At 45.5% G+C, this 259,698-nt stretch overlaps 2 protein-coding genes and 4 non-coding genes across 12 annotated transcripts; all 6 read right to left on the bottom strand.

Annotated features, from left to right (window-relative positions):
- Positions 1-2,630: 2,630 nt before the first annotated feature.
- Positions 2,631-11,930, bottom strand: LOC135392708 (2-hydroxyacyl-CoA lyase 2-like). The gene is made up of 16 exons (XM_064623433.1): positions 11,754-11,930; positions 11,395-11,448; positions 10,783-10,887; positions 10,265-10,343; positions 9,354-9,445; positions 8,947-9,085; positions 8,716-8,827; positions 7,806-7,906; positions 7,370-7,479; positions 6,856-6,979; positions 6,648-6,742; positions 5,753-5,907; positions 4,810-4,947; positions 3,953-4,127; positions 3,765-3,863; positions 2,631-3,024 (listed from the first exon to the last, which is right to left on the bottom strand). The coding sequence occupies exons 1-16, from the start codon at positions 11,886-11,888 to the stop codon at positions 2,839-2,841; spliced, it is 1,899 nt and encodes a 632-aa protein (XP_064479503.1). The 5' UTR covers positions 11,889-11,930; the 3' UTR covers positions 2,631-2,838.
- Positions 11,931-16,296: 4,366 nt separating this feature from the next.
- On the bottom strand, positions 16,297-185,483 carry LOC135391005 (QRFP-like peptide receptor). Of its 7 annotated transcripts, XR_010421848.1 has the most exons (12): positions 185,339-185,483; positions 112,330-112,387; positions 90,854-90,912; positions 49,252-49,318; positions 32,095-32,381; positions 22,693-22,814; positions 21,790-21,913; positions 21,103-21,308; positions 20,031-20,136; positions 19,431-19,721; positions 17,932-19,258; positions 16,297-17,846 (listed from the first exon to the last, which is right to left on the bottom strand). XR_010421848.1 is itself a non-coding variant. In XM_064621058.1 (8 exons), the coding sequence occupies exons 1-8, from the start codon at positions 49,256-49,258 to the stop codon at positions 19,160-19,162; spliced, it is 1,242 nt and encodes a 413-aa protein (XP_064477128.1). In that variant the 5' UTR covers positions 49,259-49,569; the 3' UTR covers positions 16,297-19,159. The 7 variants fall into 7 exon arrangements, 1 of the variants encoding a protein (XP_064477128.1); XR_010421850.1 differs by lacking the exon at positions 112,330-112,387; XR_010421849.1 differs by lacking the exons at positions 90,854-90,912; positions 112,330-112,387; positions 185,339-185,483 and having other exon boundaries at positions 17,932-18,173; positions 19,109-19,258; positions 49,252-49,569.
- Trnah-gug (transfer RNA histidin (anticodon GUG)) lies at positions 123,962-124,033 on the bottom strand. Its single transcript has one exon. It is a non-coding gene; the product is annotated as a tRNA-His (tRNA).
- Positions 128,509-128,580, bottom strand: Trnah-gug (transfer RNA histidin (anticodon GUG)). Its single transcript has one exon. It is a non-coding gene; the product is annotated as a tRNA-His (tRNA).
- Trnah-gug (transfer RNA histidin (anticodon GUG)) lies at positions 130,786-130,857 on the bottom strand. Its single transcript has one exon. It is a non-coding gene; the product is annotated as a tRNA-His (tRNA).
- Trnah-gug (transfer RNA histidin (anticodon GUG)) lies at positions 132,196-132,267 on the bottom strand. Its single transcript has one exon. It is a non-coding gene; the product is annotated as a tRNA-His (tRNA).
- Positions 185,484-259,698: the final 74,215 nt, after the last annotated feature.

The following is a 259,698-nucleotide window of genomic DNA, read 5'->3' as shown; positions in this document are numbered from 1 at the left end:
CTACATTAAAAGTAAACTTTTTCGGGTTAAGTGCTTTACCCGTATTCGGGTGATGTGCACACATTATTCATGCATTACTCGCGAGTGATACCTAGTTACAAGCACCACTTTTGTCGCCAAGGCCAGGGAAATAAATTACGGGCCGAGGGGATGACTCCTGCCTGGGAGCCCATCCTCACGCCACCTGGTGCTAGTAACGGTCGGGACTTAAATCTGGCGGGCCCGTGAAGAGGCCCAGGGCTCCATCCCCGGCTGATCCCCCCTCCCGCCGGCCTTGCATGTCGCACCATCAAATGTGCTTCGCATAGTTTGTTGCACTCAACCAATAGACCTCTACCCGAGAAACGTCGTCATGACGTTGCTAGACAGACTAAACCGAAACAAATCTGAAGGGGAGGGCTGGGTTCCACGAATGGGCACTTGTTCGTGGCCTCCTACTGAGAGAAAAATAGGACCGAAGGTCGCGTCCCTTTCAGGGACCATCGCAGTCCCCTCAAGACCCTGGCTTTCGGGCGCGACCTCGTTCGCCCGTCGCTTCGAGCGTAGTTCAACTCTACCAAATTGGTGGCGCTGTCGAACACTATGACATCATTTGTTCACAAACATGGAGAAGTCTATATCTACAGGGTGTCCAAGCTAACGTGCACCGGTGTTTAAAAAAAAAGCACGTACGGTACATCATAAGCGAATGAAAACTGCAGAATATTGTGAGGTGTGGCGTGTTCTAATAGTCTATATATTTTAATGATGGCCGATCAATTAGGCGCAATTAATTAGCTAACTTTTTCATTGTTCGTCTGACGGCCGAGATGTGAGTTGGAAAGTTGTAGAGCGTGTCGAGAAAAGCCAATCGCAACTGTTTCCTTACAGCGTACGCCTTGCCTGGAGTTTGTTTGTTTTTTTAACTTTTTTTTTTTGTCCTGGCAAGACAGAACGCGCGCGAAATCAGAATGTGTAACACGTGACACGAAGCCAGCGCAACTGCGCGCAAGCCTTGATTTCAGAGAGCTCTCTCAATCATACAGAAAAAGAACTACATCCGAGAACGCGAGGAACGCCACGCGAACCTAACGACCACACGTAACCTGTGTTAAGTGCTGTACTCCATTGAGGGGGGGGGGGGGGGGAGACAGCCTGACACGCGTATTCCATCATCAAGTAAGAGAACTTAGGCAAAAAAACTTCCTGGGAACAGCACCGCAAAGGATGCTGCACTGACGACCGTGCTACTGGCTGCGCGTTCAAGGACACGGCACACCCGAGGGCGGACCACGTCATCAAGGGGCCCTTCTCCACAGTATGAAGGATCGGCTCCCGTCTGCCTTCCGCCAACGCGTACGCGGATTTGAAGGGAGACTCATGGAGCATATACTGAAATGCAAGTTGTTGATGTGATGGCGGTGTGACGTTGGGTTGTAAGCGGGGTCTGCCTGCTCAGCGCAAGTTGTTGCAGTACGTTCATTAAGTGTACAGTGGGGGGGTACTACGATTATAACGGTGATGACGTCTTCGCAATTAACCCGTTCGTCTGTCAACAAGGCTGGAGCATAACCGCTGATACATCCGACGTCCCTTCCTCACAAATATTTTGTGTTTAATTCAAACTATCTTCTATAATGAGACTACTCTGCAAATATAGTTGTAAAATCAAAATGTTTCTCTCTTTGCTTACGTCATTCCAGTGAACATCTCGTGTCCCAGATATGTGCGCAAAATATCACGCCCTGAGTCAATCCTTTTTACATCCTGCAGATGTCCCTGGGATATACAATGTCAGACAATTTTCAACGTCGCGTTGTGGACGTACAGATAACGTCCGGTAGACGTCTTGGACATTGTGACGTGTGCGACTTTTCTGGGACGTCCCTGGTATACCCACGAACATGTGTTCGTGGGTGGTGTAGATATATAGCGGACCCGGAATGAGAAAATAGGGAACATGATGGAAGATCACTTGGCAACAGATGACCAGTCATGGACCAACTGGATGCATCTAGCACATCCGTCCTGCTGTCTAACGCTCATCCAGAATATTCACCATCACATCCACCATCTCACTCACCATCCGCCACAAGGAAACTTTAGTTCAAACCAACTCCATCAGCATCGGCAGTCGACTCACAAGTTCAGATCTCCAGTTGAATCTGTATGAGCAGAGCTGCTGTTTAAAAGGGGTCGACAAGAACAGCCCCTCCACCTGGCAAGATAATGTCTCCCTGGCGCCTCCTTGCTACTGCTGCTAGTAGAGGCTAGAAGTGTCGTTGATGTAGTTGAGTCTGAGAAATTATGGGGACTATTTCCCGAAGGGTCAGATAATAAGTGAGCATACAATACCAACCTATCGTCAGAGCTGCATGCAGTCACTAAAAATAACAGTTCAAGGGTCCAGTATCAACATTCCTTTTTTCGGACTACTCTGTTTCTTTGATGGTCTGTCAGCAAGTGGGTCCTATTGCTATAGCTGACCTCTTCAGCTTGTGCAGTAGTTTCACCCCATAGTAGCCAGTGCTGCATGCAAACTAAGTGTAGAGCTAGCTCTGTAGCCCAACTTCTAAGTCACCAATCCTTATGTTTCATGTCTGCTCCATAGCAAAGAGTGCTCCTTGAAATATTATAGTTGCATAGAAAAAGAAATTGAGAAAATATTTTACTTCAGTAAATAACAATGTGATCATGAGAAGGGCACTGTTTGGTATGGTATACGAGGGGGCATTTCTGAGTTGCGGTACTTGAAAAGTTGGTATCATCCTTACGTATTACTAGGAAGCATAAGGCACATTAGATACAAGCACATTGTGATATGCCACCATGGTGTAAAACAAGAAAAAAGCACTTGCATCATACTGAAATACTTCCCTCTCTGAAGGAAGTTTTTCCAATGAGGCAATTGATCAAAACACTATGTCCTTGTGCATACAATTGCCTAGCTTTGGTATAAATATCCTTCATGTTATCTTTGTCAGCTGCTGTGGCGATGATGCCCCTTGCACCAAGGCCCTCCACTGATTTGTGGTAGTCCAAGAACTGAAAGAAAAAGGTAGGGGAAGACAGAGGTGAAATTTGAGACTTAGCATTGGTTTTTGTCGTACCTGTATGGTAATTCTTACAATATATGCCACTGTCGATGGCCAGTGCATAGTGTCATGCTTCATCCATATAGTAATGTGTGTGAAGCATATAAAAATTCATGTCATTCGTATCAGTGTGTGCCATTCATGCAGCTTGGCTATCTGACTCGGTCATCGTTTCCGTAATGCATTCCATCATGTTCCCGCATGTTAAAGTCTGTCACTGTGAAGCTCTCTGGTTTCACGGTGTAAGCAATAACATGAATTTCACCATGGGAGCAATTCACCAATGGCTAACATTATCTTTTTGGCTTTTCACATTCTTCTTGTGCCTCTGGTTATATTCAGGCAATGGACAACGGCATGTCAGGAAAGAGTCACACTAGGTTCTGTCCAGAGTGCTAGGTTCACTGTGTAGCTGGACTTATGGGCAGTGGCGTCACTAGGGTACGTGTCACACGGTGCGGAAGCCCTTTGCGTCACCGCCTTCCCCCTATAATGAATCCGTCGTCACACTAGACGGTAAAAAAAATATCAAGTGTTCGCGGAGGGCTCCTCATGTCGCCGCAGAGAAAGAGAGGTACTGGTGCGGTGCGTCACACCCTTCTGTCGTGTCACGCGGTGCAGGCTGCACCCCGCCCCAGTGATGCCACTGCTCATAGGACAGAAAACTCACAGAATGGGGGTTCTACTTACAGCCAAGTCACAGGCCACATTGGACTTGAACATCTTCACTTGCTCCCGTGATATTTGCATCCAGCAGGCATCATTCCCAACAACAGCAATGACCGGAAGCTGCAGAAACACAACCGACGGTCACATGGAAGCTATATGAGGCCACCACAGATGTGGCGGTTGCAGGCTCGAAGGGCGAGTCTTCTTACCTTGTGCCTAGTATAGGTGTCGAATTCGAGCATGGAGTAGCCTAGAGATCCGTCGCCATAGATAATGACCACTTCAGCGTCTGGGCGGCATAGTTTGGCTCCCAGCGCAAAACCTCCGCCAACACCCAATGTACCAAAAGCACCCGGGTCAAGCCAATGCAATGGCCCACTAGGTCTGTTTGAAGGAGCAAAAAGAGAGAGAGAAAAAAAAGATGAGCTTCAATGTAGCCATCATACTTGAGTCACACTCTTAAAAATGAACTTCATCGTATTGCAGGCTCCTAGCCAACTATAATCTCGAGTGACATCGTTCTCACCCCTGATTTGTTGAAAACGGGAGGCGTACGCCTTTTTTGTGACACTTATGCTGTTCATAATTGGCTAGGAGCGTGCTATGCGGCGAAGTTCGTTTTTAAGAGTGCATGATCAATAAAAAATAATAAACTATTGCAGGAATTTGCAAAAGAGTGGTTAGTGTCAAAAATTTGAAGTGTTGCCACTGCACCTGCATTGTACACGCATTTTCGGTAAGCATTGTAGAGTGCCACGGGAAACAATAATAAACAAGCAAGCCAATGGGGCACGAGCCCAAGGGAACATACTGTGTGCTTCTGTGTTCTTACAAGCATTTCAAGATGAAACAAAATCAACATGCAGGGTGTTAGATACCTCTGTTATAGCAATTTTGCAGTGCAAACTGCACATAACCTAACTCTTTCCTGTGAATTTTTCGAAAGCCAGTTCATGATGCCATTCATCGTTCACACAAATGAGTACGCTATCACTGTGTACGTTTCTGTCACTTATTTTCACAATAATCTTACTCAATCAATAAGTTTAAGACTTCTTTGTCTTACCTGAGAATGTAAGAAGCTGTAGCCACAAAGTCACCACCATCAGCAACCAATATCGCATTGTCAGGAAGCACTTCTTCTAGGTCGCTGAGTACTTTCATCGGATTAAGGTGTTGATCAACATCAAGTTGTGCCATAGACCTAGAACGTTCCATGGGAACAAAGTGTTCTTATCAACTTGGCATGTGCAATATTTCTTGGTGTCATTTTCGTATGTGTGTGGGGGAGGACTTATATTTTCAAGCAGGAATCTGTGTGTTGCTGGAAAGTAACTGCACACACACACACAAACACAACAGAAGCTTCAAGATGCCAAAAAACATGAACAATTGAAAATATGGCAGTCATCGAAAAAGCTGACAGCTGCGGGAATTGAACTATGCATCTCTCGACTGCCAGTCCAGTGTGTTTCCAACATATTGCTGCTTTAAATACTAGCTCTGCTTGTGTGCTGAAACCTAAACCTGAGATAATGCATGAAAGGTGAGTGTGCGAGAAAGGATAAAGAATAACTTTATGTACAAGAAAGTGTGTTGATGCCATTTTCTGCTAGTTACACACATGCAGCAATAACAGAATGCAACACGTTGCTTGTTATGTTCGTCCATGCGCACATTGTTGATCTGTTTATAGCTCAACCAATTATAGCCAGTTTTATTGTTGCACTTTTGATTATGCACTCACACAAGACCAATGTTTTCGGAGGAAAAGCAGGTTCTACTCAAACGTAAGGGTTTAGGGTTAATACAGCGTGATATATTGGCTACAGTGGAGGTGGTTGATAATCAACTGAAAACCTGACAATACAGACCGAGATTAACAAAAAATATTAGAGGCGTGCTCAAACTGGGCATCACTTTTGTCAAGCACAAACCTTCTCTTATAGACTGAGCAAGATGCAGCGGTTTCAAAGGGAATTTGTATCTGAGCACCACAACATCCCCACCTGTTTGATGTTTCTTTCACATTGTCTTTGTTACGCAATGTCTCCAGCCAAGACTCATCGCAACTGTATGCTGGAAGTGCATCTACTAATGCTGAGATAAAGGATGCTACGTCTGCTTGAATTGCTACAGTTGGCTTCCAAAATGCATCAGAGTTCTGTAGGAGAGGAAAAAAACTGGCGTGGAACAAGTTGTGCAGATTTATTCATTTATTTATTTCTAACGCAATCATCAATGGCATTCTATTCACTGACACACCATGAAAAAAAAAGCTGTACTTAAAACAATCAACTCTACATGGATGCTGCACAATATTTTATCTGTGTGAGGAAATACCACAAAAGGAAAGATATTACTGAAACGGAACTGCGGGTAACAACGCGGCAGGCAGACAGTGCCTGATGTGATGCGGTGTGGTGAAGTTTGGAAAGGGCCGCATTTAGAGACAACAGGGGATCATATTTAGAGCCTGAAGTTTTTGGGAAATATTTTTTTCTAAATTCGGGGGGTAAAAATCGGGTTAATAAACGTGTGCACTAAATCCATGCGAATTCGGGTGAGAAAACTCCCGGTATGCTAAATTCGGGGAGAAATCTGGCTCAGTTACTCAAACTAGCTGTAATGGTTTGGTACAAACGGTGATGTAACTGCATTTGCTGCCAAACAAGTAAGTTAATGCATTCCTACAGACATCCCAGTGAGGGGAATTTGCCGGGTAAAACTCGGGTTGCTCCCTAAAGGGTGAACCTTCAATTCGGGGTGCAAATTCGGGGAAGAATCGGGTAAAACGCTAAAACTTCAGGCTGTAATCATATTTGAACAAGATAAAATGAACAGCGTATTACTTGTCTTGTATGGTCTCTAGATGAGACGTAAAAATAAGGAACTTGGTCGTACCTTATACAGCTGATCCTTGTTGCGGTTTACGGCGATTATGCGAGACTTGCGGCTCAATACACGGCCGTAAGATAAGCGGAAATCACAGACGGCACCTGATGATTAAAGCAGGAAAGCAAAAATCAGAACACAGCAGCATACAAGCATCATACGATTGCCCACGTATACCATCAAGTTTCGGCACAATTCAACAATAATGTTTACGTACCAGCCAAGATCACCACGTCTGCTTCCGCGAGGGCGTCTCGACGGCAGTGACGCATTTGTAGGCGACTGTTTCGTCCCAGAAGTCCCCGTGCCATACCTCCAAGGAAACATGGAATCCCCAAACGCTGCAGTATAATCAATATTTCAGACCTTCAAACAACTTATCAGCTTTCCTATGTACATAATGGAAACGTGCACTACCACGCGGATAAGGACAGCAGCAAGTCATGGAAGGCTAAACCACAGGTTCGAGACAAATATTTAATGAGTGCAGTCATATTTTTGTTTTAGTAGTCACTTGTCAGTTGGTGAGGCAGCATTAGAGTAAAGGCAGCAGCCCAAACTAGTTGAATATCTGTTTTGGCATTGTTAAACAGTTTTGTTCAGTGAATACAGTGAGGCCATCGTGTAAAATGGGACCTAGAAAAAGTATTCACACAACTACGTATAGCACTAACTGCATGGCGTACCCATGCAGCTACTTAATACGCAAAGGGAAGTTTGTTGATACATACCTCTACATCTTTCTGAAGCTTAGATACTGGTGTAGGGGGCAAAGTAGACTGGCTTCCTAAGATGATGACTGGCTTCTTTGCCTTCGATAGAATCTCTGCACACCTTTGAACTGCACAAAGCAAACAAAGTGCAACAGATTTGGACACACATAAATCTAGCACTTTGCTGAAAAAAACCAAGATTGTCTACAATCCACAAGCGAGGCATTAATCATTTTAGAATTGCGCTATGCCATCAGAAAAAAATATTAACGCAAACTCAAATTCCATATAGGCTCCGAAGACAGTGAACGATTTTGTTGTTTATGTTTACCATGAAGCTTACTGCAATGGGTGAAACTGTCAGCAAGCTATTATGACACCGATACTGGATCTATTCAGCGAGGTGGCACGACCGAATTTGAAACAACACTAGAGTTTTGAGAACAAGAAATACCTTGTGCGGGCTTTGGAAGAGGCACAGAAACTGGAAGAGAGGAAACATCCTTGGGCAAAAAGGCACCTGCAAATAAATTGTGGAGGTAGAAGTCCAGGTACCTGGGAACGGGAGGCATGGTAGAGTGTTCAAATTGCACGGGAACATGCAAACTATACAATGCTGAGCAATATACAACACGTTACCGGTAGGAATAGATACGCTTTGCTGTGCAATAAGAGTTATTAAAGCATGGCACACAAGTGGAAATGTAATCAAACAACTTAAACCTGTAGATATTGCTTCTCTTTTTGTACGTGTGTTGTTGTTGTGAGTCCTGTCCTTTACTTATTGAGGTCTTTTCCCAGTGGCATAGCCAGAAAAATATCTCGGGAGGGGTTCTATGGGGACTTTACATGGGGGAGGAGGATTTCACCCTCATTTCCCTTTGCTAAAAGCACAGCCAAACTTCTAAAACAGAACTCATAAATGTGCTCCTAGCCAACCATCATCGTGAAAGACATTGTTCTCTCGCCCGGTCTGTTGGAAAAGGGAAGTGTACACCTTTTTGTGACATGTATGCAGTTAATGGTCACAAAAGGGTGTACACACAGTGCTTTCCACAAATCAGGAGTGATAATGTTATCATCCTGTGCAATGATTGGCCCTCAGTGTGTTATGTGTTATAGCCTTGCTGCTCATCTAGTAAACAGAAGTACACAGAACATGAAAGTATGATGATGTATATTTACAACACAAAGCATTCGCGATAGCTACTTATGCAAGAGGGACAAGACTTTGAAGTATCTTGCTTCAACTTACATGAAGCTTATGTAGTCATAATGATAAAAGGAGCCAAAATCATGTGCACACATAAAACCACTGGCACAAACAATTGCAAAAAAACAGTACACGTGACGACGAACCTTACCATTTAACGAGCTTTTGCGCCAGGCCTTTCGGAGTCCCTTTGAACCCAACCTCTGTTTGCACAGTTGGGTAAGGGTACAGTACGTCAATAGGAAGCTCCACAAACACTGGACCTAAGAGCACAAATTACTTGCAATGTGAAAAGAGATGTTTGTCCTGCTTCGAGTGCACAGTGTACATATTGCTCGATGTTTTTCTTTTTTTCCCATAAAACTGAAAGAACGGAAGGTACCTGGAGTATCAGACTGAGCGACTTGAATGGCTTTGCGGAGCGTTGGAATAATGTCACGAACTGTCTTTACGGTGGCTGTGTATTTGCACAGTGAACTGAACAGTGACAGCTGATCAATATCTTGCAGAGCACCTCTACCCTACATGGGAAGAACACGTCAGAAAGATTCTACAAGAGCAAAGCTGCAAATGAATTGGTCGTAAAACATCTGGGACATCTGAAACAACTTCTGATTGCTAGTAGAAGTACGAGTAGTGCAGAATGGCAGCAAACGCGTTTCAGCTGATACAGACATGCAACGGCAAGCACAACGTTTTACCATATGGAAGTAGAACTGCAGCTTCTCATTACCCTGAGCTTTAGCACCTATGAGTGCTCAGGCATTTACAGTAATTTGAGAAACGTACCTGAACGGCAGTTGCTGCTGCCCCACCAAGGAGCAACACCGGCGATTCCGCCATTTGAGCATTCTTTACTGCAGTTACTGTGTTGGTAAGACCTGAAAAGTCACGTTCACACTGATGAACCATAGGGGCCTTACCATAAAGATATACAGTCAACCCTCGATTTATGAACACCCTTGGTTCCCCCAAAAATCGTTTATAAATCGAGGGATTCATAAATCGAAAATTGAGTTAATATAGTTCAGCCATATATAGTTCAGTTCAGCCATATATTGCGTAATTTTGCTTTTGACCATGCCTTCTGCTGTATCAATCTCACAAAGAACAGACGTTAGCGCATTCACACTCTGTTTATGATGCAATACTAAATTGTTTAATTTTGCTTTGGACAATGCATTCCGCTGTGTCAATCTTGGAATGAAGAGATGTCACTACATTCGCACTGGACTGGTCTCGGATTTCCTCCGGGATTTTTAACCACCGTTTATTAATCTCCGGGTAACAGCGACTACCTTATTCATCAACTGAGGTCAGGAACACTTGATCGCACCTTGTGCGACCACGGAAAACCTGTTTGTTATTGGGATTTCGAAGGGTTAAGAACAGAGGGTGCAATACCTGGAAAACGTTTTGTCCGTTCAGGTGTCATTTATAAGACCACGAAATTATCCCTTTGAAGGTTTCTGTTGACCTCGGAACAATCTGTTCATAAATTGAGGGCCGAAACGCTGGGCAACTCCTAGATGGTTCCCAGAAATTCCGTTCATTATTCGAATATCGAGGTTCATAAAACGAGGGAAAAATGAATGGAAAAAGTTTGGTTCCCCGTGCTCGTGTTCATAAAATGAGGAAATTCATAACTCGAGGGTTGACTGTATACATATATACACATAAGTGACATAAAATGAACATACCAGGGCCAGCCGTGACTGCTGCCACGCCAATGTTGCCACACAGCCGTGCAACAGCATCCGCGGCGAAGACTGCTGATGCCTACGTCAACGGAAATATACGCGTGAAATAAAAATCAGTCCGTGTGTGTATGGAGCAACAACAACAACAGCTTTACTTTGTGACAATGATTAGGGAGTCTCATCGCCAGGGGCGGTACTCTACCCCGTTACTGGTGGTAATGTGGTGAAATGGAATAATGAATGTGTGTGGAGGACTCTCATAGACTAACTGTATAGGCATTTCAACAACTACAGTCTTTTAGTTCATGGAGAGGGGAAACCCCACGGATAAACTGACGCTTGTGGGGAGGGGCGATCGCCCAACCGCTCCCCAATGGATCTGTCACCAGTAATGACCAGATGAAAAAAAAAAACTGTCCACTAAGTTAAAAGAGGGTACGTGACCAACTGCACATATTTAACAGTGAGACACATTGTCTCAGTTAAATGGACTGCACATCTTCCAACATGTCACGAACCTCATGTCGTGTGTCGACGACTCTTATTCCTTCTCTCTCTGCAGCCACCAAAATCGGTGATATATGGCCCCCGGTGAGTGTGAACAGGAACTTCACATCATGAGCCTGAAACATGCAAGTGCATAAACACACGCAGCAGTATGTTAACGAGCTTGAAAGTGTATATATCCGTAGTTTATGCTGTAGTAGTACCCGTTGTTAATGTTTGGGATGAACCTCATAGGGATGATTATAATGTAGAAGCGTATTTTACTAAAAATGTTGAGCCTCTCGGCAACTATTTCACCATTATTATGGTTTGTCGGCAGGCCTGTATACCCTGTATCAAAATTTGGGAAGCCGTCGAAAGTCATGTGACATGCTGTCCAGCGAAAAAAAGCTGCCCAGGTACTCCTGTAGCGAAGGTTGAGAAAACAAACGATTTGTGACAGTGGCAACGTGACTGTCATTTCAACTGACTTAACAGGATACATCGTTTGCAGTCCTCTTACAAGGCCTGACACTGCTTGCCCGGGACTAGAATGTGACACCTTTAAAAACTGATGTAGTTTCATTTTGCCTTCTGTATGTGTGACCATACTCACTACTGGTGAAGAACACATCAATACACACCTTGAGAACGTCAGCCACCAGGTCTCCACCGTTTCTCAGTGACGCTTTGTCAACCTGAAATACGATCGGCCTTTCAGACAAATGCGGCTGAATCGGAGAGACCTTGGACACACTTGCATGAGCAATCAAGGAAAGCATGAGATAGCGGTTTTGCAGGTAGGTTTTCAACCCAATCCTCTTGGAAATGAACACAGCTAGAGTTAGACATAATGGTACGTGCGTGTTGTCTATCAAATATATTCACGACTCAGTTTCGGTACTCAGTTTCGTTTACACAAATGCGGCAGAATGAACCGGTTTTCAATGAGGAAAAGGTACCGGCGTTACAAGAATGACAAGTGCGATTGATCGCTACTCACCTTGTAGAGAATGTTTTGTGCGATTTGAAGCTTTTTAGCAAACACTGATGCCACTGTGCCTATTGTCATTACGAACAATATCCACCAATACTGCAGAAGAAGATCGTAAACGGCGTTAAGAAACACGCAATACATTATAGAATGATACGAGAGGAAAACTTCCGCCAAGAAAACTAGAAAAGCGCAGACGACACCTACCTGTTCAGCCTGCTACCAATGTTTCCAGCAGAACGTCGAAAACGAAACTGCGGCGTAGGATAGATTTGGTATAGGCGCGGTATTCGGAACAAAGCACGCTACAAAGCTGGAATAGACCTGGAATACGTGGGAATAGACCTCTCCCTGTTTGTAAACAAACAACGTCATAGTGTTCGACAGCGCCACAAACTTGGTAGAGTACTAGAGTTGAACTACGCTCGAAGTTGTAGGAGAACAAGGTCGCGCCCGAAAGCCACGGTCTGAGGGGACTACGATGGTCCCTGAAAGGAACGCGATCTTTGGTCCTAATTTTCTTCAATGAGAGGTAACGAAGAAATGCCCGTTCGTGGAACCCAGCCCCAGCCCTCGCCCTCCGATTTGTTTCCGTTTCAGTCTGTCTACCAACGTCATGCATGATGACGTTTCTCTGGTAAAGGTCTATTGTCGGTGGTAACGGCAACCCGATTCGAAATCTCACCAGATGTTTAGAGAGTATACTGAGGATATTTGTTGTAATACAGATACTTATATCGGATGCCAGTGTTCCGCGAAGATGAGTGGAGTTTTTCATGACGACAGGCGAAGTACGAGGGTGGTTCCGTAAGTTGCAGGCCCGAGGTAGAAAATGCGCGCGAATTTGAAAATGCGAGTAAGGACGCGTGGCGCCATCTGCTGGAGGTCCGGAGCACAACCCTCAATCCTCTCCATGCTTTTGTCGGTTGAAGAGCGGCATTTCAAACAGCCAGGGTGCACTCTTCAGTTGAAATGGAAAAAATCGAGTACCGCGCTGTGATAAAATTCTTGACAAAAGAGGGACTTTCGCCCAGAGAAATTAAAGCGCCACTGGACAACGTGTACAGGGAAGCCTCTCCGCCGTACGCAACGGTAAAAGACTGGGCTAAGCAGTTTCGACTGGGGCGAGAGACCATTGAAGATGATCCACGCGATGGTCGTCCAGTGGAAGTGGTGACACAAGAAAATTTGTCTCTTGTCGAGAAGGAAGTGCTGTGCGACAGGCATCTGAAGGTGAAGGAAATATCAGAAAGGCTGGGGCTTTCCAAAACAACCGTTTCTCGCATCATCGGCAAGGGCGTTCACATGAAAAAGGTCAGTGCGAGATGGGTGCCACGACTTCTCTCGTCAGTTCAAAAGCAACAGCGCAACTCTACCAAACTGGTGGCGCTGGCAAACGCTATGACGTCATTTGTTTACAAACAGGGAGAGGTCTATTCCGGCATACTCTCAACATCCGGCATCTGCTCGTATTGCCATGCATTACATCAAATTGCACAAACTGTGATGATCGAGGAGTAAAACGGCACTATAGTTTCGGAATCGAGCGGGCATGTACCGCCTTAGATTCACAATGGGTAGCGCGACATTCCTTTCAACCCCACATACTCTCATCTACGTATGCGCATCGCTTGAAGACGTAAAAATAAAAGAACGAGCGCAGCTATGCAATGGTAGCAGGCAGAGATGATTGAGAAGGTCTTTTCGAAAGGAAGCTGTTTCCGCTTTCACTTTCTCTTGGCGAATTCGGATGGTCATTTCGTGGCAAGTCTTTCTGTGAGATCCTGCTAGTTTTCGCCACGTCGAGACCTCGAGGTAACCGTACCGGGTTCGAATCCCAGTGCCGTCTGGGTTTTTTCTGGGTTTTCCTCAGACGCTGTCGCAGGCATGTCGGCACAGTTCTCTTAGAAGTCGGACCAAGACGCACATCTCCCCAGAGCGCGTGACGTTGCCCACCTCTGCGAGGCCGACAACGGCGAAGCTCTTTCAGAAGCCAGTTTTGCCAGATCTCGCGTGTTCGCGTGGCACGTTGCGGGAGCCAGGAATTTGCCAGCTAGCACTTTTTTTCGACGGGCCTCGAAGCGACCGCGCAGCGGATTGCCCAACTATATCCGGTGTCGTCATATCCGGATCGCGACGGTAACGAGGACCCTAATTGTCCCGCACGTCGAAGTTCACGTGGGTTAGCAGGCGACAGAACCCGAAGACGAGCGACACAGCGGTGCCCCTAGCGTGATCCAAGCAACAAAAATCGCTGGACTCCTGGCACTCATGTTCGGGTGGCAACGGTCACGTGATCGAGCTCGGACGTCGACCTAGCAGTTTCCAAGCGCTTGGTGGCCTTGCCATGGAATGACCACCCGCGAATTCGCCATCCGCTACCTGCACTGACGTATGTGGACGATCCATTAGTTCATTCTAACGACGGTGAAAGGGAGATATGCGTTCGTAGCAAGTGGGATCTGGAAGTCGGAATCTTTACTCGGAACTATAACTTCTTGTATAACATACGGGTCACATGCAAACGGCAATAATTGGAGAGTCCAGTGATGCGATGAAAGTGGATTGAAGCAGGAGAGGTCGATATTTCTAGCAGAGACTGTTCCACTACACGGTGCCCAGCAGAAGAACAGTGCCTGTTCGAAATTTACGCCTTGTGAGTAGCTCAGCTGTCTGCGCAGCTACCCAGTTTCCCTCTTTTCCCTATTGCCTCTGGAGCGACCTCTTTGGTACCTCTCCCAAATTGGGGGGGGGGGGGCGATGTATCAAGGTGTAGCTCACGTGGTTTCTTCTTCGGACCCATGCCGGTCTACGAATACCCCTATTGCTGACTTGTGATTGGACAGACACTTCGTCACGTGATTTCACCAAACTTTACCCTCTCCCCTGTGCAGAGACAAACGGTCGTAGCCTATTGGCAAACACCTGAGGTTTCTGCTTCAAGATCAAATGCAAAGCAAGGCAGCAGTCAGAAAAAACGACTATCGTGCAGTCATTTAGTGAAAAACACACACAAAAGGAAGAGAGAGAGAAGAAATAAAATAAAATTGGTTTTCTTCGCATCGTGGTTTGTCGAGGCGGTTGTACCAGGCGCACGCGGTGGTCTCCACCACCTTTGGTACCGTTACAGTAAAGATGACAGCAGGTTGTACGAGCGTAAGCAGTACGCGGAAGAAAACCACAAATCCCAAATCAGCCGGGGAATATATCTAATTCGCTGACATGCATTCCAGCCATCCAAGTCTTGAAACTAACGAGAAAAAAAGAAAAAGAAACAAGGCTCCGAGTGTATACACCAGCGTGGAACACCATAGGGACAAAAATTCTGAACGCTGTGCAAAACGAACTGATGTCATATTTACTTTGGAACACAACGACGGATATTCCGGGCCATGTAACACTCATGGCGCATACAGAGTTCTTACGTCAACACAACAAGACACGAAATAATTTATCGTCCACGTACGACGCAACACGAAAGTCACCGAGGATCACTTTCGAGTCTGGCACTTGTAGTCCTGCTGCTTTTATTTCGTCCGTACGATCTTCAAGACAGTTGGCGTCGTAACCTCACTTGTTCAGCAGACATGATGTTATATTTCACTATACACAGCAAAGCATCAAGTGTTGCGATGTAGCTTCAGTGCGAAATGTCCCCATGGGAAATCAACACAGGTCACTGCAAACTCCAACTAGACCAATTCAAGGCTTGATCGCCAAAGGACTTGACGTAATCCGACGAACCACAACCGTACATTCACTGGTTGCAGCCATGGCGACGAGCCGCCGTCAGCCAATCACAGCTGCCACAGGGCATTCTGCTTTAAACCGTCTGCGATTGGCTCAAGCAGACGCCACCAGCACCCTGTGTGTTTAGTAGCGAAGGGAAGAAAGTAGGCAATTGTCATTGCAGTCGAAGGAAATAATGGAGGACACGTGCATTTCGAAACAGACGGCCAAGAGTGGCAGGTAGCATTGACTGTTCAATGCTTCACATTCAGCTAAAGCATAGTTCTGGAATCTCAGTTAAAAAAAAGGAAAAAAAGAAAAAAAGTCGGAACAATGGCGTAAAATAGCATCGTCCGCGTGGGTTTCGTGTTTTTTTCTTTTTTTGTGTGTGTGCTACTGTTGTTTCTAGAATGTACTTTGAAGGGAAGAAAGCAGTTAAAGGTTTAGCACAGAAAGTTGGGTTACCTGGTTGCAGTTCATTCACCGCACAAGCTCAACTTGAGATTGTTCGCTGTTGTTGTGTTCCCGCTCCTCGTTTAGAAAGAATATGGTTTAAGGTTGTGTGCGGTGTGTGATCATGTGACCTCGCAGCCGCGCTTTTGGAACGCTTCGCGCTTCTTGGGACCAGCGAACTGTTCCTGTTGACGAAAGCAACGATGTTGAGTGGATGTCTCCATTGGATTTGCTCGTTTGGTAGGGTTAGGACTCGAAAGGGTGTGAGAAAGAAAGAGAGGCTCCAACACACTCAAGCCTCAATGTTCGAATGGTTGCAATGTCACGACGGTATATGTTATGGACCACAAGAGTAACTTATAAACACACATGAGCTTACTCTCATTCATTCAAACAGAATGATGAATACAGCAGCGGCTTGTACATGGCTGACTTTGTCAATGACTACATTTCACACGGGGCTCGTAAACTTGACGAAATGTTATCACGACTCTCATCAGTTCGTACACTACAACAGCGCGACTTGTGCTATGGGCGCACTTGTTGGCAGTAGTGACACTTATCAATTTTTGTATTCAGTTGAGTGCTCTGTTTGCGTTCACATTTATTTTATAAATTCACGAGAAAATCTCAGAAAAACCTGTCACAAATCGTAAACCAACAGATGAATCTGAAAGAAAGAAAAAAGAAGAAGAAGGGGATAGCATCGAGGGACGGGTACAACCATTTCGCTACACACTTATACACTGCTGGTCCTCTTCAAATGTCACAAGTGTACAAGACTACAGTTAATCGTAAAATCGACATAAAAGGATGATCAAGTAGTAGGACATTCGTGACACCCGGACTGCAGCTATCATGTCCACGCGACAACATTCTCAGGTACATTGTCTCATAGGGACGTATGTTAGAAGCCACTGTCCAATGCAGTGACGGAGATGAAAGTGACATCATGGCGGAATAAAAGGATGCCACAATGTGTCATAAAATAGCGCTCAAAAGAGAGTTATATTAAAAGTTTATCTGCCTAATAAAAACAAATGCCCGGCTCAACACCGTTTCAAAGGACGATAACTCGATGGCATGAACACAAAGTATGTACAACACACCTACGCAGGTTCTCAATGTATCCAACGCGCACAGACACGTATTTTAACTTACAATGTTTAAAAACAACGTTTCCCTCAAAAAAGTCTTACAATGCTGTACAAAACAAACTATTTCGGACAGATACCTTTAATACAAAAGTTTGGCTGTCGTGCTTGGTGTGTCTGGTGTGTCTGCCTGTGTGCGGGTTTTATGGAACCGTTCCTGGCCAGGCGCTAGAGGGACTTGACTTTCGCAAAACAATGAAAACCAGAAAGACATTGGCTCGACCGTCCACAGAACACAGAGCACGGGACAGTGAGATGTACTTATATGTCAGAAATACAACCGGCCTTTTGTTGAATAGTAACTCTAAAGCCGAGTGAAGTCTGCCTGTATCGCTACGCGTTCATACATTGCGGTGGTGCAGAAGCAACCACTCATGAAATATCCAAGTCCTTGATGCGTTCTACGGCATACCGTTGGATCAAAGCACACGCAGTTGTCTTCTGAATGTTTCATGAACATCATTCTACACAGCACGTGCGCATGAAGGAATACCTCCTATCTGTAGTTGCGCTACATGCGCTACATTTCTGCAAATGTTCTAGCGTTGCACTGTACCGTACAGAAGCATCCGTGCACGGCCGAGTCCAATATCCTCTCCAAAGCGATGCTTCGTAGCGTTTTGTCTTGAAGTTGAAAAAAATAAATAAATAAAAGAAAGATAAAGATAAAAGAAAGCTTTTGCAGAAGACTCAGCCCTCTCGTCTGTGGCGATCCTAGCTGATATCTTTCGAACTTTCCGGAAGGTCACCATATCCTCGTAGAGAACTGAAACAGGCACATCGCCATCTGTTCAACTAGGTTCTTACGTCATATCGGCGAAGAGGGGAAATTTCAGTTCATGTACTCTCACCACTCATGACGCTTCAACTAGAAGACAATAGGGACGTTGCTGGTCGCCTTCGGCAGATTGGCTCGGCAGGTCGGTTTCCTGTATACAACAGTACACAAGTAAAGTTATACTTTGGAGATGTAACGACGCGATAAAACAGCACATTGAGTGTCTGAAGATCACTCTAGAGCTACACAGGTACGTGTTCCTATGCCACGGCGTCACTTGAACCGAAAAAGATATCCCGTTGCAGCAGATGAGGTCTGCGAAAAACTTGTATCAGTTACAGTGCGTTAACTTGTTTCTTGCAGATCTTAAATGGGTTGTGACAGATTATTGTGGTGGCGCCGTAGTCGCGAAGAGACCTCTCCACAGTTTAACACGGGTTACTGTGACGTCACAGAGGATAGCACCGTAGATTAGCGGAATTCTCGTCGGCAGAGCCTAGTTGAGCACTTAAACTCTACACCCGCCCCTAGGGTAGGTAGAATTGGTGTGATAGAAGTGCTGGTTCGTCCGCCCATGAGCGAAGTGCTGTGCTTCAAGGGCAGGAAATAGAAGACATTTCCTTTCATTGTCTGGCAGAGGCAATAGATACAGGACAGAACTGAGAAGACTCTTAGACCTGCTCTATGGTACATTCTTGCGAGTGAGAATAGAAAATGAAGTCACTGCGCTGTTCCTGTCTTCTGTGGGGCGTGGCGGCTTTGTCTTTGCACGGTGAGCAGTGCAGGCCACAGTTTGTCGCTTCAACCAAGGAGTTGTCGTCAAAGTCGCTACATGCAGTTAGAAGGTCGTCAAAGTCGCTACATGCAGTTAGAAGGTCGTCATCACCAAGATGGCACTGGGCAATTGACACGCCATCTTAGCACCATGAGTTTGGTGTGCGTCACACGAAATGCCTCATGCTTTGAAGAACTAATTGGTGCACATGAGGCCCTTCCCTCTGTGCCGTCACCGCAACAAGGATCCGCCATATACTCCAAGTGAAATAAGGGGTTCGTGAAGATCCGTGAAGACTATCGCAGAGTTGCGGTACTTGAGGCGAGGCTTCCCCTCCTTCGAGGTGCTTTGAGAACGTCCGGCACAACAAAGACGAAAACTTAAATGGGTCAGAACTCTGTTCTAAGACCACGCAAGGGCCCGTCCGCAAACAACAAACTGCCACAACCCTCCTAAAGAGTATGGTTGAAATCACCTGCAAAAGTGATTTCCAGAAGCGCAGTGGAGCGATATCGTGCGCACACGCCTAGAGGAAATCGTATCTTCCTGTCTTGGACAGCATTACGGCCAGCATTGGCGACAAATCCGGCTGAATTCCTCGTTTACCCGACATGGTCTTCTTCACCTGAACATGAAAGAAGAACTTGATCACCCGACATAGAAGCAATGCTAAGGTTTCGCTCGGATCACTTTTAAATGGGAGTGTCCTGCGAAGTCCAGCGTATGGAACGCACGTCTGGAAGCCCAGCTCTGGACTGGGAGCCCGTGCGTCACATGACGTAAGTAGAACGGCTTACACTGGCTGTACGGGTGTGGTTAAGAGTACACCGTCTGGACGGTTGCGGCCGAAAACAGCCCAGGAGAGCGTCACGGAAGCTGCTTCTGAAACTCTTGGACATGAAGCCGTAGACAAGAGGATTGACGCAGCTGTTCATGTAGGAGAGCAGGTGAAAGGTGGTGCGCATCGGTTTCAAGTAGTCGTAGTTGAGAGTGGCGACGGCTCCGAACGCTGTGAGCACGTTGAGGACCAGAATGGGAGCCCAGCAAATGACAAACAGCACCACAACGAAGATCAGCATCTTGATGACCTGGGTGGGAACAAAAGAGTCGCTGGTAAGTGAAAGTGAACGTTACGGTGATTGTCGCCATTTTTTATGTCGTTGGTGTAGAGTGGGTAGATTACTCATAGCTATGTCGAACGACGTAACACCGTACTGACATCGTACATTACGTACAACGCGTCTGTGTGAGTGTCAAGGCGACCGTCGATGAAGACGATGGTGGTGCCAGAAGTGAGAGACGAGACCACAACCACCAGGCGTTGTGTGTATGGCCACGTTATTGCTTCCTTGCACCTTTTCCAGCTAACCACGTGCAAGAACACGCAAAATGTTCACCTGTTTTACTGTGTCTTCGTCAGAACGAATAGGCCTCGGCATCCTCTGTTCTCCATTACTTGGCGTCGCAGTGGTCTTCTTCTTCTCGGTCATTTCCGTGGAGATTCTGAAAGAAATGACGGTGTACACGTCAATACGCCGTTGGATGTCGGAGGCAAAGGGCAACATGAAACAATAGCACACGACGTTGGGCGCATTCGTTTATTGGACTCTAGCAACTCGAGAATCTAAAGAGTCGCCTCTTGTAACGTCACATAAACAAAGATATAGGGTGCCAAATACGCCTTCTGGTGATGGTGAAGCTGCTAGCCTTCCTCCTTCGCCGCGTGAACACATGGTGATGGTGGGGATGGACACACATATTCGGGATGACGTCGGCTGCAGCCAATCTCCGCAGATGACTTCAAACCCAAGCTCTCTGTGGCCACAAGTGACCGCACATGCGGCTCGTCTGATTGGCAGACTCTTAATGACCAGCAGCGTTTAAGCAATGAGGCTTTGTTTCTAGGTGGTGTTGCCTCACGGCGGGCAAAACTGCCACGGCGCATCTCTCGCGACGTCATGTCCATGATCATGACCTCCGTTCTAGAATGGAGAGTTAAAGTCGAGCACTGCAAGGACCTGGCTTTACCGGCCCGACCCGTTCCCGAAGCCTTATCCGACCCTGGCCCGAACCGGCTCCCACAATCTCAATCCGGCCCGGCCTGTACCAGAGGCGACGGGAGGCTTACCCGATCCTAGCCGGGCCCGGCTGCCAAAAACTCAGCCCGGGCCGCAGTTGAATGGGCAGATTTATAATGTGATCCGTCGAACACATTCAATCTGGTCGGTAAGAGACTCACAATACAAGGAAAGTCACACACACCTCGAACAAGCAAGCGTGCAGCCCCCGATGCGATTCGTGCCCTGGAGACGAGACATGAAGCCGGCCGAACAAACCACTATCACACCGACTTGCGCATATATTATACCACGGACCGTCGATATTATCTCAGAATGAACCAGGCCACTGACACGTCCTTGTACTGACGCCCCAAGTACTTGTGTGGAACAGAAAGGTCTATTTACTCACATGGATCCGGTAGTCATGTTGGCCCTCTCGCGGACAACGAGCCACAGCTGAAAGCAGATCTTGGAGTAGGTGTAACCCATGACGAACGTGGGCACACACAACACCAGGATAAGCATATAGATCTCGAAGGACCGCCACGTTGTTGGATTGCTCTCGTCTCGAATGCACCAAAACGCTGCTCGCTTGATACCAACTTGCTCATGCGCCTGCACCGGTGCAAGTACATTGTTATGTGAGAGGAGCTGTAGCCTGTAACACACTCTTGCAGGAACGCCAAATAGTCTTCCCGAAAACAAACAGGAAGAAGAAAGAAATAGGACAACAGATACAAATAGGCAATGACGGCCAGGTGTTTGCGTGAACAAGGCACCCCTCCCACTGACCACAGGTAGAAGCGCTTACACCCCACATAGCACTTGAGTTTCACCTTCACCGGACTCACGGGGCAGACTAGAACCTGTAACAGGGGCGGGCGCGCATAGGGCATAAAAATTCGTAAAATATGCACGAAGGTAACCGTATTTTAACGAAGAGGACCGTCGTGAGTATTAAAAACTACAAGCTGTAACTCTTTAAATGGAAAACGCGGAGGGAACTCCGAAGAGCTTTCCGATGGTTGGGGAGCTTCAGCTTCCAAAGAGTGTCATTAAGCTCCCCTTGTTGAAAACTCTAGGAAAAAGGTCTTACCTGAACGAAAATGATGGGTAATGCTGTGAGAAAGGCTGCGAGCCATATGAAGACGATCACTCTTCGCGCTTGGCTGAAGGTACAGAGGTACCTGGACCGTACGGGGTGGATGACTGCGTAGTACCTACGGTGGAACGGTCCTGTGAGCGTTGCATTTCGTGTACCAAGGAGACTGCTTTTGTCGAGATTACTCAACTCTCACTGGGGGGGGGGGGGGGATATATTTATTAGACAAAAAAAAAAAAGACGGGGGAAAGGTCAGCCAAACGAGACGTCGGCTTGCTATTCCAGAAATAAATAAATAAAGAAAAGAAAAAGAATTAGGAAATAAAGGATAAACTAACAAATGATGAAAGAAGGGTGAGGTAGATTAAAGACAAAGATGACAAAAAAAAAGATGACTAACAATCGCTGAAAGAATGATGAGATAGATCACAGAAGATGACTTTAAAAGGAAAGCATGAGGTTAATGCGTGAGGTTAATGCGTTAACCAGGTGGAGATGCTCTACCCAGAATTGAGATATTTTCTTTTAAATGTGTAATGGCGCCGCGGAGCAACTGAAGCTATGAGCGGCGTTGAGGCGTGGGCATATGGTGAGAGGACAACAGAGAGGAGCGAGAGGCAGGGGTGTTAGTTTGCGTCCTCGGCCGACTTCGTGGGGACAGTGCCGACATCAGTCTCGAAAGTGTGCCAGAAAACCCAGGGAAAGCCTCAGACAGCACAGCCGGTGGTAGGTTTCGAACCCACCCACTCTCAGTATTTACCGTGGCCTTGGAGCTGACAACAGATTACATGGAGCCTGAGGTACTTTGTGATGTGTAAGACGTGTCAAATTTTGCGTCAGTGCCAGCTGTGATCTTTCGTGGGTGAGGTCAAGAAGCGACAGTAAACACGTGCTTACCTCTCTATGCTGAGGAATGTTAGATTAAGCACGGAGCAAATCATGGAAACGTGTTGGATGTAGAGGATGAACTTGCAGCCAAACTCTCCTAGCGTCCACGTGTACGAAAAAAGTTGGCCAAACTGCAAGAAACAAAAGTAGAGAAGTCATAAGACAAAGAAGACAAATTGCCGAAGCAGGGAACCGCATGAGGACAGCGCAAAGCCCTAGGGGCTTAAAAGACATCGCAGGAGGCAAAAATACCGGAGCGAATCGAATGCAGTAAATAATTACAGAGGTTTCACTGCCTTTTTCTTTTTGCGGAAAATGAGACAATGGTCTGTATGGAGAGAAACGCCGGAGCAGCTTGTTTACTTCTGTACGATGGATGGGTGCCGTCAACGTAGCAGACGATAGTCCTGTTGCCACTTACGGTGCAACGGCTGGACAAATCTGTGCATCGTTGCCAGCAACTCTTTTTGTTTAAATTTAGATTTGCCATCGCCACTTATGAGGACAAAAAAAAAAAAAAAAAGAGAGAAAGAAAGAGAAAGACGCAAGAAAAAACTTTCTTAAGGAAGTATATAAAACGCTTGTTTCTCTGAGGTTGACCACAGGACGTTACTTAAGCCTTATAGAACACCCCTGAGCACGGCGTGAAAGTTTTTATCAGCAAATCCTGGACAATATCCCCTTTCTTAGACAACATAGTATAACGTTCGAAAAGATGTAATCTAGTAACAAAATGTAGAAGCTGCGCGGGGACCACAAGCCTCACAAAAATTTATTAGTTGACGTCTCCAGCTCCAGTACAAGTGCCTTGTTGACAACGGAAGGTTGTCAACAGGGGAGGGACGCTATCGTGACGTACACAGACCCGAGGTAGAGCAGTAACATAGGCCGAGGACAGGACGAAACGTAAAGCGCTTGTGTACACGCTGAGCTCCACTCTATGGTTCTTGAGGTTCCGTTCAGCACGTTTAGCGCTCGAAATCTTGTGCTTCTTTTCTGTCTCGAACGAAGTTCCCACAACTGAATCCCAAACGTCAACAAACAAGCCTCTACTTCCAACGCTCCGGAGATTTCCAGTTTTACCCAAAACAAACAAACAAGCAACAACAACAACAAAAAAAAAAAAAAGACCATTGGATGACATTCAAACATCACCATGTTTTTTTTTCCCCATGAAGTGTTATCATTTACCATTTGCCTTTTGATGCAGAATTTACGCATTGTCGATCCTTTCCGACTGTACCTAGACGGTACCTAGAACAAGTACCGTTGCAGACTTTTGTGTTCTGTACAGATTAATATAGGCATCGAGGGAAACAAAATGGCTGAATCTTTTGGCACCGCGTGCCAAACGAGGTTAAGTGCTCTATCCTTATTGGGCCATCGTTGGCAGTAAACGTATTGGTCACGTGGTTCTATAAAGCTACGGACGGACCAACCCGGCGGCCATGTACAATTATCGCCTAAGAATCACGAGCTAATCAGAAACATGCGTCTATATACCAGACACATGTGATTGGTACGTAGGCATCAGAAAACTGGTGAGTGGCCCTGGGCCAGCCAAGGGTCATAACTCCAAACCCACTTCCTTGCGGAAGAGAAAAATGGGGCAAGCCGCGAGCGGAAGATGAAATGAGAATAGCGTGAGGTAAGTGATGTCTTGCAGGATTGATGACCTTATAAGGGAAGAAGAGACATGCCGTAATCGAGATGTCACGATGAAGATCCCCAGAAGAGTAACGCGCGGGATGGAGAACCCAGCCTCCCACGCTGATCCTCGACTTTGTATCAAGTTCTTTTTATTTTTTTTCCTGTTTAGTCTAACGGTGAAACCTGCAGGTACGGGTGCGCGCTATGCTTTGCTGAAGTATATTTTAACCGCAAAAAAAAAAAAAGAAAGAAAGAAAGAAAGAAAACAATGGACATAAGAGAAGGAAGAGGATTGGAAGAGTGGGCATAGCAGTCGTTGCAGTATGCAGTACATCTTGCCAAATAATACATATGGAATATGTGAAATAGTAATATGGGTCGAACCGGAATAAAAGTGAACCCCGCCCGCAACTTACGTATCGTAGAAGAGGGGAAAAAAAAGTCCTACACAAAAAGAAGCGACCATACCTCGATAACAAATACCATCCAGAATGCGACAGACTCACCGGAGAAGCGCAGTCAACAATATATGATACAAGACGAGTAGCTCTTTCTGCTAGTGACCGGGTGGGTGTTGGCATTTTCTGGTATACAATTTTCTAAACAAAGATATTCAGCCTGTATTCCGGTTTATGAGCTGTGTTGTGCTCTGGGATACGATGTCCTTGGATAGGACTGCAATGTAGCCGTTGACCAATGGAAAAACTTTTACTAACGATTCGGTTATTGCTTCCAGAACGCCCGAGTTTTGTTGATGGGCTCTGCTTTGCATGTGTCGCTGGCGAAGCCACTCGTAACGATCGGTGTTTACAGACAGCTCGAGAAAGCTACTTGAGCGGTTATAGCCTGCAGTAGTTCATGGATTCAATCTCAACTCGGACATTTCGCCGCTACATGTTATCAAGCGTGAGTTCGTGGCAATGAAAAGAAATGCGCGTAAAAATAAATAGGCGCGCAGGCACCTGTCACTCTTTGAAGAAGGCAAAGCGAAATTAGTTTTGCCACTGAAACGATCTGAGTCAAAGTCAAATTTATCCTTTTTCGTATTTTGCACTGCCCACGATTGATTCAATGTCAAAAAGTCCGACTTCTTTGTCGGCAGCAACGCTTACGTTTAAGCCAAACGGGAAATAGCTCCCAATTTCATCTGAGTCGGACGAAATTGGGAACCGGACGAAATTGGGAAATTGCATTCCCCCCGTTACTTTTAGCAGACACGGTGCTGCAGTTCAAGATGTTATCGGACCACCAAATGCAACAGTGAAGCATAATGTCATCTGTGAGAAGAGCGGTTAAATATTCGTGTAAATGGGATACAACGCGTACTTCAGCTATACCAATTCGTTCCAAATATGCAGCTAGTAAGCCAAAGCCTTAACGTGTGAAGCAAACAGAACGATGCAGATGACGCGCACTCTTAGACGAGATTGGGTCGTCATGGGTCGTTACTGATCAAGCTGCCTCGGTTTTTGTTTTCATTCGTCTGAATGCCAATCTCGCACAAATGAAACCGCGGTTTGAACAATGTCAACTCATTCCTTTTGATCCGACGCTTATGTGATCAATCATAATCATTTCATGAAGAACGGAAACAGTTCGAGTAAGCGTCTCTCAAATAGTTGTCTATCCAATTTCCCTCCGCTAGCATTGACAAATATCTTGCAGAGACATCGAATACAAATTTCGAAACAACACAAGTCGCATACTTCATTTCGACACAGACAATTCTCTTTTGCGTGCAGATATCATGCACACAATGAAGAAGAGAATCGACAAAGCCAAAGCAAATATCTGCTGTCGCGAAGCCGACGACATACGCTATAACATATTGCACGCTATAGCACAGCGTGTGCAATGTGTACACGACTGATTTCCCGCCTGAACGGAAAGTAAAGGGCGCGGGTGAGGAGGAAGATGCGATTCCTTGGAAAATGATTCGTTATGAATTCGTTTCTTGTGCGCTGTTCCTTTCAATACGCTATGAACGGAATTCGAAGAAGGAGATGATACACACTGATGCCGAGGAGCAACATAAAAAGCCTCTTTCTTTAAAAGGGGGCGGAAGAGAGAAAGGGGCAGTGAAAGCAGCGCAAAATAAAAAGAAGGATTGAAAACGCTGTAACTGTTCAAAATTCCGGCAGTTATCGGAGAACAGGAAGTATTGGCAATGATATTTTGATGTCTCTTTCGCAAGAAAGTAGGAGGAACGCGGCCTTTGCAGTTTCGAAAACGTAATTGAAATTCCGCATGAGGCTGTGAGAAAGGACGACAGCATCGCAGAGTCTCTCTCTCTCTCTCTCTTTTGTTCTTTCACGCATGGAATTAAGTTTTTCATTGTGATATTCGATAGCTGAATACACAACGGCTTATTCATTTTCATTCGAACATCTTTAGCGTTAGAAACATCAAGAAAAATCTAACTGCACAATTCATTAGTATAACCGCAGTTTCTCATCCTCGGTTTTTCAAACACGTACGAAATAAAATCGCGGGATATTCGATCAGAAAAAATCTAACGAAAAATAAAATGTTGCTACACTTTCGAAACGTAATTTTCCCAACTTTCTACTCGATATTGTACGAAATCCCATCATGACCTCTCCTTCATTTATTGTTGTTGTTGTACGAAATATTGTGGTATCGTGATAATATTATGGTATTGCTGTTTTCCCTTTACTTTTTTTTGTGCTCAGTGCTTTTTTTCTTTGTGTTGTATCTTTTGTGCAGCGCCGTACTTAAGCCTAGTGCCGGCCATATCAATAAATAACTATTCTTACGGTCATGACAATGCTATCAACATTCCCAACGTTCATATTGCGCGCAAGCACAGAAGTCCTGCGTGGATGACGACCGACAGTGTCATCGTCCTCTAAGGTCTGTTCGCTTCCTAAGAGCAATCAGTCAAGCTACAGAAGCTCAAAATCTGACAGGTGAAGGAAAGCAAGCTTCTCAAGATAATGTTACGTTTATGAGAACAGCTTATTCAAAAGGGAATGCGCGCCACGATGATATTCGACGAAAGGGGGCCTCTGTAAACACCAATAAACCCCGGAATCATTGTAAATTTTAACGATACATAATCATGTCTTGTAAAAAGCTGGAACCCGCATTCTTTCGATGGTTGAGTGAACTTTTAGAGAAGATAGAGCGCGTGGTGCAGAGATGTGCCTTAGTCCAGTTCGCACTACTGAGTTCCAATGCGTTCCAATAAGTTCCAATGTGTGATTTTTCAGTTTTAGTTTTGTCTTCTTCCTTTCCTTTTCCTTTCTTCTTAGTCTTTCCTTTCCCTTTTCTTTTCTTCTTTGCTTTTTCTTTTCCTTCTCTTTGCCTTTCTTCTGTGCCTTTTCCTTTCTCCTTTTCTTTTCTTCTTTATTCTCCATTTCTTTTCTTCCCCATTTTCCTTTTTTTTTGAATAGCAAGCCGACCTCTGCCTGGCTGACCTTTACTTGTGTTTTTTATTAATAAACATATCCCCCCCCCCAATGCACCATATGACCGACAACTCTACGGTCATATGAGGAAGACGACGACGTGGATATTCCTTTCGAGTGTGTTGAGGAACACGACAACGAAGAAGAAGAAGAAGCATAACCTAGTACATCATATTTTGACGTAAGACGATGTACCGCTGAAATGCCTGAAATATGCATATGGTTGGCATCCTTCGTGAAATGTTGACCATAGGATATAATAAGGACGTTTCTTTACGTATGCCAAGAAGTCTGCGGTAATGAATCACGAGCGGTGGTGTTAGCCTAGCGACTCCGCCTTCTTGCAAACGGAAGTGCCTGATGTAATTTCAATGTCGATCCTCGTCGCCGAGCGTGCGTCTTAGCAAACTGACCGGTATGTTTAAATTCGAGGAGCTATACAATGCTCGACGTTCCAAAAATAGCCAGATGTTTTCGATAACATTCCGGGATTATTGAGCAGCAGCAGCCCGCCATAGCAGCAGTGCTGCAAAGGTTTTCAACACCGCGGCGAGCACACGTCAGAGTCAGTGTTTTCTTGCAGGATCTATTCTTAGACGGCGCTTACCTGCGTAACCGTTTGGAAAACAGCTCAAACGGCTCGGGGGATCCTATTTTACAATATGTCCCAGCGTTGGCGTCAACACACACAGGCCTTGAAATGCTCGATGCCCCACAATGCGTTAGACGGGCACGCGATTAAGCCCGCTGACATGAACAATAAAAGTTTCTCAGCTGGTTATCTTTCTACATGCCCAATGTTCTATGAATCAATTGGGGGGGGCTACGTTTGCTGTGTCTGACCTACTCGATGAGCATCTTGAACAGCCGTGGGACATTTTGTGGAGACAGCCGTGTAGCTGAAACGTAGAAGCCAACGTCGGTTACGCGGTCGATTGGGAAAAGTTCCCCCAAGTCCATACCGTGCCTCATTTTCTTATCCTCTTTTACGTTGGCAGGCGTTTGTCTTGCAGCTCAGAAGCTTCTTGACTTTGACTCAATATCGGGATCCGGGGCACGTCCCGGATATATGTTACTCCTGAGCGCGAAAGTTCTGTCAGTTCTGGTGTTTCCCGTACAATCGGTAGGTTGTTTGTACTACGGATCATTCCAACGCAGCTTCCAGATATTCTTGCTCTTTTTACTTGGAGACTGACAGCACCGCAGAAGCAGCTCTCTCATCGAGGTGACGAACGAGTATTGCATTGCTGAGAGGAGACCGTCGTTCCATTCTTCGAAGTCTAGTGCCACCACTGGCAACCGATGTTCTCAGTCAGAACCGATGTTCTGGACTTCAGTCCTCACTGTGAGTTGACTCAATATTCCGTTTCACCACATTACCGCCAGCAATGGGGTACGGTATCGCCCCTGGCGACGAAACTTCCCACTCATCAGCATTTAAATAAAGTTGTTGTTGCACCTGGAGACTGTTTTACGTCTCCCTGACGTGCTCGCCGGACGCACCAGAACAACAACAACAACAACAACAACAACTTTATTGTGTGTGTGTTTTCCCAGAATATATGCCCATAGCTCTGTAGAAATATAGTTGGTGCCAGCATGGCAGCAACATTTTCTCTCGCGCTTTCCTGTGCCGTAATCTTAGTGATATTTATAGAAATCGCGCTCTTATACAAGTACTTCGTGGCACAATTTTTTACTTAATGAACTTCAGAGTTGCCATATAGACCCAGATGTCATGACAATTGGTGCATTCAGGGCGTTCATCTTTTCGTAAACCTCCTTGTAGGAGGCGATTTAATTACGTAACACTAATACTTTCAATGTAATACCTATAGTGCCCTTTTAATATGTGTGTTGCCAACTTGTTTGAAATGTTCTAGTTGTTGTTGCTGTTGTTATTTGAAATGTAGAAGTGGCTGTGATATTCAGTTTTTTTCTGTTCTATACCTTGGACTTTCATTAATGTAATTGCATGTAACTTTTTTGCACATTGTTCGTATTGTATTTGCCTTGTATTGTATTCTATGTATTTGCTCGCACCGCAGCTGTTGGACAGATGTAACGCAGGGAGGCTCGGCCTTGTCAAACACATTTCAGTTGCTTTTTGCCCATTCCCCCCAGCATCATCTTTTGGTGCAAAAATAAACTGAACCGAACTGAACTGAGCAACAGATGTTTCGACACTCCTGACGCGTTCTAAAAGAGGCAGAAAAAAAAAGGAAAAAGAACAACAAGAAGAAAAGGTGAAATGGCGAAGAGGTTCGGTGGATTATGGAGTCTATGGAGTGCACATTCTTAAGTGCAGCACTCACGAACATAGAACGGTCTGTATTCAACATTTCGGCTTTAGTCGCCAGGTATAGCTCAGGAGTCATTTTCCGGCTGTTGTCTGAATTCTGGACTAGAAGCAGTAAAGACGGATATTATCCCGCTAGTGCAACTGCCTACTGTCAGCAATTTTCTGGTTGGCGAAGGCGCAAGAACAGTTACTTTGTGTGTGTGTGTGTGTGTGGAAATCTTATAAAAATCTTTTTTTGTTTTTTTTTGTCGGTATATGTGTTATACGTATGGTTTCTCGTTTTCTGCTTTTATTCCTGCGAAGATCCGTTGGGCTATTTTCGACATTTATATGTTTTTTCAAATTCGGAAATTTTCGGCATTTTGCAGCGTTTGTTCCAAAAATAGGCACCGAAAAATCGACAGCTATAATGAACGGCCAGAGGTACACAGGGAGGAGCTATTTCCCTAAAAACCGCATGAAATACAGCTAAATGATGAAATTCTGAAGTGAAACATACACGCATATCCAACCCTCAATCCCTGCTTGAGGCGATGCTTCAAAATCAGAACTTTATTTCACGTAGTCACAAGGAAGTTTTCTCTTGCGTCCCATCTCGCAGCCGCTGGAGAGACTGCCTTAGGGTTCCGCGCGAACCAACTCCTGGCCCTGGCCCACGCGTGCAGGGTGCACTCCCTGACCAATGACAGGTACAGACATGATTCATAGAAGTATGGCAGCTTAGTATAGGAAGACATTGCGGACGCAAAGAATTTTCCTTTCCCCTGTTCAGGAACTCCAGGTGTACATGAACCCCGTTAAACCACTGACAACTGTTACGGGGGAGGGTTTTCTAATAAACTAAAGGAGTCTCGCAGGGTGGAGAAAAAAGAACCCATTGGGGTTCACTCTAAGAAAAAAAAAAAAAAAGAGTAAAATGGGGAGTAACTGCAGCGTCTGTCCCCTAGATTGCAATTACTCCCTATTTTAGTCTTCTAACCCTTCTAACATTTACTCCCCAGAACGGCAAATTGTCACTGAACTTCACAAATGGTCTTCCGAATGCAACAGTCTACGTAAATATGTGCTCTTGGTCAATTTGATGGCATAAGGCTGTATAACTCAGCACACTTCACAGTTTTCCACCCACACAGACTAAGAAATAGTTAGCGCTTCTTTCTTCTCAACTTGTGCCCTATGTATGTCGCAAGATTTTATATCACTCGATATATCACGGTTGACGGGTTGATTCAAAGTATTTTCATGCATGCACACGAATTACGTACCTGGTACTCTTAGAACATGAGCGTGAAATGCAATCTCCACTCTGACATTCACTTACTCCCGTGCATTTACTCCCGAAAGGGACTATTTTTTGTGGCAAAGCATTTAGTCCCCAAAAGGAGTAAAATTACTCCCTTTTTCTTTGAGTGTACTGGAATTTTCGGCATGTAGCACCATATACAAGAGGATAATTCGGAATTTTTCGGAACAGGCCGCATTTCGAAAAAAAAAAAAAAACATATTCTTCGGGTATTTATCGGCATTTTTCGGTACACGCCGAAAACGCGGAACCCTATAGTATACACCACGACAACGTAGGGGAGAAGGTGAAGAAACGTCGTGACGAATAGGGGAAGAGGGAAACTGGGGAGCTGCGCGTACGGCTGACCTACTCGCATAGCGTATTGCCATATAGGCTTCCGAACTTCATGAAAAATGCTGCCGCGCGAAGGGGAACTTGTGTAAAGGGTATGCGCGACTTTCCTTTCACAATGTCAAAGATTGGACTTGTTGACACGATAGCAGGCTACGAAACGTAACGCAGAACTTATGACGAAGACAGAAGACGAGAAGGGCGCGCGCACACACACACAAAGGTGCCTTCATCCAGTTCCATTCTTATAGTTCCGAGGTCGTATGGGGACGAACGTTTTTTTTTTTTCCTTGTCATCCTCATCATCATAGTGCTCGTCATCTTTGCAATAGGTCCTGGACATATCCATTCATTCGTGATACAAGTACCATTCATAGCACAGCGGAACTTACCTTGACAGGTATGCAGAGGAGAACTATGAGCAGGTCAGCGGTTGCGAGGCTGGCCAGGAACACATTGGAGATGGAGCGCATGCGCTGGAAGCGAGCCACGGTGTACACGATGAGGAGGTTGCCGATGAGACCCAAAACCAAGGTGGACCCGTACACGACCGCTGTGGGGACCAGGTCCGCCAGGTCGTACGTGGCGACCATTTCCTCGTAGTCGTAATCGAAGACGGGGTCTCCTCCATCGTGGCTGGGTTTGGACAAGTTTAGAGGAGGATTCATCGCCAGTTCGGCTGTTGGGAAAGACGAGAGAGAGAGAGAGAGAGAGAGAGAGAGGGAGGGGGATGAGTAATGGGAAATGTATAGCGCTTTAGCTTAACCGTTTATGTAATTTTAATTTTATACGCGCCATTTTTGTTTTGTATTTTTTGTTGGCTTCATGTTTCCATATATAGAAAATTTATAAGGCTCTCCCCTACAGAAAGGAGAGGACCGAGATGTCATGGTCATATAGAATCTATTTTGGTGATTTTAATTTTAGTCGAATCATCTAATTTGATCTGTACATCGCAATAATTACCAATTAAGAATTGAATCGACTATATTATTCTACCCTACACGAAACGGTCACGACAATGTTCCAGTCGGCCGATTATGCGCGAAACGCATTAGAATATGATGACATAATTACGCAGCTTTAATCCGCACCACACTATGAGCGTGAAACGCAACACGTGCGTGCCATAAAGTTTTGCTCCGCCCTGCGCACTTGAATGAAGTGAGTCTGAGCGGACACCACCCTATACGTCTGAATAAGCCAGCTGCAGACGATATATATATATATAAAAGAGACAGCATGTTGTAATGTCTTCCATGCAACGCAATGCCCCTCTGGAAAGCTGTTTTATGTCGGTGACGCCCACCTTTTGCGGCAACTAGAAGCCGTACATGAAAGATTCTCTATGGACGCCTATATATAATTCACGAGTCACAAACACACGCAGGCAAGCACTCCAACATTAACGCGAGCTGCCGACACCCACAACACCAGGCGCACCGTGTCCCTTAGTCTTTCCTAAACTTTCCGCTTTCATTCCCACGCGTTTAACAACTCGATAGGATTAACCCCAGCAAATACCCTCTACCTGCCCTCTTCGACGAGGTACGTAACTTTTGCACAGCCCTTCTGAAGGAGGAAAAGCGACAGTAAGCAATCCATTAGTGAACTTCAGTTGACTTCCGCAACTCCATATATGCTTTTAAGTGCAGTGATGTGTATACAACTGAGGCATTACGCACGTTTGCACGCCATGGAAACGGCCTCGGGTCGTCGGGCGATAAAGTATTTTATACGATAGTAGGATGTTTTGGAGTGGAGGACGCAATATTTAATGTACCCAATGAACGGGGCCTTACACGGCGGACGTAAGCGAAAGCGACGCGAAATGTTAGAGAGTTTTAGTGTACGCTATCGCCTTTGCATGCGTAATCGACAGCGTTGATGGTTCAGCGTTTGTCTACGCACGCTTATAACAGAAAGAGAGCTTCGCGCAGTGCGCAGAACCACCAACCCTATCCCTTAGGCATGGGCGTACCGAGAGAAGGGATGGGGGGGGGGGCGCATGGCCGCCCCTTGAACTCTCCTTGAACTCTAAGGTTGTTGTAAAAATAGTGCACTCTTTAGTCATAGGTCGTAATGATTACTCTCACATGTCATGATAGGAACCTCTGAACACCCACACAGTGCGCAACGTAACGTTTTTTTTTTCATGTACAGTTTTTTTTTATTGCACAGATCGTGTCTTGTGGTTAGTGCATGTTGTCTGTATTCGCATATTGTATTATTGTATTTATATGTATATAATTGTGTCTGTTTGTAGTGCAGAGTATTGTATTTGAGTGCGCCAACACTAGCGTCGTCATGAGCGTTCTTCGGCACCAATAAACCATTATTATTATTATTATTATTTCGCCATGGTCACGCACTCTGCGTCACGTCGCTACACGCTTCGCGATGGCACTCCTCGGGCTTGCCTGCTTCGGTTATGGTTTACCCCGGCTGACGCTGCTGCTGCGCACACTGGGAATGTTGTTCTTCCCCTACCTCCGCCTCTGTCCGTCTCGTAATGCTCTAAGAGGGCCAGTTCTCACTTGGCGACGCCCGACGCGGCGTCGTGAGCGAGCGGCGGAAGTAGAGGCGCATTTCCACCGCCCCGTCCCGCGCGCACGATTTTTATGTTCCCACCACAGTGGCATTCCGTCGTCCAAAGCAGACGAAAAATCAGGAGGCGTGGCCTATCTGTGTCACCTAATTGGTCGCCAGCTGTCGTTCTCGGCAGCTCTCGCCGACGTCGTGAAAGAAAGTCGGAATGGCAGTTTTTTTTTTGGCTTGACTCTCTCCTCTCCCGACTCCGGAAATGCGCGTCTATTTCCGCCGCCCGCTCGCGACGCCGCGTCGGGCGTTGCCAAGTGAGCGCTGGCCCTAAGGCGCTATAAGTTCCCATGAACCCTTGCGTGCCACAGGTGGCGCTTACTTTTGTAAAAAGGCCTATTCGGCCATCTACCATCCCAAATTTCACAACGACCACCGTCGTCAGGCATCAAGATTCGCGCAGCTGCTCAGGGAGCACGCGATGGCGCTAGGGCCCGCCTCGAGTCGTGAACCTACCGAGCACGTCTTTCCACCGGGGGCTCGTAAGGGGAGGCCACGCTCGCTTCTTCCGACCCGGAACGCCCCGTACCGGTCGCGATACGCTGTGGTCTCACACTCTTCTTCGGGCCTCCACTTGGTGATGGCACGCTCCCCGGTATCACCAGCGACAGTTCAATGAGCAGCGCGCCTCACGCATGCAGAGGAATACCATGCACCTCCTCTACAGCCCAAAGCACGAGTTGGGTTCTTAGCGTGCTCAGTGACGACCCCAACTTTCATGTGAGGCCCGAAACTCTTGGGTACCCTAGTCTCTAGTGAAAAGGGTACGAGTGATGCATCCGCTCCTGGTTCCCGCACTTTCAATACGTGTGGCATTCCTGTTTTTTTAATTTGCCTGGTTTGCCTTTTTTAAGTGCCTGGTTACTGCATATATGGCGGTGTTGTTGGGCGATGATGAGACGTGGGTGTTGCTTAGTGCATTGCGAGAACAAGAAAGAAAACACAACGTGCGTGTCGTTTTTCGGGTTTGCCAACACCGAGCCCCTAAAACAGTAGTGGATAGCCATCACCGTTCTGGATGGAAGCGCGTTGCAGTTGCAATGTCTTTTGAAGAGACAAGTAGGTGTCATTAAGAGTCGATGTCGCTCTCGTCCCAGAATCGGCCTACGCAGCATAAATATTTATCAGGCACGCCTTTCCGAGTTGCAGCACTAACACCTGCATAACAAATGTCACACGCTACATAGTTTGGAGTAACATAAGTTATTAAACCAAATGGCCACTCCCGCTGGGTCAAGTCTCACCTGGAAATCTCAGTCTGCGCCTCAACAAAGGGCCGCTGCGACAGGGAATGCCGTGTGCCTCCTGATCGGCAACGGGTCGGTTACAAAAGGTCGTTCGTCCCGCAAGTAAAGAGGTGTAATATGAGCCGTCGTCACGGTCAGATGAAATATTTTAATCTTCCGCACCGCCCATGGCGTTCGCCGTTCACATTGGATGCGCCGATTGTTGTTGTGTCGTTTTGCAGAATGGTGACTCGGGAACAACGGCTCCCGGAGAGTTCACCGGGCAAACGCTCATTGGACAAAAGCTCATTGGACAAAAGTTCATTGGACAAAAGCTCATCGGACAAAAGCTCGTCGGACAAAAGCTCGTCGGACAAAAGCTCGTCGGACAAAAGCTCGTCGGACAAAAGCTCGTCGGACAAAAGCTCGTCGGACAAAACTCATCGGACAAAAGCTCATCGGACAAAAGCTCATCGGACAAAAGCTCATCGGACAAAAGCTCATCGGACAAAAGCTCATCGGACAAAAGCTCATCGGACAAAAGCTCATCGGACAAAACTCATCGGACAAAAGCTCGTCGGGCAAAGGTTCACCGGACAAAAGCTAATCGGGGGCGGACAAGAGCTCACCGCACCACCAAACTCCTTTTAAAATGGAACATTTATTTTCATGGGCATCAAAGTCCTCAAAATCGTGTGCAATACGTAGAAGATTCTCCTGACCTAACCTTGGTCAGCCTCGACGGGTGCATATTCTACATGAATTGACAAACTCCGCAACGTGTGAAATACGTAAAAGGCTCTCCTGACCTAAGACCTAACCTTGCGGTGAGCTTTTGTCCGCGACTCGGGAACAACGATCACGTCGGGAACAGTGGTGACATCACGGAGAAACCGAAACCGGATATGGATTACCCCTACGACTTAATTCACTTTCTTTAATACGGGGAAGCTTTGACCATTTATATTTTACGTGGATGATATACGTGTGGAGCACAATCCAATGCAGTCGCAATCCGAATACCCTCCAGAAGTCGGGACTGGCGCTTTAAATCTTTAAAACTCGAGCGATGTGACGTCGCAGATAGATCGCTGTAAATTTTACATTGCGTTGTAGGTTAAGATTTTAAAACGTGAATATCTGGCGCTGAGCGTTATTATGCTGGTGGAACTTTGGATTCCTTGGTATTTCATTAAAATCTTTAAAAGCGAGAAACTATGCGAGCGGCACTTCCGGGACTTTATTGTTTGTTTGTTTGTAACAACAAAAAAAAAGAAAAACGAGGAGAAATTGAACTCGTCTCCCGACTTGTTCTGCTGCTCAGGAATTCTCAGGAATACTTCCGGACCTTCTCAGGAATTCCAGCAATTTTTACCCTGTCGTCGTTCACGACTATTATACGAGCATGTATATGAACAGTGGTGACCTGGAAGTACCGAAGTGAGCGGTGTTTACACAAGGTATGTGTACTGACCATGTGTGTGGGCCTCACACGCGTCTATACAACTAGGAGCAACCGCAGCAAAAATAACCGCGGCAAGTAGAAGGCCGCAAAGATACAATTGGTCTGGATAGCAAAGCCAGTTGATTGACGTGAAACCTGATCACGAGACAGGGTTCCCAGCCTTAATAATAATTGGGTGTTTACGTCGCGAGACAACTGAGGGTTCCCAGCCTTGCATTGTTGCGGCGTGCGTTACGACAGAAAAACCAATATTTGCAACGATAATTCGGAGCACCGCACCTTACGCGGCGAATTTCCCCATTCATTATCATTAACTTATTTGTTGTTGTTGTTCGGAGCAACCCAATATGGCCCGTATTTGATTTTTCCGTTCCATTGTGACGTCTCCAGAAACAGCCTATTAGATTTCAGCGCGTTCTGTGAACTTCGATGCAACGAACTTCCACAAAAAAAAAAAAAAAAAAAAAAAAAAAAAAGATGAGCGCACAAAAGTAAGACGTTACATACGATTAGGAGGATCACTGATCTGAACATGAACGAACGACAAAGCAGCATGCCTCGAGCATGTGTGCGTGTACCAGGGAACAGAGCTACGATCGTACCAGTACACACCGTACCAGTACCACCACCATACCGAACCAGGCGTACCACCGTAGCTACACAGCTACGGTGGTACCCCGACTGGTGGTTTCTCTCGATTTTTCGCTTGATCTTTTTTTTTAACATGATTTTCATTAGTAACTAATTGTCTAAAGCCAACGAGGATCCATGCTGCACTTATTTGGAAGGCAAGTGAACAGATTGAAAGAGAGAGCGCGAAAAAAAGGTGAGTGATTGGGTGAGCTGACTATGGAACACAAAGATTACGGACAAGAAATAAAGTAGATGAAGATGACGGAGCAATGCCAAGAGGACAAGGAAGTACACAGACAGCGTTGCCCTCTTCGCATTGCTCAGTCTCTTTTTTTTTTCCTGTTAGCGCCGCGTAGCGACTGTGGCTACGAGCGGCGTACAGATGTGGACAGATGGATAGAGGACAGCAGGAAGGAGTGGCATACAGGGGGGGGGGGTAGTATGCGTCCTGCGCTGACTTCAGGGGGAACTGTGCCGACATTCGTCTGGGAAGTCTTCGGAAAACCCAGGGAAAACCTCGGACAGCACAGCCGGTGGTAGGATTCGAACCCACCACCTCCCAAGTCTTATAGCACAAACTTGGCTACCACCAACGAGCAGAACGCCTTAACCCGCTCAGCCATGCCGCTGGTACGTTGCTCAGTCATTCACTGATTTATTGATTGATTTCAAGAAAAAATAAAATGGAGATTTTGGCTTGATTATATTGTGACGCCAGCCATTCCACACCACTTGCCCCAGTTACTTTGGTGGAAAACTGCGGCGATGATGATGCCAATAAATGCCAGTCAATGCCCGTCACGTTTCAGCCTAACCAACACGCTCCGAATCTTCCTGCGCGGATAGGAAAGAAACTCGAATAAAACGGAACTAAAGCTCATAGTAAACATGCGTTCCAGAATATAGGAAGGGACGAAGCTCTAGCTACGCTTTACTAAGTCTCACTATGTCCTACAAGCTTGGAATCTTGCTGTCTGCTTGAACGCGCCACATTTATTTGTTTCAGAATTTATTGCACGACTCGGCCGCTGCTGCCGCCGAACATAAATAACAGACTCGAACAACGCCCGAGCGTGAAATTCGTTTCCAAAATTCGTGCGCTGGGAACACAAACTTCGCTCGTGCAGACATCTGGCGAACATGCGTTAGGAGAAACAGAAAACTCTTTGTGTGGTACAGACGCTACAGGCTCGGCGAAATTTTATTCACAAGGAAAACTTTGTTTTCCAAGCATAAGAAGTCAACGCAGTCTAACCACATCAGCGGGCTGCACGCGTGCGGCGGTTTCTCGACCCGAGTAAAAGACGCGCATTCCTTGAGCTCTGAACATTGCTAATTGGACGGTACACCATGACAATGTCTCAACCCACACGTAGATCGAACAGCTCCAGTGCAAAGATGGTAACATGTTGTCACTTTCCCGATTCTCCTACATTCTACTACTATTCCTATTCTACTTTTGTGTCTCTGTTTCTGTTGTTTCTTTCTCTCTCTTTTTCAGATTTTTCTCCCTTTTTTTTTGTGACTGCTGTGACCCTGTGTGACTCTTCGTAACTGAGTGTCTGCACTCCAATGTCTATGTAGGTTCATATGTAAAGATGAGTGGCGTGCGGGTATATCCGCAGATACCCGCGGGTACCAACGCAAGTTTGTTATTTGCGGGTACATATTTCCGTGTCTACGCGGGTTGCGGGTAGTGTATGGGTAGACCTGCACTACCTCCGCGGATCACGCGGGTATACCCTCAATACCCGCAGGCTCAAAACCAACCAGTCAGATTTTGCTGTATGACCCGATTCATGACGAATATTTGGCCAAAAATACTTTCCAAGACGTTCCATATATATGGTTCATCAACTCAAAATAAAGTTGTTGTTTGCCACATAGGGTTAAGTTTGGCTATCTTTCGACACCAAGAGTGGTACACTTCGCATCAGTGATCTGCCAACCATGTCAGCAGCGGCCACAGCGTACGCGTTGAAAAAGTGGTTCGCTAACCGGCAGTGTCCTTTGCGTCAATAAATCATTTCGTGCTGTCACGATCATGTGGCAAAACTAAAACACGCGAACGCATTGGGCTGCGGGTACATCGGCGGGTATGATGATAGGCGTCGGGATGTGCGGGTGTGGATGCGGATTGAGCCAATGGCATTGCTGCGGGTGCGGATGCGGGATGTGCTACCGCGGTTGCGGTGCGGTTGCGGGTACGAATTTTCATACTCGCACTCATCTCTATTCATGTGCTAAGAGTTGTTCACGTGGTATGAACTAGCCGGCTTCCACGTTGCTTGTGCCCATTTCTCTGTGTTTACTTTCTTTTTCTTTTCTTTTTCCTCACTCACTCACTTCATTCGCTTACACTCACTCACTTATACGACGGGGGTGCGAGAGGTGCAGCCGCCCCGGGCGCCCGCGCCGCAGAGGGCGGCGAGCAGGCCCTGGCAGATTAGTTGGACAATATAAAGCGGGAATGAGGATAATTTGAATTTACGGTCTCGGCCGTGCAAATAGGCGTTCGCTTTTCTTTGTTTACAGACCATCTGGCGGCAACGGGAGAAGCGGTTGCGCTTCAGATTTGCCCTGCCCCGGGCGCAAAGTCGCCTCGAGACGGCTCTGACGCTCACTCACTCACGCTCGCTCATTCACGCTCGCTCATTCACACTCACTCATTCACACTCACTCATTCGCACTCACTCATTCGCACTCACTCATTCGCGCTCGCTCATTCGCGCTCGCTCATTCGCGCTCACTCATTCGCGCTCACTCATTCACGCTCACTCATTCACGCTCACTCATTCACGCTCACTCATTCACGCTCACTCATTCACGCTCACTCATTCACGCTCACTCATTCACGCTCACTCATTCACGCTCACTCATTCACGCTCACTCATTCACGCTCACTCATTCACGCTCACTCATTCACGCTCACTCATTCACGCTCACTCATTCCCACTCACTCATTCCCACTCACTCATTCCCACTCACTCATTCCCACTCACTCATTCCCACTCACTCATTCCCACTCACTCATTCCCACTCATTCACTCACGCGAGCGTGGTTTCGTCTAAGGGGGATGAAGATTTTGGGTTTTGACGCAGCTGAAGCCACTCAGGAGCTCAGGGGTAGAATTTCAGGTTGAAGAGGCTTTAGTGCCGAAGGAGAGAGAGAGAGTTAAGGGTCGCTGCTCCAGTCACAGAATCCTTTGGGCTTTTGCATGAACTCCCAAAAGACTGCTTCCGGGATTGTTATACGCAAGGTATTAGGCTATTCTACTACAACTTCGTATGGAATCATGAATTTTTAAACACAGCGTCGTACTTAAACGGCGCATGAAAAATACTGAGCAAGCTGGGCCGATAAAGTGAGACAAGATGGGAGGCGATGCCGCTCAACCCACAGGTTTGCGAACGCCAGCTGTTTGAGTCTACAAAGAGGAAATTGTTCCGAAAGAGCTGCTCACATAAACCTGAAATGCACAATGCAGGTGACTAAGTTGGGACCATATCTGCGTGTAAGTGGCGGTTGGGTACGGTCGGCCGATCTCCTCACAGTAATCAGCCCATCAAAGAAGCTCGTTTTGCATCCTTAGAAGCCATGACATCTCACACATTACACTTGCCATGGTTTCCAAGATTGCGCCTTCTCAAGGGCTTAGAATATGAGTTTTTAAAAGTGTTTCACTAGAATACACGGAAAAATTTAGGGAAAATTCGCTCCACAACATAATGGAAATAAATATGTCCAGCTGCAGCATTTGACTTCAAACTGCTTTCCTTCGAGCCCTTTCGCACGACACGTGATGATGATGATCATTGAGTTTTTATAGAGCACCAGTGATTAGGGCTCAAAATCTGCGGACTTCCAGGGTTACGCAGAGAGGTAGCAAATTCAGAAGAACCGCCCTTGCTTCTTTCTGCGAGTGCCGGCAAAGGGCACGCACCGACAGAGAAGAACAGAGCCGTATATAGAAGGACATGCAGAAGAACCTCTTCATCAGCTCGCATGACGTTTTCGTGAACATCCGCCAGGATGGTCACGTGACAGCGTCTCATTACTTGTTTTTTGCAGCAGGAGCGACCGATGCCTGGCGCCGAGGGAACGCCCTCGTGTCGTCACAATGTCGTCACGCTGACGTCGCGCGTAGGTTATTCTCCGCGGGAATTTCAAACCTGTGGTTTCCAATGGTTTATGATGCCAATAATAAATTATAACGCTGACGACGGCGGTAAATCGGTAAATGATGATTCGGTAAATCGGAGAATGCATTGCCCGCACAGGAACAAAAATTTGCAAGCTTACGCTTAGGAAGAAAACCACATAAGAATGTCTCTAATATAATGCTACGAATTATAGCAGAACGACAACCATGTTATTATTTACCGCGAATTATACTCCGAATGATACATTACTGCAATTACACTGAATGTGAGCTGTCGAATATCCACGGATGAAAGAAGCGTGAAGCTGCCCTCATTGGGCAATACCTTCTAAGATTGTTACGTCACCACCGCACGCGAAGGGAAAAAGGGCGGCTGCATGGCGTGCGCAGCAAGAGCATGCTAATCGTGTCGGTTCAGCATTATCGCACCAGCTGTTCGTCCCGCAATTTTTTGGGTAGCCCTTTCCCGACGAGCCCCCTCACAACTTGTCTGCCCAGAACACTCGCTAAACTCACGCCCCTTTCTTGCTCTACACGGAGAAAGTTTTCGTCCTTCCGGCGGCCTCTGTTCCTAACACGATGACGTGACACTCGGATATCGAGGATATATTGGACAAAATGCAAAAGTATCCCGGTGTTTCGTAAAAAAAAAGAAAAATAAAGGAAAGACAAAGGAGAGGGAGAGAGAAAGGGAAAAGGGACAGGGCGCCATCCGCCACGCCTAGGAAGGTTATCGCCGCTGCCAAACTAGGTGGAAAATCTTGAGGTACATACTCAGGCCTATCTTATTATATATATACCAGGTTTCTAAGTTACTTGAGTAGCAATGCATTTGGTTGCACTTGGTTTAGACTGACGTTTACTGAATACGCGCCTCTATCATGACTCAGGCTTCCTTGTGAGGCACGTTATTTTACAATAAAATAGCACAGAAGTTATGACTACCTTTCAGACGCGCAACAAATGGGCACCGATATTGAAAACGTAACAATGAACTTGATGAGATTTGGATGATCTTTCGAAATTTTTATGTTGCATCGACTACTAAGGTCATAATGCAACACAACAATGATGATGAAGCGACTAGTTGAAAAAACAGAAGAAAAACACGATTTTAGTTAAAATAAGACATGGATGTATAAAACAATCACTCGAAAACTACAAGAGGTTAAGCATTCCGATGTCCCTTAAGAAATTAAATACCGCACTAAATCGAATGATTACCACGCAGAAGGGCTGAAGTGAGGAGGCACAAAGAATTTGTAAACCTCCATGAAATGACTTTTGTGGTGTGCGTTATATGATCGACATGAGAGGTGACGGTCCCTCCGAGTTCTGTCTTTCACAACGTCTCCATTTAAAGTAAATTAAATTATTGTTGCTGGAAACCCTCTAACTACATACATACATGTATACATTGCAGCTTTTCTGCATAGTAACAGTCCCAAAGAAACACACACAAAGAAAGTACGCGCAAAATTAATTAAACAGCACGGGGTTGTTTAATTAAAAACCGCAACAGCGAGGTCCAACAACTTCAAGGGAAGTTCTTTTGTTTTAGTTTTTCACGCGGCATCGCTGTTTATTATGAAACGAGCGCCATTTAACGGGTGGAACAATATTACGCAATTCGCGTTTCGCGGTCGCCGCAGTAAATAGAGATTAACGTCAAAGAGCTCGACGGTAAGTTAACCCCTCTTGTAATATGCCGAGATAGGGGCCCACACTTTATATTGGGCACTAAATTTCTTGGACTGAAGGCCACTTAAGTTATGTGCAGTGTTCTTGTGAACCAGTTTAGAATTAAACCCGTTAGTCAACCACGTCGAATAAACTGTAAGAGCTGACCTTGACACGGCGAGCACGCCAGTGTGATTGTAAATGGTGATCTCATTTCGCCGTCAACGACGTTAGCGTTGCGCATACCCGCATACGGCATGTTGTGAGCTGTTATTCGAGGCATGAGCCACATTGTTCCTTGTTTTCTTTTTGTTTTTGTTTTTTTGCACAGAAGATAAAAATTTGTCAGTTACATTTAGATAACAGAGATTCATACGACTTATAGAATTAGGAAGGTTCCAGTATTGCCAACAACAACAACAACAACAACAACAACAACAACAACAAGACATATAAATTGATGCCGGCTCGCTCCCGTGGCATAGTGGTTAAGATGATCGCTTTCCACGCCGACACTGGGAGGTCCTATCACCGGCTGTGCTGTCTGAGGTTTTCCCTGGGTATTCCGGCAGACTTTCCAGAAGAATGTCGACACAGTTCCAGGGCGATGCCCTAGAACCCACCGAAAGGCAACGGAGTGGGAGAGATCTTGTAGGGACTTCAGGGCGCACATGATATCGATCACCACTGAGGAAAGGGAACCGCGGATGCCCATGTTTTTAATGCACAGGAGAACTTCTTTGGAGTCGGTGTAAATTACCCAGTGCCGCGGTTCACAGTCTTCCGCATACGACAAGGACAACAAGATATCATAAAGTTCAGTGGATGTCGATGAGGTACGGTGAGACAGACGACACCCACGTGTAACGGACTCTGATGGAATGGCAAAGGCTGAAGATGAAGTGTCCCTGGTCGACGATCCATCCGTGTATACAGCGGTACTGTTGCGGTATTGAGCCTCGATGAAGTCTAAATTGCCTAAGGATAACAGCAGGATAGCTCTTTTTGTTGTTCTTGAGGTCGGGTATGGAGACAGTGACAGGCGGCGATGGCAAAGGTCCAGGGAGGCACTTTGGGTGCCGTCGGGTCGACTATGAATTTGGGGATATGAGGTCTGAGTGATGTCAGAGCAGTATGAACCGTCGTGTCCCGTCTAGCGTGAAGCTTGCGAATCAGAGAGTGACAGTTATGATGGGCACGTAGACGCAGATAGTGGCGAGCAGTTTCCCGAGTACGGAGAACCTCAATGGAGATGTCCCTGGCCTCAGCCACCACTAGACGGGATTCAGCGCCTAGCGGGACCCCGAGACATCACCCGAAGGCTTCGCGCGAGCCGGGCTCGTATCCTTTGGAACAGTGTCTGAGGGAGATCGTGCAGGACGGGAAGACTGTACGTCACTGAGCCACGAACCAGGGCATTGTGCAGCATGAGGAGATCCTTTTCGTCGAGTAAGGGAAAGATAGAACTTTGCATTAAAGAAGTACTGTCCGGGATTTGAAATCCCAGATTTGATATAAATCCAGATTTAAATCCCCAAAAGGGACTGGTACATTTGATTTGGATTTGATTGGCAGCTTCATTATGAACACGATTTGGATTGAACCACACTTTTGCTCAGGAATTTGGATTGAATCACATTTTTGCTTAGATATTTGGATTGAATCACGTTTTTTTTTCTTAAAGATTTTGATAATTTGCCATGAAATTCAGCCTATATGCATGAGCGACGTGCATTTGCGCGACTGTTGCGCAACGCTTGCTCTGGCTGCCTCTGTTATACTAGAGAGTTTTAGTAAGGGATAGCGTTGGTGGTTCTGCACACTGCGTGAAGCTCTCTGTCTGTTACGGGCGTGCGCAGAACTGCCAACGCTGTCCTCTGCGTACGCAAGGGCGACAGCGTATGGTGTACTAAAACTCTCTATTGTGTAATGTAATGCTGACACGGATACACTCCAATATTCGGCGAATAGGCCAACTCGACGACTCTTCATGGATAAAAGGTTGTACGTTCATCGGTGGTAGCGCCCGAACACTGCAACGACGGTTTTGCACTCTGTTTACGTCAATTTACGGCCTATATATTTCAGCGCGGAAAAAAAGAAAAAGAAGTGCCAGGACTTATCCTTCCAACTCCCCACTAAATGCTGTACCATTATGCTCATCTCCCACCTCTTTATTTCACATATTTCTTTGCATTCGTTCGTACGTACTGCACATCAAGAAATGTATCATATGGCAAACGTACGCGTACCATACAAAGACCAGTGACAAGGAAATAATAAGCAAAGCGTTTCCCGCAGCACAATATACGTCCAATAATCTAGTTCCCGTTTCTCTTTGCAGCAGTATATGCTGATTGAGTTCAGCTGAAGTATATGTTTTCCACGTTTCGTCTCCTTTTCTTAGTTACGCCACTGTTAGGAATTCGTGTTAGTAGTTAGGTATTCTGTCTAAAAATCCGAGCTTCGAAAACTGCGGTTGATTCTGAAACAATTCCACAGCTGTTCAGCAGTGTTAGTTCATCTTCCGTATTTGTAATGGATTTTAAAAATTCAGATTTAAAAAGGAATTTGATTTGACGTGCTGAAAATAAATCCGGATTTAAAGTGATTTGATTTACTCGAATAAATTTAAATCCGGACTTGATTTCGATTTGATTTAGCGCCTTCTACAAACTGCGGATATGATTTGAATCCGATTTGTTCCCCCAAATCCTCAACACTGTAAAGGAGTAATCAAATGTCATTTAGTATCTCTCGAAACCATGCTTCACTTATCAACTACTTTCAACTACTATCAACTACTACTAGAAGCAGGAGCGCCAATCACGACCGTGCTTTCGGCGGCCGTAGTTATGGAGACGAGTTGCCATTAGCCACATGGAGGCCCACTCGTAGCCACTGAAAGCCAAAAGTGTTTGAAATTATCCAAGCAGACGACATCGCTATTCGATATGTCCGCATGGCGAAGAAATGGGAGGAGGTATTACGCAGACTTCGTGCATTACGGGAGGCGACGCCAAACTCACTCATTCTCTTACAGGTTCTTCGTAAGAGTTGAGGGTTTCGAGAGCGGCGCGGACTTCTCTCGCGCGCTACGGAACATCTACGATGTGCTCGGGCAAGGTCACATGCTCTTTACAGCCCAACCCGCTGGAGACACAAGCGGAAAATTTCCGAAGTGTCCTTTTTCACTGCATCATTAAGCCGGGCAGGGTCAAAGCGCGTAGCGACCCTTATAAGACCTACGTGAAAGCGGCCTATATGAAACGACTGTACGACAAAGGCTCTACTTGTTTTCACAGAGTGGTCATTAAAATGGCTTCCTACTGTCGGGGTTCAAAATAAAGCGTTCATTACTTACGCGACTTATCACGAGTCGCCTAAATCGACGTAAGCCTCATGACAAGCAATGACATCTGCATGATTCGGTTCTTAAGGGCCTTCAGTGCTGAGAAATTCGGTTGTTTCTCACTTGCACGGCAATATTCTGAAGAAGAACAAGAACATACTGTGTTCGAAATAGCGGCCTCTCTGGACCTGAGGCTTATGTTTCATTATTGTTACTCAGGTAGCCAGTCAACCTGCTACTCACTAGTCTCATGCAAACATCTGTAGTTAAGGATCTCATATGAATAACTGTTTCCGGATAACTGGAACTTACGTGCAAGTCGCTTCAAGAGAAACAGAAAAACGATACCAAGTAGCACATCTTGGCCCAACATCGGCTGAACATTGGCAATACATTTGAATGCATTCAATGCATTCGAACAGAGGTCTCGCGGTTGCTGGTTCGTAGGCATTAACTTTTGAACAAGTTGAATTTTCCAACAACGTCACAATCAGATAGATAATTATGTTCCCCACTAGTTCTATCATCACTAGTTACCTAACTATGAGACCACTTCGTGTAATATGTAATATCATATACGAATAATAGAATCTGAATCTGAAAATAAAAAAATGGTTGATTCTTTGATTGACTAACTCATGAGGGCTTCACGTTCGTGATGCCCCAGGCGGAAGTTGTCCTCAGCATTCAGGTATTTCAAATGAAAATGCATGAACGTGTGTGGGGAGGTATCAGAGACACTATGCTAGAAAACGAGGCTATTATACTTATTTTAGATAATAATGCCTTGTTGCGTTAATATTTTTGAAATACCGAGCAAATAATTGTGTATTTGATTCGAATTTCGGTCTGTTTCGAATTTCGAATCAAACTGATGTCTCTCACGAATCGAATATATCGGAATACTTCCGAATCACCCGAAAACACCACAAGAAGAGGTATACAGGAATGCGAGTGCTGTACCGTGAGATGATTGAGATACGCAAGTGTATATTACGTACTTATACTTTATGTCAGTGTGTGTGTGTGTGTGTCGCATATGTACGCATTCGGCTACATATTTATTCGCTTCGTCCTTGCTCCGGTTTTAAAATGACTATTCGCACAGACTTAATAATTCCTGTGTATACAGTAACCGCGGTAACCTGCCTTAATATACGCAGAGGACCGTGACATATTCTTAATGCCTCAACTCTGTGTAACTTCACTAGCACAGGTAAATCAACGCTGGTGAGGACTCTATTAACCCGTTGTTGCTTATTTTCCAAGTGCACCTATGTCTCCTGAGCTGTCGAAGGCATAGTATCTCTGCCTGTGAGTAGCTCAAATAGAAAATAGCCCGAAATATGCGCAAGTGTCGTCTATGTGTGTTCTTGTCCGTGTTTTGTGCTCCGGTTTTATTCAGTCATGTACCAACAGGCCCATTCTGTCATTTTGCCGAAATATGCGACTGCGCCTCCTCTATATGAGTTTTAAAAAATCACATCTTGTATCCTTGGGATTCCATTCCCAGTGATCATAAAGGGACCACGCGCATTATAATGGGACAGCACAAATATGACATCAAAGGCACGCTCGCTTGATATAAGTAGAACCAAGCCCCATAACAAAGTCATATAGACTACGGCGAAAGAGCAAATACCTTCCTATTTCTATCTTCTATAAGGTCTTTCTCGCCAGAGAACATTGCTGCCCCATAATACCTTTCTTTCCCTATCTTTTGACCTTGATCTCTGAGAAATTTATTGCAGTATTACGAGACATACAGCAGCTCGAAGAACGAGAACAGGAGTCAGGTCAAATGCAAAGTGAAATAAGCATAACGCACTTCGAAGCAAGATAACACACACAAGCAGAAGCCTCAGGTCGACCAGCTACCTTAGCAAGCTTGACGTCAGAAATAGAAGTTCCCCTGTGCTAGATCAAGTTTGATATCAGTGTACCGCCATAGCGGCGTTATATCGTATCCATGTATACTATGTGTGTGCGTTGATACCAAACAAAATAACAAAATCTTGCGTGTGGCATTGAAACACGTTTCAATGAATGACATATATACGTACTAAATCTAGAAAATGTTAATTGATAATTTTTCGAGACATATTCGAAATGGTTGATAAGACATAACTGGAGAATTATGTGACGTCGAACAGACCCTTAGCCCCGTACATTATTTTTGCAAATAAAATAATTGAATGCTGGAGTTTGTTGCTTCATGTTCGTCGTATGAATGCCCAACCTACGTATTACTGAAAGTCTGGTTTATTTCTTTTTGCAGGTCTACCAAAGACAGCAGAGGGACCAAAGTAGCATTTGCCTTATGCCTCCCCTACGTTTGACTATTTCTACCATCATGATTAACATGCACAAACATTGTTTCATTACATTAATACACCACTTGAGACGGACGCGCAATTGTAGTTATTACTTACGTTTCATGGAAGCGAAGAAGTCGTGCGACAGCTACGGCATCAAGACAAGAAGCGGCCACCAAGCGCTCTGCAACGAAGGAAGCAGAAGACAGGTCTCAAGATCACGAGTGACGCACATGGTCGGAACACTTTGACATTGCCAAAGCCGTTAAAGTTTGGCACGAAGGGCTAGGGGATTTCACGAAGGTTTGAAACACACGTCATGTTGCTTATATTTTGTGCAGTTTGTGCCCCGGATTGGAAGAGACACTTTCACAGAACCGACAGTCTTGGCAGGAATACTTTACTGGAAAGCGCATGTCAGAGAAACTTGGTGACGTGCAGTTCAGGAGGTTGAACCCCGATAAGATTACATCTTCGTGTGTGTTGCTATACGCCCTGGATGGTTGACGCGACAGACGTTATCTTTTCGACGCGTCTGGTTCTGGTCGTTTATTTTTTTATTTTTATTTTTTGGTGAGCAGATCAACGCTGTTATACATTCGATCCTGGACGTGCCTTCGTGCACCGCAAATATTCTTTTTATTTGCGCTAGTGTTACCATTTGCAAGATCTCGGTAAGCAGACTTTTCAGTGATTTTTGTTTCGTTTACCCGAGCTCGTTTGTCCTTTTTTATTTTTATTTCGTGTTAGCTCCGCGAAGCAACTGTGGCGATGAGCGGCGTACAGATGTGGACAGATGGAGAGAGGACAGCAGGAAGGAGTGGGTGACAGGGGATAGGGGGTTAGTATGCGTCCTGGGCTGACTTTAGGGGGAACTGTGTCCACATTCGTCTGGAAAGTCTTGGGGAAAACCCAGGGAAAACTTCAGACAGCACAGCCGGTAGTACGATTCGAACCCACTACCTCCCAGTCGCTCCTACCGCCCTCGTTTGTCGATCTATCACAAAGGGAACCCAGCACGTGATTGATGCTATCAATACACCATTACTATTTCAACATTCGAGTAACAGAGAACACCACCCGTAATATTTAAAAGAGCAAGTCGCGAAAGTCGCGGACTGTGACGTGTAAGTTGAAAAAGAACCAAGTAGAGATAGTCCACGCGCTCCCTCGTTATGCACCGCTGCTCTTAATTAAGTTCACCGAGTTTCTCGGGAAATTCTTGAGGCCGCCTTTACCACCTGTCAGGACATGAACCGTAGCGTTAGGTCACCGCACTTCGATCATATAAGACCAAACATATAATACTTGCAGTGACACATGCTGTACAGCGACACTGTGGCTAGTTCCTGCTCTGCTGGTTGTCAAATATTCGTGTTTTCCCTCCTTTTCTTTATTTTTTTTTAGCTTGTATGCACTTCAGCAAGTTTCTGGTGATTAAGCCCTCTAGTTGAGACTTGGCAGTCGTCTTGTATGTCGTCTCATTTTGTCTGTCCCCCCCCCCCCCCTCGATGCTGTTTTGCTCATCATGACAACGATGGAAGGCAGGACAGGATTTCACCACACACACACAGGATTTGTCAACCCAAAGGCAAGTATAAACCGCTTCGGTGGAAATGCGGGGAACAGTTTACTATGTGTGCTACCGCCACTACCACGTCGCCCACATGAGTGATACACTTGTCAGTTCATCACACTCACGACCTCAAACGAGACAACACTGAGATGAGGAAGAAACACGTTCGCGCAGCCTCACATCGCGCCTGTCGTATACGTAATGTTGTCCCAAAGTTATCTTTATGATTCCATGAGTGACAACCCCCGTACAGGCCAACAGACTTCATTCATGCATCGGACGCTCCGAAATATCGTCCGCACAACGACGTAACGTACAGCTTTATATCTTTATTACAATCCCTGTACTTTATCTTGGGTAACCTTGTATACTTGCAGTCTCCTGATATAGGAGTCAAAGCAGAAGAGGTGAGCACTACGTGCTGGGAGATATACAATGATATTATGATATACAGAGGGAGGTATAGACAACAACAAAACATAGAGCAGTCCTTTTCGATATCACTTTACGTAAAATTCATTGACACTGTGTCGTTACTCGTTTAGCGCATTAGCTAGCTTAATCGATATCACGTGACTTTTGATGAACTCATAGGTTGGAGTGTATAAGGAATGACTGAGAACCTTTGACGTATGCTTATCTGTTCAACGCGTGGGATAAATTCCTGTGAAGTAAATAGGGAACATTTCCTCTTTTCTTATTTTCACATAGGGCATTTTCTATTGAAGGCTAGCATTGATAAAGCCAGCATCTATAAAAGGGGGGGGGGGTTTATTGGCAAAAGGAAAGATAAAAGGGGAAAGGTCAGTCATGCAGCACGCCGGCTTGCTATTCCCTAAACAAAAAAAAAAAAAGGATTTGACCTTGTGGTTCCGAACAGCATCGTCCCTAACCTTTAATTTTGCGCATGTAAATCTAGGCAAGAAACAAACCTGGTATCTTTTGAATGTGACGCAGAACGAGTATTACATAATCAGGAATATGATCAACATTGTTGGTATCAAGTATAGTTTGCTTCAACAGCACCGCAAAGGGTCGCCCTTTATTGTGCAAAGTTAAATGAAGTGCTCAAAAAGAAAAACTATTCTGCACAAAACGTGACTAAGTACGTTTTATTTGAGAAGGCGAACGATTGGAAACAAAAAAGAACTCCTGTGACATTGAAGATGTCCGGAACCAAAGGGAGGAACTTCAACAGGATTATCAGAATGGGTATTCTGACTGCGTCGCACTTCTCAATTGTAGCTCTTCAGGGTCTCCTCATTAATAATCCGCTCGAAGTGGGTGCTGTAATTATTTTAGACGGCTCTAGGGGAAACACGTACTGTTCAGTGGTAGATCGCTCTTTGTATAATTCTGTTGAACTGAATCCCTAGAATAAAGAGAGGAAGTTGCAAAGGGAGACGTGGGTTTATTTCGTCGCTGTCACGCATTGTGCCTTCAACAGCCGAATAACATTTTCCGCTTAACTTTTCTCGTCCGTGTGCCCAGTACCGCATTACGCGTGACACACGTAGCCATAATGTAAAATTGAATGCTAGTGTCAATAAAGAAACTTAGAAATCTGTATAATTGTTTTAACTGTCTCCGTCTTGCTTTATCAATATGATCATTTATCTGTTTCTTAAACATATATTTTTCGCCGAGTTCCAAATACAACTATAATGACGATGATTATAGTAAAAAGGAAGAACAAACAAACAATGAGGACATATATAGGTCACGACACGGCCGGACTGGCTACACCCCTACACTATACTATATTAGCTAATGAGAGGGCAGTAAGGGTAAAAGTGAGAAGGAAGACAAGAAATAAAAAGGAAAGGAAGTAGAGATAGACTGGGAGAGAGGAGAGAGCATGTGCACTTTAGTCTCAAATAACAAATCTAGATTAGATTAGATTATAATTTAAAAAAAATAAACGTACGTAGGTCGGACTGGTGCGACCAGCTGTTCCATGACGCCTGATATGCGAAAGCCATGCGCTGAGTTCCCCGCCTAACTACCTCAAGGACATACGTGCTAAAGTAAAGTATCTCTTAGCGCCATTAACTTAGTTCTTCATCTTCAACAAAACAGCATCCAATCCGAGTAATACTCATGCGCAATAAAGCGGACATGCAGAGCCACCTATGAGTAAAGTTTCAAGCGCATGGAGCAACGCGGCTGTGCGGCGGGCGGCGTGGAACCCAAAATGTCGCGTCTTTCCCCGTGTCTCATCTTGCCCCACCTTACCCTATTTACCAGAAAACTCGCTGAGAAACCAATATATCACTACCCCCACTGTATGAGTTACCAAAACACTAGCTATCAAAACAGTTCCAATTGTTCTTGGTTCTAACAAGACGGAAGCGTATACGAAGAGGGGAGTCAAGTCCTGTAGATCACATAAACAAAATACAGAAACCGACACTGAAGATTTTTGTTTAAGTTCAACTTAAACTTGTATAAATGTATAATTTAAACTTAAGCAAAAATCTTCAATGTCGGTTTCTGTATTTTGTTTATGTTTTCTAACAAGACGCAGTAACGGATTCCTGTCACCAGACACAGTTTACATTCAACAGTGCTTCCAACCTTCGGTTGCTAATATAGTGACCTGCGTCATTTACAACCGACGTGTCACCAGAGTTCACAGGACACAGGGAGAGGTCTATTAACTTAGCCTCATTAAGACTTGGCCCTCATTGATGAATTATGACCATTGAATGGAAGGCAGAGTACAAACGGCAGTTCGACACGTTTCAAGCCAACCTGCGCCCGCGCCGGGGAAACTGCATACGCCGCGTCCAGTACCGCGGAGCAACAGATATTCTGTGTCTCGCAGAGGCGCCAGCTAATGAATCTGGGCATAGGAAGCCTTCTAACGGGGGATACGGGTTTACTAGCGGATAAGTTTCCTCGGTAATTCTCGTGTGTTTGCTAGAAGCTTACGAACCCTCTCAACCTTAAACAATACGAATCCGCTCACACGACGAGAGAAGTCAAAGCAAGATGCAGGTCGAAGGGAAGGGGATATGAGGCGCGACGAGGAACGACATCGAAGCAAGGGGGGGAGGGGGGGGGGCTGGTGACTAAAAGCCAGTTCATGCCAACGTGTAACAGAAGGAGAGGCGGCAAAGAGACAGATCGGCCTTTAGGAAAGAGAAACGAAGGAAGGCCCAATGGGGGGGGGGGGGGGGGAGACTTGAGAGGGCCCGCTTGCACGAACGCTGAGGCTATTCCTCAGTGCTGTACTCCGTAGCTTTGTCAGTGCTAAAAGACAGAGGTGCAACGAGGACAGCACCGAGTGCACAAAGCACTACTGAAGTTACGGAGTACAGTACTGAGGAACAGCCTCAACATTCGTGCAAGCGGGTCCACGTGCAAGGATACGACCTTTGAGATGATGTGCATGAGGAAAGTTGGTCACATTGCAATGTGACCGAACTTTCCTCATGCACGTCAGCTCAAAGGTTTTTATTTAATGTGACTGTCACCTATCCTGGAGGTAGGCAGGTAGGTATAAAATCTGACCCAACTCTACGTTGGGCTGGCTACTTCAGTACGCTTAGTGGTAGCGAGGTCTGGCTACCAAGGTGTCTAAAAGGATGTTCGTTCCACAAACGTCATAAGGAAGGAGGTCACAGAGTGTGAAACATGTCGATGTGCTGCTGGCCAGTCACCGAGTACGTATCTCTCTGGGGTCAGGAGGGCCGTTTGTCGTGTCTGACTGAGGCATCCCGGGGAACTTTACGACTTGCGGCGAATCGCTCGCAGCTGAGTAGTATGTGTTCAGTGTCCTCTGGCACTCCGCATTGGATGCAGGCTGGTGAAGGAGCTGTCCCAATACGGCGTAGGAACGCGCGGCCGTTGTTGCAACCGAAGGTCCAAATGGTAGCGTGCAGGCAGGGAACCAGGCAGAAGAACGTCTCGGGTAACAAAACAACGTTTAATCACATGTTGAGGCAATGATGACAGCAGAATGTTTCGGGTCCTCTGGATCCCGCGCTTAAATATCTTACAGTCCGGAAACTGATGTCACAGTAGCTGATTGTATACAAGTTTAGACGTCAGCTCCGGTCCAAATAGTGTCTGGGAATGGGGCCAAACTTTCGTTGTTTCGTGGCGTCGTGTCCTGAGTCTGTAGGTCATGATGCTACCCCGTTATTGTTGGAGCCTCCAAGGTCCGGCTGGCCGACGGGATGAATAGGTTGGTTATCCGCTCGTGACCCGCTTTCCCTAAATGTTGCGCTGCAGAATGTGGGAACGGGTTCACGTGGCATGGCGAAATCAAGCGAGTCGTAACAGCATCTCCGCCGCCGGGCTGGTCATCGCTAGAGGTGCAGTTCCTGTCGCTGCTCCGCTGAGTCGATGAGTAAGTTCTCTGGAGTATTCTGTTTCCTGCAGTGGCCTTGTCCAGCAGCTCGCACAAGCTGGCCATCTCCGATGAGTTATCTTTGCTGCGGCTGCCCTTCACTGTCTTTCAAACAAACACGAAGCAAACAAAAGGAAGTACAACGACAGGACAAACATTCATCAAAACATAACCCCAGCACAGACGAGTGCCGGTTCTTCCTGTCGTATACCAGACTTCATTGATATGTGGCAGTACTGGCCCTATAAGACCCCACAAATCCCAGAATCGTTAATGAGTCCCTTCAGTGGGATGTGCAGCCAAACTACAAAATGAAGCATGTTTCTCACACAGTTATTCATGCCATTCTGTCATATGCGAAAATTCATACGATTATATACATTTTCATATTTACAAATTTTGGAAGCATACAAGGACTCATCTGTGAAACTAAAAACAGCGACTGAGCCCGTCTGCGTTTCCGTTTTCTCTTAGCTTTCCTATTTACTGGCAAGTGCTACATGACCTGACGAATAGGTCAACGTCTTCCAAACATCCTGGCCAGTAATATCCTTGTGTCAGACGTAGCTTTGTCCTACGTACCCCAAAATGCCCTGCGTTAGGGCCACAGTGAGCTAAATGTAGCTGCTCAGCTCGATACTTTTGCGGGACAACCAGCTGGTCAATTGTCTTCCCCTTTCTGCCTTGAAAACGCCTGTAGAGCAGGCCGGATTTCACGTAAAACGGAATGTTTTCCGCGGCTAACCCGTTGCTAGCGCCATTGCGCCAATTTTTGAGGGAGGGGTCACTCATCTGCTCTGATATCAACGATTCTCTATCTACACCGTGGAGACTAGAGACAACACCTTGATAAGTTGAGGACGGTACAGTGTTCGCGCTCCGCCTTGCGTGTGTTGCGTTATTTCTTCTTTCACGAAGTAACGTCTGTTCAGTTTTTACCATATCCGTCGTGCCGCCGCTCGCGTCGTTCACGACACCCAACCCTTCTATATTTTGCGATGTCGCCAAGTCGCATGAAGCACGTTGATCCTTGCGATATTTCGATATCGTCCTCTGTCGCCTCGGTTTCGAATGTTGTAGCGCCTCGCTCATCGCATTCGAAAAACACTGCCCTCGTTTCCTTAATATTTGGTCTGACTTGTTAGAAAAGAGGTATCTGTAATGTTGCGGAAGGTTGACTGACACGACCGCTTCAGTGACTAGCTCGCCAAACGGGCCTTCTATCTTAACCTTTGCAAGAGGGAGTCGTACGCTGCGCTTTTCTGCTACTTGCTTTATGTTAGCGCTTCGGCCTGTGTAGTCCGCTGCCTTCACATAATCCGGATGGACCATGTCTACAGTCGCTGCAGAATCACGGAGGATCTCGCATGGCCGGCCGTTCACAATCATTCTTCGCACGTACGGTTCTAATAATTTCCCATCTTGGGCGCTACCACTGACATACGCAAACGCGACTTCGTTTGGACAATTGGCTGCATAATGACCCGGTTCGTTGCAGTTGTAGCACACCCTGGGTTTCCTAGCTTCAAATATCCTGTCACTTTCCGGCTTTGGTTTGTCTACCTTTTCCCCTTTTTGGGTCACTACGTCGAGGATGCTTTCCTCTTTGTTTAGCGTCCCCCGTGTCTCTTCTTTAAGCCGTTCCACTTTCTTGAAGTGTTCCCCTTTGTACTCCCTACCGTTTTTGGGTCGACTGCTTTGGTCCTCTCTTAAACCCCTTCTCGTCGTGTACTCTTCTGCCAGCTCCGCGGCTTTTTGAATATCAAGTTCCTCTAACCTATCCTGAATCCAGAACTTCGCTGGTTCAGAAAGACAACGAAAAAACTGCTCTAGCGCGACGCATTCTATGACCTTTCCGTGGTCCCCATAAGCCTCGGCGCTTTTCAGCCATTCCACTAGATTAGCTTTCATATTGTAAGCAAACTCAGGGAAGGATTCGTTTACCTTTTTAGACGCGTTACGGAAACGTTGTCTGAAGGCTTCCGTTGACAAACGGTACTTTTTAAGGAGCGCGGCTTTCACCTTCTCATAATCTTCTGCGTCCCGTTTGCTTAGTCGAGCAATAACATCGGCTGCCTCACACGGGAGGAGCGTTAACAACTTTTGCGACCAAGACTCGCGTGAAAATCCGACTTTTTCACATGTCCGCTCGAAATTTACGAGGAATAGACCAATATCCTCTCCTAACTTGAAAGGCTGCATGAGGTCTTTCATTTTGAATTTTTCTGCCCCTGTCTCGCTAGACGGGGTGCGAACACGACTGGCACTCTCAGCTTCGAGTCTCTTCATTTCTAGCTCAAGCCTTTTTACTTCTAGTTCATGTGCCCTTTGTTTGTCTTCTTCCCTTTGTCTCTCTTCCCGTTCGTTTTTTTCTGCCCTTAGTCTCTCTTCCCGTTCGTTCTGTTCTGCCTCCTGCTCCCGCCTTTCCACAATCAACGCCCAACATTCTAGAAGCTCACTGTCCTCTGCATCTGTCTCACGGATGAGTTCTATAATATGGGGTTTCCTTTTTGCCTTTCCCACGCTTATGCCAATTTCCTCGCACACAGCTAACAGATCTGGCACTCGCAACTTGTTTAGATCCATAACGTTCACTGAGTCGGCTACACTCCGCACTGTATTGTTTTCCTCAAGTAACACTAAGCTTCAAAGGAATCAACAATCTCCAACCGCAGCTAAAATTTCACACAGTCCTATATAGCTAACAGTCTGGCAGACGAATGGAAAGAACCAAACACTCACCCAAACCAGAAGTCATGATCCGACGAAGTCGATCCGACCGCTGCCAACCAGTTGTTGCAACCGAAGGTCCAAATGGTAGCGTGCAGGCAGGGAACCAGGCAGAAGAACGTCTCGGGTAACAAAACAACGTTTAATCACATGTTGAGGCAATGATGACAGCAGAATGTTTCGGGTCCTCTGGATCCCGCGCTTAAATATCTTACAGTCCGGAAACTGATGTCACAGTAGCTGATTGTATACAAGTTTAGACGTCAGCTCCGGTCCAAATAGTGTCTGGGAATGGGGCCAAACTTTCGTTGTTTCGTGGCGTCGTGTCCTGAGTCTGTAGGTCATGATGCTACCCCGTTATTGTTGGAGCCTCCAAGGTCCGGCTGGCCGACGGGATGAATAGGTTGGTTATCCGCTCGTGACCCGCTTTCCCTAAATGTTGCGCTGCAGAATGTGGGAACGGGTTCACGTGGCATGGCGAAATCAAGCGAGTCGTAACACCGTGGGGAACGTTCAGCCGGAATCGATGGAGTAAGGATTGGTCTGGGCATCCTTAACGGTATTCGATATGTGAGGTGAGGATCAATCCTGTGGAGCAGTGACGTCGGTATCCTAGCCACAGATATCTATCACGTTTTACCAGTAGGGTAATTAGATTTTTAAAATTTCCGCTCTAGCTCCGCCTGCTTGATTGTCACAAAGAACAGCGCATGGAAGGTGCGGGGAGAGGAGGAAGAGTTCCTGCCTCTTGTTTTACCTTTCTTTCTCCCGCTTTGACCTTGATGCTGTTGACAACCGTCTTATCACAAAGAAACAACCCAAGCAGCACAATGTACTGAAAGTCGAGTCCAATAGGGGTGGACGGGTAGGTGGAAGACCTTGAACAGACTCTTGAAGCTAAGGGACATTGATAACACACATACCGTCCACCCCTATTGCACTCGACTTTCAGTACATTGTGTTGCTTGGGAAAGAAGGCAAAACAAATTAAGGGGGGGGGGGACACTTCCTTCTCTAGACGCACATTTCGCGTGCTTCTTAGCCAAAGTCAAGCAGGCGGGGCTAAAGCTTTGAGTCGTCGTCGGTTCTTGTCCCGTGTCTGTCCTGTCTAGTCCTCCCCTTCGTTGCTCCTCAGACTCAAGGAGATGTTTTCGTTCAATCGTATACAGTCAACCCTCGATTTATGAACACCCTCGGTTTCCCGAAAAATCGTTCATAAATCGAGGGATTCATAAACCGAAAATTCCGTTAAGTGAGTATTATCGAGCAAATCGAACAGTATTTCCGAGTTGGGATTGTGTTTATAATGCAATATATTGTGTAATTTTGTTTTCGACCATGCCTTCTGCTGTATCAACCTCACAAAGAACAGACGTTAGTGCATTCACACTCTGTTTATTATGCAATACTAAATTGTTTAATGTTGCTTTGGATTTTAATGCTTTTGGATTTTTGGACTTTAATATTTGCTTTAATTTCTTTGGATCATGCATTCCTCTGTGTCAATCTTGGAAAGAAGAGATGTCACCACATTCGCACTCGACTGGTCTCGGATTTCCTGCGGGATTTTTAACATCCGTTTATTAATCTCCGGGTGACAGCGACCACCTTATTCATCAATTGAGGTTAGGAACAATTGGTCGCCCCTTGTGCGACTCCGGAAAACCCGTTTGTTGTTCGGAATTCGAGGGGTTAAGAACCGAGGGTGCAATAACTGGAAAACGTTTTGTCCGTTCAGGCGTCATTCATAAGACCACGAAATAATCCCTTTAAGAGGGGATACGACCTCCTGCGGCCCCATGTATTCTCTATGGGCGAAACAATGCGATCTTTTGCAGCTAATACTGAACCGATTTGGACCAAAATGGCCTTGTTCGATAGATTTTAGAATTTCAAAAAATTCGCATTGGAGACATTTTCAATTTTTTTTTGCAGAAGTTTTTAAAAACCTTACGAAAGCAGCAAAAAAATTATAAGTTCGGTCTCTCGCTTTTGGAAGTTCGTAGCTCGTTTACTGTAGCACATATGTGAAATGTAATCAGTAGCATTTACGCGGAATTCTTTCTTGAATATTTACGTGTCCATGTCATGTCTGTCCATGCCTCCAGTTGTTCACAATATTGAAAAAGCTTAAGGTATGTACGGCTCCGTGAACTGCCCCGTCTTGCCATCGTACAGTAGCGCCACATTGCTGGTCAGAAGAGAACTTCATATCGTTCCGCGGAATGCAGTCACTGTTCTGGCACCCTATCCCAGAAGGGGTTTCCCCGGCAGCGGAAGCGCGAAATTGAGGTCGTGAAACCTGTCTGAAGAGATCCACGTTGAGTAAGTCGTCGCAAAATAATGGGGAGGCCTTGAGTGAGAATAGGGAGAATAGGCGGCATAGACCAGGAAAGCTTTGCTACACTACACAGCCACACAATATTCGTCTCGCATCGCATGCACGTAAAAAGAACGGTAGGGTTAGGGGAGGTGAGGCACAGTGAGACCGAGTGGTGTTGGTTCCGGGACATTTGATCGAACGTCGTTTGGTCGAAAGCCGTTTGATCGAACGCGGGACATTTGGTCGAAAACCATTTGATCGAACGCCGTTTGATCGAAACGGCAGCGGTCGTTTGATCGATTTTTTTAATTGGTTCACTTGGAGTGTCGAAAATGACAAAAAAAGACAAGGGGAAAAAAAGCTGCAGTTCTAAATGCAGTTATCCTAAGGAACATTTAACTTTGTGTAATCTGCTTCCCCATAAACACATTCTTCATGCTAACCCACTTTTTCGTGTCCAAAAAGCAGTACAAGGGCCATGGTTGTTCACCCTTAACCCGTTGGACAACCGAATAGGTTTTTCCGCTATGACACATAGTGACTAAACATGCTATACTTGTTAATCCCCCAACCCTTTGTCAAATAATAATTCATGTCAAGTATTAAACATTTTGGCAAATGAATTAAAAAATAAATAAATGACATTTTGATGATGATTTATTCCCGTCGAATGTGAACAAATTTTAACAGTGTATCATTGTTTGTAATCAACTGACCACTGTATAGGAGAAAGAGCAGTTCCAGTTTATTTACTTTTCGCCTATGTGCAAGTGAACCTAAATTTAGTTCTTGCAACAGACATGTAACCGAAGAAGACATTCGAAACCTAAACAAGATAAGCAGGGCAGCAGATCTTTGTACTTTCTCTATTTCTTCGGATAGCGTGCATGTGTTGTGATTCCAGACTGCAGATGCATATTCTAAGGTCGAACTATGGTTTTACATGCTGTTAATTTAATATATCTCGTTGTACCATGGCGAAATTTCGTTCTTAGCACCCACAGACTTCGAGTGGCTTTGCACATATGCCTATCCCGTTTCAGACTGTTCCCTTTAAGTATGTCGCCAGCAATAAGAAGGGTGCCCAGAACAAGGACAGACTATCGGCTGCTCTCAACCTGGGGCAGCTTTTTTCAATATGTGTCCTACTGATTCGTAAATGACAAACGTCTGCAACTAACCAGTGGTCTCCCCTCTTCAACCGCAAAAAGCAAAAAAGAAAAAAAAGAAGAAATAAAAAAAGCAGAGGACACTGATTGCCTGCTCCGTATGCTCGAGTCAAAAGTTACAGGAAAAGTGGTGGGGATAACACAGTGCATGCCCTTCGAATTCCTTTCGAACCCTTTAAATTCCCTTTGAATTCCCTTCGAACAAACGTCTTTCGAACAAACGGCGTCGATCAACCGGCTTTCGATAAAACGGCTTTCGACCAAGCGGCGTTCGATCAAACGCCTTCGATCAAACGGCGTTCGACCAAATGGCGTTCGACCAAATGGGCGGACACCAGTGGTGTTATCATTCGCTCTCCCGATGTGTTGAAATTGGAAGACAGTTTTTTTTCTTTTTTTAATGAGGTAATATCAAACAGACAAAGACTGGATTATGGAAAGGCCGAAAAATAAGGAATTCCAAGAGGATGTCTGCGAAATAAATAATTTATGAATAAAATGTTGAAAAAGACTCCACGTAGAAATTCACTTTTCAACTGAACTTTTTCAAAAGAACCTCTTTCTCTATCCACAGCTGTAAGATCAACCCCAGTACACGAGGGATGCTGCCAAAAAGTGGCATGCGCTGGACAAGGTCATACAAAGTTATTTTAAATGCATAAAAAGCATTTAGCACATTAATTCCGAATACCTGTCCTGAGCACAGCGTTGTGGATCTACCTGATGTAGCAGATGTAACTTTTCGAATATATATTTTTCCTTTCTTGGTGGCCTCTGGCTTTCGATAGTTCAGTCTTCCGATTTCTCGGGCTCGGGGTCCAATGATGGGTGTAACAGCGGTCCCGGAAAAAACGGTCCCGGAAAAAAGGGTCCCGGAAAGAAGGGTTCCGCTGGCACAAGGTGGAAAAAATGGTCCCGCAGGCATGCGATATAGCTTTGCAATCGCTTAAACACACATCTATGGTGTGACAGTGATATATGTATTATATTTTGTGAACACGGTGTTTTTTTTCCTCTTTCTCTTTTTTTTTTTATTTGTAGCAGGGGTGTCACATATTACACCCAAAAGAAGGGTGCTTATTGGGTATATTGACTAAAAAAATGGCAAGTTCTGAAAAAAAAAAAAAGGCTTGCTCCCAAAACTCACGGAACACTATTTGCACTGATGTACTGCAACATGCATTTGCAAGTCTGAGCGTCTTAGCTGCCTAGACTCTTGGGGACATGTTTACAAAAAGAAAGTGCCTGGTGGATGATTGCCAGTGAAGGGTGTAGGAAAGAATGTCCCCGGAAAAAATGTCCCCGGAAAAAACGTCCCCGGAAAAAATGTTCGCGAAAAAAATGTCAACGTTCCCAGCCCCTCAGGTAAGATTATAGCGCAAAACAATGCACCGACTTTTTGATCATACCAAAGAAGGTATTTAAAATTCGACTACATACCTACAACTGCGGGTGCAATAGAGTAAGTTACGAGAGTGAATGAAGGACATTATTCTCAATAGGCACGAAACAACGGTGAGGCGAGTAGAAGGAAATGCCGCATATTATATTTCTTTATTTTTTTCTGCAATTCTATATTTATTCATGTACTTCCTGATCCACATGTGTTCGGCTGACGTTAAAACCGTATCGTCCGTCCAATGCCGCGCAGTAATTGCTAAAGGGCTCTTCTCTCCCGGTGTCTACTGCATACAAAGATTCCGAAGCCATTTTTTTATTGAGCCAGATTTTGATTAACCATTTTCGATACCTTTACACGCTTTTTTGGCGCTATTCCTATTGCTTCTATAGATAAATTATAGCAGACTTGTGTGAGCATCACCATATAAATGCGACAGCAAATCAATCCTTAGACGGTAATTGTGAACATGCTTACCTTCAACTTACTCCTTGAAACACGTTGGTCCTTACTTGTCAGAACAGAATAAGCATCAGCAATGACAGGACGATCAATAAATGTACGGCAACAAAATGCGGCCTAAATACCATGCGATTGTATCCTCAACAACCCGTTCTGTTCAGTCGCCCGTTCTGTTCTGACGCCTGTTCTGTCTGTACCTTATGTCCTCAAATATTGCAGTATGCTATCCCATCAACGAGCCCAACTTTTTGCACTTGTTCAACACCCCGATTTTGTTTTTTGGGGAAACTCCGGGTAACCTCTTCACAGGGGACACTTCTTCCGGGGACCTTCAGCTTATTGCTTGGAAATACGTTGACCCTCATTTCACAGCACAGAATAAGCATTAACAATGACAGGATGTTCAGTAAACGTGCTGCAACAAACTGCATTCTAATACCATGCGATCCTAACATCAACACCCTTATTTTGTTTCTTTCGGGAGCTCCCGGTAGCCTATCCACAGGGGACATTTTTTCCGGGGACATTCTTTCCGGGGACTTTTTTTCCGGGGACATTTTTTCCGGATCCCGCCAGTGAATGACTTGTACTACCCACTCAATGAATTTTAGAGGATATGGTGTCGCTCTATATATTTGGCATCCCGAACGTGATTGTCGTCGTGTACAATAAACACTTGCAATAACACAGTCATCTCTACTTTTACTTTTTGTTTTCTGCCTAAGTGATCGAAAGTACGTTATCTAAAGGGAAGTTTGATGAAACGATTTATTCCCTGTATTAATTCTCAACAATTCTATCATATCTACTTTGTAGAGCTCATTTTTTATCGCAGCCGCTCGTCTGTGGAAACTATAAGAAGGAAATTTCGCCATGGTACAACAAAACATATTAAATTAACAGCATATAAAGCATTAGTTCCGAGTGGCTCGGGACTAACATCTCCATTTCTTTCTTTTACAAATCAATCAATCAAAACATTAGGAAGGGAGTTGCCTCAGGACAGAAGCCGCCGATATTTCGAACAGAGACTGTTCTTCTTCTATTCTTCTGAGACTGTTCTTCAGAGACTGTTCTTCTTCAACAGTCTCTGTTCGAAATATCGGCGGCTTCTGTCCTGAGGCAACTCCCTTCCTACATCTCTACCGGTTCGCTGGATTTCTACCCATCTACAATCAAAACATTAGTTCCCCTCATTTGCACGTCGATCTGCGCACTTCTAAAACAGAACTTGACATGCTCCTGGCCATTCCGAATGACATCTTCTCTCCTGATTTGTTGAAACTGGACGGCGTACTACTTTGTGTGACACTTCACTTTTGTGCTAATTAGCAGAGAAAATGTTTTTCCGTGTTAGCGCCGCGAAGCAACTGTTGCTGCACGCGGTGTACAGGCGTGGACAGAGGACAGCAGGAGGGAGGGTGATAGGGGGTTAGTATGCGTCTTGCGCCGACTTTAGGGATAAGCGTGCCAATATTCGTCAGGAAAGTCCGATGGAAAACCCAGGGAAAACCTCAGAGAGCACACCTGGTGACAGGATTCGAACCCGTGTCACCTCCCAGTCTCGACGTGAAAGGCGATCATCCAAACCGCTACTCCACGCGAGCTGGTACAGATAAAAGTACGTCCCGCTTATATGTTGATGTTGGTGTTGATGAAGAAAAATACTAGGGAGACGTTAATTCCCTCAAACCTGAAAAGATAGCTGTGTCATCAGGCCTAAAATCTAGTCTCAAAATCCCGGCCTTCTGATTGCACCTCAGTCAGTACGACGTCACGCAGGATATACGTCTTAGTATAAGAAAGAAACAAAATAAGAATATCCCAGCGAAGTGTGCACGTTGTATCAACGAACGTGACAATTGATTGTAGTGTATTCGCTACGAGAAATCGTAAGTGAAGGTAGGTCGAGCTTTCCAAGTAAAAACACTTAGTAAGTGGTTAGGAATTTTAGTATTTATTTTTAGCCCGAAGACTTCAAGACCTGCAATATCGCAACCGGGGATTTTGCAAAAATTCCAGGCGTACTAAAAGTGGATGTTTCTCGAGGGGACATTTTTTCCTGGGGACATTTTTTCCAGGGGACATTTCTTCCAGGAACATTTTTTCCGGGGACATTTCTTCCGGGGACATTTTTTCCGGGAACATTTTTTCCGGTTCCCAAGGTAAATACACTAAATCAGAATAGTCAGTTAAATACAAAATGCGTCCGCAAAATGTTCTAGTGTGAGAACTAGGCGCCAAAGAAAAATCAGCAGGTGAATATAAATAAGCGAGGGCCAACGAAATATAACATTTGGACTCCGCGCTGCGTCCAGAAAGTCAGACAAGCTAAGATAGCAAGTCACCAGATGCAGTCCACAAAGGGACAAAAGGGAAGAATTGGCTTTCGTCGGGACCTCCTTCTTTCTTTGTAGCTGAGTTGACCTTGGCAACCCAAACATGACGTGAGATCCCTGCATCTCAATAGTCAAGGAGGTCACACGTGTTTTTGGGACTACACAATCCTTCGGAGGAGTGAGTTATTTGTACTAAGGGTAATGGTTACAGCTTCCTCCAGGCTGAGACCCGTATGTTCGTGTGGCGCCATCTACGAGCGAAAAAATCGTGAATCGGAGATGCCGCCTCACTCGTATCCCCTCTTAAAGGTTTCTGTTGACTTCGGAACGATCCGTTCATAGATTGAGGAAAAAAAAAAACGCTGGTCAACTCCTAGTTGGTTCCCAGAAATTCCGTTCATTATTCGGATATCGAGGTTCATAAAACGAGGGAAAAGTGAATGTAAAAAGTTTGGTTCCCCGTGCTCGTGTTCATAAAACGAGGGAATTCATAAATCGAAGGTTCATAAATCGAGGGTTGACTGTAAACCGGCTCGCTTGCCTCCCCTACTTATGTTCAACTAAAGCGTATTTTTTACTAGTTTTTTCGACTATTTCTGATGCGATACTGTGCATAGTTTTTGTTGGGTCTGCGGTTATTCGTGGAAGACTCCATATTTGTGTAAAAAAAAAAGTCAGGTTCGCTTGGCAATTTTCAAAGTTCAATTGAAAAAATAAATTTCCCGCAATTAAAAATGGTCCAAAGCCTTCCTCAATGGTGGCAAAAGTTACTAGAATGTAACTGCCGAAAGTCACACGGTCCTCCGGCGAGTACGTAGCCAGTTAGAATTTTTATCACTTTAGGTGAGACGCTCTGTATAGTGCTCAGTATACCCGCAGAGAAGAAGGAAAAAAAAAATCCAATCCTTTTGTGCCGTTATGCTGAAGAAAAAATGGTTAAAAGAACTCCGCGTCCGCATGTTTACGATCATATTCCGTTGATGCGGGCGAACAAATTATTTACCACTCTACTGTTTACAAACAAGACGCGCCATCTGCGCATGCGCGCGGTTGGTGTGGGCAAAACACACTGAGCGCAGTCGTGCGAATGCTTTCCGCAAGTGCGACATCGGCTGTGTTGCACTGCTTTAACCGCTTTCGACTGTCTCTTTCCACAATACACGAAATAATTTAGAGCTCTGAAGGAATGAGACAAGCGTTGCTACAAGACGAAGTCGTTTATGTACAATATACAGCATGACGATCCCTTTGCGTTGCACATCGACAACTGGACAGCCCAGACACAAAACATGCCGCCGATCACAATCACATTGTAGTTTATCTAATATTTTCGCCGAGCCAGTTCACTGCTGATACAGTGCAAGCGAACAAGTCACTGGAAGTACACAATTACTTCACCTTATAGGCGAGCTGCGCGATCGGGGCGTTTCTGAAAACAGCGCTGATTTGCTACTGTGCACCGATTCAAGTTAGCGTCGTTAAATTTGTACACAGGTATCGTGAGGGAAGCTCTTAAATGTGATGCCAGGGAATCTTTCCGTTTAGCTGTTCAAAACGATTCCAACACACAAAAACGATTCACGATCAAACGATTTCTTCCGGTTCTGCGTTGCGCGGAAACTTAAGAAAATTTGATTTCACCACCCTTTCCCCACCGAGTTGTGTAGCCGAAGGATACACGGCTTTGCGGCATGATGGCCAGTTTGCAAGAAAGCGATGATTTTGAAACTAAGGGTGGTAGCCATACATCTACTCCCCAATACAGCTAAAGTGACTTTTTACATTAATTTTTATAGCATATTTATAGAGGGGCGTGTTGAAATTTTTCACGTCCTCATGGTTTGCGTGATTATCGTTCCACCATGCAGACGATCTGCTGACTGCAGCGCCCCCGCAAACCGTGACGTAACGCGTCCAAGTTGGTCTATATTTGAGATGGGACGAATCCAGATTTTTCTGAATCCGAGTCCGAATCCAAGGAAGGTTCCGCGAATCCACGAATCTTACGGTGACTGATTGATTGATTGAAAGAAAGAAAAAAATGGGGAATCTTACGGATCACGAATCTTTCGAATCCTTTCTTGAAAAAGAGTTTTAAAAGCCAGAAAAAAACAACAACAACAACAGTGCCATTGAAAAGTGTTTTGAAACGGATTTATCTTTGTTTGATCAAAAACAAATTAAATAATAGTTCACTTTCAGGAGAAAACTTACCCATATACTTCTTAAATGTTATTTATTTAACATGCTGTACATCGACTACAAGAAATACATAAACTCTCGAGTCTGAATTCTTTCCATAAAACTAAGAAACAATGAAAAGCAAAACCATGTTACTTCTAAACTTGTAATGTATTTGATTGTGATAATTTTGATAATTTTCTGTATCCCAGCTGTTTTCTTTTGTTTGCTTGAAAGCATTAGGGAATAGCAAGCCCACACCGTGGCTAACCTTCCCCTTCCCTTTTTTCTTACTTTGCATTAAACATATCCCCCCCCCCCCTGCCTGAACTCTCACAGTCCAGAGCAATCAAGGAAACACCCCTGAAAGTTTTAAATAGATGCAGATTTCTGTTCAAGAACACCAGCTTGTACTGCGTTTTTTTATCAGCTACGACACCCGATATGCCGAAGAGTCCTTCTGACATTACTGTTGTCGGGGGTGTGATAAGGAACTTTTTAGGTCAATTAGGCTTTCGGCGGACTCCGAAGGCGCCAATTTCAAAAAGAAACAAACAAACGTGTTTGGGGGATTCGAAAGATTCGATTCGATTCGATGGGATTCGGATTTCCGAATCTCGAATCCCTGCGTAGGATTCGCGGATTCGGTTGACCCATCCCTAGTCTATATGATGAAGGACCCTGAACTTGCGGATGCGCAAGAGGACGGCTAAGATAAAGAAGATTAAAAAAAGGCGCTCCTTGAAACATCTGGAGCGGAACCAGAAACAGCGCCCGGAGCACAACCTTACAGGGGAGAGCAACTCGAATAATCTCGCTGGATTAGTACAATTTCCCTGCCCTGCCGAGCGATAAGTAATCTCCACTGAAACCAGATACGCGCGTTCAATAGAATGGAAGGGAACGTGATAGCTGCGCTTTTACTTTGTTGTATATCGGTAAATGGAGACGTTAAGGCTTTAGGTCCGTCCGTTATTTTTTGCTTTGCTTATTTTTTGCGCAGATGTACAGGTCTCCCTTAGAAAAGAATTTAAATGGCTGGGCTTGGAGGGGAGAAGTAATTGGGAAAAAAAATAATTTTGAAGCGAGAATTTCTGGAACTCCGTCTCTGGTTAAACCTGGAACGGGTGTGAGGTACCAGGGGTTGCCTCGACTTACTCTGGCCAGTGAGCTATAGCAAGACTGTAACTGCAACATTGCTTTCCGTTGTCATAACAGTTCGAATTTAGCTTTAATAATGTTACTGAATGCCTACTTCGCTTTGAAAGTATGCTGGGACGTTATTTCAGCACACCGCTATTGCTGGCACAGTGGTGAAAGACTCGCTTAGTGCCCTAGGACTCGAACCTACCGAGGGTGACAGCGGTTTTGTGCACCAATATGGCGAGCTTTCGCAGTACAACGCACCAGTTGCGACAGTGGCTCATCGAAGGCGTCATACGGGATAACTGTGGACAGCAGCCATTCGATGAGGCAACGGAAATATTGAAATCGAACTCCTGAATGGCAATTTCTAGTTCACTGTCGTTATGTATACCGTTCTAGTCAGCTCCATAATGAAGCTCTAGGTACTTCCATCGCATACCCTTTATTAGCGTCTCTCTGGCTACTGCACTGCTTGCATGCTGTCGTGCTCAACCGCAGTACACGATCATGTCTTTCTTCCTTGATCATTTTACGTGACATTGAAATAAATTATGTAGTCTAGATTCGAGGAGAAAAGAAAGAATTATTGAGTTGTTAGACCCGACTAGGTCGGGAATGGCTAGTCCAGTATTTGTAGTATCACAAAAATATACAATGCTAACAGCAAAACTACAAAAGAGAAAAGCGAAATGAAATGAATGAAAAAGAAATGACGTGCACGTGGAAATTGTCGTGATCATCACTTGGCATGTTCTGTAACACGCAGGAAAACAGGCACACTGCTGTTATACTGTTCACATTACTATAATGTTCAAGTTCAATTTCAATTTGTTTTCCTTTCGGATGGGCGAGAGAGTAAAAAGGCTTGACGAAGACTCTGCTCTCAAGAATACATCGTACAACAGCATGATGTGAAACCGTCATTTCTTTTCTTTTTTTCTTAGTAAACATATCCCCCCCCCCCCCCCCCCCCCCCCAACGTTCCACGCATTCGGTGCCGCGTTAGAAATTGCAAAAGAGGCAGGAGGAAAACAAGACGTACGTGTTTGAATATTCCGCGTCCGGTATACATAACAGAAACAAATGAGAAAGCGACATATGCCGATCCCCGGGCATGAGAAGCAAGATGATGCGATTAACACGTCTGCCAACAAACTTGTTACGCGGATCGATTCGCAAATCGCTTCCAATCGAGCGGAGAGCGACACGACGTAAACAAGGAAGCGATTGAATGAAAGCAAATCCAATTGAACGAGATAGAAAAGGGTGTACGTGTCTGGGAGAAACTTGTTTCGCAATAATTATCGCCGGGGTTGCCAACATATATAATTTCGCGCATTTGCTCTGCCCGTTTTACTTATCGCGTCGAGTTCAAAGACCAGAGTTTCGCACTGATGCAGCGGCGCCGGAAATGAACGAAAAGAAAAAAAAAATCGACGAAATAAAATAATAGAGGGAGCATCTCTAACGATATAATGGCGGATGTGAGCAGGAAGCGCACAGAAAACAGAAAAGGAGCAGCAAATACAGAAAACGAACAGAAAAGAAGCTAATGTCACGAAGTAAAGTCAGAGAAAGGTCAAAGTACGTTTTTGAGAGTCACAGAGAAGGGTAAAAGTAAAAGCATAACCGGAAACTTGCAGAAAAGATAAGGGAAATTGTTCGGGTGACAATGCTGTACAGAGGCTGCGGAATGTAGCGATACATTCGTAGGATGTCTTTCTCCGTTCCTTGTTTGGACGTCCAACTGCATGGTCGATGAACTTTGGATTGACAACGGCGAAACTTTCTTGGAGAGTGCATCGGAAGCGGAACCGCTCTGCGTGTCCTCGATTATCATGCGTGATGGTGTGTGTTACACGCGCCCACATAAATCTAGTATATCTACTGCTGCTGTGAATTGCGAAAATGTCCCACATACAACTGCTGCTTCTAAGGTTGATGTGGCGCAGACAGCTGGGATTAATGAAGCGAGCTCCATTACCTGTATCCAACGTTGTCTCTCATCATCGTCTCTTTATGTATGTATGTACGTGTGTGTGTGTGTGGTGTAGTGAGTGAGTGGGTGAGGGAGGGATATTTTCTGGTCTTGCCACACCTGAGGCTTCTGTTTCGGTGTAATTTGGGATGCATTTGAACTGCGAATGGTTGCGGAATAAATCCATGGCTTCCCATGACTGACGAGGCCCGAGTGATTGTCATCGAGTGTGCAACGGGTGGCCATTAAGCCACCAGGAGCAATGTGCTCCGCTTCCCCAATCGGTGTCAATCTCAGTTAGTGTCAAAACGTGTTTCTGTTTTTTTTTATTGCGTGTTAGCGCCGCGAAGCAACTGTGGCTATGAGCGGCGTACAGATGCGGACAGATGGAGAGAGGACAGGAGGGTTAGTATGCGTCCTGGGCCTACTTCAGGGGAAACTGTGCCGACATTCGCCTGGAAAGTCCTCGTAAAACCCGGGGAAAACTACAGACGGCACAGCCGGTGGTGGGATTCGAACCCACCACCTCCCAGTCTTCAGCACGACCTTGCCGCTGGTAGAATGTTTTTCTCTTCAAGTAATCAGTTCAATTATCAAACTATTTGAAATGGAAGCAGTATGTGCGCTGTCATTTATCTTCTGCGCTGAAGACAGCACTTAGCGATGGTAGGTTATCAACTGACACTATACTTGCAGCCGGCAGTCCTGAAATCTCAACTGCGGGTGAGGGTGTAAAGGTTCTTTAGCTGATCGTCGCTTTCATCGCAGAAAATAACTGAAGGCACTCTTAATAACGCTCTTACTACAATCTAATATAATGTCCCACCCGTACTTTCGCCACATTGTGCACTCTACGAAAAAAAAAAAAAAAAAGAGTAATTTTAATCCTCCAGGGGACTAAATGCGCCGCCACAAAAAGTAGTCCCTTTAGGGAGTAAATGAATGTCACAGAGTGAGGACAGCGTTCTACGCTCTCTTCTAACAGTCCCGCATGTCTATAATTGACGTGCGTGAATGAAGAATAAACTGAATTAATCCGTCAACTGTGATATGTCGAGTGATATAAAATCTTGGGACGTGCACAATTTGTTAAGGAAGACTTCTAACTATTTACTTACTCTGTGCGGGTGGAAAGTTGCTTAGTCAGCTAAGTTATATAGCCATTATTCTATCAAATTAATGAAGAGCATACGTATATTTAGGTAGACTGTTGTATTCAGCAGACCGTTTGCGAACTTCAGTGTCTATTTGCAGTTCCGGGGGAAGGGAGGGAGGGGGTAAATTTCGGGGCCCAGGGACTAAAATGGGTAGTATTTGCTTTCTAGGGAACTAGAAGCTGCAATTACTCCCCATTTTGTTCATCCCCCCCTTTCCTTAGATTGTGCTAATTGACCTGTTCTTCACAGAGTTTTCATCTGCCAAATTTAGTGGCATACAGTAGATACCCGATACCACGATTACGTATAGCGATAAAACGTCAATTAATGATAATGATGGCTTTGCTATTAGCAAATCCATACCATGGGGGGATATGTTAATAGAGTGAAAGAAAAATAAAGAAAAAAGAAAAAAAAAACAGGAAATGTCAGCCATGCTATTGCCAGCTTGCTATTTCGAAAAAGAAACTGAGAAAACCCACACCATGAGTTTCTTAGGCGTACGGCGCTTAGCAATTATTACTCTTCGCACCGACGACAAGAGCTACAAAGTGAATAGCACCACCAGTCGACACGGTTGATGCAGAGGATGACTATGCCAGCGCCAGGTGGCTTCATTTCTCGTTTGAATGGTTAATTATTGGCTGTCTTCCGTTGGGACCTCGGTGAATCCACGCAGCGGTTTCTACAGTACGAACGCATAATTGGTTCCTCGCGCAGCCTCTAACTGAATTAATGCCGAACGCTGGGACCAGCTATAGTCGTCAACGCTCAGTGACTTGCATACATTATATAGTAACACGCTTCGGTTGATGTCACTTCGAGACCTCGCGTTGATTTATGTTAATGATCACACTATTTGTAAGTCTTATCTAATATATAATAGTTAATTTATTTCGTATCATAAGCAACCCCGCTCAAAAGAGATGCGAGCGTAAATACCGTTCGGTAATGATTAACATATAATTACATATAATTAACATTCATTACGAAACGCCGTCTGCGAACGTTTGAACGTTTCCGCTAGCACGAATGTTCCCGAAAAAACTGCGTAACTTCATTGTCGCGGATTCTCCCACGGTAGGTAACACCACCGGGAGCTCTTGCGTCTGCCTTCTAGCAATAGCGCGTGTCTCCGCTCCTCACCTCACGTTGGAAGACTGCGAGCAGCCCTGGCGAGAAGGAGGGAATCGACCTTCGAGGAACAATGTTGCCTCAGGTGTGGAAAGATTGGGTCACACGATGACGTCATACTTCTCAAGTTCTTGAGTCAGTTCAAAACCGCGCCCACTCGTTTCATCCTTTCAGACTATTCCTATCCTTCTACTATCTCATCACCTAAGTCTTCTCTGGACCTTCCGCCTCTCGTAACTCGCAGAAGTTTCTTCCGTCTTTCCCTTTTTCACAAATTTTATTCCTGCCCATCTATACGGCCATCCTTCATCACAGCCGCACCTTACATCTCAGGCCGATTAGACCACCCATGTAAGGTAGAACCAATCACTTGTCACACTTCCCACTTTTTGTATTTTTTATTTATTTTTTTCACTTACGATTGCCGATTGGAATGACCTTCCTCAGTCCTTAGTCACCTCGACTAACCATCAAACTTTCCGTAGAAACTTGGCATCATATCTACACATTTAGTGGGGAAGCATTATCTCATGTCTTGTATGTGTGTGAATTTTGTTATTACCTTAACTATTTGATGCAGTGTTTGTGCTGTTTCATGTACTAATGTTGCATATATTGTATGTATCCCCCTCATGTATCGCCCCAATGGGTTCTTTCAGGTATTTACATAAATAAATAAATAAATAAAAACTAGAAACCATATGATACTTCCCCCTCACATAGAGAAATAATATTTCGGGACACTACAGTGTGAAACACGTGGATTGCAACGACATAAATCGGCAAGATTGGCGGGACTCACATCTACATATTTTTATTATTTTTGAATCAATCAATCAACCAACCAATCAAGAAGACACGAGACTTAGTCCGAAGAGGAACTTCAAGACCCTTCGAAACGAACTACGCCACGCTGTGTTTTTTCGTCTGTAATTCTGAAACTGCTGCGCTATGAATGTTTTGTATCGCCAACTGTAGGATGGGACAAGCGTAAGCTTGCCCACATCACGGTTCAAAAATAGTACTGCCCTCGCCCTAAACTCAGGACTCAGCTTGCCCACATCACGGTTCAAAAATATAGTACTGCCCTCGCCCTAAACCCAGGACTCAGCTCGGTGTTCCATTCTGTGCGAAACGTACTCAGTATACGTATAGTACAGTATACGTTTTCGTGGTACGCAAGGACTCATGGGAACTTACAGCGCCTTGAAGCATTACGATACGGCCAGAGGCGGAGGTAGAAGAAGAACAACAGCATTCCCGGTGTGCGCAGCATCAGCGTCAGCCGGGATAAGCCATATCCGAAGCAGACGACGGAGCAGTGTCCCTCAAAGTTCCCATGCTGCTTTGCGCCAAGCGCTCGGTGGCGCGCACATCTTTTTAAAATCGTCTATTCTCTTATACCGTGCGTGCAGACCCAAGCGTGACTTGAAACCTACTCGTGATATTTTGCGGTTCAAACAAAAGAAAAATTTATTCGTGATCCAGTTTCACCAATCACGACAATCCTCCTGGAACAATCACCTCTGGGATGAACGTCAGACATACTGGATCGCGCGCGCTGCTCATGTAAGGGTGGTTTGAAAAGTGTGGTAAATTTCTATTAAATGCAGCAACATAAAGTTTCATGACTGCCAGTGGGCATAATCCCTCGTTCGACATCTGTCGTATAATTTCAGCAAAACGCGACGGATTGTTAGCGCCTGGCAACCAACTGAAGCGTCCGCATGTGCAGTTTTCGCAGTGATGGAGAAAAGTGAGTTTCGCGCCGTCATCAAACATTTTTATTTGAAGAAATTAACGGCCGCGCAGAAAAAAGCCGGGTTGAGCGATATGTCCACGGGGAGTCTGCGCTAGCCTTGAAGACTGTTTACTTCGGGATAAATAAGTTTAAACGCGGTCGCACAAGCACCGAGGACGAACCGCGATCCGGACGCCCAATTGAAGCATTCAGGGAAAAAAACAATTGAAAACACACACACACACACACATAAAGAGACGATGATCAGATGGGGCTGATGCCGGCCAGCAGGCTGGGCGCTGCCCCAGTACCATTTGTAGATAGTAAGAGAGATGGTGATGGAAATGAGGATTCAGGTGATCATTGCAAGGCGGAGAGCCCTGTTGATGGCAGGAAATCCCAAAAATGACGGAGACCTTGGTGAACAAGGTCTCCAATTGAAAAAGTCAACGGTGTGGTAATGGAAGACCGCAGAGTTAGCGTGCGTGAAATTGCTGACACCGTAGGGGGTCTCATCTGAGCTAGTGCATCGTGCGCTTCATATGTATCAAAAGAGCTGTCTGCGCGATAGGTGCCGCGATTGTTGACCATCGAAAACAAGCGCACTCAGATGGACATTTCAAAGCAGTGTTTGTTGATGGTTAATCGCAAGGAAAATGAGTTCTTGCGCCGATTCGTCACTCTGGATGAAACGTGGATCCACCACCACACGCCAAAATTCAAGCAGCAGTCAAAACAATGGATGGTGACTGGAGAAATTGCGCCGGAGAAGGCGGAGACTGTTTCGTCGGCTGGGAAGGTTATGGCCACAGTTTGTTGGGATTCCCAAGGAATCATCATGATCGACTACTTGGCGAAGGGCATGACAACAACTGGAGCCTACTATGCATCATTTGTGGAACGCTTGAAGAACGAACTCGCGGAAAACCGGCCAGGATTGGCGCACAGAAAGGTGCTCATTCACCAAGACAACGCACCGTCGCAATGACAAAACTGCACATCTTAGACTTCTTGTTGGTTCCTCACCCACCATATTCTTCAGACCTTGCCTCATGTGACTTCTTCCTTTGGCTTGGTGGGAAGAAATTTTCGTCAAATCCGGAGGTTATTGCCGCGTCAATAACTATTTTGCACAGTTTGACAGACTTTTTTTTTTTTTTTACGAGATGATGCAGGTGGACTAAGTGTGTAGCCCTCAAAGGATGCTTGAAAAATAAAATTGAATTTTACTAATGCATTTTATTTGCTTTTTTACCAAACTTTTCAAACCACCCAAAGCTAGCTAAGCTAAGGCTGCCCACTATACTAAAGTAATGTAATGTAAAATTTGCCGGGAAGATTCGAAATGTTTACAATATATTCAACTCTCAAAGCAGCATCCTTTTCCGGTCACGGCTCATATCAGAATTACAGAGCCGTGTGAACTAATTGCGCGCGCAATCTACGTGGCAACTTAGCAGCGAACCGCAAAGCAGATAGACCGAAAATTTCCCAGAAGGCTCCCACGCAAAAGTCGTAGGCGTACGTCCCGCATGCAAATTAATGGAAAGTAAATCGGACATGCAAAAGTACATATTCCAGTTTAATATTCAAAATTAACGCAAACTTTAATTGCAACATCGGCAGTCCAAGCTGCATCATCCAATGTAATATCTGCAGAGCACAAATAGTTCGGCCTGACAGAAACGTATTTCAGGATTAGGTTTAATGACCAAAGAAGTCCGATCTGTCTAAAGGCCAAAAAATTTTCTACTTTCCCGCCATTCAACACAGACAACCCAACCATTCAGTTCAATTACCGATGTCTCTGTTTCTATTCTTCAGTCAGATTTAGTTGAGATTGAAGCCGAGAATAATGGGAGTCGTACCTAATCTACAACGTTCCATTCGGTTGTTAACGAACTGAACGTGTTTCCGACGAAAAGAAATTTGGGAACTTAGATGGGATGATACTTTTTCTTCTTTGCTCACACATATTTTCCGTTTGTTTTCGTTTTTTGTTTTAATTCCGTGTGGATGCTGCAAAGCGACTGTGGATATTACTTGTGAGTTGTGACACAGTGTTATCTCAACCTCGTGGTGCAACAGTCCCTGTTGGCGATGTTGCGCGCGAACGAACTATACGAGAACAGCTTCCGAGGGCAGGCCGCGAGCGACACAATGCCACCAATCGGTGGCGGCACCTGGACGTTGTCTGCCTGGAATGTCCACACTACCACAGATCGGTCGCCTCGGAGTTGATCTTGGCACGACTCCTTCGTGTGCGACGCTGCCGATAGGGGATCGTTACGCCCACGACTTGGAGAATACGGAGAAGTGTGTCGCAAGTAGTACCTCGGGCTACTTCTGAGAATAGACCAGACCCTGCACCAGCGTCACGTCGGTCCTGAGTATCGCTAGAGTCACTAAATAAGCTACGCTTCAGAGTATCGACACTGAGTTCCAAGAGCGAGCGTGCGCAATCTTGTTTCCGCGCTACCACGCTACCCACGCGCAAGCGCACTGCGCACAGCGCACGTTAGCGCACGATGCCATCTATCTGGTGCGGGTGAAATGTTCCTTTCGTTTGCAAGCAGCAGTTGACGGCCTTGAGACATCCTCGTGACATCACCGTGACATCCTCGGGACGCTCTGGTTGAATCGCACAACAATCATACACGCTTCTCTATCCCCACGGGGAGGATTATGTTAGCCGTCTTTGATCCTCAAATGGGGATGATACCGGTGTGGTGCGGAAACAAGATGGCGCTCCTGCTCTCCCTTGGACCTCAGTGTCGATACTCTGAAGCGAAGCTTATTTAGTGACTCTAAGTATCGCTAACAATTCGCGTTGTCCCATTTTCGCAATGAGCCAGTATTCACCTGTATGCTGCCCCCCCCCCCCCCCCAGTGTTTTTGTGCCACACTCCTCATTGGGTCTCGATCTTGAACTCTCGCCATAGCAAAGCCTAATCGGTATTTTAAAAGTTGGTGCGCTCTCAGTGTCTCACGCTGCGACACGTGAAAACCATTTTGGTAACTCGCGACTTCAAATGAACGTTTGCTCTCGCGTCCCCGGCCCGGTGAAGTCGGCCCAGGACGTACGATTCCCCCCCCCCCGTGCAATAGCCGTGATGTTGCCCGTCTGAGCGTAGCCGACTACGTCAAGCAGGTGATGGACATCATCACCACCAAGGAAGTGACCCGCGTTCGAATGCGGGCACTATAGCTGTGTATGTTTTCCCTGGGGTTTCCTCAGACACTTGCGAGTGCCACTCCGGACTCAGAAAACAGCGTTTATTTTATTTAGTCCACGAAAAGAAGGTGCCTCAAGGATTCTATACGCGAACTTTCAATCTTGTTTACGAACGCTGTGTATTTCTGTCAATTTTTGAAGATCTGCTGAGCCTCCACAAGTTTCGATGACGCAACGAGCGAGTAACGTAATCCTAACCCCACGTAACGTGACGTTGACGTATGTGATGACGTTATGATTACGTAACGTGAGTGACGTAATCATAAGCCGTTGTTGCCTAAGGCCAACAACGTTGCCAGATATGCGAGCCGGGCGCTCCGTCGGAGCATAACATGACGTCACAGTTCTCAAAAATAAAAATTAAATTTCTCTATAGCTTTCGTGTCACGTAGAGCCAAAACATTTGGCAGGAATGTAAAGTGAGACACGAAGATTTCGGTAACATAACTTTAGTATGATTCTGAAGAGACGAGATTTAGTCCGTAGTGGTACTTTAAGACAAATGTGGCGCTGTACAGTTCCCTGTGAAGTCGGCCCGAAGCCCGATCCTTCTGGCTCCTCCGTGCTCCGACCACCACCAATTAGCACGCGTTATAGGATAACGACAAGTTGAAGGTCTCGGGTCCGGCCTCGTAGTGAATCGGAGGCCAAACTATATACAGAGAACCCTCGTTATTATGACCATGGTCGTTCCCCGAAAATTTTGGTCATAATGCGGAATTGTCATATTAACGGGGGGCATTTGCAGAGGTTTCACCGCATTGTTCCCCAGGAGTATGGTCGTAAAGCGCGTATGTCAGATTATCGGGGGTCATATTAACGAGGGTTCACTGTAGTTTCGCTACCGTGAGGAAAGCCCATTGCGTTTGGTAAACGTCACGCACAGCCACGAGTTTTGAATCACCACGGTATGTTTCTACACTTGACGCATGACTGTCAAAATCCACCGCTGTGTGTCCGACAACCCTTCGACCAGCCTTGAAGCTGAAGCTATACCACGTGATGCATGCTGGGACAGCAACGCATGGCGCACCGGGGCGTGCGCCACGTGCAGGGGCGAATGAGCACTCACCGGAGCGTTCACGTGAACCACTCTGGCGTGTCTCGTCCCTCGAGCGTTTTTACCCTTTCGTCGTTGGCTGGCAGGCTATATATATATATATATATATATATATATATATTTCTTTGGAAAGAATTTTACACTCCGAGTGAGAACATCTTTAGCGAGACAAGTTTAGCAAAGTTGAGCAAACGTGAACGATTTTGTTGAGCTATGGTTTTGACACTTCAGCACAACGCGTTTATCGTTCTTCAGAAACAGACCGAAATGTTTCACTTTGGAGTTGATTCATGTGTCGCCTATTAGATGTGTTGTTCACGTGAAATTTTTCCCACGCCTTGGGCGCTGTACTCATCCGTGAATTTTACGTGCTTTGGCGGAATTTTACTTTCTGACTGACTCTTTTACTCTTTTACTTTCTCTTTTACTTTTTCTTTTAATTTCTCTTTTATTCTCCGACTCTTTTACTCTTACTTTCTGACTGACTCTTTCTGACTTTACTTTCTACTTTCTGGCTGAATTTTACTTTCTTTGGCCGACTATGGCAAGCAATTCTATCACTGCCTGATATGCTGTCACTGTCTGTCACTGTGCTGATATGCACTGTCTGCTGATAGGCTATCGCATTTCATATGCCTTTTGCAGTGCGCCAAAGAGTACAGCGATTTTTTTTAGTTAGCATTAATTGCGCATTAAAGCGACAGCTCTACAGAGCCCACGAGCGTCGACAACCTGTAGGTCTGTCCGTAACAGTTGTTAAGAGAGAAGAGAGGAAGGAAGAAGTTCAGGATCGGAAAGACGTCCCCATAAACCTACCATATTTAACCGCGTTTTGTACAACGCCCGAAGGTGGAACCAGTTTATTGTTGCCTATTGCAGTTCAATTCAATTCAATTAACCTTTTATTTCTGAGATGTCCGTAAACAACCTAAATGGTAATGGAACCAATGAAACAGTGTGTCACAGCAACATAACAGTACGGTGAACTGTGGCATGATTTACAAAAAAGTCTAAATAATAATAATCATTAACAATATAATTGAGAGTAGATTGGCTGGTAGATAGAGCTGGCTGGAATTGAAAAAAAAAAAGAGAGAAAAATCTGAACCAGCATCATATTGTGAAGCATGATTCATGGTAACGACTATTACGTGGTGCATTGCATGGAACTCCAATCCAAGTAACGAAACATCTATTCTTCACAACAGATCTTTCGCGTAATTTCGTATCCACGTTATGTTGAATCACCCCATGCCATAGTCATGATTTAGTAGTAGTAGTAGTAGTAGTAGTCCTGTTGCGGTTGCTTTGTATTTTTGGTTAAGGCATTGGAATATACCTCTACCCAAGAAACTTCACCGTGACGTTATAGACCTCTCCCTGTTTGTAAACAAATGACGTCATAGTGTTCGTCACAGCGCCACCAATTTGGTAGAGTTGAACTACACTCGAAGCTAGGGGCGAACAAGGTCACGCCCGAAAGCCAATGTCTTAAGAGGATTACGATGGCTCCTGAAAGGGACGCGACCTTCGGTCCTACTTTTCTTTCAATAGGAGGCAGCGAACAAGAGCCCATTCTTGAAACCCAGCTCTCCCCTTCCGATTTGTTTCGGTTTCAGCCTGTCTACCAACGTCATGATGACGTTTCTCGTGTAGAGGCCTATTATGACTAGAGCGAGAAATGAGGCGACCAGGCTCTACTGAGGTTGATGGGTTTAATGACGGTTAATGGCGATGAACCGAAAACGAAAGCTCGGGTCACGCGCAGTGCTGCGTGTCCTGCAGTGCGTGCGCCTGCGACGTGTCGCACATCGGTCGTGAACTCCAAGAGGTAGCACATGTGGCGGGTTTCACGAGGCGAGTGGTTGAGGGAGGCCGATCGCAGGGCGAACATGAGAGGCTTGTGGTCGGTGTACAGCACAAACGGGCGGCCCTCGAGAAAATGGCGGTAGTGTCTGCATGCCAGGTAGGCGGCGAGGAGCTCACGCCCGAAGGTGCTGTAGCGTGTTTCTGCTGGCGAGAGGCGCTGGGAAAAGAAACCGAGAGGTTTCCAGTGGCCATCCTGACGCTGCTGCAACACTGCGCCGACAGCAGCAGTGGAGGCGTCGACGAACAACGCTGTCTCGGCGTCAGGACGAGGATGGTGGAGCAGCACAGCATCTGCCAGGGCCTGCTTGACCTCTTCGAACGCGCGTTCTGCTGCCGGTGTCCACTCCAGAGGGGCAGCACGGGCCTCTTTCGGATGGTCAGCGCCGAGAGCTGCGTAGAGAGGCTGGAGCAAGGCAGCACAGCGAGGCACAAAACGTCGGTAGAAAGTCACGAGGCCAAGGAATGAACGAAGTCCTTTGCGAGAAGTGGGGGCAGGAAAGTCTCGGATGGCCTGGACCTTGGATGCGAGTGGCCGGATGCCTTGCGGGGTGATGGTGTGTCCCAGGAAGGTAAGGGTGGTAACGCCAAACTCGCACTTCGCGGCATTGATGGAGACTCCGTAGTCCTCCAGGCGTGAGAACAGGGCGCGCAGATGGGCGCGATGAGCCTCCGGAGATGGACTTGCGACGAGGATGTCATCCATGTATGCGAATGCGAAGTCCAGGCCGCGGAGCACTTCGTTGATGAATCGTTGGAATGTCTGCGCAGCATTACGCAGGCCAAAGGGCATCCGCACGTATTCAAAGAGGCCAAAAGGGGTGGTTATAGCAGTCTTCGGGATGTCAGGGGGATGGACGGGAATTTGGTGATAGGCTTTGATGAGGTCTATCTTGGAGAAGATGGTCGCTCCGTCAAGATTCGCGGTGAAGTCCTGAATATGGGGAAGCGGGTATCTGTCCGGTACCGTGACGATGTTGAGTGCACGGTAGTCCCCACATGGGCGCCAATCACCAGGTGTTGCTTTGGGCACCATGTGGAGAGCGGAAGACCACGGGCTGGAGGAAGGCCGAATGATCCCCAGTTCGAGCATGTGCTCAAATTCCCTCTTGGCAATGACGAGGCGCTCCGGAGCCAGCCGTCTGGGGCGAGCGAAGACAGGGGGGCCCCGTGTCACGATGTGGTGAGTGACGCTGTGGCGAGGTGGGCAAGAGGCGTGCGATTGGCGCAGGACAGCGGGGAACTCCGTGACAATGTCGGCGAAAGCAGTGGGCAACGGTAGCCGAATGGTGGGACTAATTGCGGCTATATGCGCTGGAGCTCCATAGACGTGCAAAGAAGTAGTGTTGTCGACGAGGCGCTGGCGTCTAATATCCACAAGAAGGTCGAAATGGTGGAGGAAGTCGGCGCCAAGGATTGCGAAGGGGAGGTCGGCGATGGTAAAAACCCAACGAAATACTCTGCGCAGGCCGAGGTCAAGGGTGACGGAGCGTTGACCGTAAGTTGAGATGGTGGACTTGTTGACGGCCTGCAAAGCCAAGTCTGGTTGTCGGTGTCGTTTTTCTGCGGGGGTTGGTGGAACGACGCTCACGTCAGCCCCGGTATCCACCAGGAAGCGACAGCCGGACACGCGGTCCGTGATCCGGAAGAGTCGGCTGTTGTCGCCCCCAGCCATGCCAGCCGTTAATGGTTGGGGGGAGCGTTTCCCGGCCACGAGCAAGGGGCCTGGCAGTTCCTTGCGGCATCGCCGAATTTTCGATGATACCAGCAGAAGTGGTGCTGAGAGGGCGAAGGAGACCGTTGACGGGATGGCGAGCAGCGACGGCAAAACGGGCGCCGAGGGGAACGTGGTCGCTGCGGGGGAATGGCGTTCACCCGGTTCACCAGGGCCGCCACCGTAGTCTGGAGTTGCTGGAGCGACGTGCTGATGGCATTGATTGCAACGTCCACCGGTGGAGGGGAGGTGCGGGGGGCCAGGGCGGCAACGGCTCCTCGAGATGGAAGGCCAGCAAAATCCATAATACGGTCCGCCATCTTCGCCAAGTCATCCAGGCGGGAATTTTCGCCGGCGGCCAGGATCATGCGTACGTTGTGGGGCAAACGTTGTAGGAAGAGTTCGCGTAGTAGTGAGTCGTCCGTGGTAGGGTTGCCGGCGAGGTCGCGCATGCGGCGTAGTAGCTGTGTGGGCCGTCGATCGCCGAGCTCTTCCCTGTTCAGAAGCTGCTGCAATCGCCGCTCCTCCGAAGCAGACGTGCGGCGGATTAACTCGTCCCTTAAGGTGTCGTAGGGTAATTCGGGGTGGGGGTGGATGATTATGTCGCGGACTTCCGCCGCAGCTTCGGGAGGAAGGTTTGCGATGGCGTGGCCAAACCTTGAGGCTTGAGAAGTGACGCGGCGTCCGTCGAAGAGAACCTCCGCCTGCGCAAACCACAGCTGAGGGTCGGAGATGGAGAAAGGCGGCAGGCGGAGCGGTGCCACAGAAGCCTCAAGCGGTGGAAGTGGCGGTGGCCGGCTGGGAGGCGAAGAGCTGCTGGAGTGCTGGTCGCCGTTCATGATGGTGGAACGCTAAAACATCACGTTCGGGTCACCAGTTGTAGAGCGAGAAATGAGGCGACCAGGCTCTACTGAGGTTGATGGGTTTAATGACGGTTAATGGCGATGAACCGAAAACGAAAGCTCGGGTCACGCGCAGTGCTGCGCGTAACCGATGGCGGTGCTGGTGATGATTATGACGCTGCTGCTACATGACGTTGATAGACATAGTGAAACCGAAACAACGCGGACGGAGAAGGCCGCCGTTTCAGTAAGCCGTATTCATTCACGAAGTTCACGACTCCCGAGTCGATTCTTTGTATTCATGATACACAGAAAAGAGGCCACGTTTTCAGTCCCTTCGGTGTCTTCACAAACATGCTCTTCGCGCTCCCTGTCCACGGCGGAAAGAAAAGAAGGCTCCACCAAAGGGTTGCATCGTCTCGAAAGTCAATGTCATAATCCCGCGCTGAATGTGGTTTATTAGTCGGCTTGGCTCGCGCTTGATTTGTTGATTTGTAGAGAAACACCACGTGTACTCCGAGGGAAACGCGTACCCCTGCGGCTCTGGAACATGGAAGAGCCCGGCAGCCATCTTGAGAATGGGCTGCCCAAAAAGTATAGGGCTACCGGTAGACTGGAGCAGAACAAGGCCATACAACTAATAATATGTAAGAAATTACACAAAATTCCTAGATTATCAAAAGCTATGTTCGTTGTGGATGGTCACTTTTTTATTTTGTACTATAGTAGTTCCACTCTACCAAGTTGGCGGCGCTGTTATACCATCTGACGTCATTTGTTTGTAAACAGGGATAGGTCTATTGACTCCCTACGTGTTAGCATCACCGAACACTCTCCTAGTAACCGCATTCAATCACCGGAGAGATCACTACAGGCTCGCAATGAGAGCGGCAATGAACATCAAAAGCAAAGTCGTCCGCAAATTAGCGCCGACAGAGGGAGGTGCTAGCCGCCACGCGGTAGGAAAGAACTGGGGAAACGATGCTTCCTACATCCTCGTGTTCCTCTTTTTACTCCTAATCCAGAAGTGTCAGTCCTGATTAGGTTCCCTGAAGCTCAAGCAGAAAACTTTTAGGGCACTGCGCCCACTTAAGTGCATAAACAGATGTCAAGCTGATACTACGCCGCCTCGCGTTTTCCTATTAGAAGTTACCATTATCCAACCATCAGTATGGTATTCATGAAGGGAGACTGCGCAGGCAATAATGTACGTAAAAAAAAAAAAAGGGAAAAGAACAGAAGTTAAGCCCCAAAGACGTTACTGAAGTGTTCGTTCTGCTCTTTTATTCTTCGTATCTTTCCACGCAGAAATCGTTGATTAGTTCTCTTCTAAGTCATCAGCAAAAGTCAACAACATCCGCAATCGATCAAGGCAGCAGTAAAATGAACCGCAATAAGGATTAATCAATTTTTCAAATGAAATACTTAAAAGCATACAAACAGATTGAACACAGAAACAAACCTCACGTGAAACTAAATTAGGTAGACAAACCTCAAAGGGTGCAATTAAGAACGCATTTAAACTTTTTTTCTTTTCTCTTATTCGGAGACAAACTGGGATTGGAATAGCCAAGTTTCGCTTCGGTAATAGGGTGTGTAAGTCAATCGCCCGTGTATAAGTTTAGCACCACACCATTAAGGGGGGGGGGGATATATTTAATTAAAAAAAGTGGAAAGGATAGCTGTCCAAGAAGCTTGCTTCCCTAAAAAAAAAGAAGGCTGCTCTCGCACTAGTTCAGGCAGACACTGCAGGGAAACATCACAACAAATAGTCCATTGACTAGGAATTAAAATGAAAGTAAACGAAGATAAAGTGTATTTCTGCCGTGATGCACATACCAGCATCGGTGACTATAGTCTATACGATAGTGTCCGAACACTTGTTTATGTGCAGGATGGCAGAATGACGTCCTTATCATCATCAAAAGGATCAAAGGATAAAAAAAAAGCTTTATTTGATACATTTGCGCAGAAAGCGTTGCAGTGCAGAGAACGTTACACTTGAACGTTGAACGTTACTTGAGCGCAGACTTGTACGTATCTTGAGTACGTACTCAAAATACAGTATTTTAAATACTTTTTCCGGTATTTTGGTACTCTACTCAATACTTTTTTGCGACAAGTATTTTTAATGTATTTGAAATACTTTTTTCGGTATTTGCTACTCAGTACTCAAAATACTTTCCTTCCTCGTCAAGCCATATCCAGCACGCTTCCCGCCGTGCCGAGATTTTCAGCTCACTGGAATTTAACCCCCTTTTTCTTCGTTTTCTTTTTTTCGGGAATTCGCGAATCTGTCATTTATCCTCTTGTACAGTAGGCTGGTCCCAAGCATGGCCTTGCTTCTCAATAGCCAGCTTCGTCAGAAAACCGTTCCTATTCATATTGCCAGGTGAATCACCAGGGGATTAGGTACAAGATAATCCCGGCATTTATTTCCTTGGCCATCAAAGCAATAAACACGTACCAGAGAAAGACCCGAACCGACATACAGGAGGGATTACGAAGTTTTGGGTCAGAACATATCAACAAAGTTTACTTGGGTTCACCAAAGTTCACCAAACATTACTTGACACCAAGACGTTACAAATGAAAGATATGCATGGCTGATGAAGTTTATTCCTTTCATTTGTAGGGCCACGTTCAGAATACGCGTTTCACTTACTGCTAATACTAAAGTACTTTAAATAGTATCTTAAATACTTCTTAGAGTATTTAGTACTCTACTCAAATTACTTTCAGTTTTGAGTATTTTGTACTCTATTTTAAATATTTTTTCCGTAGAGTATTTAGTATTTTATTTTAAATACTTTTGCGCAGTGTTTTGTACAAGTCTGCTTGAGCGTGCATGTAACACTGATCGTTCCAGTACACACACTTAGTTCGCTTCTACAATCAACCTGCACCGGCTGGCGAACCCTTTCACCACCACCACCACCACCACCACCAACCTGCACCGGCACGCAATACACTGCGCTGTACAAAAACAAACAGCGAAGTTCGCCATTTATTATGCGTTCAAAGGCGGTGTGCACTTTCTTTTCTCTGGGAATGCGGCCAGTCTGCTGCCTTCTCAAACTTCCTTCACCGCGACGGCGACTGTTATAGCGACATTTTGGGGACGTAATTACGTAACTGAAAATACGGTAAATTGCGTGTGTTCCTAAACGAAGCGGAACAATTATGTGCCGGGAGAGAAGCGGACGACAGCAGACAGATTCCGCAACTTGCAGCGCGTAACACCTGAACCGACTGAGAAGCACCAGTGAACACAAGAGGAGTAAAACAAATAATGACGCCGTACAAGGTTTCCAACCTGCACATCTCACTTGGCCAGAATGCTTATTTCGACTTGGGAAAGGAAGGGGGAGAGGAGGGTGAAAACTGCGCGCTGCAGTGCACACCTGTAATTCGGGTAGCAGCCCCACAGCGCAGCCGGCAGACGTTCGCCTATGCGACGCTTGCAATGAAATAAATGATGTCAGGTCTTATGGGTTAGGGGGCGAAGTAGTCGTTTATCGTAAAATTATTTTTATTTTTATTTTTCAATTTACGGCTTGAGTACAACGCACATGCCGGAGTGTGGGGTCGGACGCCCCGCGTGTGATTTTACTATTAGGAAGTAGACTATCATGCTCCGGCCAGGACAAAATCTGTGACGCGAACCTTGTTTGTTTCGTGGTTGATAGATGGAGCTCGAAGCGGGTGCGTTTTCGGCATATTTTCCCATGGCTCTATTTGTGGGGCTTCATTAAGAAAACAAACGTTCGCACGAAGAAGTAAGCAATATCCTCGATTAGCTACCAGGCTACCGGTGAGTCATACGAGCCCTCGGTTGCTGGACTAGCGATGATGAACGACGACGACGACAATAATGATGATGATGATTTTTCTTGATTGATTGATAGATTTAAAGAAAAATAAATGCAATGGGACATTTTGTTTTCACTAGTGAGGCCAGCAACTCCACGTCACTTGCACCAAGGATACATTGGTGGAAAACTCCTGGAATATAAGTTGCTGCTGATGATGATTACTTTGTTAAGTTGCGCTACGCTATGGAAGTCCTCCATTTGTATGTATACTGATCAACAAAGCAACTGTTAAGTTTCACGCAAGACAAAGCTAGACCGATGTAGGACGATACGCAGTGCTTTAGCAGACTTCGGCAAAGACAATAATTAAATGACGTCTATACAAATGGAATATTTTAAAGTGCCTATTATCATAGTTATCGATCGCGACGTAAAGCCACAAATTATCATTTACGTGCTTATCGTAAATATTTGAAGGATAGGGGTTTTGTGGGGAAGTGCTTCTAGGCATCATTGCGAGGAAGTCCCCTTTCCAGGATGCGCGTGCGATAATGCTGGGGGAGGTAACTAACATCATCCATTTGACTATAGACTTGAAAGGCCAACAGTCATATTCACTCATTCGTTCATCCATTTGGCGAAATGTGAATCAGAGTAGCACAACTTAGTATCTGCGCTTGAGTTAGCTTTAAAGGGACTATCGCATCCGTCCCGGTCGATTCTGAAACTGCAGTGCTGTTTTACTCCGCGTTCATCACTGATAATAATGCCGAAAACCCGACGCGAATTGGCAGCGTTGTTCCTGTGTAGTTTGATATAAAACTTCGCAAGAGCAGACGACGCATTCCGGGATTCCCTTTCTGGAAACGTCACACGGACGAGGCCAATCACTGTGCGCCCTTTGACATGGAGAATACCAATCACGGAGCGGCCGGAGGGACCTTGGTAGCCTTGGCAACCGACCGACAGGCGGGCGGGCGAGCGAGGCGGAATGCTAGGGCACGGCGTCTTCTCTGTTACCGGCTCGCGGAATGTTGTTTCTGGTTAGTGTCGAACGTGTTCGTACAGTCAGGAGCGTAGCGTCGTGTTTCAAGTAACATGGTTACGTCTGCACTCACACTGGTAAGCGAAAGTCTGCGTATTTACCGAGGACTTTTCACTCAGTATAGTATAGTGCGATGCGAACGCCAAGCAGACGATCTCGGAGACAATTGCCTGCGCTGCGCTCCCATTCGTGTGCCTGGCTTACGTCATCATCGTGTTGGCTGCAGACCTTTAAAACTCGTTTACTTAATATGTAAGCTGTTTTCGGAAGAGAAATTTGGCAAAGTTGACTTTCAAACGATGACGAACATTATCCTATCGGTATCATACATACGTTCCCGGATGCGATAGTCCCTTTAAGCAAAACCAATCACACTACAGGCGTTAAGGCTGCGATACGTTCGGGCGAATGCCTCGAAGCCCCACTTTGTGTTCCAATCAACGAATCAATATCAATCTTTGCACTTTGTCCCAACGAATCAATAAATCACTCGGTATATCGCGCTTGTAGCATAGAAAACCTAAATGCAAATGAAGGCGGTACAATTTTCGCACTTCTTATCTCATGAACGTGACCCTTCGGAGTTGATGCCTTCCCTAATTTCTCTTTCCACATGCAGTCCTTTCTAATTTTCCTTCCGCGAAGTCAGCAGGTTAAGGGACTAACGAAGCAATTAGCCATGTGAGTGGCGGTGACCACGTCAGAATAGGGGCCTGTCAGGCAACTCGCATGGTACCCTAGCGGCTCTCCAGCGAAACACGCTCGGCGCGCGTCAAAACAAACCCGCGCGGGCAGCACCACAGAGCAGAGCCGTTGCACAAAAAGACCGAAACCGGTCCGACCGGAGTGAGACCGACGAGCTCGCGCCGTTCGTGCGGTCTCCCCACCGCTACCCACTTCTGTCGTCCCCATACTACGCCATCTAGTGAACACGGACATAACCCTCTCCCTCGTCTCAAGATCACGCGCATAGGCCATGGTGAAAAAGGTCCATTAGCCAGTTCAAGCGAACCTATTATCAAGCAACCGTGGGGTGTTGTGGCGGTGGTGATGGTGAAAGGGCTTGCCGTTGTCGGCCTCACGTATGTGGGCAACGTCACGACTGTCGCCCTGGGGATATGTGCGTCCTGGGCCGACTTCTAGGGGAACTGTGCCAACATATGTCTGAGGAAAACCCAGGAAAAACCCCAGACAGCACAGCCGGCACCGGAATTCGAACCCGGGTACCTCCCAGTCTCGACGTGACATGGCCACCACGCTAACCACTGAGCCACGGGAGCTGGTCGTGGGGTGTTGTATCTTGGTCCGTACATAGAAGGTTCCCGATTCCGCAAAATGGCTACCTGACTTTTTATATGATGCTTTTCGTATGACTCCAAAATCTTGCCCCCGTATTTTCTGGGAAAGCGTACTATTTATGCATAACCGCGAAAAAACAACCAGTAGGACGGAAGCGGTGCTTATCCACACAAGTGCGGGCGGGTATTTCTCGATGCCCATTTTATCCCGGTTAGATGTCGCCGCATAGGATATTAATGGCACCGGCAGCGGCATAAAAGGGAAGCAACATCCGCTCTTCTAGGGAAGTCTAACGCTGCATATCAGTTGCGTGCTTCTGCATATTGGGATCGAACTCAGCAGTTGGGAGATCGCTATCACTCCTAAAATTTCAATCGGTTTGTTTTATTTATGGTTTATGTAAAGATGGCGCTTCGTGTGGTAAAAGTGACACCCCTTGCGCGACACCATAGTGACACCACTATTAATGTGCACCGCACATTGTGCACATTAATACGTTAATGTAACCGCTGGTAGCCTTTACCTTTTCTTAAGAGTGTACAGAAGGATGTGCTTCGTAAATGTGACACACAATCTATAGACCTAACAATAGTCACGATTTATTTAATGTTGTTCGACCTAACGAGTGGGATGACGTCGAAAAAGAAGAGCTGCGACAGGGGAGCTGATGTTGATGTTGACGAAAAAATAACTGGGAGAGATTAGGGAGCAGGGGAGTCGTACGTGCTGGGGCGGTGAGTTGGTCGAATGCGACGTACGCCGCGAGTGCAACGCGTGGAATAACGTCGTGCTCGCGGTGTTTACGATGGGGCACACGTAGGCAACATCTGCATCCATATCTGCGAGGGAGGCAAGTTAGAACGGCGCATTTTATCACGCTGAATCTTGTTTGTTTGTTTATTTGTAGGAACGCTGACTCTTCTTGCGTGACTTCCACATAAAACACATGTCTACTAACATGAACATGGACATTTGTACAGTAGAAGGCACTGGTAGAATTGAGTATGGGTTCGCACAAATGGTAGTTTCAAACGCTGTTTTCTATAGTTACCCCATGACGGGCGAACGCGAATGTTAGCGTACTGCTAGGTTGGCTTATCGTATTCTGAATAAATATATCTATAACGTATACATTATATATGCACACTTACATAGAGGGAGACGATAAAGAAGAGAGCAACCTAGTTCATCCTTCCGTCTTCATTATCACCTACAAAAAGGAGGGAAAATATCGGATTAATTAACAGAGAGCAATGTTCACACGATTATTCGTCGCTTTATACATAGTTCTCGGCTTAACGTTGTAAGCGAACAGAGCATCGAAGTGTAATTTGGACATCTTCTATTCGTTTGTGCTCCTGGTCTCATAGCGTCTTAGCACTCTGAGGAAAAAAGAAAGAACAAGAGTAAATTGGGCAGCAGTTTCAGTTTTTAGTTCCCTGGATTGTAATTACTCATGTTAGTCCCCTGCCCTAAAATTTGTTCCTCACCACTGCAAATAGTCCCCCCCCCCCCTATAAAACTTCTCGGCACATCGTATTTAACGTCTCTCATCGCGGAAGACGATGGCCGTCTGGCAACTCTGGCGGCGACGTCTGGGCAACTTCTAGGTGGCACATTCTGCTGTCTGCGTATAAAGCTCATCATTCAGTCATGGTAAATTTCGAAGTGATTGAGCCCAGCAACGGAAAGTTATAAGTAACGCAAAAGGTGCGATTCCGGTAGTGATCCGGAGGTGACCACCAGATGGCACAGCCACCGAACGGATCATCGCTATGTGCCGTGTGTTTTGTTGGTGTGTCCCGTTTTTCGCTTTTCCCTCTTTTCTTGTCTTTTTCTCTCTCTTTCTCTGGCAACTTGCCGCCCGTCTCGGCAGGCAGACCGTCCTCTCTATCTTATTATTTTTTCTTTCTTTCGATAAAGGATACCCCCCCCCCCCCTCCTTGTAGTGAAAACTACCAGGACGGTGGTGCGTAGCGCAGTAGAGACACTGGTCAACAGAGAACGACTTGTCGTTTTGTCAGAGACGTCTCTGTGTCATGTTATTCACTGCCTTTCAGTATAAGCAGACGACATCCCATTTCGTTGTCGTCTGTTAGCTCAGCAGCGTTGCTCACTTTTGGAGCGAAAATAGTTACACGAAGGCAAAATGAAAACCGAAGTTCCATCCGGCTGGCATGATATGCGACACGTCGCCGTCTAGGGAGCAGCCTCTCAACTGCCCTTTGCCACACCGCCATCTTGGCTGTTTTGACTTCGGGAATCGTACGTTTATCGTTATAACTTTGCGTTGCGGTGCTCAATCACTTCGAAATTTACCATGATTGAATTGAACATCCTTAAGAGCTTTATATATTTTGAAATATGTGGACAACACAATGCGCCACCCGCGTTGAGCAATTGGTGAGCGCGGCATGCTGGCGCAGATAGACTTTTATAGGGTAGGACACTGTATATACGTAGCTCGCTGCATCGTAACTTTGTGTAATATTTAGATACTGTTAGCAACGGCAAAGTGAAGGCCATGACGTCCAGAGAGCTCGTCAGAGAAAAGTAGGATAAATAACAGGGCATCTACACACAGAAAGCCATCTTAATGCCTCCTTTCACTCTTCCGTCACGTGGACATCGCGGAAGTCGCGATGTCGTCTGCTTCATCCAGTCGCCGCAGGTGCAGACGCCGCAGAAGCGGGAGAGGCTTTCTGTGGCTACTAGTGGCTGCTCATGCAGCCGATGGCGACTCGTCTCCATAACTACGGCCGGCGAAAGCATGCTGTCATTGGCTGACGACTACGTCATGTCGCTTAAGTGATCAGGCTAGGTGGCGTTGACAGATGACAGAAAGTTTTGTTCATTTTAATTATCGCCACGTGGTACGTGGTTTCGATCCGACCTCACAGCAAAAAGATGAATCTTTCTCCAAAAATCTAAAGATAAAACTTCTCCATCTTCATAGCAGCAAAGTTACAAAAGCAGACGACAACAATTTGAAAAAACGTAGCGATGTGGGTAGTGGTTCGACGTGTCTTCATTATCATTGTAAATGTGGAAAGACGGCCAACTCGGCTGGAGTCTGTAGTCGAACAAAAAGAGTGCATGGACGTTAACTTTGTTTTCTTCCTGTGTCAGTGGACATGGCTTGATGAGCCTCTTTGTAGGCAGTTCGATGAGACCAAATGACTACAGTACAAGATAAAGAGTCTGGCATTAGCACAGGCCACAGACAGGATAGGACAGCTGACAAAAGTCCAGCACAGAATTAAGATTTACCACCGCTCGGGGCTCACACTGGGGTCTAAATAAGCTCGCCTATGCGGCTTCGCTAATCCTGTGCAGTGCATCAGCGGGGTACACACATGCCGTGGCCCATACGATAGCGAGGGCAAAGTGTGAAGAACATTGCCCGTGAGTGCGTGTATGTGGGGGATGTGAAAAAAAGAAAAGAAAAGAAAGGTTAGAGACAAAGATTGCTTACAAAAAGAAAGAGAGGGCTTGCATGGTTACACTGTAGGTTGCGGTGTTGGAGTATTGCTGAGTTTTACCGTATAATGTAGAATGCTGCATCCTCCCGTGGAATTCCTGTTATTGTTCATATGTGTATGAAGAAATAACTGGAGGAAGATGGCCGTCTTTCGTATCCTGAGCGCTAGTCAGTGTACTTTCTCTTAAGCTCTCGTCATTGCCGTTAGACGAAGTAAAGTAATCGACGCCATTTCTGTTGTCATGTTTGGCATTTACGCTGACGGCTTCATCTATCGTGAGAGCTTCGTACTGCAACAGCAGCGCAGGATGGTTCTCTTTACATCGTCAACACGAGGGGCGTCCCATGTGTTTTGGGCCTGGCACAGAAGGGGTGCGCATTCCTAGTGTTCCTACTGAAGTGACCACATGCACGATATAAGGTCATGGCAGGTCTCCGAGTCGAGATTCGGACCACCGCTCAGGTCCATAAGCCCAGTTCGGTGTATCTTGACGCGATATCCTGACACGCACAGGGTACAAGAGGTAGTCATACACCAGCTTGCCAGCGCCCTACTGCACGGCTCCTTTCAGTGCACAGGGTATCTGCCAGATGTGCCCCACCTCCTCCTGGGTCCAGGCCTAGACGTTCACCACTCGCAAGTGGCACACAGTGATAGATTGCAATTTGTTGCAGCCATGCTTGTGACCACTGACCTGTGCTGACATGTGACCGTGTGTTCACACGAGCGACATTCTCACGGAATATTCTAGTGGAAGAAAAGTGAAGAGACTGCTCACAGAGCGAAAGTTCCGTCCCGTGTTATGTCGAGCATTCACACGACGCGCGCGTAATATCGGGAATGGCGTATACTGCGCATTTAGCAGACGACACTTAGCAGACGACACCGTCGGGGTTTTTACCTGTCGTCTGATACGGAATTCCTTGTGGTTGTGTAGCAGGATATTTCCCACGTACGTTTAGCAGTGTACGTGAAGACACAACGTTGAGTGCTCGCACTCACGTGACAACAGAAATATATGACGCTTTTCGCATCTTCTGCTTCTGGGGCAATGTGTGAATACACGGTGACAGGTGCTACACAACAGCACTTGTGACCACTGACCAAGATACGACATCGCATACAGCGCCTTCCTCGAGCGACAACTTGGACTGCCACATATGACTATATAGCGCGATGCCTTTAAGCTCTCCGCCAGCCCTTGTTTTCTGTGGATAAGGACAATTCCGGAAAGATTCCCCCTACGCCAGCATACTTGCATTGCATCCGTACAGGTGCGCTAATTAATTATGCAATTCCGTCGACTACTCTCGTCCTCAGATGATTCCAGGAAAATCGGCCGAGTCTAGACAGCTGGTTTGCCGCGCAACCCCCATGAGAATGTTTCGGTCGGAGACAGCGCGCTTCTGCCTTGCAGGAGGCGTGCAGGGTCGTTTCCCGACGAGGCTCACCGTCGAAGCGCCTGTTTTTTTAATGGCATCGTAAAGAATTACCTACGAGTGTGTTCGTGCGTGTCAGAGAGGAGGTACCGGGAAAATTCCTGAGAATATGTTATTGATTCATTCGTTCGTCATTCATTTATGTCAAATTGTGGATGACTCAATATCTCTAGAACGAACTATGTAAGGTAGTTGTAACATTTCCCCGAGACTGGGGAAATATGCTCAAAGGATAGACACGAACGGAAGAGACTCCCCAGACTTGGGAAATTTGACGAACAATTAGCCTACAACGACAATTACAGCGATGATGATGAATGAAGAAATTCTCCACCTGATTTCTGGCCCTCCACCCCAATGCCGACGGGACTGTATATGAGATGTAAAATGATCGTGAGGTGACGTTGGGTGAGAGACGGTAGCATCACCATCTGCGGGGTAAATAAGGCTCCCGTAAATGGGTATAGCCTACGCCAGCTTTCTTGCATATTGTTTCTTTGTTCTGCTATGGAAGGTAGTCTCGAACAAATAACGAGTGGGTGCGTGATGCAAAGTTTATCCTTGTGGAGCAGGAGACCCGAGAGATGAACTATTAGGATAGAGAGGGGAAATGCCGTCGGTTAGCCGAGAGATCTGCCTGCTCAGATTGGCCGCAACGTTGATCGAGCGAATTGGGTTCGAATGCCGTCACTGCCCCTTTTTCTTCTTCGTTTTTCCGATTACGATTTTGGATTGGTCCTATAAGAAGACATCTCGGCGCTAACTGTCTTCGCTGTTGCTTTAGCTTTTACTTGGGAAGAAACTAGCCTTAATGAAAACAAAAAAGAAAGAAAAGAAGAGAAACGTCGCAAAACATTTGCCGAATGGTCTGCACCACCACTATCCCTTTCATTTACAAATTCGCACATCGGAGGGCGATTCTGATCTATACGTTCACATTCTCGTTTCCTATATGTCTGATCTCAAAGCCGGCGCTCCGGGCCTGCATTCCACTTACATCGTCTTGCACGTGGAGCAGGATGTAAAGCCTTCCGCAAATTATCTTTGTCATGCATGCAAAAAGGGGAAAAAAAAAGCAACGCATACTTAAGTGAGTAAGGAGTAAGGCATCAACCGAAGCAGGGGCAACACAAGACCTCTCCATTTATGTATAGCACTCCGCGCACTAACATCCCTGCACAGCATCACAAGGGTCTTCGCCTCATATTTTTCACTTTGCTGGCCCTTCTCAGTGGAGTTTCTGAGGCGTCGTCGAAGATGGGCTTTCATGGGAAATTTCATTCGTGCAGCACTAAAAATTCCGAGCCCTGATTAGAACCACGGTTGAAAAGATGAGGAGCCGAGCCATATTCGACGCCCTGGAGCGTTTCCTGATAAGTGCATGGCTCTCTCCACATAGAAAGTGTAGCTGTTTATTATTTATTCGCGAAACGAAGCTACCCTGATTAAAAAGTGCGACGAAATTGCCGGAGCGTTTTAGCCTGATTTGAATGTGAACGCGCCGAGGTCAATACACCGAAACGTGGGTATGAATTGCACCAGTAGCAAATATATCAAGTGAGAATTGCACACATAAAGGGCATTGGAATATTGAATGAAGTGTACGTTATTATTTGTTTGAACTTTCTATACAAATCTATGTCGGGGATCACGTAGTAGTGATGAGTTTAGGATCGCCATAAAAGAGTGCCATCTACGTAAATTTATAGAAGATACGAAGGCAGAAAAATAGGCGATGTCAAGTTGCCAGTGGTGAGTAAATCAAAGAGTAATATTAAACCGTAGGATCGACTTATTTATTTACACATGGTAACAAGACTTTCGTGTACGAGACTGCACTTCTTCAGGTTACAGAAATATGAACATGGTGCAAGAACATATATACAGTTGATGGGCCATGCCAGAACTCCCCCGTCAACTGTATATATGTTCCTGTACGATGTTCATATTGTTGTAACCTGAAGAAGTGCAGTCTCGTGCACGAAAGTCTCGTTGCCATGTGTAAATAAATAAGCTGCTCGTACCGTTTAATATCACTCTTTAAATTTGTAGAGAAAGGTATCCATGTCTTGAATAACGTAAAAAAAATAATTTAGTAGGTAACCGTGTAAACTTAAACGCGCACACTTTTTGTCAAAAGCTGAGCTATATAATATACGCAAGCTAGTGTGCTGCCTTCGAGCTGGTATTTAGCTAGATTTCGATCAACCACACATTCCAGTCTGAAAGTGGAAGCGTGTTATATCAACGCCGCAAAGACAAATACAGATGCCAACAAACAGATACGCCAGTTCTGACTGGGTCGGGACTAACCTCTCCATATTTTTCTTTCTTTTCCAATCCAATCCAATCCAGATACGCCCCTTATACACTTGACTGGCTTTGCACTAGGCTTTCAGAGGTGTCTTAGGACACCCTGACAGGAGGCATCACGTGCCACGTGACCTTCTGACGCCATCCGCTCAAACGTTGCCTGCCTGCGTGCTGCTGATAAGGCCCAAGAAGGTCGAAACAGCTGTCCAGTACTGGCATGGCGACGTTTGACTTACAAAAATATTATCTCTTACCACTTTCACACGTTTACAGACACACACACAAACAAAGGAAAAGAGAACATTTTACTGCCGGAAAGGAGGTAGACGAGGCCGTGCTGGACTCTGGAAGATCGTGGGTTCGAATCCTACCATCTGAGGTTTTCCCTGGATTTTCCGGAAAACCTTCAAGACTATACTGTAGTAACAGTTCCGCTTGAGGTCGGCCTAGGACGCACACTGACCCTTCCTGATGTCCTCTCTCCGTCTGTTCACGTGTGTACGCCATTCATAGCTAGAGTTGTTTCGTGGCGCGCTAACACGCATCGTGACGGACACGCCAGAAACTGCAGCCCAAATGACAGCTAAAGGGAAACACCGGCAAAGGCACATATATTCTTGACACTGCGTCCGTCATAAGCGGCGGTGGTCAATATTTGCAGGCTTCTGCGGAACAAAGCCTGTGTAGCTCTGAGTGTGCGCTTCGAAGTGGATTCCTTATTTGTTCGATTCCGTCTTATTGCGTGGACATCTTAAGTGACGGTAAAAAAGCCGACAAATCACATATGGATGCGTTGTTATCGACAGGCACACGCGGACAAAGGGCATTGACGGGAGAGGATATTGGTGGGCTGTCATTCCAGGTCGATTGAAGCGTTTTCTCCTTCACACTTGAATTGGGAATCCGGTCGGATACTGTGACAGCAGCGTGTGCTCCAAATGCGGCGTCGTAGCGAACATTGAGCACGTCCTCACAGAATGTGAGCTCTACGAAACGGAGAGGCGGCAGCTCTGTACTCAGTTGAGTACTGCAAGCCGACAGACGTTCAACCTGTCAGAGCCACGTGTCAGACCACACCCATGTCAGAGCCACGTGCAGCACCGTCGATGCCTTCTGATGTTCTTGGAGTACCTCTAGTCTACCGGTTTTCTCCAGACGCTGTAGAGTCATCTCTGTAATCCAGAGTCATCCAAAGTCAGTGTCATCCAGAGTCATCCAAAGTTAGTGTCATCCAGAGTCATCCGGACGCTGTACAGCCGTGTATGTCAATGACCATTGGTGCTTCGAAGCGCCTCGCATCCACAAAAAGGCGCACTGCAGCCATAATCGACAGAGCAGTGTCGCTCAAAGGTCCCATGCTGCTTTTTGGCCGCGCGCTTGGTGTCGCGCGCATCTTTTAAAAATCGTCTATTCATTCCCTTCGTTGTCTATCACCGTTGTGGTCGTCCTCTCAAACTGCTGCGGCAGTGCTGTACTGTCCAGCGACAACCACGAGGGAAGAACGTTTGTTCCTCTTCAGGCCTTTTGAGATATCGGCGTACTGTGTCGGTATGGGACAAAAGTTTACGGGCCACTGCACAGGCATATTTCTTCATCGGAGTGGCCCCGTGCTGGCTACCCAGGAAGATATCGAATCAGAAACAGGTGACCGACAATTCTATCCACCTTTCAGTATGTGTGTTCGCTCCTGTTTGCTGCTAGGGTGTCGCTATAATGGAGAAATGCGACACTCCAGTGTTCCGTAAACTTTTGTCTCAAGCTGTACGTGTCTCACTGAGGCACTTTTGTGTCCCTGTTCTTGGTGGGACCTATCCTGGAATTTACATCCAGCAGCAGTTTTCCCGCGCTACCACTCTAAACCTTTTCACACCTTTAAATGTGTAAACTGGATATATACGTGCATCTAACAGTACAGCACCCTTTTTCGTTTCGAAGTATTTGTAGGTTGTAAATATGGTGTATTACACCATTTTTTCAGATCATCGTGATGAGGGTACGATAAAGGAAAGGGTGAATTTGGATGTTCAACACCAAAAATAATTTATTCACTCTGCATTGAAGACAAATCAAACGCATGATGTGGATTGCAGTATATCAACCACATGTGTTCTTCCTGAACAGGGTTTCTTGCGCCAACTGCACACAGTTTTACTTGCTGCTGTTAATTATAGAATGTTTGATGCTCAACACACGAGGTATGGACGTCACGCATGCTAACAGGAAGTACACAGCCGCTCGAGGATGGCGCACCGGCCGTCACAGTCTATAGAATTAGACATTACTAGCAGCATGATCACTTCCCCAAAAGAACCTCAGGTAGTCGAAATTATCCGCGGACCTACCCAGCGGCACGTGCAGCATGTCGTGCACACTAAGCAGGCAAAGCTTACGCGTAGCATCGCATCACCATTCTAATTATTATTTATCACTTTCCCAGTGTTGTCTTTCTGTGAGCGCTTTTTCTCCTATCTCTACCGTGCGTGAGAGTGTGATTTAGGCGCTGTGATCCTATACGCAGCACCAGAGCGTGAGAGCGTGCACACTAGACGTTCTTCATTATGCATTCTGTTATCAGGTTCAGGTTCGCCTAATCCCTTTTAAAGCAGGGCGAATACCAAGGGCATGCTATCACAGGCGGAAACAAGACGGCGAATCGTCTCAACGAAGTCGCTTTCCCGAATGAAATGCATATTCTAGCACCGGTTAGGCTTAACATGGCGTACGCGATCGAGCGACAGAAATACAAACGAAGCAACATTGGTTAGTTTATGGTTAATTGAAACTTATGGTGCATGTAGTGAGACCAAGGTTAGTTCAAATTCCTTGAATACAGTTTCCAGCGTCCCGTATGCGGTGCCAGCAGAAACAGAGAAGCAAATGTTTCGACAGTATATTTGCCCTACATTACGCGGCGTTATAGCTTCCTGCCGGTGCGCGATCAGGCTACGTGACGTCACGAAAACGTCATCAATTACGTCATGGTTACTGGAGCATGCGCTACTTGCATCGATCATGCTGCGAGTAAAGCTTGGTTACATCGCCGCCATGATAGACGCTTTAGCCTTATGTTTACCTTCTCTTTTTATCTTTGTCTTATCTTAGCTCTATCCTTATGAAAAAAATAAAAAAAATAAAGAGACCCATAAGGGTGTTTTCACATGACGTCAAACGAACGCGTTTCACCGCCATGGTGGTGGTCACTTTTTCGGCGCAGCTGCCGAGGTTATCTAGCATTTGCTCGAAAACGAAGTCTTGAATGGTGTTTTTAACTCCGGTCGCGTCCGTACCCTTCTTTTATTCCAAAGACGCTTCTTCATTGTCTCACATTTTCTTTTGTGAAAACTACGGTTGTCACACTGAAAAACAGCGCAGTTTGTCATCTTTAAATGCCGCTAGCACGAAAAGTGACCACCAGTGGGAGGAGCTTACGGGCACGCCACGTCACTGCCACGCCACCATATGACGTAGGCGAAAACTCCCTACACTTGTTAACGAACGGTACCTCGTGCTAGCTCCATACTCTGTTCCCCCATGTGCCGACATAGAAGGTTTACACAGCACAACACCCTTTCCTAACAGGAAGCAACCCAACCGCACCTGATGATAGCACATAAGACGAACGCACTTCAAACAGAGACGGCTTGGATTGAATTGGATACCAGGAAAGCAGAGGCAGCGGAGAAGGCACGTGACCTATCTGTCATGGCGGCTCCGGGACTTGGACGTTGGGAGAGGGCATCACCCATGCTTGCAAATCAATCCTTTTCCTTCTTCCCTTTCTCGTTCTCCCAACTTATCTTGTAACCTTTGCTCTTATGATTTCTATGACTGGAGCAGACAGCAATAAGGCTCCACGTGGCACCATCCAAGGCGAAGGTGGGTTATATCCCCGAGGAGGTTATATACTAAATCTGAAACTCTTGAAAAACCTCCTTGGATATCCCCCCCCCCCCCCTATATAAGAAAAAGAGTGGTCACGATGACGATGCTGATTGGTTTGCGGGACAATAATGTTTATGCGTATGACGACTGCATTTCGCGAATAACGACCGGTCGAATGGTTCCTGTTATGTTCAACCGTTATGTTTCGTGCAGAATGCAGTTCACTTCGAACATTTCCATCAATTACGATGAGACACATACGGAACAGCGCATAAAATGCAGAATAACGACGGAGAAATATTCCTATGCGGCCCTTGAACCATAACGTAATGCGTCGCTTCCCCTCTGCTTAGCTATAAGTGCGACTTATGAGTTCTTCCGGAAGGAGGAGCATTCATGTGGGAACAACAGCTGTGCACGTCCACATTTCCGTTGCCTGATCGATGATACAGCGAAAGAGAAGAAATGTGCTTTCATGTCGCATCTTCGGCAAAACTTATGCGACATAAACGCGTGAGTGGCGAGGCACAATGCCGAAAAACTCTTTTGAAAGCTTTCGGGTGGGAACAGACGCAAAGCAACATGTATATACGCGCATCGACCGAGCCGAGATATGTGGTCAGCTTCAATACAAAACGGGGGGGGGGGGGGTCTGTTTATTATACATATGTATATATAAATAGGACGGCTCAATAGAAAAAGAATGAATATAACTGGTAGGCGTAGTAGAGTTGTTCAAGGCACGGTTTAATCATAAAATACGCCGCTGGATTGCAAAGCCATTGTGTCGTAATTTAATATTACTATATATATATAGTCAATTACTAACTTTGCATAGCGTAATAATAATACTACTACTACTAATAATAATAGTAATAATAATAATAATAAAAAGTAATTACGAGGGCTCTCTGCGTCGGAGAGGTCCACGAGGTTTTAAGGCAGGTAGTTAATAAATAATTCAGGATCACGTTAATTACGTGAATTTAATTTATTTAACCCTACACTAGACGCGTACCACGCCGAAACGTTACCTGGGCTTTGTTAAGTGTCAGCAACATGAACTATTGGAGACACGTAAATTCTATGTAAAAACTATAAAAAGACCGATCAAGTATTATTCTATAAGAGTCAACAAAAACTGAGCTCTGCTCTTCCTCGGAACGACTCTCTAATAACTGAAAATTCGTCTAGAATGCTAGAATACTAATTGTACTACAGGAACGCCGTGTTCCGCTCGCGAAGTGGTACTTGCGAGTTGACTTGGAGTGTACAAAGTCCGGTGGCTTCGACAGACAATGAAGGACACTCTTGAAAGAGTGCACATATATCATTGAGCAGTGAAGGAATTGAGAGGGACTCCGTTCTCAAACTGTTTCAATCCTACGCCGTGAGATCAATACTGTCCAGGTACATCACTTCCAACGTTTCAGAATGACCTTTGTGTTACCTAGAGGTACTGTCACAGTGCAGTGCGTCCCTGAAAACGTGTCACTAAATTATAATAAAAACCTACGCCACCTGGAATCATGCCGTCAACGGCATTTGCTCTTACTAGGTTTTTCCAGAGTTGTACGTAACGCGTTACTAGTAATCAATTACTTTTTCCAGTAATTTTTTAACGTAATCAATTAATTTTGTGAGCAAGTAATTTTCCAAGTAATCTGATTACAATTTTCGGTAATCAATTACTGAGTAATCGATTACCTTTTTAACCTTATGTCAACAATGGCAACCCCTTTTCGGCAAGCCAATCTGTTCTTCTGTTCCACCACGAGTTCGACTTTAGCAATTCGCAATTATCATATCATTTATCATCGCTTCATCATATCATTATCATCGCAATTATCATATCACTGTGGCGTGCATGGAACACGTGTGGACTAGAGACGGGCGTCACAGTGACCTCTGCAGAGGTCAGATGTCAGATGTCGCCAACGCCAGATGTCGCGACCTGTCGTTGGCAAAATAAAGCCACGTGCGTCGGCAGCAGCCGATCACGTGAATTGTTTTAATGGTTGTTTCCAATGCTGGATACAATTGCGCGAAAGAGATACGAAGGAAAACTTCATGTGCGAGGCAGATGCTATACTGTGACCTCTCCTCGCCAGAACGCGAAAACCACGAAGTTCCACGACGGCAGCAACGACGTGCGCTTGTTTTGCCAACGATCCACTCTTTCCCCAATCTCATGATATCTTGATATGACGTGGGGCACCGCTACGGTATAGGGACAGTGGCTACAGTCAGCTGTACAGTAGCACCACCTTGCGTGAGTTTCGTTCTGCGTAGTATCACCATCTGGAACTGCAATAAGGAACAAAACTTCCCCGAACCACAAGAGCAGAGATGAAAGAGAAGACGCATGGTCCCCAGAAGGCAAACGGTGAAATGAAATATAGTACAAAGTATGAAGCATCTCGAGGAAAACTTTAATATACGAGCTTTAGCGTGGAGAGCACACGCTTCTTCAGGCATCCACGAAACAACAACAACAACAACAATAGATGATGACGATGAGATGGGCTGTGTTTCTCCAAGCCCGAAGTTTCTCCAAGCCCGTGCTTCTTCATGCTCTGTACTATATTTCACGACAACCACAAGACAAGAATATCTCTTGCGCACAATTACCTCCCTTCTTGGCTTCTCTATCTTATGTGGCCTCAGAGCTAATACACAGCCCAGACTATTTATGCGGCACCAGATGGTGCGCTGACGTATTAATAAAAAGTGGTAGATCAATTGCCGCAAATCTCAGGGGACACCGCACCGGCAACTACGTGACCTGTACCCCCCCACCCGCAGGCAACGCTGTAAGTCGGAAGGAACAAGGGGAAAAATCCCAATATCTGGCGTAGATGCCACGAAAAGCTCGGGCAGCCTCCTCGGATATGACGACGGGAAGAAGAAGAAGGAGGAGAAAAGAATGCGACGGATTCTTTCTTTGCCCGGAGCGATTTGGCGGAGAAGACTTGTACGTGTGCCTACTTCTACAGCATTGTGCTTCAGTCACTTCGTAATTGCGTACAGATAGAGAGTTATTAACGAGAACCGAGTACCATTACTAACGCTTCTATATACTGTTTCGCGTAAAGAAAAGCGCGGATGGTACATATTTGGAAGAGAAGGTTATTTCCAATAGGTTGGCTTTACGGTTTGGTGGAAGAAAAAAAGGCCCAGTGCGGCGGCTCGCGAAGAGGGAAGTCTATGCCCCACTTCCCCTAATTGGAAGAGGAAAGAAAGCGAATAAAAGAACAATGGCCGAAACATGGATATATTTGCAAACGTTGTAATGAACGGCGAGAGTTAGACGAAGGAAGAGTTACGTCTAGCAAATAGGAAGGATCATCTTCATCATCATCAACATCTGCATCATCCGTGATCAAGAGGTGTCGGCCAGCACAAGAAAACTCTGGATCGCCAAGGGTGTCCGGGCTGTGTGCCAGTAACGACGAGCGCGCAACTAAGCATGCCGGACTAATTATGTGCAAAGAAGTTTGTACACTCTTTGACAAACAGAAAAGGGAGAGATAGAGAGAAAGGAGTAAAGTTGGGAGTAACTGCGGCTTCTAGTCCTCTAGATTGCGATTACTCCGCATTTTAGTCCCCCGGTCTTGAAATTTACTCCCCACCGCTACAGACAGTTACTAAACTTCGTATACACAGCAGAGGCTTGACCTAGCAATCCTGTTACTTACACTGTACGTAATTCTACTGTTGCAAATAAAGACTTCTGCTTCTTCTTCTTCTTCTATAAAATTTCCTTGCATTTAGTCATTTAGCAATAGTAGATAGGCGAATGAAGTTGCTGCAATGCATGTAGTCCCCGAATTGACTGAAATTACTCATGTTTTTCTTAGAGTGTATTTTTATGCCAAAAACGGGTAAAAAAGCGTAAGAGAGCATGCGACGTGTGAAATATCATTGATGTGACCAGCGAAGGCTTCCTTACTCTAGAAAAAGAAAAGATATAAATGAGATATATTGGAAAAGATATTGAATTAAGATAGATAGAAAAAAATACTTTCTTGTTTTGTTTCAGTTAGTCAAATCAGTTTGACATCAAATGCAGGCACAAACCTACGCTTGACCGTTCCCCGCACAATCTGGAATTAACATTCAATACGAATATAGTTTAGACTGCCACATTTATTGTTCCAGCGTCAACGATCAAGTAGCTACAACGCTAAGCACTACACTATGTGTGCACAGTAACACCCACCCATGGTTCAATAACCTCTTCTCAAGAATCATGACGACGCCAATGTTTAGGGATAATTTTGTCGTGCGTCTATCGCTTATTATGGGTATAGGAAGGAAATGCATCCCACGCTAAACAAGTTTTATATCGGCGACGGGCTTTATTTACAAGTTGTAAATCCCTCTCATACATATTCAAGAGTCGTCCATCACAGTGGGATCCTTTTCCTTGTCGTCTGCTTCGATTTTAAAAAAAGCCCATTCTTCGTAGGTGGCGCGATGATAGAATAAGGCTGAAACGAAACTGGTTCCAGATCGCAACCCCTCTACTAGAAACTCCAAACTTTCGGCAGAGTGCTGTTGTTGATTTAGATGCACATTCTGTTGACATCAGCTTCCAGGTATACAATACGACCCAAAATGGAACTCTATATGAGAAAGAGAATGTTTCTTTCATGTCACGTCTGACTGACGCTGGAACATTACGCACAGCGCATTCTGGGAAAAAGAAGAGAGTATAAGAAAAGAAAGAAGAATAAGCCTGCACGTTGTTTATAAACAGGTTCGATCATGGGCTTCCGACAAGCTCGTAAGCGAGATTCCCGGTCTTGGGCGTGATCTGGCGTCGACAAGTCATCATGTTGTGAATGCATCTCTCTTATACGGGCTCTTATACGGGACAAAGGAGAACACAGCGGTGATATGAATAAATAACAGCACGCACTTCTGTTCACGTGAGGAGCTTTGGGTACAATGTACGGGTACAATTTGGGTACGATTTCTGTGTAGAGAATCATTATCTCGGTGTGTTACACTCGCTTTTTTTTGCTTCTGGTGGGGCAGCGGTTGTGTAATTGGTTGGATCTGGATGGAGTTGGACATTGGAATGTCTGAAACATAGAAGTTACACGATCAATAGCATCTGTCATCAATAGGCTCCGGTTGAATGTTCCCTATACACAGTTCATCGCCTCCGGAAGCTTCCCAATTGTTGTGAGTGGATCGTTCGCAGAAGAAGATCCTTGATGTGTGTACAGTGATTGTCGTCGAGCCTCGTAGTCATTGTTGGCCCGCTTATACTGTATAAGAGAATCTACAAGAGAAAAACGAAGTATCCTTCTCCGCGCAGTTTTTGAAGTCAGCTAATCTTATTGATGTCCTGTGTAATCACCGTGTCTTGATAGCGATGCTGTAGCGTCGTCAGGCTTACTCTCTGACAATTTGTATATACATCGTTTTTTTTTTAGAACTGACCTATTCATTCATTTCCTCCTTCTGGTTTTATCTGTCTGATTTTGTCTACACGAGGTTTACCGTTCATGCTGTTTTACCGCATGTTTCACCGCTGTTTTACACCAAAACCTCCTGCTCCCCTCCCCCGTCCTGTCTGCGTTCGTGCATGTGGTGTGGTTCTCTCTGCGTGTGGTGTGATCCGCTGTGGTGTGGTGCGCGAGGAGTATGGTATAGTTTGTTTTTTATTTTTAATTCCGCGTTAGCGCCGCGAAGCAACTGTGGCTATGAGCGGCGTACAGACGTGGACAGATGGAGAGAGGACAGCAGGAAGGAGTGGGGGACAGGGGGGTTAGTATGCGTCCTGTGCCGACTTCAGGGAGAACTGTGCGACATTCGCCTGGAATGTATTCGGAAAACCCAGGGAAAACCTCAGACAGCACAGCTGGTGACAGGATTCGAACCCGTGTCACCTCCTAGTCTCGGCGTGGAGCCACTATGCCACGGGAGCTGGTATATGGTGTAGTCGTGCATGTGGTGTGGTACGTGTGCTGTGGTGCGGAGTGGTGTTGTGTGTGCGGTGGGGCCTATGTAGCGACGAAAGTGTCTGCACCACCCCTCAGCAGCTGCCGCTGCTAATTCGTGTTGAATGCAAGCGTTAACTGTACCTCAATTTTTCTTTCCTCTTTTGTTGTTCACGCGTATTTTTCGAAAGTACGACTACAAACCAGCCCTGAACCCGTCAGCACTACTATCTTCATCTTTTTTTTTTTTTTTTTCTGTATCATGTGATATAATCTAACCTCACACACAGAAGTAAGGCGAGTTGAGTTTGGTTTCCTCGTTGTTACCGTTTTGTGCATCTGTCTCGTGTGAGAACATGAGAAAGCGCGGTGCCTGAAAACACGATACCCGAATACATCGCACGCGTTCGGAACTGGTGGAGAGTTACACGTGATGCGGAGGAAAAGTTTTACGCCGGGCAACGGCTACAGGCATGAATGACGTCACTGTGATCAGGAAATGGATCAGTTTCGACCTCCCCATGGTTCTTTAACGTGCGGTAAAAAGTCAGTGCACGACATTAAGGAGCAGTTTCGTTTTTCGTCGTAAACGGCGTATACGCGTTGCGACAATTTTGTCTCTGCACAAGGGAGAGAGGTTAAGGGGGTGAGAACCCACGTGACGAACTGTCCGTCCACTCACAAGGCCGCAATAAGGGGGTATTCGTGGACCCGCATGGGTCCACGGAAGACGCCACGTGCGCCTCTCCTTGAAATGTTGCCCCTTATTCGGGAGAGGGACCAATGAGGTAGCTCCACGTGCAATAGGGGAAAGGAGGAAACTGAGGAGCTGCGCAAATAGCTGACCTACTTGTTTAGCGTATTGTGCAGAAAGTAACCTTCACTCTTGCTCAAGAACGATTATCATGGGTGGCCTATAGCGCGCGAGAGCAATCTTTGATCTGCATACCCTCAGGGTCCCCTCAGTTTCTTCAAAGATCCCGTAAGGGAATGAGTGGTGCTGACGTCACTCCGTGACGTAGAGAGTCCGCCTCCAATAGCACCTCGCTGTGTCCGTAAATAACAATTCTTCAGTCTGAAATGAGACCTTGCGCGTGCTCGCTACGCTGATGCTGCGTCACACGGGCCTGACTACGTCACGCCAAGGGATAGGCTGGGCCTCCGCCTCGTCCCGGTCGCCCCGCCCCGCTCATGACTGCTTCTTCAGGGCGTTCTTGCAAATTTCATTGCGCACTGACGAGACACCGCACAACGAAAATATAATGCAATGCGGAGGAGTGTTTCGAGCAATGGGTTCGATTCCACTCCCTTGTTCCTTTTAAAAGCATGGGAGGCACCTCGAACATGTAGTATTGGTCTTTTTCTTTTTTACCGCGTGACATGAACATTCTATATCCAGGAACTGTCACCCAATATGTGAACCTTTGTGAACCGCACATTTCCCGATAATATTAGTTTCCAAGAGTAAGCGCAGCGGCGGAGATCTCTCTCAGCTCCTTCGGGCGCGTCGTAACGTCAGATCTCCGAGCACTTTTATTGGCTGCCGAGAATCGTCTGCTACGGCGAGGGAGCAAGGCGACAGCTGGACTGCCCTGCGTCAGTACCCAAATACAATCGCAAAAAGGAAAATAAATAAAAAAGGAAAAGAAGAAGAAGAAGATAAGGCGCGTGCCTCACTATTGGGCGGACGACGTTACATTGCGGGCTTGCAAGAGAGAAGAGGATCTTTTTCTAATTGTACTTTTTTTTTTATTTCGCGTTAACGCAGCGAAGCAACTGTGGCTATGAGCGACGTACAGATGTGGACAGCAGGAAGGAATGGAGGACAGGGCGATTAGCATGCGTCCTGGGCCGACTTCGCAGGGAACTGTGCCGACATTCGTCTCGAAAGTCTTTCGGAAAACCAAAGGAAAACCTCAGACAGCACAGCCGGTGGTAGGACTCGAACCCACGACCTCCCAGGCTTCAGCACGGCCTTGGTTTCCACCAACGAACAGGACGCTTAAACCCGCTCGTCCATGCCTCTGGTGACCGCGAAATTGAAAGCTCTCTTGTGCACCAGGACTGCACGGGGCACTTCAACTTTTTTGTGCGTATGTGTCTACCACGGCTATAGTAATCCTGACTTCTACTCTCGCTTACGTATTTTTTTAACGAGCCCTTCCATGCTCCTGTAATGCGGCTCTTTTTGCAAAGTGTTAGCAGAATATGTATCGGACAACTACCGCCCTGGCCAGTGTCAGTACAATACAACGTTGGAGATGAAAACAGCGAGTAGTAGTGTTCGACGACAGTTCTTATACGACAGAAGAAGATGACAGCTTACGTTTTATAAAAAAAGAAAGAAAGGAAATTCTTCTGTTCTCTTACATCAGGGAATAAAAGCAAGAACAACATTTTCCGGTGAGACGCTCTCAAACCGCGACGCCAACCGTAAATAAAACGAGCCTTCACTCCATTTCCCGTCGCGATGCAATCTTATAACGGCGCTTAAAATAGAAGGCGAATCTTATTGATCATAAAGATACACACTCCTCTAGAAATCTTTCAGTACACGCGGTGCAACTCGTATGGGGAACAGTCCCTGGTCCCTCATACATATCCGGTGGGGTTTAGGTCTTTTCCATCGGATTGAAGGCTTCAAAGTGACTCCCATAAAAATAGCAAGAAGCCAATATTTCGCGAGGACAATAGGATTCGGGGATAGGAGTTTGTAGTGGGCGGTTTCTCGCGACAGAGGGAAGTGTTGAGGCAAACAAAAAAGTAGGTCACCGGTGTCGTGTTTCAGAATCCTGATGTTAGGGAGATAAAATAGGGTTTTGAGCCGCGATGAAGTATGCACTTCCGTTAGGAAGTATATGAGCCCAAGTACATGTTTTGACTGTTATCGCTCGGGTCAGATGACAATTCCAACGAGATAAGGATGCCGAATGCATTTTGAGGATGATCGCTGTTTGTTGAACGGCAAATTTTGACGTAAAGAAACCGTAAAAGCGTAATATATAGACCTTGTCGCGTTACTCTCAAACCACCAGTCTCCGTGCGCTCCTAAGCCTCGCTCCCAGCAACGACACAATTGGGGTGGTCTGCCAAAATCGCCTCTTCTCGTTGGGATGAATACTGGTGGCAGCCGTCTTTAAAACATTACGTATAACTGGTCATCCGGTAAATGTCTGTGTGGCGTATCAACGTTCGAAAGATCAAGGAAAAAGAAGATCGCCTGCTTCCGCGTGCGATATGCACGGTTGCTTACGTTAGGAGTTGCTGGCCGATGCGATACCTTTTCTACACCGGTTCCCGACCGGGAGAAAGTGAACGAACACGAAATGAAGACGAACATGAATGAACACACACACAGGGAAATGAAGGAACTCGGCAAACGGCACACCACACGTGCACAGTTCCTGTGACCACCACGGAGTGGCAGCACTAATGGCGGCGCTCATTCCTTGAATCGCGTTTTTGCGTATACGCTGTGCAAGTGCGTCTCTGCGCATGAGAGGAGGCAGTGAGAGGGAAGAGGGAGGGCGCCGCCGTAGCCAATGGGGCTTCCCGAGTGGAGTAACCGGGAGAGGAGATATGCGCAGAACGCTCGGTTACTTGCAGAGTGTATAGGTTAAAAGATTTTATGCCAGAAAAAAGAAAGAAGGCAACCTTAATCTCGAGAATAATCTCGATCGGTAATGCGGCAAAATGGATACTAAAGCGCGTGCGTGCTACAAATACGTGCGCTACAAATACGCTAAATACGTGCGCGCTACAAATGCACTGGTTTAGCACAATCACGAAAAATTTAGGAAGATGGCGGTATCCGTCACCGATTGTTGAGAGATCCTAGTTCTTTCTGCCAATGAGCAGTATAGAAGAAAAGGGTGGACTTTCTTCGGTGGAATTAAAAAAAAGTTTGACTTATATTTTTGTGTTACACGGTATATTACAGAAGAAAAAGAAAATAACTCTTTTAGATTCGCATCGGTAAGAAAAGGATCTCCGTACACTGTCACGTGACGGTATTTCACGTTTCTGCAATCCTAAAGCAGCACCATGACTGGTTACTGTCAAGTCATACCAACAAGAGAGGAAATACGGATATTATTGTTACGATCAACTGGGACGTCCTATACGCCCACCATTCTTGTTTCTGTTTGAATGTGACAAGATGACTTCGTTACTTGACGAATTCTGCTGAATAATGAATATGGATAATAATGAACCCCACAAAAAGAAAAAGAAAGAGAAGCACTGTCATGATAACTATTCTCAAGTCATGACTTGAAAACCCGAAAACCCTTGAAAACCCAGCTCGCTTGCTACCTAACTTTCCTTTCGTTATTCTCAACTGGTTGCTTGCGACAAAATCACCATCTTGTACTGGTCCCAACAACAACAACAACAACATATAAATTGATGATGATGAATGGTCACACATCACAGGCATCATGTCATTTTGAGTGGACATGCACGAATAATTATGTTAAAACCGAACCGAATACAAAGCGAACAGATATATAGCCGAAGGAAAGACGAAGCGAATAGGCGTATAGCCGGACATACACGGATATAAATATGTGTAAAGCATGTATACGCGATACATTCATAAGGATGAGAATATGAAGTAGTGCGCATTATGTTAGCCCTCCCTTGTGGAGTTTTCGTCCTACGTGTGTAGCTTCGGAACATTCGAAGTATATTCGGTGTAGAAGAAAAGTGGATTCGATTCGAAATTCGAACACACAATTGGATTCAAAAATCGAATCGAATATTAAATGATTCGCCTTTGTGTACGATCGAAAATTCGAATATTCGCCCTGGCCTAATTTTGAGGTCGTGTGGCTTTGCTTATATTCCGTTCTAGTGCTCGCCGGCATATTCCCATCAGCATAGAACCGACAGATTGAACGTATTTTGCCAGCGCATATTAAACGGTGCTTCTCACGTAACATGGCAGCTTATTCCTCCAAAGTATGAGTGCATCGCATCGGCTACGCGAGTCTTGGCACGCGTGTCGTTATCACATCTTTGGGAGTGGTCAGCAGAACGAGGCCTCACATGCAAATGCACGCGTTCCACTACCAGGGTAAATAAAACTAATTACCGAGGTCGAAAGAAGTTACAATACGACGCATAGAATCATCCACCGCATTGTTTCGGAAACAGTTTGCCCGCTGACCACAAGGGCGCCACCAGTATTGTCGCCACGTAGCCTATCTTGGCGTTCGTAAAGACACGTGACCTGTTCGGAATGCGTTGTGGTCACCTGGCACGCTATCGTCTTTGGACCCATACCCATACATGGTAGGGCACCGCTGCGTTACAGTCACTATTATTGTTTCTCTTTGTCAATTTTGTCACGAAGCAGCTGTCTGAAGTCAGTTCTGTTCCTGGCACGTCGCCAACATCCGTTACGAGCACGTTGCATTCCTGTCGCTGTTCCTTATGGAACGCGTGTCATCTTGTTGCTCCTCTCGGCTGCTCCTTGTATCTAAATAATCTGCAGTCGTAGGGAAAACGGGACTGTCTTCTTTTAAAAATAAAGCCAGTTTCAAATATAACTCACTTGTGCAGAGTTGGGGGCGGAAGTATCAAAGCAGTCACAGGCACGATGTCAACGGTTCCTGAAAGAGTTGACGGAACGTCAGAGGACTGATTAACGACTCCGTGGGCGGGCGGTGCTCGGAGCCACTAAGTGCTATGACACGCAAGACAAGGAAGTTGTCTTCAAGTATTTACTTCACAGAAGCGCAGGTCAAGCGTGATACGTAAGTTGTAATGTTGTAAATGTTGATAATAAGTAAGTTGTGATAAGTAAGTAACTATAACTGTCGTTAATGTACTTCAGAACGTTCGTTATTCTAACGGGTGGATCACGTCGTCTTATGGCCTGACGCTTTGTGACTCCGAGGCCTTCATTCCACAGATTCTTACGAAGCACAAAGAGACCAGAGTTCGGCACCCCCCCCCTTTTTTTTTCTTTGTCACATCACCATCACCAAGAGCCCGGCCACTATACATCCTGCTCAGGCCATTTTCACAGGGATTTTTTCCCCACGTGTACATTCAGGAATGAAAAGAACGTCTCACTGGAGAACCTCTCTCTCTCTCTTTTTCTGATTACCGTTATCGTTCTCAATTAATGCCCAAGAAATGTTTCTTTCGCTTTACTATGCTGTATCATCGGGATGTCGCCAGAGAAATAACGAATTTTTTTTTTACAATCTCTTCAAATAAATAAATAAATATTTATTTAGTTATGCTTCTTCATTAAGTTATCAGAGTTCTATTCATCGTGTGAGGAAGACACCATCACTCACGACTGTCGATCGTGACACATATTCCTTCGGATTCAGCTATTCTCCTCTGACTTCGGGTTTATTAAGCTCTTACTCTTCTGTATATTCCGAATGACTGTATATGAGGAAAAAATATATGTATATATATATATATATATATATATATATATATATATATGTATATATATATGTATATGAGGGAAAAAGGAGGAAGACGACGAGGTGGTAAGACGTGCACTGTTGCTGCTCTGTTGTTGTTAGGCCTAACCGAATTCTTTCCTTTATAATTTTTTTTCACTTTTCGTTGCTTGTAACTGGCACTTTGTGGTTGGTGTTGCGAAGCCGTGTCTCCCGGTTGAGACACCGGCTAAGCTAAAATGTACGACAACCAAGATGACCGCATCTTGGTGTTCAAAGTGCGAGCCCCGCAGGGTTATTTCGGAAAAGATGTGTTGGATGCTTGTAAACGTGTCGCGCCTGGTAAAGTTCGTGGTGCGCAGAATCAAGGGTATGGTTATTATGAGGTGGTAATGAATGATTTGGAAGGAGTGAGGTTGCTTAAGGAGGAAGGATCGGTTGTGATTGGGGGGAAAAAAGTTGATGCGTTTTATTTGGGAGCAAAGATGAGGAGGGTCACGGTGTTCAGGTACCCGATTGATTATCCTGACACAGACTTAGAGAAGGAACTTGGGAACTACGGTGTTGTAATTAAGACACAGAGGGAGAAGTACGGTGGTGACCACGACGACTGCGAGACGGGTACGCGTTTCGTTCTCATGGAGCTTAGAGGGGAACTTCCCAACTTTTTGACGGTGAGAGGGACCCGTGTTGAATGTCTGTACCACGGGGTTACTCGAAGGTGTGCTAAGTGTGACGCGACAGACCATTTAGCTCGTGACTGTAAGGCCCTTAGATGCCGGTGGTGTAGCTCCTTCTATGAAGGAGAATGTGGGAAGTGTAAGGCAGCAAAGGAGAGGAAACGGAACGTCCCAGCCGACGTTAGAGATTCGGTGTGGGGAGGAGTTCCTGATCCTGTTCACACTCCGTGGATTTCCGACGAGAATTTTCCTTGTTTGGGAAACACGGACAAGGACAAGGAGGGGAACAATGGTGTCGCTCAGGATGTGGAAAATTCGGTAGATGTGGATGATGGCGGTGAAAATTCGGTAGAAATGCAGGAAAATATCGCGGGAAAAGAAGATAAAGAAAATCAGCGCGCACTTCAGGAGGAAAGTGCAGTGGTTCATCAGCTTCAGCATCAGAACAAGCAAGATGCTGAGGATGACGAAAGCCAGGGTACGGAGGAGCCGGAGGATGTAGAAGGGTGTAGTAGGGTGGACATAAAGGAAGTTGAGGTGCTCGAAAATCGCTCTAGTGGGGACCCAGGGAATGTGTCGGACGCATCAACCACCCCAACGCTTTGTGCGTCTCCTGGGTCAAATAACGAGGCGTCGGATAGTGGAGAGAGCGTAGCTACTCTGGTATCTGAAAGTGAAGGGCGTGTGAGTGACAGTAGTGAGAGGAATGATAGGGGTATGACTTTGAAAAGGAGGAGGATATCGAAGAGAAGGAAGAGGGCGGGTAAATGCGCCTAAGGTGCGTGTCTAGATGAGATTGCTGTTCTCCGACGTGTTTTTCTTGAACCCTTCCCCGACTTCGTCAATGACTTTCAAATTATTAACGTTTAATGTAAGGGGATTTAGAAGTAGAGTGAAACAAAACGAAGTCATTGACCTAGCAAGGTTTTTAGGCGTGAATTGTATATTCATTCAAGAATCGCATTGGCACAAACAGCTGGAGGCAAAAGACTTTGACAGATATTTCAACACATTGTCTTATTGGAGCTACGGAACTCATAACTCACGAGGGGTCGGCATTATCTTCTTAAAACCAAGAGAGGTCAAAGTTATCAAGTTTGAGAAAGACCTGCACGGGAGAATAGTAACCGTAGACATAGATAATGATGGCACGTTGCTTAGGCTGATCAATATATATGGGCCAAATAAAGCAAATGAGTCGGGGGAGTTTTATAGAGATGAGCTTCCTTACTATTTCATTGGAGCTTACAGTTTCATTGTGGGAGGTGATTTCAACTGTGTAATTGATGCAAAAGATACATCATCGGGTGTACATAAAAACGTTTCTGGAGCTGCAGAGTTGCGGCAGGCTATAGATGCTTTTAAGTTGGCAGACGCTTGGACACTTGCTAGAGGAGGAGGAAATGGGTTCACACGACTAAATAAATTGGGGGGAAGTAGACTAGACAGAATTTATGTGTCAAGTCACTTGTTGGGTAATGTAGAAAATATTCAGACGATGGAGACCATTGACATCTCTGATCATAAGGGAGTTTTAGTTGAATTGACAAAAGTGGGTTTTCCAGGCTCCCGACACCCCTGGCGCATGAACACCAAATTACTGCAGTGTCCAGAAATTCATGCGGACATACAGACCTTAATTGAGAGAGCGGTCCGGGAGAGTGACAGTACATTTGCTTGGTGGGTAAAACTCAAAGATGACATCAGGAACTGTCTGAGAGCCTGGGGCCGGAAAAAGGCCCATGAGAAGCGTGCTTTGACATGCAGACTTCAGGCACATCTGCGCCAACTTCAACAAACTGGCACTGGGTTTCTTTCCGGTGTGACATTTTCTTCTGCCAACGATCACCTGGCACTCCTGAGGGAGGAGCGGTGGGAGGCAGTAAGGTATTTGGCGGCGAAAAATAAAATTGAGAAGGAAGCCTGGTGCTCCCGAAGGCTCCTCTCCAAACATCTTTCTTCAGCTCAGCCACCAATGGAGGCTCTAATGAAAAACGGCAGCAGAATCACTGGTCAGAGACAAATAGCTGAAATGGCCAGAGAGTTCTTCTCAGACTTGTACGGGGGAGACCTCACAGAGTCGGACCGTTTCCGTTCCGATTACACCCGCAGGGGTGTTGAACTGAACTGCGAGGAGGTTGTTCAGGTTGTCCGTAGCCTGAAAAACAGAAAAGCACCTGGACCCGATGGGTTGCCTGCTGAGTTCTACAAGCAGTATTGGAACCTCCTGGGTCCCTCTCTGGTTAAGGTGCTTAACAACTCTCTAAAACAGGGATCACTACCAGACGAGTTTATGGAGGGAACCGTTACTTTGTTATGCAAGGATCCCCAGCGAAAGGAGCAGTTGGGAGCCTGGAGGCCGATAACACTTTTAAACGTAGACTACAAAATTCTAGCAAAGGTTCTAGTAAAGAGGCTACAAAAAAACATGGAAAACTGGATATCTCCATTTCAGGGGGCTGCAGTCGGTGGTCGAAAAATACAGGACAAACTTTGGGAAATCAGGGATGTAATACAGTGGTTAGCGGAGAGGGACGTACGAAGTATTTTAATGGCCTTTGACCAAGAAAAGGCCTTTGATAGGTTGAAACATGCGTTTTTGAGGGAAACGCTAGAACAAGTCGAAGCAGAAAATGAAATAGTAATCACTATAGGAGCGATGTATAGAGGATGCAAGAGCAGGTTGCTCATCAACGGTTGTCTAGGGAAGGAATTTACTATTCGAAGAGGTGTAAGGCAGGGTTGCCCTCTTTCTCCTCTTTTGTACGTCCTGGCATTTGATCGCCTCTTGCGAGAGCTCTATCAGTGTTCATCAATCAAGGGAGTGGGAATACCTGGCTCAGCACAGACAAAGACAATAGTCGCCTATGCAGACGACTTGTCAATGATTGTTCAGAGTGAAAAGGACGTGGAGAACGCATTGCAGGTTTTAGAAGAATATGGGACAAGAAGTGGAGCGAAAATTAACAAAGAGAAATCGAAAATGCTGTACATGGGGGGCGAGTACCCAAGGAGAGATCTAGGGCTCAGAGTTGTTGATGAAGTAAAAATTTTAGGTATCCTATTTGATAAGCATGGAGCGTCTTGCAAGAATTGGTCCTACTTGAAGGCAGCAGTCGAAAAGATTATGAACGATCACGACGAGCCTGCAATGTCACTGATGGCTAGAGCACAGGTCATTAAAGCGATCGTGGTGCCAAAGTACACATACTTGTTCTCGGTCATTCACCCATCTCGGGATGTATGCCGAGGAATAGAGAGATGTTGTTTTAGCTTCATTTGGAGTGGAAAGACCCAGTGGGTGGCGCAAGAAAGATTAAAGCTTCCAATAGAGGATGGTGGCCTGCAAATTCCGGACTTTCGACATTTGGCACAGGCATACGCGGTACATGGAGCTTACAGGATGCTAACTCAGGAAGGTTCCGGGAAACTTTTATCGAGATTTTGGCTGGGCACTAACATAAAACTTTTCAGGCAAGAAAGCATTGATCATAGAGTCCCAATGTCTGAAAACCAGCCAAGACTATACAAAGTAGCGAAACAGGCTCTTGTACAGCTTAAAACGTTGAACAATAATAAGGACTATGGCGACTGCAAGGTCGTGGAAATATACAATGACTTGAGGAAAGAATTTGTTGAGAACTCCTCTTCCCAGATACCACGAGAGGGATGGAGAAGACTGAATAGTTTCTGGTTGGATAGTAAAAGGAAATCGCTGTTGTGGAGAATAGGGCATGGAGTACTACCTGTGAAAGACAGATTCTATTTATGGGGTAAGACCAGTAGACGGAACTGCGCGCTTTGTAGTCGCACAGAAACAGTAAAACATGCAATTTTTGAGTGTAAAGTGCCTGCATACCTGTGGTTATGCTTCAAAAAATATTTTGGATTAAGTAGTCTTACGTTTGAACAAGCTGTGGGGATCCACATTGGGCAAGTAGTTAAGAAGCAGCAGAGCTTCTATCTATTGGTCGCCGCAGAAATTGTCTATCAAGTGTGGCTTAATAGGTGTAGGGTTGTTCATGGAGGTGATTGTTGGAGCAAGGCGAAATTTAGAAATATTGTGAGCTATTATGTCCGCATGTGGCTTGGGAGGGAAAGGTTACGTTTGGGGCAGCGAAATTTCTTCAAACAGTGGCAGTGCAAAGGCTTCAGAGTGGTGGACGGGATCATCAAGTTCCACTTGAGCGAGTAAGTATGAATGAAATTATGTTTCCCGAGCATTTGAAGGCTTTCCAGGGGAGGGAATTGGGAAGATATGCGGGGCGGTTTAAATGTGAAGCACAGTGGTGTTGGCACTCCTCGAGAGTATACGATGGGATGCTGCACTTCAGTGCGATAGCAATGTGGCAATGTTTTAGAACTTGTCTCAGTTGTTGACTCAAGGATAGAAATAGGCGAGATACGAATAACAAGTGGGGTAACAAGCGGGATAAATGGTTAGGGAAAGCTTAGGAAGATGAGTACACAATCTTCTGTGGCTCATCTCATAGAGTCAACAATACAATGACTGTATATGGCTGGTCTTCCACGATGATGCCAATACATATATTCCGAATGATCATAAGTCGCGAATACCTTGAAGCCAGTCTTTCCACTAAATATGTATATCAGGTGTATTATATGAATGGATGGTAACGAAACAGTTTCAACAGGTTCCTGTTCCAAGGACTTCACCTGGAAGGTGAGGAAGGAAAGGTGCTTACGGGGAGGTCTAACCCTCACACTTAAAGCTCCGATTTCGTAAACCAACAGAAAATGCACAATCAAGACCGCGCCACAACACAGTTGTAATATATTGGCGCCGAGAAGTTTGGGAGTCGCCCCCTGGTGTCACAGGGATATGTTCCCGGGCAGTATTCGCACATTGCATTGCGTATCAAGGCATTGCACTTGTAACAGGCTGTCCAGCGTTGATATTTCCGGGTGATTCACGACGACAACGACATATGTGTTCCAAGTAAATCATTTCAATATGACCGTTTTTACTGTAAGTAACAGAAACGAAACCGAAACGAGGATCCCCACCAGGAGGCGGCACAGTGGCGTCCGCTAATGACAATGCATTGTATACAGTGTTGTCATCCCATAGTTCCCAAATCAAAACAGTATACGTGAGATGAGGGCGCCTGTTTCTCAGTAAGGACACCTTATACTCATAATGATAGATAATGATATAGTATACGGCCGGAGGTAAGAAGTATTAACGAGCCTGCCAGAAAATCATTTCTCGCAGTCAGAACAATTCATTACGCTGACTGTGTAATCAGGCATGTACATAATGGAATTATAAAAGGGCATAACCACTGTACAAGGCAACAATCAAGTTATGGGCGCCTTAACGCAACACATTATTATGCGAAACAATTATTATTATTGATGCCAATCCATGCTTGAAGCCCCCATACGTATAGTTTTTCTCATTTCTGTCTCCATGCAACTGCGGGAAATACTGTAGCGGTACGAAAAGCGTGAACGCATTACTTATTCTCATATTAAATGCGTGGTCGACTACCTCGCTTGTTGGCTATACACATTTACATTGTTCCATCTGAAGCCAGCAGGGCAGCGCCATGGAAGGAACAGAAAAAAGAACACCGAGATCATTATCTCTACTAACATGCGCCGGCTCGATTGGTATAATTAAAAACGTGATCGGAGAACAGGCGTGCAAGCGAGCCATGCTTGGCTCAAACGGATATACGATCTTTCACTTATTTCACTGTAGAGTGTAGATGCCGTGAGAACAGTACAGAGTTCCACGACAAGGGACAAATAGAGGATTATGAGCGGTGAGCAACACTGCTGTCGGAAAAAAGGCAGTGTTGTACGTAACCCCGTTACAGTAATCGATACTTTTTTTCGGTATCCGAGTGCGGATCGCGAAACTTTTTTTAAATCGGTATCGGAAAAGTATTTCCGTTACAAATTTACGGTAACGCGATCTCCGTATCGTTACCGATACCGACGCTTTTTTAGTGCCCCACCCTTTCTTCACAGACCATATTTCTTACTCACGTTCATTCTCACTGGTCTGCCTAGCGCTCGACAAGAAGCCTGTGGACACGCCTATGCGTGCTCCGTAACGGGAATTATACCAAACACATGTTCACTTTTTTTCATCGGACCTGGAGGAAACAACCATGCTGCGCACAACAAAAGAGTTGAGGTCAACGAACAGAGGTCAAGTCCGTGACAGTGCGCTCTAGATTTCACTGTTAAGCACTGAATCACGCTCACATATGCAGTGGTGTCGTCACTTCGGATATGTTTCCTTGGTCATTGGACTCCACGGCGTCCAATCTACATTGCCGGAGAGACCACATCCTGCTAGGATGGCAGAAGACGACTTTGAGAACCAGCTATTCATAAAAGCCCAGCATAGTGTCCGAGCTACATAATAAATATGCTGTCGTTTTCCTGCGAAACTGTCTTCTCCCAATAGACTTCTCCCTGTTTGTAAACAAACGACGTCGTAGTAGTCGACAGCGCCACCAATTTGGTAGAGTTGAACTATAGGCTGGACGCTAGGGGGCAAACAAGGTCACGCCAGAAAGCCACGGTCTTGAGGGGATTACGATGGTCCCTGAAACGGACGCGACCTTCGGTCCTGCTTTTCTGTCTTCCTGCTGTGTCCTGCCTTCGGTCTGTCAATAGGAGACAGCGAAGAAGTTCCCATTCATGGAACCCAGCCCTCCCCTTCCGATTTATTTCGGTTTCATTCCGCCTACCAACGTCATGATGACGTTTCTGGGTTAGAGGTCTATTTGCTACTATACAAGTGGGGTGTTCACGCAAGCGAGATTTCTATGTTGCAGCGTCTTCGTATTTCCAACAAAAGTATCCGGAAGAGTATCGCATTACCTTTTTTTTTTGATAACGGTAGCGGTGCTCCGTTACTTTAAAAAAGAAGTATCGATATCGGCATTTCGATACTTTTTACGAGTATGGGTATTGCGTACAAGTAACGAGTATGGGTATTGCGATACCATATTTCGGTAACGGGTACAACACTGGAAAAAGGACGGTTTAGCTGACGGATTACGCACATTCTCTTTGCTGTATAAAGAATGTCTCGACCAGGACACTCATCAAGATGCATGTACACGGGCACAGCAAAACAAGAAGTACTTGATCGTTAATTTGGCCGTTTCTAGGAAGATATTATTTCCTCGTAAATCTTGCATGTAAAAAAAAAAAAGAAGAAAAAGGTGGTGGTGGTGGTGGTGGTGATGTTGAAAGGGCTTGAAAGAAAAAGGAAACTGTTGAAAGGCAGGAAGACGCTGCCCAAATGGAACGATCACCTACTATTAAGCAAGGCATTTCCAGAAACGTTCTTCATCAAGTGTCCCCGTTTTCGAATTCCGTCTCCTTTATGTTCTACCTAATTTCTTTCTCTCTCGTCTCTCCTATACGTAGAGCACACTTCGCCGGCCCTATGGGAATACGACACTCTAAGAATTAATTTAGAGGGGCTCTCTCCGTTTGAGAAGCACCGCGAGGTTTTGGGTAACTTCTAATTGTTTAGTTTTATTATGTTTTATTATATTTATTACTAATGACAAAATTATAAATAAGAATTACTATCTAAATATTATACAAATTATGTTGATTTATGTAATTAACCTGACACCAAACCGTTACACGAAATTTCTTAAGTGTCGGTTACAAACACGACCAGAAAGACGTAAACTCTACGTAAAAAAAAAGTAAAAAAAAAAAAGTAAAAAGAAGGAGTAATTTTAGTCCCTTTCGGGACTAAATGCGTTTAAAAGTTTATGCGATGTTTGGGGACCATCACTGGGGAGCAAATTTCGGAGCCAGGATGATAAAATGGGGAGTAATTGCAATCTCGGGGACTAGAAGCTGTAATTGTTTCCCCAACTTCATCCTCTTTTCCTTTGAGTGTAGGATCTCGCGAAGGTCACATCGTTCAAGCAATGCACATCTATACTCGATTCGGTTGGATGGCTCACATGATGATGATGGTGATGACGATGATTCGAGTGTTTATGGCGCAACAGTCGACGGCTGACATACGACGCTCCTTTGTCATCTGCAGTAGTAGTTTTATTACTTCAAAGTTGCGAAGGAGGTTTCAAGTATATACAAGGTTGGCGGTCCATAAAGAGTACTTCTGCATCGAAACATTACAGCAGTTAAAAAGAAAAAAAAAGAAAAGGAGAAAGCTGCTCAGAAGGGACCAGCTAGAGAATTAAACATGTCAAATCACTCGTGAATGGATTCAAAGAAAACAAACGTGGTCCGGGACTGTTTCAGCAGTCTGCATCAGCATTATATAGGCCAGTCGTTTCTCAAATTCGCATCATTTAGTAGCCCTGCACTTTATTGAACTGCGAGACTGTGCATGACAAGGATGTATGTCAGCACAAGCAATACAAGAAAGAAAAAAGAAAGAAAAAAAAAAAACCTTGTCCGTTCTTACAAGTGCCGTCGTTGTTGAGCATATGAGTAAACGCTCAGATTCCTTCCTGTCTATGCTGGTATCTATAATCAGCACATAGAAATTGTGCTTCTTAGACTACATTATCTGCTGCTGACCAGGAGGGACGTCTTCAAAGTGAACACAGTTGTATACGAGGGGTGTTCAAGTCAAACCGGGATTTTCTGTCTCCTGAGTGTACAAATGGCTCGCGCTACTTCTTTTTCGTCATTTTCACACGCGACAGGCCTCCGCGTTCACCACGTGGTGGTACAAAGTTTGTGCAAAACAGAGGACACGTGCTGGACAAGATGGCCGACAATGAGGTGAGCGCGCGCATCGAACAGCGAATTGTCATCAAGTTTCTCGTGAATGAAGGCGTAAAGTCATCTGAAACTCACAGAATACTTCAGGCCCAATATGGCCACAATACACTCAGCCGCAGCAAAGCGTTTGAGTGGTGCAAACGGTTCCGAGACGGCCGTACATCAGTGCAGGACGATCCCGGCTGGGGCGGCTCAGAGCCCAGTGTCAAAGTTCCTGAGAACATCCAACTTGTGGAGCGTCTGATCCTCAAGGACCGACGGATAACATGTCTCGAACGGGCTCACGGGCTCGAAAGACGGACATTTCTGTGGGAACGTTGAACACTATCATTCATGAACACCTGAGTTCCGGAAAGTTAGTGCCCGTTGGGTCCCGAGGCAGCTCTCTGTGTTTGACCGGCAGAGAAGACTGTAAATCTCCCAAGAGCTAAGGTACCGTTTCGACACTGAAGGACAGCCGTTCCTTGATCAGATCATCACGTGCGATGAAACGTGGGTGCACCATTTCACTCCTGAGTCTAAACGCGCATCAAAACAGTGGAAGCATCTGGGCTCGCCAGCTCCGAAGAAGTTCCGAAGCACCCCGTCTGCGGGTAAGGTTATGGCCACGGTTTTCTGGGACAAGGCCGGCGTTGTTCATGTTGATTTTCTGCCGAGTGGTACCACCATCAACACCTTTTTACCTTTGCGAAAAATGAAAAGTCGCGGTTTGACTTGAATACCCATTGCATTCGAAGCAGTCGGGTACTCCTACGTGTAAATGGCATGGTCCGGAATGCACCAAGGAGCTGCACAACAAGGCTACAGGTCACAATCACAATACAATTAGAATGTTAGAAAAAAAAAAAAACTGAGAGTAGAGGAAAATTGCTAGCTGTTTGAAAGAACGAATCTACAGTTCAGGTTCGAAACGTCGCTATGATGAGAATCTGAACCTGGGTCACTGAAGCAATTAACCGTCGAAGTCTTTCTGTCTGTACAAATGCTGCATTCAACTTTTACACAGGATAATCACAGTTTTTGTTCTCGTTACGGTATGCGTTAAGACAAGTGCGCTATTCTTATGATGAGCTCTAAAAGAGAGAGAATAAAAGGAACTGGCGTGATCAGGGCTTTGGGCTGGACCATCTGAACAAAACGCTCATCGCGATATCCGTACTACACACAGTGCACTGCCAATCTTATTGGAGAAAGCGTTTCCCGTCTTTGTGTCACAGGTCATAGGTGTGCTGCAAATCAATCACAATGGCACCTCACGAATTATATTGAAATATTACAAGATTGGTGCATTGCTTAACAAAAAAAAAAAAAATGCCGTGACCAGGATTCGAACCTGGGTTATTGCGGCCACAACGCAAGGTACTAACCACTATACGATCACGGCTGCCCAGACGGACAAGCAGCAGTGCGAGTCCTCGCGCGCCCTCTCCACAAACTGCCCTACTTTCATGATCTCGTTTTACCTTGCTTCTTCTCTGCGTAATACAGTGTTCGGTACGAACACCACGAAATACTCCCTGCAGTACTGCGCTCAGTATTACAACATAATTAAACGTGATGGAGACTTGCGGAACGTAATCTGTCCGGTACAGGGTCTCAACAAACCTTTTCATTTTCTGCTGATTTATTGGTTCGTACAGAACCCGACAAAAGTTCACGGAACACCAGAGCGACGTATTTCTTGATCTCAGCGAGACCATAGCGGCGAACGGGAGTGGACATACTTACTGAGAGGTGCGTCGAGTACCCGGTCACCTGTTTGTATGTCTATCTGCTCCTGTTTGCAGCAACCGTGTCGCCCAGATGACTATATATACACCACTCCAGTGTTCCGTAAACTTTTGTCGGGACCTGTACTACTAAAATCTGCTAAAATCATCCTCCCTAACCAGTCTTGGGAAGTAACTTAGTTACAAGTAACTAGTTACAAAAAATGTAACTATTGACTGTAACTAGTTACTGGTACGGGAAATGTAACTTTTAACTGTAACTATGTACTTTTCTGGGTAACTAGTTTACTGCTTTTCGAAATCGCAGATTTTCTATTTCGGAGCCACCTCGCATCACACTTCATTTGTCTTCTCTTTTCCTTTTTCTCTTTTTAACGACCTTTTGACCGCCTCTGCGGTTATGCTGTAGTTCCTTACTCTAAAAACAATAAGGACTGCCATCTTTGAAGAATATAAACGTGGCACAGCCTGGGCAGCCACTGAAAAGAAGCACGTGTCACATGACAGCCTTGACTTTCTACACGCGAAAGAAACAACGAAAATCAAGACGGGACAAAGAAGAACTGTACAGGAGGCCGAGGTATTCGAGAGGTGGAATGATGGCAGCCGCATAACCCTAGCTGCCCCGAATGATTTCCCAATTATAAGAAGAATATTCGTTAAATATAATACCGGCATTCCCTCCAGCGCCCCAGTCGAGCGGCATTTCAGCGTGGGCCGGGATATTTTCGCAATTAAGAGAGGCAAACTCAGTGATGCGAACTTCGAGCAGCAGCCGCTCTTTGAGTGAAATATGTACAGATAATATGTGTAATAAAAGTAATTCTGCGATAAAAGTTGATACGTCATCTTCATTACTAAATTTTCTGAAAGTAACTGTAATTTGTAACTGTAACTAGTAACTGTAACTTAACTAGTTACTATTTTCGCGATGTAACTGTAGCTATAACTTAACTACTTTTTGGCTCGTGTAACTGTAACTATAACTAGTTACTTTTCAAAGTAACTTTTCCCAAGACTCTCCATAACCAACCAACCAACCAACCAACTAACTAATGAATAAATCAATCACGCACATGGGTTACTGCTGTGACCAGGATCAAAGCGAGGCATTCCTCTTTTCCTGGGACAGTTCCCAGAAGCACGTGCATAGGGTAACTAATTACCCTCTCGTTATTTATTTAGCCTCTGTGCGGATGATATGTTGAAGTAAGCTGGACAGCAGGGTGATTAGCCTGGCCTTGAACTTTGAAAGAAACGTCAATAAACTGCGTCATGCGGAAGTCACAACCGACCTAATAGTCCAAGATGCAAATACAGCTGATTTTACGTGTCTGTATGACCACTTGTATATTCTTGTATGCCTCTAGCAATATGTCTTGAGCATTTATCCTTCGTCTTTTTCTTCTTTCTTTTCGGTTAATAATCTAAATATTAAGTAAATTACATTGATTTACGCAATTAACCCTACACGAAACCGTTACATGAAATGGAAGACGTAAATTCTGCGTAAAAAAAAAAAGAAAATAAAAGAAGAGAGTAGCTTTAGTCCATTTGGGGACTAGATACAAACGAACAAAGAACAAAACAAGAGAAAAAAAAAAAGAACAAACAAAAAGAAAAACACAAACCTTTTCTTTAATGTGTTAATGTGTTGTGTCGTTAATGTGTTAATGCGTTGTGTTAATGGGTTGTTAATGTGTTTAAAAAACAAAAGAAAAAGGAAATAGTAGTTTTAGTCCATTTGGGGACAGATGTATTGCCACCACCATCATTCCCATTCGGGACTAAATTCACAGAAGTCTATGCAAAGTGTGGGGATCATTTTCAGTCACTGGGGAGTAAATGTCGGAGTCAGGAGACTAAAATGGGGAGTAATTGCAATATTGGGGAGTAGAAGTCGTAAATTGCTCCACAATTTGTACTCCCCTATTTCTTAGGATGCACCAGCGGCATGGCCGAGCGGTTTAATGCGTCCCGCTCTTCGGTGGTGGCCATAAGGTCGTGCTGAAGAATGGGAGGTACGGGGTTCGAATCTTACCACAGGCTGTGCTATCAGAGGTTTTCTCTGGGTCTTCCGAAGACTTTCCAGACGAATGTCGGCACAGTTCCCCCTGAAGTCGGCCCAGGACGCATACTATCCCCCCTCTCCATCTGTACGCCGCTCATAGTCACAGTTGCTTCGCGGCGCTAACACAGAATAAAAAAATATTTAGATGTAATAATTAGGAGTAGATTTACAAAAATCTTAGGATGTAGGATTCAGCGATGGGTCGTATCGTTCAATGTTTCAATCAAACAACTGCTTCAACCAAACGATGCTCATCAATGCTGGATTCGGTTGGATGACTGATGTGATGGTGATGGTACTGATGATGATGATAATTCGAGTTTTTATGGCGCCTCGACAAGTAAGGTCATAATGCGCCACTGGTACATACAGCAGTAGATGGCTCACATACGGCCCTCCTTTGTCGTCTGGAATTGTCTCATAGTTCAAAGTTGCGAGGGAGGACTCAAGTATCAGGGTCGGGCGGATCACACAGTCAACTTCTGCGTCGAAACCCTATAGCAGCTAAAAGAAAAAGGAAAAAACTAGCGAATCACAATACGTCAAGCCACTTGTGAACGGATTCGAAGAAATCAAACGCGGTCCGGGACTGTTTCAGCAACTGCATAAGCACTGACGGCGACTCATTTTTCAGCGAATGTCTCAATTCGCATCATTTAGTAGCCATGCACTTTGTTCCACTCCGAGACTGTGCATGACAAGGACGTGTGTCAGTACAAGCAATACGAGAACTAAAAAAAAAATGCCTTGTCAATTCTTACAAGTGTCGTCGTTGTTGAGCATACATGAGTAAACGCTTAGATTCCTCCCTGTATATACTGGTATCTCTCATCAGCACATAGGAATTGTACTGCGTACCACATTATTTGCTACTGACCAACAGGGGCTTCGTTGAATTGAACACAGTGTTGTATATACCTCGCATTCGCTCATCGCCACAGTTGCTTCGCGGCGTTAACACAGAATTAAGTTACATTGCATCCGAAGCAGTCGGGTACTATTGCATGTAATGGACATGGCCCGGAATGCTCCAAGAGCTGCACAACAACGCTACAAGTCACAATTATAGTACGATTGGACTATATATCAGACATTACATTAGTACAGCACGATCCCCATACCCTGGGTTGTTTATGGCAAAAAAAAAAAAAAAAAAACATATATATCAAGTCAAAAATAAAATTCCTAACTTCCTACACCTAAAAAAACTTCCTACACTTCACAACCTGTTTACTGAAACAGTAGTTTTTTAACATTATTGGAGAAGCACATTTAAAATTCCAAGCCCTTTCCGTATACAATCTCGCTTTCCGGAGATGTATAAAGTTTCTAGAATTTTTACGTCATAGGGCCAAGGTGCAGCTATTATTATGTACCTGCCGTATTTAACTCTCTTCCATTATAGGCCTTGTCATTAACATCTGTGTCATCTGCTAAAGCTATGTTTCGGGAAATATTTTATGATTAATTATTCTGTTCTTGCCATTACTTCTGCGTATTAGTTATGTATTAGTGTTCTATTTATTAGCTTTGCGTAGTCTCTTCTCTTACGTTAGGGCACCCTGTATCTATTGTCTGTCGGGTACTGCCCACAAGTATCTACGGGTTAGGCGGGGCCTTTCTATAGTGTACGCTTTACTGTGTTCAATAAAAATTTATTATTATTATTATTATTATTATTAGAATGCTATTAAAAATAGAGGAAACTCGCTAGCTGGTTTAAAGAACGAATCTACAGTTCAAGTTTGAAACGTCGCTGTGATCAGAATTTGAATCTGGGTACTGAAGCAATTAACCGTCGAAGACTTTCTGTCTGTACAAATGCTGCATTTAACCCTTGCCACGGAACAAGCCGAGTTTTTGTTCTCGTTCTTTACCGTTAAGCGACATGCGCTATTTTTATCAATATGAAAATTAAAAAACCTGCCGTGATCAGCGCCATGAGCTGGACGACCGACCATCACCGCACTACGGTCATCGCCGATCACCACGGTGGCACACTACGAATTATATGGATAATTTACAAGATTAATGCATTCGTTTACAAAAAATAAAATATGCCGTGACCAGGATTCGAACCTGGGTTATTGCGGCCACAACGCAAGGTACTAACCACTATACGATCACGGCTGCCCGGCTGGACAATGGACTGCAGAAGTACTACCGCGCCGTCTCCACAAACTGCCCTACTTTCACGATCTATTTTTATCTTGCTCCTTCTCTCGGTGATCCAGTGTTCGGTACGAACGCCACGAAAGATGCAACCGCAACACTGCGCTCAGTATTATAACATATATTCGATCCGGTAACGTAATCGGCCCGGTTCGTAGCGTCAACTATACAATACTATATACAACTCTACCTTAACTATATACAATATTACCAAAATCTGCTAAAATCGTCCTCTCTCGTCAATCAATCAATCAATCAATCCTGTGACCAGTATCAAAGCGAGTCCTATTCCTGAGCACCGAAACCCCCGAAACCCTCACCCCCGAAATGGTACCTTTGGTAGTGCATTTGGGAGAGGGAGAGGAGAGATGAGGTCGAGGCTGAATTCCCCTTCCCCATCTAATGTCCCCATAGGACCCCTCGCGAAATATTTTTTCTGGCTCCGCCAGTGTCTGCGACCACAAAAATTAGGATTGAGACAGGTTAACACTCTATGCATGATAAAGTAGCCTCCGAAGGAGCAGAATACAAAGGGTAACGTAGAAGGCCAAACACAACGCAAGCGTTGCAACACCAACTGACCGAAAAAAAAAGAAAAAAAAAAAAGAAAGCCAACTGACCGGCAGTCCCTGACCGGTAGCATCTCTGGCCGGCAATCAGAGGGTGTGGGTTCGAATCCCACAGCTAGTGTCTTTTCTTCAATTCAATTCAATTGAAGAAAGGGTAATATTGGCTCTTTTGAACTGTAATGCTGGAAAATGAGTATATACAATGAATAACGATGAAAAACAAACTGATCGTAGAGCGAATCAAATCAACCCCAAGCTCTCCCGCGAAGCACAAGTTGAAGACTTGAACTTGAAGACATTATGCACGGAGCCGGCTTCTCTCAAGTCCATAATGTCTGGAATGTCTGGTTGCATTGTCTTCATGTCGTGTTGTCTCGCGTCATCTCCTGTAGTGGCCCCTGGACAAAAGGCCGACTGTACTGTTAAATAAAAAAAATGGAAATAAGAAAAAGTCTAGCCCAGAAAGAAGCCTTCCAGCAGCAAAATGGATAAAGTTTGTCGATGTGCCTGCGTGCATGAGTACCGGTTGAAAGATCTGAAGGGTCTTGCTGAAGAAGGATCATTATGGGGAAAGTCTGTCAATGTGTTCGTTAAGAATGGACATCGATCCCGTGGCTCCTGATCGATCATTGAATCAACTAAACATGTCACTGCTGTCTTCTAAAACAGACTGCATGCCCGACGTTGACATGCACAACGAGTAAGTGTTGGATTAGAGCCTCCAAAGCACAAGGAAAGGGAGAAGGACAACACAGAAGCCGTGGAAATATTTGCGTACATAAATACAGGGTATTTTTTATCCTTTACAGAATTTTTTTATAAGAAAAACCTCTGAGAGCAGCATAAATGTCGTTTTTGCTGTTGAGTTCTACGGCCAGGTGGACATCCTCTCGAAAAGAATACAGGATGACTAATTACCTAAAATCCATTAATTAACTCGTTAATTAGGGGATTTCGAGCAAATTTGAAATTGCAAAATCAAACACTATCACCGTTGAAAGCCACGTTTAAAAAATCCTGATCCTGAAAGATATCCATTCCCGAATTTCGATATGCAAATGAGCCAAAACCGAAACCGCGGCTACCGGGAACGCATTTCACGTCAGAGGGCCACGTGATTTGGAGCGATGGAGATGATTGGAGTAGGTGCCGATACTGATGCGCTCCTGCGGAGCGCTTCACTGAGATAGTCTTTTAGTCTGCAATCTCGCTTTCGCACGAAATCCGCTTATTAAAGAGTTAGTTAATTAATTTTAGGTAATTAGTCACCTTGTAGTTGCGTACTTTTTTTTTCGAGAGGATGTGCACGTGGCTGTAGAGCTCAACTGCAAAAACGACATCAATGCTGCTCTCATAACTTTTCATAAAAATTCTGTAAATGATAAAAAAAAAACGCCCTGTATTAACACGAAAATTTTTATCGAGCCATATATTGAAAACGAAGTATGTTCACCAGAATTACAACCGGGGTGATAGGGGCAAAAAATGCAAAGATCCGCTCGTAGAAGTGCTGCCGACGTGCGCTTCGGCGAAAAGGAACAAAGATTAACTTATTGCATGAAGCACTAAGCTTAATCCCTTAAAAGTAAAATTATGCCGTGACCAGGATTCGAACCTGGGTTATTGCGGCCACAACGCAAGGTACTAACCACTATACGATCACGGCTGCCCAGTGGGACAACGATTCTAACCAACTCCTCTTCTACAAACGCACTCTTTCCAGTGCTCCACTTTGCGTTTTCCTTCTTTTTAGTGTTCTTTTTCACGATAATCTACCTTTCGGCACTGTCGTCAGACCGTGGCAGGTCGTCGACCACTCTGGAACAGCCTCCGGCAGAACGAGTTGCTTGTGCAACTTCTCTGCAGTACGCTTTCGAACTTCCGGGTGTACTTCTACTTTTTTTTTTATGTTTTGTAATTACAGTGTAAATACAATCTGTCCGACATCTATCGTCAAGGCTTCTATTTCTTGCAGACGGAGAAAGAGGAGGCTTTCCGATGACCAGTGATCTTGACAGCAGACGAAATTTTCTTCGATATTCGGATAAGATGCATTCTTAATGTGACCATATTCTTCCTACCCCAAGGCGGGACATGGAGGGGGGAGGGATTGCTGTCAGTCAGCAAATCTTACAGATTTCACCGCTCCAATACCCAATGTTGTTATTTTTGATTGGTTTTCTTTTTGAACGAAAAATATCTCCCCGACCTCGTTGAACTTGCACTTCCATTTCGTCATTACAGATTCTAATTCCTTTATTTTCAAATGCACATAATTATGTACAGTAGAAACGGGACTCTGAGGGCGAACCCTGTAGTACAGTCCCCGTTGCGAAACACTTACATTGACAATTTGAAACGCACACAGTCCTGTGTCCACTACTGAACTTTCATCTCAACAACTTAACAGAAAAAAAAAGTACCATAAATCATAGATACGAAATGTATGCATTATCGTCAGTGTCGCGATGATTGATCATTACATCAAGGTGCACGTTCCCACCGAGGCAGCTTGATGAGAAAAGCGTGCGCATATCTTCGTTTTCCACGAAATATTGTCAAAAGGTTGGCATTTTAGTCAACCCCTATCCAACTTTCATATCCATATCCAATCCAATTAGCCAACACACCATAATGTTCCATTGGCAGATCATGGATAGATGTGTGCCGGAACAGGGCCACGTGGGACAGTTCCCTTAGAAGTCGGCCCAAGACCCACGTTCCCCCAGAGCGTTAGTCGCGACGTTGCCCACCTCTGTGAGGAGGACAACAGCGAGATTTTTCATTAGCACCACCACCACCACGTAGAAGACCCTTGTTTAGCGGCATCTATTTCTTTTTTATTCGGGGATCGTACCAGCCAAAACTGGAACAAAACAGCGTCCTCAAACATGCTCGTGGGACAGCGGGATCACTACGCGCAAAAGCAGGACTTGTCCCGCCTAAATCGAGACGTTTGGTCACATGATCAGCATACCTCAAGATTAAATAAAAGTAAAATATATGCCGTGACCAGGATTCGAACCTGGGTTATTGCGGCCACAACGCAAGGTACTAACCACTATACGATCACGGCTGCCCGGCTGGACAAAGAGCAAGATAGCTTCGAGCCCTCTCCATCACGCATTCCAGTTTTCATTTGTTCTCCCTCTTTCTCTCTCTCTTAAGTGCTCCAGTTTTAGGCACTACTGCCAGACGATGGTAGCTCGTCAACCGGTCTGGAACAAAAACAACCCTTCTCCGTAGAGCGGGCAGCATTTTAGATAGCTTTTTCTTCTTCTTGATTTTCAGTTCAGGGCAATTACGATCACCAGAAATTAAACGACCACTCATTTTGAAAGTAGCAGTTGCATATTAATGTACATCATGCTGCAGACGTCATCATGCTGTGTAACGTCCAAAGCAACAAATTGTAACGGCTAATTGGCCGAGAAGATCCAGAGGACAGAAAGATGCTTATACTGCTACTTACTGCTGCCACTACAGAAAGATGCATATGGGTTAATCTAGTTGAAACGTGACAGAACAACGTAAAGAGGACATGGACAGGGCCTTGTCTAAATCTGAGAAGATTGTGCCGGCCTGTCCCCTTATTGTTGATTATAGGTACTCGCAGAATATGTGCTCCTTATCACTGTCCAGAATGTCCCGTGTTTCCGCTCACGGTATACCTTCAAGTGGGCTTTACTGTTTAGATTGAGAACTGAGACGGTTAGCTCACAAGAAGAAATTAAATTATAGTTCCAGTTTGCTTGCTTTCAAACCTAATTCGGACCATTCTGAATTGCTCAAAGGTGAAAGTAACCAGATTACCGTGTAAAAAAAGTGCGACAAGGCGTTCAGTGTGGATTTCTAATTATTTCTGCTGCAGCATTTTATCTTGCAACGGCACAGCATTGGGTGTAGGGCTCCTTAACACAAAACTTGTGACAAAGAAAATCGCGAAAGGAAACTGCCCGCGAAGAGTCCTGGAATTCTAGGAACGACCACGACCATCTCTGGGACATGCAAGGCCGCGTAAACTTCGTGATCACTAAACTACACCCTATTCTAGTACGCTGTAACTAAACGTAGGTAAAGTAGCCACGGCGCCACGTCTGAGAATTTTGCGCTTTGCGCCGATGCTAAAGTCTTCGGCCTTGAAATGCTGAGAACACGCTGTCGAGTAGTCTGTCGTATAGGCAGGGATGGGCAGTATTTGAATACATTGTAATTAAAGTACTATATAAAATATAAACACCACAATTATTTATATTTTGTATTTAAATATAGAGTAGAAAAACGTATATTTATAGTTATATTTAAATATCAGTTTTGAGGTACTTATTCTTGTAACTACTTTATAAATACTCCTAAATATATATACTCTTAAAATAAACAAATAAAAATAAGCAAAAATAAAAATATATACTGCTAAAATATACTGACTCATGCCGTAGATATGCCCTGCGTTTGACATTTTGGGAAGAATGGCGAATTTAGGGCGCAGTGTTTGAGCTAGCATGCAGGCGAAAAACGATTTTAGATGGCGAGTTTTTCGCTGTTGTTGGAGACAATGGTCGCGGCTGACTACCTTGTTGTACGAAGCATCTTCATCAAATTTAATGCAAGCCTTTGTTCATCGGCACCTGTGGAGATGGTTCCCCTTTGCGAATCTGATTGTACGGCCGAGCACAAGACGCCTGAGTGATGCGGTCTTCTTCTAATATTAAAATTACCACGATAATCTAACAAATAAGTGCTAATTTTCCTTGCTCATTTGTTATGATCATTGTCATTTCTGTAATTCCAGATGACATCTCCCTCACAGTATTTATGGTAGTAGTTACGGCATTTAAATACTGTATTTATATTTTGTATTTAAATACTCATATCGAAAAGTATTTATGAAGAGTATTTAAACACCCCTTTCAACGAAGTATTTTGTATTTATATTTAAATACTCAAAAAAATGTATTTATGCCCATCCCTGGTCAGAGGCCACGGTTCATTATTCCTTCTTTCAGACAGAGATGCGTAAAAGCCTAAAAGGTACTCAGCTGTTACGAATAGATAAAACTATTTATGAACCACACTGCCATCCGTAAATTGCACCGTATATGAAATGAAACAATCGCGATGAAGTTGCCTGTGTCAGGACCTCGCCATATATTTCGAGCCACTCCTCCCGTAAGGCAGCATTTGAGCGGAACTCGTGGAAGGAAATTCTTGGGTCCGACACTGCTTTCTTCGGCTTGCAAAGCGGGACGGTGCAATACACCATCACGTCTCACGTCTGACAAACCATGCACTGGAGACAAACACTGCCCACCGCGTGAAAACCAGCCAAAACCAAACGCGCATGACGGCAGCTACGGTATCCGCATAGCACGCGTCGTCTGCCGAGGGTCCCGTATTCAGCGCCACAAACGTGCGGCGGCCGCTTGGCGAAACTAAATCAGCGGCGCTGGGGCTATAGGTGCGAGTGTGGTGGTCGTGTATTATAGAGATGGTCGTGGGAAGGACTCGGATAAAAGACACGTACATTGTATAACTTTGGTTGAAGCTACTTGTTATATTTTTCTATCTTCTCATTTTGATAAGGACGAAAAAAAAGCAGCCCTCTGGAGCGAATACGCTCGTGAAACTTCAGCAGAGCAGCTCCTTAGGCATGGCCAGAGCACACTTATATCATTAAGAAAGCAAGTGCGACATGGTAGAAAGCGCACAAAAACACGGACCAGAAGAAGACGACAACACCAGCGCTTGACGGACTAGTCGGACGGACTAGACGGACTAGTCTTCTTCTCGTGCATGTTTTTGTGCGCTGTCTACCATGTCGTATGCTTACCAACTAGCCCAACGTTGTTTGTTATTGCAAAGCAAGTGCGTAGGACACATAAACGGAAGTAACACAAAGGCGCTACTCCGGAATCTAAGAACGGATCGAGTTGAATTTTTTAATGGGAATTAAATTAAATTAATATTGAATTAAATTATAAAAAAATTAATTAAAGAAGTTAATGGTGCAGATGACCACGATGGTGAAATACGTTGATGTGACAATAAGGAGCAGACAAAGCGTTTACAGAGGAAAGACCACTTGGAGGGGGGGGGGGTAGTCAGAACACGTTATCATCATCATCATTAAATTATTGTTTCTTTATTCCGCAGACCTATAGTACTATTACTGATTTACTGACCTAAAAGCAAGGTGAAGTAACGCTTGAAAAATGACGGTTCCATCAAACTGATCCGGGAACCATCCATTCACGCGTCACATTGATTACGCACTATACCATTAAATCCCCCAACAACACAGGCTTCGTGCTCAGAAAAGTCTGCCCACTTTCTCGCTACAGAACTGCAACAAAACTGGTTAAACTTCTGCACCTTTTCGCAACTCTTTCAACGTCAGCCGAACCCATTTATGTCACGTCATAACCGAACTGGCAGAAATCGCTCCCCATTGCCATTCACGACACGTCAGGCATCCCCTGCAGCGGACATCTCATATGGAATTCGAAAGACTCGGCGCTAAAGACAACAAGCGCCCTTTCAGAGCAACCTCCACACGGAGACAGGTCTTTTCACCTCACCGTCAGCCGCCGCTACTATACATATGGTCTACTTCAAACGAACCCCGAAGCGTGCACTTGGCAGAAATATCCGTCGATGGACTGCCATTGCGCTCTTTCAGAACTTTGCCGTTGTTTGTGCGCCTTTCCGATGAAACAGCGACTCAAATGGTGCTGACACTCACGCAGGTGCTGTTGAATATTACATTTCCTCCTGGTCGGGAAAATACACTATATAAAAAAGGGTCGTGGGATAGATAACGTGGAATACGTTATATTTCTTCTTGGCAGGGGGCATCAGTGAGTTTAGTGGACGTGCATTTGATAGGCGGGTTTGTTGACAGAATGGCAGTATATTGAGTCAGTATATCGCGTCCAGGGTATTGTGACAAGTGGGGACACTCGTCCCGTGCGCTACTTGAGGGGATCGCGGCGAGATACGCTCATATAAGTACTTGTGCTTTATCGCGCGCACCACGATCCCTCCTGAGACATAACCCTGCTTATGGAGATGAGAGTGTCCTCCCCAGCCTTCGCTTTTCCATTTAGTTAATGCTGACCATCACAATTTCCATCGGCATATAATGTTCCACGTGCAATGGGGGTAAGAAAGTGAAAGAAAAAATAAATAAATGAAATAAAATAAATAGAGATAAAAGGAAAGACTTCAGTGACATTACGTACGAATTTTCGGCAGCAAAAGTCGGGAAGGTTAAGCTATAACAGAAGAATTTAGCACGAAGAGACGAGACGATAGAAGGAGACACAGACACAACGTGCGCTAAATTCGCACTAAATTCTCCAGTAATCATGTACCAACTAGCCCAACAGTCCACGCTTTTTAGTCCAGCTATTTTAGTCAATGAAATGTTTACACATTCCATTCCATTTCCGACGATGTTCATGTTTTAATGTACTGAAATTGTTAATACGCGTAGATAAAAAGTAAACGACAAGTCCGCGAGATAAGGTAAAATTTTGTGTCCAGTTTGAGCTGTCTGGCCATCTGAGATTTTTGTATAACCTTTGCCCACTTTCTCCCTCACTCTTTCTTCTCCCCCCCCCTCCCCGCGCTTTCTCATGAGTTGACCATGTATAAAGTCTCGCTGTACCATGTACTGCGCGAAAGCGTTTTAATTAAATTATTCATGCTTCTAACCTGTCAATCGTCATTCTTAAAATCGTGAAGTAACGGATAGCATGCTTGAATTGTGTTTTGAGTGATAGATATTGTAACGTTGTCATAGATGGGGGTGTCAGTCGCTATGACGGGGCCACGATCGCACCTCTTGCCATGAACTCTCTATTGAATGACTATTGAATCACTCTATTGAATGACTCAATTTGCAATGTCTTTCTTACATTACTGTCGATGGTGGTTGCGCTGAGGAATTTTTTTTTCCGCCAGTTTCTTCAAATCGGGATATTTTTGGTGCCAATCAATATGGAAGCCAATGAGGCATTCGGTGGACTCCGGAGGCGCCAATTTTTTAAAAAAGAAACAAACAAACGTGGTTGGTGGATTCGAAAGATTCGATTCGCCGTTTTGGGCACTTGGGATTCGGATTCCCGAATCTCGAATCCCTGCCTACGATTCGATGATTCGCAGAATCGGTTGGCCCATCCCTACTCATTTTTTAAAGACTATTTCAGTTGCGATACTGAGCACAGTTTTTGTTGGGTCTCTGGTTATCCGTGGAGGACTTCATATTTCTGAAAAAAAAAAAAAAAAAATAAATAAAAGAGTGAGGTTCGCTTTGCAATTTTCAAAGCTCAATTGAAAAAAATAAATTTCCCTCAAATAAAAATTGTCCATAGCGCTCCTAAATGGCGGAAAAAGTTCCCAGAAAGTAATTGCCGAAGGTCCCACAGTCCTCCGGCGAATACGACGCCAGTTAGAATTTTTTTATCACTTTACGTGAAACACCCTGTATAAATGCCCGTGTAGAGCTGCTAATTCAGTTCTGAGTAAAGCTGTATTAAGTCAACACTTTGCACTCTGTTACTTTCGTCCTGCGGAAACGATTTCCGGAGACATATATTCTGAAGGTGCTGGCATACTATACATTGGGAATATAGTGGATGATGATGATGATTGACATTTCTATGGCGCAAGAGCAACCGCGGCTATAACGAGACTTATACTATAGAGAGTTACTCATCTTCGCTACTCCATATCCAACTTGTTACGTGTCGTGCTAATCAACATTTCTGCGGGAAGTTGAACTCCCAATTTTTAAGGGACACACGCAAGAAAAAAAAAAGGAAAAAGCGAGAATATTGTTCCACGCGAGAGAACGTACACTCTTAGAAATGAACTTCACCACATAGCACGCTCCTAGCCAACCATCACCCCGAATGACAACGTTCTCGCCCCTGATTTGTTGAAAACGGGAGGAGGAGCCTATTTTGTGCCGTGCATAATGGCCACAAAATAGGCTCCTCCTCCCGTTTTCAGCAAATCAGGGGCGAGAACGTTGTCATTCGGGGTGATGGTTGGCTAGGAGCGTGCTATGTGGTGAAGTTCATTTCTAAGAGTGTACTTCTACATATGGCCGTATCGCTTGGAAAAAAAAAAAAAAAAAGGCTGCGCTTATCGTTCATTGCTGCAAGCTGCACACAACGGTACGAGAGCTCTCGGACAAATACTCGCTAAATTGCAGGGACCGTTGCGGGATCTCTAAGAAGATTTCACCCTATTTGATTTCTGTCTCCTACGATCCACAACAACCTGACGCATAAGTCACTGGGAGACTTAGAGGACTCTAGGGAGACCGACATTGCTCTCCCGGCCAACCTCTTCGTTATACAACCTATCTTTTGGAAAAAGAAAAAAAGAAAAGGAAAAGAGTGAACGACGTGCGACTTTGTCGGAAGCAATACACGGTCGTATAGGCTATGCGAAACGACATGCGATTACAGAGAAACACGTAGGTGCCCCGACTCTCCATTAAAGGCTTAACGGAGAGCGTCACGTGTAAGAGCAGACGACACATAGGGACAGCCGGGTCAGCTCTGCCTTGTACAAACAGCGCCCGATATCTACAAGAGCAGCTGAATACACAGGAGTTGATAAGGCTTATTGTGTTCGCGTATACTTCAACTGGAAAGCTTATTTCTTCCGCGAGCAAATTAAGCCAGACGTGTAGCATGGGCTGGAGTGTTCTTTTGCTTTCAGGACGAGATTATAGTTGACGCTGCCGGCGGAATGATCTTAATAAACAGACCTGCATTTTGTGCCACGTGGCATCCTCCAGCTGAGTGCAGTCGACGCCACCTAGGTACAGAAAGTCCGCTTACTCGTCGACGTGACGTAACAGCTAAGAGTCAGCCAATTAGGATCGTGTTTTCAACGGCCGTAGCCAATCACGAACGTGCTTCCAGCGGTCGTAACCACGAGGACGAGCCACCGTCGGCTTCATGGGCAGCAACTGTCGTCTGCGAGTAAACGTCCCCTGTACTATAAATGGGAAAATAAAATAAAGCGCAGCATGCATGGTCCCCATATATTTCTCAAGACTGATTAAAGCGTGTGGCACTTTTAGTCTACAGATTGAAATTTGTGAAGTTAGCCGCAATCGTTTGCGAGTTTCGCAGAACGGCTAATCGCAGTAGCCTACGAATTCTGACTATAATATGTCCACGTAGCGAAGGAGTGAGAGGGGCAATAACCGGGCCTTCTGTGGCTAGGTGGCGGTGGTGCAGCACGTTGCTGCAGTGTTGCCAGGTCTACTGAAATTTCAGTAGATCTACTGGACTCCGAGTCTGTCTACTGAAATACAGAAAAAAGGTCAAAACGCTCTTAAATCTAACGAATTTTTTGCCTGAAGCGTGGTTTTGCATAGCAAAGTCCAATTCCGCTTTGCTGGCACTGTCCGGTTGCATCGTAATCCGCGTACGAGCGAGAAAATCATGTACTTTTGACATAATGAGGGGTCTACGCGTTATGTGGCATCTGCAAGCAGTCACCTGTAAAAAAGCGAGCAGCTGCCCAAGTAAAACAATTTATAGCAAATACATTGCAGAATCATGCATATTCCACAGGACACCCGGTAACATAGCAAACATGCAAGTTCCGTCGTTAGGAAGTTTCGTTGTAAACCTCATCTGCTTGTCGCATTCGAGCGCGTGTGTGGAACGGATATTTTCTTAGGTGAACCTCGTGAACAGCTTTCGACAGAAACTATCACTGGACCTAACTGCGAATATGTATGAGCGAGAGTACGTGATCGAATGACGGTGTGCAAGCACTTCTTTACTGTGTACACCAAATTACAAGTATATTTCACTTATTCTGTCGCCCATATATCGTGAAAGTTCGTATTTATTTATCATATGGCCCACTAGTTAGGTCGCCGTGGAGCATTTGCCCCTGTTTTTAGTACATCTACTGAATTCTACTGAATTTTCTGACGCCGACCTCCTGAATTTTCGCCTAAGCAACCTGGCAACACTGCGTTGCTGTGTTTTGGGTGAATCCTCCCAGTTGGAAGAGCAACACGACTGTGGGATCGCGGATGTGTCAGGACACTCCGGTTTTAATTGTTATCGTAAGAGGAACAACAAACGGCTATAGGACTAGAGAAGTCACTTAGTGAAGAGAGCCTCATGAAGAAACACCAACCATTCGGTGCTGTTCTGTACATTCGAGTCAACGTGTGTGACGACGTGTCGTTACCGGTTAATGGCATATGTACACGCTAACGTTATAGAGAGCGTTAGTGTACCGTTTATAACGCCGCCCTTGAAGTATATAGTGTATCCACCGCATCCAATCAACGAATAACGTTCTGAGTCACGCACGCTGACATTGGGTCCCGTAATAACTTCACGCTGACGTCTTCAACGGTATACTAACACTATCCATTGTCATTGTCGCTTGCACAAAATGTAGTGTGTTCACGGAACCGTGTTCGAGACTGAAATAATGTTCCGTTCTTAAGCCGCCCTTATGAGGCAAAGAGCAAGAAAGGGTTGGATTCAACAAATAGCGAATTCGAGACCCCGTTCTGCTCCTTGTTAACACACGAATGCTCCCTTTACAAAGGAAGCCAGGAAGGGAATAATTAATGAATAGCGTGCGACAAAGGGATCAAATGGAAATAGCAGAGAACAAAGGAGACTGTCCTCGCGTAACGTAATGAGCTCCAATGACGGTTATAAATATTCTTTTGATTAGATTATTTTGCACGATGTACGAGCGTCCCGCTTTATGTGGTGTCATTCGGAAATTAATTTACCCGACCGAATGAGAACTTATTTTTTCAAACGAAGATTAGAAACGCAGGAAGATGAAATCTACCTCTTTAATCAAATCCAGCACGACAATAATGGCAGAGATATCCATACATATGTCTGCCAGCTAGATGGCTGTGCAGACAGATGACATATTCATCCGATATGAACTAATACGCAGTCCTAGCTAATAACTACAAAAGGGATTAGAGCAGTGTGCTGTCCCTGGACAGTCCTGCTGATGCATAATGCTGCTCCTGCTAATAAATAATCCTATATTTAATATAATAATAATAACAAATAATTCCACTCTCGCGTCTGACTGGCACTTGGACCTTTTGCAGCCGGGACAAAGGAGGGAGTGTTCCAGCTCTTTGCTGCTCCCGCTGTTGCGTCATTCCAGTGGGACGTGGTATGTAGACGCAGCATTTAATTCTTTAAATACCCATCGATCCATCCATGCATCATTTAATAGATTTAGTTCCCCGTGCAGACACCAGTTACGTAGCTGCGCAGTCAAACAACTAATTTATTGCTAATCATCAGACTCAGTTCGTTTGATATTTATGGTTAAAGTATGTTAGTGGTACGCGAAGCTCAAGTTGCTTCTTGAGGCGTGAGGAATACAGTGCTTCTTCGAATTGTGTTGTTGTGTAGCGTTTCATAGATGAGTGTAACTACAGAAGAAGCACTACGTGTGCGGTGCGGAACATGGTAATCTTCTGTGATGAATGCAGCGAAATTCGAGGGTTGAGATGACTGCGATTGTGATCGACCTCACGACGGACTGGAGTTTCGCATTTGTTTCACTTTAGTTAGTTTCGCATTAGTTTCACATTTCCAAATAGTTTGGCTCACCCGAAGGTTAACACTTACAACCTCATCACGAGACACTAAAATGTTACTGAAATTGCGCGCATATAACCATGTTCACGCATATATCTGTTGAAAACAGAAAAAAAATAAAAATAAACGATGCTACGCTGCGGCTTGTCTGACGAAAATGTATTTCTCTCAAATGTTTATATACACACACACACACACACACACACACACACACACACACACACATATATATATATATATATATATGATGCAGGAAAAAAAGCCATTAAAGAAACAAATGAATGATACTAGACGTGTTTGAAATTCAAACTTACAGATTAACATGGCTTCTATGGCATTGTAATTCACTGGCTTGCACTGTGGCATTGAGGAGTGCTCAGTCACCCTCCCAGGTGTATATCGCTCGCTGAGTGACCCCTGGTTTGCCAATTCGGAACGATGCGCAGCTACCCAGGGCTGACGAGCCGCAAACACGGCGAAACACGTGTCCTCTGGTGCTGCCGCATCATATATATATATATATATATATATATATATATGTTTATAAGTCCCAAACGTCGCCACACCAGCATTGGACAGCTGTTTCGGCCTTACTGGGCCTTCATCAGCAATGCGTAGGTATATATATATATATATATATAGAACAAATAGGTTAATATATCAGACGGCTACGAAGTTGAATAAAAGTGAAATAATAAGACTTGGACTACATATTACAGGAACGTTAACAAAAACTAATTTATTTAATGCGCAATTTAACACATAGATTTAAAAAAAAAAGAATGGTCGAAGTTTCGACAGTGGCACTGTCTTCGTCAGGACAAACAAAGTCCTGACTTTTTGTCCTGACGAAGACAGTGCCACTGTCGAAACGTCGACCATTCTTTTTTTTTAAATCTATGTGTTAAATTGCCCATTAAATACATTAGTTTTTGTTAACGTTCCTGTAATCTGTAGTCCAAGTCTTATTATTTCACTTTTATATATATATATATATATATATACACCTGCAAAAAACAAGCCTGTTACTATTGTAACCCACCCATGACTGAAGGAAACTTTTTCTGAAACTGAAACTGAAGGAAAAGTTTCCCGTTAGCTTCTTCTTTGTTTAGTACGGTCCCTTGGAATGATTGATTGATTGATTTGTAAAAGTCCCTTGGAATAGAGAATACATTCCACGTTCCTCAATTCTACGACGAAGAACTTCCCTTCTTCTTTTTTTCCCGGAGTAGGATGATGCCGACTCTGATGTGCCATAGCCGTTTATAGGTCTGTGAACGGCTACTTATAAACGGCTCTGCGATGTACGTACTTCATAACAATAATGAGGGAATATTTACTGAGAATAAGTTTGCACAACAACAACAACAACAAAATGATGCATCTCTGTCAGTTAATTTTTGATGAAACTCTTTCTGAAATGCTATTAAGTTTTTATTGAGAACCTTTCAACGAGAACTTGTTAATTTTTTTTTTCGTGTTGCTGTGGTAGCTACACAATTTTAGTGTTCCACAAACACAAGTGACAGTAGTGGTCGCACATGACATGTCATCCAGCCCTACGCACTTATTGGACGCATAAAGGTATCAGTTTAAAAGTATCAATGACTCGTAACTTTCACACACCAACCTGCCCTTGGTCTCCTCCATTCATCAACTCAAAATAAAGTTGTTGTTTGTCTCCAGCACGACTTACCTCCGGCATACTAGCCTTGATTTATCTGTAGATGCCGGTTATGTGGTCGAAAACGTTGCTACAAGTCCAAGAACGACTACCCTGCGGCTTATTCGCAGGATAATACGGTGGTACTCAACGCCGACTTCTTAACGACTTTCGCAGAAGACCACATTCCGAAGCTACTCGTACAATGTCCCCCGTAGATGATTCGTAGGACGCATAATCTACAGTGCCCTAACGAGGACCTCCGGGAATAATGGAAATTACGTGTGATGGCCTGAGTTCGTGCTACTGGCGTTATTATACCGTCTGGGCTCATAATTAATGTTTTACGTACATGTTTCTCTCGTCCAGTGGCGGATCCAAGAGGGGGGGGGGGCGATCGCCCCACCCCGAAAAACGACAGTTATACATTCGGTTTCCCTCTCTCGCCTCCCCCACCACGCTCTTCAGGAGAGAATCCGCACCCCCCCCTCAAACCGACGGTCTGGACTCGCCTCTGCTATCATCAGTCAATACGATTCTTGCATTTCGCACAACATCGTCGGCGTCCTTTTACCTACGCTTTTTGCAACTGCAGTTTTTCAACTGCACCTGGTAAGAGTACGCTTTCTACGACTACAGCTTTGAACTGCACTTTTTGTAACTACACTTTTTCAAGCTATAAACTTTTTCAAGTACACACTTTTTACAAATGCCTTCTGCAAGTATTCGCAGCTACATTTTCTCGAAGTACACTTTCTACAAGTACATTTTTCTCAACCACACTCGTCTCTATTGTTGTGCAGTGTTTTCGTGCTCGTTTTATTCTTTCATCAAAACTTGGTTCTAAGTAACCTTTAGTTTTTCTTTTAGATATCGTATAGCGCGGCGAAGCAGCTGTGGTTATGAGCTGCGTGCCACGGCGTACAGACGTGGACAGGGGGGTACAGGACAACCGGAAGGGAGACAGAGGGGGTTAGTATGCATCGTGGGCTGACTTCAGCGGTAACTGTGGCAACATATTCGTCAGGAAAGTATGTCGGAAAATCCAGGAAAAATCCTAGAGAGTACGTACAATCGGCAAGAGGATTGGAACACACGAACACACCACCAATTGTCTTCAGCATGATTTTTGAACCACCACCACCACCGAGAGGACGCTGGCCCCGCTCGGTGACGCCGCTGGTGAAGCTTTAGTGTATACATTGCCTGCAGTGAAGGAGAGTACTTGTACTTTAAAGGAGTACAGAGGGTCCTCCAAAAAGTTTCAGACTAAGACGTCTGATGAAAGTGTACCGAATAGCACGAAAAATTTTGATGTGTGCAATTTGTTTCCCAGAAAAACACTCACATACACATAGCTCCGCGCGGCCACCCTCAACTCGCCACTCCGGGTATAACGAGGAGGAGAAGCATGATGCCACGTCACCGATGACGTTACAGGGCCCACACGTTCTGGTTCGCTGGTCAGTGAGAGTCAGCGCCCTGTCCCTTTGCCGCCGTAAACCAATTTTGCCAGTTTCCCCGGAGAATGGGGGATAGAAAAAGTGGCCGAATCATGACCGAGCTAGGAGCGATGCTTTTTCAGAGCTCCGAACAGCCGAGTAGCAGACGACAGCAGACATTTCTCTGAACCAATCAGCGAGCGCGGACACTGTAGCGTCAGCGCGAGGTCGCAGGCAGATCACAGGTTGGTACTGCTCTCCACCACCGTTGCGCGGCGTACTTTAAATTCAATTTCTGCGATAATTATGACTCTGTGGTGTGAATTACTTCTTATGGTGCATCTTACTGGCCTACTTAACAGTTCTATAGGAAGAAAACAGGGTGTTAAAAATGACTTCTGTGTTACTTTATGTACATTTCTGAGCACTTGTACTTTACTTTTAGTACATTTCTGAGTGATGAGTACTTCTATTTTACTTTAGGTACATTTCTGGGTACTTATACTTTACTTTAAGTACTTTTCTGAGTACTTGTATTTTACTTTAGGTACATTTCTGAGTACTTAGAGTTTACTTTAAGAAAAATGCACGCTGGAGAGGGAACTTGTGTTCCCTCTTGAGAGCAAGTTTAGGGATAGTCTTATCTCGGTTCAAGTGCTAAGTCGCGTTGGTGAAACCGGAACATCGGAGGTCAAGCCCGCAAACGACCTGCAAGTCGACAGGAAGGACATCTTGGCTTCAAACAGAACATCGGTTGAGTTTTTAAAATTTTGAAAACCCGGGGCATGTTCTATACGAGACGGCAAAAGGTTCTTTGTCCAATCCAGTGCAGCTGTCATCAAACATAGTTAGATTTCTTCTATTCAGACAGATGCCATTGAATGAGTAAATGTAATCGAGAAAGCATATAGCCACGCGGCTGTGCCGTGTGTCCCAGTAACCGAAGGAGAACAAGTAGAAGATGAAAGGCGGGAAGGGGGATACATTTATTGCGAAGAATAACGAGGGAAAACTGGGGAGGAAAAGGGAAAGATGAAAGCGTTTCGGAATAGGGTTCTATACGCTAAAGCAGTGCATAGTGCAAAACGGCAGAAACCAGCGTGCGCGCTGAAAGAAAAGGAGGTGATGCAAGAAGCGTACATGGCATTCCATTCGAAACTTTTCATGAATAAGTAATACGAGAGGCACACACAATGTTTCAGCGATATTTGCGAGAGGATTTTCGTAACATGAAAACGGATATGCACGCGCGATTCGACCGAAATGTCGTGGAAGAAGCATGTCTTGTGTTCCACTTTCTCCGGGGACCGAAAGCCATTTCTGAATGGAACAAACTATTCGGTCCAAAACTCCAGACATCGCAGCATTGTACCTTACGGAAAAGATATATGTTTTGTATCCTATGCCCCGCTTACAATATTCCAGTTTCGAAGGAGGGTTACTGTCCTGCACGAAAGCAGGGGCCGCACGTCTTAATATCACAAATGGTACGCCGGATTTATGCCAATAGACCCACTTCTATTTGTAAACTTGACGGCGCATCTGCGCATGCGCATAGGTCAGACGTCGCTGGTGGGCGACAGGCAGTATAGGGAGCCACATGGTGTGTAAGGCGTATTTGGGCTTCCTGTATCACGTAGCACATACAATAGCTACATCCCTTCGCGGCATGCCTTTAATAACTGCCGAAAACACCGGCCAGTGATCCGAATGATCGCGCGATTTTTGCCCACCAAAGAAGATAGCAGCGCCGCCGCATCGCAATGACGTCACGCAGTGAAGTGAGTCTATATCTAGTTACATCATTGTAGAATCACAATATAGTGATTTAAAAAAATTGAGTAACGGGCTGCACGTAACCTGGCTATTATGGATGAGGCCGATCGCTGGCTTTGTGCATACTCCTCAAAATGTTTTCTTAAAAGAACCCTGAAGCACAAAAGATTCACCTCGCGGAGTAAGAGGTGCCATTGCCTTGATTGCCTTGACATCAATACAAAAGCAAAGGGAGTTATCCGTTACGTCGTCCATGACTTATGAGCGAAAGAAACCCCAATGCCCTCTTTCCCTCTCCTTCTCATTGTCAAGAAGCCCGACAATGCGGAGAGGCCTCTGATTGGTCCTCAGATTGGTCTCCTGAAACGATCTCCAGCGATGATTGGACAAATCGTTTGCGCGGACCAATGACAGCACGCCCCGCATTGTCGCGCTTCTTGAGAAGGAGAGGGAGAGCGTATATTGCAGGATTCTTTCTCTCATAAATTACGAACGACGAAACGGGTGGGTCTCGTTCCTCTTGCGTTGGCGACGTGGCGACGATACCTTTCATTTCGCGACGGGAAATTCTCGCACAGTTAGTGTCCCTTTATTATTTAGCTTTCAGAGCGTTCGGGGAAATTAATGAAGTTTTAATGAGGGTGAATGGGTGAAGTACTAAAAGCCCGCGCTTCTAAGTCAAACACTGCAAAAGTCGATAAAACCTCGACGCTCGGGAGAAAGAAGTCTGGTTGGAGCTGTATTGTTTGTCCCTTTATGGCAGCAAGCGTTTTCTTCTTTGTCCGCAAACACTGCGCTTTAAAAAAAGTTTAGCAATCCGAAAACTTCACATAAACTTCACGAGAAATCACAATTCATAGAATATTCATGGAGAATATTTTCCTTCATCGCCCACGTGTTGGTGGAAGCGAAACGCTGGTAAATATTGATAGCGATTTTGATCCGAGGCGAACTCCGCATTCAACATGAATTATGCGTCACCCATCTTGGCGTTTCATTTGCAGATCGCATCCTTTACGAAATGAACTCTGTGCAGGCATTGGAGAATATTGTATATGGGGTCAGATAGGACCGGAGTACTCACTTGCCCTGATATAACATGGGGACAGACGGGTCGAGTGGCTGCATACTGTGACACAGCAGAGATAAGATAAGACACGTGGCGCTCGGCCTACAAAGTCGACCTGCGGGCACTATACCATGGTATGTCTCCGCGCCTTGAGAAGAGGTAAAAAGAAGAACAGTCACGTGATCGTGCAAATGAGGGTGGCAACACGACAGACACGTTATCGTTGCTTGAGTATATCGCTTCGTTAGCTCATTCTTGTACCCCACGAGCACGAAAACGTTACAATAAGTGCTTAAAGCGGTAAGTCTTAATGTCATTTGTGATGTGCCATACGGACCGTGCCTTAAACTAACAGTTGGAATTTCCCGAATGTCCTATAAAAATCTGAAACAACGCGGTTCTTCCTGACGAGAGACTCGAAAACGATTTTTTTTTCTTCAGATTAAAGTGTGTATAGCTTTTTAAGCACATGTGATTGAGATCGCCCCATGGACCTCCTTCACGTTCCTTCTCAGGCTTTTTTGGCTGCCACAGTCGTCGGCCGCCGCGTTTCCTACGCGGCGTTTGCACACGTGTCGCAGACAGGGGCGTCGGCTAATTATGCGCGTAAAACGCGGTGACCGGTGACGTCGTCGGTGACATAATGGGGCACAGCGGCACACGGGCGAAATTACATACGCCATTTTTGTAACTACCCTCGAGCAGTCGCTTGAGGAACATCTTGCTCCTGGTCATACGCCACAGGTAACGTCATTTATCGGTCACGTGACTTTGTTTTCAAGTCGTTATAGAGGTTGCAGACATGGCGTCGTCGTCATCATCATCACCTCTATATCTGTTCGTGTGTTCCTAGAATGTAGTTGAGTTCTCCTGACGCTCACAAATTGCACGCATTTTGCAGACACAAATAGAATCTAGTGTTTCGACAACGTCAAAAGCAGTAGAAGAGGATCACCGTAACTTTTCATTTAGCATCCCTTCTTTTGCACAGCTTCCAGACGCGATAAAAGTGGCTGCGCCCATTTGCAACAACTTCCTCTTGAAATTTGCTCTCCACTCCAGCGCCGCATGGCGTGCGGGATAAATAGTTGTGCATACATCAAGCGTTAAAGGGAGAATTATGACCGAGCGACGTCGGGAAATAGGAGATGAGCCCGCGCTAATAGCCCCGTGGTTTTGGACAGTTTGGGAAAGAGGCACAAGAGTCAAGGGAAACGTTACAGTGTTCGTGGTGAAGACTTTGCATCCCGGTGATTTACGGGAACATAACTATGACTCAACACGAAGAAACGCATCAGTCTTGTTAATATACCGCCCTGAAGTCAACACCGTGCGCTGCCTGCGCGATGCATTAAGATCTTTTTTGAGAAAGGTTTACGCAGGTTTGTAGAAGCCTGTTGCGATAGGATTTCCGCGGCGTTCGTAGCAGGATATTTTGCTTCTTCTTAGGTGTCGAGAATGGCCATCTTTTTCAGCCATGATTTTTGTTTTTGTTTTTGTTTTTGCTGTGGCGTGTTCTGCAAGTGAGAAACAACGAATAAAATTGGCTCATGCGAAAGAACGACGCGGTATGACACAGCGAGTGCCCGAGTTCTCTGCTTCACCTTTCGACAGTCCCTCCACTCCTTGAAAGAGCGTGTAAGAGAATGGGGGAACGAGGAGGGGGTCTAAGCACGTAAGCTGAGAAGAAAGAAAGAAGGAAGGGATGGGGAGCTCTCGTCGTCACGAGACGAGATGAAACCGTCTGTCTGAGGCTGCTTTCTCAGACAGTCTTTTTTTGTGTGTGCAAATTTTGTTGCGCAGTGACAATACAACGCACACATAAAATATTTTGCGTGTCTCCTGACGGAATGTTGACGAATGAAACCGGGCTTCCATCCATGTTAAAATGTCACGTCTCTGCTCCTTTAAAATATGGAAGCAAAATAGCAGATAACTGAAAAAGAACCTGTTGACTACTAACTAAGAACAACTACCCTGCACCTGCTATAGGTGCAGGGTAGTTCGACCTTACCAGGTACTGCTTCCGACACGGTTGTCTGAAATCAGCACCCCGTGGTTTATCCCATCTCAAATCTTGAGGTGTTGCAAGATCATTTATTTCTAGTAAGACGTGCGCCATAGGGTCCACCTTTAAACGCAATATTGGCACGACATTTTCGATGGCTATCAAGGAAAAATGGGCTGTATAACTATACTGACAGACGATTTGAGACAACCGTGTCGCAAGCAGTACATCCGCGGATTTTGGATCCTCTGTCGGACTAGTGGATGTGTGTTCCTTTCGTTTTCCTCTTTTTTCTGGCTGTATCTTTCCAACCACAAACGCGTTTTGGAGTAGCCAGTCCTGACTCGGTCGGGACTAACATCTCTGTATTTTTCTTTGATATCCAAGCCAATCCAATCCAAAAATCTTTGTCGTTGTGCTTAAGTACTTAATAAGACAACAGGAACCGTAGAACTTGCCATGAACACCACCGGCCTTAAAAAAATATTTTAAAAGTTAGCTAATTGCCTAATTAATGAATCAAGCACAGCGAAAAAAAAAAAGAACAATGGTGACTAGATCGGGAGACCGGGGAGCGTTGTCACACACACACACACACACACACACACACACACACACACACACACACACACACACACACACACACACACACACACACACACACACACACACACACACACACACACACACACACACACACACACACACACACACAAAAGAACGCAGTTCAGCTGAAGGGGCAATCGAAATAGTGGGTGCCGGAAATGCATGTAACCGAAATGTTTCGTTTAGAAATAGTCGGAAACATTAGCAAATGAATTTAACCGGATTCTGCAACCGGCTGCGCGCTCCCGGCTGAACTCAGGCAACAGTGTGCGGACCGACGTCACTGGAGTCGGTTATGAAGGAAGTCACAAAATGCGGTCTTCCGACTCGCCATCTGCTGCCGAAAAGTCGCTATAGAAACATCTCTGTTCATGCTTTCGGTGGTATCGGATCGCAACCAGCATGGCGACATCGTCGGCTGAGCGATTGGGAATCTTGCCGGCAATGCCAACTACGTCACCGGAAGAGGCGAAGCGGGGAAGGGCCGTTGCAACCGGAAGCTGGCAATTGGTTTTGAATTCGATGTTTTTGATGTTTTATAAGAAAATACGAACGAATTTTGCGAAACTGTTTTGGTGTGTTGTTTATAAGGCATCTCTAAGTGGACACCACACGAACTTCAGAATTCCGGATTCCTCGCGGACACCTTCAAAGAAAACGAAGCAGAGCAGCTGAGACAATTTGCCGCTGTTTGTTAGCCCCCCCCCCCCCTCCCCGAGCAACCACTAACTGAGGAAACATTCATTGTCATGGAAAGTACGGCAAGCTGCACACGGCAGAAGACTTGCTTCAGTGACGAATAAGTAAAATTTTACCGTTCTGGCAATTTTGAAAATGTGCACGACGCACACTCAAAGCTAGGGGCAGACGCCCCGTGCGCTCTCACCAGAGAGGGCGCCGCACGGCAGGCCCTGGCACGTTGGTTGGGCAGTATAACGCAGGAATGAAGAGAATTTGAATTTACGATCTCGGCAGTGCAAATAAGCGTTTTCTTTTCTGTGTTTACAGAGCTTCTTACGGCAGTGAGGGAGGGGGCCGCTACACGTTTAGCCTGCCCCGGGTGCAAACTCGCCTCGGGACGGCTCGGATCTATTATAAAAAACAAAAACACATGAAAAAAAAACAACAACAAGAACACAGAAAACTGCGAGTGAACTTATTTACGCATTAATTTGGAATGACACGCAAACAATGTCGGCACAGTTCCCCATAAGTCCCAGGGCGCATACTAACCCCCCCTGTCCCCATTCCTCCCTGCTGTCGTCTCTCCATCTGTCCACATCTGTATGCCACTCATAGCCACAGTTGCTTCGCGGAGCTAACACAAAAAAAAACAAGAAAAAAGAAAGAAAAAGGTGCACTGCCAAAACTGCCACAGGGTTTTCCATATTTTGGGATTTCGGCATGCCAAGTCTAGGTACTGCGAACTAGAAGAGGGCAGTGGAACGACCCGAGCTCTTCGCACGACTATCGCGGCGTCGACAGCCAACGGTGGCGCTGCAATCGTCGACTATGGAGACGCCATAGAGTTAATAAGGAGGCAACGCACAATAAAAATGCAATTATTATTGCAATGACAATTAATTACAATTACAATTAATTGTTCCGAACAGAACACAAGAGCACCAAAATCTGAATTCGTAAAATATTGTTCAGACGCAGACGAAGCGCTTTGCAAAGCATGCCCGCACCACAGGGGTGGCATTCAACGTATCGCTCCGTAGACGAAAGCGTGCTGGGCGAACGCAATGCATCCTGGACAGGTCCTGGTCGCACGTCACGGCAAACGTCAAGGCACACGTGACCTTAAAGATGGCGGCGCCCGTGATCGGCGGCCAATCCGTTTGTAAACAATGCGGTTGTTGTTTCTGCGCAACGTTTTGGATGTCTTTCGATCACGGTAATTATTTTTATCCGATAATCTCGCAGTAAAACGCGCAGTTTTGCACATAAGCCCTCGAGCTGTTGACGACCTCCAAAGATGTGATGACGACCGCGCGTTAAGACTCACTGAGCCGATGCGATGTACTTAAACTAAGGAGAAATCGGCTACCATGTTGCGGAACAAGCACCGCATAGTTTACGCTGGCAAAATACGTTCATCTCTTGGCGTTACGACGACGGAAATATGTCGGTAAACGGCAAAACGACATGTAAACAAAATCACATGACCTCAAAATGACGTTTTATATGACGTGCGACCAGGAGAAGATGGCAGTTTTGCCAAAAGCACCCGCTTGAGGGTAGTTACAACAATGGCGGGTTTGTGTCACCCCTGTGGCCCGCACACTCTAGTTGCCCATAGCAGCCATATTTTCGCCACTTGCTCCGACAGCAATCCCAATGCGCACCGCTCCTTTCGTTCCACTGCCCTCTACTGGTTCACTGTAGTCTAGGCAAGCAGACCAATCGTCTACAAAACGTTACCTCTTAGCACGATTTCTTTGCAAAGAGAGGCCCATATCTCTGAGCGCAACAATCTGCGACAGATTCCTGAAGCAAGGAGGGGTTATACGAGGGCGGTTGAAATATTGAGGTGGATTTTATTCCCCTCCCTGTCGTTATGGCGCCTCGCGTGTTATGACGCGTTCAGACGTCTTTAAACTTTCAAAGCGTATCGAACCACGCCTTTACCATCCCCTCATCACTCATCCGCCGTTACGATGTCTCAGCAAGAAGTGCCAAGCTGTGTTGCGCAACGATTCGTCATGAAATTTCTCTAGAAGGACTGGGTTAGGCTCCCTGAAAAATGTATTACACTTTATTTATTTATTTACGCATAGGAGCATGGAAGGGCTCGGTAAAAATAAGAAAGGTGGAATATAGGATTTAGGATTATAACCCGTGGGATACATGTTGGTAGGAAATGCACGAGTGCATCGCGAAATCCTGGTGAGCGTACCGAGCAAGATATCGTACACCCGTGATGCTCCGCGACCGTTCTTCGACTAAGAAAACCAAAAAGGAATTAAGACAGCAGATCGGAGAAGCGGAGACAGAATAGTGGAAACAAAAGATGGAAAGGAAACCTGCATTGCAGATATACAGGGAGGAAAAAAAAACATAGAAAGCGCGTTTCATGTGTATGACAACTCCACAGAGAGCGGCTTGCTATTCGAAGCCAGGAGCGGAATGCTTAAGACGAGGGAACTCAGAAACAAATACGAAGAGGTCGATCAATGTTGTCAGCTGTGCGAAAGTGGACAAATTGAATCTATACGTATCGTGAAATCCTGGAATGCACTGCCCTGGGGGTACAAAGGGCATGCTCTTTACAAGAAGTCCTCGGTTTCCAACAGGGAGAGAGTCAGGACGCAGAGGTCACAATAACTAAACGCCGCTTACGCCAATGGGAGAAAAAAAAAAGAAATTAGAAAGATCAAAACGAGAGAGAATGACAGCCCAAAACGCATTGCTTCGATCGGACCACGATTCGGAGTCGGAGGGAGTCACGCAGGGGAGCGGAGAGGAGCGAGCGACGACCGCGCCACCACCACTACGGCCAAATATGAGTAAAGGGAAAATACTACTGGGGAAAAAACTGCACGAGAAACTCCATGAAACATATAAAATAATTTATAAGCTGTGGACAACACAGTAGTAACAAGAGAAGCAAATGACTTATGGCATGTCGGCACACATTGATTGTCGGATGTGCTGGACGCTGGTTTCAAAGAGGCCCACCAGGGGCGCCCCTACAACACTCCATTCATCCAGCTCTGGGACCAGTCGACTGAATCCTGTAGGGCCTGCTGCACCAAAGTTTCGCCCGGTGACCGCAGCCCCCACCTCCCTTCTCACGTGCAGAACGCAGGCGTGTTCCCTGCCTTACCGCTGTGCCGGGAACGTCATCTCATTTGTGGAAATCATTGCGGCACGGTTTTTCGGAACCGCAGCGCCGCCGAGCTTTACGCCATTCTATTTGCTATGCAAAAAATATCAGCCAGTCCAGCTCAGTCCTGGGTCGTCTTTACAGACTCAAGACCCGCGCTCCAGTGTGTGGCCAACTTGGGGATACGTGGACTCCTCGGTCCTGTTGTCTTTGACATCCTGCAAGCTTATAAGAAGGCGACCATTGCAGGTCACACTGTAGTATTGCAGTGGATCCCCGGACATGTCGGTATCAACGGCAACGAAGAAGCAGACAGAGCCGCATTGAACGCCCATCAGCACGCAGCTTTTTTCCCGATAATGATGTCGTCGGGCGACCGAAGACACCTCCTCTCGTCACTCGCCGGTCCCAAGATGCAGGCTCAGTGGGAACACGACATAGCTCACTCCCTTCACTCCCCACGCTTTCTCTCGTCCTTCCTCCGCGACTACTGCGCCCCTTAACTGCTCTCTTCCACCGCATGAGGCTCAACGTTGCCTTTACACCTGCCTTTCAACACCGTCTCGGCTCCACCTCGTCTTCCCTCTGCCCCACTTGTGGAGTGCATGGCGACCTCAGCCACGTCATCCTGGCTTGTGGGCAATACCACCACGAGCGTGCCCTAATGGAACTCTCTATGCAACGCATTGACAAGCGGCCGTTCAACCTATAGCGAAGATCCTCGGTCCGTGGTCGAACGCTGCCCACCAGACGCAGGGCCTTCGTCTTCTGGCGGAGTACTTGTGCTCCACCGGTCTGGCGACGGCTCTTTGAAAGCCCCATCATCATCTCTTCATCCTCCCCCAACGCGAAATAGGGCAGTGTTCCGCCTCAGCGGTGGTGAATCGCCCAACCCTTCACCATCCCATGTATCTGTGTGTGTGTGTGTGTGTGTGTGTGTGTGTGTGTGTGTGTGGAACCGCAGTGTGGGCGACACATGCCTGCGTGTGGCTACACGATCGCGATTGGCGCTGAAGAATACGGTCCGGAGCGGCCCCAAACGTCGTGCAACAGGCCCCAGTCGACATACCCGTCCATGCAAGCGCAGAACATAGTGAGAAGTACGTGGATTCCAATGGCATAAATTCTGTAGCATTCTAAAGACGGCAAGATTTACTTCGCGTAGTGGCACTTTAAACTAAAGAAGTCACATCCACAGCACATCTGCGTACAAATGAAAAAAAGAAAAAGAGAAAAGAAAAACAAACAAGATAAACCCTGGAAGAGTGCAAGGGCAGGGAACGAAAAAAGAAAGCGAGGCGAAAGATGGCGAGCGTGACAAAAGCAGAATCGCATTTATCCGCGAGAATTCGCGCGGGATATCCTTAGCTATTTATCGCTTCAAACGTTCACATTTCCAGTACGCACTTGAGTACCCCTCTTGTCCTCCGGTTCTCGTCCCACGCTACACTCTCATGTTCCTTCATGCGAAGAGAAGCGCAGAAAACAATAGGAAGAGTAGAGCAACGTAAACATGGTTATTGTGTGGATCTTTCCCCAGATTTCTGCATTGTTTTTTTTTTCTTCTCTTTCTCTCTTTTCCTTTTGTTCCTCTCCCGCTAGTGATGCGTCGAGCTCGGCCGTTGATGACGCTGAAGAAAATAAAAATAAAAGTGGAGGCTATTGTTGGAGATCCCTGATTGTCGGAAGCAGCGCTCCCCCGTGGAGACTCTTGATTTCACAAACGCTATACTGGGAGGCAGATAGTTTCGATTTCGCCGATATACGCTCGAGGGTTGGTACGGTTAGTTATCGTCGTTTGTGCCAGATGTCCTTTCCACTGAACAAAGTTTCATAAGAAAAGTATCGCTTTCCACAGCGCCGCATTGAGCCCTTTTAAAATCTGAGTCTCCGTGTGCTTGCTTTTGTCGTACTACTGTCTGTGAAATAGTGCACGTTTGTCACGTTGAAAAATAGAGGTTACAATAAAATCTTATCGCTTCAGATTTCACGGTTTCGCGTATTTTGTAGCTCAAAAATCGAGGGCTAATATTCGTCCGCAATGGGGAAGGGCAAAGTTCTTCTTGAGTTTATAGACGTCTTTGCCTACACTACAGTGCTCAGCCTTGTTTTATTTTTGAGTTTCTCTTCCAGCTGTCCTGCATATGTGCAATTTTAGGGGTTCTCTTATGAAGCGTGTCTTCTATTTTTAGTTGCATCTTCCCACATAAACTGTTCAGAAATTGCACAAACCATGTTAAGTTGTGAAAAAGCGGAACCCGAGAAAGGGACAGAGGAGGGACGACACGACACGTTCAATTATGCGGTGTCCAACTACTTTTCAAAGTATCACAACTATGATTGAACTACGTCTAATCTGAAGGAACAAAACGAAGTGCGGACACTGTTACGACAACCACCACAAGGAAATGGGGGCAATTGTAAAACCGAAGCAGTTCCATCGTATGCGCTATTTATTATCGCGACACTATGTAAGACCCCATTATACTACGATAGCATATATAGAAGACGAAAACATGTTTCAGTTGGGCTTAGCGCTGCTTCGCATACTGCGTTCAGCTTTGTTTGGACAGGTATAGTCTTTCTCATGACAATGACATCCAACGGCAACTCTGCCGAACGTGCAAATGCTCCAGGACAACAGCTTCCCGGAGATATAGGGAACAGACTTTGCATTTTTACGGGATTCGTCGAGGAAAAATCTCATCCAGGCGTCGGCCGTTTTCATGCTGTTGCACGCTCAACGTGCGAACAAAAAAGTGATCTGAATAGGCAGGAAGGTCTACCGCTCGACGTGGGGGTGGTGCTGAAGTGCCGGTCAAATACCCATAGAGAACAGAGACAAAGTTTGCAATCACTCAGGAATTCGGGAAAACTTCTCAGCCTTGTGATTCTATACATGTATAGGTAAAATCTCACCCCATCGTCATCCATGTAGTTGTTGTTGTTTCGGACTAATTGGACCATACGCTGACCGTTCAGCATAACTATATGAGGCAGTTGCCTTCAAACCGCAGTCTAGTTGTATAGCAATGAAATCGCTAAGCTTACGTGTTAGTGTTTGTCCATAAATGTAGACTGCCTCGGCTATTTCCCGTTGCTTAGTTAAAGTATTACACGCATGCTCTGCAGAATCACAGTAGAAAGTTCACGTGCCAAACAAGAAAGTAGAAAAGAAAAAAAATCACGGAAAACAGAGAGGAAGAAAACAAGGAAAAAAGCGCACCCAATCAACACCAAGAAATACGGTTATGCAACTAGCACCTCTTCAAACAAACTTCCTATAAACTTTCTTTCGGTAATCCAGAAGATGTGGGTTCGATCCCTACAGCTGGCTACCTTTTCAGTGACTTTCATCTTTCATCGTTGATTTCTTAGGCAATTTGAGGCTTTGTTTGTATCTGTCCCTTCTATGTTGTTCCAGCCTCAGAACATTAGTTTCTCTCTTGTTAAACTTTCTAAACTGTTTTTTTTTTCTTCTTTTTTTCCGCGTGTATTTCTTTTCTTACCGTCTTCACGTCATGCCTCCCCGACACATTCCACCGAACTTATTGATTTGCCTGTCACTGTCGCAGCCTTCCAACTTTAATCGTACAGGGCCTTTCGAAAACGTTCTCATAGAAGTCAACCACCTGTTCCTGATTCCGTTCGGCGCATATGTGTGTGTATCAGTTTGGCGAAGTTCGTGCGTGGGAGACACAGCCATCAGTAACCAACTCACACACCGGAGCAGTCAAAGCCTCAGTCCGTGTTTAATTCTCTAAGTTCCTTTCCGGTTTCATCATCGAGCGCTGTTTAAGTCCGGTCACGAATGAGGTATGTGAAACAATGCGCGCCGTAGGAAGTGTTGCTTGGCGCGTTGGGGGAGGCGCCGCGACATGTGGTGGTATCATAAACAGTCAAATTCCTTTTCTATTTATTGGTGCGAATGCTCGTCGAGCTCTGGGTTGTAGTCAACTTTGAGTTCCTGAAGAACGTTGGTGTAAACATATGGGAACAACGGACTACCGTAACTATGGTATGAATTCTTCAGTATTGTGATGGTGATGGTGATGTGATAAAGAAAAAAATGGGGGCTACCCCAGTACGCTTGCATACAGCAAGTAAAAACGGGCGAGAGATGATGAACAGAGATGATTACGAATATTGAACGAATAACGCGACTAACAGGTTCATTAGTCGAAGAAGACGCCTCAGAATTGGCGATTGCGAGTGAGCGGGAAAACCAGCCGCCACACGTTACCATCTTATAAATTTACATTTACAGTTAAATTTACACTTTTTAATAACCATCCCCCTCACATTTCTGTCGCGAATGCAAGGGCGCAGCGCCATAACGGTAACGAATGGGGGGGGGGGGTATGTTAATAAAAAAAAAAAAAGAAGGAAGGACAGGTTAGCAGGCAAAGAGCCGGCTTGCTATTTCAAAGAAAAAGGCAAATTAAAGAATAAAAGAAAATGAATGGCTCATCACGTCCTCATCCCATGCATATGTGTGTATACATTATATGTATGCCGAAAGCTAGGCTACGCTACCCTTCAACCGACTCTACACCTACTTGGCTCTAAAGTTTGTTTTTATGCACGACCGATTTACAATAGGGATGTAATTAATGAATGAATTACACACCGTCAACGGAGGCACAAAATAACAGGAACGACGAAAATTGGATCAGTTGTTGCGGAAATGCTACTAAAAGTCAATTTCAAAACCTGGACACCAGGCAAGTGCAAAAGAAGAAAAAAAAAAGAAAAAGTATAAGGGGGGGAAGGAAGTACAGGAAAGCCAAAAATCTCAATTTCGAAATCCAAAAGTTCGGAAGCAGCAGTGAGGTCCATACAACCAAGCAAAGAGTGCAAAAAATACTGTTCCTTGATACCAATTACGAGATGACAAAGTAAATCATGTTATTTGTGACATTTTTTTTTTTTTTTCACTGTCAAAGTATACGGACTTAGTAAGGACGCTTAGGCAGAATTCGATCGCAAAATTCGGCACACTTAATGCTCTCTTCCTGTTTTCTCCAAGAAGCCCAATCTTCTGTGGGCAGGCGTATAGAGTAAGGGAGAGGGAGAAAAAATAAATTATATGGTGCAAAAAAGCGGAACGACCAAATTACGCAGCAGGAATTCCATCAGGGGGCTTTCCACTCAAGTGGTGGCTTCCAAAGTTAAAACTCAATTTCGAAGAAGGTAATAGGCCCCCTCGACTATATCGGAGTGTGTAGTGACATAAACATCTGGACACGTAAATTTAAGCACCGCTATCACTCGAGTCATCGAAGTAGTAGGTGCTTCGAGAACTATTCCTGCAGTAGTAGAAATAAATCGTGCCGGGTTCTTGTAAATGTGGCGTGGCGACGTTATTACTCCGCAGTTAAAAATGTAGCGGCCTTCAGATTGATACGAAGCAGAACTCAGGTGCGGGAATATATAAAGTTAAAATACGCGGAGAATTCAGAAGGCGGATATTACCCATACGTCCTCATTATTTCCGCGCTGAGCGAAGAGCTCGTAAAATTTGAGAAAGCTCTGAAGAAGCACTGCGTCAAAACATGGAGCGGTGCTGGTTGGTAAGACAACGAAGAGCGAGGAAGACAACACGGAATATGACAGGTACAGCAAACATAAGTGTTCGGTCGACTCCTTGCAACAGAACTCCGACCTGTCTTCCCCGTCGTGCTCATCATTAATTTATCCTCTCACATTAACCTGTGTGAAGTGGGGTAGGGTCCTGTGGCTACCACGGGGAAACAACCCATGTCATCTTCACTTGTTCATGTATTGCTGTTTTTGTTGCAACAACATATTTGTTCTCCTTGCTTTCCACTGCCTACTTCGTTCTTATAAAGAAAAGTTGTTGAAGTACACTTTGCGGCAACTAGGCATAACATATGTACAATGCAAGGCATTCTTACGACGAACTATGCCAACAGGTTGCTCCCATAAGAGCTCAAAGAATTGTTAACGTCTTATAGGAACAACAATTCGTATACAAATCGTATGCTTAAACGAATCAAACATAAATAGTAAATTGAACAGGACATCAGATGCGTACGCGTACCCTTTAAAATCGCCTTCAGTTTCTCAAAGTTCACCGTCAGTATGAGAGGAAGTTTTAATTGGTTGCAGTAACCGAAGGCATAATCGGCGACGAAACACTACCTTCAAGAGCCGCAATCATGGTACAGTACAGCAGCAGCGCTACCGCTACGGTGTTACGTCATGTGTCACATGATCAGCCTGCGGGAGTGGGAACGTCACGAAATGACGTCGACTTCCCTCGTTCATCCGCACGCTCTTTGTAGGAGTGGAAGGTTTCCAGAAAGTGTGCAGATCAGAGACTTTTCTCTCTCTCTCTCTCTCTCTCTCAGGCGCGCACTGTACAGGTCAGCAGCGTCCGTTGTTCCGTCGAAAAAGCTTGTATATTATTCGTCGCACAACACGCTGCAGCCAAACACAACAAAAATAAAAAAAATATGGAGCTGTATTTCACTAATGTTTTAATTTATTTACAATGAACGGACATATAAGCACACGTGCGTGGAAATAAACCGTGACAGGAAGCCGAATTCTGCAAAATAAACTTGTCCAGCAGAACAAAATTGTTCAAGTCTAGACACGATTTGAAAGCCACAGCTTGTGAACCATCCAGTCTCTAAACTCAGCGCTAGAATATATTCGTTTTATCGATATATTCACTTCATAGATGGCGCTAAATGACACACGGGAGGTAGTCATGTTCAGAATGCCAGCAGACTTCCTAATGCAGCACAAGGAAATTATGGATGAGGCGAAGATGACGGCACCTGATCCACTTTGCTGCTTGTGATACATCGAAATGATCAGTGGAGAAAAGCGTATACATTTCGCGGAAGTGTTCCTCTAAATTCATGAAAGGTGATATTTCCCGCTACAAAAAAGCCTAGGGAACGAAACTGGTCTCGAATATTGGTCTGGTTTGGGTTGGTGAAAAATATATAAACAAGTAAATAAAACGGGAAGTGTGGCGCTTATGAAGCTATAGAACAGTTCATTACACGGGAGGCCTTTTGTTGTTTTTTCTTTAGAAGAACCTTAAAGACCACGTTACCTTTCGTATAATGAGTTATTTCGTAATTTTCGTCCGCGAAAACTAACATAAACTGCGCTGGAAGATACACAAGGATTTTTTTTTTTAATATGCGATTTCAAATGGCGGTTCCGGGTGCTTCGAGGATTGTTCAGGGAGTCTCCTTTGAATGCTTTGAATTTTTCCTGAGACAAATGCGTCCCTTGCGCTTTCTTAGCAAGGAGTAGGCGTTATTCTGGGATCTCTTACATTTTTGTATTTCTAATTTTTGAATTTAAGTATCCTACCGACACACAACCCACCGGGGATGTCTCTGACTAATGATTCATTAGGAAGAGCTGTGCTATGGAGACAGTGTATTAGGTTCGTATATGCAAGGTGCGCTATCCTATACTCTTCCTACGTCTTCTCTCTGTGACTTTTCGTCGTTGCGTCTCGTCGCCCTTGTGTATTGCGGGAAGAAGAATGCGCGAGAAGAGGGAAGTCTAGGAACAGCGTAATGCATCGGGTGACACATTCAATTTATTTCATTTTTCTTTTTTAACAATTCAAATGAAAGAATTACGCCCTCCGAAATGATCAGTATAATATCCACTGTCAGAGCGTTTGTTTCGGTGCAATGACTGCAATGCACTTCCACACAATGCAACATGCGGCGGGTTTTTCTTTTTTTCTTCGGTGGGGGGAGGGGCAGTCTGTTTATGGGAGTAGCCGAATTTGTCGTGTGACGAGTTCAACCTCTCCCTATATATTGAGTCATTCGAAGGAAACTCAGGCGACTGAAATTTTTGCATAGTATCATATACGGCGGAACAGGGTTAAAGTTTGATGACTATTTGACATTCAATTCCAGTCGGCCAACAAGGCAAAAACACAGTAAATTGATACGGGAGCTTCGTTCCAGGAAAAACGTTCTCAATTTTTCATTCTTTCCACGCACAGTGCGGGATTGGAATTGCTTGCCTACCAGTGTGACGGAATTAAATAATGTATCTTCTTTTTTAAAGGCAACTCAATCTTATATTGGAATTCCTGTTGAGTGATTTTATTGTGTTTGAGTTTGTGTGTAGTCCCTGCCTTGGCGGTCAACAGGCTGCCGGCAGTATTAGCAAATAAATAAATAAATAAATTCCAGCTCAATCGTCCCAGTCGCGTAGCTCGACCATCGCGGATTTCCGAGAAAAAAATTTATAATGTTGTCATTGATGGGAACATGAACCACACAAAGTATTTTTTCCCGGAAGCGCGTTGAATGGCCGCTAGGGGGCTTTGAACTCCCGCACGAAGCACCAACGCGCTTCCGGGAAAAAATACCTTTTGTGGTTCATGTTCCCATCAATGGCAACATTATAATTTTTTTTTCTTGGAAATTCGGGATGGTCGAGCCACGCGACTGGGACGATTGAGCTGGAATGACTCTATTTTTTTTTCTCGCCAACATCAACATCAACATTGCAACATTTAACAGGAACTCCGCACTGGGATCGGCCCTCGAGTAAGCTCAAGAGACATTCTTACGTAACGGAATGTTTCCAGGTTTATGGCAGTCCATGCAATAAATCAACTTTTCATTACGATGCATAACCATGCACCCATGCATTCTCTCTACTTGGAAGACTGCGTCTCCGCAACCAGTTTCCCTAATCCGTTGATTAATCGTTGCGGTTCACTAGGCAAACGCAATGGCGAACAACATTGGACTCAGCTCTGAAGCAGAGTTACGCAACGCGTAGAGGTAGACACATAGGCGGGAGTGGAAATCCATAGAGTGCAGATGTTCCCAATGTTCTCAAGCGCATCACCTCCGTTTAATACCTTACGTCCCCAATAAAAGCTGATGATTATTTGGGTTTTTATGGCGCACAAATAACTAGGGCTATCATGCGTCAAAAGAATGATATGTGTGACGTACGGTCGTTACGAGCTAACGAGTGGCGGGAAATTCAAAAAGGCGGACGGGGCATTCAGAAAGATGGGCACGTGACACATTGCGCATGACGTATACCACGCCCTTCACGTATCGCGCTAAGAGCGCCGTGCACGTGTTTGATCACGTGCCCTTCTCGACGAGTGCCCCGCCCCTCGTTAGCTCGTAACGCGTGCAAGCGATTAAGCCCCATATCGGTTAAGTTAACACCAAAAGTATTAAACAAATCGAGGCATAAAGCACAGTAAAAAGAAACTCATACACTTATTATCAGACATTTAAATAGCCGATAGCTTTAAAATTTCGCATGAAGGGTAAAAGAGGTTCATTCCCAAGCAATATGGCTGGCTGGAAAAGTAAGCGGTATCGATAAAACCCCTGAAAATGACGACAGCGGTGGATTTCGTGTGATTGAGGTGTGATTAAGATCTGCACCACCGAGAGTTAATTGCTTCCCGCAGCGTCTGGTTAATGCGCACTATGATGTCACCGTAAGACATGTTACGAAGCATGTTTCTTTCTTTCGTTTTCTTTTTATGAAAGGAATAGCAAGTCGGTCTATGCCTGACTAGCCTTTCCTCACTGTTTTTTTCAATAAACATATTCCCCCCACCCCCAATGTGTGTTTCATAAATACTTATGCTTACAAGCAGTAACAAGGCGTATAGATTTATGCAGCGCCCCCACAAGGGGACAAAACACAAACGACGTGAAATCCACTTGAAGCCACCTATCGCGCACTAACAAGGATGAAGTTATCCTCGTTTGGTGAAGCACAGTGGGACCTAACGTTAACCTACGTGTCTCACCTGAACACGTGACACGCTTCAACATATCTCGCATACAGTGCACCGAACTGAAGCATTTACGCGTGAGCTGTGCCGCACGCTTACCTTGCCACCCCTGGGACATTATGAGTGCGAGGCTCGGGCGAATAATTGCCCCGCCGCAAGATATGACGTTTATGTAAATTTCTCATGAGGGACAGCAGAACGTTCCCAGGAGAAGATACTACTGCGATACCGACGCGCGTTATACCAGCTCCTTGCAAATTCTATCCCAGGGAGGGTTTTCCTAGAATAAATTAATTTGAAATCCACGAGCCGCGCGAGGGCTACACGCAGTATGCGTCTATGCAATATGCGTTTGCAGCTGCGTTGGTGTCAAAGTTACCGTGTACTCGTACGAGCAACATTGCCCAGCTTACCCTAGCGGACGTTGCGAAAAACGTCACATAGGTTTCTACTGCCACGTGACGGCGAGCGCGCAACGTCGTGTCTTCTTGCTCGTCATCCTGCGCTTCAGCCAACGCCACCTATAGATAGATATGACCTGCTCAGTGCCTCCTCTCCCACTTACGCTACGTGTTCACATAAAATCGGAATTCGCCTGATACCGCGACTCGTTGTTCTGTCAACTCAAGGACTCGTAAATGATTGCAGCGAACTAATTTAATTTGAGGGGAAAATATGGGACCGTATTACGCCTTAGGTTGTTTACCCATTTAGTACTCGCAGACGACGTTGGCTGCCCATGCGGCTTAGAGTGGCTTGTCTTGACGGCTACGACCGCTGAAAGCACGTTCGCGGTTGGCTACGGCTGTTGAAAGCCGAGTCCTGAGGCCACTGCCTGAGACTGTTTCCACAAAATTTCCACAAAGTTATGTTATACGTCGACAAGTGAGCGGGCTTTCTACTATGTCTAGGTGGTGCTGCCTCAGCCGCAACATTTTGCGTAGCAGATGACAGGGCCGATTGTGTCGTCTGCAATAATGCGCGGCGCGGTATACGTCAGTCTCGATTGATTGATTGATTTTTAAAAGAAAAAATGGAGATGTTAGTCTCGAGTCACTCGGGACTTGCTAGTCCAGGACGCGTTATTAAGAAAGGGAAAGAAAGGGGGAAGAAAGGGAAATTACACAAAACTCGACGCTTTGCAACGGAATGAAAACAGAATCAATTAGAACATCAGCACCTAGCTTGGCACCAAAAGCGAAAAGTCTCCGATTTGGGTTCTGGGCATGGGCAGTGTCGACGATGCTATTTCTTTTGCGCCCTAAAGCGTTTCGGTCCTTTATTGGGCCCTCCACTTGGGTTTAACTCCCTATTGTCACTCCTTCGTGCAGCGGGGTGGAAGCATATAAAGGTGTAAACCAACAAGAGCACATTTCACGTCATGGCGCTACGTAAACGTAATGAGACAGTTATCTTGGTACAGCACATTCAGTCACTGCTGGAAAACAAAGCAACCTCGACAGTGATGTTACGACTTTCGTTATTACTTACGAATGACATGCACTCTGGTGACACGTCTGACCTGCCCATTGTAACACAGTTACCTTCCATTTTCATTCCTGCATCCAATTTATGTTTTTGCGAAGTAAGCAACAGACAAACGAAGAGGAAATTGAAAAGAGGAAAAAACAAAAACAAACGGTCTTCAATTTCCAAGAAAAACGATTCCTTTTTCCAATTTTACGGTCCTGGAATCATCACCTTATCTTCAGCCACATCAGGGTTGCTTCGAAACTCGAACCGTCACTCAAATCCACGTTGTGTGTCTTCATTCCTTCCCAACTTGGTGTTTTCCTTTTGGCATTTCTATTGTGTACGACGCCCGTTTCGGCGTTCCGTCCAAGGAACTCTTCCTGGGCGGTCGTGAAAGATGGCATGACGTCCATTCATCTGACAAGCGCTGAAAGGACATATTATTTATCTTACGGTCGATGAGAATATCGTGAGAGATAAAGGAATGGAAGGTTCTTGAACTTTTGATGACCACATAATGGAGTGGAAGATTGTGGCGGAGGAAATGGGTAAACAGGGAAGACCGGAAAGGAATTTCAAAATGCTAAGCCTAAGAAAGGACTCCTTGGAACGTACCGCACGTTTAGACCTTTATTGTATATTGACGAAACAATCACGATTATACATATTTTGCTTTTCTTATCTTACGTTTCCTAATATTTTCGTAATATTAGAGGAATACCTCGCTCTCCGAGCACTATATAAATTTGTAGTTTTCACAAGTGGGGGGGGCGCATCACCCTGATTGTATCCCTGCTTCACTTTTCGCCGACTTGAGCAGCATAACTCATAAACGCCATTATAAATCATTGGAATCCACACGGTTTGAAATTCGCAGAACGTATGCGCGACGTCAGTGTGGCGACACGAGGACGTTCCCTCGGTGCCAGGCTTCAGTCGCTCCTGCTGCAGGATGGGTCGCTTTCCGCTAATTGCATATATGCGCATGCGCGTGATGCCTGTAACTTTGATAGCGCTATGGAGCTTTCTTTACGCACTCGACACTTCTTCTGCTTGCGCCCCCCCGGGGACAAGGGGTTTCCGCTGCAGGCTTTCAGAATAAGGGCCAGTTCTCACTTTGCGACGCGCCCGAGGCGGCATCGTGAGCGGGCGGCGGAAGTAGAGGCGCATTTCCGCCGCCCCGTGAGGAGGAGGAGGAGGAGTGTCGTTGGGAGGAACCCGAGAGGTCTGCCTGCCTGATTAGGCGGCATGTTTCTCGGGAAGGGAAAGGTGGTGGAGAGGAGGAGAGGAAAGGGTGAAGTGGAAGACCGAGCGGAATCCGCTCGGGGGGAGGATAGCTGCGTCCATGGGCCGACTTCAGGGGAACTGTGCCGGCATACGCCTATTACACATCTGAGGGAAACCCAGGAAAAACCCCAGACGGCACAGCCGGCCCGCGGATTCGAACCGCGGACCTCCCAGTCTCCAAGCGCACGCGTTACCGCTGCGCCACCGGAGCTGGTCGCCGCCCCGTCAGCGCGCACGATTTTCATGTTCTCACCACAGTGGCATTCCGTCGTCCAAAGCAGACGAAAAATCAGGAGGCGTGTCTTTTCTGTGTCACCTAATTGGTCGCCAGCTGTCGTTCTCGGCACCTCTCGCCCAGAGCCGTCTCTGCTCTCGCCGACGTCGTGAAAGAAGGTCGGTATGGCAGTTTTTTTTTTTTTTTTTTGGCTCGTCGTCTCTCCTCTCCAGACTCCGGAAATGCGCGTCGATTTCCGCCGCCCGCTCACGATGCCGCGTCGGGCGTCGCCAAGTGAGAACTGGCCCTGAGAACGACTCTGGAAATACGTCGATTTCGAACGAAAGCGCTCGAGGGACAATTGTTTGTACACAAATCCCACACCAGACGTATTTGTTACGATTACGTTAGGACGCGTACATTGCCCATTAAGTGATACTCAAAATCAAACAACAACAATAACAACAACCACAACTTTATTGATGATGAATGGGGAGTTTCATCGCCAGGGGCGATACTCTATACGCCATTGCTGATGGTGGAGTGTGAAATGAAATAATGAGCCCCTTCGCAATAAGGTTCGATATCCTATGGTGTCCAAAAATGTTGATGTGCTGGATCTGGCCAGGGGCCAAGCAATTTTGAGAGAGAGAGAGAGAGGGGGGGGGGCGAGAGTCTGGAGAGTGTGGTTCGGGAAGGTTGGTAGAGTGGGCTATGAAGAAGATACTCAAATTCAGTTCTCTCATGGTAGCGTCGAAAAGAAAAGGCCGAGGAACCTCCCATCTGGTTGGCCGCATAGCTGATGACGTCACCCAGTAGCCTATACTGATGAGCATCGAAACCTGTGAAGTGCAGGCCGCGTACCGGCGCTCTGGTGTACCTCTGCGCTACAGGGACTCATGAAATATGAAAAAAAAAAAAAAAAAAAGAATACGGTAAATTGTGCACGCTGCAGCAGGTGCTTTTCATCGCTCTTCTCCTTAACATGACGTTGGTCGGAACTTCGTGGTTGCTCGAAGGTTGCACCAGTGATTATATTATAACACATGATGTCAATATCTATTATTAAAATGCCATTCCGGACTCAGAAAACAGCGTTTATTTTATTCAGTCCATGAAAAGAAGGTGCCTCAAGGATTCTAGACGCGAAATTTCAATCCTGTTTACGAACGCTGTGCATTTCTATCAATTTTTGAAGATCTGCTGAGCCTCCACAGGTTTCGATGACGCCTCGAGCAAGTGACGTAATTATAAGTCCACAAACTGCAATGATGGCATGTCTCCTAGCAACGACGCCGGCGTCCGTGGAGGGTCACGCGGCGGAGAAGTCATGTGAGGCTGATCGAAAGAAGGGAAAATGGGAGAGATGTTTTCTTCCTCCTTTGTGTTTTCTCGAAGGGCGGAGCGGTCCGATGATATGTCACGTGGGGCGCCGCTAACGGAGTGCACAAAGTGAGACCTCCCCCCCGCGAAGACGCGAAGTGCAACAACGTTGCCAGATGAGAGCCGGGCGCTCCGTCGGAGCTTAACATGACGTCACAGTTCTCAAAAATAAAAATTAATTTTCTTTAGCTTTCGCTTCACGTAGAGCCAAAACATTTTGCAGGAACGTAAACTGAGAGAAGAATATTTTAGTAACATAACTTTGGTAGGATTCTGAAGACACGAGATTTAGTCCGTAGTGGCACTTTAAGGGTACCTTACCTAAGAGCTGTCCGAGTACTAAAACGGTAATTCCGTATTGCAGCAACTCATTCAGGAAGAAAGTACTACGACAAGGACGTCGCTTACGATGTCTCTTCTAGATCTGAGACACCCATTCCTGTCCACTCCCAGGCAATGTCCGCTGAGTAGCTCCATTTGGCAGGCGAAATCGTTCTGCAACCTTTCCTCACAGAGCGGATATTAGATTAGTGCCATTCTTGCGAGGACTGCATCTTCGGGGACGAGTAGTATCGGGGTGATGCGATTGCGTTGACTCTCGCTATGTTGCGTTGTTGCTCGACGGAGCAGATAAGGAAGGCTATGGAATGCTTTAACGCCGCGTTATGTAATAAAATCGGTCTGTCTACTCGCCTATCACGTAATGCGGAGTGCACTGTTATCAGCGATGTCTGGTAGAATGGTATATACGACGTTGTTTTCAGCAGCATAGTACAGGGTAAGTAGGGGAGTATTTTCTTCTTTATTCGGTGTTGGCACCAGGCTGCAACTGTGGCCACGAGCAACGTACATGGACATGCATAGGAGACAGGGAATGAGGAATGGAAATGAGGCTTATTTCGGAACTAGGGCAACATGAAAGATGAAAGTTGAACGACTGTTGAAAGATGAAAGATTAACGATGAAAGATGAAAGTCACTGAAAAGGTTAGCCAGCTGTAGGACTCGAACCCACATCTTCTGTACCGGTTGCCCACATCTTCTGGATTACATGTTGAAAGATGTTCGGGCATTGTCCTGGATGTTTGAAAAGGCTGATTGTGTGTATATCACATAAAAGACAGTGGAACTCGGGTCATTCTTGAGGCACCAATGACCGCTAGTGTTCCTGGATGCCGCTGCATCAATAAAACACGAATCATCATCATCTTCATGTTCCTGGATGCATTACTAAGCCTTCTATTAAACTAGACCTCGCACGTATTCTCAACTTATGCGTAATTTATGGCGGACTTTACGTATCTTGAGTACCATACTCAAAACAGTGTATTTTAAATACTTCCTCAATACTGTTTTCGAAATGTGTTCGTACTCTATTTCAAATACTGTTTTTTTTTTTCATCAGCATTCTCTACTCGATACCCCAAAATAATTTTCGTTTGTCTGCCTTCATATCATGTTCAGTTTCATAACACTATAGCTCACGATAATGGTGCACTGGATGCCATGTTCTTTTTCTTCTTATCTTTTCAATACTTGCGAAAAACGAAAAAACTTATTGACCAAGTAAATTATTTTTCGAATAAAGACAGAAAGGTTGACTGACGAACACTGTGAAATGCAACTCGCCCATAATGTCTGGGCTTAAATAAACAAAAACAGAAAAAATAGTAATGACAGTAATCACTTTCGTGACCAATACTGAAGTATCTTAACTAGTTTTTGCAGTATTTCTACTCTCTGTTCCAAGTATACTTGTACTGTATCTAAAGAATGTTCCCCCTTAAGTTTTTAGTGTCTCACTTTAAATGCATCTTTATAGCATATCGTATATCGTACCGTGCATCGTACCGTGCATCTTACCGTGCATCCTACCGTGCATCGTTATAGTATCGTAGTATATCGTACACGCCTGGTTTGTAGTAAATAACTCTTCGCTACTTTTGAGTCGGGTGTGTGTGTGTGTTTGTGGTAGTCCGTATGATTCCTCAGACTCAATGTGTGAAGCCTCAGTCTTCGTCAAACCAGCTGCCTTGCCCTATTTCGCTTGTGGAGAGGTGTAGTAAGTCTATTTTAACGGGGGCTCTGTCAGCATTCGTCTCGAAACTTTGCCGAAAAAGCCAGGAAAAAATCTCAGACAACAAAGTCTGATGCGAAACCCACTGCCTTCCCGTCTCCTCATGGAAAAAGAAAAGAAGAAGAGAGAAAATAGAGGAAGAGAGAATAGAGGCATATAGAAAGGAGGCTTGTGCAGTGACGTCACGTTCGCACACCTGACCCGGGGAAACATAGTCACAGTAGGAGGGCATGCTGTTATAGTTGTTGTGGTATGCGTTCACAAACCAGGGAATATTGTAAAAATAAAAAAAAAACACGCACGCGCTGTTAACTCATTCGGCCCGCAGCATTTATTTGTTTATTGCTTTTACGTGCCCTCCAACAGCGTGAGCCTACTGCATGACTATATGAGTATACTATGACTATGTATATAGTATACTATACTGTGACTATAGTATACTATACTATGACTATAGTATGACGCCTTTGACGCGTCCCCATGTTTTCCCGAGGCACGTGGCTCAAAGGCGCTCAAAGGCTGCGCGTGACGTCATGTGCACCAGGTACACGAGACTCATTGTGTTCAACTACGAAACCGCGGTGCGACTAAACGATTGCCGTGCGCAAATACGGCGCAGAGCTGCTCACTTCCGTGTGACAATCACGGGCACAGCTTCGGTATAATTGAAGCCAACATTTTCGGCACGCTGTCCCATATAACGTGGTCTCTGTTGCCATTAGGCTTAATCGAATCCGATCGTATTAAGCCCTACGGCATGTTGATGCTGAAGGGGGGAACCTCGATCACGTGGCACAGCAGACTGATGTAAAAATCGCGCTCCGGCACAGATTGATTTGCCGCTACGCTAAAGGTATAGGCTGAAGTAAGTAAGTAAGCAGCAGGTAAGTTACTCGTGTAATTAGATAACTATGTTAATAAAATATTCTGAGCACCAGCAGAGTTTCACCAACAGTTTGCGCACTTCAAAGATGTCGTATTTAATTCAGGTACCCACCTTAAATCGGTAATGAAATTGTGTTATACAGAATGTACGTGGGACAGTGAACGACGAAAGCAAATGTGCGGCTTCATCGTCGGATGTACCAACAGTATCAAAGCAGAATGGTCCCAATTGGAATTAGGATTAGCAGCACGAGCCTCGGGAATGGGAATAACATCTTCATTTTTTTTTTCTTTTACAAATCAATCAATCATTAGCAGCACGTGTTGATGCCGAACACGGAGATTAGACGCGGAAGGCCTGCTACTGGACCCGCATTTACAGGAAAAATTAAAATGTCGTGCAGCATGCTTTTTATATGCCCCCCTTACTAAACTGATTATTAATCATTACAGGTGAGAGATAACCAGAGAGGGAAAGGGATTGGTGTTTTTATGGCGCGTTATCAGCTTAGGCCAGATTTTTTTTAAATTTCGCATTAGCGCCGCGAATCAACTGGGGCTTTGAGCGGCGTGCAGATGGGACAGCAAGAAGGAGTGGAAAACAAGGAGGTGGGGGGGGGGCGGTTGTGTGTGTCCCGGAAGGTTAAAGAGATATATATACGACAGTTTCCTCCTCTCACTCCTTCGTCACGTCACGTGGGTACATAGAGCCACGATGTCGTCTGCTTCATCCAGTTGCCGGAGATTATGTCGGAAGATGCCGGAAACATGTCGTGATTGGCAGGCTCTTGACTGATTGATTGGTATAAGAAACAAAAAATGGAGATGCTAGTCCCAAACTACTCGGGCAGACTCCTAATGACTATATAAGTTCCGTCGTTTATGCGATCAGACTTTTCTTTGTCTCTGTGGCATTCAAACTACGCATTCTTCTATGTTCAGGAGAGGGGGATGTGTAAGAGCGATTATGCGGAGAAGCAAAGTACACGCATCTGCTTGTTCCTGATGAGAAGTTAAAAGATGTCGAGAGGAACCAGCGTGCAGCCCTTCATAACCTGGTTACACCGTCGAGACTAAGAGGAGCCGGATTTATCAGAACAGGCGATAGTGTAGGCCGCTCTCTCCGTTTTAATTTGTCTTGCATCAAACCAACCAGATACAGTGTTACTATCATTAGAACACCTATGCTACTTCGCATGTTGCCAGATTATTTTCAGATTAATAAGAAAGTTGGCTGCCGCATGCTTTCTACCTCTTCAACCTTGCAACCAACATTGTTTATGGTATGTAGACGGGTAGAAATCCAGCGATCCGGTAAGGAAGTATGAAGGGAATTGCCTCAGGACGAGTGCCGCCGATATTTCGAACAGAGACTGTTCTTCTTCTGTTCCTCTCCCAGAAGATGAACAGTCTCTGTTCGAAATATCGGCGGCTCTCGTCCTGAGGCAATTCCCTTCATATTGTTTATGGTATGTTTCTTTTTTCTCGAGACGTGTGCATAGCACTCACACATACACCGCAGCACACACGCACACGCAGGTACGATACATTCGTTCCATATGCGATCTAATAAGCAGACGGATTCGCTCGAAGGCACCGAAGAAGTTTACGTCATGTGATCTTGCAAAAGACCACATTCCCTCCTAGGCAGGGACACGTTACAGGTTCATGGGAAATGTAAAAAAAAAAAGAAAAAAGAAAGAGAAGAAGCAGAAATCAATGCTTGTCAAGTGAAGGACAGGTAGACGGGAAAAATTAGGATTTTTATCCAGAATGTTCGTGCGTGTTGTCGTCCAGAGGAACATTGCGTTATATGTTTCGTTTCGCAATCTAATAACTTGTGGTCCATTCCCTAATAACCTGGCACGGTTCCGTGTTTGATAACGACAGAGCATGTAGAAAACAAAGAAAAAGATGAAGACGAAGGGCAGAAAATAAAGAAAAACGATCTTATATTCATCTTCAGATGCAGAGTGATTTCATCCATATCATGTCTTTGAGTCAAGTACACATTTCGATTATTTTAGCTATATTTACTACCCGGGCCTTCATTTGAGTTAGAACACTCGGATTCACGCGCTTGTGATGATGATGGTGATGTGATACAAAAAAAAGAAAGGGTATGTGAGTCACGACGAAGTCGAACTGGCTACCCCTGAACGCTTACACACACAAAAAATGAACCAGTTAAAGTGATTCGGTTTAACATGTATACTCGCGCTTTTGTATAGGCAACCAACATGCTTTGCTTGCATTCAAAATGCTCTTCTTTTTTGAGTTGCGTTTTCTTCGGTGCGCTTATAGTGTTTCTTTTTTCTTTTTTTTGTTATCACGCTGCATGAGTAGGCCACTGCCAGACATAAAGAAAAAAAGAATGTAAACGTCAATAAGCGAATTCGTGGACTCCATCCTGAGACGTGATGTCGATAGAAGGGGGGCAGATGAATTGCCGCTAGGATAAAATGACCGTCGAAAGCATTGCTCGCAGGAGCTTCGCATCCCAGCCTTGACAGTCACACAAGCCAATGTTCCTGGGTGCTCTCACTTAGCGTTCCCTGCTTCTCGGTCTTGGACGGCGATCGGGCACCGCGTGAATGCCGTTCTTGCCGCTCTTTCTGCGAGCAATTACGGCTGAGGGTCCTTTTTGTCGGTTACGACTTTGTCAGTCTTCCTCAGCCTTCGGAATTCCTGGAACGCCAAAAGCAGAGACGTCCAAAAAGAAAAGGTGACGTCGCTGTGTCGTTTTCGCGAATGAGAGTTGAGAATGGTAGAAGTGCAAGGGTGCAGGCGAGCTGGTACATTGTAAAACGACGATAAAACCGAAGACACGGAAGAGAAAAATAAATAAATAAATAAAGGCAACAGCAGCGAATCACCAGCGAAAGAAACTGACATGGATATAATAATGCTATAAATTTTGAGTAAACTGTTGTAAGTAAAAGAGAATGCCGATATCTGTGCATTTAATTTCGAGCGTGTGGACTACAGAGATGATTGTCGGCGTCCTCGGACGGACGGCCTACTCCAATTCAAGAAGTCTGTGGCAAAATAATTATGAACAGCAAGTACCCAATCTCCTGTAAAAACCAGACATATGCACGAAACAAGAACAAAACGCCTAAAAAAAGCAAAAGCAAAAAAGAAATAAACGATAATTTGTGGTTTTATCCTGTACGAAAACTATGATCATGAACAAAGATGAAGTGGGTGGTCTGTGGATTGATTTTGCCAACCTGAGGGGTACGTTAACGTGCACTGAAGCCCCAGCACACGGGACAACGCACTTAACGCTCATCGCGGAAGACGGCGTGACATGTCTGAGCCAGGGTTGAGGAATGGGGTCACCCATTTCATTCCAATTCCATTCCGAGGAATGGAGATTTGTGATAATTCCATTCCTCTCAATTCCTCGGAATGAAAAGGTATGGTCAGTTCCCACTCCTGGAATGGCTTGGCAACCCCATTCCATTACTTCAATTCCACCAGTAAAAGAAAAGGGATCGGTAACGGTACTGGCTATCACACAGGACTGCTAGAGGAGATTCACACTGCACAGCCCGAAAAAAAAAGCACAAATACTTATTATTTAATTGATTAATTATTAATTATTTCGTTCCGGGTGCGGGTACAGTGCGTGTGCAAAGGGCGCTAGGGCAGAAACCAGCGGGTTGAAACCAAAACTAGCAGCGGAACAACCAGATCATTCAGGGTTGTTTGGATTTAATCCACATGGATTTAATCCAGCGGATTTTTTAAAATTTGATCCACACAATTTTATCCGGATTTTTTAGAGATTTTCTCCAGATGTGATGCGGAAGCCAATCTGAATTGAACGTCACACGGAAAACTCCCGGTTTATTTTCTTGTAGTGTTGGCTGTTTGCAAAAGCCCAGGCACGCGAAACATTGTCTTTTAAGGCTTTTAACTTTTTAACTTAGAACTTTTCAGATTTAACTTTTTCCCGCTTTCTTCTACTTCATTCAGGGAGAGACTTTCTTCCAGTTCCTGGAGGCACTGTAGCTGAAGTGCGCGGAAACATGACCGCTAATCCAGGCGTGTAGGATCCACACCATTCAACCACGCGTGCATGGAACTCCACTTTTCGGAAAACAACAGAAACTGATACAATGTTGCTGGGACAGGCAGTTCCGTAAACAGAAACTATCAGAGGTCACCCGAAATCAAGAACAGCAAAGCACATTTGTTTTTACTCCGTGTCAAATTTCTAGCCTCGTATATATTCTCAAAAAAATATCCGGGTTTTATCCAAAAAAGCCCACTGGATGGGATCTTTTTAAAAATATCCGGATTTTTTTTCAATCCTCATTCGAGTTCCATTCGAATTCCATTCCACTGCAGTCCGAAAAAAAAAAAAAAGAAGAAGAAGCAAGCCTAATTCCATTCCCATTTCATTCCTATGACAGTTTCCACCATTCCATTCCAATCGCATTCCGGGCTTTGGTAAATCTGGAATGATTCCGGAAGCATTCCAACTCCGGAGTGGCAACCCCGCGACTCTCGTCTGAACAACTTGTACCCTATACCACCAAGTTTCTAACGTCCAGCCAACCTATCCAACGACACAGGTAGAAGCAAAAGACAAGACAAGAGGCAAGTCACACGAATGAAACCGAGGGATGGGAACGACAAGGCGGTGGAATAAGTATACGGGACCACCGTATATATATATATATATATATATATATATATAGACTACAAGTAATGAAGAGACTTGGGAGGCCGTATAAGGGTTAAAAACACTTGCTACTTTTATTACATTAATAATTAAGGGGGCGCTAGGAATAGATTTACAGTTAGGGGTCGACGTTTCGGCAGTCAGCGCTGCCAGGCAGCGCTGTCAGCGCTGTTGAAGGCAGCGCTGACTGCCGAAACGTCGACCCCTAACTGTAAATCTATTCCTAGCGCCCCCTTAATTATTAATGTAATAAAAGTAGCAAGTGTTTTTAACCCTTATACAGCCTCCCAAGTCTCTTCATTACTTGTAGTCTATTTGTTTTCGCGTCCATCTGTACTCAGTTATACATTCATATATATATATATATATATATATATATATATACACCACTATCTGCAATGTTTGTTATCTAACATCTCGATAACGTACATCTACATCTCGAGTAACGTAATCTTGCGAGTATGGCACCTACCAGAACCAATCGTCACATCGTGTCACTCGGAACCTTGTCCGTTGATTGGGTGATGTGCCACTCTAAGAAAAAAATGAGTAAAACGGGGAGTAATCGTAGCTTCTACTCCCCTAGTCTGCAATTACTCCCCATTTTAGTCCCCTAACCCGAAATTTAGTCTCGACATTTACTCCCCAGGATTGCAAATTGTCACTGAACTTCGCAAATGGTCTCCTGAATGCAACAGTCTACGTAAATATGGGTCCTTGGTCAATTTGAACGGCATAAGGCTGTATAACTCAGACAACGTAGCAATTTTTCCAGCCACACAGAGTAAGAAACAGTTAGCGCTTCTTTCTTCGCAAATTGTGCGCTATGTATGGCGCAAGATTTTATATCACGCGATACATCACGGTTGACGGTTCCCTTCAAAGTATTGTCATGCATGCACACGAATTATGTACTTGGGACTCTTACAACAGCGCGTGAAATGCCGTCTCCACTCTATAACATTCATTTACTCCCGTGCATTTACTACTGAAAGGGACTATTTTTTGTTGCAATGCATTTAGTCCCCAAAAGGAGTAAAAGTACTCCTTTTTTTCTTAGAGTGTGGATACCGCGTCCAATCAACGGATAAGATTCTGAGTCACGCGCGCTGCCACTGTTTCCGGTAGCTACGATATAGCCTCACGTTGACGTTACTAGCGGTCTACCAACAGAGACTGTTCCTCTCAAGTCAGCATACGGTATATTTCTGCGCGAAGCAATGATAAAAAAAATATGAACTCAACTGCGTATCGCAAGGAGATTGCGTATCACATGAAATTAATGTATATTAGAGAGTTTTAGCAGACCGTTGATAACGTGGCTAGCGTCGAACCGTATCGACCGGAACCAATCAGTGGACAAGATTCCGAGTCACGCACCACTGCGATTGGTTCCTATAAGCACGATAACCTTATCAACGGTATACTAAAACTCACTATTATATATCGCTCTCTGCGTATCCCATTCAAACGACGAAACGGGGCATGCATTGCTGCCGAACCCCTATAGGTAGCCCTATGTACGAATGCACAAATGAATGAGAGTACATCACATGCGTGACAGGTCGCGGAGTTCATGACAGAAGAGACGCCTCAGAATGTATTATGTATCGCGCTTTCTGCGGACGATGATCATGAAGGTCTTCATGGCGGAGCAGCGACGAAGTCGGTAATGTGCCGAAACATTGCGAAAATTGTTGTCAATTAAAATAGAGAGAGATAATCTTTTTATTAACACGCCCAAAATTTATACAGTTCAAAATGTGGTCCGCGAGGTGAAGGTAAGGCAGGAATACAGTGATTAGGTTAAATCGAAACTCGCGCCAGTATCTCGTGTAAATAAAGAAGTTCGTTCAAAATTACAGCGCATTTAAAAACCGGTATCTCTAAAGAAATTGTCGGCGCTGCTGATGTGTACAACAGATTCACGCCCCAGAAATATAAGGCTGGGTGGAGCGGTAGGTGATTGTATAAAATTCACGGAAGTGACGGTGACGAAGCGGTTAATACAACGGGCTGGAAATAGGGATGTGCGGTACAGAGAGGAGTACGTTCCTCACAGTGCGTACACTCGGGCATAGCCTCCTATATATATATATGCCTGTCCAGTGGCGGATCCAAGGGGGGGGGGGGCGATCGCCCCCCAAAACGTCAGTGTATACGTTGGATTTCCCTCTCCCCCTCCCCACTACGGGCTCCGACAAAGAAACCGCCCCTGTGCCTGTCCAATGAGGCAAAATCGGCCTTTAACGCTACCGTACGGGAGCGCCAGTTTCCTAGGGTAGGAAACAGAGACAGTCAGAGCAGTGACAACCTTTGCTTACCCCGTAAACGTACCCCGCCGGACACGCGGTGCATACGCTGCTCTGCAGCGCTTTGCGGAGTTAAGCGCCTTGGATGGGTGCACGATGTGCAAGCTTCAGTCATCGCTCGATAAGCCAGTGGTTATCGAGAGACGCTGCGCCAGTTAGGGTTGGTACGGTCTCTTTTGGGGTGTCATGTCATGTATCCGACTGTCAGACGCCACCGGTTGTAATTTACACTTTGTGTGTGAGAGTACGGCGTCATATTAACCGATACCGCTGATATCGCATCTAGGTAACTATCACCAACCTGGGGAACTAGCGCCACTATTGTGAACGACAGGCGCCTGTGTGTTTCGAAATCATTGGACAGGCATGTAGTATATAGGAGGCTATGACTCCGGTGGCGTTTTAAGGGGTGCGATCTTGTCCAGCTTCGGAGAAAGGTTCACGAAACTGGCGTATTTCTTCATCGGAGCAGCCACATGCTAGCTATCAGGAAGAGATCGAACAAGCAACGGGTGAGCGACTATTCTATTCATATCTCAGGGTGTGTTCCCGCTCGTCTTTGCCGCTAGGATGTCGCTCCAGTGCAGAAATGCGACACCTCAGTGTTCCATAAACCTTTGTCCCAAGCTGCACGTGTGCCGGATACCATGACGCAGGAAGCACCACTGATGAAGATGATGACTGGACAACAACATGGGTTCATGGTGCATTAGCAACTTGGGCCATAGGGAAACACTAGTGCTCGTTTTAGTTCCATCTGTATATATTTCATGTGCTTCCCAAAGCTAGTCTTCGGGTGCTCAAACTGCTGTTTGTTATACTTTGTGGTAGCAGTAAATGAGAGTAGATCACGTGCGTGACAGGTCACGGAGTTTATGACAGCGGCAAAGCCTCAGAATCTATTATGTATCACGCTTCCCGCGGATGAAAGAGAGGAGGAAGACCAAACCACGTGAGGCTGCGTAGGAGTGCACATTCCTAACGAGTAATGGTGACGTCACAAAGTGCTCAAAGGCGTCGTGAACAACGCCCTACCTGCAATTAATCTCTCCAAAGGGCACGTAAAGCTTCAACCCCTGCAACGGAAAATAATTTTTTTTGACGTCTGCATTCCGTTGGTGCTCGCCGTGCACGCTAGTCAGCAATCCGTTATCAAACCATAATTAACGCCATGTACGAAACAATGTGCGTTCCTGCCAGAGATGGAATAACCAGGAAAACATGGCTTGGTCGCGCAGGCGCTAGAAAATATGTGACGCCCACGTCATGCGTGTGCGAAGCGGCCCAATAGGTAATTATTAATAGAAAAATTATTTTATTAATGTCGGGCCCTTCTTTATTTCAGACTTGACTGCCATTATTAATTTCAGCACTTCCATTATCTGAGTATAGGAATTATGGTGCCACGTCTTTTCGAAGTATTCGCTGCGAAATCGACCCATAGGAGGCGAAACTGTCACCTTTCTAGTGTGGATAACACGTAGGCCGATGTTCGGAGTTGATGAATTCCGTAATTTTACCGTGATTTTTCGTAATTCTAGGGTATATTCACCGGAAGATCACTGGTACGATACGGCTCGGTTCCCCCAATGCTCCACCTACAGCAGTAAACGCTGAATAAACGTGTAAAAGCAGACGACGCGTCCACACAATAGTTGTTCATCGTTTCTCCGCAGCGCGCCGACACTGTTCGATCTCGGAGCGCATACTTCCGCGCTCTGAGGCGAATACCAGATTTTTATTCACACGGGTGCAAATCCGGGGGCAGAGACCATGCGGCTGGGGTAAAATATGCGTCCTCTAGCGAAAAGTGCGGGTAAATCCCACGCTGGGTGGCGTTGCTTTCGGCGGGCACTACTGGGCGCGCTACATGTCGACTGTTTCTATACTTGTTCGCTTTTCGACACACGGCGCTTCCGCATTGCGACATCGTTCCAGAAGAATGTCGACACAGTTCCCACTGAAGTCGGCCCAGCACGCATACAACCCCGTCCTCCACTCCTTCCTGCTTTCCTCTCTCCATCTATCCACATCTGTACGCCGCTCGTAGCCACAGTTAACACGGCTAACACGGAATGAAAAAAAAAAGAAAAACATCGTCACATACGTACACTCACTGCTTCCTAGTGCGTACAATATATCAGCGATATGAGCTCAGTTCCGCACAACTTTTGCGCGCGAGAAAGCGATAGCAGCGCGAGATTGTATTTCTTTTTTTTTACTTTCGATTTCCTCTTGTCAACTGAAACCCCAAGGGTCTTTTACGTCAACTTGTCACAGGCGGTTTTTTTGGGCACGGAACCGCAGCCTCTGTTATGCAAAGCGCCCGAAGGCATCGGAAACACATGAAAGCAGGGGAAGACGATTTCCGTGACGTGTCTGTGAGTCAAATATTTCGGTCCTGGCGAGAAACGTATCAGAGTGAGTTCTGCTTCAATGTTTGCGCGGAAGGGTGGTGCTTTTACTCCAACAGAGACAATGGAATGCCAGTTTGAAATATGCTATACTACGGAGGACTTCACTGTCATAGGTTACCAAGGACAATGGGTGTTTTTCAAGTTGAGAAGTGGCGCTACGGATGCTGGGCCTTCGAACTTCCGGTCCGAAATTTCGCTCAATTTGAGCAAAGCAACACTTTATACGATCTGGCTTAAACGACAACCATGACGAGTTCGCGTGGGAACGCCTGCACCCCAAAGAAGTAAAGTACTGTAACAAATACCTCTCACGTACTTTTCTTATGACGAAGATAAGGTTTCGTGAAACATAGTGCATGTTTCGGTTTTGTTTGGCGTGCGCTTTAAAATCGCAATCTTTTGCTGTGGGAAAGGTTCTGTTACAATGCGGTCAATTTGACCCTTCAAATAAGAAAAGATGACAAGCAACATTTCAGATATGGGAGAACAAAATGTACAGGCAGTGTTTTACGCAGCAATCTTCGGCACTCTGACGGTATATAGTACGCATGTAATCGTTTTCTTTAGCTTTGGGACGAAGCTTTGACCTTAGCGATGCTCTATTCACATTATAAGCTGATAATCTTATCACAGTCACGCGCAATTCAACGCGATAAGTACACAGCACGGCATTTGGTGACAAGTGCCTATACCCCTTAGTCCAATTTTTGTTTACGCTGACATTTTTTCCAAATGCGCAGGGTCCGAGGGTATGCGTTGCATTTTATGTCCCGTTCATGCAGAATTAGTGCATTTAAGCCCGGAACACCCGCCTATGTTTACGTTGAAAGCACACTTAGTCTATATGACTCCGGTCCGAACTTCGGACCGGAAGCGTAGATCCACGTGACGTTGCAACTTCCCTTACGTCATTTTGACAGGAAGTTGCAAAACCACCCATTGCGGATTGGACGAAAAAATACAAATACTATCATGGAGACTGTGGCTCTACCAGTGCGGCTACTCCAGCTCACTCCTACTGCTATCTTGTGGTTCATAGCACCCATCCCATCAGACACCACCGAATCCCTGTAGACCCCTGTTTTCTGGAGAGATTGGAAGAAAACTGGACGATCTCCGATTGGGCAGGAATCGCCCTTCACAAAGGGCCACCCGAATTACGTCGACCAATCATCATTATAGTTCAGTGAAGATTATAGTTACAGAGCATGACGCAAGTTCGGGAGCAGTACTGTGGGGGAAAATCCAATCAATGAAATCACTGTCTGCAATTCTCTCATACCCTCATCTTTACCGAAGACGAAGCCCTCGAGATCAACATGACAATGGTGAGAGAAGAACCGTTGCTGTTCAGGGAGACAGGATGCTCTGACACTTAAATTAATTCCGTCAGCGAATCGCAACACACGAAACACGCCAGCGCATTGGTATCCATGAATCGGCTGCGTAAATATAGCAGAGCCGTCGAAGCACGTAGTGGACTTCACGTCATCCCGAATGTTGTTCTAACGCCTGACGAACACATAACTTTGTCTGCGAGTCTGAATATGCGTCTGGAACATCTCAGTTAAGACCGCTGCGTAGACAACACAAATGAATCAATGAACTCTAATTTTGTAAAGCAAACATCCACACTATCGGGTGTCTGCCTCCACTTGCCTTCCGAAAAAAAAAAAAAAAAGAGGGAAAGAAAGAAAGAAAGGAAGGAAATGAAAACGGTCCGCCGAATGCAATGAAACGAGAATTCCAGTGGAAGAAAATGACAGTGTTTTCCGTGATAATTTGACTTACTTTGATAAATTGACTTAATTTATGCAAGTCATCGTTCTTAGCGAGCTGCGCCCGTATTGAATCATATAGCCGTGAAGCTACACCCGCACGTGTTGGTATGCAAGGACAAACCGTGTAAAATATGCTGCAAGTGTTCGTGTGCAACGCTTACTTCTTCGGCTATACTTGTTCAATATGCAAAATGTACTTTTCAAGGGCGGGTTAATAGCAGTGTAGCTTCAGTATTTGAGTCGTGTCTGCGGCAGAGGCATGTCACGCTCTTGTAAAAAAGCCCGACCCACTTAAGTATGTGTCAAGCATGTTGTCAATAGCACAAGTGTACGAAGTTGGGGTAGTTGGTATCTTGACATATTGTTGAATGCAGCAAGATACAACACAAGGAAGAACGAAGTTGACACCACGGCTGCTTACTCACAACTGACAGAATATTTACCTCCAGTTTTTGGACCTGAATTTGAGTCGGAACAGCACACACGTGTGTTGGACTTACAGTCCGAGGTCTAAAAAAGGAGTCGTACCTTTTGATTCATGTCACACCAAATTGGTTAAAAGGGGAATTGCGTCAACGGCACTTTGGTCTTCTTTGAGTAAATCATGTGAACACCAAATACAAAGCAGCCTTCGCCTCTCAGGTCCAGAGGTTGATGGAGGGAGGCTACCCACTTTCACTTTTGCAGAACGTTGCTGAGATCGTATTGCAGAAGGTAAAGGGCAAGGCGAGAAGGCTGCATAGCGAGTTGAGGGGCAGGCCTATAATAATGCCATACATTCATACCTTGTCTCACGATTTCAAAAATGTGGCTAAAAGGCATGGGGTTCCAGTAGTTTTGACTGCTCCTATGAAGCTCCTGGTTTTGTGTTCTAGAGTCAACAACCCTACGCCCACATGTGAATGTAAAGCGCAGCACAAAAAAGAAGCTTTTGTGAGTTGCCGACAGCAAGTATAGTTTACAGCATACCGCTCTCATGTGAACGACGATATATTGGGCAAACGGGGCGATGCCTCAACACACGGCTGCTTGAGCATAGGGCAGCGGTATCCAATTCAACTCCCTGAGGACACCTTGCCATTCACTGTCGAACATGCGGGTGTAAGCCACTTTTTGGACACACAGAGGTAAAAGCTATGCTCAAACAAAAGATAGCAACGGAGGTAGCTCAAGCATCTTTAATAATAAAGAACGGGGGTATGTGTGTAAGCCAGCCGTCCATTGACCTGTCTTTGGAAGAGATAGCATATCTGCATACGACGTAATCTTTGATGTGGAATAATGTGCTCGGTACTTTGTCAGCCATGCGTGGCATGTGTGAAACTGTTAGATAGTGACGGGTTATCTTTAAGCTTGTGTGTTAACAATGGTGGTGGTGGGGGGGCAGTGGATCTTATTCATGTTTCAAACCTGTTCATCGTAAATGCTTTATTTTCCTTGTCCGTCCCGAAACAAACCCAAGCAGCACAATGTACTGAAAGTTGAGTGCAATAGGGGTGGACGGTATGTGTCTTGTCAATGTTCTTTAGTTACACGAGCCTGTTCAAGGCCTTCCACATACCCGTCCACCCCTATTGCACTCAACTTTCAGTACATTGTGCTGCTTGGGAATATTCTGTCAGTTGTGAGTAAGCAGCCGTGGTGTCAACTTCGTTCTTCCTTGTGTTGTTTCTTGCTGCATTCAACAATATGTTGCCAATAGAACTTTTCTGAAGTTAGAAATGTTACGCGAGAGAACTGTCAGTAATAATAAAAAGAATCTTCACTGGGATGCTACTAACGTCTACGTTCCATAAATGAGCTATGATGCTTTTTCTTCTTCCTTTTTTTTCTTTAAGCAAAAACCATAACCGCAAGTTTTACATAGTAGCTGACTTATACGATTACAAAGTTATTTTGAAAATCATCGTGATGGGTGAGCCATTCAAGCTCGTAAAAGGCGCTGCGTCAACTAACGTTCGTTTTGAGATCCGTTGATTGTGTGTTGATAAAACGAGGTTTCGAGATTTTAGCAAAAACTGAGACGTACGCAATAAAAAAATCGCACGTCACAAATCATTCGTCATCTTACGCTGATCTGCTGACGCGCACAACTTTTATAAATTACGAGTACTTTGTAATATCTGAAGTCACGAACATGAGCTCCAAAGTTTTGAATTGTCTAAAGTGGCATGTGATAAGCTGACATTAAGACAAAGGGATAAATGTATTCAACGAGGAACTAAGAAAAAGCACGGCATGCATTCATGAGGACTGCGAAGAGACCGAGTTGATTACAGTCATAATGTGGCATGTAGCATAAACTATAAGGACAACAAGGACAACATGGAAGAAACTGCTTGATAGACCCTGTCCTTGTGTCCCCCGGGTCTAGCAATGCCACTTTGTGAGCATTCATATAGAACAATTGACAAAAAAGTACACGAGTGTTACTAGTAGGATAAAAGCGCCAATAGCCATGTAATGCACCCGTAGCATATCTCATAAAGGTGTCACATATACCGGCCAAACGCACAGGTCCCATTAGAAACATTAACTCATAACTTCTCGAACGTTAAACGGTGGTTGCAAAGTTTAAGTTCAACCAAAACTTCCTGTGAAAGCAAAGCAATTCACGGTGGAAACATGCTCACTTGCACATGTTGCACACTATAAGGGTCTCGCAAAATTATTTCCGCAATCATCTCTAAGCTGTCGCGCATGTTACATCCCGTGCGCGCAGAGAACAAACTTTTAAACAGGATCGTAACTTCCTCCCAACTTTAAATTAAACTGCACAGAAATGCACCGTACCTCGCAGTTTTGTCTTGCTCGCTCGGCTGGTCCCAGAGGCGTCCCACGGAGATGGCAGACGACAATTCAACGCGGACGAACTGCACAACTCGGTGCGTACAGAACTGCGATGTATCCTGGCGCAAGTCCGGTTTCGGTTTGAAGCTCAAGCCAGACCTTCGCTCTCGGGGTTCGAGCGCGTGCCGCTAGGGGACGCGGTGGGCATTAGTGAGGTCTTTTCTCGGTCGTGCGCTTCCATCAATGTCGTCAAGGCAACAGGACGCGATGGAACTTCAGACATCGTCCGCTTCTTATTACGAGCGAAAGCAGCTCGGAGAAGGGACACGCGGACAGCGAGAGAGTGCAAAGTAATGCTTCTTGCTGTCTTGATTATTGCTGGTAGTTTCAGCCTTCCTATGACTCTGTGGCGGTGATATCGGAACATCTAAGGAATGCAATTTTCGCTGCATGTCTGTGTCTTTTTTTTGTATCATACCTGTAGACAGAAACTTTGTCGTGTTTCCATCCGTATGCGTCAAACGAAGGCGCTACATCTTCTCTTCTGACGTTGCACGAGCAATTTGTATATGTGTGTGTGTATGCCTTGAAATGAAATGCCTTGAAAAGTGTGTGTATCATGATTTGACACCATTATTATTATTATTATTATTATTATTATTATTTGTTCTGATTTGAGTTTTTAGGACGCACGGGCAGTAGGGCCAACATACAAGATACAACTGTGTGTTACGTTTGTGAAATTTTGTCTTTTTAATTGTCTTTTGTGACAAAGTCATGAACCCACTAGATTTAGTGTAGCGAAGAAGTTTTTTTTTCTTTCTGCTTCGCTAGTGCCCTGTTCTAGTTAGTTCTTCTTTCTATCTTTTTCTGACATCTGTTTATCATGATGGTTGAATTTTACGGGGCCAGCATCCTATCGAGATTTCAGTTGCCCAGTATACTCATAGAACTGGTGGAGGAGGAAAAGGCACACGTTTGACCGAGATTTCCACTACTCTTCTATTGGTTTTTTCCCCGCTCAATGAGCGGAATTCATTCCCCATATCATCGTCATCATGTATTTCTCTCTCTCTCTCTCTCTTTTTCCCCGCAGTTTCCTTTATTCTACCGTTGTTATACTCTACGACAGTTCTGTGTAATTTACGCGTTCTTATAGCTGTGAAGGAGGTAAGCAGACACAATACGCAAGAACCCGGCGCGCGTAGCAATAAACACAATGTTCTCATTAGAATACCTTATTATCATTAATAGTTATAATGAATGAATAGTTACCATTAGAATACCTCGGCTCGAGAGCCGCCGATATTTCGAGCAGAAAAGTATTCTTTTAGAAATATCGACTGATCCTGGGCCTTTTCTGCGTGCCGTTTTCTGTAACAGGACGGCACCCAGCGTGTCTTCCCTAGGTGACTCCCCTGAGCACGTCAGTGCGTGCAAGCAAAAGTGTCCGCATGATCGACCCCATCGGGTGAGATGTCGCTGGCGACGCATGTGCAAAAAGAGCAGGGTTATCTCGAGGGCACGTGACCCTCTGAGACTTAAATCCCGTCTTATCGCGTATGCCATCTGCGCCTCTGGAAGATGCTGCCAACCCGCCATAGAATATTCAGTGTTACGCTGCTCGTCTGCTCGGGGGGTGTCGTCTGCTAGCAGTATCGCTTTGCGCGACCTCCTTCGCGTTTTCTATCAAATCCTCAATTGTTTCTTACAGCGTCGTTTGCAGTGATGACCACTAACTATTTCTACAGTAGTTTAACTATAACTACTAACTACTTCGCGATGAAGTAGTTTAACTAGTAGTTAAACTACTTTTCAGGGGAGGTAGTTAAAACTACTTCTTTAACTACTGCAGTGTATTTTAACTACATCTATAACTACTTAACGTTGTCCATCAACACCAACCCCATTCTATAGTGTTCTTGGACACCTAAATATTAATCATAAGCAGTGATAAAAGTGAAGACTTAGTACACTTGCACGACACAATTGCTCTGCACCTCCGTTCTCATTAAACAAGTAGCTCAAGGTAAATGTCGGAAGCACAACCGTGCCGTAAAGCTTGCGGCAAAATCGGAAGTAGTTGGCGCCTGCAGTAACCTAACTACTTGAAATAGTAGTTTAACTAGTAGTTGCCACTACATTTCTGCAAGTAGTTGATAACTACTTTTTAACTACAATTAGGTAGTTTAACTAGTAGTCTAACTACACGTAGTTAACCACTGGCCATCACTGGTCGTTTGTATCCTCTCGGCATTTCGTCACCCGATATCTTCTTGGCGGGTTCTTCATCTTCTCATCCCCTCTCCCGCTGATAAAGTCCTTCGCGCGGATACCCGGCAAAAGAGAAAATAAAAGGGAGTTGTAACAGATGGGTAGCGAGTTACAAAAATGAAAGGATAAAGGAAGATTTCATAAGAAACGTGAGATAACGATAAGATTCGATAAGAAGATTCGAAGAAAGCATAAAGAAAGGAAGAAAGTGATGTAAGGTACTCGAAAGGAATCGGGAGATATCCTCTTATGAGGACGCTTAATGCCGTTATCAATAGAGAGATTTAGTGCATGGTACACTATCACCTTTGCGTACACAAGGGATAGCGTTGGTGGTTCTCACACTGTGCGAAGGCCTTTTTATGTTTTGCGCGTGCGCAGGACCACCAACGCTATTCGTTACGTATACAAAGGCGATAGAGTACGATGTACTAAAACCGACTATTGTCTATTACTGACACCAATCAAAATTACAGACAGAACGTGCTGAAATAAAGCAGAAAAAAAAAATGATATCCGGACTTTTTACGGGAACCGCACTGCTGAAAAATAAAATAAAACATACAATAAAATAAAATTAAGAATAAAATAAATAAAACACAGCGCAACACTTCGAATTTCTTCTACAACGCTCTAACGTACCAAATATTCCGTGAAAGAGTTTGAGTTGGCAGTTACTGTACGCTCATCAAGTATTCGTTCTTGTTACACCCCCGTTATCACTGTTACACGGGCAGCCCTCGATGACTGTTGAAACTAACTGCCTTGAAAAACGCGCGTAGCGCCAGCAAGGTGTAATGTGGTAACTTCTAAATGGGCATTGAATCCAATGCTGCTTGACAGATTGACACGATATGCGCTTGCTGTCCCGACGCGCGTTTTTCAAAAGCAGTTTGTTCCAACGGTCGTCGAAGGCTGCCCGCGTAACACGGTTATTAGACAATTCGGATTTTCCCGTTCTGTCCTTTTCACTTGCCCAGTCGACATAATGACTTCGCGCGAGAGCTCAAGGCTCTTCCTATAGACCTCTCTCTTTCCACGTCGCAGGGTGACATAACATCCGCACGCGCGAACGCACCAGCTCAACTATAAACACGGGAGCCAGTGAAAAAAAAAAGAAAAAAAGAAAGCAAAATGAAATGGAGCGTTTGGAAACCGTGCAGTTAACACGGGTCATATTTGTAACAAACCAGTTTATGTTTTTCTTCCTCTCAGTTTATGCATTGACCAAGCAGGAACGGAAACGAAGCCCAAACTATGAGGAACCCCCATCGAAATGTGTTCGGCAAGGACCGTGATATATGGATGCTCGTGAAAAACGAGCAGCCTATTGTTCGTAGGATGGGACGGGAACCAAATAGGGTAGAACTGCTTTATCTACAAAGAGAGAACAAATGCTGCCGTACTTCGCCAGGCTCGGCAATTTATTAGCAGGAACCTTCGTGTGACTGTCTCGACAGGTTCAAGGTTAGTAATTTGTTTTGCAGTTTTCACGAGTGGCGACACAGTCTGTTACTGCCTGTCGTTGCATTGTAATATGCAAACTGAGACACACGTACAAGTGTCCTGCGGAGCCTGGTACTGTGTTTTTAAGTTTCGTGAACGTGACGAATGGTAGAGTCCCGAGGAGACAAAGCGCTTGTGACATGTTGGAGAGGATTGGTAGATGTGGTTCATTACAACATACATGCATTGGACTGCAGGCGGAGTACACAGGATGATGATTGGAGATTTAATGGCGCAGAAACATCTAAGGTCATAGCAGGGTGCAGGTTGGGACAAAAGTTTACAGAACACGCGAGCGGCGTACTTTTTCTTCGGTGCGACACCCTAGCGGCCGCCGGAAGCAGGTGAGTTCACTGTCTCTGAGGGGTAAAAGGGTAGGCTGTGAGCGACACACAGCGGTGGCTTCCCTCCGAGGCACACCCAAGCGACACCGAAACTACCACTGTGTGTCGCTAACAGCGAATCCTTCCACCCCTCCGAAACAGTGAACTCATCCGGTTCCGGCAGCCGCTAGGGTGTCGCACCGAAGAAAAAGTACGTCGCTCCCGTGTTCCGTAAACTTTTGTCCCAACCTTTACACACCCACCCAACCAGCTCGCGTTGCGCAGTGGTTAGCGTGCTGGCCATGTCATGTCGAGACTGGGAGGTACCTGGGTTTGAATCCCGGTGCCGGCTGTGCTGTCTGGGGTTTTTCCTGAGTTTTCTTCAGACGCTTTAAGACATATGTCGGCACAGTTCCCTTAGAAGTCGGCCCAGGACGCACATTCCCACAGGGCGTCAGTCGTGACGTTGCCCACCTATGTGAGGCCGACAACTGCGAACCCTTTCACCACCACACACACACACACACACACAAAGTTCCGTAATTTCTTCTGCGATACAAACTCTTGAAAACACTTCCGCGTCGAGCTTTGACGTCAGAGGAATCTCCGCCATACCGTTGGCGCCGAGAAGTTTGGGAGCCGCACCCTGGTGTTCACTGAACGAACCGTGTCACGGGGATATGTTTCCGAGCAGTATTCGTACCTTGCATTGCGTGTCGAGGCATTGCACGTATAAGAGGCTGTCCAGCACTGCTCTTTCCTGATAATGCGTGACGAAAACGACATGTGTGTTCCAAGGAAGGCGCATTTTCATTCCAATATGATCGCTTTTGCTGTAAGTAACCAAAACGAAACAGAAACGAAGATCCCCACCGAGAGGCGGCACTGTGGCGCCCCTAGTGAGAGTCTCGCCGCCAATTGGCCCTCGTATAAGCACGTGATCTCTCCCGTGGCCGAGTGGCTACGATGATGGCATTCCAGGCTGAGACTGGGAGGTGGCTCGGGTTCGGATCTCTGGGATGTGTAGAATCTTCTTTTCTTTTCTTTTTGTCATGGTGTGCACGTGGACACAATTGAATAAATGGGTGATGGAAATACAGTCAATACAGAAATTGCTACCGTTTCTAGCAGCTCGCTTTTGTCTTCGCTTACGCCGCAAAGCTTTCCGAAGGATCATTTCAGAGTCTGCAGAATGACGAATGCATTCTCCAAAGGGCCTTTCGGGGCTTTCAGGGCTTTATGAATACGGGAGTGCGCAACATTTGATGTTTCACTCAAAGATTCAGTTACTCGATTGTTCGGTTACATACGTCTTTTTTTCTATACTCCCTTGTCTGCCTGCACCTGTCCCACTTGATTTTCCTAAGCTAATATCAGTCTTTCAGAGTTCCTGGGGCCGGAGGCATGGCACGTTTGCATAGGTTAACACACGTGCGAACATTTGCTTGACACGGCACATGTTGCCGTAGTGCATACGCTTGCTCCTGACTAGAGCTATGTGTAAATATGGGTAAATATGTAAATATGGGTATTTGTTATCGCTTCATTTTTGTTGCTTCACACTGACGGCAATGCTGCATTAGCATAGAAATACAGACTGATATAATTGTATCCACCACTGTGGCTGCTCGGCATTGTATGTTATACGGTGGCCTGCAACGGTGGCATCAAGCACGACAGGTAAGCACCATTGATTGGCACTCTTCAGAAGTACCAAAAGCAAAAAAAGTAATAAAAACAACGGATTGTAACAGGAGCGTTATACGAAAAGAAACATAACTTTCTTCCCTTCGAAAGCGTTATAGTTCGTTAATGACGTTGCTACTCGTAAAGACCCAGTACGTTATTCAGTACGACTGGGACGTAATACACAAGGAACAATACAGGACCTTACGAAGATAAAGTGGCCGAAAACAACAGGAATTTCGTACCACACACTAAGCTTTGTCCGAACTAAAAAAATAACAAATAAAACAATTGGGTATGAATTTACAATCGCACGAAGAATGTCAGTTCTCTTATGACACGAACTATAATATATGAGATATAGAACTAATAACAACTGCTTGGTTGTCACAGAAAAACACGATCGCGCGATGCACAGTAAATGTATCTTCCACTTGAACTTCCATCAGCGCTCATACATCAGTGCAACCTAATATTTACAGTTACGAGGGCTGCAGAGCAGAGTAAATATACTGATATGTGCGAAGGATGAAATGTGATGACATATGTAATAAGCTTAGTAAGCTCCATGTTATATCTTTCCTTGAAATGTCTCTTGCAAGAGCAGAAGTCATCACTAGAGTTGTGAGCTTTCGGACTGATCCGAAAAAAATCAGGAGAGAAAAAACCTGCGCCAGCAAAATAACAATACTCCTGCATTGCTGCTGTTTTCAGCTTCGTTGTTGCTTTTTCTATAACTGTATGCAAAAAACAAAACAAAAAACACTCCAAGTGCCGGGAACAAGCATTTTATTTGAAGAGTTCCACACCGGCAGCACAACAGGTTAAGAACAATATTAAAATTGGCGTTTCGAGGCATCTACGGGCTTCATCATCAGAATGAGGTCCCCCGCGGCGTCCGCTTTCTACTTAAATAGTGTGGCGTATAGTTATATATATATTCTCCGGAAAAAAACCATTAAAGAGACAAGTAAATGACCCTAGACGTGTTTGAAATTCAAAATTACAGGTTAAGATGGCTTCCGTGGCTGCACGCAGAGAAACAGATACTCATGGAACGATGCGACAACACCAGAGGACACGTGTTTCGACGTGTTTGCGCCGTGCGCAGCTACCCAGAGCTGACGAGCCGCAAACACGGCGAAACACGTGTCCTCTGGTGCTGTCGCATCGTTCCATGAGTATCTAGTTATAGATATATATATATATAGTTCATAATATCTATACTATATCCTATATTGTTGTGAAGATGATGAGGAGCTACGGAAGATGATGAGCAGCGCGCCCCGCGCGCCTGCCCCTTGCCGCAGAATAAACTAGTCACTGACCCGTGAACACGTATCTGCTTCCTTCGCGCTAACAATATATATATATATATATATCTTGAAAAGTTGGAGTTGGATCGGACGGCTACGTAATTATAGTTGAAATAAATGGGAGACAGAAGACGAAAGTAGGGGAAGTAACAAAAAAGGGGTTTATTAAAACTTAAAAATCATAAAACTTAGGGAGGATGTCTACGTTACGGCGGAAGCTCCGCCTTCTTCGGGACAAAAGAGCTAAATGTGGCCACGAGGCTGATAAGGGGCTTGAGAATGACGTGGTCGGTTGGGGGAAATTCCCGCCACCTGGCGGTTGTCAATTGGCAATTGACAACCGCCAGGTGGCGGGAATTTCCCCCAACCGACCACGTCATTCTCAAGCCCCTTATCAGCCTCGTGGCCACATTTAGCTCTTTTGTCCCGAAGAAGGCGGAGCTTCCGCCGTAACGTAGACATCCTCCCTAAGTTTTATGATTTTTAAGTTTTAATAAACCCCTTTTTTGTTACTTCCCCTACTTTCGTCTTCTGTCTCCCATTTATTTCAACTATATATATATATATAGTTATATAGTCATATAGTTATGTATATATATAGGGTTCTCTCAGTGGTTTCAGCGGCGGTGAATCGCCCACCTCATCATCATCATCCAGTGGATGTGTGCGTGTGTGTGTTTCAGTGGTCCATGTTTTTCACAAATATTATCATATGCATTGATGGTGCGAATGAAGCAATAATAAAAGCAACACGAAATATGTAGATATCACCGAGAGAAAATTATCTGTTTTAAATTACTGGGAGAACAAACAACAACAAATAGATCATGACTATGGCCTGGGGTGATTCACCTCTGGAGAACAGTACACTACCCCATTACACGTGAAACATGAGAAGAGTCTGCATAGATATAATGCAAAATGGACGAGATGAAGATTTTCCGAACGTCAGCAACGTTTATCGAGACCGCCCACTGTCGTCCTAGCATTCGCGGGTGCATTATAAGAATGTCGCGCACGCTGAATGAGAGACTGACCAACTTTGACTCACGCTCGATGTTGTACAGTATTACACAGTGCAAGGGAGCAAGCTGGCGCGGGACAGTTGTTGGCGACACCGTCTTCCCTGACTCCCGGTAGACATACACGAGGACAGACACAACCGTACGGTAATTTTGGCATTAATAATTCTCATTAATTAATAATTTTCCTTTTAAAGTCTAAGCTTACGTCCAGCCATAAAGTGAAGAGAGCTTAAAACAAAATGAAGTTATTTTTCCACGTATTTAAGTCGAACACTCATAGGATGCTTGCTCCCGTAAGATGTAAACAAAATACAAACGTCGCGCCGAACACGAGGGATGCTGCCTTTGCGGCACCCTTGAAATTTGTTCAGGGCTGTGGGATGGACACCACACTTTTAGGATTATCTGTGCATGACCGTGGTATAATTGTGAATAGTGTACTTCCAATGAACATGCATGTGAATAGTGGATAATTGTGAACAGTAGACTTCTAGTGAACGTGTGAATAGTGGACTTCTGAATAACGAACATGTGCATAGTGAATAGCGAACTTGCGAGTACAGCACATGCGAAGTATTTTGGGGTGGGTGGGGGTGGGGGTGAGGATTTGTTAGGAGTAGCAGAACAAGTCGGGAGACGAGTTCAATTTCTCCTCTCTTTTTTTCCTTACGAACAAACAAACAAACAACAAACGTCGCTAAAATGTTTACTAAAGCTTTCTGGAATACCGCCGTTGCAGTAATACGACTTGTCTTCTCTGTTCACTCTTCACCAGCTCGTTCGGTTTCCTGCTTTTTGTTTTCTGCGGCTTGTTGCGCGTCACTGGATGCACTAAGCAAATAGATGAAGACACGAATGACGACGCAAGTATGCTCGCAAGCACGTAACCTAAAAGGCAAGTCGTGTCCCGTACGTTTTGCTTTCCCTGGAAAACTGGAAACGTGTAACGAGGAGGTGAGGGACAAGTCAAGGAGGCCGTGGGTGGTAATGCGTTCTCGCTACTGAGGTGACGTGTTGGCATGGTCCGTCATACTTAGTGCTTTAGAGGAAAAAGGCAGATGTATGTATGAGGGTAAAGTCCTAAAAAAAAACAAGAAAAAGAAAAGATATGCGAACCGTACATCGACAAAGGAGCAACTTCTACTAAGTGTTCAGACATCTTTTATAGGCTGAAAAAGAAAAAAAAAGTTCGGGGGCACTACGCTTAAGAAGAATCGCACACAGAGACATTTGTACGACAGGCCGTGGTCATGAATCATCGATGTAAGCCGCTCGCTATAGGTGTTATTTGAGTTTGATTATCTATATATACATATAAAAGAGAAAATATGGGATTCGTCCCCTGACGCATTCTGCTACTCCCACAAAGACCCCCTAAATGAAGGGAACAAGAAAAATGAGTCCGTTTGGTAGCGTAGACTAGTTCCTACCTCGTAATATAGTGCGAGCTGTCCTTTCCATTCGTTGTTTTGCTCTTGCATATACAGTCAACCCTCGATTTATGAACCTTCGATTTATGAATTCCCTCGTTTTATACACAGGAGCACGAGGAACCAAACTTTTTACGTGCATTTTCCCCTCGTTTTATGAACCTCGATATCCGAATAATGAATGGAATTTCTGGGAACCAACTAGGAGTTGCCCATCGTTTTTGCCCTCAATTAATGAACGGATGGTTCCGAGGTCAACAGAAATGTTCAAAGGGATTATTCCGTGGTCTTATGAATGATGCCGGAACGGACGAATCTTTTTCCAGGTATTGCACCCTCAGTTTTTAACCCCTCGAAATCCGAACAACAAACTGGTTTTCCGGGGACGCATTAGGGACGACCAAGTGTATAGCAGAAGGCCTGGTCGAAAGGAAAATTACACAATATATTGCATTATAAACACAATCCCAACTCACAAATACTGTTTCGTCAGCCGATAGTACTGACTTAACGGAATTTTCGATTTATAAATCCCTCAATTTATAAACGATTTTTCCGGGAACCGAGGGTGTTCATAAATCGAGGGTTGACTGCATACAGATGTGTCAGAGTCATATATACACACTTCGTTCTTCTGTCACTATCAGCAATCCTGCGCATCACCTACGAGCTCTTCAAGTCCTCATCGTCTTCTTACCAGCAACAGGACTCCTGCGTGAACTGAGAACATTCATCATCATTCATCATCTTCTCCCCCTCAAGCAATGGGATAGGGTGCGGCCTCAGCGGCGAAACATCCCACTGCATCATCATTACTTATTTGTTGTCGTTGTTGTTCTGTCGCTATAACTTTAACTTCAGCCAGTTTTGTCTACTGCACATGTTAATCTCCCATGAACCCACCTCTTACTTCCTTCAGTTTCTCGCCTGTTATACAACATTCCCTCACCCAGCATGAATCTCTCCATAGTCTTCGAACGTAACATATATTTTCTCTGTCCTCTAATTATGGTATTGCGCTGTGCCTGTGTCTTGCTCTTTTGGATTCCCTGTGTTGTCTCGTGGTGTATTTTTCCCCCGACATAGTCTTCAAGTTCCTCTCTTCCAAGCTTTGTATTTTTGTAGTGTCTCTACTTGTTTTGCTTTCGCTTAGATTCCCTTGTGGTTCCATTGCTCTATTGTCTCGTATCATATCTAATTTTATGCTGTGTGTGCTAGCTATGCTTTTTCTGTATACCTACCTCAGATAGTGCGCCATCACAAAGGCCCCGGTGCCGTTCTTGGTGCACTAAATAAAACCATTATGATTGTTTAAGCCAGTCTACACCCCTGTGAGGCATCGAATAACCCCGTTCAGGTTTTCTGGTAATTGTAATCATTTCAATGAATTAGATCCAAAGAATAAAAAAAAAAAATATTTAGGCTGCGAAGCATAGGCGTACGATTCTCTGAAACTGTCATTGCGGTCCGTAAATCTCTGCTTGCATGGGCCCGTCGTACACATGTGAAACTGTAGCCGTAGCTTCATGGAACAGCTAGTCGCTACTTACTTACTCACGTTTACGAACTGCTACTTACGTTTCCATTTATTTTTCTTTCTACTTCTATTCTGTAGCCTTATAGCTTGGGACAAAAGTTTACTGAACACCGGAGTGCCACATTCATTTCTCCACTGGAGCGACCCCAAGGTAGCAAGCTGGACTGGACACACATACCGAGAGATGAATGGAATAGCCGGACACCCGTTTCTTATTCGATCTCTTCCTAGTAGCTAGCAGGCTGCCGCTCCGATGATGAAATACGCCAGTGCCTTGTTCCGTAAACTTTTGTCCCAAGTCATAGAACGACATTGTCTACGCGTATCTTTTCCCCCTGCACTGAACCCATAAGGAGAGAGATTTTCATAAACATAGGCTGCCACGTACTTTTCGTCGACAAGCAACGGTAAAGTTATAAGTATTTGCGCGTTACATGAACACACACACACAAAACGGTCTTTTAGTGTGTGACATTGACGGGTGCAATTTATCAGATGTATCCTGTCGATGTATTATCTTTTACGAATTTGATATAAGGAAAAGAAGATGCGCTAACCACGTCATTCTCAGCCTGAGCACGATATGTAGTTAGTTGATTGACACGTGATTTGCGGCCTTCCCTCCACTCTCGGCATCGATGGTGAATCACGAAGCTTTGGGTTCCCTGTAGACTAACAGCTACCGAAATCTATTACTTCGGGTTACGCTTACACTGGAGGACGTTGCACTTACAACTAAGGGACCCAGCAGAAGCGAAAAGACGGCGTTAGTTGACTCCTCGTCTGTCTTTGGGGGATCCAAGGCATATACCAAAAGGAATTGTACGATGGAGGAGAACGTACGTGCTTTCGCTAAGTGAAAAAGAGAACACAGTAGAGCTTAGATGTGGTCTCTATAGCTAGTCTGGGCAGAAGCAAAAGCATGTTGCTGAGTGCTGAGTGCTTCGCAGGGAACTGTGCCGACAATAGGGCTAGAGTAGCCCAGAGGAAAAAAAAAGCAAACTTGGTTGCATTTTAGCACATTGTGCCACACTCGTTTCAATGCGGTAGCATTATAAGCTTTGTCATATCACGTAGCAACGTGATATGACAGGAGGTTGGCCATATGAAGCCAGGGATCCGAGCCTGGGAACTTACACACGCACGCACGCACACGCACGCACGTACGCATGTTTGCCAGTGTGATATCATTCCGTTGATTAGGAGCAGATGATACCATAGCCCTTTCTTGGGTCTGCACCGTTGCCAGGTGGAGCTATTGACACGCCAGCTACTGGGAACATTGCCATAACTTGTCTCAGTTTACCTAAGGGATTGGAACCTGAAAATAAATCTTGCATGTGTCTCTTTGTTCGCTGTCATTGCGTTAGGAGGACAAGCCTTGTGTTGATGTTGGGAGGAAGAAATAAAAGGAAGGGATTGAATTCATCACACGACGAATTCGGCCACTCCCATAAACATACCCCCAACCTCCCCCCCCCCCCCCAAAAAAAAAAGAATAGGACAAGCTTAATATTTGCGATCACGGTGCTTCGTCATTGTTTTTCGGTGTACGTTATGGGAAAATCCTCCCACTTACTGGTGCCCAAGCCTTTGCCAATGACCCGAAAGAAGAGAAGAATGACCCTGACAAGCAGAACAACACCCACAAGTTTACCACAAGTTTACTTGCCCCAAAGTAGAAGTACAGTCAAAGTCATCAGCACCACATCAGCACCACAGGGTCTTCAGGCTCCGCTTGTTCGACTCCCTGGTGCCGAAACGGTCCCCAGGCTAACGAGCAGTCTGTTTTAGTTCCCTCTGTGCTCTCGCCCCAGCCTCCTCGTCTTTGTCGACGTTTTTCGCGTCGCTGCTCCACAACGTCAGCTTTCAAACATCTGGATGCGATACAAAGAGCACTATAATACGACGACAATGTTGTATGTACATGTATGCGCATAAGACGATAAGAATATCGCGGAGCGTAAAGTGTTTTATTGATTGATTGATTTTAAGGAAAAAGCAAGAGAGGGCCTGCGTATAGCAGAGCTACAAAAGGACATCCCAACCGTATACGTAATACAGAGTGAAGAAACACGAGAGTACAGCATACGTAATAACAGTAATTATATGGTACGGTGGCAAGTGACAGCTGTCAGTAAATAAATACGAAAAAGCGACAAAGCCAATAATCAAGTATTAAACAAATTGACATAGCGAGGATAAGTTTGGTTGCAGGCAATTGACAGCAGAGCTAAGAGGAAGCTAAGTCGAGCGATATTTATGTCAAGGCATTACTGCAAACCAACAAGTCCACAGTGCTTCCCTACTGAACTACATATATGTCGAGGCAGTCTGGGAATCTATTTTTATTAAGACATGAGATCGATTTTAATGATGAGGCGAAAGTGATGGAATGCCTTTGCTGATTTTATGTGTTCCTGCAATGAAAACGAAACACAGAGCAAAGAAAGAGCTGAAATGAACGTAAAAATGTGTGATGAGCTCCCTGAATACGGCTTCAAGATTATACATTTAACCGCTTAATGCTCCAAAATGCCACTCGGCTGATGCTCATTCTTTTGTTCTCGTTTTTCGCGGCGTTTGAAATTACGTTGCGCAGGGGGTTTGCTAGAACGCTGAATATTAGACCAAAACTCTATTGTGTGGTTACAACCTCCTTCAACTGACGTGTAAGCGATGCATCAAAGCGAGAACTTTATACTAATGCAGTGCAGGTCGTAATTCCATCCGTTGCTTCATCGGGCCAAGTGAGACTACGTGTTCAGAAGCTGTGTTTGCGTAATTATGAAATGTGCGTGAAATTGCGCAATTTGCGAAATTGTGTACGCCTAACAATCCAACCCTAACTTGCTGTTAACCCTAACAATAAAGGAAAGAAAGAAAAATAAAAACGTTGCGCAATACATTAAAAGGCTTTAAATAAAAATGTAACATCATTTCGCAAAGAGTTTCCTCAAAATAATTTACCTCCAACGATCACCCTATGGAGATACCGCAATTCAATGAGTTGGGCGCGGTGCCGAAAGACAGACAGTTTCTCATACTGTTTTCCATGTTCTCGTAATTTTTTTAAAAGAAGATTCACGAAACTCGCTTTGTTAAGAGCAGTCAACCGTTGCTCGCTAGCCACCATGATAAAGGATTTTCTTCAAACTCTAGCGCTGCGGTCTAAGCGAAAGAGATTAATCACTTGGCTCAGAACCGATGTATACTTATCCTGCCACGGACAGTCACGTACCTCTTGGTACAAAATGAAGAGCGGCGCAACAGGAAACGGTACACATAAAGCTTGGCGACCACGAGCATTCACAGGCCGACGTGACGCTGTACTTGATGGAACATGCGGTATTCGAAGGAATAGAAAGGAAAGAGCAAGGCATTCAGCCAGCAGCAAAAACAGAGTCTTCAAGTTGTTGCGTGGTTTTGCGAGACAGCTTCGGTGTTTTCTTTCTTGCTGCGTTGGAGGGAGAACTGTAGTATTGCTCGTTCTGAGAGAGAAACATGAAAATTATGTAGTCACTGAAAAGGTTAGGCAGCCCAGCTGTAGGGATCGAACCCACATCTTCTGGATTACCGGTCCAGGGCTCTACCAATTGAGCTAAGCTAACACGCCTCTCCAGCGACTTTCGGGGTGCGTCATCTGAAGGGACGACAAACCAGCCACTCACTCTCACTCACCCTCCTTTCACTCTTACATTTTTTGCTCACTCATACACACATTCATACGACGGCATTTGAGGCTTTGTTTGTATCTGTCCCTTCTATGTTTGTTCCGGCCTCAGAACATCAGTTCCTCTCATGAAAATTATGTGATCGCTGTACATTATCATACAACACGCTTAGTTTAGTATCAGGTTGACTTCTCTTCTTTTTAAGTGTTAAGGGAGGCCAGCCTATATTTGACTTGCTACTAAAAAAAATCCACCCGGACGAAAAGAAAATCACAAACACAGGAAAATGGAAATGCGTGGAAGCACACGTGTCAGGTCCCGCAGGTTTGCGGGCTTGAGAAATTGCAGCAGGTAGTATAGCCTGCCGCCTTGCGGCATTTGTCGTCTGTAGACCATGCACCCAGAATCTTTGCAATGGTAAGTGGCCGACTGTCCAGTGCGGAGAGACGCTTTTCGGGGATCTTTCTCTCGTCCTCGTATTTTGTGCAGTGCAGTAGTAGATGGATGTCGTCTTCGCTTGTGTGGCAGTGTCTACATGAATAGGGTCGTCGGTCACGTTTAGCCTGTACCCGTAAGCTCTTGTTAAAGCGGCACCAAGTCGGAGTCGATGAATGAATGCTGCGTCAGTTCGGCTCATGTATCTACAGCCTGTGTACTAATACGGACCATCGAGGGCGACAAGCCTGCGGTGTCTCTAGTGTAGGTTGCCCAGGAGTTTCTTCGTCTCCAGATCTGCCGTTCTCTTTGGTGCCCTTTTGATGTCGTCTTTGCTCAGTTGTATGTTTTCCCTGCATGTCCGGGTGTGGGCAACTTTTGCGGCCTCGTCCACCTTCTCGTTTCCAGGGATCTTGCAGTGGCTGGGGGTCCACAGGATGGATACCTGATGTCCGTCTCGTCTGGGCTTACCGTATGTCTTGGTAATTTTCCTTGCGTCATGGCGTCATTGATGGTCTCCTTGTTTCAGTCTAGCGTTTGGATGGCAGACCGGGACACAGTAAAGAGAACCCACGTTTGCGGCCGGTGGGCCGCCATTTTTTTTAAAAATTATAGTTATTATAGTGATATTCTTTCATTGAATTATTTACGAAGAGGGCAAACGGTCAAAGTGTGCAGCACACCAAAGGTGTACCGACTCGAAGACGCTTTATAAAGGGGCCCGATAATTTGCATTTCCCCACTGTACGAAGCGTTGCAGGCACAGTCACATATAAGTGCCTACGTGCTACAGTGTGAACTATGTGCTTTTTCACGAAATACATTTGCTCCGGAACCCTGCACATACCAAGCCTCATTATTTATGTTCTTTTAAGGCAGCCTCATTGCGCAAATGCCCTACGTAGTGTTTCCCATTACGAGAGCTGTAGCGGAAGCCCGTGCGCGTATACATATATTGGCACATTACTTTAGCAAGTTTAAAACTTCGCCGGCAGGATGGTAACGACTAGGGGGAAAAAAACAAAATAAATAAAGCGTTGTAGAGCGGCTATAGAGCGGCGGCAGCAGATATTTTGCAGCATCTGGTGGCGTAGTTCACCCTAACAATTTGCAGACACAGTGTGTGTCCAAAGCAGACGACCATTCGCGCAATGACCGCACTTGTAGAAATGGCAATTGTCGCAGAAGATATTAACGGAACGTTCCTCAGCGCCAGGGCTCTCCTCCGCCAGTCATTGTTGTTAGCGTTTTCCTTTTTCCGTCGTTTGGTTCTTTGCTTGTCTGTAGATCTATATATTTATTTTCAACTTTTAATATCCCCGTCGCGGTCGAGAAAATGGATCACCAAATTGTACACGATTCCGCGAAGCTATTCTCCTCTATTCTCGCTTCTCGGATTGGTTCGACAAAAAATAAAATAAATAAATAAATAAATGATGAAAAGGAAGAGACGTGAATGCGAGGTTTGAACGGTTAACGATTTCCAGCGCAATTTAAGTTTTCGTCGTTCAGACCTGTTCATGTGACGCGGTAGTTGTGAGGTGTTATATTTGACTCAGAGCAACACTTTTGGTTTTGTCCACGTGAACACAATGCTATCGACAGAAGAAGCATGAAATGCTCTTACCGTAAGCCATACTTGCATGTTCTAAAGCTGCAGAGAATGCTTCGGGTTTCTGGTATTTTACTCATTTACTCTTCTGTTACGTTTTTCTACTCTGTTTCGCCTACCCTGCTTCACCCTGTTTCTACCCTTTATACCCTGACCACAATAACGATGTCGTATGGCGGGGTAATGTGTTCTCGCTCATCTTGCATTACAGTATGAAGCGTAACCACCTACCGTACGAACAACGACAACAACAACTTGATTTAAATGATGACGATGGTGGTGGTGGTGGTGGTGGTGGTGGTGGTGGTGGTGGTGGTGTGGGTTCATCCACAGGGGCCGGGTACCTTACGTCATTGTTGGCGTACGAACCCGACGGTCACCCAACATCGTGTTCACAACAAGGCTCGGAGTGGCGAAGCGTCACAATGCCAATGACTCACTTTGTTTTATACTACACTTGCCGCGACAGCGTGGCTTTGATTGGCGCAATAGCCGGTTCGCCACGCTTGGCCTGAGCAGGACTGCACTCTGCCATAGCGTCGCGATCTTTCAAAATTTCCAAACCCCCAAAATTTAAAAGTGAGACTTGTGACAATGTATAATGCAGAAACGAGGCCAAGATAACCCGTTCAGGGATTGACCCGGACAGCCGCGACACATAACTTCCATTACGCAACCCATACGACCAGAGTACCTCTCTCATACATGCCCCCCATATACAAGATGATATTTATGGCGCAAGATTTATCACGGGATGCCAACGGGCCCTATCAGTACGCCATATACGAACGGCAATGACCGCGTCATTGTATATAATGAATGCACACGCAGATATTTATGTGACTTAATCGCATTGAATATAATGTCCCGCATCCCAGTGTTCGACTTCCGTGGGAATATATATCACGTCGCACCCAGCCAAATCGGAATCGCTTCCGTCGTTGTGGTGGGTGTAGCCGTCGAAGGATTTACTTTCCCGTCTGTTGCCGTCGGCGTGCCAACATTCGACGCGGGTTATTAATACGTGCCGAGTGGTCTACCCCCGGCAGAACCCCTGCGGCGCCCAGTGTTAGAGGATGGTCGAATTACGTTTGGTTCCCGTGCGTACATGCAACGGGCGGTATGTATTGGCGCGTTGGAAATGTAAATGACAATACAGGGCGTCTCGCTCGTTGGTGGTATTGTCAAGGTCGTGCTGAAGATTGGGAGGTGCTGGGTTCGAATCCTACCGCTGGCTGTGCTGTCCGAGGTTTTCCCTGACAGTTCCCCATGAAGTCGGCTCAGGACGCATATTAATCCCCCCGTCCACCCACTCCTTCCTGCTGTCCTCTCTCCATCTGCCCACATCTGTACGCCGCTCATAGCCACAGTTGCTTCGCGGCGCTAACACGTAATTAAAAAACAAAAAGAACGTAAACATAGAGCCTGCAACTAGTTTTGTAGAGTGTAACGTGTGGAGATCAAAATGGAAGAACACAGAAAAAGATGCGTGTTTTAGTCCCGTATATACATTGTGCATGACAGCGAATGCGGTTGTAGGTGCTATATTGACAGGTTAACTGAACTGTTGATGACAATACACGTACCTGTCAATACGGAATATTAACGTAAAGGGGCACTAAAGTGCAGAAATTTATCCCCGTGGAATTAACGATTCTGTTGTTCTGACACCATCACAACAGGAACGGTAGTTTTGTAAAGCGCGCTCCTCCTTACGCTAGCAAGCGAGAGGTGAAGTCGACTTGCAGGAAGCCCACGTCAACCGAAAGATTGTCTTACCGCTTATTATTGCCGAGAGAGGTTAAATCTTCCTATTAGCATGGCTTATGGCACTTACTAAACGTATGTAAGTACAGTGTTCTGTAAACAGAGGAATTCGTGTCCCAACGAAATATTTAACATTTTTAACATTAGTGACACTTAATATTTAATATTTGTTGTTGTTTAACGCTTGCGGTGTGATCCCATTGAGAGCATTGGCAGTGTGTCGATGCGGTGTCCTGTTAAGCGGTCTTTCCCTGCCTTCTGCATACGTAACAGATAAGTGGTATGTGTCCCACCGATGTGCTCTTGGAATCGAGTATCTCCTCTGGCGATAGAACACTTATAATCATCATCATCACACTATTTTTATTTTGTTGTAGTTGTCCTTCTTCTGGTGAGCTGTTACGGCGCTGTTGTAATGAACTGTGATGATAATGAAGCGGGTCGGCTTAGATATACACACGTGAGGGATTCTTCATTATGGGGTCTCATAAAAATATGGATATATTCTTCTCACATATCGTATCCATTCTTTCATATTCACATTAATCTCATATCGGCGTTGACAGCCGTCCAGCTTAACTTCTCAAACAATACATCAGTGCCTTTGCACAAGATAAAGACAGGAGGAGGATGTCCAACAGAGACAGAGGCACTTTGTGGAGCCAACAGTGAAGCTCTCTTCTTTGTTAAGCCCGAGCTTTCATGTACGGCGTAGAAGGTTATATTTCATCAGGTCTCTGAGGAAAGGTACCCTTCTACATGAAAGCTCGTCGTTAATAAAGAAAAAGAGAGACTCTGTTGGCTCCTCAAAACTGAGAGGTTGGTAGCCTGGTGAGATTGCTGTTTTCTTATCTCCGTAAAAAAGAAAGGGAAAAGAAGAAAGAAAAAGAAATCACGTTAATTACGTTTTCGGCGACATCGCGCGACTGAAAGCTTAAACAAAGCACGTAAGAGAACAAGAATACCAAGCACAAACGCAAGTAGATGCCTGGAGACCCACGCGCGTTGTGACTATGCATGCTGTATAGCAAAAGTTGTGCAAAACAAGGTTTTATTCCAAGAAGATTACGAAATCTCAGTATAGATTCTGTAATCCTATTTTGGATTAATCCGCCGCCCAGAGATAGGGATATAATCATCCTGCTAAGCAACCTGCTGACGAAATATTTCGTCGAAGAAACTTATTACAACCGACAGTGCAAAGACAAAGATGTCCTTCGCTTCGCTAATGAGGCTCCCAAGGAAGCCGCATAGTCCCTGAGAAATTAAAGAGATTAACGCAATCCGCTAGAAAACAAGATCTTTCCCAGAATTAAGTACTTGATTGGGTAAGAGTATGTGCATTTTTGTGTGACTGGTGTACTCATTCAGTATGGCTGCTGCCACTTCGAGAATAGGGAGAATCATACCACTGTTCTCGCAGTGGTCCTTACTACGAGTTCGGTCGAAACGGTCGTAACGTACGTTAAGTTATTGTATAATTTATACATAATCCAATTATTAATTGAACAAGAAAATCGTGGTTAATGCCTCATTTTCTCTTGCGTAAAGCTACAAAATTTAATGTGGTATCGATGTAAATGACTGTTTGCTGTCAGTGCGAAATGATTTCGATGTCACGTTGTGTATGTATAGTAGCGTTTTTTGAATTTCCTGGTCACTCAACGGTGTATTTTGATGGCTAGTGTGTTAAGAACAGAAAAGAGATATCATAAAAGATCATCGGGAGATCATAAACAAGCCAAGGTACTCGTAAACTGCTACGTATGTTAGACTACATTCAAACGAAAACAATTCGTCGACCAGTTGGCAATCACACTAACGTTGAGGGTTCCGCATGTTGGCGTGCGGAGCTGCAGGCTTAGTCTTTTTCTTCTCCGCTACGTTGCGCTGGTGTGATGGAATCTAGAGGGAGCGCGTTGCTGTTTGAGGTATAGGGTGCCTGAATACTATAGCTCCTCTGTGTAGGGTGGAGTCACCTTTTGTAGAAGCGAATGCCGCAAAGCCGCCATATTGACTCCCACGCTTACCATGCATGAATGCTGTGTACCGACTTCACCAACTTATTCAAACCTCCTCTGCTACGTAGTTACTCAACGCTAAAATGTAGTGCGTCGCTAAGCGTATAGCTACATTTTTGTGAGCGCCTCGCCAGTTGTGAATGGGAGTCTATATGGCGGAACTATTCGTAGCAGACGACGCGGTTGTCTTCACCCTATGTAGAGAGAGCTAGTATTGAGGCACCCTATAGTTTGAGGCAAGGACAGGGATGCCAAGAACAAAAACCCATGTAGCTAAATATTCGAAAATCACAGACAATACAGGTGGTATAGTATGTGGACAGGAAGAAGAGCCCGCCCTAAGCAGCGTGTGCTGCTTGGGGTTGCTTGGGCTGCTGATAACGGAAAAAAAAAAAAGAAAGAAAATGGAGATGTGAGCCTGCTCACCGCGGGACAAGCTACTCCTGGTCTAGCGCTTGTAATATGTTGCTTCCCGCGCGCCACTTTTGCCGCCAGTTTTAACCATTTTTACGTTTTTCTTCTCTCTGAATCTTGTCCGATTTCTGCACTCCTTCCATTATCCCTTATACTGTGCAGGCAGGTTTGTGACCACCCCTCTTGCAGCCACGTGGTACTTGTCGTCCCTCTGTTAATTTGTATCCTATACCCTCTACACCTGCTCACGTGGCATAGTGGTTTAGATGATCGCTTTCCACGCCGAGACCGGGAGGTGACACGGGTTCGTATACTGTCACCGGCTGTGCTGTCTCAGGTTTTCCCTGGGTTTTCCGAAGACTTTCCAGGCGAATGTCGGCACAGTTCCCGCTGAAGTCGGCCCAGGACACACACTAAACTCCCCCCTCCTATCCCCCACTCCTTCCTGCTGTCCACTCTCCATCTGTCCACGTCTGTACGCCACTTCATAGCCACAGTTGCTTCGCGGTGCTAATACGAAAAAAAAAAAGACGTGTAGGTGTGATGTAATAGAAAAGAAAACTCCAATGCTGTTATTTTTGAACCTGACGAAATGCAGTCCACTACATGAAAGCTTGTATCCATTAAAGGAAAGCTTCAGTGTTTTATATTTTCGTCGTTACTTTTGCAAACTGGATCTCGACTCGACCCCCTACGTTCTTCTACATTGTAAAGGTGTTCGGTGTCTGGCCCTCCAGCAAGAGGGATGCAGCACAAACTGCGCTTGTGCATTTTTGTTTCGCAGTGTTCTTTGGAATCCGCTTATTGGGTTTAGTGCACTGTCGGTGTGGTGTGTTGCGATTGTTGCCGCTATAGCGTATAACCTTGCTGTTACTATTGCGCTGTCGTTGATGTTGCGCACATGTTTTCGCTTTGTATATAGTTGTGGCCCCCGACAACGTTTTGGTGGGTGCGTGTGTTACGACGCGTTTCTGTTCACTCTCTCTCTCTCTCTCTTTACTGTTTTTTTAGTTGCAGAATTGATCAGGTGCCAAATTCAATTTCTCCATATTTTTTAAAAATCTATTTATCAACTTATTTACTTATCTTATCAACCGTAGTTGAAGAACACAAAAACAAAAGCGCTGCAGACGATCGTAGATTTGGTGTGCTGCAAGCTTTCGTGCACGAGGCTGCACTTCCTCAGGAAAGAACTTAGGACTCTCAAGTTTCAGAATTTGTTGCTGAACATTAGCCGAATAGGGGTGCAGGTTCGTTAAACGCAAAGGCGGATATTGTGTGATGAGCTTGCCCGAATCAGCAAGAGGCCGCTCACCTTACCTGCACTCATTGGCCCCTGTGTTGTGCTCCATCGTCGGGTTCTTCACCTGTTCATGAACTTCCTGTCGTCCACTGGATTGCTCCAGACGCTTTAGTTCATCATCATCATCATCATCATCATCACACATCATCATCCCACATCATCCCTCATCATCTTCACATAATGTTCCACGTGCAATGGGGTAGGGTACCGCACCACCGCGGTAAAACACCCCATCTCATCGTCATCATTTATTGTTGTTGTTGATGTCGTTAAACCTTGCCTGCAGTATATTGCGCTGTGACTATACTTGCTCCTATAGTAGTTGCGTTGCGTAAGAAGGATCTTCCATCTGGTATTCCTTTATATTGTTCCGGCGCACAAGCCTTACGCAATCGATTATATTAATCTGTAGGTGTACATGCACCGCTCACAAACACGCATTGTTATTGGTAGCATACGCGTAGTGCAGGCTACAATAGCTCCTTTCGAAGTGGAGTATATCAGATACGCACAGCTTGGCAGCTACCGGAAATATTGTCTGTGTAGTTCGAATGAATGCTCGAATGAACGGATTTCACTGCGTGCCTTTGTACCCGCATCCTTCATGGGAAGAGATGAGGAACGCCACCCGATTCTATGGGCGCGTGTCCATTGTGTGATATACATTGCCACTGTGTTCAAGTGTATATATATAAGGGTATATGTAATTGTAGCATGGTGGGAAACAATGAGGCTTACGCACAGAAGAGGACATAGAACATTGCTTTTACTGACTGGATGTTACGTGCAGCCGGGGACGTTGCTCAACTAGAGTGGGAACCGTACTGCGTAACTGGACCAGAGTCCGATGGATGGATGGATGGATGGACCGGCGGAGGACACCTGGAAGGAGCGCAAGCGATGCGTCAGCTGTAGTGAACCGTGGAGTGTAGTTAACGGTGTAGGGGGCCAAGGTGCACAACCAAGGGTCGGGGTACACAAAGGGCTGCTGTTCCTTTTCCGCGAAGCCAGGTTGCACCTTTCCTCGAGCAGCACCTGCAAGTAATTGTCCCGGCAGCTTGTCTTCCTCATTCTCCAGAGCGACCACATCGTTGTTGTTTTGACATCTCGCAGACATGTATGGAGCCAGAGCCTCCTAGTCCAACCAGACGTGGTAAAAGTAAAAGAAAACGATGGAAATTGGTGTTCTGAGACTGGAGCACAGAAGACACACAAAGCCTGAAGTGCCTAGTAAGAACAATGAACGAAGAAAGTAGGAGGTCACTGAAAACGTTAGCTAGCTTCAGGACTCGAACCCACATCTTCTGGATTACCAGTCCTGGTCTCTACCAATTGGGCTGAGCTAACAAACCTCCTCAATGACCTCCAGGGTTGCGTCATCTGAAGGGACAAATCTCATCCACTTAGTCACTAATTGCACTTTCACTCTTACATGTTTTCTCACTCACACAGCATCGCCCTTCAGATCCACTGGAATCCACTCAGGGATCCAGTGGAACTATATGTCACGCCCTGCTGAGACCGCAATGTCATGCAGGTTCAGTACATCCTGCACCGCAGGTTCGAGAGATCCCGCAACAAACGTAGAGGCCAGTGCCACTAAACCACATTTTGAACCGCTGTAAATAGTGAGGCGACAGCTGTTCGGCGATGAAATTTAATGCCATATGCATCTCATACAGCTCAGGTGCTGAAGCTGAAGTGACGTATGACAGACGCGCAGATCTTTCAAGATCCAGCTCCGGAATCACAAATGCACAGGAAGAGGCAGACAGCGTAGTTGAACCATCAGTGAAAACTTGAAGTCTATCTGCCGAACTCTCGAGCAAATCGAGGCTAAGCTGTCGAAGGACAATGGAAGAGACATCCCTCCTGCTTGGCAAACCCGGTATCTTGGCCCTCACTACAGGAGGGTGCAAGGCCCACATTGGCACAGTCGGGTATACGCAGTGCTTGTGCTTGGGAATAAGACGACGCTGCGCCAGAACAGCGTTGGTGAAAGCAGAGCTGGTGCGTCGCGATAAAGCTGTAAGTAGAGAATGACGAAGGTGACGCGTAGCTAACCGCGAATAGTGGCGGAACGATTCTTGCATCCTCAAAGCTGAGATAGGTTGTTCTCTTGCCTCTGCCATAGCGAGCACGTTTGAGGTTGACCGAGGTACACCAAGACACAGCTTTACACCCTTGGCTAACATGGACTCAAGGGTTTGCTCTGTTGCGATAGGGAGGTCATGAGGTATCGAGATGTGGTACGCAAGCAGCTGAGCGAACGGTGGACACCGAGCATTGCTTGTCTAGAGGCACCACACCGAGAGCCACACAAATATCGCATCACGTTCAGCCTGCCCTCTGCTCGTGCTTTCAGGCTGCGTACCTCCACAGCCCACAAAAGATTCCGGTGCAGAGTCACCCCTAGGGATCGGTGGTGCGAAACCCTGGGTACCTGTTGTCTGCCCATGTGGAGGTGGAAATTCTTGAGGTGCCGCTGCGTAAAAGGAAGCATGACAGTTTCTTTCTTCTTTTTTTTTTTTTTTTTTTTTGTCAGACGACACGTTCATATCTCTCTCGAGAAGGAAGTAAGTTTGTATTTTCCGCGTAATAGATAGGCAGTTCCAAAAAGAGTTTGAGAAGAACCCATCCATCAGTTATCCATCCCTGGAAGTTCTTTTATCGGTTCTAGTTGTTCGAAGTTTTGTGAGCAGCACGACGTCATCGAGATAGCTGGACGTATATAGTTCGCCAGAAATGAACTATTTATACACTCTTGAAACCGTCACTTCTAATAGACGTAAAAATGTATATGCGTTTTTACCCCTAAAACTAAAAGGTACAGGATAACCTCTAACAGCATTGACACGGCATTGCACAACGTCACGTAATACCGGGATATGGCTGGCTGTCAAGATCGAAAGTATGCCGAAAATACACTGAAATTAATTCTCAAATCTGCTCTTTCTCTGCACTGCGTACGTGATAATGTTTGTGCACAGAGGTTTATGAAATATAGGGTGTGAATACTTCGTCTCGCGACAGAATCCTGAAGGTATTCCGCTGACACACTGCACACAGAACCGTCAGAAGCGTTACCTGTTTACGAGTAACAGTTTGTTTGCGGGTTACATCGAGCGCATTTTGATCGTGTAACTCCCGCGGGTGACCATGACGCTGCCTGTAACCGCTGGCCACCAGAGAGTTTCGTCTATGCTCGTTACCGATTATGTAACCTCTGCAGCAGGAGTTATCCATTTTCAGAGATAACGTGAGAAGTCACCGCTTTAAGAGTGCAATTTTTACTGTAAACGTAAAAATGCATATACATTTTTCTACCTGTATTAGAAGTGACCGTTTTAAGAGTGTACCCCTAAAGCAAAACTTCGCCGTTCATTCTGTGTAACAGCTGCCCTTCACCGAGGGGGGGGGGGATATATATTTATTCGATGGAAAGGTCTGCCAGACCAAGGTCGGCATGCTATTCCATTAAAAAAATCAAAAGAAAACGAGTTATGTGATGATGAGGTACTTTTTGAGGAGTGTACAAAGTATCTTCTATATTAATCTGATGCACACGACACTTTTCTTAGAACCCTGATGACGTATATTACTCCTCATGGGATCACAAGGGACACTATTTGATTGGTTCTGGATACACACAGAGAAGGTAGTGGTGCAGACAACTTCCAGAACTCACTCTGGTTGACCCAAGAGTTGAGGGTAGATTCTCTACACTTTGTGTTCCAGGATCAACCTGATTACGTCACGTCCCGCGTTCCTAAAACGGGTCGCCTAGCCTAGGGTAGCGAATGGACTCGCTCTACTTCCTATTAGATCGGGGTATCTAACAGTGGTGACGTCAGAGCTGGCGTCTGCATTTGCTGCTACTCGTCTCGGCTGCATAATGGGGAATGCCCTGAAATTACAGTGCGGATTTTGCGACCTGTGTCTTCTTCAGACTGGCACGCGCGGAACCATACATACGGCACACATCGATTCGTTGCATGTGAAGCTCGAAAGCTGCTTCTATGAGTTTTAGAGCTAGCTGCGGACCAGAACAGCTCAACTGTTTCTCGGAGTGCGCGGTAAATACCCCTAATTCGTTGCGTGAATGCTTTAGAAACCCACGCAGATGACCCCACACCGAAGTCGACACCGTCGCAGCAAAGCGAAGCAGCGGCCAGAGGTGCCGATGTACCGAAACCGAAATATCACTGTCGTCTGCTATCGCCATGTCGAGGATCGTAGTCGCGCCCGCTCCAGAAGCAACTCGATCGCCTACCCTCTTGGTCATATGGTACAACTCTGCCACGTGACCAACTACTACTCCAAATGTTTGCTTTGGAACGCAGTATGACATCATCCAATCACAGAGAGATTTATCTTGACTCCCTTGAGTATTCCGCCTCCCCGCGCATATTTCTTTCAACGTCTTAATTCATCCTAATCAATTTTATGTACGATTCGTTTTTTCTGAAACTTATATTTCGCTGTAAGTCTTCGTGAGGGGCTTATCTACGATACAGCCCCATGAACATACATCAGATAGTTATGAAAGCATATAGTATAAGCTCTTAGTTCCTGTTCGTTCGTACAGGGGGATTAAGGTCGCAGTTAATCCGATCCTCGGATAGTACATTGTAGAATTTCCTTGCGAGAAGTTCAAAACATGTTGACTCTGTATTTCCAAATGATGCATAAATCTGGTTGTCGTCTCAAGATTCGTTATCGTCCAAGCAACATGTGCATAGCCCGATCCCTTTTTATTGTTTTACTGTATAGCCCGATTCCTTTTTATTGCTTCATAGCCCTTCCGTAAGCCCCTCCTTGAGGTCCGAATGGGTTGTACTGAAATAAATAAGTAGCCTTTCAACATGTACTTTGTTTTTATACTCTGCTTGAATATTCTGCAATTAAATTATGCAGATTATCCAGGATTCTAATAGCTTCCGCAAGCTGCTGGACCAATTACTTCGCTTGTAATTCGTTGTATGTTCCTTTTATTATGCCACTCCCCTCTGTAATTCCCTGACCTGAGGGTAAAGAAAGAAATAAATAAAGAAAGAAAGAAAGAAAGGAGAGAAAGAAATGCCCTCAAAGCTCTCTCTTCACCTTTCTGGATACCATAGGACTTCGATCCTTATTGTGAAGGGGCTCATTATTTCATTCCCCACATCACCACCAGCAATGGGATAGAGTATCGCCCCTGCCGGCGGAACTCCCCATTCATCATCTTAAAATAAAGTTGTTGTTCTTGTTGTTTGAAATTAAATGGCTGGCGTGTCCATTGCCTTTGCACGTGTGTCCCTCAAATTTCGTCAATGTAGTTTTATCGTTTTTTTATCAGTCACTTGAGTTAAAAATTGTGCAATTTATATCTCGTAGTGCGTTAACGTCTCAGTGTGTTCAACAAGGACGATGACGTTCAATAATGACTGACTCCAATTCTGCTATTTCGCGTTTCCTAGAAAACATCTGGTTAATAAGTTAATAAATGAATTTTAGCTAGTTAGTGGTCCCGCAGTTGCGTAAGCTGTCCTACAGGACGTCCGCTAGCCGAAATGGCATCAGCGCTGCTCTCACATCATTTTATTTTTAAAAAATGTGAAAAGAAAAACCTGATAACAGGTTTTAGAAGAGACATTAGTTTTCTTGTTACCTCCCAGCGTGAGAAGCAACCCATTATATCACTACATCACGTCCGTCACGAGGATCCTTCCAGTTGACGAGCTGAAAGAATTAAGAGAGCTCTGCTGGTGGGAAGATGGCGATGGTGATGTGATAAAGAAGGAAAAAAAGGGGGGGGATGTGAACTAGTAGGAAGATTATCGGTAAGCGGGTTTCAGTGGTTTATATAACCTACGAAACATCGGAAAGGCTTCTACGTCGGCCCTTCTGATAACTTTCCCCCTACTTAACCAGTAAGAGTTGATGGCGTCATCAACCAATATCGACGGCTGGTTAGTGCACCGTCCTGAGGCTTCTCCTTGAAACATCAACTTCATCTTGTGGTTAATTATCGCCAGTCTTTCTCAACTACATACTATGTGACTGTACGACGCTGATCACACATACACATATGAGATGTGTTTCTTGGCTCAAGTGTGGCAGCCGAAAACACAGTTCCATGGAGGAAGATATACGGTATACCGTGAAGGAGATATTACGAACGGGAAGCAGAATGGGCATGAGGGGGGATATGTTTGATGCTGAAAAAAAAAAAAAAAAGAAGAAGAAAAGGGACGGGGTATGAGACTTTTCTTTTATGGCAAGCTAGAAGAACCACAGGCTCGTGAGCACAGTCCGTCACCTAGAAGGTGAAGATTACGATGGCGATGATTGCAGTGATGTTGATGATTATGCATCGCAACTTATACCGTGTATCCACGCTAACTGTGGTCAGATTTTTTCAAGAACAGAGATATGCCTTGTCTTTTTTCAATTCCCTGTTAGCACCGCGAAGGAACTGTGGCTATAAGCGGGTACAGACGTGGACAGATGGAGAGAGGACATCAGGAAGGAGTGGAGGCAGGGGGCTAGTTTCCGTCCTGGGCGGACTTGAAGGGAAACCGCAGCGACATTTGTATGTAAAATCTACCGGAAAAGCCAGGGAAAACCTCAGACAGCACAGCTGGTGCCGGGATACGAACCTCCCAGTCTCCGCGTGGAAGGTGATCGTCCTAACCACTACGGCACGCGAGGTAGTTTCAGCTGGAATAATTGGCGATATATTCTTGGTTAGGTGGACCCCAATCTTATGGCCGCACTAGTAACCTCCTGGAGCGTTGACCTACTTAATTTTCAGTAATGAACTTTCTAATTTCGAGAGATAGAAGTTAGGCCCGGGGACAACATCGATTCCCTTTGGTGCGCTGATGCCGTTTTTTACAAAAAGGATAGGGCCAATATATCTCAATGAAATGGCCCCGGAAAAACGGCAGATCTGGAGGCCATTTTTGTCGCTCGCTCTTCCCTTGCCCATAAGGGACGGTCACATCCGGAAATCCATCTATGAAAAACGATACCACTATGTTCGGCATTGACCGACAATCTACGCGACTAATTTTTTCGTCCGAAAAGTGCCTAAATATTAAATAAACGAATTTTAAAGATCAGCGCTGCTTCCGCGGCGTGACGTCACTTCGTAAGCGGAGGAGTGAGAGGGCGGCGCGCAGAGGAGGAACGGCACCGTCCAGACGCCCCGTAACTCTATAGGCTCATTCACACCTGCGTTTCAAAAAGCGGCGCCGCCTCAGCGTTCGCGGCGCTGCCGAGAGGGGCCTGTCACACATAGCCGAGCCGCCATCCTGAAAACGCGCTTCGTTGTTGTTGCTACGTCAAGATCGTACCGACACTTCCAGCTCTCTTCCTCAAAATTTACATCGTGAAGCATGTAATCCATTTTATAATTATCGTGGAGCATTTCTGCTGGAATCATCAATCGTTGGAAGGGCAGACGTGACACAATAGCAGAGAAAGAGCGGCAGAAGAAGCGAGACACATGTTTGCCTACCGACGACCAACACACGGTTACACACAAGTCGTATTTATTTTCGTCGATTCAGTGGTTTGCGTGGTTTTGCGCCGTTGCCCGCCGGCGCCAAAAGGAAGCCACCTCCACCCCTCCGAGCGCTCCGATTGGCTGGATGAAAAGCGTTCGCGTTTCTGCCCTCCGAAGCTGCAGCACGGAGCGGTTCTCGAAAAGCGACTGGAAACGCTCCGCGGCTCGCGTTTCGCGGCGCCGCGAACGCGAAACGCGTTCAAAAAACGCATGTGTGAATCCAGCTATGAGACGGCAGCGGACGGCCGCGGCGTGCCTTTTCTCAAGGTCGCATCCTCATTGGCTCTTGGGGAGTGACGTTTTCTCGTTTTTTTAGAGAAGGAATTCCGAGATACTCTCAACATCCGGCGTATGCTCTTGTCATGTATTCCATGGAATAACAGTCAAAGTACGCTACTCTTTCGCGCGATATTTTCGATAGGGTGTTCGGCGGTCCACGAGGAATGAAATTACACGGTAGTTTCGAAATCGACCGAAACAGATGCGACCGGGGTCTCATTAAAGCGGGAAGGAGAACAAGAGTTGCTTCTTGTGCAACACGCAAATACTCTTTTTACAGAATAGCGTATAGCTTGTACGACTTCTGCGTAGCTATTCTTCACTGTCGTAAGGACAAAGACAAAGGTGAAGCACGTCTACAGACTTCTTACTGAAACGAAAGTAGAAGTTTTCTCAAAAGAGCGAGGAAGTACCGTGCATTCCACCTACACGTGCCAGGCTATGAGACAGGGTATATTTTGTCTCGAGGCAGGGATAAAATTTGCAGAAGTCCTGCGGTAATCTCCACCAAATGTGTGCATAAAGAATACATTCTATACACCGCTGTATGTGGGACTCGGCCGCGAAAGGCAATTTTGTTTCGCGCCTCTCGCGGTAAACTTTTCTTCGCGACTCAGACGGCTAAGTCTTCGTGCTTTTGGTAGGTGTTACGCCACTGGTGAATCGAAGTAGACTCGCTTCGTGATCATCGCACTGCACCAGCAATATTACGTCTCGGCTCCGAGAGACCTGTAGTGGGATATATTGCTTGGTTTCTTCTCGTAGAAAAACGGCGAGGAAGCAAGCCAGCTGGTAGGTGGCGAAATTACATACCTGAAACCCTTTAGGGTGATATATGGGACAAACTTGGCGTTGTGTAAAGGACCGCCTTAGGGAACACGTTGGCAACGTATAAAAGGTCCACTGCACATTCGCAAATCGTAAGGCATTCACAAGATTGTAGCAATCGCGTCCCATTGTGGAACCCATCTACCATAGTAGACAAAGAGTCGGATATGAAAAGCACTGTAGAGGGATACAAAAGAGAATATGTGGCTCTGGGAACCGCAAAAGTAGAGCATCTCTCATGCATACACTGCGCATGCGAGAGCCTCCCTTTTTCCACTTCTCCTCTACTGTGAATATATATAGTATTCGTGACTTTCTACGACAAACTCTTCAGAGGTAACTGAGATTTTGTCGCCGTATTATTATTATTTTTTTTCGATCCTCATTTTTTTTCCGAATCGTAAGGTTTCAATTTCAGAGGCTTCTCATATGTACATTGGGCTGTTGCAGTGAAAGCACGCTTTACAGAAGACCGCCAAGTGATTTTTCAGATCTAGATTCTTATTTGTAGAATGTACTCTGCATTAACAAGCGGCATAGCTAATAATTTAAGCGACAGAACAAATCAACCGTTCATACGGAGTGTTTCTACGGTGACATGCAAGACGGTTTGAACACAGTGCGACACGATAAGTTCATGCAGCAGCACGCGCGACGCCTATTTTGACACAAGACCATACGCTGCGTTTTAATTGTGTCCGGTTTTGTTCGAGTGTATTAAAAACAGCGGATCCAAGTGCTCTAGGTCTTAATCCAAGTGCTGTGCTGCCAAGCACTGCGCCGCGTCATATATCCGTCGGGCTTGTTTAAGAAAGTCTTGCGCAGAAATGCCTTGCAAATCATACGTGTTATTACCCTTTTTAGACGTATTACATAATTGTTACACCTATATAAAACTGCAGTTCAAATTCGCTAATCACCCGTTTCCTCTTGCTGACAGTACCTGTACACACATGAATGCTTCACGTATAGTCGCTCTCCAAGCAGCGTAATAAGACCTCTAACGCAAAGAAGTAATAACCGATGTGCGAATGTCGGATAAAGGGGGGAATTTATTGGCAGAAAAAGAACAAAAAGGAAAAGGAAGCACCAAGGGGAAAAGGTCTGCCAGGCAGCACGCCGGCTTGCTATTCCATATAAAAAAAGAAGAAGAAGAGAAAAAAATAAAGAAAGAACGGCTCACACGGAGCCCAGGATGCCCGTATCAAGCGATCAAGCGATATCCTATTCACATATTAGTGTGCCTCTATAGTGGACTCCTCTCGCTTTCTCACAGACGCAGTTCATCGAGGCGAAAGTGATTCGCCCACAATGAACATCTGAGTGCCTTTCTTCCGCCGAACGAAGCTCAGCTATTGACTAAATACCAATTCAGTGTGCTGCGTGACATATTGAGGGAGGTATGCGAAGCAAAGAAGCCAGATATTTCGCGCAAATGGGATGCAGAATGCGTAATCCATGCGTTTGTGGAGTGACCGTCACTGGAACATTGCATTGACTCCTGCGTTCCTCTTGTATTTCGCGTGTTATAATCTCGTGATGACGAGTTTGGGTGGACATAAGTCACTGGATGAACAGATAGCGGGTAGACGGAGCGCAGTCGGGCCGTCAGAGGGTTGTCGTCACATTGTTAGCTGGTCCTATTGGTTCTGACCATAGAACCTTTCGGAGAGAGGATAGAAGGAAAGGCGGGGAGGAGGATCGGAGGAGAGGAAAGGACTTGAACGGGACTCTTTCCCTCTCTCAATGTATGCGCCCGGAGGCAGCCATATTGAATCCGCCGAGGGAACGTCGCGTATTTTTAGCCCGTGAAAACAGGCGCAATTCCGAAAATTGTTGGCAACGCTTGCTCCGCCGCTTCCGTTGCCTGCGCATTTTGTCACTGTCCCCCCCCCCCCCCTATCCACGCTCGTAGCCAAGGCTGGTCGAGGCAGCAGCGGTGGCAGTGTGGGGTGGTGTGCATGGACGCTTGGTGTGTTTACCGTTTACGTTTTTTATCTTTGAGCACAGGCCTTGTTTTCTAATAGACGATTTCAGAAATTGCATGGATGGCCCACCAGAGAACGCCGTGTTGCGAAAGCCCCGCTGCACCTTGGGATTTAGTTTTCATGAGTCAGAGAGAATAAGGGCGCAAACGGTTTCGGTGGTCTCTCTCCTTCATCTCCCGCACCTTCAAGCAACAGGCAGACGAGCACGAATGCAAAACATTTCCCACAACGCATTGCGCGATGCGCGTGACTTGGGTGACGGAAGGCCCCCGTGCGGAGCACAAGGGCAATATCTGAAATCGCCTATTAGTCTGCTGTGTATATACAGGTTACGCTGTACGCTAAGCTTAGCGGCGGATACCCGCCCGTACGTCCCAGTTTCAGAGGTTTCCTTCTAGCATACTCCTTAAGATTTCTATGGTTCTGACAAGGGAGTCGGAAGCTCGAAATGATTATTCCGCGTGTCCCCATTCGACTAACATGACAAGCTACCAAAAGCCGAAGTGCTCGGACGGACAGTATAGATGTCCCTTCGAGCTCTAACATCGCATGGTTGTGTTTGGTCACTTTGGTGACATCGTAAACCAAATTTTGTATGCTACCGAGACGTCAGTCAAATATTCAGTAGGGATACCATGGGAAGAGGAACCAATGAATCCCCCCAGTGTGGAAGATCTCAAGACGGCTGCTCACAGTTACCCAAGATCAGTGATGGGGAGTACTTGAAATACCAAGTACTCAAGTAGTATTTCGAATGCGTTGTATGAAGGGAAGTGCCTCAGGACGAGAGACACCGATATTTCGAACAAAGACTGTTCTTCTTCTGGGCACCGTCCTCATTATTGGCATGGTATTTAAGGGGTTAGGAACGACGTGTTAAAGGTTCATGCAGGGATGACAGGAATTGTGGGTCGACAGCCCGGGGGAAGAAAAGGTCCATTCAGTCTTTTCCGACCGATGTGAATAAGCCGCTTTGTTAGAGTGTGGAGGGCATAACGTGAAGGAAGGCATCTTTGCTGCAGACCGGTTACAAAAATGCCAAGTTCACAATGAAGTGCACGTACGATGGGACGAAACGGTACGACAGGCAGGCATGAGGGAACATTCCCAAAGGTAACGGGGTTAGTGGTTACGTGTGTACTTTGTACTCTACTTTTAGTATTTTTTACTGCGTCATAACATCAAGTACTCAAGCACCCAACTTGACATGCAAATACAAAAAACGAAAAATATCCGGTAAGTCTTGTGTCTAGAAGCAGTATTTTTGAACAAGAAAATGGATTGCTGTCCTTATTCATAGTATACCAACAGAGTGAATAAACCCGGCAATAAAAATGCTTTCCAGGAGAATAGCTGGTAGCCTCTGCAGATGCACTACTCACTGATCATCGCATCCGCCCACCGACCATCGATTCAGGGTTTCCAGGGACCGCTATCCACGGCCTCCGGCACACTCACGACCCACCGCTTCATTTCATGAATCTCGACGCTCATCCCCTGCCGGCCGCGACACCAGAGCAACGTGCTCGCCTGCCGGTTTCGGCAGTCGCGGCAGCCGACGCCACGGCACGTCTTCAGCCGGCGTCTCGGCAGCCGACTCGGCTAACGCAGCCTCGCTATTCCTGGGATCGACCCTACGAGCTCTCGCTCCCGTGCCGGTTGCGGCACCTCAGGCCACGACTCTGACGCTCGACTCCGACGCCCAACGACATCACCCCTCATCTGCCCCACTCATAGACAGTTTCTGCCAACGGGTGTTGTGCCGTGCCACGAACACATCGAATAGTGCACGTCATCCACGGTTGCTCCTGCTCTCTTCCTCCTGTGTTGACGTAGGTCATCGTACTACTTTGTCGCCGCTCCGCGTCTGAGGGGCCTGTACCTGTAACGGTGTCCTGTACCGTTGAAGCCTGGCAAGGCTACCTGGACCTGTGTAGAATGGTCCCGTCACGTTAGCCCGCCAAATCACATTCGTAAAATAATATGGGGCTCCATAATCTCTACCACTTGATGGTTCCATCACGTCCCCGCAAATTAATAAATTAGTAGCCATTTCGCTAGCACTTCACAAACCAGATATCATGATTATATAGTTACACATGCTAGAAGAAGAGTCTTTCTCTTTTTTTTTTGTTGATAAATCCCGTGTTAGCGCCGCGAAGCAACTGTGGCGTACAAACGTGGACAGGTGGAGAGAGGACAGCAAGAAGGAGTGGGGGACAGGGGGGTTAGTATGCGTGCAGGGCCGACTTCAGGAGAAACTGCGCTGACATTTGTCTCGAAAGTCTTAGGAAAACCCAGGGAAAACATCAGACAGTCCAGCCGGTGACAGTATTCGAACCCGTGTCATCTCCAAGGCATGGCGTGTAAAGCGATCATCTTAACCACTATGCCACGGGAGCTGACCGTGAAGAGTCAAGCATTACATGTCTATTCGTGACCCTCACGGCGCACAAACGCAGTTCATGCTACCCTCGTTTCCGTCGACATATTCGCTCCATCTTCCCATTATTTCGATAAGAGGCCACAAGGACGGAACAACACTCTGTGCTAAAAGAAACGAGGTCAATATTCCTCACAGGCTCTGTCAGTTTCGTGGCCATCGCTCAGCGAACAAAATCCAAACCAGACCCAATGACAATGGAAGATGGCAAAGTCTATTTAACTCTGCAAAGACATCTTCGAGTTTCTTTTTCTTCGATTTTTTAGAGTATTTTCTGCTTTTCAGCGCTGGCAGTTCCGCGTCCCCTCCCCCCTTTTTTTTCTTATTTTCGCTGGCATTTTCGGCAGTTGTTGCAACGTCTAAAGGATGTTTTATCCAGCGAGCAGCTGCCGCTACCGCCTTCAATAAAAGTACCGACAATTCTTTTCGGATAACAATTCACCCTTCTTGAAAGCATTTCAGCTACTGTCACACAACTTCACATAAATGTTGCTACAGTGACAAAATTCTCTGTTGTACCATTGGGCCGTGATTTGCTGCCTGCCACGGATATTTCAGCCTCTACACCGAAACTATACATGTATCATCGCCAGCAAAAGGATTTAGCGTGCCCCAATACTTTTTGTTGCTACTAACTTGGCACTTCTTTACCCTGGCGGCCTTTATAGACGATGTTTTTTTAAAGTACACGCGCTGGAGCTTGCGCAAGCGTGACCCTGAGTTCAGAGGACATAGAGTTCGCATAAACACGTTCAGAGCGTTGACGTGAACATTATTCGTTAGTATGCTAAAGCGTCTTCAGAATCCTACATAATTTATGTTATTCCATATCTTTATGTCTCAGATTGTGTTCTCTCAAAACATTTTTTTTTTGTTTATGGGACATGGAAGTATCATGAAATTAATTTACGATTTTGAGACTTATGACGTCACAGTGGGTGCAGTCTGCCGGGTCCCTCTGGCAGCGTTCCTGCTTCAAGGCCCATTTCCTCGCGACAGCTAGTGGAAGTCTTCCAAAGTGGTGCGGAGAGCGGAGACCGGCAGGGTGCACGTGCTGTCGTTAAGAGACAGACGCCAGAGCTCGTGGGAACGTCACGTACACTTGAAAAATCCGAAGCTATGAAGTTCTGCGGGACCTTTCGAAAATCCCTGGAAGCGCTTTGAATGATCATTGACGGAGTTTTCATACTTTTGCGTACCGAATCTTTGAAAGAGGTTGGCCAAGAATACAAAATAAAATACATCACATTTTTTAAAGTCCGCGTTGTGCGACTTTAAAAGATAAGACAGTTCGTAAATCCCACAGTTCGTAAATCCCACGTAAATAAGACAGTTCGTAATTATTGCACGACTAAGTTTACGACTTTATGCTAATTACGCCCAATGACGTTTGAAGGTTAAAGTCAAGAAAGTCAACCGTGTAAATATTTTGCGTGAGTCGGGTTTGAAAAAAAAAAAAAAGAAAAAACACGGAATCCCCGTTCCGTTCTTTTTTTCTCTGCCATCTTTTAGGCATTCGCTGATTGTAATCCCTGATACAATATAGGCATAATAACCGGACGGAACAAATCACAACCAAAGGCGAAATAGACTCATATGCCGTATAATGACTGTTCAGATATGCAGAGGATTAGTGCTTGTACCTCATTCGAATTATCCCTAATCCTTGAAATGAACGAACCGACTTGTAATTTGCAATTACTAACTGTACTCGATGCAAAAAGGAGAACCAGAGACGTTTCTCATTTCGTTTTTTTCACGGCGCGATGAACGCAGAGACGATAAAGAACGTCTTTGGAAGTTGGTACGAGTCATAGAGCGGCCGGGAATTCCCGTTTGGGGATCATGGGGGCGTCCAGTGTCTCTCAGGGACTCCCTGATTGGGTCCGGCAAATAGCGAAAACAGAAAAATCGTGCGAGACTCTTCGGGTACGTAAGTACACGTAATTGTGCTGCAGTGTTCTGTGAAGGCGGACTTACGCATCCAGATTGATTGTATTATTACTTGACGGGACCGAACGACAAGCCTTGGGCCCTGTCAGGCCTTCTTGGTTATTTCGTATGGAATTCCCCACACTGTGTGTGAAATAAAGTTCACGAGAGCTTGAAACCTTGCGATTACGATCGGTTTTCAAAATAAGGTTTCCTACCTCGTGTTTCGCTGTATGGGGAACTGGGGCAAGTACAGGAAGGGAGTTTCCTCAGGACAGAAGCCGCCGATATTTCGAACAGAGACTGTTCTTCTTCTGGGCACCGTCCTCATCATTGGCATGGTATTTAAAGGGTTAGGTGTGACGTGTTTAAAGGTGCATGCGAATTGTGGGTCGACAGCCCGGAGGGAAGAAAGGTTCCGTACGGGTTTTTACGATCGGATTGAATGGCTGCGTTGTTAGAGTGTGGAGGGGATTATGTGAACGTAGTGATCTAGGCTACAGACCGGTTACAGAAAAATGGAAGGTTCACGAACACGTGGACGAAACGGGACAACAGGCAAGAATTGGCAAGCCTAGCGAAAGATAAGGAGGTTAGTGGTTACGTGGGGAAAAATTCCAGAACCAGCAAAGGTTGCTTTTTCTTTTTTTTTTTTTTTTTTTTAAATATTTGTAATGCAAAGTTGTGGCATGCAATAAAGAAAGTAGAAGGCAGTGGCCATGCATAACATAACAGATGATAATGGAGGTAGAAGGGAAAAGCATATTTTATTTGTGAAGTGTTTCTAGGGTGCCTTGTGATTTGTTGATACCGGACGGGTGAAGAGCGTTGAACTTGTATATAAGATAAGACTCCCTATCACGTCTGTCACGTGTGGATCTAAACCCGGTTTCTAGAATATATAGTTTAATGTTGTCAAAATTGTGACCAGGAACGTTAAAGTGTTCGGCGACTGCTTTGGGGAGTTTGTTGGACGTGTCGGTTCTGTGTCCGGTAAGGCGGTTGTTCATTTGTTGGCCGGTTTCACCAATGTATTGCATAGAGCAGTCGCCGCATTCAATGCAGTATATGACATTGGAGCTTGTGCATGTGAATGCGTGGTTAACGGGGTGGGTGTAATTGCTCGCAGTGCTTTTGATGGAGTTAGCGTGTTGAACGTGCTTGCATGTTTTGCAGCGCGGGAGGTTGCAGGGTCGTGTTCCCGTGTACGGGGTGCTTGTTTTGCTGATTTTGGCATTGACCAAGGAGTCTGCCAGGTTTTTTGCACGTCGGTATGTCACCTGTATAGGATTTGTGAATATATTGCTAAGTCGGTCACTGCTTTGGAGGAGGGGCTCGTGCTTCTGTAGAATGGCTTTGATGTTTGGAAGTGCGTTGGAATATCTTGTGATGAAGCTTATTTGGCACGCGTCAGGATTTTTTCGGTTTTCCAGTACCTCATCTCGATCGAGTGTAAGTGCCTTGCGACGGAATTCGGTTAGGAGGGAGTCTGGATAGTCCCTTTGGGCAAGTGTACTGCAGAGTTCGTCAAGCTTCTCAGCGTAATCTGTGTCGTTTGAACAAATTCTGCGTAGTCTTACACTCTGCCCATTAGGAATTCCAACCTTACAGTGACGCGGGTGGTGACTCTTGAAGTGAAGGTATTGTTGTTTGTCAGTTGGCTTTTTGTACAGGGTTGTGATGAGGTTGCCGTTGTCTAGTGATATTGTGGTGTCGAGGAAGTTAATTAAGTGAGTTGACTGTTGTGATGTGAACTTTATGTTGCTATGCGCGGTGTTCAGTAGATCTATGAACTTTTGAAATTCATGTTCCCCGTGTTCCCATATTATCAGTATATCATCGATGTATCGAAGGTACACCGTGGGTTTCAATGAGAGGGCGCTGAGAACTTTGTTTTCTAAGAACCCCATGAAGATATTTGCGTATGTGGGTGCAACAGGTGTGCCCATACTTGTACCGTGTACTTGTAGGTAGTGTTCGCCATTGAACTCGAAGTAGTTCACAGAGCTAGCTAACAAGGAACACTCAAAACTCGGAAAACCTAATTCCAACAACGACACGGATACCGGACCCACTAACACGACACACGCAGCAGCCGAACAAATAATTTCCAGAACCACAACCACAACTCTCCGCAACGTCGCTGAGTCACCCCGAGAAAACGCTGACGCAAGCACCGTAATAGATATATCACGCTCACTAACCAGCGACGAACTACAAGTCCTCTCTAGGGGGTTAACATTCTGCCCTACACTCAATTCTGTTAACGAATACGAAATCCACAAAGACATATCAGACTTTGCGAGACGGCTACGCCTTAGAGAATTCTTCGCTCATACAGCACAAGAAAACAACAACGACCCCCGACTACCATCAACCTGGACACCAAATCACGGCCGAGAACCCGCATTAGACCTGTACATTAAACAAGTAAGCAACGACATCCTTCGCGGTATTTCCCAAAGCTCGCGTGGTCACAACCTCACTAAAACACAGCGTGACATCATCAAAGCGCTAGCTGACAGAGATGATATCATTATCAAGCCCGCAGATAAGGGTGGGAGTATCGTCATCTGGCCCACAGATAAATATGTTTCTGAAGCTCAGAGGCAACTCAACAATACGCAACACTACCTCAAACTGGACCATGACCCAACAAAGGAGTACACGGCGCTAATAACCCATACCATACAGGACCTCCACGAACGAAAGCTCATCACACGTGATGACCTCAGATATCTCACCCCATCAAACACAGGCGCAGGTCGTTTCTATTTACTGCCCAAAATCCACAAGGTACACGCCAACGAGCTCTATACGGCTGACATCCCCGGCAGGCCAATTGTATCTAATAACAACACACCAACAGAAAGACTCTCGAAATTCCTGGACCACTATTTAAACCATATTCCGACAACACTGCCATCGCATGTACAAGACACACCCCACCTCCTCAGAATAATCAGAGATATAAACAACACTCGTACATTTGGTAGGGACACAATACTAGCCACGCTGGATGTGACATCACTGTATACTAACATCCCACACAACGACGGAATCACAGCCCTCTGCAATACCCTTTCTACAACAAACACCAGAAAAGACACGGAAACCATACTCGCTCTAATGGACTTGGTCCTTAAACTGAACTACTTCGAGTTCAATGGCGAACACTACCTACAAGTACACGGTACAAGTATGGGCACACCTGTTGCACCCACATACGCAAATATCTTCATGGGGTTCTTAGAAAACAAAGTTCTCAGCGCCCTCTCATTGAAACCCACGGTGTACCTTCGATACATCGATGATATACTGATAATATGGGAACACGGGGAACATGAATTTCAAAAGTTCATAGATCTACTGAACACCGCGCATAGCAACATAAAGTTCACATCACAACAGTCAACTCACTTAATTAACTTCCTCGACACCACAATATCACTAGACAACGGCAACCTCATCACAACCCTGTACAAAAAGCCAACTGACAAACAACAATACCTTCACTTCAAGAGTCACCACCCGCGTCACTGTAAGGTTGGAATTCCTAATGGGCAGAGTGTAAGACTACGCAGAATTTGTTCAAACGACACAGATTACGCTGAGAAGCTTGACGAACTCTGCAGTACACTTGCCCAAAGGGACTATCCAGACTCCCTCCTAACCGAATTCCGTCGCAAGGCACTTACACTCGATCGAGATGAGGTACTGGAAAACCGAAAAAATCCTGACGCGTGCCAAATAAGCTTCATCACAAGATATTCCAACGCACTTCCAAACATCAAAGCCATTCTACAGAAGCACGAGCCCCTCCTCCAAAGCAGTGACCGACTTAGCAATATATTCACAAATCCTATACAGGTGACATACCGACGTGCAAAAAACCTGGCAGACTCCTTGGTCAATGCCAAAATCAGCAAAACAAGCACCCCGTACACGGGAACACGACCCTGCAACCTCCCGCGCTGCAAAACATGCAAGCACGTTCAACACGCTAACTCCATCAAAAGCACTGCGAGCAATTACACCCACCCCGTTAACCACGCATTCACATGCACAAGCTCCAATGTCATATACTGCATTGAATGCGGCGACTGCTCTATGCAATACATTGGTGAAACCGGCCAACAAATGAACAACCGCCTTACCGGACACAGAACCGACACGTCCAACAAACTCCCCAAAGCAGTCGCCGAACACTTTAACGTTCCTGGTCACAATTTTGACAACATTAAACTATATATTCTAGAAACCGGGTTTAGATCCACACGTAACAGACGTGATAGGGAGTCTTATCTTATATACAAGTTCAACGCTCTTCACCCGTCCGGTATCAACAAATCACAAGGCACCCTAGAAACACTTCACAAATAAAATATGCTTTTCCCTTCTACCTCCATTATCATCTGTTATGTTATGCATGGCCACTGCCTTCTACTTTCTTTATTGCATGCCACAACTTTGCATTACAAATATTAAAAAAAAAAAAAAAAAAAGAAAAAGCAACCTTTGCTGGTTCTGGAATTTTTCCCCACGTAACCACTAACCTCCTTATCTTTCGCTAGGCTTGCCAATTCTTGCCTGTTGTCCCGTTTCGTCCACGTGTTCGTGAACCTTCCATTTTTCTGTAACCGGTCTGTAGCCTAGATCACTACGTTCACATAATCCCCTCCACACTCTAACAAAGCAGCCATTCACTCCGATCGTAAAAACCCGTACGGAACCTTTCTTCCCTCCGGGCTGTCGACCCACAATTCGCATGCACCTTTAAACACGTCACACCTAACCCTTTAAATACCATGCCAATGATGAGGACGGTGCCCAGAAGAAGAACAGTCTCTGTTCGAAATATCGGCGGCTTCTGTCCTGAGGCAACTCCCTTCCTACATTCTACCGGTTCGCTGGATTTCTACCCATCTACGTTCGCTACTGACGATCCGATGGCCTCAGGAGGTAAGCAACCCGTCCTCTCTTTCTCACATGTCGCACTCCTCGGGGATAGCTGTTACAAGTACATACACGAACACATCCCACACGGAGAACACGGACCTCACATACACTTTTCAAGCGGCGCAAAAATACGAGACATCATGACACATGTAACCGCCGCCCCACCGAACATCACGCACTTCATACTCCACGTAGGGACCAACGACATCGCACGGTCGACAGCACAACATGTCATCCAGGAATTCGAAGCACTAGTTTCCTTCATCACAAACAACAGACCAGGCGCTGAAATAGTACTGACAACGATACTTCCCCGAAGACAGAACAAACACCGAGCACACATATACCAGGACACATGGCTACACGAGTTCGACAGGAAGGCGCACGCTGTCAACAACCACCTCATCCACATGCGTCAGGTACACACCAACGTTATGGTTATCACACACGCAGCTTTCGAATACCACGCTGAAGCACACCTCGCTCGGGACGGCATCCACCCAAACCACGCAGGCGTACGAGCTATGGCACACAACATCAAACACCTAATGGTCCATAGATGCCGTCCTGCACTGACAAACGCTCAAACACAACATCATCAACCAGCTTACACTTTAAGTGCCAGCACCGCAAACACGCCAGAACACACGATGGCATCAAAGGGGACCACAACGACCACTGCACCCACGCATACACACGCGGCAGACGACAACACTCCAAACACAACCCGCACACACACAAAGTTCACGCAAACTGTGACACGGAAAACCACAAGCACGCAAACACAGACAGATGACATCGAGGAACACAGCGAGTCTCCACAGCCACTGACCCCACAGCCACCGACCCCACAGACACGACGCACGCGCACATCACGCAGAAAACACCGTTGACTATCTAATCACCAGCCTACCATGCAGTCAACGAACTTTCTACGAATGCGAAAACTCATGGAGAAACGTAGCCGATACCTACATCATCTACGGATCTACACCCACCACCTGGCTCACAACACAGTACCTAAAGGCCTCACCCCTAAAACAGTTCCTGCATTAGGAAAACTGACACCTGAACTAGAGCTAGAGTGGGCATCAGCCCTTAACAACACAGCCCGTACGTTTCTAGAAATATTAAAGAAACAGTGCCACGCGCAACTCGCTACGATCCAGGCCCATATGAACAATATCAGTCTCACCGACGCGGAGGCAAACACTCTCGAACTACACATTCAACAACTCAACCGCGAGCTAGCTAACAAGGAACACTCAAAACTCGGAAAACCTAATTCCAACAACGACACGGATACCGGACCCACTAACACGACACACGCAGCAGCCGAACAAATAATTTCCAGAACCACAACCACAACTCTCCGCAACGTCGCTGAGTCACCCCGAGAAAACGCTGACGCAAGCACCGTAATAGATATATCACGCTCACTAACCAGCGACGAACTACAAGTCCTCTCTAGGGGGTTAACATTCTGCCCTACACTCAATTCTGTTAACGAATACGAAATCCACAAAGACATATCAGACTTTGCGAGACGGCTACGCCTTAGAGAATTCTTCGCTCATACAGCACAAGAAAACAACAACGACCCCCGACTACCATCAACCTGGACACCAAATCACGGCCGAGAACCCGCATTAGACCTGTACATTAAACAAGTAAGCAACGACATCCTTCGCGGTATTTCCCAAAGCTCGCGTGGTCACAACCTCACTAAAACACAGCGTGACATCATCAAAGCGCTAGCTGACAGAGATGATATCATTATCAAGCCCGCAGATAAGGGTGGGAGTATCGTCATCTGGCCCACAGATAAATATGTTTCTGAAGCTCAGAGGCAACTCAACAATACGCAACACTACCTCAAACTGGACCATGACCCAACAAAGGAGTACACGGCGCTAATAACCCATACCATACAGGACCTCCACGAACGAAAGCTCATCACACGTGATGACCTCAGATATCTCACCCCATCAAACACAGGCGCAGGTCGTTTCTATTTACTGCCCAAAATCCACAAGGTACACGCCAACGAGCTCTATACGGCTGACATCCCCGGCAGGCCAATTGTATCTAATAACAACACACCAACAGAAAGACTCTCGAAATTCCTGGACCACTATTTAAACCATATTCCGACAACACTGCCATCGCATGTACAAGACACACCCCACCTCCTCAGAATAATCAGAGATATAAACAACACTCGTACATTTGGTAGGGACACAATACTAGCCACGCTGGATGTGACATCACTGTATACTAACATCCCACACAACGACGGAATCACAGCCCTCTGCAATACCCTTTCTACAACAAACACCAGAAAAGACACGGAAACCATACTCGCTCTAATGGACTTGGTCCTTAAACTGAACTACTTCGAGTTCAATGGCGAACACTACCTACAAGTACACGGTACAAGTATGGGCACACCTGTTGCACCCACATACGCAAATATCTTCATGGGGTTCTTAGAAAACAAAGTTCTCAGCGCCCTCTCATTGAAACCCACGGTGTACCTTCGATACATCGATGATATACTGATAATATGGGAACACGGGGAACATGAATTTCAAAAGTTCATAGATCTACTGAACACCGCGCATAGCAACATAAAGTTCACATCACAACAGTCAACTCACTTAATTAACTTCCTCGACACCACAATATCACTAGACAACGGCAACCTCATCACAACCCTGTACAAAAAGCCAACTGACAAACAACAATACCTTCACTTCAAGAGTCACCACCCGCGTCACTGTAAGGTTGGAATTCCTAATGGGCAGAGTGTAAGACTACGCAGAATTTGTTCAAACGACACAGATTACGCTGAGAAGCTTGACGAACTCTGCAGTACACTTGCCCAAAGGGACTATCCAGACTCCCTCCTAACCGAATTCCGTCGCAAGGCACTTACACTCGATCGAGACGAGGTTCTGGAAAACCGAAAAAATCCTGACGCGTGCCAAATAAGCTTCATCACAAGATATTCCAACGCACTTCCAAACATCAAAGCCATTCTACAGAAGCACGAGCCCCTCCTCCAAAGCAGTGACCGACTTAGCAATATATTCACAAATCCTATACAGGTGACATACCGACGTGCAAAAAACCTGGCAGACTCCTTGGTCAATGCCAAAATCAGCAAAACAAGCACCCCGTACACGGGAACACGACCCTGCAACCTCCCGCGCTGCAAAACATGCAAGCACGTTCAACACGCTAACTCCATCAAAAGCACTGCGAGCAATTACACCCACCCCGTTAACCACGCATTCACATGCACAAGCTCCAATGTCATATACTGCATTGAATGCGGCGACTGCTCTATGCAATACATTGGTGAAACCGGCCAACAAATGAACAACCGCCTTACCGGACACAGAACCGACACGTCCAACAAACTCCCCAAAGCAGTCGCCGAACACTTTAACGTTCCTGGTCACAATTTTGACAACATTAAACTATATATTCTAGAAACCGGGTTTAGATCCACACGTGACAGACGTGATAGGGAGTCTTATCTCATATACAAGTTCAACGCTCTTCACCCGTCCGGTATCAACAAATCACAAGGCACCCTAGAAACACTTCACAAATAAAATATGCTTTTCCCTTCTACCTCCATTATCATCTGTTATGTTATGCATGGCCACTGCCTTCTACTTTCTTTATTGCATGCCACAACTTTGCATTACAAATATTTAAAAAAAAAAAAAAAAAAAAGAAAAGCAACCTTTGCTGGTTCTGGAATTTTTCCCCACGTAACCACTAACCTCCTTATCTTTCGCTAGGCTTGCCAATGGGTGGTTTGCAACTTCCTGTCAAAATGACGTAAGGGAAGTTGCAATGTCACGTGGATTTACTCTTCCGGTCCGAAGTTCTGCTGGAGTCTTATAGAGTAAGTGCGATTTTCAACCTAAAATAAGCTAATGTTACGGGCGTAAACGCACTAATTCTGCGGAAAATGGACATATAATGTATCGCATACCCTTGGATCCTGCGCCTTTGGAAAAATGTTGTCAACGTAAGCGAAAATTGAACTAAGGGGTGTAGGCACTTGTCACCAAATGTCGTGCTGTGTACTTATCATGTTGAATTGTGCGTGGCTGTGATAAGATTATCAACTCATAATGTGAATAGAATATTACTAAAGCCACAGCTTCTTCCCAGACTAAAAGAAAACGATTACATGCGTACTATCGTCAGAGTGCCGAAGATTGCACCGTAAAATACTGCCTGCACATTTTGTCGCGCCATATCTGAAATGTTGTCTGTTATCTTTGTTATTTGAAGCGTCAAATTGACCGCACTGTAACAGAACATTTCCCGTAGCAAAAGATTGCGATTTTGAAGCGCACGCCGAACGAAACCGAAACATGCACGACGTGTCACGAAATATTATCTTTGTCGCAAGAAAAGCACGTGCGAAGTATTCGTTACAGTACCTTACTTCTTTGGTGTGCAGGCATTCCCAGGAAAACTTATCTTGGTTGTCTTTTAAGCCAGATGGTAGAAGTTTTGCTTTGCTCCAATTGAGCGCAATTTCGGACCGGAAGTTCGAAGACCCAGCATGCGTAGCGCCACTTCTCAACTTGAAAACCACCCATTCTTGCCTGTTGTCCCGTTTCGTCCACGTGTTCGTGAACCTTCCATTTTTCTGTAACCGGTCTGTAGCCTAGATCACTACGTTCACATAATCCCCTCCACACTCTAACAACGCAGCCATTCAATCCGATCGTAAAAACCCGTACGGAACCTTTCTTCCCTCCGGGCTGTCGACCCACAATTCGCATGCACCTTTAAACACGTCACACCTAACCCTTTAAATACCATGCCAATGATGAGGACGGTGCCCAGAAGAAGAACAGTCTCTGTTCGAAATATCGGCGGCTTCTGTCCTGAGGAAACTCCCTTCCTACATTCTACCGGTTCGCTGGATTTCTACCCATCTGGGGCAAGTACAGGACGGTGACTACTGTTCTCGCTGAAGTGGGCGGTTTGCCAGCACCATATCTCTCGACAATTGAAGCGCTTCGTGTCCATCTTGCGCATGTGAGTCGTCTCACTGAACGCTACACGTCCCAGATATTTTCACGTAATTCACGTTGGTCTTGCCTCGAGATCCGATTAAATTGATCGCCTCCACGGTCAGTTGCTCTCACGTAGTAGTGGAACGTGAAGCACAGTGAGGCATGAGGCATATGCCTCATTAGGAAACCTTCGAAAACCGAAACTGTAACTGTGCCCTTCAAATAGTGCGACATCGTGAACAGTTCATGCTACGAATGGTGGAGCTTTGTTAGGTATATGCAAATGGAGACGTATTTCGACGAGGAAAAAAATATTTTGATGCAATTTCTTTGTGCTATGAAACAATAGTGACTTGAATCGTACGCGTTATGACTGTAGTAGATGAAAGCAAAATCACTCAGAATTGGAATGAAAAGATGGCATGCTGCTTTCTCGCGCTCAGCCACGTGCAGATGTAGCTGAGTGACGGGGCACGGTGTTACGGGAGCACACTGGGCACACCGAAGCAGTGTACACTAGGGTGGTGAATAGTAGGGCTTCTACATAAAGTCGGGTTTCTGACAGGCGAAAATGCTGCTGGGCGTTATCAAGTTAGTTTTCTGAGCCGGAGCAAGAAAATATCGAATTCGTTTATCGGTCCCGACGTTCCTGGTGCGGCACTATTAAATGGGAACGATATTGTTGACGTCTTCTCTACCCCACGGTGCGCTCCCGCCAGCGGGCGCCTCGACCCCCGCCACACGTTCGTTGCCACTCGTTCTTTGCATCGATTAATTTCTTGTGTGCTGTTGGTACCATACTCCCCAATTAGTTGTAACAATCTGCCCGAGCCTGGGGCACACAGTTGCAAGAGTTAGCTGTCTATATTTTCGAAATTTGTCCGAGTATCTCTTCAAAAATAACGTTTGTTTTGTATGGCTAATATAAAACGAGATTTGTTCTATTCAGTGAGTTACAAATGCGAAGTTTTCTTTCCTGTAGAAAAAAAAAAGTAAATAAATCGACTAACTTTTTCGTCTCACTGTGCCTCACGTTCCCCTATACTAGTATGGACACTCCTGCTCTCATTTTGATTTGCACCTGGTTCCGTTTGCTGGTACAGATCTTTTTTATTTGTGACCGACTACTCCATAATCACTTAATTACATCCGGTTCTCACTGGTGACTGCCATTGGTAGCGTTTGCTAAACGTAAATAAATATAAAGGGTCGGCACACGCCACTGCTGTCCTTATCAGCTATACACTACAATATATAGCTCTACAGTAACTTAGCTGAATGGGTATGCCCATTGTGGTATACGTTTTCATTTGGCAATGATTATGTTGTCAGCGTGCGTGCATACTTAAAGTGACAATAATGCTAGCTAGATAGATCAGTTGGGTGCTCCACAATGCTTACTCTATGAAAAACTTATCCGGAGTACCGTTTAATAAACGGCGAAGACAATCACTTGACAGTCGCAATAGGTTTCAAAGATTAATGAACCGCGGGAAATCTTATTAGAACATTCCTTCTTATTCCTTCTTAGAACTTATTAGACGCTGAGCTGCCCAACAACCGATCGTTCATGAAGACAAGAACGACTAGAGAATGCCGCTTATGAAAGCACACATAAGAACGTCCCTTGAATAAAGTGCTCTAATAGCACAGCCTCAGGCTACCGGGAGGGGGGGGGGGATAGTTTAATGCTGAAAAAAAAAAAAAAAGAAAAAAAAGGAAAGGTTAGCTATTATGTAGGCTTGCTATTCCCAAAAGCATACAAAGAGAAGATAAAAGCAGCAGGGACACAGAAAATTATAAAGAAATACAGATAAAGTCAACTCGTTTACTAATCGCTGTGCAGTCAGCGCTATAGGAGACTCCCGGGACTATATGTATTACTTTCCAATATTAAATTGCGCACTAATTTTGGGAGTACAACATTGATTTGTGCGGAGACGACAATATTTCCTTGCGTGAACAAAGTGATCGATCTTTTAGTGTCATCTTGAGACCCTATTGAGGACGCGTCCCTGCGATTCAATAAGCCCCTGCCACGTCTTGCGTGTCAACCCGGTAACGGACAGAATTTGACGATGATTGATGGTTACCTATATATGAGCCTGACAGGACGGGTCTGCGATTCAGGTAAAGTGTGCTTCAACGTGCGCAAAAAAATTATGTACAGAAAGATTTGATTTCGTTAAACGGTAATTTTTGCCGCACAGTTTGAAGGTTTCGTGTTTACTCTAGCGGTGGTTATTAGTTCCGTCCGGCGCTAGAGCCTCCCAAGTTTAGGTTGCAGTCAAGTAACGCTACTTTCCCAAAGTCATGGCTCGAAGGAATAAAGGTTGATGGTTTCAGTGGGTGTACCTCGAAATAAAGTGATCGAAATCCCCGTTGCAAAATAAACTACTGTAAATAAATGTTATCTGACCATATAAAATACACAGTCACGCGCGGGAAACTGCCAAAGGCGAACTTAGACTAACCTGTATACATGAGAAGGCAAACTCCGAACTTGGTCTAACTTAATAATAAACTAACCAACGTGCTGTTCCGTCGTGTCCGCCCTGCTAAGCCTAACGGCCGCGAAAATGTGGCTTTCGTTCGTTAACACGACTTAAAGCCCAGTTTCACCAACGCTGGTTAATTCTGAACCGAGATCAAGAGTCGCTAAAACTTGAGGTTAACACTCAGTTCTTTTTTAGCAACGTTAGATAGTGACGTGATAAATCTCTCGGTGTCAATAACTACCCTCGGTGAAACAGAGTTAAGGGTTAAATTCAGGTTGAGGCACCGCTGATCTCGGTTCAAATATTAATATTTATCGGGGTGGGTGAAACCTGGCCTTACACAGACATAGAAAACCCGTGAATTTAGGTTGTTAGATAGTGATGTCGTGTTTGTTTTAAACATGACAATCTAGCGTAAGAAGTAATCTAGCGTTATCGCTGATTTTCCTCGTTTCAAGAACGTGAATTTGGAGATCGGGGATTTCGCAACCGGGAACATCGAGGTCCTCCTGGTCTTAGTTACGGCTGTTTCATCCAACGGAAAGGCGCAGTCGCACGAGTAAAGCAGGGGGATAGCTCTTAAGTGGACTCATTCTTTCGTAGGCTACGTACGGCTTTTACATTTTTGCATCTCCATCTTTAGACCTCCCAAAGAGCAGATCTACAGTGTCGCCTGCAGTCGATCACGGCCGCACCATTCACATTGGCAACAATTCTCGGCCCTTAGTCTAACCAAGTCGACCATCGCCAAGCTCTTGAGTATTTCAAGATTTTTCTCCGGGACACTGGTCTCCTCTCTACCCTATGATCTGCCTGCGTACCTGTGTGCTGTGGTTTTGCCTACCGTTCTGATGTCTTACTGACTCCAGTGACTATCGACCCTATTTAGCATCGTTCATCACCTCATCGTCAGGACACATCTCATCCTGCCCCATTGTGCCTTGGGGTAGTGGGCCGCACCTTACGTGGTGAATTTCCCCATTAATTATCATTAATTTAATTGTTGTTGTTGTTACTTTTTTACGCTCATGTGTCGCTGTATATCAAGTGCTTTCTCAACGGTTAACAACGACACTTCTCTTCCGTGACTGTGAGTCAAGTATACGAACGTACATGAACATGAGGGATTCCCGGCAACGTTACGTGAAAGCTTGAGGTCTCGAGTCGTCTTCGGCATTAAGGTGTCACGCTTACGCGGGAGATAATTGATGTTCTGAGACTGGAACACACAGAAACAAAAGTACATATAAGGCATCAAGTGCATAAGAAATTGAAGATGAAGGATGAAAGTCACTGAAAGGGTTAGCCATCTGAAGGTAATCCAGAAGATGTGGGTTCGGGTCGGACAGCTGGCTAACCTTTTCAGTGACTTCCATCTTTCATATTTCGACGCTTATGCGATTTACGCACAAATCTTCACTGTTCATACGCTCATGTAGGCAGTACATACTCCTATTTCGGTCATCAGAGGCTGAAGGGCAAGTCAAGCTGTTCTTGGGCAATTATCGAACCCGTGCGAACATGGATGCTGGATTCTAAATCGGCAAAGCCCACTTTATCATCAGCTCGTTAAACTCTGTGAAAAATTTTAAGCCACATGAGAACGCCAGGCTGCATTATGTGTAGGGCAATGTGCTTCTAACTATAAGGACGGTCCTCTTCATTGACGTCACTCTTCGTCATATTGTTTCTTCGACTAGACCGGGGCAAAAGGGATTTTCGCACGGTTGATTGTTCTGTTGCTGTATCTGCACGTTACAGGTGGATTACCTGATGAATGCAGACCACTGCGTGAAAGCACGTACAATAATAAAAGTATAGTTTCAGTGTATTTATCTTTATCGCACCTGTATCTACGGTGTAAGAAAGTGACCGCAATATTACAGCGGTTTTGATCTATGCGTCATGTGTGATGCGGAAAACATGGCACGACACAACCGACTGAAAAGTGCGTTTCCTGTGCCTATACGCTAAGACATTGTTAGAATTCCTCCCGTGGAACAGTGCGTTTTCAATTGAGTTAAGTGGCGAGTGTTGGTTCAGTCAGTTTTGACTTCGTCGAAACTCATATTGCCATTTTTTTGTTTATGACGTCACTACCACTATCAGTGGTGTATTTTTCTGTAGCAGGAAGACACCTTTTGAAATGACTTCTGCGGTTCTGCTTCATCCTTAGATTTTGTTCCCGCTGATGGTGTTGTGATAAAGAAAAAAATTGGGATGTGAGGATGTGGGGGATGTGACTACACCCAAAACTCTTACACACACACAAAAAAAATATACAAACAGATGAACGAGTTAAAGTGATGGAGTTCAACATGCTGTTCAAAAGTTTCAACCAAGTGAGTGTAAAATGTTGGAATCGCTGGGGGCACACACTCGGCAAGTCATAGGATGCCCATAAGCCCGGTTCTACGTACAACCGGGCTTATGGACATCCTATGACTTGCCTTTCAAGTGCCTTCAACGCCTTGTCGGACGATTGAGGATCTAACACTTTCGCCATGTCGAAGGCTGGCACTGTGGACAAATTGCCGAGCCATGGCTTGTAGCTCTGCCAATGTCGAAGGAGCCAGCAACGAGACACTTCTAATCTCTTAGCCAAGAAAAAAGAAAAGAAAATGTAAGGCTGAGTTTTATTTATTTATTTATTTTTCGTCGTGGTGAAGTGCAGACTCTGCACGTTCTCCTTTAGTGTAGCCATCAAATTAATGTGTGTTGAGGACCGCTTGTGTATTACGTTCATAATAAATTTTCCCTTAACAACTTCTCCGGTGCGTCACTCCTTGTATTCACTGCTTCTTTCACAAGCATGGGACTGGACTGTTTGCATTGAAAAATAGACTACGACACGTTTATTGAAGCAAAAGCCTGAGGTCGAAGCAACAACAACAACAAATGAGTAACGATGATGTAGTGGGATGTTTCGCCACTGAGTTGAGTTGAGTTGAGTTGATAAGAAAAGAAAAAAAAAGGAGAAATGGGCACTCATTACGAGAGCCGGCTACTCCAGATCACTTAGGTAAACAGGCGGCACCCTTTCCCATTGTTTGAGAGGAAGAAGATGGTGAATGACGATGAAAGCCGCAGATATTTCAAACCAATACTTACCTTCTACTGGAGCGTCCACTGTGTTGAATCTTCGAGCACGTTTCGAGTTATAGACACGCTTGTTTTGTATGATAAGAGCACACTACACGTTATGGCGTTGGGTGTAAGTCAATTCATCGTTGATGGACGTGACCCTAATTCGCTTCCATACTCCTAATGCCATCTTCACAGGGCTTCGCAGTACGTTTCTAGACGCACTGCAAAAAAAGAAGTGCTTCTCCTAGCACCCGGCCACAGGCGAGAGATCTTCCCGTTTTGTTTTTAGGCGGTCGGTTTTCCATGGCTACATAGCATTAAATGAGGACCAGAGGATATAGGCCGCATGGTTCGTTTCCCAGCAACTCCTATTAAGGGTGAGTCAGCACTGCGCTGAACACTAAGATATTTGTGGCTTTTAGTTCAAAAACATTTCTTGGGGCGCTCTCTCTCGTTTATGTCTACGTAGAATGGTGCTCCGAGTGGCAAACGTAATTACAGCGAGGATGTTGACTTGGTCTTTGTAATGTATGTTCCAGAGCAAACCGAATTGGCACGTGGCCTATAGTTCTTCTTGAAAAATGAACAGAGAATACAGGTTTTGTAAAAATGGAAGGTCATGCTGACCCAAAAAAGAAGAGCACGGAACATTACATTCAACGTGAGCTGTGATACCAGCATACCGAAAACATAATTAAAGGGGCGCTGAAGTTCATGAATGCGATGAATGCGCAAATCGCTCGAGGGGACCAATGACAGATCCCCCATCGAGACTGGTGACTAGAAAAAAAAAAAGTTCTCTTCTGAGCCACGGATGCTGGTCCGGGAGCTATACACGATTTCTAACTCGCGTCACATCAAAAATTGAAAGGAATAAGGGAAAGAACCGTTTCCGACGAGAAAGTTATCTCAAGGGGCAGAAGCATTTTCCGCTGATTACAGAACCGTGCCCGTGATGTTTCCGGGAAGCATCAATTATGTACCGGAGTTGTTCCGTGCCGAGACGGATCACATGAAGAGATCATACATCCCTCAATATACCGCCGCCTTACACTACATACACTAAAGTGCGTGGTTTGGAAGTAGACCCACATTCCAAGAAAGGAAAAAAAGGTAAATTGGGAAGCAAATTGCAGATTCTAGTTTCATTGACAGCAGTTATTGTCCATTATTTTAACCCCCTGACCCTGAAGTTCACTCCGCCACACATGATCGCTAGACTTTGTACGACTTATTTAGTTCTGAAGGTACCTAATGGTTGTGGCACTGCATCGTAAAGACCAAAATAACTCCTGTTTTTGTTACATGGTATACGTGGTCCCGTGTGGTGCTGCATTTAACTAAGAAACTGCTATGTTGTAGACAAATTAAAACAGAAGAAAGAAAAGCAAGGAAGAGAAAATCAAAGCAGAGGAAAACAGAGGAAAGGAGAAGGAAAGGCAAAGAAAAGAAAACAAGAACAACAGCTACAACAGATAAATTAGTGATGGTGAATGGCGAAATTCGCCACATGAGTTGCGGCCCACTACCCCAAGGCACAATGGACGGGATGGACGGAAGAGGAACAAAGGAAGTCTGAGAAAGACTGAAGTCTTCGTCGAAACTCACATCCCCATTTTTTTCTTTTATCACATATCTATCACCATCAAGACGGAGGAAAGGAGAAAGAAAGGAAAGGAAGAGGCAGAAAAACAAAGGAAACCTAGAGGAAAGGAGATGGAAAGGAATTGGAAGAAAACCAGAGAAAACGTGAAGGAAAGGCAAAAAGGGAAGGAAAGCATAGAAAACCAGAAGAGGTAAAGGAAAGGAAGAACAAAGAGAAATGAGGAAAGGAGAAGGAAAGGAAAGGAAAACAAATGAAAAGAGAGTATACCATATTGTCCCGTACACTAGAGGATCATAGGAGCGCTAACGATTGCTTTCCATTGGATAGATAATGGAACATTCGAGGCATCCAAATTTCGAAATGGTTGTGTCCGTGTGCACTGTACCATTCACAGCCGAAAACTCTCCATAGGGCGCGATACAGTTCCTCACGGAAACACGTTTCCAATCCGACCGACATCCGACTGCCCGCCCGTGATCAAACGTTGACCGCACAACTTAATGCGAAATAAAAAATGCTTGTAGGTATCGAGTGCCTTTCTATAGGTACATCTTCGGCACGTGCAATGATAACATTGAAGATACCTCCCCAGATTCATACAGTGATGAGATGACGATGATGATTGTGGTACTTCGAGTCTGCATCAACGTGGTTGCCACGATGAAACAATGACTGCGGCAGAAATGAAGTTAAAACGTCATTCCACGCCGTTCCGTGTCACATGTTAGCAAATTCACAACAAATATATTACACTTACTTACATAACAAAATAAAAGCAAAAATACAGGGACGTTTCGACTCCTATACGGGCATCCTCATCAACTCGGCTACACACGAGAAATGAACCGATACACCAAAGTAGAAACCCTTTTAATTAAGCCCTTGTAGCAATCGGGCAAAGGTCCTTTGTGGTTGTTGCAAGCGTTCTTATCGCCATTGATGTGCCAGGATTCTAGTAACCTCCTGACCCCCATCTTTGTTCATGGGCCAAGGTCATCGCGTTATCGAAATCGAAAGAATGGCTAGTCTTCAACACGTGTTCCACGAGTCCCGTGCGTCGGTTTGGATCCGGTGACTTTAGGCTTGCCACCAGGCCGGTATTATACCGGCAAGGCCGGTTATTTGCTCGCTCTGCCGGTAGGAAGGTGATACCGGCAGCCTTTTGCCGGTATTTGTGGCTCAAGACGTTTCACAGGGGCTTTTGCAAGGTTTTCGCTTCAGCATTCCACTACAGCTTGAATAAATCTGGAGCAAAGTCCCAACTCCGCAGTCAACAGTCGTTCTCTTAGTTATTCATTATTATTATTATTATCATTGTTATCGTCATTATTATTATTATCATCATTGTTATTCATCAAGTCTTGTGTTCGGAGGGGACAAGATCAGTGGTTGTGCAAAGCTATTGGTGGTTGTGTCGAGCCATATAGAACTTATGCCGTATACAACTATCATGAGATCCCCTCCTGCAAAGAAGTGTTTGTCCCTTCTATGTTGTTCCAGCCTCAGAACATCAGTTATTTCAAGTGCTTGTGTGCATCGATGCATTTTTCAGAGTAAATGACAATCCGGATGCTCCAATACGATCCAATGTACCGTTCATACTTGTTTATAGCAATTTCTAATATCAATGATTCAGCCACACGCAGGAACTTATTTTTCCTCGTATTATCTCTCTGTCTCTGTGTGTCTTCATCCACCCCTCACCCACTTTCCCTTTCCCGCGAGCATTTCCCCTTTCCCGCTATACCACCTCCTCTCCCTCAGCCGGTATTTTTCACTACGAAAGGTGGCAACCCTAGGTGACTTGGAGATCTGCGTGGTGTGTTCTTTTTAGTCCTTGTATCGTTGCTTTTCTTTTGTTATGTAAGCCAGGTTAATATATTTGTTGTGAACATGTCTTCTGGCTTTTGCTCTATTTTACACCCCATATTGCCAGATGTGGTGAGGAGGGACCTCCCACAATTTGGTCCTCTCCTCAAATTGGCCGCAATCCCTGATCTTCCGCATTCCAACTGCGCGTGTGATCCCTGATTCTATTTCTGCGGCTTCACATTCACGTGCGACGCAAACCACGACCGTAATGGGTTGAAGCTTCTTCACGTCCACGGAAGTTACACGTACCTCTTTCGAAGGCATGCAGACGGAACGTACTTAACAAAACGCAACTAATGCACGTAGAAGGGTTCCTCGCTTTCTCTGCGCGTGGCTCCGTAAGCCGATTTTCTATGACGGAAGCGCCGCCTGTGCAGACAAAGTTGTGAGTTGGAAAGTGTGCGGCAACGAGTGAACACAGCATGTAGGGATAAGTATAAATAGTGGAGACGTTGGGGAATGAACACACACAAAAAAAGGCTAATCTTGCACATCGTTCAAGTCTGCGACCATATTTTTAGTGAGCCTTTTACATCCACCACCTAAACTCAGTCACATAGATAGTAAGCTGTACGAAACGGAGAGGCGGGTGGATTTCGTTCTCTGTTGAATAGTATCAGCAGAAAAGCATTCAACGTGGCTGCAACATGTGGGGTGTACGTCGAAATAAAGTGTTCGAAATCCCCGTTGTAAAGTATAGTACTGTAAATAAGTGTTATCTGACTATAAGATACACAGTCTCGAGCGGGAAACTGCCAACACCGAACTTAGACTAACCTGGACACGCGAATGAAAACACCGAACCTGGATTAACCTAATAATAAACTAACCACGACATATCATCTTAAGAAGAATCTATAGCATTCTTGTTGATCTTCCTTGTTTCGAGAACGTGAATTTCGAGACCGGGGATTTCGCAACCGGGAATATCGAGGTCCTCCCTCTCGGCTGAGTCTCATTGCGAAAGTGAACCTCCGCAGCAACATAATGCGGAAGACATCTCGTGGCCTCCTTGACGAATTAATTCTCGATTTCCGCACGATTGTGCGCCTATTATGTCAAATAAATACGTCGTGTGTCCAGACACGTTAACACACCACATCACAGGACACATCAGCCAAGTCCGTTGAAAACTAGATTTATATCGAAACTCTCTGCTGCAGCAACCGGTGGCTTCCTCTCAAGACGAGCACATGTTACGCGCGAATACGTGCTCAGTCATCCTGTATGCAGCATTATCGTGTTGATTCCGAGGATTCTTGGTTCCCTTCTTACACCGGGTACCGCGAGTTATCGATTGGACGTTCCTCTCTTGAAATCTTGCGTATCCGCGGTTCGAGCTCCTTTATGAAGGTGCACGTGGGCTTCATCCTAATCCTTTTTCAACGAAAGAGGTATTAGAACGTCATCTGAGATGCCGCCTTCGGGAATAAAGCTGTCGAGGGATTCAGTGTACGTGGTGGGACACACACTTTGTGGGGAGTAGTCTGTTCCTTTCACGCTATGTCAACCGTGTAACATACAGGTGCGTCTGCTTGTAATAAAGCTTGGCGGCGGGCTTGTCGGTAAGTGTGTGTAGCTTACTCCTCTCGTCCTGTGTTGCTTGCACTTCTTTGCAGGGCCAAAACTTCTGAAATATGTTGGTAAGTTGACCATCAATATAGTATAAACAGCACTGATGTATTAAAGGCAAGCACAGGTTGATAGCACGAAACCACCAATATTGATCAAATTCAAGGAACGCCATGTCAGAGACACGTGGGTAAAAAATTCCAAGGAACTTAGAAACAGTGTTGGTGCAAGCGAAGAGCCAGTGTTCAGATGTGAGAACTTAACAGCTGCCAATAAGCTGCTGCTCGGAGCGACAAGAAACTTTGCAAAAGAGAAAAAAGTTTATAGATAAAATGGTTAAAAAGCGAGCGAGCTGGTGGCTAAGATCCATGATGAAAACCCGAGACTGGTAAAAAGACGAAAAACAGACGACACAACACAAAGTCTCAATTGAGTCTCAAGCTCAAAGTCTCAAGCATTGAGACTTTGTGTTGTGTCGTCTGTTTTTCGTCTTTTTCCCAGTCACGGGTTTTCGTCATGGAAAAAGTTTACTTTTGTATGGGTGAGAAATGGTGAGAATCTTTGTAAGAAAACATGAAGGTGCGAAAGCAATTCGCATAACCCACGTAGATGACCTCGCATTGCTGTATAGGCTTGGTCACTCCCTTTAGTTTATATGGTTTTGTTATTCTGTATAGGCTGTGCCTATAGTTTGTTGTATCTGTTATGAACTCTGTAACATTGACTGACTTGGCGGAAGTGATTAACCCTGACCTGTCAGTTGTACACTTAAACGGCGTAGTATGATAAAACACCTTGATGAAGTTACGGTATTAGTTTCACAAATCTTGAAACAAAAGGCACTCTTTGTTGCGTTAACCGAAACGTGGTTAGAGAGCACCAAGGAAGCACTTTGTAAGCTTGATGGTTATGCCCACGAATTTGTTCAAATAGGAAAAATGACGCTCACGGAGGCGTAGCATTACATATTAAGAATCACGTTCCATATGTCTGTCGACATGACATTTCATTTAATACACCCCTTTGCGAAAGCCTGTTTATTGAGGTTCCTACTGACACCAATCATGCGTTCTATCAATGTGGAGAACAAGCATTACCCTTCATGTCCCGCCCTTTGCTAGTTGGGGTAGTGTGCAGGTCGCCCCAGAACTTAATTCCTCATTTTCTAGAGGAATTAGAGAGAATATTGCGCTTTTCTCAATCACACAAGTACAATCTGGTTCTTCTGGGAGACTGTAACATTGACCTTTTGAGCAACAACCCTTACTCGATAGCGTATAGGAAATCTATTGTTCTTACGGTTTTCAGCAAGTTATAACCCCGCCGACAGGATTTAGCTCAACATCTTCCACATTGATAGACCATATTCTTACCAACCTCAGGGAGGACCATTTGCTTTATGGTGTTGCTGCATGTGACATCAGTGATCACGAACTCGTGTATGTGTCTCGTGCACCTCGAAGCATAAGAAAAATACATAGAGTCAGGCACCCGTTCGTCGACTACACCATTGCTGAAGCACAATTGTCTACAGAGGTGTGGGTGTTCCCAGACAACCTGAACGCTGAAGACAAGTTTAGATGCTTCCACAATGTTTTGCAAACTATTATCACAAAGTCGACTTTCTATGTTACGCGTACTAAGCGAAATAGCGCAAGGAAACCGTGGATCACGAATGGCCTCCTGAGGTCAATCAAACATAAATACAATCTCTATATAAAAAAAAAACATTGGTCTAATCCAGGAAACCATGCACTATACTTGAGGTATACAAAATACAACAATGTTCTTTGCAAAATACTGAGGAAGGCCAAGGTGCCTTACTGTTCGTGGTCCTTGAGTGAATGCGACGGGAACAAAAAAAAAAAAAAAAAAAAAAGTGTGGAATCTGATAAAAGGTGCACTTAACCAGTCAAACGACAGTGTAGAAGTGTCTGCAGTGCGAAATTATGACGGCAACATTATAACAAATGCGTCCGATATGTGTAACCTCTTTAACCAATACTCTTGTAGCATCGCAGACCAAGTCGAGTATATACCTCTAGCGAGAAGTGAATTAGTTATGCTACCAGAAAGGGCGCTCACCAACATTTTTCTTGGAACCAACGCGTGCAGAGGAAGTGGAAACTATCATGTTAAACATGAGAGAAAAAAAAAATCCACTGGGTACGACAACATTTCTACGAGCACATTTAACTGGGCATTGATACACCGCTCTCTTTGTCACTGTTTTACTGTGTGATATTGTTGTCGTTAGTGATGCATATGCCAATTAGTATTACTGGGGCTAGTCATTTTACTTTAGGTGTTAGCGTTGCAGTTGAGATAACTATTGCTGATGCTGTTAATTTGTCGAACATCTGTTACATAGCTCTCACTTTATTACACTTGTGCTGATAGACTGACCCACAAGTCATGCAACGCAGTTTCTATATTGTTTGCCCCACACGGGACTACATAACAGGCTGCGGCCTCGTAGTCTCACATCCCATCAGTGTACGAGCAATGTGTCATCAAATAAAAAAATAGCCTACCTGGTATCATAATGTGAAACACCACATGTTGTAGTCACCAATTATCTGTTGTTGTTTCGTAGGCGTTGCGCAATGTGCCATGAAACCGAGCTGCTTCTGTGCTAGCCGTGTGAGCGACATTGGATTCTTATGAATGCGTATTACCCCCGGGAGGTAAAAGATACAACGGTTGCGTAGGCGCATACATGGAGTGGCTTCCAGGCCTGTCTGATATGGTGCAGTTCTAAGTAACGTTTATACGAAGTGAAGCGACAAACACAAAGAACGGGATAGTGCGAACGCTCGATATTGGCACAACGGCGGCTCATTGATTCCTAAACAGGAACTCACAGAGTCTTCGTGTCGCGTCTGTCCCTTCGTGTTCCCTAGTCTCGTTACATTATGTTCAACATTCTATGTTCAACGTTATGTTCAGTGTTATGTTATAACAGTGTTAAGTTATGTTCAACTTTCTAGTTACATTATGCATCAACTTCACCCACTCGCTTGCTTCTTAGACATCTTTTCTTAGCCATCTTTCCTAAACAGTTTTTCGATATATTGCCTCTCAATGACGTGCCCGTTGTGGCTCCGTCGCATGGTCTCAAGTGAGTCTGAAGCATGGCTCGGCAAAAACTTACTCATGATGTCCATCATTAACATCGTACACCGTCACACCATGCAGAATGGTGTGATGTCAAGTAATCGGCTGTAATAACAATGTTGATGTTGATGATGTGACGTGATGAATATGATGTGGCGTGACGTTGATGTAAAAAAAAAAAATGTCTTTACACAGACTCCTTTGATGCACGCAAGAATAAAAACTGAAGGATGACTAACAAATCGAATGCGCTGTTTCCTGTCCTTGAATAAGCGCGGAGGCTGTGAACTTTAGAGACGAGCCACAGTAAGCTCCAACGGTTAAACAAATCGAGAATAATCCAAAGAGATTTTTTTAAAGTCCAACGATCTCGTAAAGTCACGTAGGACGAGCCACTGTCCTTGTCCTTCCTTGCAGGACTGTGCTTATTTATCACATCGGCAAAGGCTCACCAAAGACGTACCTCACAGGTTACCACTGGGTAATGTAAACTTTGACTTACATACATACCAGAAAAATAAGGAGACGTAACACAATAATAATTTCTTTTTCGTCTTTCAGCGTAGAAAAGGCTAATCTAAAAGGTGCAATAACAGTTTAGAAAAGGTGTTTGCGAAAAATCCACCAGAAACCGGCAATATTCAAAATGCAACACCGATTCTCCTAAAATGTTGCTTTCTGCAGCATATGCCCTTTGAAATGGTGCTTTTTGTAGAAGAACATACCTACTAGCAAACTGTTTAAAAAACGCCCTACCGTATGGTGCGAAAGTTACAGCGTAAAGGTGTGTGCCATGGGGAAGACATTTACACCCGAAAGGTGTAAAAACACTTTCCGTGTAGTCTGGGTGATATAAAATTCTTTATCACGGCGTTCGTAGTCATTACAACATACTCCGTATTCCGATCTTTTCTTGATGCGTAGGAATACAACCGACTCTCGGCTTCAAATAAAATTTGACATAATTTCATGACCTCCTGGTTAATGGCAGCGAACCGTAACAGAATTATCTTCTACAGCCGCTTATCGTTTATCTTTCGCACGCCCACAAGTAGCAGCACAGCCTTCCAGTTCCTTCCGGACGAAGCTACACACTCTGTGATAAACAGAAGGCTTGTTCTTCGTTCCACTTTAAACAGAAGCCAGGAACCGCTATGTGCGAAACAAACCTCACTCAGAGGCCCCTCAAACACTGAAGGGCCCCCGAACCGGTGCTGTAATTCGACGACAAGCTCACGTACCACCTGGAAAGGAATCACTCGTCGGAAAGAAGCGGTAAATATTTCAACGTCTAAATAGGGGCGAAGGTTTGGGTTCGTAGAATGTTACTTGCGGTTCGCATCTAGCTTCTTGGGTAATAGAATTAGCGGTCCGAGACACGCGGTCGGATCTTTCGGCGTTGCCTTTGAGTATTGGTCAAGGAGTGTCAGAAAGACCGCACTGACTTCGAAACTACAGCCGTGTTTGTCGCCAACTAGTTGTATAGCTGTCACGTGCGAAATTTCTTTTATGAGGACGACAGTTCTTCTCAAAAGGAATAGAGAATCAAAATGTGCCACAAGTGCATAGCGGCCTTCAGGCTTGTTGTGATTGTGTGTGTACTGTTAAGTGCATGCGGCTCCTGTTTTGGGAAGTCATTGAAAAATTAGTTTTGCTGCAGAACATCGACCAAGTTTTGTCGCGGTAGTGGTGGTGGTGGTGATTATAGAATTGTTTGACAGTCGGCTGACGTCACGGTTACGGGGGGGAACCGTTCGTCCTAGGCCGACTTCGCAATAAAAGAGGTGGTGCTAATAAAAGAGCTCACCGTTGTCGGCCTCACAGAGGCGGGCAACGTCACGGCTGACGCACTCTGGGAATGTGCGTCCTAGGCCGACTTCTAAGGGAACTGTACCGACATATGTCTGAAAGCGTCTGAGGAAAACCAAGAAAAAGCCCCAGACAGCGCAGCGGGTACCAAGATTCGAACCCAGGTACCTACCCGAAACCCCCATGCGAAAACCCCATACAGCACAGCCGGCACTGCGTGCCAGTCAACTTTAGCCCAAACGAGGACAAAGTGGATACTGTGAGCTCGTTCTGCGCTTCAAGGTTTTTACTCGTACAAAATGGCCGCCACCGTCACCTTTAAGCTGACGCGTGCCAGACGGGAGCTCGTGGTGACTCTCGGGTCAAGTAATCGAGACCCCCATCTTGAGCTCTCACTTGGGACATGGAACTTTACGAAACGTCACGATGCAATCATGTGCGATGTCGCTTGACAGCTTGGAGGTTTCATCCCGATAGTTGCTTGCTGGTGCTCCAGCTTACATCTGCATCGGCATCACAGTCTCATATTCGTGCGCCAATAATGCGCCCGAAGGTCCTTTGTCTCTCGCCAAGGTGACAAACGTGATCTGAAGTCAAAGCAAATATCAGCCCCATACCTTCGACGACTCTCGTATTGTCTTCACTTTGCTTCTGCACTGAGATGAGGAATATTGCAGATCTCGAAGTATAAGGAAGATGGTACCACTGCTCCGACCCACTGTAATTGCTACCGTGCATTCATAGAAGCAGAAGTGAGATCTTGAGGAAACCTTCCTGATTAATATATGGGAGCAAGTTGCAGACAAACAGAGTTAGCTGGAACTTCCGTGTACAGTTCTTGTGCAGAAGATATAGATCGAGATATAATATATATTAGATTACCTTAGATTATATTAGATATATATTAGAGATAGATTAAATAATAAAAATAGATAGAGATATAAATATACCTACAGTTCAATCGAATATGAAGTGGCCAATGCACAGGCTGCAGTTTTCAAGGGAGGGGGGGGGGGACTTTGAGATGAGCTAAAAGTAGACCTGGTAATGGGGAACTATAGGGCTGATCGCACACATAGCTGCTGCGACGCTCTTAACGCTTGTTTACGACGGGATGATGCAGCTGACGCAAAATTGCCTGGTAGGCATTTATTCAATCAGGGAAGTTTCCATGCGAGATTATTAGGACGAGCATATACCCCACAAGAGATAATGAGGACCGGTCTCTGGAGCATACACCACTCTAATCCTCGCTCGAGATGTTATGACAGCAGTCGCTTGCTCAAAAAGGCGTGCATTAATTTCGGAGATAGCAGATGTTGTCAAAATAACGACGTTGCTTGTGAGCTTGGAATCATGTGGAAACCAACTTCTAACAACTGGGCTGTTTTGGAATTCTCAGCAAAGTACTGCATTGATTAAATAAAGTATGTAGTGTGAGGAAGAAGCTTCGCCAGAAAGAATTCTCGGGCAGCGTTATTTTCAAACTGACCTTCGGACCCTAAGTCGCCCATTTAAGCATGTTGGTTCGCTCATTCGTTAGAGCGACTCTGTAGCCTATTGAAATCACAAAGTATACAGGGTGTTCAAAATCAAGCTTTCACGAGCGCTACGCAAACACAGCGATGACAGGAAACCGGATGATAACTTTACGCTACTTGTGTAAGAAACAGGTGCTGCTAATTATGTAGCACCTGTTTCTTACTCAAGGAACAGAAAAAGTAGCACCAATTTTCTTTTGTTCGCCTATTTATAAAGTGCTAGTGAAATCTGAATTTTGAACACCCTATATAGCCAGAGCGCTGCAGAGCATAAGCTACATTGGGTTCGCTACGCCTAAGGACATGCATTCGTATTGCTGAATCGGCAAAATCGGCTTCCGCCTTCGCCTTCCCTGTTCTTTATAATCCATACAGTGTTAGATTATCGAATCTTGCTTTCACCTTGCACCCCATCTACTGTAAGCTCTAGTTCAACGTAGTTTTGTGGTAGTGGTGACCGTGGCGGTGGACAGAGTTGCCGTTGCTGAATTCCATCGTGTTGACAGAGATGGGGGGTAAATATTCGACTCACTCAGTCTCTTTTTTTATTATCTTCTTTACATAGCGCAATAAAGGTTGCGGTGTATTAAAAAAGGTATAGTTTGGGACAAAATTTACAGAACACAGCATTCGCGCATTCCTTCGTCGGAGTGTCCACCTGGTAGCGAACAGGAGCAAAAAAAAAATAAAAAATTTCAAACAGGTGAAAGGGCGACCGAGACTCGTGTCGTTACGTAATGTAAAACCCCTAGACTAGGGAATACGAAGGGACAAACACAACACGAAGTTTTTTCCCCCTCGTTTTTTTTCTCTTACAAACAAACGAAGCCTCAAACACAGCTGAAATCTTTACTTCACGGACCACAAGTATATATATATATATATATACACAACAGAGGGAAGGAAAAACACGCGGTTGAAGACAAAACAAAAGGTCAGTTCGAGAGAACGAGCAGTCTGCTCAAGTCCGGACCGAAGATTACGGACGTGTTGTTGACTCTTACTTTCTTTATTTTGTCCTCAACCGTGTGTTTTTCCTTTCCTCTGTTGTGTATATATATTTGTGGTCTGTGAAGTAAAGTTTTCAGCTGTGTTTGAGACTTCGTGTTTTGTCTGTCCCTTCGTGTTCCCTAGTGTAGGGGTTCCACATTATGCACCAACTTCACCATCTCACTTGCTTCTTAGCCATGTTTTCATTGTCACGTGTTTTTATTTTGTCGACTACCGTTTGCTGCCATGGAGACGCTCGGATAAAGGAATACACGATTTCCCGCGTAACATTTGGTCCTAAGCTGTGCCAAACTCGAACAATTTTTCCTTGCGGAATGAAAGTGCTGTTAAATTGACACGAACCGAAAAGTAACGTGATTAATAGGCAACGTCGTTCGTGAATCATTAGCTAAAGACACGCCAATACCACACTTTCTCTTCCCTCTCCTTCTCAAGAAGCGCCACAGTGCAGAGAAGCCTCGGAATAGTGCCCTCAAAAAAATTTGCAAGATGATTGGACAAGTCGTTTGACCAATGAGAGCCCGCTCCGCTTAGTCGGGCTGCCTGAGACGGAGAGCAAGAGGTAAGCCGTAAATTGCGTTCTTTTCTTTCTTTCTAACGATCCTAAATCATAAAAGACGCAACGGATGAATCTTGTTCCTTTTGTGTTGGAGTCACGGTAACGGCCGGTATCTCACATCCCGCGAGGGGAAATTTTTGCACTCTAGTTTCCCTTTAATCACACGACGTCGCCACGACTCTACTACTTCACTTAGTCGTTAGTCTTTCTACAGATTTTCTGATGCGACACAACCGTGACCCTGCCAATTTGTCCCAGCTTCCTCATTACCCTAAACCGGGGAAATAAATATTGTGAACATACCAGTACGTTCTTGCAACCGTCCAGCTTGCCGCATCATGTAACTCGACAGTTTTACACTATTTCTTCCCGCGCAGTGAAAGCTGTGCGGATCCACATCGACGTGCTTCCTTATGGAGTCGGTTCATGATCACCGTCCTGTAACGCATCGATTCGTGACACCTTTGCAGCGTTAAACATTACGCCAACACTCTTGGGATGCATAATTACCAGGAACAGCCGAGAGGACTAATAGGCAATTTATATGGAACACCGTCACGTTGTGCAGCATAGGCGCGGCAGGAAATCAGATGCACACCCACGCAGCACACTCTGAACAAAGTCCATCAGCTTCACGAGCGAACAGGAGCAAAATTTACCGCCCGCATTTTTGCTCCCGTGATAGTAATATGCAATCTTAAACAATCGTAAACTCTGCAGGGCTAGCTGTTAACTATAGATTTGTTGTAAGACAGAGGTCTCATGGGCGACTCTTACGCGGGTCGTGCGAGTAAACTAAACGAAACCAACTATGGTTCAGCTTTAATGGAACGCATTATTACATCTATTATCATGGGCCACGGTTCCGTCAAGTATCACTGCGTTTCATCATACCAGGTCAAGCGCATCAAGTACTTCGCCATAGCGGACACTTCTTTGAAGGATTCATTTTCGTTCCGATACCGCAACGGTATGTTTCCTGAAATGCACGATTGCTCCACAGCGGTACGTTCACCAACAGCGCCGACACTACGTTATTAGTGCTCCGATATTCGTGACAGAAACCGTGCGCATAGTACACGAAGAAAAGTTTGTCCATCTCGTACTCGGGTAGAACACTGAAACGCGTGAAGTACCTTCTTCCCGAAAGAAACAGTTCCAGCACTGGCTTCACAGCCGCTGTGGACTCCAGCAGCCTCAACGCGTCCACTCCCTCACGGTGATGTCTGTTAAAGCAGCTCAATGAACTCCCGAAGAACGAATGGCCAAGGTCCGGCCACCAGCGGCTGTGCTGTCCTTGAGTGCGGTTGACTTGAACCACTCGCAAAGCGACGCGTAGCAGACAGCGAGCTATCCTTGTTCCTGCGTATGGAAGCAGGAACAACGCGTTCGATTTGATGACCGTTAAGTTGAACATCAAAGTTGGAACGTAGACAGTGCTGTCGTCAGCGCGGCAATCGTCATCGAAGGCCGATCCAAGCCACCTGTCCTCCGGGGTTTCCCTTAGTGACCGGTGAAAGCTGTGACTACGTAAGCTGTAGAAGGATCGCAGACCTTGGCCCTTTATGACATTGGGGAAAGTGTCGATATAGGTGGTCAGTTTTCTCCGATCTGCGATCCAAGTAGGGTGAAATAAAATGATTCGAGTTTCATTCAGTAAGCGATAGGCTTCCCCTTTCGAATGCTCGTCTAAGACTAGAAGGTGGTCGAGGGATCTCTGCAAGCGATACGCCACGTCCCGAGCATGGTGTTGGAGAGAGGTTCTGTTCGCGTCTCGCACAAGCTGCACAGCATAGAGGAAGGGAAGTGGCACAGCACGTTCCACTATTCTCACGCAGAGCTTCCAGCGTGGAATAAACGGTCGTGGACGTCCATATAAGCGCTCGACAAGAGCGTGTTGCAAGAGTCTCCCTCTGTGGGGGACGAACGCTGACATTTCCACTAGCAAACGAACGCCTAAATAATTTAAGACTGTGCTCTGGTCCGTGCTGTTGACTAGACTTACAAGGTCTTGAAAATAGTCTGGGCAAAGAATTAGCACGGTTGTGTGCATGCCAGTGTAGGTGGGGTGGCTATCCGCACTCAAGATTTCAGACAGCAATATCACGATTTCCGGGTAACTCATCGTGTGCGCTTCAACGGGACTATGTAATGGGTTCCAGTCTGAGTAAAGAGACTCCAGATTAGCTGCAAAGCTTGCGACGTCGCTCGGAATCGATGAATACTGGTGTTCCTTCTTAATGACGGCGATGGCAGCGTATGTAGTGCTGTTGTAGAACTCGGTTGTTTCAATGGGGTCGTACGGCCTGGGCGATAAGGGCTCGGGAACATCGACTGCAATAATGGTTCTGTTTGCTTGGGACGGATGGTGGACCGTGCGGATACTGATCAGCGTCTGTGTTCCTGTATGACGCAGCAACTTGCCAGCAACTTCCCAAACCGAAGACGTGCTCTGGAGCGCCCCAGCGTACGGAAATCCTCCCAACGACACCACCCGCAAAAGATCAAGCGTAGGATTCGAGTCACCTGCATAATGCGCATTCGCGCACTCCTGAAAAATGGCTTTAACCACTGACAATTCTTTGGGCAAATTCGAACGTTGCAGCAGGTGCATGATCTGACTTTCGAGCAAATGTGTCATATCGCCATGGACGCTTCCATCATTGCGTGGGGACGCCCCAAGCGCCTTGCTCCTCCATCGCTCGCAAATAAATCGGTAAAAGTTGTCACACGGATCGTGATCCCAAGAGATCAGCCCCTTGAAATACGTTCCATCCCGCCTGCACGGTGCACTATGGCACTCGAAGGAATTCGTTACGAGTGTGCCGTTTCGGGTCGCGCTGTTGTTCGTCGCGGAGATGCGATTTTTCTGAACGTCTTCAAAGCTGGGCTCTTGTAGCTCCAGTGACTTCGGCAGAAGTGTTGTTGTTGTTGACCCGACGATCAGGAGGACGCTCATCAAGACAAACATGGGACACACACACGCTCTACAGTACCACGCTATAGTCGACCAATGTTCTCCTTGAGCTACCGAAGGCTCTAGTGGCGACTGTGAATCAGCAGGTTTATCGTGAAGCAGTGTCAGAGAAGCAAGCGGTAGCCTGTCTTGCACTTTTGCGTTATCGTCTACGTTGTCTTCCGGAAAGGTGAACGTGGGAAAGGGGCATGAACCGCTTGCCGCCGGCGGCTTGGAAACGTTCACGCTCCTTGGCCGTTCAAACAGAGTAGTGACTGAGTGCGCCCACGTTGGATCATCGGCGTAATCTGCACTTCGCATAGTCGGCGACGTTGTGGCCATGCTTACAAACTTCCGTCCTGTTGGGTTTGTGGAGGCCACTGTCCGGTTTCTGTGCAGGGTTACTTCTGGCGTTGCACTGTCGCCCTTCTGGTGATTCACGTGGTACAGGAGGTGCTGCACCTTCCCGTACTTGGCTCGTCTTTCAGAGAATGTTGCGCCACCTAGTTTGGATGTCCTACTTTTGGACTTCTTCGACGGCACGTCGCCGATGTCGACGTCGTCCATCTTGGTTCTGAATCGCTTCTTCGCAGTTTTAAAGTTCAGCTCTGGTTCTTCAGAAGTCCGGCTGTCTAATACCCCTAAAGAATATGTCGTCTCCCATGGCTGCCTGGTTCTGGATTCCAGACTTGAAGACAGAATTAAACTGGCAGATGGTGACCTCGACCTCCTTGAGGAGACGCTTGACATTGGGACTATTAACATTTCCCTCGAACACGTGCATAAGTTATCAGCAGTCCCGGGAGAGAAGTACTGATTTTTCGTACTTGAAGGCACGAGTTTCTGATCTTCACCTTCCAGGAGCGTTGACGTTGACCTGCGCCTCGACACTGCAGTGCATCCCGTCACGTTCTGTGACATTGTACTGACACTTTTATTGCAGTTCCTCCAATAGCTTGGATGTCGCATGGTCGCAACGGCGTCTGAGTAGCGTTTCGGTAACAGCATGCCCCTCGGCAGAACTGCGACATAGTCGTACTCGTGGAGCTTGCACCTTTTGACGACATAGAATGTCTTCGACTCTGCAAGAGAAGGCGTACTTGATGTCCGCTTCTCACGTTGCTTCACCTTTTCAGACCCAACATTGTCCATATTGGACGGCGTACCGTAGCATGTCAGGGTGTCTGTTGATGACGGTGACTGGACATCATATCGTCTATTATGAAAAGAACGAGTAGGGCTGCACTTCTGACACTCCGCGTCCTCATCAAGTACGGGCATCCCAACTCGCTCTTGGTCATCCTCACAGCGATCGCGCTGCTCAATTACGCCCGCGCTCTGCAGATCGTGTCTTGCAATATGTCTGCCGCAGTAGTAGTCATTGCAAGAATTTGGATCACTGATCGTATCTTCTTGCCTTCCACGGTCCTGACTACTACCGCGATTCCAGTCGCTTGCTCCCATAAGATCATCCATCTCCGCAGACTCAGTACAGTCTTCGTACTTCCTCTTTCCCAGGGTGCCATGTCCACATTGACAAGATACCTTATGACCGCCTTCATCCTCACTGTTTTCAAACATCCCTCTCCATATCGACGTGGTCTTCCAGGTGACATCCGCACCGTCTATGCCACCACGCAGGATGCTCACGTTCGACCCTGCACTCTCGGTGGCATCAGAGAACGGCAGAGATTCATCATCTACTCTCGCCATAGTTACACCCGTCGGTAGCTTAATGCGACTATTTTGCTGTCTCTTGCCAAACAGCAGTGCCCCCAACTGAGCCGATGAGCTTGCGTGCTCCGTCCCGGACGCGTCTTCAGTCTGCCCAGCTCCGTCAAAAGCGTCAAGAAACACCCCCTCTGTATGGTTCCCTCTAGATGCTCCTGGCAGAGATTGACGGCATCTTAAGGGAATCTCCTCGATTATGTTGTCAGGATCCAGGTGATATCCAGTGGGGCACGGACGTGCGAGATTATCCTTAAACCCGGATGAGGGAAGCAGACCTTGATCCTCCTCTGCCTTGTCGTAACTTGTGATTGAGAAGCGTCCCGTGGCTTCGGTAGAATCTGACAAGGGGCTGTAGCTCCCGTCTTGAGCTGAATCATCTGAGTCCATCGCTGGATGGCAGAAAAGGATGGTGAGCTGCTGGTCGCTGTTCCCTCGAATTCAGTTGAATGGATGATCGTCGCGTTCTCACGTTCTGGTTCACTCGTGCTGTCAGTGTTCATGATGACGAGAACGATGACGATAATGACCGAGTGGCTAGTGGCCACTGTACCTAGTGGTGAAAGAAGAAGAAGAAGATGGAAACGATAATGGCCAAGATGAAATATTGTCTAGTCTAAAAAAACGGAATTAGTCATCTGTCACATGTCCTACGTCAGACGAGAGATCGATGCGGCTCAGACTATTACGAAACAATTTCGGCGACGTCTTAGTGGCCAAGAAAGCGTAATATCATTTGTTAGTAGTGTAATGCTACCACTTATATATTGATGATCAATTAAATGTATATGTAAACTGTTGACCACCACTAAACCGGACTGGTATTCTTGACTGTCGACTGCGCCAGTCCAGAATGCCAGTCTGGTTTAGTGGTGGTCAACAGTTTATTGGCTCCAGCATTCCGATCTCGAGCTCCCTGCTCTTTGGTGCCACACACCCAGTCTGTCAGAATTGCGGCTCGCGGGCCCTTTTCTTCTTCTTCTTCTACCAATGAGATAATGGCCGTGAGCCACTAAGGGAGATTGGCCAGGACAAAAGGGCGTGAGATGTTTGTTTATGTCTGTGCAGTAATGATGGGGACTAAGGCCAAGTCGGATCCCTTTTCTTAGTTTGGTCACCTGACCGCTTCGTCGTCGGAGCGCTTCCTCTTCTTTGCTCCTGACTGAAGGTATGTTGAAAAATTAAATAATCTAGCTTGAGCAGTTGAACAATAGGAGTGCAGCTGGGAGTGCGTGCACACCAAAGTTCACATGATAAATTTTCGAATAATATCATTTAAGTTGCTAAAAAATGGTAATGTGTAATATGCTATGCTACATGTAAATTATGATGGGATAAATTCGATGACCGCTTTCTTGGGCTTTTGCTAAAAGTAAAATAAGACGAAAAAATAAAATACAAATAAAATAAGAACGTTTCTTCTGCGTTTTCGTAACGTTGTGACTTGTGAGTGATAAGCTTGCGGTCTCGACATATTATTATTATTTTATGTGTCTTATATGATTCATGCTCTTATATGTCTTATTATTCTGATGAGAATTGACTGAATCTAACAACATAATAAAAATATGTCGATCTCATAGAAATGTCGGTTGTGCACAGCACGCGCACCCCCTGCACAAACGTAAGTGTCTGTTACCATCGGGGAAGTATATAAAAAATACCGACATTGGTACAAGTTTCGTTTTATGAGTCGCATTGTTCTGTAATATACGTGGCGTAATAACATGACGCACAAACATAGAAGAAACGCATAAAATAAATCAAAGGGTAGAAGGAGAACCTAAATAAATATATGAAGACATAAAAGAAAACCACCTTGTCTATTTTTTCACCTATGGTACGTAGAAGCTATGTCTTTAGCAAAAGAACGTATCCACCAGGACTTTTCTTGTACTTAGGTGAAACTTTCGCTCGTACTTGTACTCAAAGGAAGCGAATTCGTAATGCACCTCAGTTTTCAGAGATTTGCGAAATGGTCGAAAATATTAAACACGCTTTGCCTAAGCGACCCGAGGCTCATTCATCTCAAGAGGATTAAGGGATCAGTGTCTGAGTGCCCTTGCCTCTGCTTGTGTAACATTGTTGCAAAACATGGTGTTTCGAAGGCGGGAGTTTGAGCTAATCGTTGTATACCCATCACTATTTTTTTTTTTCTGAATAAGAAGAGTCAATACAGTTTTAAATGTATCAGTAGAGACTGACTCAAATCAGACTCCGTAAATAATGTGGGTTCTGTAGCGGCATGGAAAAGTTGTGAATATCTTCACAATATTTTTCAGACTTACATCGTCTGCTTAGTTTTCTTCCTGTTCTCACCATGACTCAAAAAGTACGCAAAGTACTGAGACGGAAGATTATCCAATCGAAGTCTGCTACGTTGTGCTTCCTGGAAGCCACGTTATTAAACGAAACAAAGAAAGAAAGCAGCAGTTTTTTTCTTCTCTCTCTCTCTCTCTTTGCATAAATAGGTTGTTCATAGTTTTTCACAGTGGTTCACATTTTGAGAGGCTGCTCAAATATCTTTGACGAGCTACAACAACCTTTCGAATTTTTGCCGACGAACTCTCGACTTTGGCGAACTTCTTTGGATTCATATATATAGCTTTATAGTTCTCTAGGACGACACAAGGAGACGACAAGACTCACACGAGTTGCTTTCCCATCGCCCTACTTCTCTCCTCAGTCTCAATGGTTATTTGCTATGGATACATTACATCAGCTAGCTTGATTACTATGCCTTATCTCCTACAGGGTCCCCTTGCGTGTAACGTTTGTATTCGGACAGTATATGAATGGGACAATGTGTTCGTTTGCTAATCTGACTGCATACTGTAGAATAAGAGACACACAAAATCCGAGGTTGATTTATGCCGCGACAGGAGGTTCTTCCGGTTTGCTGTTAAGCCGAATGAAATGCAGCAAAAGTCCGCTATCTACCACACTCTAAGAAAAAAAGGAGTACTTTTACTCCTTTTGGGGACTAAATGCATTGCCACAAAAAATAGTCCCTTTCGGGAGTAAATGTACGGAAGTAAATGAATGTCACAGAGTGGAGACTGCATTTCAAGCGCTGTTGTAAGAGTCCCAAGTACATAATTCGTGTGCACGCATGAAAATACTTTGAAGCAAACCATCAACCGTGATATATCAAGTGATATAAAACCTTGCGCCATACATATGGCACAATTTGCGAAGAAAGATGCGCTAACTGTTTCTTACTCTGTGTGGCTGGAAAATTGCTATGTTAGCTGAGTTATACATCCTTATGCCGTTCAAATTTACCAAGGGCACATATTTACGTAGACTGTTGCATTCAGGAGACCATTCGCGAAGTGTTCAGTGACAATGTGAGAGTTCAGTGACAATTTGCAGTCCTGGGGAGTAAATGGCGGGACTAAATGTCGGGTTAGGGGACTAAAGCGGGGAGCAACTGCAGACTAGGGGAGTAGAAGCTGTAATTACTCTCCATTTTACTCCTTTTTTTCTTAGCGTGCACCAGGAATATGAAAAATGGCTTGAGCTATTGGAACATGGTTAATTTGCAATTCCCGGATGGAACACTACGGCACTATGAAGCAAGACGTGCTAACGAGGGGTAATAAAGTCGAGGCAGCTGTATTGGCGCTTTCGTCGTTATCTTTGTACA

This window comes from Ornithodoros turicata, chromosome 4, assembly GCF_037126465.1.
Source record: "Ornithodoros turicata isolate Travis chromosome 4, ASM3712646v1, whole genome shotgun sequence".
Classification (NCBI taxonomy): domain Eukaryota; kingdom Metazoa; phylum Arthropoda; class Arachnida; order Ixodida; family Argasidae; genus Ornithodoros; species Ornithodoros turicata.
This window is presented reverse-complemented; position numbering and strand designations above follow the sequence as displayed.

Bases quoted from the DNA above. Each gene is read 5' to 3' on its own strand.
- LOC135392708 (XM_064623433.1), bottom strand. From the start codon at position 11,888: ATGTATTGCGTGTTTCTTAACGCCGTTTACGATCTTCTTCTGCAGTAT. The intron at 10,344-10,782 runs GTTCGTGACATG...CCGTTGACGTAG, and splicing joins TCGTCGACACACGACATGAG to GCATCAGCAGTCTTCGCCGC. The intron at 9,446-10,264 runs GTATGTTCATTT...GTGACTTTTCAG, and splicing joins AGCAGTCACGGCTGGCCCTG to GTCTTACCAACACAGTAACT.
- LOC135391005 (XM_064621058.1), bottom strand. The intron at 20,137-21,102 runs GTGAGTAAATAG...CATTTCTTTCAG, and splicing joins AACATGACTACCGGATCCAT to AATCTCCACGGAAATGACCG. The intron at 19,722-20,030 runs GTGAACATTTTG...GTTCCCACCCAG, and splicing joins ACGAAGACACAGTAAAACAG to GTCATCAAGATGCTGATCTT.